At 39.5% G+C, this 236,067-nt stretch overlaps 7 protein-coding genes across 15 annotated transcripts; 4 read left to right on the top strand and 3 right to left on the bottom strand.

The window, feature by feature from the left end:
• Positions 1-1,673: 1,673 nt before the first annotated feature.
• Positions 1,674-5,304, bottom strand: LOC121195127 (piggyBac transposable element-derived protein 4-like). The gene is made up of 2 exons (XM_041058387.1): positions 5,294-5,304; positions 1,674-2,538 (listed from the first exon to the last, which is right to left on the bottom strand). The coding sequence occupies exons 1-2, from the start codon at positions 5,302-5,304 to the stop codon at positions 1,674-1,676; spliced, it is 876 nt and encodes a 291-aa protein (XP_040914321.1).
• A 30,379-nt stretch (positions 5,305-35,683) lies between these two features.
• ube2g1b (ubiquitin-conjugating enzyme E2G 1b (UBC7 homolog, yeast)) lies at positions 35,684-38,728 on the top strand. The gene is made up of 6 exons (XM_041058350.1): positions 35,684-35,915; positions 36,393-36,495; positions 36,601-36,698; positions 37,282-37,460; positions 38,019-38,129; positions 38,313-38,728. The coding sequence occupies exons 1-5, from the start codon at positions 35,873-35,875 to the stop codon at positions 38,103-38,105; spliced, it is 510 nt and encodes a 169-aa protein (XP_040914284.1). The 5' UTR covers positions 35,684-35,872; the 3' UTR covers positions 38,106-38,129; positions 38,313-38,728.
• A 918-nt stretch (positions 38,729-39,646) lies between these two features.
• arpc3 (actin related protein 2/3 complex, subunit 3) lies at positions 39,647-43,197 on the bottom strand. The gene is made up of 7 exons (XM_041058349.1): positions 43,062-43,197; positions 42,573-42,672; positions 41,802-41,878; positions 41,294-41,362; positions 41,058-41,184; positions 40,436-40,530; positions 39,647-39,928 (listed from the first exon to the last, which is right to left on the bottom strand). Exons 1-7 carry the CDS (start codon positions 43,065-43,067, stop codon positions 39,866-39,868), a joined length of 537 nt encoding a protein of 178 aa, XP_040914283.1. The 5' UTR covers positions 43,068-43,197; the 3' UTR covers positions 39,647-39,865.
• Positions 43,198-43,245: 48 nt separating this feature from the next.
• On the bottom strand, positions 43,246-45,777 carry gpn3 (GPN-loop GTPase 3). The gene is made up of 8 exons (XM_041058340.1): positions 45,634-45,777; positions 45,336-45,444; positions 44,723-44,890; positions 44,466-44,590; positions 44,203-44,318; positions 43,980-44,076; positions 43,765-43,893; positions 43,246-43,653 (listed from the first exon to the last, which is right to left on the bottom strand). The coding sequence occupies exons 1-8, from the start codon at positions 45,679-45,681 to the stop codon at positions 43,588-43,590; spliced, it is 858 nt and encodes a 285-aa protein (XP_040914274.1). The 5' UTR covers positions 45,682-45,777; the 3' UTR covers positions 43,246-43,587.
• Positions 45,778-46,419: 642 nt separating this feature from the next.
• rnf170 (ring finger protein 170) lies at positions 46,420-50,654 on the top strand. Of its 7 annotated transcripts, none has more exons than XM_041058342.1 (7): positions 46,420-46,564; positions 47,591-47,754; positions 48,040-48,115; positions 48,583-48,700; positions 48,917-48,990; positions 49,477-49,608; positions 49,968-50,654. In XM_041058342.1, exons 2-7 carry the CDS (start codon positions 47,615-47,617, stop codon positions 50,235-50,237), a joined length of 810 nt encoding a protein of 269 aa, XP_040914276.1. In that variant the 5' UTR covers positions 46,420-46,564; positions 47,591-47,614; the 3' UTR covers positions 50,238-50,654. The 7 variants fall into 7 exon arrangements, with proteins under 7 accessions (XP_040914276.1, XP_040914277.1, XP_040914279.1 ...); XM_041058343.1 differs by having other exon boundaries at positions 46,432-46,583; XM_041058345.1 differs by lacking the exon at positions 46,420-46,564 and adding an exon at positions 46,668-46,749.
• A 2,981-nt stretch (positions 50,655-53,635) lies between these two features.
• Positions 53,636-79,713, top strand: hook3 (hook microtubule-tethering protein 3). 3 transcript variants are annotated; one of them, XM_041058371.1, is made up of 24 exons: positions 53,636-53,779; positions 60,580-60,665; positions 60,872-60,944; positions 61,238-61,288; positions 61,420-61,552; positions 61,686-61,753; positions 61,981-62,043; positions 62,637-62,720; positions 65,407-65,570; positions 65,662-65,802; positions 66,260-66,347; positions 66,545-66,658; positions 66,769-66,879; positions 67,157-67,241; positions 67,369-67,438; positions 69,768-69,908; positions 70,339-70,426; positions 72,688-72,722; positions 72,900-72,982; positions 73,218-73,318; positions 73,455-73,559; positions 73,793-73,864; positions 74,338-74,474; positions 76,142-79,713. In XM_041058371.1, the coding sequence occupies exons 1-24, from the start codon at positions 53,723-53,725 to the stop codon at positions 76,155-76,157; spliced, it is 2,166 nt and encodes a 721-aa protein (XP_040914305.1). In that variant the 5' UTR covers positions 53,636-53,722; the 3' UTR covers positions 76,158-79,713. The 3 variants fall into 3 exon arrangements, with proteins under 3 accessions (XP_040914305.1, XP_040914306.1, XP_040914307.1); XM_041058372.1 differs by having other exon boundaries at positions 74,652-79,713; XM_041058373.1 differs by lacking the exon at positions 76,142-79,713 and having other exon boundaries at positions 74,338-74,478.
• A 14,180-nt stretch (positions 79,714-93,893) lies between these two features.
• Positions 93,894-145,736, top strand: trabd2a (TraB domain containing 2A). Its single transcript, XM_041059627.1, has 7 exons — positions 93,894-94,608; positions 96,143-96,703; positions 118,460-118,606; positions 119,104-119,278; positions 137,815-137,905; positions 141,393-141,656; positions 145,386-145,736. The coding sequence occupies exons 1-7, from the start codon at positions 94,504-94,506 to the stop codon at positions 145,588-145,590; spliced, it is 1,548 nt and encodes a 515-aa protein (XP_040915561.1). The 5' UTR covers positions 93,894-94,503; the 3' UTR covers positions 145,591-145,736.
• Positions 145,737-236,067: the final 90,331 nt, after the last annotated feature.

Genomic DNA, 236,067 nt, shown 5'->3' with positions numbered 1-236,067 from the left:
CAAAAAAATAAAAAATAAAAAGTCCTCAACAATTTCCGCAAGAGATCTCATGACACGCGCGGCTATTTTTTTTTATCTTCTTCTTCTTTCATAGAGTGATAGATTTCCAGCAGTCCAAATCACCTGAATGTGGCAAGTGACCGATTAGGAAATGCGATATCTAACACGAATAGTCCTCCTCAACTTTCCACGCGACGTAGAAGCGTGCACAGATCAGAGACGGAGGTGAAGCGGATCCTGAGCTGTTGCACTGAGCAGCTCTGCACCCTGTGGCTGTGGAGCGGGGAGTGCTGGTGCAGACACTGAGGTGGGGTGGGCGGAGGGGATGGGGGAATGGGACGCGCACTCCGGGCTGGATTGGCAAGATCCAGGGGTTTGCGAGCGTCACGTCAGCAAGTATTGTGCCATCCAGGTCCTGGCTCACATCACATGAGCGATTGCCCCCCCCCCCCCCCCCCCCCCCCCCCCCCTTTCTTTCTTTCTTTCTTTCTTTCTTTCTTTCTTTTCTTTTTTTCCCCCAAAGTCCCATTAAAAATAAGTAAAGCTCCACACCTCACGACGGGAATATGTTTAATTACATTTTCGGTAGGGTGGTGAAAATGAGCATAAGACTGGGAGTCTGCAGGCAGACAATAAACACAACTCAAAGTGTAGAAAATGAATGCCGCAGATTTGCACCTTTAACAGGTGTAAACAGCAAGGATTTCAGCGGCATTTTTCTGTTTTAACTGCACATGAAAAGAGCCATATGGAACCCCCTGTCATATACACTTCCTGTACAATCTACAATATAAAAAAACACAAATCTGAGGTTTGTTATATGCTGTGACATAAAATGCACACATCTAAATGTGGATTTCATCAGTTCGTTGCTCTAAACTCAGGTTAAAGTCGTTAAAATGACACAAAACAGCACACAATACATTTTCAGTTTACCACTTCCATATCCTGGGTGGATCATTAGCGTCCAGTCAATGAAGACAGGAGATGAGTAGTGCAACCTGTTGTGCCGGGGCTGGTTCATGAGAACCAACAGTGCCCCCTATGGGGCACCTTTGACTGCAAGCAGCTGCCCTAAGTGAGCTTCATGACTCAGTCAGGAGGAAGTGCTGCATAAATCTGAGTCTTGCTCAGAACGACTGTAGGCTGAACACGCTGCTAAGCATAAAGGAGCAGCAGTGGCACCTTAGCGTAAGTGCCATAAAGACACAATAAATAATAGGAGAAGTATTTGCAGACCTACAGCTGTGGAGTAAAGTGGAGTGATGCCTGAGGAGTGGGCTCAGAAAGTGGGACATTTAACCCTTGGATGCATGACCTACCAATACCTACACTCTTCCATGAGTGGGGTCAAAAATGACCCCAATTAGAATAAATGCGCTTTTGCAATAAACTTAAGAAATTTCTTTAATTTTGGTTAAAGATAATGATTTTTTATTATATTTTGATTAACAAATGAGTGATTTCATTTTTGACATGTTCATTTATCATATTTTATTCACATTTTATCACAAAAGAAACAATCAATCAATCATGTATCAAAAAATGTCAAAATCAATTGTGTGTATGTCTGTCTGTTACTACAATGAAGGATGAACAGAGAATGAACATAAAGTAAGTCCAGGGACCATAACACTGTCCACGCACATGTAGAGACACAAATGTCTTTCTTCTCACTGTGTGCAGCTGTTACAAATGACTTGCTGCTGGCTGTGATCGTTGCACACAGGAATACTGCATTTCCAGCAGCATTTGGTGGCTTTGCGATCTTTGTTTCTTGGACACATCTGGCATCTCTTTCTCTTCTGTTGGCCCTGTGTGCTTCTCTCCTGTGGCTGGATTGCAGCTTTTGTCACTCCACACCTACCCATTGCTTCAGTGATGTAGGTTGGTAGGTTTGGGTTACCTCTCAGTCGACTTTTCATGTGAGGAGTCACAAGCTCTTTTGAAAGCTCTGTGAGGAAGCGTCGCCGTGCATTGGTGATACCTGTGTATAATTCAGGGTGCTGAGCCCTGAAAAATGAGTAGGCATTCAGAGTGGCAATATCGATCATGTTATACCACAGCACCATGGGCCATCTCTGTGTCTGGCGTTTGCAGGTGTAGTTGCCAATCATCTGATCCACAGTATCTACACCTCCTTTGGTCTGGTTGTAGAAGAGGATCACTTCTGGTTTTTTCTTTTGGCTATTTTCATCCACCATCTTGCTGTGGTGCATTGTGCTGAGGAGCAGAACAGCCTTTCCCTTTTTTCTGACATAGCTGGTCATAGTCATGCTGCCATTGAAGCCAAATTCTGTGCTGTGGACCTCCCTAGACTTGGAAGCCTTCATCACTGGAGGGATGTCTGGCTTGTTCTGTCGCAAGGTTCCCACTATAGTCAGACCTTTCTCCAGGAGATGCTCTGCAAGAGGCACACTGGTGAAGAAATTGTCTGTGGTGATGTTGCGACCTGTGTGTCTGAACCCACTGCACAACTGACGTACTATATTTTCCCCCAGATTCTTCTGGACTTCTTCCCCTGGTTTTCTCCCTGTGCTAGCATCAGATGTGTAAGTGCAACAGTAAGTGTATACTGACAATCACAGTTGATAAGGATCAAAGGTTCCTGGGCTAACTTCAGATTTCATAGGAAATGTATGGGGTCATTTTTGACCCCGCTCATGGAAAAGTGGGGTAGTCATAGAAAAACTGCAATTTCTTGAAAAGTGTGAAAAAAAAATTTAAAATTGCAATGGCCTCATGTCACAAACATGTTTTATGAGGAATACCTGGAATATGAAAATATAAATACTTTTAATTTAAAAGATTTTGAAGAATAACAACCCTTGGGGTCATTTTTGACCCCACTTATGCATCTAAGGGTTAAGCATTGCCACGTTTTGCCATTTGACTGGAGAGAACAACTGAATATTAGTTTATCCTGAAGTCTTGCCACAAGGCAACTTTTGTACTTGAAATTGTTTTTTGTTGTTATGTGAATCAATATGTATCAAAAAATGCAAAGGTATATTGAAGATCAGTTGATTGTTGTAAAAATAATTAAATATGTTATTTTGAAAACCACTGAATTGTGGTAAAATGTTAAAATATTTTCTTTGCTTCTGATTAAAGCAGTCTGATAGTGCCCTAGAGTAGCAACAGATGGATCGTGGTGCACAGCTATCAGTAGTTTTCCTTTCTCTGCAGCCTGCTGGGTGAGAAGCCCAGGCTGCACACGCCGTACACGCCGTACACGCTCACTGTTCCTCAAGAGAAGAGTGAACAAACTGTATTGGGACACACAAACCAATGACACGTTGAAAGGCAGCCAGAGGAGCCACCCCGCAGCTGAGGCCTCTCCACAACAGTGCTAAACAGCAATTATAGGCCATCAGCAGAGAAGTGGAGGGACCCCGTGGGTTTGGAGGAGAAGAGCTCCCTCCTTCATTGCCTCCTCTACTTCCTGCTTTCTACTCCACCAGCACCATTCAAGTAGAATGAGATATAAAAAGGAGAAACTGATTCTGAATTTTCCCTCTCAAATGACGGCGCTCTGGGACAGCTTCCTGAAACACACACAGCCGATTCGCGGAGTTGGCATAAAATGTGAATGGTGCATTTTTATTGTCGCTGATTTGTATCCTAACTTCCACGATGACATCTGCCTTCAGCTGCTTTATGAATCTTGGCCTATCGCACTTTCAGCCAAGCTGAAAATACAAACATATAATTGTTATTATTTAGAGAAATCACAGTTCAGCCTGCAACACATTATTACTTAAAAGTTGATGCCTGAATTATGCTGCATTATTGCTTTGTGGAGAAATAAGTGACAGAGGGTGGTTACTAATATTCACATTAAAACAGGAACAATCAAAACAGGGTTGTCAGCTGAAAACATTTTTAAATTGGTTTCTTACATCAGGCTCCCATCAGGATATCATCTCTGCTTTTACCCACCTTAACTTGCCCAAAAGTAATTTTTTTTCTTGCCTGTATTTCTGTTTCTTTTCTCAAAAGCTTCTCTCTTACTTGTTCATTTTACTGTCACAGAAATATTGTGAGGACACCGTGGCTCTGACCTTTTACGATCCTCACTGGCTGCTTGTAATGTTAGTGATCTAAGAATTAAAGTTTATTGCAGTCAGTATAAGTTCCGCTGATGATGAGAACATTAGCTGCGTGCCTGAAATGCAAAACGTTTAATGTCTGTCTTGAGATGGAGCACGTTATTCAGCTTTTTCTCCCATGTTTCTTTCTCACTTTTCCTTTGATACAGAAATACAGACATATATATAAATATATATATATATATATATATATATATATATATATATATATATATATATATATATATATATATATATATATATATATATATATATATATATATATATTTGCAGTAGTAGATATAGAACTAGATGCTATGAATTTGCTGTACATAACTTCCTAGAAGCTGCAGTGGATTTCACTGGGCTGAAGTCATTCTGTAGCCTGTTTCACCAAACAGTTCCCACAGTGAGTGTTTAATAAGCGACTGATGAAAGAGGCAAAAATAGACTTAAAACAGATTATCTGATGGCAGTGTCAGAGGAGGGGGAAGACTTTGTGCTTGACCCGGCACAGGCACACATCCCGGCTGTGAAATCTTTACTGGCGTCTACCTCCTGGTGTGCAGAGTCCCGTGGGATGTCACTTGTTGGCTCAAAGCATCTCCTGCTCTCTTTCTGGGACAGGTTGCTACAGCTGCATGTTTCTTGGCAGCTGCTCAGCTTGCAAAATGGTGAGAAGTTTATAGAGGGAGCTGACTTTGTAGAATTTTCTCATATAAAAAAAAAAAGTCTCTCATTCTTCCCTTGCCTTAAGGGGGCGGCCCTTTAGATTGTGATGTTCAATGTCCTGTTCAGAGACATGACTAGAGAGCTGAACTCTAAAGATGGGGTCATAATCGGCAGCCAGAGCCCACTAAACGTTATTAGTGGCTTTCCAATAGTTGAGTCATGTGTGGACACTAGGGTCAAGTCAAGAGTACAAACATAGCTGTAAGTGTGGCACTGAGACATAACTGTTTTATACTGTGTCTGCAGTTAATCCAAACTAATTCACACACACCAAGAGTCTGAGATTGCATCATGTGTTTCCTTCTTCAAACAAGCTACAGAGGCAGCAAGTTAAGCTGATGTCTTCTCTGTCAGATCCTGCAGTTTCGTGTTTGTACGCGGGCATACAGGAAAGCTTACATAGTACTTAATATGTACGAGGGATCCCTCTCGGAGCTCCTATCTTTCCATTTTAGTCATGAATGACTTACTTGCAGGCCATGGTTAAGAAGTTAAAACATACACTGCTAATATCTGAGTTGTTGAAAAGTGTTATGCCTCTTTCAAATGGATTTATTGTTGTTCCCATTGCCCTTGTCCTTTTTTTTTTGTTCTTGAATTTCTGTCTGTGTTTATGGCTGTAATGCCCTTAATAGTCAGTACTGATCCGTGCAGCCGTATTCTCTGCTTGTTGGCAATTCAGTTGTGTTAGGTGACATGGCCCATTAAGGTTTCCTTCTTTGTGTCGCGTAGGGCTGGTGCTTTGCACCTACAGCATAATCTTTGTCTTTTTCCAATGGTGCAAGTTACCCCTGTTTGGGGCTGTATCATCTACAGTGTGGTTCCCACAGAAAAGCTCAGAGAAGCAGTTGTGTGCTTCTCTTTATCGGAGGTGGGCCTCTGCTTCGCCTTGTTCTGGTGAGCCAGCGAGCTCATTACTCATGACTGGTGAGAACCACTGTGGGTATTTTTTTCCCAGCAACAGCCCCAATGGGCAACATGATCTTATTCCACACGCGAAAACAAAGTTGGACAATTGGCACAAAGGTGAGATTTATGCTCTATCAGAAGCGTTTTGAAAAAATATTTTTCAGTTTTACAAGTGAAAAGGATGAGGACTAACTGTGTCGCCTGGTAAATGCATTTCTGCTTCACTTGCCCACCTCAGATTAAGGCTTATCAAACACCACAACACTGAACAATCTCTGTCATTATTATCTGTGACAAATTTTGGATTCTTCTAACAGGTTTGCAACCAGAAGGAAGTGGGCTTTGATCATCAGTGTGTGCACAGACTGGCAAGTCAAACTTGTCTCAGTCTGCACAGCTTTGTTCAGCACCCTACAAGACACCCACACCTGTAGCTGTCACGTGATAAACTGTAGTTTTTATAAGTCATTTGCTTGTTTCTGGTTTATGTTTCGTTCTGAGGAGCTTGCGAGTCAAATGTGGTACGTGTGACTCTTAAGTCTGCTCACATCGCTACTTTACAAGCTCCTCCATCTGGCGAGGACACAGTTAAAATGAACAGACGTCAAGCATACAAGAGTTTGCTTACAGCTCTCTATTTGACAGCATTCCAAAAGCCTTGGATAACACGCCATGTTCGATCTGTTTGCCGTATACTGCTGGCATAACAACTAAAGAGTCTGTGTGCAGAGATCTATTGGTAAACAGTCACTATGGTATTTCCTTGGGCGAAGTTCACTAAATGGTGTTGTCATCTGAGCTTGTCTGGTCACTTCTGCAGCACTGGGATGAACAGAAACATCTCCGCTACCCAGTGACCCAGACATCATAACATGGCAGCACAAGTGGTGACATGGAATGAATCTTAAGGGCTGAAGTAAAAAGGCTGAGTGAAGTGTGAATCACATTACTCTTTTTCTATAAATGTTGAAATGCAGCAGGTTAGCTGGAGGCCCAGCTACCCTGTGAAGTTTTTACAACAAAGGATTTAGCAGTTAAACTGTTTTTTTTTTTCATTATGCTGTAGATACTGAACTCGCATACATGCAGAGAGCGGAGGAGTGAGTCAGTATATGTACCATGGATATTATTCAATCTTTTTTTTCTCTCTCATACACAATACATGTACACGCATGTTAATTAAGGGTCATTAAGGGTCATTACCAGAGATTCACCGATTCACAGATTAAGGATTTAAAGCAAAAATAGTTTTATGCCTCTCTTATAGCACTGGCAGCACAAACGATACAATATCATAATGTGCTGATGAATGAGAGTAGAAAGGCAGTCGCCCAATGACAGCAATATGTTATGAATAAAAGATCAGATGCTGCTGTGAAACACATCTTCCTTCACAATGTGATGCAGCCTTTAGATATTCCTCAAAGCACACAAAGGACCAGAGAGGTCAGAGACAGAGTGTCACTGAAATTCCCTGAGAAATGGGAACTGCTGGAGAGAGCCATTAGTGAAGTAAACAAGTTGTCAAGCATGCTGATTTAGCTCACCACAAAGCCTTCTATTAGTACATTACATGCAATTTATTTATAAGACCGAGCTGTAAAAGTGAGCTGGGGAAAATCCTGCACCTCACTGACAAATTGGCTCATGTTGGGGCTGTTGATGGTGTTGAACAAAATCAGCTTTCTTTTGACCCATCCTCAAAATAGTTGTAGGCGGCGAACAGTCACCCAGTTTTTTAAATTTCATTGCATGTTGTAAACTCATTGCCAGCTCACATTTTGCAATTACTGAGTGTCCAAGAAGCCAAAGTTCTCCCCTTGTTCCATGGTCATAAAAAATACTTAATAATAAGTGGCTGGATGGTTTCCATTTTTACAAAGCGTAACAGTACATCTAAAAACATAGTGGGGCAAGTTACTGAATCCAGAATCTGTCTACCAGCACGTCAAAAGCTCACTAATTAACATCTTAAATTTCTGTTTAATTTGTGCAAAAAAATGAAATGTACAAATAGTAAGTATGACATCATTGTGAACCAATGCCAAGAAAGCAAATAAGCATATTTCCCATAACACCTTTATGTTTGGTGATTGTTTCTTACTAAAATGCTCAAGGCCGGTTTATGCTGTGTGATTTTGGCCTGTCTAAGATTTAAGTTAAACAGTCCCCAACAGTGGTTCCAGCTGACATGCAGTAAACATATGCTATCATTGTTGTCATACACTCAAAGGACCTCTTTATGTTTTCATGTATATGGGCTTGCACATTGACTTTTTTTTTGTCACAGCATCAGATGTTTTCTGGCACAGCTGTTCTTCTGTATCAGTGATTCTGCAGTGAGTTTCAAGTTCATCCGAGCCTTGGAAATGCTCCAGGTGCAGGTCACCAAGCTTTGTCTATGTGCAAGAATAATGGGACCTTTACTTTCAGAACACTGAACACAGAATTGGTCCAAATTCCAAACTCATGCTAATCTACAGGTAACTACAGCACTGGTGCTTTTGCATAGTGACCTACACACACATGCATACAGCTGGCTGCATCAGACTGTGAGATCATTTGAAAAGAAGATTTCTCCTCTTGTGATGCTAGCTTATCTCTGATTAGTATTTCTTGAGGATACATCAGCTGGTTCGCTCACAGAGCATGTGTTCTCTTCTAGGCAAAATCACTGAAGTATTGATTAGCTGTATTACATCCTTGCAGCTTCCATTGGGCAGACTCAGAGCGAGGCTGTTAGCTGATCTATTGATTAATGAGAACAAATGTATTGAGGATATGCTGCTACACCAAGTAAGTACTTCATTTGGTGTCCTGTTCATGTTTCCTTCATTCATTTTTTTTAGGTTTTGAGTTTTGTGGGTTTTTGGTAAACATGCCCTGACACAGACACTCTCCAGCTGCACTTGTTTTATTATCAGTCTTCTAATGAGACACATTGAGGATGGCGAACCATAGCTTGAAGATAAGATATTGTGAGAAAATTTGACAGAAGGAAAACCATGACTATAAAAACAAAAAACAAAACTAACAGCAAAACAGAGGAGTAAGCACTAAAACAGACTGATGACCTGAGAGAGAGAAAGATACAAGCAAATACTTCACTTCACTGGTCCAGCACTTCTGGTTCAATGGCTTTTGACTCAGAAAACGATCAAAATAGGAATAAAAATGAGAATATATACAAACTGCAGTGTAAAAAAGTGGAAAGAAAAGCTCATTCAGTAATTTCCCTTTCTCCATCACCAGGCCTTCATCTCGGTGCCTGGGCTGCGTTCTCGGCTGATGTCAGGGTAGAGTAATTAACATTTATCAGTCTCCAAGAGAGACCTTTCCCCCACATGGGGAGAATGATGTGTAACCTGCCATGGTCTTTACTTGCCTGCTGCATCGCTCCCTCAGCCATTACCAACAACAGGCAGTCAGGGAAAGAGCGCGGATCAAGGCCAAACTGTCATCAGCTGCCATTATACGGTGCAGAGCAGGTAATAGTGAGTGACTGGCCAATTTGACACGGTGAGTTCTACTTGCAAAGTTCATGACCAGTGATACAGCAAGTAGATCTGATCTGATGTGCACCGACATAATGTAATGATATCTTTAAGAAACAGAAAATCAGCTGATCATTACCATTCCTGAATAAAAAGCAAATACTTCACTTCATGCTCACACTACCCTCAGTGTAGTTAATGGGTCGACCACATTTGCTGCAGTGTGGTCAGCAATAAAGTTTTGACTTGGAAAACAATTGAGGATGATACAGTAATGAACTACAGAGCATATTTTCACGCTCATTCCATGTCTCATAGCTGTGTTTTGTTTTGAATAGATAAACCATATAGTCTGTGAGCAACTTGAAGTTGATTACATACTGCATCTAAATTGGATGAAGTTATAACAATATTTCTATTGTTCAAGCCTTGACTCATTATATATCCATTTCTCTTTTATTCTACTTTACAGTTTTATGTTCAGTCAGACAGTCTGCATGGATCTATTTTGGTTCCCCTTTGGCAATTTTAGGCTGTTAAATTAATCTTACATATTTCACACTAACAGTATTACAGGAGATAGGTGACCATGTTAGGTGACCAACACTGTACCTGCTAAACATCAGCATGTCAGCATGCAGATGTTTAGCATTTAGCTCAAAGCATAACCGAGCCTTGCAGAGCTGCTTGCATGGCTGTTTTGTTTGTAGCTGCACTTTTCATTTTGGTAGTGTGAGTTTAAACAGTGTTTGCTGCTGGAAAGATATCTACACAGAGCATGATTAGCAAGTTTTTGCAGCACTCTAGCACTTATTTACATGGTTTAATCCTAAAAATATGATAAAACATAGGAAACCAAACAAACATCTGGACATAGTAGTCCTATGTTAGCTGCTAATTTTGTTTTCCAAAGAAACAGACAACAGCTGTCAAATTTTTGACTGTTACTGCACAGTTACAAATCCGTTTTGCTTGTAGTTGATGAGTAAATTTGAGCTGTTAAGATGTTCACTTTGTGATGCAATTTTATTTATTTTTTTTTTTTGAAGCTCACTTTGTCACATTGATTAGCAGTAATGAACAGCAATGAGCAGATATAGGAAGTAGGTGAGCTGCTGGTTGAGCCTGAACGGATCATTAAACACAATATTTAGATGCTTCTCTCATTATGTAAACAACTGTATATCTGGATTGAAGTGCTATTAAGGTGGGAGCCTTCGGATAGGAGGCCCATCTATTGTTGTGGTAATTACTCTGGTAATGTATGGTTATTGTTGAGCAAGATAGAGATCAGACAGAAGTGTGATAATTATTATCACTGGTTTTATTGTTTTCTCACAGGCCCCCACCAGTTCATGCAGAACTCTAATTTACAGCTAAGTGATAACAACAGCATAATAAACTTTTGGTGACTTCCACAATGAAACTGCTACAAAGCGATTTGATGAAATCTTCACATTTGAGCTTAATTAATGTATATTCACCCGAGGTTCACCTAGCTTTGTCTAAAGAAATTAAAGAAAAACTGAATTAATTAACCAGACCAGCAAGGGTATCATTTTTGGGCACAAAGTACTCACCACCTTTTAAATTAATGTACAGTATAATCTTCAGTTCCAGCCAGTAAATTACATCTCCAGTCTGATTCCATACACCTTGAGACAGAGACTAACAGTCGGCTTCAATTAAAAAGTGCTTGATGAATCATTGTCATGAAGTCGTTTGCAGAGTCATAAAATGAAGCCTAACATTGTTTAACATCAGACAGGAGGAGATAATCATCTGTGTTTGATTTGCATGCAATGCAAGTCAGACACACTGACAATGCTACTGCAACTACAAGTATTGGACAGCTACCTGGAATCTCTGTTAATAATCTTTCAACAACCTGACAGTATCACAGATGTGCTTGTCCCTGCTCAGGATGGAATTCTGAAAATGAGAAAACTTGGCTGACATATCTGGTAATAGATCAACAAAACCATTTCTGCCAGTGTTGGTGGTGGTGAGAGACTTCTCTGAGAGAACAGTTTCCTTTTTCAGCCTTCCGACATGGAGAACAGCTCTGTATTTGCCCAGGTGGCTCAAGCCCCATTCAGTGTCTCTGTAATCCCACCCTTTGCAGTATCACCAAACCTCTGCTCCCCATTGCAGTCCCTGGCTAAGTGGGATAGACAGCAACAGATTGCCCTGCAGCCCATTTACCTCCAGTACTAAAGGCCTCTGTGATCCACTCAGAGTCATTTAGGTGCCTAACACCTGCAACACCTGCAGTGCAAATCAGAAATGTACTTCCAAAAATGAAATCAATTACCTTTTCAATTACTTTTCAGCTCCAGTGGTAATTGGTAAACATTATTTTTGATATTACAAGGGGCAGCTTGATTCCCGTGCCAGCCATAATTAAAATGCATGGACGCATGGTGTGGTGAATAGATCAATTTGTGAAGACGATTATATTAGATAATATACTTGTAGCTGCAGTAGGCTATTGTCTTCTGGGAGCTACACTGACTACCAGTTGTTGCATCTATCATTTCTGTCTGTTTTGTGGCCATGTCCTGTTGACAAAGGCTGGGGCTTCAGGGGGCTTTTTTTTTTTTTTTTGGTGCATTTGCATTGTGGATAATTCTGGGATCTTTTACAGGTGACCAGTTATAGCTAGCTACAGACAAATGCACTTATCAAGCTCTCAAATCACAGTTATGATATTGCATGTATATTACACATGTGCAGATGTGTGTGGGAACTGTACTTCAATTTCAAGCGGTAGAAGCAGCAAGTAGACAAGTAAATTACACTGTGATTTATCAATTCAAATTGGTATAAGTTGTCTTGGTCAAAATGTGTGACGACGAGACGTTAGGGTGTATTGTGGAGCGGCTTTTAATAACTCCTTTTGCAAGGAAAGCTTTCACATGACGCCAAAGCCTTTTAATTCTGTTCTGCCTTTTAGTTTTCATATTAATATCTTTTCCTTTCTGTTAATCAAGTTGTAGGATTCTCTGTGTAAGATCTGGGGTAAGTTTGAGAAGTTTGGGACAGCATAGGAAAATACAGGATCTGTGTCATTGTCAGTTAATGGTATTTATTTTATTATTACCACGTGATTGAAGTGTTTTTTTTCCTCCAAATTGCACATTTGATGTGTCTACTGTCTGTTCAAAGGAATAATCCTAATACTTCTTAATGAAGGTGTGCAAAGAGGTGAATATGTCCTGGTTTAAAGCAGCAAGATGCAGGAGACAGACTTTCAGCACAGGACAGACAGGCAGCACAAAATCATGAGACAGGGCAGGCCCTGAATTTAAGAGAGATTTGCTACAGCTACCGTGATGAAAAGATATATTTTAGTGTGGCCCATTTTTGTCAACAGTGTATAGTAAACAGCTGAATCGCACATTGAGATGGTGGTGATGGGGAGGGGAGCTGTCCACTTAAAACCAGAGAGAAGAGCAGTGGGGAAAAAGAGAAATCTCTAATGTGAAATAACAACAATTGTTCTAAATGTGGCCTAAGATAGCGTGTTAATGTAGGACCCCATTACTCATAGTTCAAAGGTGATTGAGAAAATATGTTTTCAGGATCTTTACTCCTGGTATTATTATGCATCTCCATCGTTTGCCCTGATCCAGTCATCGTCCAATTCCAAATAACAGCCACATACAGCACCCCTGTCTTCACATTCTCTTCTCATTTGTCTCCACTGAAAATAGATTTGCAAAACATGTCCACTAATGGAGACATGCCGGTTCGGAGACAGTTATATTTTTGTTGGACCTGTCCTTGAATGGGCATTCTGCTTACTTATTATTTTGACATTGGAGCAAGAGAGAAATGTGGTGCTGAGAAAAACAACAGAGAAGGTCAGTTAAGTTTTTATGTTCCTGCTGCATGTGGAGTGACAGCACATTTGTACTTACACTGCACGTTAAATATTGTCCCAGCGTGTCCCCTGACCACCTGGTAGTTTGTGCAGTCGGATTGCAATCTGTACCTTGGGTGCACTTAAGGGTTTCTCTTTTTATTATGTGGTCACATGCTGATTGCAATCCACTCACCTGAGATGCACGATAATGGTCTCTAAAATCATTTCTAGTCTCATAACAGATGTTTGGGAACATGGGAACAATATAGTCTGGAAATATGTCGCAGTTCTGTATGCAGCTGCAATGACAGAGCCGTAGTTTCAACCTTTGCGATACAAAATGTGTCCTGAGCAACACATAACCTCAAAAGGAGATGTTACTGGGTTGTGTACCAAAGTTGTGGTGCCGTGTTTGTGTGAAGTGTGCCCAGACAGGCTGATAAAAGGCCCCGCTGTCCACTACACTAATCATGACATCAGAATAACACTATCAAATAAAATGTCTAACGGTGGAAGTGATGGTCGGCCCAGGTGTTTACCCGCCAGTCCATGGATATGTCATAGTGACTAATGAAAGTGCTTAAACCCCATAAAAGCTCAAGGAGGTGGTGGTGCCATTCAGGAAGAGGTTGGAGAGGTGTTCAACTGCAGGACCAGCATGTTTGTAATGAGAAGAGAACAGAGCTCACTGCAGCACCATAAAGAAAGAAGAGCTCTATTGCACATTAAAGTCTGGAATGTTTTACAGACTGTAATAAAGCCCCCGGCTAATCACATTCACCAGAGGCGCACTATCCTTCAACCAATGACCATGTACAATCATCGAGGTTTACCTTCATAAACAGTGTATATCTCTCTTCTTTTTCTGGTGTGAAGGAAAAGAGAATGAACAGGGATTTGGTATTGCAGTAATAGATTTTAAGTGTGTCTCTCATCTCTCCAGATACGAATGTAAATTACTTTGATACAGTCATGCTTGATCTGCAAAAAATATGCATCGGCTGTTGCTTTTGCAGGCTTCGTTTTGTCACAGTTCGAATAAGAGGAAACATCAAGTAGTACTGCAGTAGTGTTTTAGGTGTCAGAGATAAAGATTGATATTATATTTCAGCAAGTTTAAGATCAGCTTAATTAGCTGAAGAGACACGAGCAACACAGAAGCTTGAGCTGGTTCGTGTGAACGCATCGATCAAAGCCTTTGTAACTTAAATACCAGCTAATTCTCAGCTTAAACATCCTGTTGCCACTTCAACCAGGATAAATACCCGACCGCTAGGCCCAGGAAAACAGAGAGAAACAGTCTGGTGCCTGTATACTGAAGAGGCACCGTCAGCTCATTAGCTAACAAGTTACTATGCAACCACTCACCATGTCACCATGATATAAATGCAGCCAGCCTAGCCTATTGTTTAGTCAGCACAGTGGTGACACAATCACATATGGATGTATTTTATGATTCATTTGGCTCGGGAGGACACGGGGCAATTAACAGTCTCTTTCATTACGAGGAGCATCCTGCTGATAGTAAATAGAGGCTCTTGGGGGAGAAAGATGAAACAGGTTCCCTTCTTTAGACTGACATAAACACAAGAGCAATGTTTAATCAGGCAGTTTATTCAGCATCCTGTGCAATTATCTTCACTGGTAACACTTTACCATTCACTGCCTCTTTTCAATCACTCCAGCTTGTGCACTGACTTAAGGATTTATCTACTTGCTTAACTTAATATTCTTGTTAAAGCATTTAATTACAGTGGTACGCCGCATATTAAATTCAGCTGGTTTTTGCTTTGTATGTAACATTAATTAAGAACCACTGTTTCTCAGTTTTCTTCTTTTATGCTTCTTAAATAGCATCATGTTGTGCACTAGTATTAAAAGGATTAGGGCCTTCTTATTTTGATTGAAATAATTCACTGTATTTCCCAACATTCGTGAGAAATTTGTGAGTCTTCAAAGCAAAAGATAAAATCTGACTGATGAAGGTTTACATCATTCTCTTGTTCACATGCAGCTTCACAAATTTTGCAGTTTCAAAGTATGCATTCAAATGCATGGCCAGGCCTTTATTGTTCTTTTTAACCATGCTTGTTCAGGGGATGCCAATGTTGGCTCATCTGTTGGGCCACCATTTTGGTCCAGAACAAACTATCTCAACAACCACTGGTTGGATTCCTGTTGAATTTGGCCATTTGTGGTCACCATAGGATGGATCCTCATGACTTTGGTGATACCCTGACCTTCTCTATAGTACACAAAAAGGTCAGAGTTTACTCTTCTGAAATATCTTAACGTCTCCTTGGTGGATTGTCACAATCATGCTGCTGACATTGGCGATCCCTTGTCCTTAACTCTTTCGCTGTTAGATTGACACTTGTGGTTTTGAGTGAAATATGTTATCAGTCATTGAATGCCATGAAATTTGGTCCAGACATTCATGTTCTGGTAGGATGAATTGTAATAACTTCATAAACATTTACCTCAAAGCACCTTGTGCCTAAGTACAGTCACTCAGAGCTGTTGCTTCTTCAAATAGCCTAAAATGACTCTCTGATGCGCTCCTTCACGTCTTGCATTCTCCGCTTCACGGGAGACAAGGCTTTCTGTGTCCTAAGCATTTCATCACCTCTGAGTCTTACGTGAGTACACATCTCTGTTTGTTTTTTTTAATGATATAACTGAAAACTCATCTTTTTAAATCAGCTTTTCTCCTGGCTTTTTAATCTGCATATATAAAATGCATTTGGCTATCCCTGACAGATCCACTTGTCTTGCTTTCTGTGTTTTTCATTTTATTTTTGCCTTGTTTTCTGCTTCTACGACCCTGGCTAATATCTTTTGACCTTTAATTGTGATTTGTACATTGTCCTTAGGTTACTGCCTTGAAATGGGCTTTTGAATAAAAAAGTGTCATTATTGTTCTAAACTGCAATGTGGATTGCGTTTGCATGCTTCAGTTCCAGGACACTTAAGGGACCACAGCAATGTTTTTTCATAAGGATTTTTGAATTGCAATGATCTGTGAGGTGTTCCAAGGCAAAACAGCACTATGCATATTCTTGTCCAAAGTTTGGCTCAAGGATGTCAAGACATACAGTAGATAAAGAGATGGAAAGGTTGACTTATTCTTATTTATAGCAGTTCTTCATTTGCTTTAACTATGCTTGCGTAAAAAAACAAATTGACCCCCTTAAAATTGCACCGAAACTCAAATGTGACTCAGCATTTTCTGTGCAAAAGGACGCCCCTCCTGCAGAACCCTCCCCCCCAAGTCAAATGAAATCCTGTGCTGGTTATGTAAAGCAGAAAAAATAAATCGAGGGTTTTATTGATGCCTATCAGGTTATCCTAAAGGAAGAGGTTCATTCAGTTTTCTTTAGTTTATAGTGAGAAGCAGGGGACACTTTGCCCACTTGACGATAATATGAGATGATTTGCTGTGGTGCAGAGGCATTCCAGTATTGAAGTTGGTTCAATGAAAAGTGCAAAAAAAAATGAAATAGGGTTATTTTCCAGGATTTGATATTGACACATGAAGCACAAAAACATGGCCCGGTGCCAAAGTGGAGGAAAGAGATCTCTACGGTGTGAACTTGTAGAACTTGCCAATGTCTTTAGCTCAGTATCACATAACTTCTTGAGGGAGGTTTGGCCTTTTCAGTAAAATGAGTGAAGGCAGATCATATTTTAAAAATATTCAAATATGCATCAAAATAGCAGAGTTCAGTCCAGAAGGGCAGCATCTGCAGATAGTTGTCATGACAGAATGAACAATCTTCCCTTCAGCAGTCATCAGAGCATCATAGTGGGTTTAAGGCAGGGAAAAGGCTACAGCGAGGGTTGCACCTTCCACGCAGCATATATGATTAAATTATATCATACGCAGAACATTGTACAAAAGGTTACAGAACAAATTGAATGAACACTGGATGTAAATTGGACCTGGAAATTGGATCACAGTCTAAGCTTTTCCCAAACACAAAGTCAAGCAAAATGAAGAGAATCTTTATTTCACCACCTCTTGTTAACAGGAAACTGTCAAGTAAAAGCTCTACATAGAAAAGAAGAACAATTCCAACTGTCTTAGAAAAGGCAGTGCAAAGCTTAAATGACAAGGAGCGGCTTCAGGAGATCAGGCAGGAGACAGTTAGAGGTACAAAGGGATAATTGAGGGCATGGATGTGTCAGAGCCACCTGGCAAGTTAAAGGATTTCATTTTCTTTTTTTCTCTCAGTAGTTGTGTACATCACTGCTTTGACTTATGTGACATGTTGGGCAGGGCAGGGAACACAAGTGATCAGACCAGTTATTTAAAGTTGTGGTGCTTACCATTCATTAGTAAAGAGGGAGAGAAAACAAATATAGTCTCAATAAGCAGTTAGTTTATAGAATAGAAAATGGTGTGGAGTCCAGTTCCTGAAAGAGGACAGCAGTAAGACTGAACATGAAGCAGAGACAATTTAAAGACCTAACTGTCATGAGTGTAAGTCCAGTTCAGTAAGTTGACTGATGGGTGCAGTCAAAGTGTTTTGGTGGGTGGGGGGTCAGCAGAGAGACAGAGAAAACAATGAACTAACCCATCCAGGGTCCCGATTCCTGTTTACTTCTGCCTTGTATAGCGACAAAATATATTTCACAGCCATCACATCAAAGTGGCCCAGATGTGTTTGGTCTGGAGCCAGCAGAATGGATGGGGGCTCACTCTGTTGTGCCACAATTCAGCGGTGAGCTTTGTAGAGCTGGCCTGGGCCCAGTCTCGCCTCCAGAGCAACTCTGCCCTCTATCCGGTGAAGCTCTGAGCCAGGCTTGCATGAGCTTTTCCCTTTGGGAGAGACTTATATTGCTCTGAAAATTGCTATGGTGAAACAAAAACTCTCTTACTATGAAATTAAGGCTAATGGAACAACTGTTCATAATAATAGGTTGTTTCGACAGTTAACATTATATTGTATCACTGGTTATTTGCTAATTTATTTTCATATTGGCTCATTTGTTTATTTGATATTGCCTATTTTGTAGTTTCACTCCACTCTGACAGTGCCACACATACTGTATATTCATCATGAGTGTACTACAGCTCTACATGGAAGCTACATAATGTTTACACTGAGTACAATATTTAAATCCAAAAGTACTTACAGCTGCACTGAATGAGTTTGCACTGACTGTAAAACAAGAAAATCATTAAAACATTAAACCCAGGTGTAAAGGTAACAATCATGGGCCAGTTTGACAATGTCAAAGCAGCTGGTCCTCTATCGCTCCACCTAAAAACAAGAGAAAAAGCACCAGGAAAGCATTAAAAAAAGCTTTAATAGGGCTCCAGTTTTTATTCTCTTTATTTTCTTCTTTCATACACCAGTTTATGAGTGACAGTTAAGATTAGGATATTAAAAGTTGTTTTCAGGCTTGGATATTGACGTCATGAATATAGACTTATACAGGACGTCAGGCTTTGATTGAAGATCAATCATATCAAAGCGTGTGTGTGTGTGTGTGTGTGTGTGAGACCAGACAGACTAAAAACAACACACAGCCAGATCTGAGGCAGCAGAGTTTCAAAGACAAAACACCATCACGAACAAGTAGCCCCATTAAGAGCAGTGCAGTAAGTTCATTTTGGTCATTCTACTCACGTTGTTTTCACCATAAATTACATTCTGTCAGTTGTAATCATTCTGGTGAGATCCTTCTGCCAATAAGATTTACAGCCACCACGACTCACTGACCCAGCACTGACATTAGATCTCTTCCAGGTGGAAAATAGTATTATTCTGTAGAAATATCTTTCTACAGAAATCTTTCTCTTTTTTTTTATTGATAAAAATCAGATTTTAGGAACATATTTGAAGCATCTTGGGATGAAAATCTAAGTGTTAACAAGGCTTTATGAAGCTATAAATTTTTTACAAATACAATTGAATACTAAAGCAACATGGTCTGAATCTGTGCCACTGATGGACATTGGTGACTACAGTATTCATGAGAGCCAAAGCTGTCAGTAGAAAAAGACCCTATTCATACTAAATTCTAGATATAAAGACATCGCACAACTGTGCAAAGTCCTTCACAATAATAAAAGTCAAAGAAATGCATAGAAATGAAATTGTGTGTAATCAAAAAACCTTACCTTTCAGATTCCAGACTCCAAAACAACAGCCTGTAACACGCTTTAGTTGTGCTCATTAAACCTCACTCCAAGATCAAGTTCCTTTAAAATTAATCATTCATTGCTGAAGTTGACCATGAAATATCTCATAATACCTTATGCTGAATAGCCGTTTCTTTGACTTGACTGATTTGTGGCTCAATGTGATGATGAAGCACTGAGCAATGCAAAAATGCTCAAAGATAATCTTTAAAAAGGAAGAAAAAATGGATGTAGACAAGGCATCATAGATACAAATGCTACTACTGTAGTGAACACAGGAACTGGTGCGTTTGGAAGTTAAACACATACTGTGCAACTGTTACAGCGAGCCAAGGGTTTTCTAATCTTTCTCTAACATTTTTTTATGTTCTTATTTTCTATTCTTGTTTTGTTTTTGCTGATCAATCTCGCTCTCCTCTGAATCCTCTTACAGTACAAGCTGTCTGTGCTCCAAGTTAAAAACACATACTCTTTCATCTGGAACATGTCATTGCCTGAGAAGGATGACTTCTGTCAAATTCAACCAACCCCCCCATCTGAGCTATGGCCAAGACCCCACCTGATTTACATAAAAGTACTGAACAACAACCCCTACTTCCTCAGACTCTCTCTGTTTTCCACACGGACATGCTGAGCCCCTCCCTGACTCACTCCTGACAGCCTTCATGTCGTAGCTGGGCTGGAGCCACCAAATCCATCATCCTTCTCCAACTCTACCGCTGCGGCTGTCTGATCAATGATACCACTAATAATAACTGCCACGCTGTCACCTCTGTCTCATCATCCCAACTGGCACAGCCAGGGGCAGCTCTCTGCAGATTGCCTCCACAGATTAGGACTCCATTAGAGAAGCTATTTACCCACCTTACCTCCCCTCAGGCTCCCCTTCACTTTGTTTGCCCACCAAAAGACCCCATGGAGGACATTATAACCTTTTTCAAAGTGAGAAATAACTGCGTCATGTATATTGCTCCAGAGGCATCTGATAAAACTGGACTCAGGAGTTCTGTTAGGGTTGTCTTAAAGTTTCAACTTTGAGTCTTGTGGTAAGAAAGTGCATCCAGCATTTCCCTCTGTGTGCACCATTCATCATGTTGCCAGTACACACCTCCACGCCATCTCAGCTTTTGCAGGAATGAAAATGAGTAATGTGCATTCATGTATACAGTACATCCTGTGTGAATGTATAGTCTTTCAGATGTTATTTTAAAAGAATGGTTAGCCCCTCCAGGCTGCCTCAGTGGCATGACGACAGGAAGAAGTCCCGTAAATCACCAGCCCTGGCACCCCAGCCCATTACAGCACTCACTTAAACCAATCATTAGAGAAAGAAGACCCATTGCATCTCTGCCCTCCTCTGCCATTACCACTTGCATATTAATCATCTGCTTCTCTGCGGAAGAAGCAAAGACAGAACAAAGGTTCCTCATTTACCCCCAAAACAACAGCACAGGGTTCTTTTGACCTTTTATCTGCTTGAGTATGTTGGTTGGAGCTGTGGAGTTGGAAAAGCACTGTTGCTCAGGATAGAAACTGATGTAATGCATCACTATGAAACCTGTGAAAATATATGGTAACTTTTGGGAATGATGAACACGGGCTCTCTCTGGCAACTTTAATTAAGCGCAATGAGCCTTGTAAATCCGATATTCATAGGGAATGATTTGCGGAAGAATGGCTTCCATTACACAATAGAAAAATAGGTATTTAAGCAGATACAAATGATCTATTATAATAATGTAACTCCCCTGTCTTTCAAATTTCCCAAAAGGCAGTCAAAGTGTTTTTGAATTTCCAATGCCAATCTGCCCTTACGAGAAGAGAGAAATTACTAGAGTGAATCTCGTCTCTGGCAGTCCATTATCGGACCAGCTTCTCTCCAGGTAATTTCACTGGCAAGCGAGCATAGTCCCGATAGACCAAATGGAAAAGAAAAATGTCATATTTCCTCCACCACTCTTTAATTCATGAGTCCTCTGCCTTATCAGACCACTGGAGTCCTGACCTGTTTTACTTTCTGCAGGCGTCCATTGTGTGTGTGGGTGTTCTTCCCCCTGAAGACTTCCGTTTTTCCCTTCCCTAACACTGTGCAGGCTAAGGTTCCCTTGCTTCCCTCAAGGGAAAGATAACACCTCACACATACTGAGTCAAGGGGATGGGGTGGGATAAGACTTTCAGAATCCCGAATTGGTTTTTCCTAAATTTGATTAGCATTTCACGGTGCTCCATTTTCTCGCCCCTGCAACAAGGGCAAACAGTGGGATTATGCAGTGTTCTTCATACATGCCGGTCAAAATAGAGTTCACAAAAATACTTTTCATATATTTTAAACTACTTTAAACTTTTTGGTGTTAACCACACTGGACCATAAAATGAGTATCAGGCTTTTTGACTTAAAATTTCAGTTTATCACAACTTGGGTTAAATTTTTAACATTTTAGCCATCATTTCTTTTTGCAGTAAAAATCTACTCACTAAGGTAATTTATGAGATTTCAGAACGCTGCAGCATTGCTAAAAAAGAAGTCCAGTAGGCCGGGAACCACAAACAGTCAGATGATTCTTTTCCAATTCATCCACATCCACAGTTTACAAAAAGACTTTCGAGTTCATGCTCTTCATAGTTTTGCACTCACTTTCAGTTTTACCTCTGTCTGAAGAGACTGATAATCTTGTTAAACTGTTGGCTTGTTTACAGCCTGAGTGTCTCTGTTTCTTAGCCAGACTTCTCACTGTGTTCCCTGATCTTAGCAATCACTTTGATGAGTACAGTTTTATCACAGAAACGATGGCAAAAACTACAAAGTGTAGCTACAAGTTGTAAGAAGCCGAAACCACCCTTTAAATCTCATTCTTGCGGCGTTCCTCTGTCCTGTGTAATGTCCCCGATGCCTTCCAATCAAGCAAATGTCACAAAGCAGGTTTATGTTAATGAATCTGCACGTAAAGATAATATCCCTGTCTCTGATTGAGTATGAATAATAAAATCAGAGTGGGTTAATTGCACTGTGATTGAATCTAATCAAATAAAAGTAGAGCAGTTAAAACACAATTAAGAAAAGGATTAGATTGTGGATGGGCTTTTAGTTAAACCCATAAGTCATGAAATTGATCAGAGAAGATGAGCAAAGACGCCGGCTGCTGAGGAAGGGTGCCAGCGAATGATAGATCACAGGTCAGACCAATCACTCTGTATCGCTGTTATGTGCACTTCTGTGCTCAAAACTTGTCGACTGTAAATTTTGTCATAACTTCCGACCTATTGGTAAATGGATGTTAATGTCTATATGAATCAGCAGAGGAGTGGGAACCATTTCATCAGTTTACATCAGTTTAACTATAGTATTTACAATAAAATGTATGTTATTCATATTGACAGCAACATGCAGTAGGATTATGCCAAGCAGGCAGTCTAGATATCTTACCATTACGGATAGCTGCTTGTGTGGAATATGGCAAGAGTGAGGTATTACCTGAATACAGCTTTCCATAAATCATATCAGACAGGATAATGTTTAAAACTAGGGAGGCACAGCTGACAATACACCATCCATTTGTCTTGTCCTTCATTATGGTCTTTCTCTATTTGCATTGATTGGCTGCAGAAAATGAATGTGGCCAGTGAGAGGGAAGATTTAGGAAAAAAAGCTGAAAAAGAAATAGAGACTGTGTGTGTGTGTGTGTGTGTGTGTGTGTGTGTGTGTGTGTGTGTGTGTGTGTGTGTGTGTGTGTGTGTGTGTGTGTGTGTGTGTGATGGAGGAATGGAAAGATGGGGAAAGAGACAAAGGCAGACAGACAAGATTAGGAGGTTAGAAAAACTGGAGCTAGAACAGTCACAATAAGAGCAGAGGGGGTGAAAGAAAAACAGACAGCAAAGACACATCAGGAGTAGAAAAACAGCGAAAGACAAAGAGTTTCTGAATGTACACGTGTGTAGTCAGATAATGATCCAGGTTAAGCACAGGTTTGGCCCTCTTCCAGCTGCTCCTGGTCACAGGGAGGTCAAGCAGGCCACATCCATCAGCAAAGAAATGCAGGATAGACTCTTAAATGGCCTGGTTCCTCCCCTTCCAGCCACTACAGAGTGATGACGGCCTTGTCTGAGATAAAGGCCGATCCATTGGTCTGATTTGTGACTGGTGGGGCAATTTCAATACCCGTCTTTTGCTTGATAGATGAGGCCCCTGCTTGATAAAGGGCCAATTTGCCACGGGGCCAATAGGGATGAAATTGCAGCAGTCGCCTTTATTTTGTCCTCTCCTCAATCCACAGCAAAACAAGGCTGGAGGGAAAGAACCATAATGCAAAGCAGGCACAGTAAAAAGAGAGCTGAGTGGAATACTGCTATCTTTACTCGTGGCAGAGACTGAGGCTGTCTTTGATCACAAGCACACATCCTGTTTCTTTAAACAGCGACAGTCAGATTTTAACATATGAATGTCAGAAAATAAAATGGAAATGGCAGCAAGAGCAATGTAGCAATTTTTTCCTCTCTCTCGCTTTCCTTCTTCTTCTTCCTTTCTTTATTCCTTTGTTTAATACTGTAGCTCCCTTTTTGTTCTCTCGCCCCTCTGTAGCTTTCACACAGAAAACCCACCCACCCACACATATTCACACACTCACTCACTCAGTCACTCACTCAGTCACTCACTCACACACACACTCACACACACACACACACACACACACACACACACACACACACACACACACACACACACACACACACACACACACACACACACACACACACATCCTTATTTTACTAAATTCATGGAGACCCATCATTGACATAGCCCATTCCCTGGCCCCTTACCTTAACCTTAACCATCACAACTAAACCCTTAACCCTAACTTAAACCAGACCCTAACTAGAACCCTAAAACTAAGTCTTAACCCTCGAACAGTCATTTAAACTTGTGGCATTTTGGTCCCCACAAATCTGTTGGAACCCACAAGTATAATGGACTCTCATATTTCAGGCCCATGAACATAGTAAAACAAGCCCACACACACACCTACGCACTACAATTGGAAAATCTATGTCAAAAATTATATATTTTGTTTGCTTTATTTTTTATTTTTTTGCTTCTGTTGTTTTTAATTCCTGCTGTTTTGCATCTTTCTTGTGTCTCAGCTGCTCAACAGTACACATGGAATATTATCTATTCCTTTAGATAATTCTGCTGCAGTAAAATAAGACACAAAACCCATTCGTTTCGGCCACCTGCCAGTCCTCCCTATAGACTGAAGCTCACGCTGAATAACTGACAAGTGGGGAGAAGGCTGCAAAGCAGAAATCTACAGGTTTGATGCTTAGTGCATTCTTGCTGTGTGCTGCAGGAAATGGTGAGTTACGCCCGCCATTACTGCTCAATTACCTAGATCAAGCTCCTGGTTTCCCAATTGCGTTAAAAGCACCAGTATTCTGGCTAAGATCTCTGGAGAAATGTATAGTCTGGAGGCTGCGTATGTATCTTTTCAATTTCAAGAAGTCAAGCACCCAAAATTGCCAAAAGCCTATGGGAGCACTGTCTTTTGCTTTGTTCAGTCCCAGAACATCTCTGTAGTAATTAGGACCATATGTGCTTTAACTGGCAGAATTGAGGACAAGGAAGTCTGGTAGGACACCTTAATGTCATACTTCAAGCAAGTAAGTATGCTGGGTGCTCCACAAGACCAAGAAAAGAATAAATAGTGTGCCTATGAGAGTCCCACATATTTATAACTGTTACTTTCTCTCACCTTTTGAGTTTCTTCAGGGGGTTACAACTCCACCTACGCCACATCAGACTATGTAAATCATATCTCGGGGCACATGATCATCCTGCTCTTGAGGATACAAAGGTGCTGGCTGACAAAGTTTTGACATGAGAGGTAGAATACAGCACTTGATGTGGGTGACAAGGTTCATGTGGAATCTCTGCCTGCACAAAAACACAAAGTTGTGTATTGCCAAGAGTTATGTGCTATAGACTCAGGGAAAGCTGGAGACTTTCCAGTTTACAAATTTAGTGCGGCCTTGGGAAAGAGAGAAGAAAACAGATAACTTAATTGATTATTCTTGTTACTAACCTCTTTGTTAGATGTTTTGCCAACAATTGTGTCCTGTCCTAGTCTCTCATCTACTCCATCAATGCCACCAATCATATTCCAAATTTCTTCACTTATAGTTGATTTAAATTGCATGGTGTTTAACTATTGGTGATTTGCTAATGTTTGTTAATGTTGTGTTTGTGCAACTACTTGAAGTAGCAGAAGTAGGACTTTTCAACCATTCAACCTTTGGCCAACCGTTTCAATCCGTTACTTTTAGCTAACTATTCTATATATCATAAACTTCTAGCTATTCATTTCTGACCATTTATCTATCTATTTGAACCATTTATCCATTAGCTAAAAGATAATGGATAAATTGGATTGGATGAAAGGCATCTGTGAGAAGTGTCAAAAACAGGAGAGGTGTTAAACGAAAATCAACTTGTTGTAGGCTCCATGTTTCTAAGATCTGATATAAAAATATGTGAGCTTCATCAGTACAAACCGGAAGAAGAAGTTGGATACAGAAACTTTGCTGCAGGAGGCAAAATGGAATTATGCCAACCCTTGCTCTGACTGCACCACCTGTGTTCATCGCAATCATGTTGCAGAGCAATAAATCAAAATTCAACTTCTCAGACAGAGATTATAAGTAACCTTGTTTCTGCCTCCTGACTCCTCTCACTGTACTTGAGGGTTTCCCTTGTGTGTGCTCTAAAACATCAGTGGTAAATGAATTTTAAGGGACTGGTCATTGAGCCTATTTTAGAGCAAATAACTCTTTAGGACATGCAGAGAATGGGTTTTCACAGAAGAAAAATAAATGGATTGGAATGCCTCGGAATAATCATTACCACTGAAACAAATGTCTGCGGAAAACTGCAGCAAATGTAAGAATCTCATATATCATCTTCTCTGTTAACAGGGGTTTGATCTAAAACACTTGAAGCAGGAAATAAGTAGAAAAGAGGAGCTTTCCATTCAAAATCAATGGTAATTGTGCACCCTGCATCAACAGCTTTTCTCCTCAAAACCAGATGCGATATGACATAATCATACGTTTCCCAAAAGTAGATTAATATATCAAAGTGTAACGCTCTTTCTGGGGGGATATTAAACTAATTTTACACACCCAGGATCTGTTTTAACCCGTTTGCGTGCATGAATGATCTCTGTTAGATGCAGCATTATCCAGGCCAATTTTGTTTTCATCCTGTAATCTTGTTAATCAATTCTGTTTTCCTCTGTGTCATAGCTTGTTGTGCACCCGTATAGGTGAATAAATAGGAACATTGATGAACACTGAACATATGAAGCCTCTCATTCGTGGCCACCAACCGAGAGGACAATCAGGACAGCAGCTATTCCTGGTTATTAGCCTGAGGCGGCCCTTTGTCTATTACTTTACTAGACAATGTTCAATGATAGAGCAATTGGTTTTTATAAGCACGAAGCAGCAAGTATTGTCCTGGTTTTTTTCCAGCAGTATCTTTTTACAGTGGTGGTTTTAAAGGTCCTGCTCTGAAATGTCAACAGGCAATAAAAAACACATCTGAGATCTGTTTTGCATACAAGTATAATAATTTATTTTCTAGGGGTATTATGTGTCATTTTCACCTATAATCTATAATTTGTTTTAAATTGAAAGGTAAAGCATCAGACATAATCATTATTTCTTACAATCTAGACTCAGTAGTAATTGTGCACAACAGTGGTTTCTGTGAAACCATTGCACACATCTTTGATAATTCTGCTGTAATATGGAAAGGCAGGGTGATATTGGAACCCTGAGTGTGATGTGTCGCCTGTACAGTGACAATATTAGATTTATTTACCAGCCATTTATTAATCATTTTGACTGGCCCACTAATTTCCGGGCAGAACGGAGGGGGGACTTCAAGTGAGGGGTGACTGCATTTAAATCAAAGCAGGATGTAATCAGCCATGCAGGGTGTTGAGCTGTCCCTGGGGGATTTAATACTCCATTATTTAAAGCGGGGCGCATCAATGTGAAAATAAAACACACACTGGCAAGAGTCACACAGAAGTGTCAAACATCAAACTGGCAAATATTGCCAAAATTTGTGTGTTCACAATATATCAGATTAGTTTTTTAATTAGTTTCTCATTCTTCTGTCAGAGACTTTGTTTGAGAAATTATTATTCTTTCTAACTTATAATTGTCTTTTCTCTGGACGTGCACTTGTTACTCACTGTTTCTCTAAAGCTGTAACTTACAAAAAACCATCACCGTTAGCACATTATGCCTAAATAAAAGCTGCACACCTATAAATCCAGTCTAAACCTCTGCTGACTGTGTCCAATAAAATCGTGTTGTTCCCATTAGAGTCATCATACATATACTGTGATGAATAATTATCGTCCACAGGCTCATTATCTACTGAATGATAATGAGCCCTGACCCTACTCTAGGTAAATCATTCTAATGTACATTTTCAGAATAGCTGGACAGTCTGTGTCTTGAAAAGTGGGAAAAGCTCTTTTGTGACTGCAACATTGCCGTTGTATAGAAAGATTATACATAAAGTTGCATGCTCAGCGATGCTCTCTGCATTGGGAGAAGAGATAAATAGGTAAACTGTCAAACAATTCAAATCACCAAAGTTTCAGGTTGTAATCTTAAACTCATCCATAGTTGAAGATATAAAGCTTACCATTTAAAATGTGGGTCACACTGCCATCTATTGAATGGCAGCGTCAACCTACAATGAGTATACTGCACTGGACCGTTTGAAAACAACACACCTTTATATATGAAAATATATTTGTCTTTCTGCTCTTTGTTTATCTGCCTGTTCCTCTTATTTATCTATACACGGTGAAACTTCCACATCACTGACTGCTTCAATTTAACTTCAAAACAGATTTGGGAGTTTTATTTATATTAATTTTCTTTTCTTTTGGAGCCAAACACAGATACGATTATAAAAACATGACTGTTGATCACAAAAGAATTGATTTGGATACTTTGACAGTTTGTCTATTTATGTATTTATTCTTGATGTCTGCCTATTCTCAGGGATGTTTGTTTGTTTTCTTTGCTGGAGATTGAGTGGTGAGGTGGGGGTACATGAGCCCAATAAATTAATTTCACATTCACAGTATATATAATTTCCCATACTAAGGAAATTCATTTCCTTAAATAATCAACTTCAGAAGGTAAAAACAGAAAATGGGCCGATCTGATGTTGTTGTTGGAGAGATTTTTATAAAGATAATGGAGTTTTCTTGAGCTTGTACAATGTGGCTCAGTTTGGCTGATGACTGCTGGCTCTTTTATTTGTACCTGCGATTAAGTCCATATGAAGCTTGTATTATAGTTAGGCTTCTGTGAAAGAAGATTATTAGTCAAAATGTTTTGAGTGGTGCTCATTAGAGTGTGAGGATGCACAGAAAACAGTGTAGAAATACTGACTTTTCATCGAGAGGCACGTGCACTCCTTTTTCTAAAAATCATACTATAAAGCTTTGCCTTGGATAACTGTGAAAATACTGTTATGCGACACTACGCTTTTCAGTTAAGGAGCAAAAATGATGGTTATTGATAAGAATAAGTGATTGCATTTCATGTAGAGAATGTTGAATGAGGGGGTTGTTTAGTTAATCTCCTTTTATGTCTCTTTCCATGGTGGTGAAACAATCAGGATGCACTCAAGTTAAATTACACCTCTTCCCTGATGTTTTCCCTTTCGAGGTGAAATTTGTTACATACAAGAAGTGAGTCCTTCAGGTCCTCGGCAAAGATAACAAAAACAAGGGATCACTGAAGTTGAAGTCAGGCAGTCTTTACAACCAATCAGAGGTTGTCATAACCAATTATTTCTGATTAAAATACATATATTTTAGACCTGTCTCTCTTTTGATGACAACCCACGGTGTCAGCATTTAGCAACACCCCAGAAAAAAAGTGAAGTCACTGTAAAACCCACATTGATTAAAACAAACATGTTGAAATTGAAACGCTATCAAGATTCCGTGCAGGTGGAAAAACCCAGAGGGACAAAAGTTCCCACTTCAAAACCAAACTGTAATAAAAACACAAATTACCTGAATTTCCAAGTAAATTCTTTTTATGAATAATGCCTTATTTTGTAATAAAACTGGATTACCTGTAAAAGTTTGTTTCATAATCTTATGTAATTAGATAATTAATGACTATTAGTGTAGTCAAAGTCAAATTAAAATTCTACCTTCTCAACACAGGCTGCTGATTTAATAAATTATGATAAATTCAGCTAATAAGGGTGAAAGAATTAGTCCATATTGATCAGCTTTTTCAGCCCAGAAATTTAGTTTTATGGATGTTCACTGAGACATACTTTAATTTTGTTCTTATAGGCTGGCCAGAAACAGTCGAGCCAGTAATTGGGATTCCTGATACTGAGCCTAGAAACTACATTACTTGTAGTTAACAAACTCTGCTAGAGGAAAAGTCAAAGGGTCACTAAAATCAATAGTTTTCCTGATGATGGTGCTTGAATGTATCCAGCAAATTTCATAGCAATAACATACTGTCTGTGTGGCATTGATTAAAAAAAACAAAAAACAAACAGATAGAAATGAACACATGATCTCTGCACCTCTGAGGTTCTAAACTTTTAATGACTTCACTTCATTTCCCAAATAACAAAGTTAAAAATCCCCAGCTGTCCAGAAAAAAAACCAGGCAGTGAATTATTGTGACCCTTTTTACAACTATCACAGCCCCAAGAGAGTGAGTTATCCCACGAGCTCTCAATGAAATAGTAGTAATAACCTTTTCGCTAATTGCTTTAGCACCATGACAGTGACTTTCTGCTACCACTATTTTACAGTTTCATGAGTCATAGTTAAGTGTAACACTCTCTAGCTTTTATCCACCAGTATGAATTGTTTGCTGAGCTGAATCATCAGCGAATTAAGAAAAGGTACTTACAAATTTACAACAAATGCGAGTTTGTTTAACAAAGGGAAAGACAGATTATGACTAAAAACATTAAACAATCAGCTGTGAAACAGCAGCATCTTTCCACACTCAGATTCCACTGTACATCAAAACAACGGCAATAGACAGTATCAAACAAGGCAGGCCAGAAGACATTTAAACTGCAATGACTATCAGATTAGGTATGCAAGACTACAATCAAGCACATTTTCGGAACAATGCCTCTTTTTACTACTGCAGGCATAAAAACCATTTAGAGTAACAAAGCATCTGGCACATATGGATATGATCTGATCAACTAAGATTTCTGTAGTTCAGATTAAAACCCATTAAAAACAACAGCACACAGGGTCACATTCACAGGTGGGACTCTGGAACATGTAACTGTTTGTGCATAACCTTGGACATGTAGTTTGGCTTTAATCATATTTTCATGAATGGCAGAGCCATCTATGTTAAAGAGCACTTGAATCAGAAAGAGAGGGTCCACCTGGACTAGTTTTATAAAACACAGTGCCTAAAGCCCAAAGTTGTGTTTGTTTTCCTTAAATCTCTTTCTGCATTCAACGATACAGTGTTACCCACTGAGTTCAGAGAGCTAAACTCTCCATGAACACCAGACAAACTCTTGAAAGATTATGTTTAGAGCGTTTTCTGACTAGATCGATGAAAAAAAAAAAAAACAAAACACAGACAGTAAAGATCTGGGACTGTAAAAACATAAAGTTGTTTGTGTGAGATGCCCAATCCCCAAAGCACAGGAGTGAGTGTATGTGTGTGTGTGTGTGTGTTTGAGATCAGCTCCATGTTATTCAGGTTACACATGTGTGACCAAAATATTAAAAAATTGATTATGTTTTGAGGCTAGTAAAAAGTAGCCTTCATTGTTAAGTAGTCCATAACTCTGACAAGATCTGAACTTTATAACAGTTCAGTGAAAATACCGTGATTATATATCTGATTTTCAGGTTTGAATCATATGTACTTGTACTTTCAGGCCACTTTTATTGTAGTGTAATCTTCCATTTTATAGTAAATTCTCAAGTAAAGAGGTGTAAGTCAGCAACTTATTCACTTTCTCAGTTTAAAGAGTATCAATAGCATACTCCAATGTGGTTTTGACCTCAGAACAGCAGTGAGACAGCTCTAATCAATGCAACAAATTACCTGCTATTAGCCACTGACCAGGGCTCTGTATCTTTTCTGCCTCTGGTTTCAGTGCAGCCTTTGATAATATGCACAGAGGCAAATGCATGCAGCATTTTAAACATCAGTGTACTATATCATTGCCTAATGAAACTATTTAATGGCAGTTTTACCTTATATAAGTAAAGGCCATCATATGTGGAGTATGTATAGCTTCTGTCTTGTGCAAATGGTATTGTTAGCACTTAAAGTTAAAACCACATTTAAAAAAAACTCCATTACTTTCTGTCATAAAATAGATGTTGCTACATTGCCACCTTGGAGTCATTCCTGTTGTGTTCGTCTTTATTTATTGCTCTATTACAAAAGAGAAACATGTTTGAAGGGGACATTTTAATCTCCATTTTGCTTACTGCATCATTTAATGTGACAATTTTCAAAGGCTTTGATCTGTTTACATGTTACAGATTGAGGCAAACGAATGGTGAAAGCTGAAATGGGCCAAAACCAGGAAAGTGCTGTACCATTTTTATTTGAAAGGATTGTTGACAGCTACATTCCAGACAGTATTAAAGGCAAAAAAGAGTCTTTTGTGGTATTGACACTGGATTTTCCTTGAAGATATAGCTATCAAAGAGTTTACAATGAGACTAGACAGCATCCGTGTACCAGTTTACGACCACAAGATGGGGGAAAAAGACAATTCCAAACCAACAAATGTCACTTTCTGTCTGAGATGCTTTGATCAAGGAATTGAGTATTCATAGCAAATGGTTAAACAGCTGCTTTTTGAGAGATCTCTCAATGATTCCAATCAGCAGAAGGGTTATTCTAATCCTCTATTAACAAGCACATACATGGACAATAAAGATAACTGGAATCAAAAGTACCAAAAATTTAACATACAGTGTAAGGAGGAAGTTGCGGTTTTGGTAAGCATATCGGAAGTAATACTAATGGTAATAGTGAGAAAGGTCAGGTAATGCAGTGGTCACCTTAATGAATTTGATTGGATGTTAGTCAGGCGATAACCAAACAGCTGGAGAATGAGCTGTGATTGTGAAGCATGAGCAAAACCAGCTAATGCCAATCTGCTAATGCAAGCTGACAATATACCTCATAATTTATCAAACAGAAGAATCAGATGTTGGAGGTTTTCTGATGTTCCTGTAGTCTGCAGGGATGCAAGGTAACGTGGGAGGGAGCATATGGAAAGAGCTCATCTAAAAGAGTGAGGGTGACAGCCGGATCTCTTAGTGTGCAGGAAAACACCACCAACCCAAGTAGAGACTCCTCCTGATACATATTTGATTAAAAACGGTCTTTTCTCTGCATTTATGATGGGTGCCTGTGGGCAAAAACAAACAAGTCAGTAAAAGACCTGAGGTGACTGGAGTTCTGGTGGAAGCAGCAGAGAAGTTCCTGGATGAGTCAGAGGTTGTTGCTGAGGAGCTGTACAGATATATGAGGGAAATACAGAGGGCTTTGTCTGGGGAGATCTAAAGACATTAGCGAGGATGTCAGCCAGGATGCAAACGAGTTCAAGACAAAGACACTTAGTGTGGGTCTGTTGTGTAGTTTGCTGCCAACAGGCAGGAAATTAAACAATTTGTTGATATTTGTGAGGTACTTTAGAGTTTGTTGCACCACATTATGGTAGAATAAAAGATGTGATAATGCAGATGGTAAAAGGAATAAAGCCTAGAGCACTAAATTACAGTATTGGAGAGAGAGAAAGACCAGTGGTGGATACAGTATTGTTCAAAGTAGAGTATTAGAATGCAAGTGTTAGAACATGGGGACAATATTACTAAACAGCAAACATGTACACAAAATATTTTCATGCAAGTCAGAGTTGGGTAAATATTAGGCAAATGAGGGGAAGGAATAAAATTTTGAGTAAACCCAGTGTGTGATCAATATAAAGCTGATGAAAATCATTTAAATAATGAATCACCTTAGGAATGGGATGTTTGAGAGCCTACATGATGTAAGGGAAGGGGAAAACATAATGTTTTTATCATTTTAACTCCATGTCACATTCCGTTCATACTGGCTGATATTTTTAAGATTGTGAACAGGATGATAAATGTTTATAGGTTTGTTCGTTGTTTGTATGTGTTAATATATGTATGTGACAATAAGAGCTATAAGAAAACAGGTATGACAGTATCAAACACTGTGCTGCTATTCATTAAGTCCAGGACATCTAAGGCATCAAGGTGTACAACATCAGCCTCATGTTCACACAAAGGAATGGAAAGTAAACAAAAAAAGGCAGTTTTGTGAGCACAGTGAGTGAGGAGGTAGAAGAGCTGAGGTTGAGTAAGGTGGAAAAAGGCCACACGGGATCCTGGCCCTGAATTACAGCCTGGCTGTAACCAAAGTCTGAAATAGAGCTATCAGTACTGGAGAAGATAAGGAAGGAGGATTGTGGGAAGCCAAACAGTGATGAGGTTATGAAAAGGCTACAGGAAAACTGGGCAGATTTTTACAAGATTGATTTGCAGTATATATGATTTTGAGGAAAGGCTGCTGTCAGAGCAAGACAAGAAACACCACAACACATATTTTCTTCAGCCGTTGTACTGATGACGCTTCCAGGGGGATGATCTTTGGTCAAGCCTGAAATCGTTTCAGAGCTTTTAGTGGCACGGTACTGAGCGGCAAGAGTGTTACTTATTTTAGAAAGTCAAGGGTAAGTAGAGGTGGAAAGCAATGAAGCTGTTGATGTAGCAGGTAAAGAAACAAAGTGAGATGAGGTGGATTTGAAAGCTGCCTTATAGGGATCTGGTAGTGGCATAGAGTAGTAGAAAAGCTATGAGGAGGTGCCCAGGAGGGAGCTGGAAATGGAAAGCAAGGTATGTCATTATTTCAGCAGTGGCCACTTTTTATAGGTAAGTGATGAGGTGATAAAGACAATCAAGATGGGGGTAATGTTTTACAGGCAATGTGGAGTTTAGCTCAGATTGAAATTCATAAATGACTGAAATTGCAGAGATGATTCATCATGGTTAAAATATAGGTTAGAGAAGAACAGAGACCATGTTTTTTTTAATGTGGCCAAATTATGTGAGCACCTGAACATTACACCCATTAGTGTGATTGCTGAAGAGCTCATTCCAAAACTATGGGCATTAATATGCTGTTATAACCGCCTCCACTCAACAAGATTTTTGAGCCTGGTTTCAGGGAATTTGCTCCCATGCAGCAACAGGAGCATTAGAGGTGGTAGGCACTGATGTTGGACGATAAGGTCTGGGGTGTATATGAACATTCAGTCATCCAGGTCACGATATTTCTAAGTGCAATACGAAGGCAGCTGGACCTCTCATTTGAAAGACAGGTGGGGAGTCCCAGGTATTTAACCTCTTGTGGCGCAGGTTAACACCTTGAGCTCACATGTGAGTCATTAGGTTCAGGAGTCATGGAGTGAATGAGTGAAGCTGCCTGGGGAGGGATCTCAAGACACTGCACTGTGGGTGGTTGATAAGTGGTGTTGTAGATCACAGCCTCTGGTTAGTGGTGGTCAGTCCAGTTTACCATAGACGGCATCTATCACTCTTTCACAGTGTTTGCATTGCTGTCCTCTGATGTATGTCCCTTGTCCTTCAGTGAACTGCTGAGTCCTGACCTGAGGTTTTGGCCCTCCTGTGCTGTGCCATGTGATTGTGAAACAGTTGTTATGTTTGAACTGCATACACAACATCTGTTATGTTATCTGCTCTGCTTATGCCTGTGTGTTTTATTTGTATTTTGTTGATTGTTTAATATATAATTATTTCATATATAATCTGTAAATTGAATTTCCCTACACAGTGATACACTGTTAAGTCCTTCTTAGCACGACCAGGAAAACAACTGTGGTAGGAAAAAGTGAATTTTATTGTGTTTTGAAGTAACCTTAAATATGTCAAATTTCAATCTATGGTGTCCACATACTTTTGAGTATGCTTACTCTTTGGAAGCAAGGCCTAAAAAAATGTTAAGAGTAAATATGTAGTATTCATTACCAACCGCTTGAGGCAGTAATGCACCATAAGGGCATAGATTGCTGCAAAGCCAAACGAATAAGAAAAGTTAATTTTATGTTATGGGCAATGGTGTTCCCTGTGTAGGCCTCACAGGCAAAAACTCCTCGGCTGTGTGAGCTTTAGATCCCAGCCCTTTTGCCAGGATTAACAGCCTTATATCTCAGCTACCAACCTTACTCGGTCCTTACCCTTTATTTTATTGGCGGGCCTTACTGGGGACGACACACATCCTGGGAGCGGGGTTAGCCTGACAGGTCACGCTGAGGGCGAAAATGACCCTCTCCTTCCTCTGACTTCGGTCTTTCTTTTTCACTCATGTTGTTGGAGTTATCAGACACAGGAACGGGGACAGAGGAGAAAACGTGGACGGAGCACTTTACCTTCATTGCCCGATGCTTAATTTAACCGCGCTGACAGTGAGTTAGTTAACACAAACAACAGAGTTCAAAAGATATAATTATAAAATGACGGAACAGTCCTCGTTGTTACTGCGTAAACAACTAGCAGGTAAGTTAGCAAGCTAACTGTTGTTACTGAGCTTACTGCTGAATGTGTTGCATATTTTGTGAAACTTTATCAAACATACAAGAGAAACAACTGTGTTTCGTTTGGCTGCTGTTGTATATTGGTAGCTTGTTATTTATTTTTATTTTATTTTTACGTATATGTAACAGTGACAACAAAGTTGAAATGCACGTGTATACTTAGCGTGCCAGACAGCTGTTAGCCAAGCTATGACTGTAAGAATAGCTGTAGTTGCTCAATAACTTCTGAGGGTATTTCAAACTCACCACACTGTACATGTGCCCCCCGGTGTATCAGACACTGCGATTACTTGTGTTGTCAATAATTTTTGTAGAGTTAGCTCCCAGGTTTACACCCCATGTGTGTTTGACAGATGCTTGACAAAAGTCACATTTTTGTGACTTTTTTTTCTGTTTTCTTAAAAGAGTTTCATTTGACTAATTGCATCTTAAACTTTAGAGCTCAACAAGAACCCAGTGGAGGGCTTTTCTGCGGGTCTTGTAGATGATGATGACATCTATCAGTGGGAGGTGGTCGTGATCGGACCTCAGGACACATTATTGTGAGTGAAATTATTCACCAAATGACCTACAATCATTTATGTGAGTTGTATATGGGCTCAGATCCCCAGTGTGCAGCTTAACGCTGTGTCCTTTCTCATTTGCAGTGAGGGAGGTTTCTTCAAAGCCACCCTAACTTTTCCCCGTGACTATCCTTTGAGGCCTCCCAAGATGAAGTTCATCACAGAAATCTGGCATCCAAATGGTGAGAACAAACTTCCCCAGCCACTGGTGCCTCTGATTAATCTGTATCAACCAAAGTGATATAATATCATTTTAAGCAATTAGTTTAAAAAAAAAAGTCATTAAGTGTGTACATACTGCTTCAGGTTGTAGTGTATATAAGCATTGTGCTACATCCATATATTTTATTATTTAAAAAGATTTGAAAGTGCTATAACAGTCACTTATTTGTTTATTTTCCATTGCAAAATAAATGTGTATTACTTTAAAATGTACAAGTTTGGGTCCTGTTTGGTAAAGTTCAAGTATATATAGTAATTAGATTTAGCAACAAACTACCTTTATGTTTTACTGATTCAGAAATGGAGTAGTAGTCACATTATTGGCATTTTAATAAAATTAGAAAGTTTGTTCTAGTTGCTGCAAGTACATTAGTTTGCACCTAGTTGTATGAGAAAACTTCCTTGACAAGAGTCTGAGAGTTTCTCATCTGGCTGCTCCATCAAGTGTGCTGGCTTTGACCTTTTTAAACAAGCGTGTGAAGCTGTAGCTAAAGTGCAAACCTGTCAGTAATCTTAGTGTATACTTGTTTTTTTTCCCCCCAGTGGCAAAAAATGGCGATGTTTGCATCTCTATCCTGCACGAACCTGGCGAGGACAAGTATGGCTACGAGAAGCCTGAGGAGCGTTGGCTTCCAATCCATACAGTGGAGACCATAATGATCAGTGTTATATCCATGTTGGCAGACCCCAATGGAGACTCTCCTGCCAATGTGGATGCAGCTGTAAGTGCCTTCTCAAGCTGGGGTTAGTTTGCAGACGCCCTTTTTTTTTTAACCAGTGACACATGTGCACCAGACTTAATTTGAGCCTGTGTCTTCTTTTGTGTCTTTATTTAAACGGGTTTAAATCTGTAGAACCACAGGAAACAATAAGAAAGATTGTTTTCTAATCTGTGTAAACATATGAAGAAGTGTGCATCTATCTCAAGGTAGAAAAACATCAGATGACTGTTAAAGTCACCACTCAGTTTAGTCTAGCTTTTGTAATGGAAATCCAAACAAGTGGGCTGAGTGACGTGGGTCCCTCCAAGGGCAGATCACTGCCTGTCAAGGACAAGCTGAGTTTTGGTTGGGTTTAAAGGGCTTATCTCTTTATTCAGAGGTGCTGCCTGGAGACAGAAAAGGGTGGTAGTTCAAACTTGTGTTTGAAGTGAAGTAAACATCTATCAGTCAGCTCTGCTTGGAACCTTTTTGTGGAAAATGTGTGGCCAAGAAGTAGGGAGAAACAAAGCGCAACAGAGAGGGCTGTACTATTGAAATTGTTTATGTCATATCATGCAGAAAGAGTGGAGGGAGGATCCTATGGGAGTTTTTAAGAAAAAGGTGGCCCGATGTGTGCGGAAGAGTCAAGAGATGGCGTTTGACTAAAGCCTCACTCCAGTCATCAACACAGTAAGTACAACCACCTGTCAGGAATCATCAGGGTGAGATGTATTTTGAACCTGTGGAGAAAAGATTGAGATTTGAGAAGTTACTGTTCCTGCCCTTTTAGGTGATATCTGTCTTTGTGAAACTATGTAATGTACACAATTGCTGCCAAAGATGAGCTAACCTGAGATGTACATTTTGTTCTAGGTTGGAGCTTCACAGGGGATTTGACAACTCGATACACTTAAGTCAGTTAGATGACTATGGGGCAAAATTTTATCAACATCAAATTGTCACCCAAAGAAGAAAAAGACTCAAAGGAAAAAAAAAAAGGTTATAAACTCATGAATACTTAAGTAACATCAGCTGTGCTTTTTTTTTTTTCTGAGCAGTCACATTTTACTCTACAAATTTGTGTCTTCCTGTTTTGAGAGTTGTTATTTATGAATATTGTTGAATGGCAGCGACATTCTGCACATACTGCCAGAAGTTCCCATTTTACTTTTCAATTTTCCACCCTCAGATGGACAGTCTTTCTGTTCATGCATCAGTATTTCACTCACAGGAAGATGAATTATGCAACCTATCCCTTTTTTGTTATGTGCATATGTTTTTTGGGGGGGGGGAAATATCCTCTCTGATGAATGCACCATTCCCAACCCTAGCTTGCTTTATATGTACCTATTTATTTAGACTGAGACTATTTTAAGATGCATGTCGTTTGCTTTGGAGGCTTTTCTTTTTATTTTCAACCTGCCACACTGAGCCATCCAGTCTATTGTTTAATAATCGATTATGCAGTTTTGGAGTATTTGCAGTCATTAAAGAGATAGAGACACAGACACTGGCTTTCCTTTCCTGCATATTCTAAGAGTTCTGCAGAGAAAGTGTTTCTTCTTTCCCTGAGGGGGGGAAATTTATCATCCAGCACTGCCTTAACTTTTGACTGCCAAGGAAGGAAACCTATTTCCATTAAGGACGACATCTGAAGGCTTGTTTTGAAGGCAGAAAAAACTATTGTGGACAAACCAAAGAGAACACACCGATATGTATTTTTTTGTAACGAACATGCTACATTTTTATCTATGTAAATATAAACTATTTGTCCTTGTAATTGCACATGTGCAGAGAAAATGCATCTGTCTTTCCTATGGGAGATGTAGCGTTGTCATAGTTCAGTGGCACTTCTAATACCACCCATAAAATGATCTCCTGATCAAGTGACTCATCAGGGCTGAACAGTAGTTTATAAAAAATTTTTTATGCCTGGTAAGGAAATCATTTGATGAGTAATGGGTATGTAGTTATACCCATTTTTGAGGTAAATTAATGTTAGATTGTGGGATAAGTAATAAAGCTCAATGTGGACATTTTTGACTGATTTGGTGCAATGTTTGTAACGCTCCAGGTCTTCATTCTTAAGTCGATGTGTGTGCGTGTGTGTGTGCGCATCTCAGGATGTTAATCAAGATTAAATGAGTATCAGTGAGTGCTTTTAAGTGTAAAGTGCAGTAAGAAAAAAAAAAGCAGTACTACGTTACTTTCCAATCTCTATGTTTGCTTTATTTAATTAAGCACCAGCTCAATATGATCAACATCCAGACAAAGATATTTCCTTGAACTCAAAGAGTATAAAATCATTTTTTAGCAACAGAAAAGCAGACCCCTTCCCCCATCGCCCCCCACCCCCACAAAAAAAACCCATCCATGTTGCAGGTGTATTACAGAAACTGAGTTGTTCAGGCTGGGTCCTGAGTTGTTCACTGTCCAGGAGCTGACAGACTTTTGTTCATGAACTGCTTCTTGACAAAGCACACCCACCACTGAAAGAAAAAAGAATTCTGTTAAGAAAAGTCTCTGCAGCTGTTTCATTCAAACTACCTGTGGCAAAATTAAAAATAAACACAAAGGAACGAGGGACCACACAGCTCATTAGTCACAAGACAACAGGACACAGATTGTTTTAGTGCGGATATACTGCTGGAACCTGTACCTGTAATATGTTGATGCATACTGATATATATTTAACTGCTGAACCTTGTAAAGCAGCTCCAACTCAATTTCCTCTAATTTCCTCTTCACACATAAGTAAACCTTGTTTTGTATTGCAACTTAAACCACACTGGATGCAGTCAGTAATTATGTTGTGAACAAAGGTTACACCAGCCCTGACAATTTCACTTTAACACAGGAAACGTGGGTCAGAGCAGGTGTGGCCAGGGCACGTTGAGCACAACTTCTGAAACCAGGACGCAATTAGCGGTAATCTGGTCCAAGGGCTGTGTGCGTATAAATCTGTAGTGGTGTCATTTTGGAGATGCTGGACTCACCTTGCTGGGTTTGTCTGTCTGGGGGTCAAACACACGATCACATAGCCTTAAGCCGGTCTCCTGACGGATCTGCTGAAGGTACGCCCTCATAGTCTCTAAAAAAGGTCGAAGAGCCAGTATTATAACAACCACCTACACACTGTTTAACAGTAGACACTATTATTTAGTGAGGAAAGTCACAGTGTTGCATAACACATCATTCATTACTACCATGTCATAACAGGGAAAGGGGACCTCAGGCACTGCTTTAATTGATGAATCCCTAACCTCTATGTTTTCTTTACTGGAAAAAAGTCAGTAAATACAGAAACTAAGGGACACCATACAAGCATGAAACAGCACTTCTCGTCTCAGATCCTTAAAGCTGCTGTGGTCAGCACTGCTATTTTTGGCTTGATATTACTAGGCTCAGAATTAGCTGAAATATAAGAAGGGTACAAGGAAACTGGCACTAATTCAGAGTACAGAGTAGTGAAACAGCATTAATGGACCTCAGTGATTCATTGCTAACGATCAGCAGAAATAGGGTGAAATGCTGAATGGAGCAAGACTCTTGCTTTTTTTTTTGTTTTGTTTTTATTCTTGGTAGACCATTAACCCAGTTTACAGTTCTGGTTCTTACCTTCCTCCTGCTTGTTGGCAGGTTTAGCATACATAGCATTAAGAGGGAAGCCAGGCTCTCCAGGAATGGGAAAATTGGTGATGCCCAGAGTGTACATCTCCTTCTCTCCCTGACTCCTGGAGCTGCACTGTAAAGAGCCACAGATAGGCCAATGCAAGGGGTGAGATCACTAAGTCAGTATAAGCTGCAAACATCCACCACTGCAAACTCTATACATGAACAAATGTGCACCTTACCTTCTGTAGCCTTTTTAGGCATTCAGAAATGTAGAGTGTGACATAAATCAGCGTCCTGTCTGCCTCATTCTGGAAAAAAATAAATAGAAATACATTACTAAGTTTGATTAGCACTGCTCCTGTTAGATCTTAACAGTAAAAGGCAGTTTAGTCGAAATCCTGAGAAACTATGCAGGGCTGAGGGGAATGGGAAGAAGCAAGCTGAGGCATGTGGAGGAACAAAGTGTACAGCTGTTTCACGACGCAAAAAAAGAGATGGAGAAGAGAAAACACACACAGGAACAAGCACACTGGTGAGGTACATACTTGTTCCTCGTGGTGATAGCTATCAATAGTTGTGCATTTCTTTGTGTTTGTTTTGGTTAGATTTGGATCAGTTACATGTCTACAGGCAGCTAAGTTATTTGAGGTTTCATGCACACAAACGTCCATTTTCTTTAAATACTTTGGTCACCTTGGAGGAGGAGTAAATACAAGCTGCCAGTACAAGTGACAGTATATTTCTTACCTTGATTTCATAGTTCTTAAAGAAAACATTGGCTTTGAAGTAGTAGATAGCCTCATCGATGATGTCTGAGTCTATGCCTGAGAAGAAAAACAAAATATATCAATAAATGTGAGACTCTCAATTCAAGAAATATGAATTCAAGACTTTACTAAGTGTTGAGGAACTATGTTTATCAATGCGAGTTGCTTCCTGTTTTGGTCACCACGTTTTCTTTTTACATCATATGGTAAAGCCCTATTTATAATTTGTGATCTAAAGGTGGCTGAGAAACCACTCCAAGTGGCCAAACCCTATTGCTTGTGTCAAAAACTATACAATTATAATGTTTATTTTTTTAAAATAACTTAAAAAGTGTCATATTCTGGTGCTTGTTATTTTGAAAATATATCAAATCAGGACCGAACTATGACAACTGATCAGTTCCTCTGCTCTGTAAATTATTATGTCTTTTGTTGACATATAGAAAATCTCAGAAGGACAAACCTTCATCCAAACCTTACAGACACTGAAAAGCTGGAAACTTAAGTGTCACCAGAAATTACTGAAGAAGTTGAGGGTGCACTCTTCAGGCCATATATGGAAGTGAATCTCGCGTATCAGGAACTGAGCAACGTGTCATAACAAGGAATGAACCCTGCACAAAACTGACTATAATTTTCTGTGAAAAAGCCATTATAAATTCAGTATAGCATATGTGTTTCTGTGGTCATGGGGGGGGGGGGGGGTTGTTGGCTCCAGTTTCGACCAGTTGCAAGAACCGGACAGCCTTACCGTCTCCTCTGGCTGGTCCTTTGAACTGAGTTTTGAGGGGGAGCAGAGCCATGTTCCCCACCAGCCTGGTTTCGGGAATCATCAAGTTTGAGTGATACGCCTTCAAAAGAGAGACAAAAGTTGCTGTCACGTATAATTTACTGGGAACATTTCTGTCAGATAGCAGCGGTGACATCTCAGCTATCAGCACCTCCGCTGCAACACCTACGCTGTCACCGTACAAAACAATATATTTTATAAATCCGAAACTTAGAAGCATTTGCAGCTAAGTTGCGACGGCGAATTTATTCTTTCTGACATTTCCTGCATCGTTAAATTGCGAACGAATGCTAACGTGGCTAGCCAACCATGCTAACGGGACTCGTCATTAAAGCTAGCGATAACTCGGAGGGCCTGGTGTCACCCACTGGAGTTTCTGTGCAGGTTCTCTCGGTCTGAACCGCACAACAAAGGCTCTTGATTGTAAATTGTCGTTTAGATTTCACTCACCGGCATGTTGAGTGATAAATTATCAGTCCAACTGCTCAGCGACAGAAAAATACTAGCACCGCAGGACGCTGCTTCCGCTTGTCCCACCCTTCAGCTATACAGGAAGTGGCCACATGTCATGTAGCGTACCGACCACATGAGGGCGCTAACATAACTCACACAGACACACAAGGGCAGGTAAGTTGTATATTTTGTTGAATATACTTTATTTAAAAATATAAATGTATTTAATAACAACTCTTTAAACTTAAGCATTGTCCTAAAATAAAATACATGAATGGATTTAAATCACGTTCAAGTGGCTTGCAGTAAGAAAACCTTCTAAACATAAATGACACAAGGTATTCATGATCTTCAGGCTCAGTCTTTTTCCGCATGTCCCTTTCTCAGTGTCTTTGCAGTCACATGCCATTCTCCACTTGGGCTTGATATGATGCAGAATGCTTTTTCATCAGCCTCCGAGTTGCTTTCTGTTTCACTTAAAAAGTCTCTTTTTTCCACAGAATCTCTGGAGTCACATCACTGTTCAGCTGTCCACTTTGCCTTGAAAAAGCTCATCATAATTTAGATTAGCGGGCTCTTCCTCAACATCCTGTAGACAAACAAAGTTAATAATTCATAAAGAAAACAGTGGTCAAATGCAATGTAATTATACCATGTTGTTAAATTTTATGTTGTGTTTTGTTTTTGTTTGTTTCTTCACCTTCGGCTCCTTGAACTCCAAGTCTTCTCCATACTGTATAGAGAAGTCAATGTGTTGTAGTACTATGTTAATACCTTCCTCATCTGTGCGGTCAAATGGCAGGAATCTCACCATACTGTAGTCATCAATCTGGACACACAGGCAGAGACTGTCTTACATAAAAAAAAAATCTGATTCAAAACTAAATGCAGTAGTAAATTAAGGGCCTTACTTACCAGACCACAGATGGCTTGAGTCAGCTTCTTGAACTTTGTGCTTCTGATGGTATCAGAGTTATCTTCCATCATTGAGTACATATCTGGGTCCAGATACCTAGTGAAATAGAAAGCAAGCCATGATGAATGCTGCTTCCAGACAAAAAGCACAAACTCTCTTTAATAAGAGAACTTCAAAATTCCAAACTATTCGAATTTGAAAAACAATTCATATGAAACTTACTTTTCAATTTCCTTCTTGGCTTTGGGACTGAGCAGGTCCATTTTGGTCATTATGTTTACTTGAGGAATCTCTAATGACACCATGGCACTCAGGGCAGCCATGACTCCTGAGATGAACTGCAGTTAGGGAAGAGGGTAGATGTGTGACTTCAGGCATCATTGCTACATTTAGTGCAGTTCAGTGCAGAATTGAATTGTTTAAAAAACAACAACAAAAAAAAAAGCAACTGTGACTTAAACATATGAACATATTGGAGAGACTACCTTAAAAGACTCCACCATGAACTGGGAGTCAACAAGAAAGACCCCACACACCCGAAACTCCCACTGCTGGAGCTGCTCCACCAGCTGCCTCATTACAGGAAGGTGTGTGTAAAGTTCAATCTGACCTGCAAAAACAAGCTACTTGTCAAAACTTGAGTTGACAGAACAGATGCCCTCCCATCTCAGCACCCATCCGATTGTGTAAACCCTCAGCTGGCCATACACAGGCTCCAGCATGCCTCAGACAAGATGTTTACCTGGACAGTCAAACAATATGTAGTCATCTTCTACATGACCCAAGCTTTCCTCCAGCCAGTCAAAGTTGTTGGCAAAGTATTCCATGCAGAAGACCAGGCCTCCATTAGGGCCAAATCTGAGAGAATCGTCCTCCATCACGTCATCCACCTGGATGAGCTCACGAATGTCTGGAGACCCAGAAACAATGAGGTTGTTATGTGGGGTCATGTAGTTAAAAAATGTATTTTACTAGCACTTTATCCTTTAAGCTCTACGGAAACTACCTTCAAACTATGTTTGCTACATATTTTATGGTGTATTGTTTTGTACTGTTATTATGTGTGTGGTCACACTGAACTGTCCTAGTTTAGTGTATTGTTTTACTGTATGTAAACTCACTAATCTATCCATGTACCTGTCTAATAATGGCAAACCAAATTTCAGTAGTTCAGCACCATTTAAATATAATATCAACATGTGATGACAAACTATTTGAACTTCAATTTTTAAACCCAGAACAGTCCCTTCTGTTCTGGGTTTTATACAAGTAACTCTTTGTAATTAATAGTAATCACCCTTTTGTGAAGGGAAACAACAATAACAACAACAACAACAAAACCAAGCTATACCCACCTGCCATGACAGGGTAATCAAAATGTTCAGCTGCCGGGTCCAGATTGACCACCTGAACAGAGCGGTTTAGGGCCTCTGAATGCTGGACCATAGTGGAGCAGTAGGTACTCTGGAATTTAAAATAACAAGAAGAAGAAAACTCCAACAATAAATTAATAAACAAAAGGCAGATGTCACTTGAACCTGGTCTCAGTGCAAGACAAGACAAGAAGGCAAGTCCCATGCCTTAGCACAGCGCTTTAGCCGAAGAGCAAAACAAGGCACTCCAGCAAGTTTAAGTGAACGACTGGTAACGTACCTTCCCGCTCCCCGCCGGGCCCATCACTAGCTGTGCATAACGAGGCATTTTGCCTCAATGAAAAACGGCTGTAGTCAAACTAAGGCCCTTTATTCGCTTGCTATGGCCAGCTAAAGCTTATAAACGTATGCGCTATGAGTTCTTCTTCTCTTAAGGGACATTCACAGCCGTTGTAAGTTCTACTACTGCCACCTAGTGCTCAGAGTGGGAAATAAAATTTGGCACAGTCAGTAAGCAGTCATTTGTCTAGTTCTGATTCAGCTTTCATAGCTGCTTTCATAGCTTTAAGGTGTAAATTTAAAAAAAAAAAAAAGCGTTTTGAACTGTTTTATTTAGAGCTGGGAAGATGGCCTCCAAAGGCAAATTTAAAGAAAAAAGAAAACATATTAATAGATAGTAGACAAGTAACTACTAAATAACTCTAAAAATCACAAAACGGTTATGATAACAAGAATATGAGTAGGTAAAGCATGCAATATTTGCGTGGTAACAGATCTAACAACATGGTGGGTGTAACAATGTCCATTGAACTGTAACTGCTATGGAACTGTTGCTGTTGCTCAGATATATTTCACTTACTGTATTATTTTATTTTATTTTATTTTATTTTATTTTATTTTATTTTATGATGCATGTATTGCGAACTACCATCAACTATCCCTGGAGTGCGTCAATGCGCCTCGAAGCGTCTAAATTGACAATCCAAGAAGAAGAAGAAGAAGAAGAAGAAGAAGGAGGAGGAGGAGGAGGAGGAAGAAGAAGCAACAAATTGAAACAGAATCCAAAACTGATGCAAAAGCATTTGACAGCTTTATTGCTTCTCGCCCACAAAGCGACAGAGTGACTGAGTCTCTAAAATCCGGGACTGCTGGAAAGAAAATGTCTCGGGGGGTTGAATGGAGTTGATAAGACAAGCTTTTAAATTACAAAGGTGGGCGTCTTATAGTTAGGTGAGGTCATTTGTTCTGCCCTGTCATGCACTGCAATGTTTTTGCGATGTAGCTGGTGGTGGGTTAGACTCTATTAGCTCGATTGTGCTCTTGTGTCATGGTCACTCTTTGGCTGCTTAACGCAGCAGCCAGACCCAAGACGTTCTTGGCTTAACCGGGCGAAAGGGTAGCTATGTTTGTGAATTACGAGCGGTAATGGTCCGGTCAAGGTGGGATTTAGTAGACCTGGCGTCTGTCTTTTATCAGTGTTTAACAGCTCTTGCTGCTGTCCATCGGCGGAGGGGCTATCAAAAGCGAAACGACACAGCGTTGGCCACCAACGTCGGCAGTATCCGTAAATGAATTACGGCGTATTATTAGCGAGTCAAGGCTAACAAGGCTAAACTTGGCTAGCAGTGCGTTGAGCAGTAATTTTACTGTTAGCTTAAAGCAGAATGATAATGTCAGGATAACAAACGTCAACGTCTTTCTAGACATTTTGTGGTCTTGGTACGAGATTGTCTGTCAAATATTCTTTGGAATTTGACTAAACGTTAATTGTCCAGCAGTGTTGGCTAGTTTGGTAGAGATGTTTGCTAACAAGACATAAGACTTCGTGACTCACCAATGTTCTAGCTAATTAATGTAAAGCAAGTCATAAATCTAAGTTTGCAGTTCGGTACTGAAAAGTAGTACTGAAAATGTAACTTGTTCTTCATAGCTTAATTTAAGTGACTGAATGACAGAACTTTAATGACATTGAGGACATGACCAATTGTCATCATGTCATGTTGTGGTACATAGTTAGCAGCAAGCTTTTTTGTGTAACTTCAGTAAAAAATCTAAATGTATTATTTGGTATAGTGTCGGGTAGATGAGATCATTTAGATTGCAGTTAGGTTTTAAAGGTTGCCATTTTAAGCTATAATGCTGGGCGCTGGTACCTTAATGGACATATACCAATATTAAAATGATAAAAATAATAGTAATTCAGTATTCTACCTTTTCTTTGTCTCTTTGTGTTCTAGTGTTGTAGACTATGAGTGTGGGTGATGGAGGACAATCAATGTGGGGACTTGGACTACCTGATCCAAGATGAGGACACCCTCATTGAAGGTGTAAGCAACCAGGTCTTATTTGTTGTGGTGCTCAGTTTCGCCTTCCTTGCAGGCCTCCTCACTCTGCTCTGCAGGTAAGCAGCAAATTCCGGTTAATATTAATGTAAAGTAAAATCACAGACGGCATTATTTGGGAGAAGTAGGCTTAGATTTTTAAAAATAAGTAATCTTTTCAGTGTAAGATGATTAATACATTTCTGCTTGACTAATCTGGTATACTTAGTATATTCCACTAGACGCAAAAGCTTTAGTGCTGGCTCAGTCTTCTATGGATAAATTTGTCTCTGCTTGGCTTTAGGCAAACCCAAACATTAATCTATGTTGTCTTTGATGTCTTTGATGCCAAATGTTTTTTGCAGACAAGAGCAGCTGAACATTCATCCTGAGAATCAGGAGCATGTTCGAGCCGTCCGACAACAACTACAAAATGAGCAGGTATGCAGGCAAATACAACTTAAGCCTTCCTAGCTAAATATGGTTGACAAAGAAAATATACAGACAATAAAAACACATAAAATCTGTTTTAGTTGTTGTAATTCTTTTTTGGAAAATAAATAAAATGCTGATTTGTTATATAATTGCTCTCTGGTTGATATATTTTAAACTGTATCACAGTAGTGTTTTCAGATGCATGCAAGGACAGAGAAAATAACTAATTCAGTGAAGTTTCAGAATCTTATTGCAGCTTAGAAACAATTTGTTTCACTAGGTGAACTAAATAGAGTATTATGTTTGCATCATGTGTCTTATAATAAGATAAAATAAGATTAAATATTTAGGGTAGAAAGTAGTATAAAGGTGAGATAAGTAAGTGGAAAGGTGGGTGTTGCCAAATGATAAATTAACGATGAACAATTTCAGAGCAAATTAATTTAATTTTTATGTCTTTGATTTCTTTCTAGCAGGATGAAAATCCCCAGGCGGAGGCCAGGCAGCAGTATTACTCAGACATGTCTTGTCCTGTGTGCTTACAGCAGGCTGTCCTGCCTGTGGAAACCAACTGCGGACACCTTTTCTGTGGTAAGACAATTGTACAAATGCCAGTAAGACTCACTACCAGAACCTTTTTGTTGTTGGTATAAGCTGACAAACTTTAACAGATAATCATAAATTAGAATAACTGTAAAATTAATTTGCAAAAATGCAAATTAATCAATGCATAATTGAGAAGTAGATGTGTTATTAGAGATATTAGTTATTTTATTTTGTACTTAGTGCCACCTTTTTCCTTTTCAGGCTCCTGCATTATAGCATACTGGAGGTATGGCACTTGGCTGGGTGCTATTAACTGCCCCATCTGCAGACAAATGGTGAGGCATGTAATAAATCTTGGATGAAGAGTAGTTCTCCTGAGACCTTTTCTGCATTAATTGCCTGAATTGATTGCATGCCTGACACACTAGCTGGTAGCTGTTATTATCCCTTGCTTGAAAATGTATCCATAGAATTAAATTCTCTAAAGCTAAACTTTCACCTCTCAAGACGTGTACTTGTTTGTCCCTGTTTGAAATAGCTTCCTTTTTCAGTTTGTTTTCTGTTATTGTCAAAAATCATAATCAGAACAAGAAAATGAGTGATACTTGTGTCAGTGAGTGGTTGTGGTAGTTCTCACCCCCTGCCCTTAGATAGCACCTGAGCCTCTCTCACCTGTTTTGTCAACACTTGATGTCTCTGGTCATCTCTGGGTACACAATGCTACTGTTTTCTCATTCAAAGGTGTCTGTTAATGCTTGTTTAATCCCTGCATGTTTCAAATATTTGATTATGTATCAAGTATTTTCTTTCCCCTTTCCCAGGTAACATTGCTCTTCCCACTATTTCATGAGCATGCCACTCCTCAGAGGGTCCAGGATGGCGAGGCAGAACCTCAGCTTATATTACGAGACATCAACGATTACAACCGCAGGTTCTCAGGCCAGCCAAGATCTGTGAGTAAACTACAGCCAAATGCGTATTTAGGCTGTAGTAGTTACAGTTTAGCTTGGCCTATTTAATACAGTATTTGGAATTTATTCTTGTACATATCGGTGACTAGGAAAGCCACAATTCTTGAAATAGACATAGGCTGAAGATGCTATTAGAGATGTTTCTTCACATATTGTACCATTGTAATATTAAAACATAGAGAATGTTTTGTAAATTTTCCTCCAAACTGTGTGCATTCTGTAGCACTGGGAGAAGACACAAGTATGCAAATGAGATACTGGCTTGTGCAGTGCGTTATAATTCAGGGGAGTATTTTTAGAACAGACTTTTTCATAATATTTCCTTTCCTCTGTCTCCTCAGTATATGGACAGGCTGCGCGATGTGCCCACCCTGCTTCGTCATGCCTTTAGGGAGATGTTCTCTGTGGGTGGCCTCTTCTGGATGTTCAGGATTCGTATTCTTCTCTGCCTAGTTGGTGCAATCACCTACCTGGCCTCGCCGCTCGACATCCTCCCCGAGGCGCTTTTCGGTCTCCTGGGATTCATGGATGATTTCTTTGTAATCCTGCTTCTCTTTGTGTACATCTCGATCATGTACAGAGAGGTGGTTACACAGAGACTGAACGGCTAGGCGATCACTCAGAAAAGAGGCCTTAACCCGCACATGTCAGACTCGAGAATTGAAGAGCTCAGCAGCAGAGGTGACTGAATAAATGTGCAAAGGACAGTTGATCAATAATGCTGCTTTTCTCAGAAGGGTTAACTTTAAAAACTGAGATGTTACTGGAGAAGAGCTAGCTAGCTATTGTTGACTCTGTATATAGAATTCATCGTTAATGTTTCATAGTTTGAATGTGGTCAAAGCCAACAGCAACACAACATAAGGAGGGCTGTGGAGGGATGTGATGGTGTAGAAATCAACATTGAATCAGACACTGCAGTAAGTCAGACACAGTCCTAACTGAATACCAGCCAATTCTTTGACAGCATTGCCAAAAGCAGTTGTTTTGTTAGTGTGCACATCCTCATAAAGAAGACAATATTGTAAGATAATGTGATCTTGAATGTTCTTAATTATATGCATTTCAAGTTGACAGCCTGCTGCATCCAGGTTGTCACCTGCCACACAGAGGAGTGTTGCGAGAATCACCTTACTGTGGCTATGACAGACAGTTTGGTCAACTACACTGATGATGCATTTGTTGAGGTAACCTGTGACTATGCATATCCATAATGACATGAAAAACACCTTTCCTTCTTTTTTCATTGAGTCGTTTTATCTACAGCAGTTGATCAGATCTCATGCAATCAACATGAATCTATGTGAACTGAGAAGGTACAGGACATCCTGTCTAATGCACAATAACTTCTCAAACGGCAGATATTTATTTAAGAAATAAAAAAGTAATCCCTCGATCAAAAAAGAAGCCAAACCAAAGGTGTCAATGAGTAATTATAGAGCCCGTTGAATGTAAACTCACTAAGCTTATGAATGTTAGTAATCTAAGTAAATTTTAATAATGAATTGAGGTTTAATTTTAATCAAAAAATAAGTTAACATGTTATTCAATACATGATTGAGATCAGGAACTCTCCAAATTTGGCACAAAAGTTCACTTTTATTCAAGGATGAACTGGTTAGAATGTGGTGGTCTGAGGTCAAGGTGGCCCTGTCCTCACAAAACATATTTTTGGCTGTAACTCAATAATGCATATGCTAATTATGACAAAATTTCATGCAAATGTCTTAATTGGATCAAATGAAAAGGGATTATTTTATGTCAAAAAGGTCAAAGGTCAGCTTCACTGTTACATTATAGTACACATCTTTTCTTGCCATTATTCAACGTCATAACTCAGAAACAGAAGGGGAACGGTGACCCCATTTCACATTTGGTCGGATGTTGAATCGGTGATTCTGAAACTGTGGTGATTGTAAAGATCTTCTGCGTTGTTGGAAGATGAGCGCGAAGCATCCATGCTTTCAGATTTGTAGCTTCTTTGCAGCAACATCCATATTTGAAGTATTGTACACTGTCATGGTTATAACCATGTAAACACAGAAAAGGACTTTGACTGAATCATACATGTCAATATAGTGATAACTGCCATTGCACAAAAAATACAGTTAATACCTCTTGATAAATTCCCTCAGAGTCTTCACTGAATATGTTCTATGGATGTAAAATGCAACTTGATTGATTGGCGGAGGCACATAACTATGAGGTGGTGATTCTAGTTTGTAAATATTTAGCATTGGATATATTCATTTGATAAAATAGCATTTTCTTGAGGATTAGATTGGTCTAAAATGAATGAGAAGACTCAGACTGCAGCGAACAGTTCAAGATCTCTATTGAAAACATAGGCTGGCGCACAGTAAATCTGCGGTTCTAAGTTGCTGTGAGTCCATGAGAGGTCCTGACTCTCAAGCTGAAAATGGCTGCAGTAGCTGAAACTGTACCCACGCCATTTGCTTTCTTGGGGCTCCATATGCTGAGCCAGCATTGGCCTTCATGAATAGTAGAGGGAGGGTGTTGAGGTTCACTTGGTGGATTAACAGTGAACTGTAAAATTCATTGTGTTTGCTTGACAGCTCCACATTACAAGAAGAGACCATCAGTTCCCTCTTGGAATGTCATGCTAAGGTGTGGCACATGCCACGCCATGTCATACCTTTTTACTGTCTTTGCTGATTAGCGTCTCCTCCACTTTGTCTCCAGGGTGCATGAGCGAACCAACACCCTTTTGTTTTGGGAAGGTTAAATTAAGTCAATGAAGGCAGCATGTGTTGTAACTGCTTTTGATGTTTTGCAGCTGAGAACCGGTTAGATGGGAGTCTTATCCTGGTGGGAAAATACTGTAGCTGCAGCAAGAGTCAATTCTTTGGTATAATATGCACCATAATTTACAAAATGTTGTTTTCCCCATGTCAAGTCATTTATATTGTATGTTCTATGCCACTTTCTCTCTCCACCTTTTTCAGGATCAAGAGTTGTCCACAAAATGTCCTGAAGTGACCAAGGCCACGAAACAATCCTGTGATCTTCTTTGATGGATTCAGTAACTACTTGTCAGTCAGGATCCCTGTCATGAAATTATCCACTTATCGAGTTTGGTGGTGTGTCTGCTCCTGTGATGCTCCAGACAAGTGTGTCCAGTGAAGGCAGTGAGTCAGCTGTGCACTTTCCCAAACTTGGCTCTGACACTGTTCAGTAAAGAGGGGGTGGTGGATGAAGCAGCTATTCATATTATGGACTGCTTCAGTTTTGGCTGTAAGTCAGTGGGAGTGTTATTGAGTTAATGTACTAAGTTTTTGGAATTACTCCTACAAACTGTTGTCAGTATGACCATCATCTAAACTGGACATCCCCACAATGAATTAAGTGCCGTTTTGCTTGCCATTATGGCAAATGAACATACCAGTGTTTATTATCCAGCTGTGGAAGGAATGTGCTAAATTTGTTCCTCCCAACTTCTTTGGTTGTGTAACCCTTTCATAATGAAGTCGTGTCTGTGAAGCATGACCCTTGTCACTAGCTGTGCGTGTCAACCAGTTTTTCCCATTGCTGTAGATGAATAAAAGTTGCGAAGAGGGGCGATGTCCCTGCCCCTGACTATCTGGGGCCAGGCCCCAGGATGTCTGTGTGGCAATTACTTTGCGGTTATTTGATAAATTATAAATTATGAATTTGTCTGATAATATGTACCAATCAAGTATAGTAAAACTGAAAGGGTAGGGGCCAATAGCTAATTTTTCCTGGCAGCTTAATCCACCCCAGCAAACTGGGTTGTTGGGATGTTTTTTCCTCCCTGCCCTTGATATGCAACTTCAAAGAGAAGCTCAAAGTTTGTATCATCTAGCTTTAAAATATACCCTATACCCTTTATGTCCCAGAGGAAATTCTTTTTTTGTTATTTTTGGAACAGTGGGAGTTTTCCTTTAAATGCAGTGTAGACTCCGCCCAACCGTCCCTCCTCTGGCAGACGCCGGAGTAGCGAAGCAGCGAGTCCGGCTATTGGCCAGCGGATAGCAATAGACCTCGGGAGTGTATGAAGCCGACTGTTAACTTAAGGCTCAGTTTGCCACATAAAGTCAGTCTACGTTAGGTAACGATGAGTACATCGGAGTCCTTGGATCGAATGGAACTCTGTGAAAGCCTCTTGACATGGGTAGGTGATCGAATACGAAGTTTGGGGGTTTCTTTTCACTGACAGACTGCTCTCCGGCGCCGGCGACGCTAACTAGCATATAGGGCTAATGCTAGCTCGGTGAGCTAACGGGGGTAACGTTAGCGGACTAGAGGAAAATGACACGGGCTCACGCTGGCTACGTATGCAAGGCCAGCTGTTTGCTGCTTTAGCTGCTGATGTGTTACTTGTTAGCCGCAAGTAAACCGCCTACCCAGTCATTTTGGTTCTACCTTGCTCTCTGCTACCGTGTATTTAGCTAGCTCAACTTTTCTAATGTTCTGCCGTGTTGTTGTAAACCGGGGGATCAAACGGCACAGACGCTGGCCTTGTTATGGTTCAACGCGTTTTCCTCTGGATTTAGAATATAACGTTACAGCGCGGTGTGTGCTTTGAGTCTGAATTCCTGTCATTGTTGTCCACTGTATCATTATGTCCGCATTCCCTTCCTCATTCCTTTTTTTTCCTGATCAAAAATGTCCAAAAGAAAGGTAGCTTGCCGGACGTGGATTTTCATAACGTTACCCTAAGTATTTCTAGTCAAAGCCTGAGAACGAGAGATCTAAACCACCAAGAGGAAAAAAGGCATCAGACTGTAGGGTCACGTGTTACCATTTGGTGCATGTTTACATTGTTGAAATGCAGCTTTGTGGTAAGATCTGGGACGATATTGATCAACTACGTGTTTGGCGTACTACCTGGGCATCGATCATTTACTAATGTTTTGGGGATGGCTGTTGGTGCTTTGATGCAACATATAATTTGAGGCAGAGATGGTTTGTCTGAGAAAAAAAATCATTACTGATGTACAAGTGATAGCTAAGTAAACAGACATTCACTGTTCATATCACAAATCTTGAACATAATTATTACTGGACTGGTTGAAATGTGTTGGAAACTGCCAAAGGTACTTACATGTTTCTAGTAGACACTACTGCCATGAACATTGGTAGTGTACAGTGAAAACATGCGTGTGATGTTGGTCATAGTGGAGCACTGTACAGGCAAACTACCCTGCTTCTGCAAAGTCATGTGCTTCCTTACATGTCATGTAACACACTTGAAATCAATTTGTGGATTCCCTTTTGTGAAACTGAGAAGTAGGCCCTTCAGAGCTTGTCTGCTGAACATGATCATAAAGAAAAAAACTCAAGTTAGTCAATGTTTTTGAACAGTGTCTTTTTGTTGGAAATGAAAGCTGTGTAAGAAACTAAAAAGATTACTTCCAAATAAGGATTTAGGTACAAAATGTATTCAGCAACTTGGTAAATTTAGTTGATGCAGTTACAGCCAGCCTGCATCCTGTATGTCAGTACATTACTCTTACCTTCTCCTTTTGTTTTCATAGCCTGGCCTATGTATGACAACCCTGAATTGCTTTTCTTCATGTTCTTAATAATGATGTGGTAGGCAAACATTCCTGACATACCTGTTAACTGTGAAGTCACAACAGTCACAGTGTGACTGATTATTACAAAAATGCTCGAGACTGTACCTTTTACCAGACAGCAGTGGAGATATCCAGGCAACTGTTTCTGCTTTAAGTCAGTGCAGAACCAACAGTTATGTAGTTTTTGTTATGGGATTCTGATACCTTTTTAGATTTAACCATTAAATCTGTCAGTCAAATACCATGTCATAATAGTGACAGGTGTTTCTATTATTTTGTCCAACCCTTTTATATCAATAAGGGTAGGTTAAATTACAGAAACTGCTCTCTGTGTAATGCAGCACAGTTCATCAGCACCTAAACTAACAGCAACCTTCAAAATTATCATAAAACTGAACATTATAACCATCATGAATGTACAATTTGTGGCAGTTCTGTTGTATCACACTGAATTTGTTTTAGATAGGTGTACCTAATAAACTGCCGACATAGTGTAACCCTTTGACCCTGTAACCCTATTGCTCTGTCAGCCTTTTTTTGTGTGGTAGTTTTTGTTAAAACAAAATGTGACATGCCACTGTAGAGTCACTGGAAAAGAGTGGTACATAGCATAGTTTGTTGTACAAGAAAATTAGTAATTTCAACCGAGCAGAGCTATGATCTGGATATATAAAGTACACCTAGATATATACAGTATACAGCATCACCACATAAAAAGAATCATGTCAGTCTGACTTGGCTCAAAAGTGCTTCTCATTGAAATGATGCAATAGGTTGCTCATTGCCAAAACAACTAGGTTGATAGCTTGTATTGTGTATTGGTTATTTTTGTTGGACATATTTTTGTAGCTGAAACCATTTCATCAGGAACCAAATGCACATTCAGTGTTACTGTTCCTTCCCCAGCTGTTTCCACAAACCCGTAGGTGTGGATTTCCTTTTTTGACCTCAGTCTGCCCTATCTGTGTGACTTGTGTGTGTGTCCATATTTCTGCTTTGGCTTATTTGACATATTTAATTGCCTGAGTTGTTGTATGTGTGTGTGTGTTTTTTTTTCTTCCAAAATTGAACATATTCTTTTCTAATAGATGAGAAATTCAAGAAAATTCCCAATGTTATAGCGTTCCATGGGCTAAAAGTGACAGCAGCTGGCTAAGATGGTTATTGCTACTGAAAACTTTAAACTTAATAGCTACGAGCACCACCACAGGGTAGCTTTTTAAAGTAGTCTTGTGCAATAATGGAGGGAATACACAAAATATTATTCTAATAGATGCAGAAGTGGTTGTTGACCCCCTTTTACTCTGCGGTCATTGCTTCAAGGTTCAGCGATTAGTATGATCATAGTAAGCTGATTGTGAGGTGATCCTGGTGACTCAGGAGACCTGGCTTAGCACAGAGCTATCTGTGAAGAGATCTGATATTACAACTGAAATCAACAAAGTCTGGATAGTCCCTATTAACTCTTTTACACTGATGGCCATTGACCTTCAAGTCCAGGAACAGCAACTTAGAAGTTTAGCACTAGTTTCCACAGAGACATTGTTTTCAGTCTTGTAGCCAAATCATCATAATAAGCAGCTTGATTCAGTTAGTAAATTGTAAACAGACAGGTGTTTCAGTAATTATCCAGTTTTAACACACATAACCTATATTGATTTGTACACACTGTAGATGGATTTTAGAAATATCTTCAAAATCAGCCCTAGTTGGGTGATACAATCAGCTGTTAGTGACAAATTTAATCTCTGGCAGATTGATTTTTTGTGCCAATTTAATTACCAAATTAAGTGTCTTCATAGGTAGGCCTGATCAGCAATCAGCTTTCAAGGCATCGAGTGCTACACAAATAATTAACTTATCAAAGCACAGTTTATTTGCCATCACTAATCGCTTTGAAGCCAGCCAAAAACAGGCTTCATTCAGTGGCGGCTGGTATTTTACACAGTGTCCTAAACACCATAAAGCCACTCACCTGCAGTGCTCCACTGTGGCTTTTCAAGAGACATCACATGGGCACATGTCCCGTTTAAAGGCTTTGTGGTCCAGTGGTATGTATGCTACAGCTCTGTTGCTGTAACACACAGTCGAGCATGTGGCGCTCACGTGGCGATGAGAATGTGCTGCTACTTGGAAACAGTAGTTGGATGTAAGTACCGCTACAGAGCGCTGCAAAATATAGTCAGACAACAATTCAACCCAAATAGGTGCTGATCAAACTTCTGACCTGACATCAAGCATGAGGCATATTATTTGTCATGGGCCATTGATTCATTTCATCCTCAAAAGTGCTTTGCAACAATCTGTAGATGACAGCTGTGGGCTGGCTGTCATCTTTCTGTCAAAGCCTTTGTTGGATGTCTGTGTGTTTGTGATGGGCTGGTTCATCCTGTATTTTCTTTCCTTGCACATCTTTCCTGCAGACGGAAATGATGCAGATGCTGCCATGGTGGAGAGCCATCACCAAGTTTGGAACAATATGTCTGCATGCAATCATTTGGTTTGTGATGTCTGTCTTGTTTCAGTTCCCGTTAGCACAGTGCCACTCCAAGGGAGAAGTGATTTGTCTTTCTACATGATCCCACCCAGTGTAATGTAGAATTCTGTGTTTCACATTTTGGAAATCAGAGGTTTAGTTTCTTCTCTATCCATCCTGATACATTTTAGAATACATTGCCATCTCACTCACCGTTACTGTGTTGTGTTCTTTTAGTATCTAGAAACAGGAGGTCAGAATGTAACCCACTCTAGAAGATAACAAAGCATCACAGGAAAGGGGTGCAATCTTGCTTGTGCTGTATTATAAATGTGGCAGTACTTTTGTATCTGATCTGGTAAATTGTGGAGTGAACACTGTGTGGGTAATTGAGGTTTTCTCAGCCTCTCACTGGTAATTGGTGTTATATAATCAGGGGTATTGTTTTGGCTCTGGACCAGTTGCTGGCTTTTGCTACGAGCTGCCCGACTGATACACAGAGAAACTAGCTTACTGGTACTTGGCTGACTGAAAAGTCAGAAAGTAAATTCGCAGGAATAGGAATGATAATACAGATGTTTGGGGAGTGATCAGATGTAGGAATGTGTCATCTGTTTGGAAAGTCAGTAAAGGCAGTAATTTGAAAGCTGCCATACATACAATCTTACAATGGAAATCTAGGAAGCTTACATAGCTCAGTGTAGGTAGATCAGATGTTACTCAAGGTTAGAAGTTGGTGTAAAAGTGCACTTAAATGAAGTCTTGACGAAATTGTAACCAGCTACCAAGAAAGATCTCCAAATTGCTGAATCGTGCCTGCTGGTTATCCCCAAAATGACTGACCCTAATTGGATAAAGTGAAGCAGCAGTCTAAAACCTATTCATTTAGATAGCCCAATTTGTCAAGTGATGGCGTGCATGTAATTATGAGTGTCATGTTGCCCTCATGCCATGTGGAGCGTGTCCCTTCCTCTACAGTGTCAAAGGTCTCATTGTTTATTGGTATGCTTCTCTTTCTTTGCTAATAAATGTTAATGTAGTGCTCTAAGTTGCTTTTTTGTGTCTTAACTAAATGCTGTTCTATATCCAAATCCTGTAGTGAATTCACTTACCCTTTTGTATATTTGTATATTATGTTTAGAATAGATGCTCACATCAGTGCAAGGCAGTGGTTGGAGATGGTGTCGTTCTTGCATCATGTTTATTTTCAGAAAATTGTGTAACAGATCTACGGCTATGGAGTGTCCATAGCCGTGGAATTAGATGGCAACAAGTCAAATGGCATATTCTCGCTTACCCAACACTTGTAGCTGCTTTCGATATTAAAATCTTCCCAGTCATAAGAACTTTGAATGAGTTTTATATTGGAAATAGTGACAAGCTGATAAAATATGTGAATATTTTAAAGTGAGACTTGAGACTGATTTGAAGCTCACTGCTCAGTTAATTTCATGTGGATCCAGGATCCTTCATCAGGGATTTAAAGGGGCAGTATGTAGGTATTTTAGTTTAAAATGCTCTGAAATGAGCAAAGACGACAGGACAGGGTTGTGTCAAAGGCTTCCGTGTGTTGTGTTGCAGAGATATCTACCGAAGGTAGCATGCTAACCAGCTAACCCAAACCCGACCTGCCTCGTAATACCACTCACTGTAGCGTCCAGTCTGTTCTCAGTTCAACACTAGAGGACGAATAAGTATTAACTGCGAGTAGTGTGTAAACCTGTGTTGCAGCCATCCTCTCTCAGCGTCAGTCCTCCATTCTTTCTTCAACTCAACTGTTGATGCTGCTGCTCTCCCTCTAACTCACGCTTGTCAATCTCTCAAGGTTCGTCCTCTACTCCTGCCACCACTACAACTTCCCTGTCTCTCAAACTGGGCAAACTGGATACGAAATTGTTGTTGTCACTCTAACTGAGAATACTCTAATTGAATAACTGAGAAAAATAATCTACCGGCTACATAATCAAGGTAAACTGGTGTGGAAACCTATTTTCTTATGATAAGGATGGACACCTCAACTTTCTGGTTATATCCTTGTCCCTGTTTGTGCGGAGTATGAATTCAAGAGATGGCCAGTTTTTACGCATTGTCCCTGTCATCTGTGTCCTAGTTGATAACAGTCTCTCGAAGTATTTGCCCAATCTGTTCAATCTCCTGTTTGTTGCATTCCATACTTGTTCCATTCCAAACCTGTGAATAAGAGCTTGAAAGGTTCATGTTGTGTTTGAGCCATGTAATGAAAAGTGAGACGGACAGAGTGACGTGTAGGCAGAATTTCAACCTCATCATTTTCTTCCTGTCAGAAATCCAACATTCCTGCTCTCAGTTTCCCCTCCTCTTCTGGCATGTGGACTGTTGGCATGTAGACTGAAGAATATTCACTTCTGTCTGGGCAGCAGACTTTCATCCCAGAGGGAAAGAAGTAGAGCAGAATATGAAAGGTATAAAGGGAACAAAGGCATGCCAAGTGAGGTAGTTGAATAGGAAGAGGAAATATTTGAAGTTATTGACTGAGGTGACATAAAAGAAACTGAGCAATGATGCAAAGTTGAAAGGAAATTTGCAGGAACAGTAGGTGAGTGCTGCTTTCGTCCTCACATTGATATATTTAAAGCGCTGCCTTAAATATTCCCTCTGTACCATCACTGAGGTACGGTTGAACATAGCATGTAACCCCCAACTCCTCTAATGGAGCTGCTCAGTGGCTAGGGGGTAAGACTTAAGTTGTACTGGGCAGCTCCCACGTGTGTAATGTGTAACGTGTGTAACTGTGAGTGCGCATAGGGTGCTGAAAAAAAGGGTGTCGCAGCTTTTCATGTAAAATGATTGTTGAGTGTTCTGAGCAGCTTCTGTTGCAGGCCAACGTAATAAACTGGTAAATCAGTGTAAGTGTGTGTGTGTCTGTTTGTTGTTCAGATCCAGACATTTGGAGTGGAGGCTCCATGCAAGACAGTAGAAGACTTGACGAGTGGTGTCGTCATGGCCCAAGCTCTACAGAAGATGTAAGTTTTCATCCTTGATGTGTTAGAAAATGCAATATTTGTTATCAGTTACATTTTTATAAAAAAAAACCATTTCTTTCTGTTATTTTACACTCCTGTACAAACTCAAATATATGTTAAAAGAATATACCTCAATGCTCAGGGACACAAATGTACTCATCCGTTCTCTACAAAGTGTCCTTTTGTGTGTCTCATTTTCTTTTTAGAGATGTAGTGTATTTCAGTGACACTTGGATTAGTAGAATCAAGCCAGAGGTCGGGGACAACTGGAGGTTAAAGGTGAGGATCAGACATTTTTTGGTTTAAGTGAATGACATAGCAGACCAATCCAAGGGTGAATGAACAATGTCTTTATCCAGAAATAGTAATTATACTGGTGTGTTGGTATTGCATGTTCCTAAGTACTTAGGTGATCAGAGTTCACATTTTGAAATATGGGTTTATCTGGAATTGCTTCCACATAAATTTACAATCAGTGTTGAAACATTTTTTGTTATTCTCACTTGGCATCACTAGTGTTGATATTTTTAATATTTTGGGTTAATGTCTACATATGTACTCTTGTGTTCCAGGTCAGCAATCTAAAGAAAATTCTGAAAGGCATCCTGGACTATAACCAGGAGGTAAGAACAATCTGCAGTATTCATTTTGTAATACTACACACTTAAAAACTTTTAGCACAATACAGGCCATTATAATCCAATTTACATATAACATATTATTCAAAAACATAACATGTTTTCCTCCTGTCTAGGTCTTAGGCCAGCACATTAATGACTTCACACTACCAGACGTTAACCTCATTGGAGAACACTCTGATGCAGCAGAGCTTGGGAGGATGCTACAACTTATACTGGGCTGTGCTGTCAACTGTGAACAGAAACAAGGTGCATATTCAATATTCTGTATGTTTGTTTGTCTGTCTGTCTGTGTGTGTGATATGGAAATTTGTATTGGAAAACAATGTTCTTTCCCAATTCATAATTGTGTCTTTTTTTTTTTTCCTCTTGTGTTCTCTAGAATACATCCAGACCATAATGATGATGGAGGAGTCAGTGCAGCATGTTGTCATGACAGCCATCCAAGAGGTTAGACTGTCGTGTTATTTAGACCTGGATCAGATCGTAGTTGCAGATGATAGTTGATCAATGAGAATAAAGTGGGATTGATCAGACCGATTTTTAGCATTAAACAGGGTTGCGGGTGGGAATCGGGTGACACATCTGCAGGATCAGCTGGTAATCCTGTGGGAGTGCAGGATTGACAAACAGTCAGCTTCTTCCAACCATTAACCTATTTTTGTGTTTTTCTGTAGCTGATGAGTAAAGAGACTCCAGTGACGGGAGGAAATGACTCGTATGTGGATCTAGACAGACAGGTATGGAGATTTTATTGAACCTTACTGGGGTGCCTTCTAATGCTGTTCTGTTTTCTATTAGTGGCATCAGTAAGATCTCAAATTTCAGAAAGACAACACCTTCTTAATATGTAGTTTCACACCGTGAAAATGAACATTTTTGACATTTTCTTCATTCTGTCTAGAATTCAAAAATATAAAGTATAAAGTGTCGTAATGAAACCAGCCTGGATGAAATATCCATCATTTTTAAGGTACAATATTGATTGATCACATCCCAGAATCTGTAAAATCACACATAGATACCCTCCAGTATCTGGATTTTCCCCTGAAACCTCAACACCAGTGTCATTACACACGAAACACTCACTATAAAACATGACCCAGATCTCCCCCCTGTTTCATCCACTTCCTTTTTGGCCACAGACCCTTAAACAGCTGGGTCTGTTGAAAAGCTTTCTTCAGCAGGACAGCTCAGGCTTTTTTTTTTTTGGTAATTATATTTGTATTGCCTCAGATTCAACATGTCTGTGAGATGTGAGTGTTTCTGTAGTCTCATCCTAACTGGAATGAAATCTTCTGGCTTTTGATTTGTGGTTTCTTTCTGTTCTCAGCTGAAAAAGACAGTCGAGGAGCTGAATGATGCTTTGGCTACTAAAGAAGAGATTGCCCAGAGGTGCCGTGAGCTTGACATGCAGGTTAGTTATTTCCCAGCTGTAATCCCTCATATTTTAAGGTCTCTGAAAGCTGGTTTTGTACATCATAGCAGAGTTTGCATTCACTTTATCACATGTCTGAATAACCCAACCAGAAAGACATAAACCCACCAGTGGGTCTGACAAGTTCATTATTACATTTGCATGCTATTAAAAAGTGAGTGCATAATTAGACATGTAGATAAAGAACATTATTAACTGTGGTTCGTTACTATGACAAGCTGAAATTAATATCCTGGTGGTTGGACCATAGTCATAAACATATTAATCAAATACCAGTATTGTTAGAAAAATGCCATTATGTATATGGATTGCTGCTGTAGTCAACGGTATAATTTGAACTCTTAAGTATCAGCCATTTCTCATTAATCTTGACAATGATCATGTTCTCAAAGCAATTAAATTTATACAGTTACTCTTTATGTAAAAAGATTAAACTGGTCAAAGATAGATAAATGAGCGCTTGTCTTTTGTACTGTAATTGCATAGTTTGCAGTGACGTAGTTAATAGTTTGTTAGGTTGAATGTATTCAAAGCGTACAGTCAAACATGGTATAAGTTCTGTAGTCTTCCCACATTCATCCAATTAAGTGTTTTATTTTTACTTTTCCTTCAGTGTTTTGACATCTTTTACTGTCTAACTGATTGCATCAGTATTAATACTTTTACAGCCATTTTTTTGGGTTACACTTTAAAAGCAGCTCCCTTTTCTGCACAATTGCACTGTAATTAAAGGGTCTAAAAACAGCTGATTAGCCGATTGATGTAATGCTGATTTTTGTTACTTTAACAAAAGTTAAAGTTATAAATTGTGGAAGATACATCTATCTTCATAGCGGCTTGTTATAATTGACATTATTATTATTTTAAATTCATTTACTGCCAATGACACAGCTACTGCAGAAAACTGGAGCTGTAATTTAAAGGGTTACCTGCTCTCCTGTTGTGTTAAATCAGTTTCCTCTTATTTCCTGACTATTTCAACACTGTGTGCCTTGCTTTGAAGGCCCTCCATGTCCAAGAGGAGCGTGATAGACTGAGGTTAGAGTTTAATGAGCTAGAAGAGAGGGTAAATCCAAACTTTCTTTTCTTTCTGTCTCTTCCTTCCATCCATGGCGTGTGGTGTGTCTAATAGCCCTGGATTTTTTTCTTCAGTCTGCTTGCACCAGCATCCCTTTTGGAGTCCAGATTCCCCTTCTCCCAATTATGTGTGCATGTGCTTGTACACGTTTGTGCACAAGTGTTTGTGCACACGTATACACATGGTCCTCTTGGGACACACCAGCCACAACTACAGTTTTGTGTGGGTGTGTCAGATGTCACCCCTTCGATAATAACCTCCTGCCTTTTTTTTTTTTTTTACCCTGTTGTATTTCATGCTTTCCCACAGCAACAGTAGGCAGCAAGAGGAAAAGCTTGATTTTTTTTTTTTTTTTTTGGAACTAAGAGAGAGGAGTAATTACATGGCAGAACTGTTGGATAAATGTCAAAAGTTTACACACTGTTGTTTATTTGTTGAGATGCCATTTTGGATTTTTCCCATTTCCACAGTGCACATCAAGAACATTTTAATAAAAATTAGGGTCAACACAGAATGCTGTAGGAAAAAAAGTATGTTTTCTGCTTTTGAGGATGAACATATGATTCCCACCGCATTTCCTGCTTTTTATCCTGAACACGTGTGATGTGATATAAGCTTGTTGCTGAGGGGGAATTTTCACATTGGTGCAAGTTCCCTCAGAAGGCTTCCACATAACAGTGTTAGCAACATTTAAATGGAGTACATTTTACACATAGGAATGTTAAAAAAAAAAAAAAAAAAGAGCAGACACAGTGGGTCATGTTGTGAGGGCTTGTGAGTACATTTAAAAACCCTAAAAAAAAGATTCTACAGGTTTAAGAAGCAAAGTCCAGAGTTTACTGCCACACTGGTGCTCTGCCAGTCAGAAGAAATTAAATAAGATCTCTTTCACTTACAGTTACTACACAGAATTTGTGGATATCGCTTATACTAGTCATGGCTCATAGAAAGGTGGCTCCCCCAAAAACTTAGAAAAGTGCAGTTATTGTTATTGATTGGATCTTGGCAAATTGAATAACAGTCAGAGATTAGAAATGGTGATATGTGGTAGTGAAAACAACCAGCTTCTGCTTTGCTTTGTGTGGAGTTTGATTCCCTGTCTATCACACTGAGAAGACAACATCAAACCATATGTAGCCCTTCTTGTTGGAGCTTCTTGGTTTGTATGTTTGGTGTGTCCTTGCTTTACTACTGAAGTTGATGCTGCAGTGATTGTGATTATAACCTATTGGACTGAATGATGTAAGGAAAATGTTACGTGTGCATTTAAGTAGCTTTAGAGATGCAATTTGAAAGTTTCAGTTCCATTTCCTACTAACTTTTTGCCCTTCTTTGCCTCTCTTCTCCCTATCTTTTGAACATCCTTCCCATCTGTACCTCTCTATACTTCTTGGGCTCCCTTTAATCATTCTGTCCTCCATGCCAACCCTTTTTTTTTTTTTTTTTAACCTTTCCTGTAATCCAAATTCCTGTCTTCTCCCAATTCTTCTGATTCCATGTATCTTTCTGTCCTTTCTGCTCCTTTTTTTGTTTCTCTCTGTGTATTTCCATTCTTTGTCCTCCTCCTCGCCACTCCTCCTCCCCCAGGTGGCAGCCCTGCAAGAGGAGAAGAGCAGTTTGTTAGCAGAAAACCAGGTCCTGATGGAGAGACTCAACCAGTCTGACTCCATAGAGGATATAAACAGCCCGGCTGGACGCAGACACCTCCAGCTGCAGACACAACTGGAGCAACTACAGGAAGAAACATTCAGGTGTGGAGTCACATATAAAATGAGAGCGGGGTTTTACTGATGACAGTGTCACAAATCGGCAGATTTAATTATTGTTGCTAATTCATTTCAGGTTGGAGGCAGCAAAAGATGATTACCGGATCCGTTGTGAGGAGCTTGAAAAAGAACTTTTAGATGTAAAGTCACAGAATGAAGAGCTTGTGTCACTGGCTGATGAAGCCCAGTCTCTCAAGGATGAAATGGATGTCCTCAGGTAAGTTGGGGTGCAAAATCTTAGCACACTAATGTAGTAAAGTACACTAAACTAAACACGAAACAAGAGAAGAGTTTCTTGCAGAGTATATTGCAGTGTGTAAGAGGTGATAAAGTCATGTTTTTGTTCAATATGACATGAGATTTAACAAAAGTTAAAAGTCAAAAGTTAAAAGTTTGTTGCAATTATACACAAACATGACCATGGCACTGTCATTAATGATATAAATTATTTGAAGAGTTTTGCATCAAATGCCTAATGAAAATTACTAAAAGAACAGGGGACAACAAAAGACAAATAATGCATTGTTGAATCACTGTCCTGTTTTTCAGAGTTCAGATTTCTGTTGTTACAGGTGTGTTGCTACACAAACAGAGCTTTAGTAAAGCTTTGTGGCTCCTTTCCATTCTAAACATAACATCACAAAATGAAACTGCCTGTTTTTTTTTTCTTCTAGGCATTCATCAGACAAAGTGTCAAAGCTGGAGGGCACAGTGGAACACTACAAGAAGAAACTGGAGGACATGGGACTGCTCAGGAGACAGGTACACAGTCACACGCAAACAACAGAAAGAGCTGATGTCATATTTTTATTGTGAGGAGTTGGACTACATTTTTCACACCTTACAAACTACATTTAGTTTAAATCAGTTCTTTTGCTACTCACCCTGGGTTTTACGTCCGTGTAAGGCATAAGCTTGACAGCACAAATGAAGCTTATATTTCTGCTGCTGTTTTTCAGAATAAACTCATGGAAGAGAAGAACACAGTGTTAATGCAGACCAACGTCAGTTTGGAAGAAGAGCTACGAAAGGCAAATGCTACCAAGGGCCAGCTGGAGACATACAAGAGACAGGTACCCAACCGATAGCCATGCTGACTTTCTCATGAAAAAAAGTCATTATTTACATTACCCCTGGCTGGTCTATGTAACCCAACTTATCCAACTGTCCTCTCTCTGCACAGGTGGTTGAACTTCAGAACAGACTGTCAGAAGAGTCGAAAAAGGCTGACAAGATGGAGTTTGAGTACAAACGTCTCAAAGAGAAAGTGGACTCCCTACAAAAAGAAAAAGATGTATGTTTTATTTATTTTATTAATAAAGACGTGATATAAACTGGTGAAATATAAAAGAATAACCCAACAGTATTACTCGGCAAAACATACCACAGTACATATTCTCTGACCTATTTTATAGATAGAATCAGATATATTAATATCAGAGAAATGTGCCTAACTTTGTAATGTAGCCTTTTGTTAGTACAGTAAGACCAAAGGTTTTAAATAACCTTCATATTCTTCTGTAAATGTACCAGAGTGGTAGTACATTGAGAACTGTCCTCTCTGTCTTTAGCGTATGCGGACGGAGAGAGACTCGCTGAAGGAGACTATTGAAGAGCTGCATTGTGTCCAGGCTCAAGAGGGACAGCTTACATCAGGTAAAGAAATGCTGGAGTGACTAAACCTGAGTAACTGAGCTTGATCTGTTTTAAAGTATAGTCCTTTTGGTCTAAGCCTACACAAGTTGGGTGTACCCTTAAATAACAATACTGTCTGTTGGCCCAGGTCTGTTCCCATTGGTCAGCAACGATGGCTCAGATTCGCTGGCTGCTGAGATCACCACCCCAGAGATTCGGTATGACTTTTGAAACCAACATTTTGTTCTGCTTTAGTGATTAAAATATTTGATGGAGTACAAATATTGTTTTAATGTGTTTATATGCAATAGGTTAGTAAGGTAAAAGGACATAAACATGGTTTACAGATGAAGAGTAAAGTATTTAAAAAGCAAATAAAAGAAGATTTGGTTTGTGTGTGGGATAAAATCCGTCTGTGTTGTGTATTTTAGAAATAGTGTATACTGCCATACAAAAGACATGTACTTTTCAAGACCTGGTTCCCAGATTTTGGTCCCAGTGTTGCAAGCCAAAAGCACATCAGTCAAGATGAAGAATAAGATTTGAAAGGTGCTTTACAACTGCAGGGGCCGGCAGTTGGATCCTCTCTTGATGCTGCTGATCTTGCATGTGTATGTGTACAGTGTGTCTGTGGTGCTGCAGCCTGTTCCTCCTCCTCTTTCTGCCACTTTAAGGCAGACGAGAGTTTGGCCTGTAAAGAGTTGTCTCTGTAGTGAGTTATGTAATAGTTGTGTGTGAGTTACATCAGCCTGACTGCTGTGCTCCAAGACGGGCTGGGTTTTCTGATGGTAGCATAAAGTGCCTGGAGTTTATTTCAGCACTTGTAAACCTAGAAAAATGTGGATTTACATTGAAATCCTAATCTTCCAAAAGCTGCTTATAAAAAAAAAATGTTACTTGAGTTAAACCAGTCCAGCCTGTTCATTACCCTTTAGAAGTAATGAAAAGCGGTTGTGTGCTGAAGTGATGTCATATCCTGCAAGCGTTCGAAGTTCAAAGTAAGATGTTGCAATAGCCATCTTTCATGTGAGATATCTAAAGGGAAGGGCAGTGTGTGAAATACAAAATTGCGAACTGGGTATCTTGCTGGTTCATTCTCATTTCTGTCTGATGCTTGTCAGTTCATTGTCCAGTAGTGTGGCTAATTCAACCTGTTGCTTTTATAAACAGCATCTGGAGTTAATTTGTTCTCCTCAGTTTTTCCTCTAAACTGAACACAGCCAGAAACGCAGCTGGAAAAGCAGTTAGAGTCTGCTGAGTAGGAATCAGAACTCCACCAGAAGAAATCCCACCATGTTGATGTAATACTTTTACCAAATAAGCTGCACTGAACCTTCTTCAACTAGCCAGCAGCTGTGAGTGTGTCTTGAAACATTTAGTCAGTTCTTCAGTTGGACAGGAGTCAGCAGCCACACCCTAAATTAAAAAAACAAAACAAAACAAGACTCAAAAATCAGACTGTGCTCAGTGCTATCAAAAAGAATATCCAGTCTGATCTGTTGAGTAGATGGATGGAAGAGTCTGAAACATACAAATCCCTAAGATTAAACCTGTTATCCAAAACTGACTGAGTGATTCACCTCCAGGCTGCCTGAGTATCAGATGCCTCCTTCCCTGTCCCACTCTATAACAAAGCTCTCTATCTGTCCTTTCACCTGCCATTTTAGTGTTTAACTGAGTACAAAGACTCATTCTGCCCTTTCACACATCCTTTCTACTGTAGAAGAGAACAACACTACATAGTGAAAGCTATGAGTTCTCAACACTTTTTAAACTCTGTATTTTGCAGCCCTGACTGCATTTCACATTGCTGCTGTAAAGACACTGACGCTACACGCTGCTGAGCTGAAATGCATAAACTGCAGAGCAGTGCAGTAATACAAACTGGATAATAGAACTGATAATATAGCCTCATCAGTGGCTACTCCGGCTGTCTCCAACCTGTTTTTAGCTCTAGAAAGTCAGTTTTTCTCTCTCCAGCTCCTGTAGTATTACAGCAGTATTGCAAAAGTCTTGTTGCTGCAAGTGTTATAGGCGCAACTGAACAGATTCAGGAGATCTGTTGCATAATTCTGTTTGCATAATAGTTTTATGCAGAATGAATTAAGTTTGCCAAGTGCAAACTTAAATTACCATCGCATGCTCACATTGGCTGACGCTCACTCAGATATGATCACATCACAGTGTATGTAGGTACTACAAGATTTAGCTTAAAGCAGTTTTGTGTCTGTATGTTTTGCAGAATTTAAGGCAATGCTAACGCTAACACACTAACTACAGAAACAATTGCTGCATCATGTACTTGTTTCATTCAAGCATTGTGTGCCATTAGTAACCTGGGACAGATTTAAGAAGTACATACAGAACACATGTCTTTATCCATTATAACATGCTATCAGAAGTGATTTTAGAACATGGTATTGATATAGATATTCTGTGGAGTCTCTGAGAACAGGTGTATAACAAGCAGTGTTGTTTGTTCCAATAAAATGTGATCAGGTATCAGGGTTATTTGCAAGGAATTAACTCTCTCGTGTGGTTTTACAGAGAACATTTGATTCGTCTTCAGCATGAGAACAAGATGCTAAAGCTGGCCCAGGAGGGATCCGACAATGAGAAGATTGCACTGTTGCAGAGTTTACTCGAGGATGCCAACAGAAGGAAAAATGAACTGGAGACAGAGAACAGGTAGGCAAGGAGCACAACAACATGTAAATTAGCAGCATTAACATCAAAAGAAAGGAGGCTGAATAGTTCATAACATTTGACTCCAAATACCTACATTTGTTCTCAATATCTCATTTAAATTTAATTTAAAACAGAGCAAAGATTATATTTTACTGCCTGGAATCTCCTGGTTTGTTCGTTTTCTTCAGAGCCCTATTTTGACTGTGGGGAGACAACACTTTCCTGTGTTGGAATGTGGATCAATCTCCCAATATATTTCCCCACAAAGATTTTCTTTGTGGGGAAATGTATGGAGCTTCAGTCAATGACCTTTTAGCCAGAAGCCTACCTCTCAGATTTTTTTTTTTAATCTATCACTGGATGGCTTCCAGTTTGCTCATTGCTATGTTAAAGCTGTGTTGTCAGACTTGTCTTTTGTAACTTTATCAAGGTTAATCAATCAGCGCTTGATGGAGGAACAGAGTCAGGTAGAGGAGCTACAGAAGACTCTTCAAGAACAGGGCTCCAAAGCAGACGATGTAAGTAATGAAATGTTTTTTGTTGTGTTTGTGTATAACCCTGATACCAGCTGAAATGTTGGCAACAACCACAGAAAGTCAAATTCCCATGGTACCACACCTGGTGAATAAAGATGGTCCACAAGACTGCAGCACACTGCTCCTCCTGAGTACTCACTTTTTTTCTGTAAAATATAAAAACCATAACTCGCAAAAGTGAAAAGTGAGTTAACGGTTTTACACACTGTTGCAATTGTTTCTCTGGCCAGTGCATAGAAACAGTTAAAATCACTTTTGATTTCTTTTTTGTTGTTAGTTATTACTAACTCTTCCTAACATTAACCATTTCTAACACCCATTGTGTCCATGGTGTTTTATTTCTGTTTGTGTGTGTGTGCTTTTGCATTATTGCTATGTTGTAGCATTAGAAAATTCTAGGTTCTCTTGGAATGGCTACAAGTCGTGTGTGTTTTAGACATTTGACATTTGGTCAAGAGCCCCTGATTGCATCAGTGAATGAATTAAGTGTGTAAATTAAATTTATTTTTGTTCATATTAAGATATTGAACTTATGTCTGTGATGCTGAAACACAAAAGGGAAAATTTCCACTGCCTTCTTCTCTGTTCATTGTCTCCCCCAAACCAGTTTCTAGTAGGGGACAACTGGTATTTAGGAAGAAGAGGTTTGGAGCATCTTCCAACAAGGTTTATGTGTGAGAGAGAGCTTGCATGCATGTTTATCACAATCATTGTGCCTCTACTACATAATTAATCAAAAACAGATTTTTCTTTCATTGGGGTGTCCGGTTCCTTTCCTGCCAGCCTGTGTAGATTTGACATTCAATCAACAGCATTATCAATTTCCCTCTGAGGGATGAATAAAGTATATCTGTCTATTGTTCTAACTATCTATTGATCGATCTATCTTGCTTAAACTATCTTTTTACTCAAGATGCAGTCCAGTTTATGAAATCAAGAACAGAATAAGCAGAGAATGCAAAAACTGATTTCCTTAATGCATCAATGCAATTATGGAGGATTTATTTAAGTAAAATTATCAATACAGTTTCAGTCATTTAAGTAAGGAAGTGGTGTTTCAAACATCAGGTGCAAAGATGGGGAAGACAGATCACTCTATGGATGTAAAACCATCCACATTTGGCAGCTCTGTGATTCTTGCCATTTAGTTACAAATGTGTGCCTGCTTTTTTTTTTTTTTTAAATAATGCTCCCTCTGTCAGGCAATAGTAAGTATATCTGTGATTCCAGACAAGTTCTCACTCCTAGACTTTGCTTTTTCATGACCTACAGTTTTTTTTGTCCTCTTGATCTAAATGTGTGGCAACTCAGAATGTAGTAAATTTGCACATCCTGAAACTAATGGCAATATTGTATTAGATGTTATTTTATTTCCTGAGAATATGATATCCAACTCCAAAAGTATTATTCCTTGTAGATAAAATTTCAACTTTGATGGCAAGAATTGCATCAAGAATCATTTGGTTTTAATCTTGTATTGAGCATTTTACTGCGTTTCATGCATTTGTTACACTGAGTTGCTACACACACATAAGGGTCTCTGTCAAGATTCTGCAGGTATAGTGTATTTTCCTGTTAGAAACAGAGCAGCATCCTTAAGTAGTCCTTAGTCATAAGCTACATGTAGATTTTCTTCTTGTAGAAATCCTTGTGGTTTAGAGCCGGTCTGAGCATGGAGTCTTCCTTCCACTACTCTACAGATTTCATCTTTCGGGATTGTTTTGCACAGCACCTTAGATTCCACATCAACAGTGGTTTTGCATATAGACACAGGATTTAAAAACATGGAGGAAAAAAAAGAAATACAACACTCTAATTAAATGAATACTCTTTGTGATTATCCACCCTGGAAAATCGTGGTTTCACCCCCACAGTACTGGTTTGTTGTCTACATTATTTCTCTTGATGCCCTCTGTGAAAATTTCAGATCTTTGATGTAGTTTAATACCATTATTATAATCTTTTCCAAATATTATTGATTCTGTACTTCCCTCTGTTGGATGCCGTGGGAAATGTTTCAGAGTTTGTCAAATCTTTTTCACCCTAGACCAGACAGGTGCTGTGCTGTACTGTAAACTGTGTAAAAGTATTTGTCATGTATTTATGATACAGTGATGCTGTACATACTGTCCCAATATGCTACGTAACTTTATTATGGAGTGGAACTGAATTCTGTTTCACTGTTTCTCAATATGTAAGATATTTGTAATGTAATTTTGATTTTGTCTTTTTTTTATTTTTAGTCTTCCATTCTGAAGAAGAAATATGAGGAGCACATGTAAGTGATCTTCTTACAGACTGAGATCCATGTTTTACTTAGTTTCAATAATGTAAAACTTAATTAGAAGAGAATTTCAAGCGTCCTTGTTATTTAATTCTGGAGTTCTGAACATGAAATATTAAACAAAAGTAAGCCAATAATTTCTTTGACATTTGTGCTTGTTCTTTCCATCAGGGAGAAAGTACAGGAATTGAACAATGAGTTATTGAAGAAAAACACCTTCATTGATGAAATGGAGCCTAAGTACAATGCCAGCGGTGAGTTTGGAGCCTGATAAGTGTGGAATGTGTGAAGTGCACTTGTAGCCTGTTGACCTTCATCCTTTCTGGCTATCCATTCTTGTAATTTTTAAAATTTAAAATCGTTCAATGTGTGATTTCGCTGTGCAGAAATGACCCTGCAGCTATTAAATGTGTTACACAATTGAGAAATTAATGCATAAAAAAAGAGCATGGGAAAGGACAAAAACAAATCTTTTGTGTTCCTTCTCAGCCCAACGAGTGGAGGAGCTGGAAGAGGCCTTGAAAAAGAAAGATGAAGACATGAAACAGATGGAGGAGAGATATAAGAAGTACCTGGAAAAAGCCAAGAGTGTGAGTATATTTTTATTTATAAAAGATCAACAGAAATATCTTTTGTATTCTGTATTGTAACCAGTGATTCTTGCTGTGGGTGTAGGTTAACAAGATAACTGTGCGATTGTGATGTGATTGAATGTGTCCTCTGCAGGTGATCCGGACCCTGGACCCCAAGCAGAACCAGGGTTCGGGTCCAGAGGTCCAGGCCCTGAAGAACCAGCTGCAGGAGAAAGAGAGGATGTTGCACTCACTGGAGGTAATCGCCATCGATTAAACATTAGAAGAGTTGCATGGTCTGGTACAGAAAGGAGTGGACTCAGCAGCTTGTAGATCAATAGGCTTAACAAGGCAACCCATAGAATATCACTGACCGGAGAGGGGACAGCGTTTTAATGTCTGTGGGAAAACACAATGGAAATATTTGAACAACTGCATGAAACACTAAGTTTTGCCTAAAAAAAAAAAAATCTTGCTTTTTCCTCCAAACAGAAAGAGATGGACAAGACAAAGAGCCAGAGAGATTACGAGGAGAAACTTATTGTGTCAGCCTGGTACAATATGGTAAGAAGGACTTATGCAAATGGAATTACACATTTTTTTTGTGTGTTGAATTTTAATATTTTAGTTGCCTCTCTAATGCACATTAAAAAAAATACCTCTTTTTGTGTTGGCTCAAAATAAGATGTCATCATGCATTTTAACCACTGGATGGCAGCAGAGACCGTTCTAAAAGCTTAACAGGAGCCGTTTGCTCTGTCGTACATTTGATCAATAGCTATTGTTAATGCTCATGAGTTGTTAAAGTGGCACTAATACTGTGTTTGAGTCAATTTTCCTTCTCATGCATCAAGGTTAGTGGACTGATTATAGCTAATTTCCTGGTGACTCTCTTACTGTGTGTTTGAACAGTTGTGCTCCTGCATAAGCCCTGCCTCATACTCTACTCGCTACTCAGTCTCCATCTACTTAACTGTTTTTGCACTGATAGTGATCATTAAGACCATTAATGAGACTTCCTCTGTATCTTTTCCCAGGGTATGTCCCTTCAAAAGAAGGCGGCTGAAGACAGACTTGCCAACACTGGTTCTGGTCAGTCCTTCCTGGCCCGGCAGAGACAAGCCACCAGCACACGCCGCTCCTATCCAGGCCACGTCCAGCCAGCTACCGCAAGGTAGATGGCTGCAGGGCAGAGAAATACTGCGACAAACTACCTTGCAAATCCCCTGAACGTACATACAGTAGATGTGCCTTTTTTCAGGCACACTATTTCCATTCATTTCTAATGGAAGTTCTTGTTTTCCTGCATTCTGCCTATTGATTATCTGTTTTTTTTTCCCTTCTTGATCAGATCCATGAGGTAGAGATGCCAGGCAAGGCTTCCCAAATCTTGCACCACTTTTTTGCCTGACTAAGCATATTTTACCCTGACTCCTGTGATGCCAGGCTTCTACCTTTTCCATCCCCCAGCATATTTAATAGGGTCTGACTAATCACTCCAAAACAGCCTCTCTTCCTCCCTTTCAACCACTGACCTTCCTCAACCTATACTCTGTGGCAAAATGTTTCTAGACAGGTAATCTGGACCCCAAGGCTGAGAAGGCTCGCATCATCTTTGACAAGTTATTGTCATCTTTGTTCAGAGGATCCGCTCTACCTGTTCATGCAGTATTTTACGCACATCTCTACCTGTGATAGCGTTTGAGATTCGTCTTGTGTTTGGACTGGAGTTCTGTCCTGCGTTATCTGTTTTAACTCTTTAAGATGTAGCTTTAAGAAGGTTAACAGCAACTTTCAGTTCCGTGTGTTAATGTTTCACTTGTTTTATTCAAATGAAGATATTTTCAGAGAGTTGCTCCTTTGCTTTGTCATTGTGTTACAGAGCAACAAATACATTGAGGCATAGGAAGATGTATAATCATCATATGTAAATGTTCCATTTGCTTGCTGCTCTGAGTGATTTCTAACAGGACTACATGTTCTAAAAAAAAAAACAAACACAGGTAACTGTTGTCTGGTAACGGTGCAGCAATAAGTGTGAGAGGTCATTTTTCTTCCAAAGGAAAAAAAAAAAGTTGTGTCAGAAGATGCAGTCCATCACTGTATAGAGATCAGTGTGCTACATAATAGTCTCTACCTGTTTTTATCATGTATCATCATGAGCCAGTGTCGAACAAAGCGAGAAGTGCATCAGTTCGCATGGTTTTAGCTTTACCAGCATTTACCAGGTTGTCTCAGACAACACCTCATGTGCCATAGTGTTAAATTTAAATGTATGTACCACAGTTTTTGGTTAATATTATCCTTGATACACTGCAGGCTTTCCTTCTCACATAGGATGAAATGTGTTGAAGGAAAACCCAGTTGTGAGGTGCAGTAGTTACTGAGTTTTGGATCCTGGGACTGTTGGACTGAAACAGGATTTAGTTTGTAGATCGCCTTTAATGCCAATAAGTCAGCAAAGAGAAGGCATTTATTCAGTGCGGCACACCGAAGAGGACTTACTTTCCATAACATTTTAGAATTATTTGATTTCTTTCATAGTAGAAAAGGTTTTTCAAAGTGTGTTAAAAGGTGTTAAGGTGTAAAAAGGAATCTTGAATATGTATACTTGTTGCAGCTGCTCCCATCCTTTCTTTAACCTGTCTTTTGCTCCATTCTCTTTACATTGTCATTGTTTTCAAGGCACATCATGGACGATCTCTTGTTAACATGATGAACGTCTGAAATCAACCCTGTTAATTTGCTGTGTATCTGTTTAGGCCAGGGCCAGAAGTTTAGGCTAACAAGCCTTGTCATCTAACCGTTATCTCTCTCTCTCTCTTTCTCCTCCTTCAACAGCAATGTCACTGCATGACTGGCACACCAGTGAACTGGCCAAGCCTGGTGTGGCTGGGCTAGGCTGAGGCACTCGATGCATGAACTACCTGCCTGCCTACTGTTTGCATGACTTTGCGTTGGCTCGAGCCTGCGAATAACCAGCACACCCAGCAGCAGCATGAGCACTAACAACCCTCTGCAGTGTCATGCATTGTAACCTCCAGACAAGCCTGAGGAGAGATGCGGTTGGAAAAAAGAAAACCCTCACCCTTCTTCCCCCAATTAAATGCCTTTCCACCCTTCCAGCTCCTTACTCCTTTTGTTCCTCTGCTCTTTGTTATCGTCTCTCCATCTCCTCTCCTCTAATCCCTGTACTTACTCTTCATGGTCACGCCTGCTTGTGCTTCCACACCGCATCAATTCTGTTACTATTCAACCGACAGTTATGTTACAAACACCTTGGACAGGGGCAGAATATCGCAGTATAGTCTTGATAATCAACAAATTGATTTCATAGGCCTTTTCTGTAAGTGCTTGTGTGTGACTTGACGTTCGCTAGCTGCTTCAGGATACCTCAATGACATATTTCCACGTATCTGTTTTTATTTACATGGTTGGAGGACCGTTGGCATCAGTAAGAGAGAAATATTTGAGAGGTATAGCCTGTTTAACAAAAAAGAAGCCGGCAACCCCTTTTAACTTCTAAGTGTGTATCTCCTGCAGTGGTTCTGCCCAGCCTCTCCTCAGCATGTTGCCAGGTGGCATCTTAGAAGTGCTTTTACCGCAAGTATTAGTGAGTACAACAAGTAAAGGAGAGCTTATGGGGCATTACACAGTTGCCCCATAGGCTTTTGAACAGTTTGCAGTAGGAGCATAGGATGGCAAAATAAGTGTTGTAAATGAATAACATTGTTACAGATATGCTTTTATACAGGATAAAAGCCCCCATTAAGCCTACTTGCAATTTTCCTTTAGATGTAATGTCAGTGCAGTAGTATTATTTCTCCTTTAAATGCACATTTAATACACATTATATAGTGTTTCTGGTGTTGGCTATATTGCAGCTGACTACTATGTTGTCTGTGTTATTTGTCTAGTAGCAAATGAGTGCATTTTGTCACACCTTAATACACCTTATGTTAAAAATGAATGCTAATTTGATAGAAATAAAATATCAGATTGTTCCAGAAATAAGAATACGAAACTGTACATTAGCTCATGTAGGCTAATGTATAATACATTCACTTAGCTGGATTGAAAGGGCTGATTAGTTAAAAGATGTGGAAAGGGAAAACAGTCGCGACAATTTTAAAAGAAAAGTTTTGGCATTAATTGTTAATAGAGGAAGGTGACTGCATAATCATGCAATGGTAACCGCACTGCAAAAGACATGAGATATATTAGGCACAAATAATAGCATAAGTAATTTTATGTTTCGGTAAGTCTTACTGTACATTTTTTGTGGTTTCTATTTAAAACCTGTCTTTAAATGTTATTTCCAGATCATTTGTTCATGAAAAAAGGTTCATGAAAGACTCAGAATAAACACCTGGACCTGGGGATATATGCACGTTATTGGCATAAATGCATACATTTATTTTAAATGAGAGAGGTGGTTGAATGCTCCAATTTCGTGCCTTTGTTTAAAATGTGATATTTTAAATAAAAAAGACTCTCTGGTCTTCATAGGTCTAAAGGCACATTTAGACTTTTAAAGACCAGTTTTACTGTTATTTCAAAAGAGAAAAAAATATGTCAGATGGCCTCACATCTCATGCTCATGATGAATTTCTTGACTTGTGTTGTTCAGATTAAGTAGGCTTAATGAGGGCTTTTTCTTCTCTGTTTTTAACCTATTTTACTCATAATTGTTATATTGTGTAACCTTGGTTTAATTCATGCCGTGCATTTTTATCTCAATTGCTTATTTATTCTTTTGCTGCTTGTACAGCAGTGTTGTTACATTTTTTATAGTATCATTATATCACCACTAATACTGTTACAATGGATGTGAAGTTTCCATGCGGCATCAAAATACTGTTAAATACTTGTCTTATGCAACAAAAGGAGCAGAGAGCTTGTAATAGTGTAGTGTTTGTCTCCATCCAATGAAACTGACACAAATGTTGTTATACTAACATGCAGTGTCGGCTCAGATCAGTGTAGACTGGAGAAAACAGGTTCTATTTACCTCCAGTCCTTTCAGGAAGAGAAGTTTCTTAGAAACTTTTCGTGTTTGAAAATGAATGTTTCCTCATCAACAACAAAAAAAAAAAGCACATTTAGCATTTTATTCACTGAATTGTTAGTGAATTTACTGTGACCCTATAAATCATCATCATTTTACAGTGTTTTAAGTGACAGCAACAAAGACCGGGGCCTTGTTTGGGGTTCATTAGCTGTTGTGGATGCATGTGTAACTGCATTAAAATGATGTTAGCACAGATGTTTGGGAAAGTATCTTGATTAAACAAGGGGAAATTAGATTTCATATTTGGCCATCAAGTAAATTTGTGTGAGTAATCAAGCAACATTTTAAGTATAAATTCATTTGCAAAGGTAAGAAGTGACATGCTTTGTCTAAATCTATACTTTTTTCCTGTGTGTTTTGTAAACCACTTGCCATTAACATCTACAGTTTGAGCTGTAAGTTGAATAATTTTAACCGTCCATCTCCACAAGTCACTGCTTTGGTAAGAAATCTGTATATAATGGAACAAATTCACTTTATGGTTTACCTGTTTAAATTTTTATCAGGGATGGTAGGGAAGCATTTTTTGTTATTTAAATATCTCCCTGAAGAGAAATCAGATTGTGTTATCTATCCCTTGTTATCCACCCTCAAGTCAGCCACTGTATTTTGTTGCTCTTATGTGTTTGTGTATATTCTTAATAATACCTTGATGCAAATAATGAGATAGTGGGGCAAAGATTATCACACAGGAATTGCAGTAATACAACCAGAGAAACTAGAGTCAAAAGCCAGCCAGTTTGGGCCATTTCCAGACCTTATTAATGCCAATTTCTTCTCAGTAGAGAAGTACAGAATAACACCTTGATGTACTATTCAAGCTATAATGCAACATATTTCCTTATTATTTGTATTTGAGAACAAAATACTACATTAGGATTGGTATGTTCAAAACTCAATCATAATGTGGTGTATCACTAAGCTAAATTGAGTACCCAGTATTTCCTAGTGTTACTTGACTGCTAACTGCACTGTGGGCCAGTCAGACGTGTATTAGAGAGATGAAACAAACAACACGAGGCTGTTAACAGGTCAGAATCTTATCACAATGCGTGCAGTGTTTGCCGTATTTTTTTACTCATTGGAAATCTTTTCTTTACATAATGAAGTAGCAAATAACCTTCCATTTGCCAAGTTTTATATTGCTCTTATACAAACACACTATGTACATACTTTATGTGACAGTGGTAGACGAAGTGTCTGGCCATTTGAGAATGAGAAAATAAACTCATGTCTAGGTAGATGGATTTCATATAGCATCTGTCCGACGAGGACCTATTGATGTGCTTCCTACACTGCAAAACTTGGAAATGACATTGTAAATAAAGCTTGTATAAAACAGGCTGCTTGTCTGTTTTCCGATTTTTATATTACGCTGTGAAATTAACGTCATTTTCTACAGGAAAGCTCTGAGCATTGCTGGGTTGCCTTGGTTGACATGCCTCTTCAACGTCACATGGAGGTTGGGGACAGTACTTGTGGTCAGGCAGACCAGGGTGGTGGTTTCCATTTTTAAAAAGGGGGACCTGAGAGTGTGCTCGAAATATCAGGGTTTCGTGCTACACAGTCTCCTGGGGAAAGCTTATACCAGGGTGCTGGAAAAGAGGCTCTGACCAATCGTTGAATCTCAGATTCAAGAGGAGAATGTCTGGTTTGGGGACCTCAGAACTGCTTCCCTGCTATTTCTTGATGTAGTGGTTTTATTGGCTGCATCAGATTGTAACCTTCAGCGTGCACTGGGGCGATTTGCAATCGAGTGTGAAGGGGCTGAGAAGAGGGTCAGCACCTCCAAGTCTGAGGCCATGGTTCTGTGCCAGTAAATGGTGGTCCCTTTGGGGGAGGACAGAGTTTCTAACCCAAGTGAGGGGGTATAAGTATCTTGGGGTCTTGTTCACAAGTGAGAGTAGGATGGAGCAGGAGATTGACAGGCGGATTGGTGCGGCAGCATCAGTAAAATGGGTGTTGTACCGGTCTGTAGTGGTAAAGAGGGAGCCGGAAGGCAAATCTTTCAGTTTACCAGTTGATTTACATTCTGACCCTCACCTATGGTCATGAGCTTTGGGTAGTGACCAAAAGAACAAGGCCACAGATACAGGCAGCTGAAATGAGTTTTCTCCTCAGGGTGGCAGGGCTCACTGTTAGAAGCTGTGGTATCAGGGAGTAGAGCCGCTCCTTTGCATTGAAAAGAGTCAGTTGAAATGATTCGGGCATCTGATTAGGATGCTTTCTGGACGTCTTCCATTGGAGGTCTTCTGGGCACATCCTACTGGCAGGAGGCCCCAAGGCAGGCCCAGAACACTCTGGAGAGATTATATATCTTGTTTGGCCTGGCTTGGCCAGGAGGAGCAGGAAAATGTTGCTGGGGAGAGGGATGTCTGGGTTGCCCCTGCTCGACCTGCTGCCACCATGACCCGACCCTGGATAAGCAGCTTAAAATAAGTGGATGGATGGACAATATCAAACTAGAAGGGCACTCAGAGAGTGCAGACCTCCACCAAGGCCAGTGTGAAACAACAAACAACAGACTTCAGAGAAAAAAATCCAAATTCGTAGTAAAAGGATCTTTTGGATCTGTCCCAAATTTTAATGAGTTCTTCCCTGGCTCCAGGCACCATCCCTCCACCAAGTTTGGTGCAAATCAGTTCAGTAGTTTTTGCACGATTGTGCTGACAAATAAATCAACAAACAGACTATAATGGCTCTCAATAGAGTGCATGCCTCCACCGAGATGCCGGGTCCTGTAGAAAATTCATAGACTGTGTTTGGTTGTTTTGTTAAAATCCATCCAGCAGACAGATGAGACAGTCTCCAGGCCAGGCAAGTTGGGCTTGGCCTTTAAGTTAAATGGTATGTCATGCTTACCAAGGAAACATGTTTTCCCTAATAATAGCTTGCTTAACCCACCGTCCTGTCCTTGGTCTTAGTGTTACAACCACCCTCTCTAATACAATGCTACTCCGTCATCATTGCGTACTACCAGTGTGTCATGGTGAATTCTGATTTTCAGTATCTGCTTCTCTCAGGAACTGAGTTAGTGTGCACACAAACACAGACAGCCCAGCCTGGGAAATGAATCCTGCGTGCCCCTCGAGGCTGCGGACACAGGAACTTCCCTGTATCAGTGTCCCATTCTTCATTCCTGAGAGCCTCTCTTTTCTCTCCCTAACCTCAGCCTCTGGGTGCTTCCTCCTGACATGTCACGGCAGAGGTCCAGAGTCAATAAAAATACACTTCTCTGGTTACTCGCTCACTTCCATCACGATGGGCTTGAGTGAGAGGAGGGGAGACGATGGGTACAGTCCACTCTGCTTGCTTTCCCTACCTAGGTCAAATCATATATGTGCTGATGGTTTATTTGACCCCAATTAGATCCCAAAAACAAATTACTGAAAGTTTAGACAGTGACAGTACGTTGTCAACTTCAAAGAATCAGAGAAGAAAGAAACAAGGTCAGGGAAAGTCAATGAGAAAATAAAATAGCACCACAGGCAGACAGTGAGTCATGAACATTATGAATAGGTTGGACAACCAGCAGCACTGACACGATTCCACTCCTGTGGTCCAGACAAAAGCCCCTGATTCTTGTACTGTTATTTGAAACATGACCGCATAGTGTCTAATTCATTATTGTTCCATTATGGTCAGACATGCCCTCAAATATAACAGACATAGAGATGGATTAATTATGCGGATTAAACAGTCGACCACCATTGAATTAAGTTGCATAATGTATACTGTAGAATCATTGTAAGAATTTCCCTTCGTATGACTTGGATGTAGAGTGAATGGTCTTTCCGTTCGATGGCTTTTCAGAAGCCGCCTTTGTAAAAATAAGAAAAGTTTGACACCTGTAATGCTGGAAAAATTGTACAGTACACTAGCTTTACAGAACATTATTTCTCTTAGCAGCAAATGCTGTCAGAGTAAGAACATCGTTTTTAATATCCAAAGAAAATGTTGTCATTGATCCCAGATGTTTTTCTTTTTTCGACTCTGTGTTTCTCAATGTTGAAGTAATTACAGAAACATTCCAGCGGGAGGAAAATCAGAGCAAACGAGAGCTGTCATTTCCCTAATGAAAGAGTCTGTTATTATTTCTTCATAACTTAGCGTTTGGCTGACAATATGGGCTTTATGACAATTTCAATTTACATTTCAATCACATGGGTTGAGGGGGGGGGCAGAGGCCTGATAACACAAGGCTCTCATTGATGCACACACTCTAGCGCGCACACACACACAGTCAGACACATAGAGATCAGGTGGTGCTTCAGAGTTTCAGAGCCTTTGGATTGAAGCCTGGCAGATACCTGACCTGTGCTTTTAACATGCACATGCACACACACACACACACACACACACAGAACACTTTGAGGCAATCTCTCCATTTTTGCATTATCATTTTTGGCATGACTTCAATGAGACGCAGGTGAGAAGTGCACCGGGGGAAACTGAAACCTTATGTGCAGCCTGTTGACACAGTCAGAGAGTAAAAGGAAGGCAGAGTAGCTCTTTAGATTGTATTGACCCCTGTGAGCGAAGAGAAGTGAGCAGAGATCGAAGGGAGCGCTTTGACTGACGGCCGCTGTGTACAAGAGCTTGTGGTTTATAAAAGGCTAGCATGCAGGCCAGGCAGGGACATGACACAGATCTCTTTCATTTGCAATGTAGACTTAGTTGCTCCTGTCATATTTTTGGCATCCTCTCAGGCTTGTTATGCTTTTAAAATGCCTTTCATTGACTGATAGGTTACAGAAACCACTAGAAGAACAGATCTGAGTTTCTTTGCAGCATGAAAAAAAAATCTGACACCTTACGCAGGCTTGCTGCCATGTTAAATCCCCTCTGATGTAGTGATATGTTACTGATATGACCTAAAAATGACAGCATTAATCAGGAGCGTATTTTGTTTTTTCTACAATTCCTGGGTTCATTATTTAGCTTAATTGTTTAGCCTCACATCCAACTTTTTTTCTCTCTTTCTTACTGCCCCCTTGATAAATAGATACCATATCCTGCTTATTAATCACCTGATTTTTTTCTTTTCATTTTGACTTTGATTTTGATTTGGAGGTCACACATGTGCCAAGGTGGTTTGATATAACAGGTGGTCGTGTTTTTGTCTCTTTCTGTTTGCCTGTTATGATGAAAATGAGGGAATGGATTTATATCAGAGGATGTGATAAATGTTTACATGTGTTTAGTTTTTCCATAACTTGGAGCAGTGATAATGGCAGGTACTTGACGCCATCAAACCAAAGACCAAACAATAACTGATAGCAACAGACTTTAAAATATACGGGACTCACAAATAAATCAAGAAAACATTACCTCACGACAATAACTTATTCATTTAAAGGTACCCTGGGGAGTTTTTGACCACTCGTAATGCTATGGAGCAATGTTTGTGTGTGTGCGTGTGTGTATTTGTGAGCGGGCCCCTGTTTTGTTTGTTCTTGCACATGCACACACTCTGCCAGTGGTTTCACACTTTATTCCACTGATCTACAGGTGTTGGTAACAAGCCCAGAAAGGCTGAAATGCAGCAGGGTTTTCAGGCCTCAAGGATACACGCAACGTGTCTTGGTGAGTAACGCTGAATGTAAACAGAAACCTTTCTTATAAGGCAACTCAGGGCACCTTTAATTCACAGTTATGGGTTAAAGGGCACAGTATTTGCTGATTATATTTCTTGTGGTGAGTTGTTTTAAAGGTATGAGGTGTTGATTGAAAATGTTTTATCATTGCCTGGAAAAACATACTGACTAGCTTTACATGGTTTTCACCACTGAAGACCAGGCATTTTTTACATTTAGTAACACATTCCACTTGGTTTGACTTGGTCCCAAGGCTGTGGGGTATTTCTGCATGTGTGGGACATCTTAAGATGAAAAGCCACAGTAAAAACAATGATATCCATAGCCATTTTTTATCCATCTACCTCTCTGCTCTACAAAGAAAAATGTGCATCTTATGAAATGTAAACCTGGAGATACAGAGTCACAGATCATCACAATTTGTAGATATTTTAAGGGACATTTGTACATTATCTCTGCGGTTGAATTTTGGCTTTTCATACTTATAATTCCACGTGGTTCATCTGAATGTAACTTATCACAGACACCGTACACATTTAAAATTTCTCTCTTAACACATAGACACACATATGAACATACAAACACACAGAGGCTGAGAGAGAGCAGAAAAACCACTGGACCAGAGGGATGAACGTCTGAGTGATCTCCACGGTATTTGAGCCAGTGTGAGTCACACTGGGCGACGTGACCACTAAATCAAAGAGCTGTTTGAACAGCTGCATTCCTTCACACTCCTTCATCCTCTCTCTCTTGCTGTGCAGTAATACCAATTGTGGTTTTGCTGCTGACCCAAGCCCTCAGCCCTCCCCGGCTTCCCCAGCTCACGTTCTGGTGTGATGGAGATCAAGCTTAATGGAAAAAGAGTGCATAAGTGAATTAAGTCATCCTTTGACTGTGTGACAGGTGTCTATTACAGGTCGAGCGTAAGGATGTGTGAGGCTTTACAGCAGCACCAGAAGCTGATTTATGAAGAGACAAAGTGAGCTGACAGTAGAAAGTGTGATGACTGACTGAACCGCTTGTAAGAGTTTATTCCATATTGTTTCATATTTAGAGAGCTGTGCAGTTTACATCATGGTGATGTTATGGTTAGCAACTTTAAAGAATAGTCAGACATTTTGGGAAATATATTTATTTACGGTCTTACTAGGAGTTAGATGAAAGCCAAAGTATGACATGCATCTCGCTTTCATATATTTAGATAAGGTCAATAGTCTCATAAAATGAATATTGTTTATTTATTTATGTTTTTAGTAGCCTTTAAAGTGCACTATACCTCATAAACTAGAGCTTTGTGGGCTAAAAGTCACTGCTCAACATAGAAGGCGACTCCATTAGTGAGTAGAGGGGTCTTGGTTGGATATGGAAGAAACCAAGTGCTATGCTTGTAGTTTGTTTGTGGGAGCTGTAGTTTTTTTTCTGTGCTCTGTAACTTTGTCGATAAACTGATAAAGATTTGCATTTCTTATTGCAACTGCTGTAGTACATGCTGATTTGTCTGAGAATATGGAAAGTGAACCTCAGGAACATGCTTCATTTTTCCATGAAGATCATTCAAAGAAATGCTGAATAGAAGCCAGGGCAGCAGAGGCTAACCCCAATGTGATCCAAGGTTTCTTCAATTTTCCAACCCCACTGATTTTTTTTTTTTTTTTTGTATGTGTGTGTGCAAGCTTTAGGTAACTGACCATATCACCTTAATGCATGCAATTTTACCTTCTTTTTGTAAAGCACATATCAACTCTATCTAAGAGAAGAACCCTGATATTTGTCCTGATGAAGATTTGGCTGACTACACAGGCAAGATAAAAGATTTATGCATAGAGATTTGAGTTCGAGACTCCTTCATAACTCTGTCTATAAGTTAATGATGACAGTTTAGCCAAAGCTTCAGACTTCACATCAAAACAACAAGCACTTCTGTGTTTCCTTTGGCACACTTTTACAGCTAGACCCTTGAAAGAAATGAAGCATGACAGTGTCTCCATTAAAAAGTCATCTTCAGACTCATGTTTTATTGTGAGACCAATTACTCCTGTTTCTGTGACCTTCAACAGACTGAAAAAGAAACTGACGAGTGCCATTTCCTTTCCAAAGAAGGATGAGCTTGAAATGAATGAAGATGTTTCCATGGCTTTCAAAGAGCTGGGATTACAACACAGGTAAAATGAGCCAAGAAAACATCTACCAATATAATTTGTAATTAATATTCCACTATTTTGACTGGGTCATCAGTGAATACCTTCTACATCTGCTTCCATAATCCCAGGAGAAATTGTTGGAAAATTCAAATGTTGCTCTGGATCTGGTCATTTAAAAAAATCTATACTTCAAACCTCAGAAAAAAACATATATTTAAAAAAAAAAGTAGATTTAGGCTTTCGTGTTTGAAATACTTCTGTTTTGAGATATTATTAATAAAATAAAAGCAAGACGAGATTGGAGACACACATGCAGCTGTAAAGGTCAGTGTCAAGATCAACATTAGCAGCAGTCAACTTTTACTTTGAAGCCTCTGACTGTGACAGTTAACTGAGACATCAACTGAAGCATGTCATCATGAAAACTAATGATCTGAATACACTCGCTTGGCGCACATCAGAGGGGGAGAAAAGAGAGAGAGAGAGCGTCTCCTTGGAGAGGCCTGGAAGGGCGGAGTTGGAATGATAATAGTAGGAAAGATAATTATTATTTTCTTTACCTAACACTGGCTTGGAGCAATAAACAACTCATAATCAACTTTTGACCTCAATTGGAGACAGTCCTAAGAAAAGCGATGGGATGAAACTTTTACCATTTTATCTGGATTTTGTTCTCAGCATTTTGCCAGTAAAACGAACACATCTGAAAATGTGTCATGTAATTGTTTGGACTAAGAAATCAAACCTAGAATGGAACAGCTTGTTAAGGTTGACAGGTAACTTCCAAATAACAGTGAGAAGGATGTGAAACCAACTTGGACATCAAATTATCTCATGCACAGTCTAAAACTTGTCACTGCCTATGGAAAGAGTGATGCAAAATAACAGCCGTAGTGACTTTACTAACTTTATTTAGTGCAATTTAATGTAAATAGTAATGTATAACAGAAATGTATAATCATGTTAGTTTAAAGATCCCTTAGACTTGCTCTAAAATCTTGTTTTTTTTTACATTCTCTCTATAAAATCAGTTATTGGAGTACTTCAGTATGAACTACTCCATTACAAGTGAAAGTCCTGTGTTCAAAATCTTACTTTAGTTGAGTTTGCTGAAAACATATGCATGTACTTTTACACATATATTTTCAGCAAAATGTTCTTAAAATGTGACTGTGGCTGATGTATTTTGTTAATGGTGTTTTATCAGTGTGTAAGCAGCATTTTATTGTCTGAGGTGAAGCTAGTCTTAATGACCTAATATGCATTTTGGTAGTTTCATCCATAGGATCACAGGATAAATGTGAGGGGTTGTGAAATGATTAATGGGAGAGGAAAGTAGAAAATCTAGTTCTTAATCTAGTTCTTCTTGTTTTTTATAGGCTTATTATATGTTTTTGTACATGAAGTATAAAATACTCTAATATGCTCAAGTAAAGCATAAGCTACATACATAAGTAGTTGTTGATAATTGAGAACATAAGCTGAGCTCAGACCTTTGGATCTAGTGTATTTGGTATGTGTGTCTGCCCACAGAGTTGTCAGGACACCCTGGATTCCAGTAAGCGCTTTATACCATGAACACCATTTTTGCTTTGATGCTGTGACTAACGGCTCAGTCACACAACCACTTCCATCACAACGAACCGTGCAGTCATGCCTTTCTGGTCGGTGTGTCATTTGCCATTAATGTCATGTTTGTTTTTGAAAGGTGAAACTATAGATGTTTACAAGAAGCAGAAAATTGAATGTGTTGTGAATATCAAAAACACCAATCATGTGGTTTGTATCGCTGCTAAAACTGGAAGGTCAGGGCATAAAACTTAGTGAAGTTGACTTATCTCGAGGGTTTGTGTGCCTGCGTTGGGAAGTCATAGATTAGAATAGATGGGATTACTGGAAGCGGCACAAAAACACCATTTAGACAAATTATCATTTCACTCAAAGAAAATCTAAGCGGTTTACATTTCTGTGAAACCAGAAAAGATATCATGGCAGGAGTCAAATCTCTTTTTGACAAAAGCATGTTTTTTTTAAACTCTGCCTGATGAATACAGAAAGCCTCCAGAAATACTTTTATTTTTGTTTGTAAATGGCTCTAACGAGTGCCGTTAAAATAACTTTGAAAATCCATTGAACTGCATAACCACCACAATGTTCCTGACCGCTCGCTCCACTCAGAAACAGGAAATTTAAGGAAGTCAGTGTTTACGGAGATTACATAGATCAACATTTGTCTCTGTAACACATTCCATACAAGGAAGCTCAGTGTGGTTTACACAAGCAATAAAATGTCTCAGTTTTGGTTGTGAGAGATTTTCAAAACTTCCTTTAGCAGGAAGCTGATCCTGATACAGGATTTTCATGATGAGATATCAGACAGACTTTTTCAGAGAAGTCAAGTGTTATGAGGAATATACAAAAAGAAAAAGCAGTCAACATGCTGATGAAGCTTACAGACACTGTCATGCAGTCACTGTTTTTTTAAGAGATGACAGATGGCAGCTCATTCAGCTAATATTCAGCTTTCACTCCTCGTTTTATGAGCTGCCTGGTGGCTTACAAATAGTCAGTTGTCCTCTGTGTCTCCTGTCTGGTCCGGCCTGGTCTCTGCAAGTGGAATAAAACTGTTGTTGGTCCTTGTATTTGACCTCCATGTTGATGAAAATCTGGCCAGACACCTGATTTCAGGCAGCGTCTGCTTTCGTGTATCGATGGAACCATTTCGGTGTCTGCCTCTGAAAAACTCTTTTCACTGCCAAAAATTACACTTGCATACAGACAGATGTTGACCGTGACAGAGACTCTAGCTGTACCAGTGGTGCCAAACTGAACTCTCAGTTTCAGAGTCTCAGGCTAATTATATGGAGTAATTTTCCAAGTGACCATATGGTACTTTTGTGCAAGTTGGTATAATTTTTGAGCTCATATAGTCTTTGTTAGCTGTGAGATTTCTAAATTCATGGAAATGTGGCACATTCATATTAGGTTTGTTGGAATGAATACAGCTGTTTTTACAGTAGTAATGTCTGATTGATCCACAAAGTTGTGAGTGGATCCTGGGTGGCAGTGTATTCTGTTTGAACCGGTGAGGGGAGGACTGAGGCCTAAAGTCAGTCACACAAACACACAGCAAGATCCACAGTACATGCACAGAAATATATGCACGTAGAGTTTCAGATACTGTCCTGGTGCCAGGTCTTTTCAATCAGATTTTTATGTGCTATGAAGGAAGTAGACCATGGTCAATATGACTGACCATCTGTAAATGGACTGAGTCATATGATCTGTTACTGGAAGGCTTACACATTGTCCGCATGCTTTTCTTCTCTGAGCATGTGTAAAATGAATGGATTCATCTGTCCAGCAGACTGCTCACTGAAAGTCATGTCTTCTATGGTCTGTCTTCAGGATTATAAAAACGTGGGGAATGTGAAAACCGGCTGTGCATGCAGATGTATATACAAATACTGTAAACTATACATAGCAGTGAGGGAGCACTTGCAAACCTGTATGAACACATACAGTGGCTCTCTTTGTTTGTTGCTAGTTCTGTTTTTTCCATGTGTTAAGTCTTAATTTTAAAACATTTAAAAAACAAAACGGACGTGCTGTTGAATCAGGAAACGTTTGTCGGGACACTGAGCGCGACAGAGAATGTTGCACGGGCCACCTGGCAGGATCAAATGCATCCACCTCCCTGTCTTTATAAAATGAAACATATGTGGTCATTTCATACTGTGAAATCCTTTTGAAGATTTCTCTAAAGAGGCAGAATCAGATGTTTGCTCGGGATACCTCAGAAGACCCCTAGTTCTGTTTGATCTTCATAAACAGAGCCACTTTAAAGTGGAAATGTACAGATGTATGGTAGTATCAGTACTGACAAGAGAGAGGTCGCTTGAGTCCATAACAGGCTTCAAACAGACTCCCTTTTATAAAATAATAGAACTGCATTGTTGGAGGGAAATAGGTTTTGGATCAGTTTTATTGTCAGTTTTAATTTTTTTTTTTTTTTTTTAAAGGATTATTTTCTGGTTTGAATGAGTTTCACGGGTCATTACACAGCATGCAAATATGGACCTTAGTCAAAATAAAACAGACAAATAAGGACAAGAATAAGAAAACATTTTAAGCAAGAAGTGGGCTTTCTGATGGCAGCCAGTTTTGTTTTCTGTAGGAAAAGGAAGGTCCATAATTTTTATAACGTGTTCAAAAACTGTGCACTGCAGGTTTATTCAAACTCAGACCTTTCATTTAAAAACTAAATAACTATCAATCAAACTAATCTTGACTTAGGTTATGGAGACATTTAAGTCCAATATGTGACAGGATGATGTGCTGGTTACTGAATTCCTGATTATCCAGCGAGTCATGATCCCCGCACTTCATCCTGACCCCACATCTAGTTTTAGTGAGGAGCTAAAATATGTGGTTTGGATTTGCTGGGAAGCCTGATACATGGTGTAAAAGCAGCAGATAACAGGTTTTTACCTCCGACATATGTGACAGATGTACACAGAGCTAAAGAGGATGATGTATGTTGGATAAGTATTTATATAAAACAGCCTCTGTGGGCTAAGTGGGGGGGATAATGGAAATAAGGAACAGGTGTGAGAGTGTCTGTGTGTGTGTGTGTGTGTGTGTGTACTTTTACTTCTATCTTTGTGAGGACCAGTTTGAACTGTAGAGCTCCCAGACTGAGGACATTTTGGTCAGTCCTCACTTGGTTTTAGGGTTCAGGTTAGAATCAGGCTTAGGTTAGAGTTAGTTTAAGATTAGGGTAAGGGTCTTGGGGATGCATTATATCAGTGAGTGTCCTCACAAAGATAGAAGTAAATGCAAATGCAAATTTGTGTGCATGTGTTGTAACACTCATCTTTGTGTGTGCATTTGTATGAAGGTAAAAAGAACACCTGCAGCTGCTTCCTCTGTAATGTCTGAAAAGACTGAGAAGTGTGTGATTGTGTGAAATCACACACACACACACACACACACACACACACACACACACACACACACACACACACACACACACACACACACACACACACAACCAGGTCACAACCACCACACTGTTTTTGCCATTTTCATTGCGAAGTGTCAGCAGCTTGGATAGATTAGCTAGAAACAGAAGTCGTTTAAAGTAGGCTGCATATTGACGACAAACAGCATGACAGGACGAATGCACCATTCCCAGGGCTGTCATCGGCCTCTGCATGTGATTTTCACACTAGTTCTGGATATGAAATATTTCACCTGAAATTTCCATCAGAATAAGTTGAACCTGAACACAAAGACGTTTAAATTGAGAAACAGACCACGCATTTTAGGTATCGTGCTTCATTTTATAGCTACAGGCCAACTTTTAATAGTTTTTAATCTTTGAGAGTTTGAAGAGGCAGCAAGAAACACCTTAGCCTTCCCTGATTGGTACAGTACACATTCTCAGCTGGATTTTCCCAGAATTAAAACTTGCAGTGAAATCTAGTGAGAAGAGTAGTGAGAGCAGAGCCTGATACTATATGTTGCTGTATTTCTTTCAACTTTTCTTTTGGCATGAACAGTCTAAAAAAAAAAAAAAAAAAACACACACACACACACACACACACGATCATATCACATATTCTTCCAACATAGATCCAGAGCAGGTGTTCTTTTCCTTTTTCCAGGAATTAAATTTAGCGTGAACAGAGAGGAGGGTTGAGAAGTTGGATGTGGATGACACTAATATTTTAGAAAAAAAAATATTTTCTGACACCAGTGTGGCCCATGCAGGTTCAGACAGTAAAAAAAAGTGAAGCAGATCAGCCAGATCTCAAGGCTTTGGATGAGTGGATGTTGGAAAGACATCACTCAGTTTTCACTAAATCTGTATTGGTAACACACACACACACACTGCACTGCTTCTTCTGTCTTTTCTCATCAGTGTTTTGTCTTCGCACCCTCCATCCTCACTTTCATCTTTCTACTTCCCCTTTCTTTTCCAGTCTTATTAGATTCAAATTTGGCTCTGACTTGCATGACTGAACCTGGTGCAGTGTTGCCAAAGCACAGACTAGTTACAGCTTTAAAGTCGGACTAAACAAAGAAGACGGAGTAGAGAAAAAGCACAGCTCGTAAAAATAACTTTGTCCACTAGGGGGAGCTGTAACAGGTCTGGGTAAAGTTGGGTTTCATTGTGATCATGGGTCCATAGTTCACACATATGGTTAGAAACGCTTAAGAACTGGATTTTAAAGTATGTATATTTCAATATGTATAATTGCAGTGTATATAAATTCAGCCTTTATATTTTATTTCGAGGTTAAACTGTAAATAATGCCCTCCCCTTTCTGCAAAAAACACTGACATCCCTGCTGCATTGAGTAAAAACAGTCAATTAATGAATCTCATTTTCACAGTCATTGAGTTTTCCCCCAGTTGTGAGATCGCCTTGGACTGCTTCAACCACTCATCATGCGAGGCAGCCCCGGCCTCATCAGGATTTTTTTTTTTCCAGTCTGTTGCATTTGTCTGCAAACAGCAACCCAAAGAGAAAATTAAGCCCCGAAGTCGTTCATCGTGTCAACAAACCGTTTTGTATTTACTCAGACGTCTGACAACATCAACATGTGTTCGCTGCCCCCGTGTGAACCAGGAGTTTGACGGTAAGGAGCACAGAGCCACAACGGATAGATCGGCCTTCTGGGTGCAGCCACAAACCAAGCAGAAGACTCTGACATCTGTATCCATGTGAGTGCAATCTAAAAACTGTAAAGTGTAATTCTTCTTCTTTTTTTTTCCAGGAATAATCAAATCTAGAAGTTTAACTATTTTAAACCATCAGCGATGGGCTGGCTGGTAGGTGTATTCATACTGAAAATTTTTAGTCATGATGACATAAATATTTTGAACCTTAGATCGAGTTTCACAAGAGCTACTTTTGGACTTTTTTTCTGGAGGGTTTTTATGGACTAATTCTTGTGTTATGACCCAGTGTCCAGCTATGGGCTCATAACACAGGATTATGACAGAACTCTTTTCCTTCCCCAGCCCTCTTTTCAAACACAACGTTGTTTTCGACAGTCTTTTTTCTTAATTAATATGCAAACATATGCCCATTTACCACCAAAACATCAGTATGGAATCTAACAGAACATAGACTCATAGAGTTAAGGAATAAGCTACGTTTGGTTTAACATATGGTGAGTGACCGTGCCACAGCTGCTGCGTGAAGTCTGCTGATCCTCATTAAAAGGTGGAGTTCTGCAGTTTCCATGTCTGTGCTCAGACGCGTCGCAGAGCGAAGCGCTGTTATTGCGGGTTTTCTCATGTTAATGCCTCCAGTTTGTAAGGCATTAGCTACCAGGGGTATGATAATCTAGCCACGGGATCTCCACTGGCACCCTTGATTGTCGGCCTCCTACAGGGGAGACAACAAGAGATCTCATCAGTCCGAAACTGAAGATAAAAAAAAAGAGAATATGATACTTTTTGTATTGAAATCAGGACCATAGAGTATCATTAATCTGGATGATAGTGATAAAATATTGGCATTAGTTAAGGGTTTTATTCTCCCAGTTACTGTAAATCTTAATGGTCTGCAGGCTTCCACACCTCTGAGTGATGTGGATGGGCGGGGTCTTGTTTAATCACATTACTGCTGTGTGTGTGTGTGTGTGTGAGAGAGAGAGAGAGAGAGAGAGAGAGGGAGGGTTACAGAGGCAACCTAGGGGGTAGGTAGAGCTGAGTTGCTTGACAGAACTGCTCTCTCTCTCACACACACTCACACACGTCGGAGAGAGAGAGGGTGAGTGGCAGAGCCGGAGAACTTTGCAGACACACAGATCAGTGTGCAGAGAAGTTTGATTTTAAGACTTTTTTTTTCCTGGAAAGTGCAACTCGTCTTTGCAATCTGCTCACCCACATTAGGCTTATCTTCAGACCCGGAGCAAAACAAACAAACAAACAAACTTTTACTCTATTTTGTCCTCAGGTGCGTTGACGCGGCGTGGACCTGTTGATTGATTGATTGTGGCTCGAAACCCTCAAACTTTTGGATGAACTCGCGCTAAGTTTTTCATAACATCTTGAAGAAGGCAATGCGGAGAGGGAGGTGAAGGAGACCGCAGTCTGACCAAACACTGAGAGCATGATCTGACCCCGTGTAAACCCCAAATGACCACCTCTCTCTGTCTCAAGCACACGTGAAACTGCAGCGCTGCGTCCATGTCCAGGCTCAAGCCAGCATGACTCTGTCCGGCGGCTTGTCGGATACTTGTCATCTCATTTTACGTGACCGCATGGAGCCGGGGCTGTGCAAATAGGGCTTCGTCCATGCTTTGTGGGGAATAGCTGTTGCAACACGTTGCGAAGCAAACACAGGCTACCGTGCACACTTTGGACAGAGCTACGATGCGGGGCACTTTGGGCGCATTCATTCAGTCCTGTGTGTTACTGCTGGTCCGAGCAGACCAGTGGAGGCTGAAGGACTCCGCCAACTGCGAGTTAAACAGGAAAGTAAGTGATCATGAAGCGAGAATGAATCATTATACTACCTGAATGTTTTAACATGAGCTGTAGTGTTTATCAGGACACCTCAGAGTAGCCACATCATCTTTTATTTTGTAGTAGTTGATAAAGTTTTTGTCAGTGAAGGAGCCTTGATGTGCCATTTACTTTCTTTTTTTGCTGTTTGACATCACCTTTTCAACATCAGGGACAAAATGTGTGGACCAACTTCATGTTGAGTTGCATCTCCTTGTTTGCAATTTGCTTAAAAATTTAACCTCGTTTCCACTTTGTATTCAAAGTGTATTAAGTGTAATATATTGGTCAAAACTTGAGGAAATCCCCTGATTTTTGTTGTTAGGTTTTGTGTAGGTCTGTAACTAATGACTGTTTTCATTATTGATAAGTCTGTTATTGATTTTTTTCAATGAATCCTTGAACGTTTTTGTCCCAAATATGTGGAAAACTACTTTCAAATGTCGATCACAAGTTTCCACAGCCCAAGGTGTCATCTTCAGATTGCTTGATTTTTTTCTGACTTGACAGTCAAATATTTAAAAATTTTAACCAAATTTAACGAAATTAAATTAAAATGTCAGTTTATTCTATAAATATCATAAGAGTGATCAATGATCAGACTTGTTGATACATATTCTGTCGACCAATCAGCCACTTATTTCGTTCACCAGTTTTGTGTATTGGCTTTGTGTAAGGTCTTTACTGTACATGCAGGTGTGTGTATTAGGAACAAAACCATCAGGTCAAGATTTACTCTACTCGTTTCTTCAGTATTTTACAAATGAATGAGATTTCTTACTCGTCCCTTTTATTGATTACCTCTCAGTCATGCTGTCTAAACTCACACGCACCATTTCAGGTTAGAAGCAACAGACGCAGAAAGGCAAAACATTCTGGGCATCAGCTCAAAGTCTGACAATCACTTACATGTGTATTGTTTGTTTGGCACTCGGGTCCTAAGTGGCCTGTTAATAAGTCATTATCAGTCTGTTAGCAGTGTGTCTACTAAACAGCCTCTCGCAGACAAAGTGGTGGTTTTTCCTGGATGGTGTCAGACAGGCCCAGTGTTGCTTTACATTAAAAGTAAATGGCATGAAGAAACTTCTAAATGATAAAAGACTTCTTCCTGTTTTTCTGTGAATTTGCCTCTTGTTTCTTCATTTCTCTATATCCCCATATGCCCTCTACATGTTTCTGACTTGCTATAATTTAGTGCTGAAATGCTTGGTTAACTGACAGAAAATAATTTTGATCATTAAATAACATTCACTGGTTCCAGCTTCGCAAACATGAAGATTTTTTGCTTTTCAGTGCTTTATATCATTGTAAATGGAATGTGTCTCAGACTTAAAACTGTTGGTTAGACAAAAATCTGAAGACCGCACCCTGGAACATGGGAACTCATAACAGGCATTTTTATTTTCTGATATCTACGAAGTCATGAATTGATTTATTAGAAAAATACTCAACAGATTAATATATAAAGAGAATGACTGTAGTTTGTTTTTTTTATGTTATCCCCCAGCAAACTGACCTAAACTCCTTCCTGTGGACGATCAAACGGGATCCTCCCTCATATTTCTATGGTACAATCCACGTTCCCTACACACGTGTATGGGACTTCATCCCTGAAAACTCCAAGCAGGCCTTCCAGGAGAGCAACATTGTCTACTTTGAGCTTGACCTGACAGACCCCTACACCATCTCAGCCCTGACCAGCTGTCAGCTGCTTCCTCAGGGTGAAAACTTGCAGGACGTCCTACCCAGAGACATCTATCGGAGACTTAAAAGACACCTTGAGTATGTGAAACTCATGATGCCTTCGTGGATGACGCCGGATCAGAGAGGGAAGGGACTCTACGCAGACTACCTCTTCAACGCCATCGCTGGGAACTGGGAGAGGAAGCGGCCAGTTTGGGTGATGCTGATGGTGAACTCGTTAACAGAGGCAGACATTAAGACGCGAGGGGTGCCGGTGCTGGACCTGTACCTGGCCCAGGAGGCGGAGAGGATGAGGAAGAGGACGGGGGCTGTTGAGAAGGTGGAGGAACAGTGCCATCCACTCAACGGGCTCAACTTCTCCCAGGTGAGTGAAAGTTTGCCTGTTTTTCTGTGGCACACTAAGCAATGTTTGTGATTGCCTATGTGTTTCCATGTGACCTTCCTCATCATAGTTGTTATGATGTAAAATGCGAAAGGAAAAGTCTGAAATTCATGAATCTTTGTCTAATACAGAGTATTAGACAGACTGGTTTTCCTATTTTTAACAAAACCATCAGTTTGCTAAATGAAACACTTTCATATTATCTGGTATAATGAACATTTCTCCCTGTGGGGTTAGTAGAGGTTTGACTTATTTGGAGGAATTTCGGGCAGCACACACAGGCAGCGAATGATGCACGCTATAAAACTTGCAGTTATTGTTTTCTATGTGAGCCCACACACCTGCTTGTCTGTCTGTCTTCCCCTCTTGGTAAAATGATGCTTCCCTATTGCTCCTTTACGTGTTTGCAAGTTGGGCATAGCTTAGGTTATGGTTAGGCGTACTGGAGACAACTGGTTAGGGTTGGGGTAAGGTTGGGCTCAGGGTTCAAATTTAGGGGAAACACACATTGACAGGGATGCAGACTTTGATACAACACCGGCAATGTCAGAACATATGTAACTGTAGGTTAACCTGCAGCAGAGAAAGACTTAGAGAAACGTAATCTGCTTTGCTCAAGAGACTGATGTATAATACAAATGACAAAGGCCAGATGTATAATTCAGATTTTCTTTTTTTTTTTTTTGACAACAGAGGCGTGTAGTTTTCTCTTTTTCCCATCGCTGAGTGAAATGGAGAAAGGTGCGGTGTTAATCAGCTGTACAAACATTCAGCCGTGCTCCACCACGTCCTTTGTTATTAAAGAAAAATGGATCCTAATGACTCAAGTCTGAAATCACCAGAAAAAAAGGGAACCTTGTTCCTCAAACCGAGACACTTAAGTCCCCTTGTCTGCCTGTCTGTCTGTCTGTCTGTGCCCCTCGTGACCCTTTCAGCATTACAAACATCCCTCAAAGGCAGCAGTCACTATGAAATCATGTTGCGTATTATTGAGGAATTTCTGCTAATGCTGGTTGGGAGCTAAGGGGATTACACTTGACCATTTACCCTAACACCCAGAAGCTTAAAATGCTGTTATTTTAAAGTAGGCCTTGTTGGCCTCTCAGACTAAAAGTCTCTGCCCAAACCACCCAGCAGCACTTTTATTTGCATTCTGTTAAGCTGCAGACAAAGAATGGGGGATGTCACTGATCATACAGCACAATATATAATCAGACAAATTTACTAAGACATGATTTTTGTCACTTGTTTGCATGGGCAGCTAAATGGAAATCAGCTACCCGTGGCACTGTTTATTTCTTGATAAACTCAGGGAGTATGAGTAAGAATTAACACTCGCTAGAGTGCAGATTTTTTCTGTGACTTAGATGACAAAATAAACACCGGGTCCATTTTCTTCGCTTGTCTCATTTTTGGCAGATCATATGTAACTATTCCTTCTGTTATTTTAAATCAGTTTGTAATTTGGATGTGAAAAGCAGCACTGGTTACTGACCTTTTTTCTAAAAAGCATCCTCTTGTGGTACAATGTACGGCTTGTCCTTAACATTTGCAACCAGTATTTACATTAGGTAAACCGTAACCAAGTAGTTTAATAATCTCAAAGAGGTGTGGCAGATCATCGGTAATCATCAGCGGTAGATTTGGTCTTTTATTTTGCCTGATTTTGTTGTTTAGATATGGGGCCTCTTGTTATGGATATCCTAACAAGAAGACCCCAACGTGGGTGGCTGAAATTGGGTTTGTCGACAGAGCTATAACGACTGAAAACAGCCCATCATCACAGCTTTCATTGAATTAGGTGTCACCAGAAGGCTCGACAATGAATTCTCGTGTCCCAGGAACAACCTCTACCCTGACACTGCACCAACACAGCACACAGCTTGGCACTCCATAATTTCCACACTCAGTTTCAATCTAATCAACAGCAGCTTGATGGACGCCTTAACCCTGCTGGCTTGAAGCAGCCCGCTTAAAACTTCAGTAAACATTGTTTTTTTCACTCACAGCTTTGCCTTGTAGTTGAAAAGGGCAATTCCATTTATAACCTTTTAACTCAGCTCAACTGTAAGATGTCCAGATAGAGTGTGATGAGTGAGATACGCTCTTGGTGAAACAATACTGCCGCCTCAGCCGCCATTCTTGACTGAAAGTACTGTTTAATCAGGCTACAACTGGAGAACCGTATTTACGGTCTGTAATAGTCTCTGTAATGTTTTCACTGGCCATTTGCGTTTGGCATGAAACAGACCGTAAAGGAAAAGGGAAGGCAAATGGAAAATAAAATATTCATGTACAGAAGTAGTGAAAAGTTCTTTCCTCGTGCCTTTGTTTAGGGGAAACGCATGTTGACATCCTACCTGCTTGCTTATTTTCAGTAGCTCAGATGTTGATATGCGGTTATAACACAAATTGATTTTCAGTGCATTTGATGCAGACGTTCTCTTTGTCAGTGAAACATCAACTCAAAACCTGACTGGATGAATGCGCCATTTACCAGCCTGTCTCTGGTCTTTATTTCTGAAAAATCATGGTGGCTGTTTCGGTGTATAGGCTTTTGTAATCATTCTTCAGTTCACTTCCACAGCACACAGTTTAGATTGTTTTCAGTGACGTTTGAGGTTTTTGGAGAGGGGGCGAATCACACTATTCCCTGCTCTCTTGGACAGGACATTTATAATCTCAATGAGGCATTTTAGTTATTATAATCCAAACCACTCCAAGTATTCAATTGAATGCTCCCGCCTCCAACTGCCAGGCTCAATTGATTCTCTGTGGACGGTTTTTTGTCTCAAATCATAGTGTGGTGAAAACTGGGCCCCTGAGATGTAAGCAAGTTTTGATTAGTTGTTACCAGTGGTCAAAGATTTAAAGGCCAGTGTATGCTTGAAATGAACTAGTATTTATATGTATTCAAAGGTGGGAAAAGCTGGTTGCCATAGAAACGAGTGAAACAACATAATTTTTTAAACATGGGGATAATGGTGAACACTCAGCTGCGTTATGCTTCGCCATCTCCACACCTGCGTGTCGGGGGCATGTTTATCAGATTGTCCATTTCGGAAAGTTGCAAGAAAGTTACAAGAATCAGTTATTATAATCACCCTCACCAATTCTGATGTCAGAAAGCTGCTGGGGAATGGTGATTCAGACACTGTTAAACCATCCAACAAAACCTTTGGCCAAAGTGTATTGGTGGCTTTTGGTATCTTTTTGAATCTGGTTTGCCGAGCATGGGTATTTAATGCATTTAAAAGACAGGCTGTTTTTTTTTTTTGATTACAAGTGATGTGTCCATTTTTGAGTTTGCCTCCCACTATAAATTAAGCCCTTTCAAGCTCATTATTTTCTAACCACAATGAATTATACTTTCTTTACTCAGATCTCTAATCTGGCTAAGCATGACTGCTCTTATTCTTGCACGGTGCCCCTCGTCTTTTGAAGACCAGGCTCAGCCTTGCCCATTACACTAAGTGAGCTTGTTGAGGACAACAATAGCTGTATGAAGGCCGACTTTCTCTGTCACTGTTGTTGCAAACCCAGGGGACATTCCACACCTCAGTGGAGCAGACCTGCTAATGAAAGTGTTGTTTCTTTCCTCCCATCACTGGGAGTAATGGTGCATGGAGAGGTGATGAATGCAGGTCTCAGTGTACGTCTATGAGAACAGGGAAGGAATGTTTGAAGCCCATTTGCTTCATTCATGACCAGGAGGGACTGGAACAAGGAGAGCTGAGATGCAGACCGAGATCAGTAGAAGAGCCATTAAGGAAGGAAGGCGTGACTCTGTCTCCATTAAAGGTACCATGACGTTACCTGTGTTTGACAACCTTGTAACTTCAGTTGTGGTATTTTCTTTTCACTTGAACCGACAGGCTGCAGGGCTCTGGATCTGCTGGGTGTCACGAGGCAAGGTCCAATGAAATTCAAAACAAGACCCACTTTTATAACCTGAAAGAAATGCGAAGTTGTCAGCGTGAAAATATAGTTGTTCTCTCATTTGACGGAAAACTTCAGTTCTTGTTTTCAATTTTCAGTTCTCATCTCTCTTTTCATCTCCTGAGGAGAAGCATAAAATATGTGAAAGTTATTTCCCTTCACCAAAACCAAACATAACTTCTGCCCAATGTGAAACTGAGCATGAATCAGACTCAATAGCACTGGTGATTTTAACCCAATTATCATATCTTCCTGCCTGTCTGTAATTTAGACATTTCCATACCCAATTTCAGAAAAATGCTCCTCCTTAAATGTGGCTATAACAAGCAAGTCAGGCTCATATCCAAACTTTTTGTGTCTTGCGTACATCCCCTTGCATAACACCTTTAGGGTTTGGTTGCAGTTTTGTTTAAAAGATCATCTTGACCTCTGGGTCAAGAAATATTCCTTGCACACAGGGAGTGAGATCTGTTCTCAATTACAGCAAAAAAAGGTTTGTTTTTGAATGAGCAGGTTTGTGGGAAAACGTCTGCTTCCATGATTCATATTTGAGAGGTCAAATACGAACAGAAGGCTCACTCTGTACCAAAACGCATTGGACCGGACAGACGCTGTCACAAAGGGTGAGCATCTCAAAACTCCCACACCCTGTGTTGTCATGAGCGTAATGGCTGCTAAGTGTGGTGGTTATGTAAATTCTATAAAAACTGAAGCTACACATTGCAGACAGAACAATGGCCGTCCTTATTTTCCAGCCCGGCATGGGCAGCGCTTTGGGCAGACTGATTTCCAGAGCTTAGCCACAGAGGAAAATCTGTCACAATCCCCACTGTAATGAGATTAGATGGCAAAATGAGAATGATGATGATGAGGAGGAGGATTTGTGCATGTGTGTTTGCATATGTGTATGTCCTGAGTTAGAAAAATGTGCTTTTGTCGTAGTTCCAGTTCTTAAAGGAATAGTTCAACATTTTGGAAGTGTCTTTCAGTAAATACTACTAGCAGCCACTTAGCTTAGCATAAAGACTGGGAACACATGGGAAGAGCTAGCCCACCGGTACCTTTAAAACCCTCTAATTTTGCACTTTATATCTAATTTGTTTAATAGTCTAAATTTACTACATTCATAATCTCTACATACAAAGTGTAAATGTGTAAAAATGACAAAATGGTGTGAGGAACTGTATCTTGGCCGGGCCCAACAAATACTCCAGCATATAACCCCCATGACTGACATTTGTACCCTCTTTGCATGAATTAAGAGTGGTATCAGATATTTTATTTGCTAAAAAAATGTCTATTGCTTAAAGAATTGTTCTGAATAGCGAAATTGTTTTGGTCCCTGCATATACAGGGTTGTGTGTATGTGTGTGTGTGAGAGAGAGAGAGAGAGAGATAAAGAACATATGCTGGCATGATGACAGTATCACACAGCAATACACAGGCAGCAAATCAGATTAAATCTCATTTGTCCCGGTGGAAAGAACCATAACTATGCGATCCATTGATTCAGTGATCATCAGAGCAGAATGGCCTGCAGTGATGAAATGTATATGTGTACTCACATGGGTAGACACAGCCAGAAAAATGACAAGAACAGCAATAAATCATAACCTGTACTCAAATTTATTAAGCTCATTAGGGTATTTCAAGTGGAGCTTTATTGCTCTGCCAGATAATTGTCTCAGCTTAAAGAATATTCATTTGTTATTTAAACAAATGACGAATCATGGGGACATAGCTTAAATAACTGATGAAACGGTTTTTCCAAGTACATGTCATCATGTGAGATATTAACAGGAAACACGCAGTATAATTTCTTAAAACCAGAAAAAGTAGATGTTAGTGCAGAAATATTAATTAAAGTGAAATATTTTGGCATATGTGTCAACAGCCTTCCTGTTCTTCAACATAAGATTAATGCACCTGTTGCACAGCTCATTTTTTTTGCAGAGCAGCTTCATATTTATTCCCACTCTGATTGTTGGAAGTGATTTGTATTATTTAGCTCATAAGTTGTTGATTTGATCCTTAAATAGTTTGCAATTTGTAATTTTTCCTATACTCTGCTTTGATCAAACAGAGGAAAGTTCCCATGTTTAATTACATCGCAGTGTGTATTTGTTCACATGATTTATTGCATCTGTTTGTGATTGTTTGTGTCTATGTGTTGCATGTGTACATGTGCGTTTCTGTGCTTGTTTGCAAGAGTTCATGTTTGTGCATGAATTGGCGTTTGTATGCGTGCATACAGTTCTGTGGTTCAGTTTCCAACATGTCTTCGCAGCTTCCTTTGTGTACTTGGTTTCATGTCACTCTGAGGTGCTTGATTTCCTCTCCACTGTTGACCAAACAGTCCCATATTAGATGTCTGGCATTTCCTCAGACATTATCTGTCCATCTGTCTGGTTACATGACACCAGTAACAAAGATGCAGAGCTCCTCTCACTTTCAAAACCCTATTTTCCTAAAAGCTTTATGGATAGAAACTGAAGCGTGAAGTCTGTCGACAAGTCATTATAAAGAAACGCTACTGAACAAAGAAGCCCTGGAGGTCATCAATCTGATTTCTCTGCTGTATTGACATGATTGATATGATTGATGACAGTTTGATTTGATGATAAGATGGTTTGAAACAGCCTTGCTTTGATTTTTAGCACAAAAAAAGATTATGAAAAGATGGCGAAGTGAATGTGAGACTGCTGGTTTGATGACCTCCAAGAACAAGTGAACCTTTTCCATATTACTTTCATATACTTTGATACCAGCTCTGAGATTCAATCCCATGACATACAGGGTTTGGCATGGCAATTTTATCCACTTCATCACTTCAAAATCCACAGTTGTCACATTCTGTTTCAAGTGCTCAGTGTGTGCATGATAAAACCAGGCTCTGTGGGGACTAATCTCTTTCCTACACCTAGTAGCTAACAGCTTTCTTGAGTTTATTCAGTGCTTTTTGCAATTTCTTTATACTACAAAGTTTCTGTTTACAGCTTCAAGCACTTCAAGCATTATGATCATGAGCAAACACCCCCTCTTTGCTTCCTTCATATCAAGGTAAAATAATTTTTACAGATTAAATTTTCCATTCCTATGTAAATCCACCCATTTTGCCTTATTTTTCTTTTTCAAGTATATTTGATTGAAAGCGGATCAGATGCAGCTGGATGGTGCCAACTGTGTGCCAAGAAAAAGAGCTTAGATCCTTGAAAGTATATACAGTAATACACTCCAGTGGAGGAGAGACTGACTTCTGGAGACTGCCGCAGGCTTTTCCTGGTTGTGTAACGCAGGCTTCTGCAGCTCAAATAGGGATTTAATAGCTTGTCTCTCTGACTTAACACCAGGTCATGAAACTTGTGCAGGCTGGGGAGCCATGTAGCGCGATCACTGCTCTGCACTCATGCTTATGTTTGATACTTAAAAATAATGTGCATGGCTTCTTACGTGTAACGCTTGTTACCATGATTTCTCTGTGTTTTAAAAGGGACATAAAAACCAGCATCTTGAGGCCTTTACAGCATCTTGGCAGTAAATAAAATAGCCTCCTGGCTCTGGCATATTCACAGTTCAATAAGATTCCCTGAAGGGATGTCTACAATTTATACATAATCCTGTTTAAATCAATATTTTATTATTATTATTTTAAAATAGACCAGAGAAAACACATTTGATCCCTCATGGCAAAGAATTCTCTTTCTATCTTCCTACATTTGTGCTCTAAAATCAGGGCAGATTTTCTTGAAATACTCTTCTGTCATGTCATGTACAATCAATATTTTGTACATTTACATCGTCTGTGAATTGTTCTCTATGTATATTCTCAGTGTGTGTAAATACATTGATTCTGATTTCACCAAACCCCTCTTGTAATAATGCTATAATTGGCCAAAATGGGTCCAAGATAACACTCGAGTTGAACACAGTTTGTTACAATTAATTAATCAATCTCCATCTTCTCCAGAGATTAATGTATAATAACCCAAATGAGACAAGTAAAAATAACTCTAACTGGAATTACAGATTAAATAACAGATATCTCTGCCCCTGCTTATTTTAGCAGGCAATTTTCCATCCACTGTTCCAACATCTGATTGTGAAACCTTGCAGAGGACAAACAGCTCATAGAGAAACAGTGAAAATGCATTTGTGATTCTGCTGTCTTGCAGTGTGCCTCCACCTTAATTTAAGTAAGAAAAGCTCAGCATCTACAAATGCACTTAACACTCAGTTAACAGCGGCCTTCCCATCCTTAAAGCTAATGTAAGTTCGACATAAGAGCAATTACAGTCATTATAATACTAATTTCAATTTGTTTGGTGCCCATCGTTCATTCTATTGTTGTGTAAGTTAAGATTTTGGCAGGCAGGGTCATCGTTATTACTAAGCTACGACCAATCAGCACTGAATTAGCACGTGAGTGACAGAAATTAAGGAATGCCATGACACACTCCTTTTGGGGAAGGCGGTAATTACATTTATTCTTGTGTATTGAAAAGAAAACAGCTTGAATTTACAGGAATAATAATATTTTGTGAGCTACAGTATCAAGATACAGTAGTTGTGGAAAACAGCAATAAGTCATTATGCCGGTTGGCAGATTTCTCTTGTTACATCAAAACACTGGAGATTTCAGTTAAATCTTTATTCAAAACACTCATAAACCACCTTGTGTGTGGGGGTTTCATTGTTTTAACATGTCTTAACCCAGAGGGCACAACTCACAGCGGTTTTGATGTGAAATTTAGACTGCAGTTTTAAATCTTGTCCCATTATTATTCCTTTTTCCAAAAAAAGAGTGAACAGAGTTCATACTTTTTTTCAGGTTGTAAATTAAATGTCGTACTTCCTTGGGGTTTCCAGTGTCACTTGTTAATTAGACTTAATAGTAATAACTACTTTTGGCACTTAACTTACTTTTGACATCAGAGAGACGAGAACTGATATTGCGTTGTTGGTATACAGTTGCAAGTAATTTGACATCAGTAGCATTACTGCTAAATTTCCAAACTGCCATATTGAATTAAGTGTAAAGCAAAACTGGGGCATGTTGACATATACGGTACAGTGTTAAGGTGTCGCCCATGAGTGAAAGGAAAAATGTGGTAGTGGACATGATAGCTATCAGATAAGAAGGGAATAATGGTCCTCTTTACATGCAGATACATGTCAGTAGTGAAATGCCTTTGTTCGCAGTGTAATGAAACAGGCCAGGGTGATCTAATCGTTTCAGCTCAGATACAGTGACTTCAGACCTGGCATGCAGTAGCGTAATGCCATCTAAACCTATATTATCTACATATAATCAACTTTTAATTTCTAAAAAAGGAAATTACAGACCTGAAACAAACATTTAAGTATCAAACTTAAACAGTGATTGAAAAAAGGAACTTGTATCTGCACTGTGAGAGTGTAAAAAGGATCACAAAATGCTCCAAATTCCAAGAAATTAAAGACAAATAGGGGCTAAGTTTTCAAATGAGCGTTACTCTCTCACAATTTGACGTGAAGTCATATAAATTGCTCCCGGTATGGTTATGCTTTCTCTATACTTGCCAGGTTTGTGGCTGGTCTGGATTAAATACAGCTTCTCCACCGCCTGGAGACAAGAGCCAAACCTTGCTGGACTGCAGCCGAGCAATACACGGCCAAAGCTATCCACAAACTCCAACACAGAGGATTATTAGTGTCACCTGGAACTTGTGGAAAGGTTTTGTGCAGCAGCCACTTTGCAATTTGGGCTTGAATTGATTTTTTATTTGTGAGTGCAAAAATGAGAAAGGATTCATTTTTCTCCTGTTTAATCTGAGGTAACTTTTGTTTATTCACAGAAAGTTGAGTTAAAGTGTCTGAGCATGTGTTCCCCTGTCACATCCTGAGACTCTTTGGGTTCGATCGATAGAAATTTACCTAAGAGTTTTAAATATCAATTAACAAGTGGCGTTCACAGTACAAATAAGGGTGATTTCATATGATCTTATAGGCTACAGTAGTTTCTGATAAAATGGAACTTATTTGACAAGCCTTTAAAGAGCTGAACTGTAGTCAGAGGGAACATATAGTTTTTGAGCTGGCTTGTGTCCACAGAGACACAAATCCACTTGTGTCTCTCTGGCTCCAGTCCACATTTTTGGTGACTTTAGTGGAATTTCACAGGTGAGTGCCACACAGGAGGGTTTTGTGAGCCTTTGCTGTTCTCTGCAAATGTTTTGACCTGACTAAGACTCACACAGCCAAATGTCTTGACCATATCTTAACATGTACCAGGAATATTATGAAAACTTGCCTCAAACATCAGCAGGAATTTCTTCCAACTGGGTGATGTTTTTCAGTCGACATTGCAAAGTTGCTCCATGACATTCATGTCATTGCTTGTCTGTAACTTTTCCAGTAAGTGTTCACTGTCTTAATAATTGTGGGTTGTTTGAATCATCAGTATGTAAGATATTGCACTCGGTAGCAGTTTATACAAACTGGATAAAAAGTAAAGTGTATTGTACTGCAGAGGCAGTGTACAGGCCTGGACACACCACGATCTGAAATGGAACTAAATCTTGTGGAAAATAATTTCATTCCAATGGCACTAAATGGTGCAGTAAAGAAAGTGTCACTAGGGGAAAAGTAAACTGGACAAGAGAGAGAAACTGGCGAGAACATCTAGAAGCTAGTGACCTGCTAATGCTAGCCCAGGCAGACTAGCTTGTGAGTCAGAAAGGTGCTTTGCCATATAGCTGTCAAGCGACTTTGAAGCAAACTTTTGAAATGTCGCAAAAAAGAAACGCAAAATTAGGAGTGTTTTCATTAACCGGTTTAGAACGAATAAACTAGGCTGTGTAGTGTCGTCAGAAGGTGGCTACTAGCCATGGTTTTGCACTTTATGCTAATATCCAGCTTCTTCTTCTCTTGTAGTGGAAACACCTGATCAGTCATACAAGTTAAATGTTCACCTATTAGCCCGGCGAGTAGTCGCTACATCACCAAACTTCTGAGGGACGGATTGTACATCATTCAGGTACAATCCGTTTTCTACGTCCAGGACGGTTTTTAGTGTCGGCTGTTATTTTGTAAGGGACTTGAGTTACTCATAATTGAATGCAGCAAGTGATAAACTACCAAAGTAACTATTTAAGATAATCTTGCATCTGCTTTGAATCTTTTACTAGTTGTTCCTGTTCTTTCTCAAATGAAGGGAATAATTGTTTGAACTTTTCTTTTACTTGACTGAGAACAGAAATGTTTCCTCTTTAGAGTTTACCAGTGTTTGCCACTTTGCAAAACAAGAGTTGATAAATGTGGGATTTTTGTGTCTTGCGGTTTTACACACTTTCCCTGCAGCATGTAAAAAAAAGACACCGGTGAAAACAGTGCTGTCAACTCTTAACAGCCTGTCGCTGCAGCATGTAGATAAGATCTTTTCAGGGGAACACATTTCATTTTGATTAATAGTTGTTGCTTCTTGGATGACTGACAGATATTGGTCCGAACACAACTGGAAATGTGATGGTCCGCTGCTCTGACTTGTTTTGCATCCATAAAGAGAGAGAGGGAGAGGGGGAGAAATGTTGTATAAACCTGTGGTGTGTGGTTGTGTTTATGTGTATGGTGCTGTCGCTTTAGAGAAATAATGACTTTTTACATTTTTCTTTCTCTCCTCTACTGTCTACCCTTACTTACATAACACAGATATGTAAACAAAATTGTAAAAAGTAGTCAAAACATACCAACACCATAGTTTTTTGACAGATAAATGTCAGTGGACACCTGATAATTTCCTTTCAATTTCATGAGCTATTTGCCGCATGAAAGAATTTAAAACCACACTGAGTTTCATCACCTCAGTTACCAGAGGATAGAGAAAATAGTTAAGTTACAAATATGTCCCATTAGTATCATCCACTTTCATTTAATGTGCTTGAATCAGTCTCAGCAATGATAAAAGTGATGTTGGTGCATCGCTGCTTTAAGTTCTTCCTCATATGTTTCTCTCAGACTCAGGCTTAGTCACACACACACACATGCGCTCGCAGATACATAATCAAGAGCACACAGAGGTGTATGTAAGCTATTAAATGCACACATGCTTCGAAGCATTTGTGCAAGCGTCCACCCATGTCAGACCAACACATGTATAAACACACATATCAGATTCCTCCCACCACCCAAGCTCGGTTCCACGCTGTGGGTGAAGCTTTTCAGGGTTGCCTCTACCCAAAGACTGTTTGTGTTTTGGGGGTTTGTCTGCCTGCGGTAGCTGAGATCATAAAACCTGTGAGGGTTTAACAGGAACACCACTGTTTGGACTCCCAGCTCATTTCACCACCCTGTTTCACTCTCTCTGTGTGTCTGTCCTCTCTGTGTTGCGGTCACTTTATAAAGGTTTTCACAACCTTGGTGTTACTTTCACAGTTCACATTCTGGATAACTTTTTTAAAGTAATGCTATCAGCAAAGTTCTGCAGATGGCAATGTGGGTTTGTTGGTTGGTTTTTCCACTGCTTTCATCCAGACTGAAATATCTTAAGAAGTACTGGATGGATGGCCTTGTAATTTTATACAGACATTCAAGGTCCCCAGAGGCTGAAAAGCAACAATAACTGTTTAAAAGTCATTTATCAAGTAAAAATGAAGATGTGAAGACTCTCGGCTTTTCTTTATTTTACATCATTGTAAATTGAAAGTCTTTGGGGTTTTGGACAAAACAAGCCATCTGAAGAAGTCACCATGTGCTGTAAGAAATTTTTAATGTGCATTTTTCACATTTTACAGACTAAACGATTTATTACTTATGAATTGCTTCATGGTCAGATGTGTTCATTGAAATGTTACTGAGCACGTCACACAACAGAGACACAAGCATGAAACCTGGTTTGATTCCTAAGAATACTTACTAGCTGAATCCCCAAATTGTGATCTAAAATCAGATGCAAACCACTGTCTGTCCCCATATCTCTCAGTGTGTCTTTCCTTCGCTGTCTCTCTTCTCTTCCCACAGCACTTCTTCCCCTGATCTAAAAGTGGTGGAAGTCTTTTTTTTTTGTTAAGTGTCTTGTATCATTTGTGTAGCTTTGACAGTTGTTATTTCAGCCTTAACCTCACATGACAGGAGCATGTTTATGTGTGTACCGTCCTCTGAATGCAAGGAGACACGTACTGGTCTGAAAACTGAACTCCCAACACATTTAGGATGTTTGAATGTTTTACATATTTTGTTGGCTGTTTAGAAGTCTGTGGTTGTGAGGCTGTGGGTCGAGGCAGACGTCTGCACAACAACAACCATCACTCTCCTCCTTCCATCTTGCTCTCTTTGCTTTTCCATCTTTCCACCTATGCCTGTTTATCCCTTCATCTCTTTTTTTTTATCTTTCCCTACAGGCATGGTTCTCTCTTTCCTCCCACTGTCTGTCTCTAAATGTTGTTTACGTCTTCTGTTTATCTCTCTCAGCCCCTTTGTCTCCTTAATTGATCAGTCTTTCACCACAATAAACAGATCCATTTCACAGATGGTTTGGATACCAGGTCCTACTTTCCATGACATAGACTCATTCTGTTTGTGTGTGTATTTATGTGAGATGTGGTGTTTGGACTGGTGATAGCGTTAAAGGTCAGGTTTGAGCATATTGTGTTTTTGTTTAGAACAAGGGAAGCGATGCAAGCTGACTGAAAGTGTTGATATGCATATTAATGTGAGCGTGTATGGCTGTGTGCTGGGGTGTGTGAGTGGCCTCTTCGGTTTGGTTTGCCAGCGGTGCCTTGGTTCTGAGTCTGGGCCAGTGGTTTAAGGGAACTGCAGATACTCTTAAATAGCGCTGTGTGGGTTTTTGATTCCTGCTGTCTGTCTCTCTCTCTATCTGACTTGTGCAGAGTCAAAACTTGGAGATTTATTTCTGGAGCTGCTGTCTGCTGTTTTTGTTGTGCAGAGCCGAAAACACATTGCCTAAACAAAATTGTACCCATCATCCTGTGCTGTGGGAAATTTGATGTCTTTAAGTCTAAATGCAGTGGGGTTTTTTTAAGAGCAGCTGTGTGGATTCAGAACAGGAAGTAATAGTAAAATCTGAAACAAAGCATTTTACCCAAATTAGCTCAATGGATGTTTTAATCCATGGAATTCAAGACGTTTCAAACTTCCAAACTGTCAGTGTCCTGTGAAAACAAGTAAGACAGCTATTTCAACCCATAAAGCAGCACTTTGTCCTTCAGGTTATGTGAGTTTTATTTGGAGGAACATAGCAGTGTTGTCCACATTAAAGAAATGTATTAAAATAAATTCTATGTTTGATAGGTCAGTTACAAACTTAGACAATAAGCTGAAACGTCACAACAGTTTCAGTATGTAGGGCTTTTACTTGGAAAACACAGCCCTTTGGAATGTGTACATTTTCCATACCATATTATTATTTTACTCTTGACATCTTTTTTTGTTGCTCTAGCACTCTCTGCACAACTTTGTAAAAAAAAAAAAAAAAGAACTTAAGTGACTCTTGACACATTAAATCAACCCATCGGTGCTAGTTTATAACTGATACATCATAAACTTCACATTCACATGCATTACCGAGAAAATAAAGTACGATTAAAGTTCTAAAATGATGAAGGCTTAACAATGTTATTTATGTGACCTCAGTATCGGAGCGACCAGTGAAGGAAGTCCATTAGTGACCTTTAGAGTCTTGGAGAGGTCAAACTGTCTGACCTCAGAGCAGAAGCTGTGTGTATGTGTGTTTCTGCCCTGAAATATGAATCCTGCCTGAAGAGTTTAACCGATGAATATACATCCTTCCATGTCTCTGGAAGCGTGTGTGATAAAAAGAAGATAAAATACTTGTCTTGTCCGATAAGATACGACAAAGACAAATGCACTGAACAATGAACAGTAGCCAATGTAGCTGGTCTACGAGTGATAATGAATCTTTGGGGCTGTCTCTTGTTGCAGTGTCTCTACTTTTTTCCTGTGTGATTGTGGACAATCTTGATCTAATTTACTCTTCTCTCCCTGTTTGCATGATGACACACACACAAAATGTGAATACCTGCATGGTCAGTGTGTATCCATACTAAGTGCTCACAGCTGCATTTCTTCGACTCTCGGCATGAAACAGTTTCTGCAGTGTTGTTCTTGACTTGCGCTGTCCTGAAGATTAACAGTGTTCCTTCAGTCAACAGACAGTTGTAGAGATTGATGGCTGTTTTCCTTGTGGCTCGCTGTGTTTTCAAGACCCACGTGTTGTTTCTTAGAGGGACTGATGGACTGAGGGCCTGGCTGGCTGCTCTGTGGGGTTTTGTATGTGCATGTATGTGTGTGAGAGGCAGAAAGAGAGAGAGAGAGAAAGAAAAGGAGAGTGACAGAAAGACAGAGGCAGGAAAAATCTGTGAACAGTGGATGTCTGTGTTTGCCAGCAAACACAAGCTCTCCTCCTCCTGTTTGGTTACTGTCAGTGAGTTTGGTGTTAGAAAACAGCTCCCAGACCCTAAGGTCACATCTTCAAAATACTTATTTTGTCCAAGTCAGTCAATTCATAATGTAATGTCAGTGTTTAATTAATTCATCATAATTGTCTGCAGCTTATTTTCTTTCAGTCAGTTAATTCTAATGAATCACAGACTATGACTGAGACTTTATTTCTGTCAAATTTTAATTCATTTCTCATTCAGTATTTTATCATCATAGATGTGTATGAATGTGTTGGCGTGTGTGTGTGTCTCTCATGTACAGCTTGTTCAGGGTGGAGTGAAGCAGGATAGAGTGGGGGGCTCGAGTAGTTGACAAATTCGATCACCATAATCCCAGATGCACACACACACACGCACACTTTCACACACACACCTTCAGCCATTTGGTTTGAGGCTGATTCCCTGTGACAGCCTAAATATTTGACTGCGTCCAGGCACCAAGGTAAATGCACCCCGCAAGAATGTTTTTACAGGGCGAGAGAGAGAGAGAGAGAGAGAGAGAGAGAGAGAGAGAGAGAGAGAGAGAGAGCGCGAGAGAGAGAGCGAGAGAGAGAGAGCGCGAGAGAGAGAGCGAGAGAGAGAGAGCGCGAGAGAGAGAGAAGTCCTGAGACTTTGACACCAGATAAAACAATAAAAAATAATCATCTGACACATCATGAGCATTTAACAGTCTGATGGCATAACGTAGTTTCTCACACTGTTAGACTTGGCTTTAAAAACATTTTTGAAATGTCAAACATGCTGCTGGTTCAAGCTTCTCAAGTGATCAGAGTTGCTACTGTTCTCTGTTCTGCTGGAAATCATTGCAAATTGATTACTCTTGGGTTTTAGATTGTTGATCAGCTGGAGTAAGCAACATGAAGATGTCTCCGGGAACTTCAATAGACTCTTTTCAGACATTTTATAGGTGAACAGATGAATTAAATTATTTGTGCTGAAAACGGTCCAGTTCAGAATGAACATTTCGATAGAAGAGAAACTTTCACACACAGACCTCAGCCGTCTGACTGTGTGAGAGAGTTGTTCATGTCAGCATTCATTGACTGAAACATCCAAGATCAAACTTGATAGGACATATCAGTTTGACTGGAGGATGGATTTTCCTTTCAAAAAGAGGGAAAAGCAATTTCTGGTCACCATTCTTTTGAAAGATTTAGGCCTTTGTGAGAAAACCATCTTTCTTTTTCTCTTTTTCACTCTCTCCCCTCCGTCTCACCTGTGTATAGGAAAAAATATTTCCTTTCTTTTCTCTCGTATTGGAAAATTAATAAAGCTGTCTTCAAAGGTTTGCTTTGAGCTCTGCAGAGGCTGCAGTAATCCACAGTGATGAGGCATTTAAACACACACACATACACACACATGCTCACATATACATGGATAGATGCATACATGTACATGCAAACACACGGAGAAACAACCTAATCTTGTACAGGTGTATACACACTTACATGCACGAAAACACACACACAGAACGAGGTCATTAGTGACCTGTGGAATGCAGGGGTCAAATCTTAAAAGACCTGGCTGATAGAGGGGATGTGTAGGATCAAAGGAGAAGAGGAGAAAAGGAGGGAGAGATGGATGGAAGGACGGATAGGGGGAGAGGGAGGGAGGGAGGGAATGTACAGGATCAAAGAGGAGAGGAAGGGAGGAGTGAAATGATGGGAGGATGAATGGAGGAGTAAGAGTGGAGGTGCAGGCAGGGTGGGAGGAAAGTAAGAGAAAATGTGCTCAGGGGGGAGTTGGAAGGAGGGAACGGAGAGGAGAAAAAAGGAACATGGGGGAGGAAAAGAGGTAGACGAGGAAGGGTAGAGGGACAGAGTGTAGAAACAATACAGATAACTCAAACTGACAGGTGTGTGTGTGTGTGTGTATGTGTGTGTGTATGTCTGTTTAAATGGTGAGTTTTCAGCCAGAAAGTGAAAGCTCACTTGTGCAGTGGTGAAAGATTTATGTACAGATGTGTGTGTGTGTGTGTGTGTGAATGGGGAGTGCCAGTGAATACCTGCTGAATGAAACTGAGGCCATATTTTTTGCTGCTGCAATACCTGTTTGCTACTGTTGACGCAGCCATTCCTTTACAAATGTGAATGAATTTAAAAATACATTTTTGTGTTCCCAGTTTTGACCTTCCCTTCCACAACAAGAATCAGTCTCCTCCACCAAATATATGTTTTTTTGGAAATGTCCATAGACACTTCTCAAACCACTTGCCCTCAGTTTTCTACTTTTTCACTTTTTATGCAACATTTTATAAAGTTTCTCTATTTCTTAGCGGCGGGCAAACTATAAGAAAATGGGATGTAAAATTTTTTGTTCAATTGTATATCTACTACGTAGAGGAAAATTAAACCTCACCTTGTCTGGAATATTAAATAACGGACAGGTTGCTTCCTGCAGTTTAAAAAAAAAAAAGAAAAAGAAGAATGGTGTGTTAATGTTGGACTTCCTGAGGACTATACCTCAGAGTCTCAGTCTCTACTGGCGGTATTGCTCTGCTCCTGATAGGTCTTGTTTTAGGGATGACTGCTCCGACTAACATTTCATTTCTGATAACATCACTCATAAGTTACTCAGAATCCATATCTCTGCCTATTTCTGTCTGTCTTCATCTATGCTTATGCTTTCCTCCTCTGAGATTTCACTGTTAACATTAGTTCTGAGAGTCAGTCTCTCTCTCTCTCTCTCTCTCTCTCTCTCTCTCTCTCTCTCTCTCTCTCTCTCTCTCTCTCTCTCTCTCTCTTCTTTCTCTTTCTCTTTCTCTTTCTCTTTCTTTCCCTCTCTCCCATTTCTTTCTCCACTGATTTCTGGTAGAAATCTTAGTGTGTTCTCATCTCTGTCTCTTACCCTGTCCATGTGTGTGTATGACAGAAAGAGAGAGAGAGGAAGAGAAAGAGAGAGAGAGGTATATTTCTCTGATAACATCACAGAGTCAGGAGGAAACAGAGGAGCTGTTGGAAGTCTTCATTTGTACTTGGGAGATGGCCAAGGCTCATTGAATTGGCTGCAAGTCCCTTGTGTATGTGTGTGTGCGTGTGTGTGTGGTTGCACGTCTGTCTGTGCCCATGGTTTGTCAACACTGTGGACAAGCTACTTTTGAAACACTTGTTCAAACCCAGAGACGTGCTTTTCTGCTTGCACATGCACACACAGTGATTCAGAAAAACAAAAATAAACACACACACACACACACACACACAAGGAAAAAAGATCCTCGCATGCGGGCACACACATGCTCCTCTTTAGTGTCCTATTAAAATTGAATTGGAAATTAAGTTACTGAAACACTATCCAAATCCAGTGCCAGCACTTACGATCAGAATGGCTTCAATTAGCCAGAGGCTTACTTTGCCATACAAGGAGTTTATGTTTACAAGCTGTTCACTTTGCACCAGAGTCTTACTGTGACAGGACCTCGCATACAGTTTACATGCACTGTACATTTCTATACAGGCAAAATGTGTTGCTGACACATTGTTACTCAGATAAAATACCTCAGATTGTCTTTGTTATGTTTATGGTGAATAAGACGGCAGCGATAAGGTTGAATTACACTAGAGATAAATGTAGCATGAGAGCAGTGCGTTGAGCCTGTTTTGAATTCTGCTGGCTGTTGTGCCGTCATCTTATCCTGCTGTTGGAACGCGTCTTTCTCTTCAGTTGGTCTGTCGGTTTTATATTCTTTAAGTTAAATGTTCATCCTGCATCCTAAACTATGCTGTCTAATTAGTGATCTGCTCGTTCATGGTGCCTCCACCACCTCGCATGTGTAGCAAGGTAGCTGGTGACTCCTCAGATTTGTTGTCGTGGTAACGGAACAGTTTTGATCAGACCACATAATATCAACCGAATAACAGCCTGACCTGACAGACACAGGGTGTTGGGGCCAAAAAGGAGTGTGTATGGTGCTGTGGTGGGACGCCTCACAATGTCCCAACAAAAGGACAAACAAGTCCAAATTTTTTTTGCTTTCACTTGTCGAGTGACACACAATCAGGGAAACCAACGACCTTGGTGTCAGGTGATCGGTGAAGCTGGTCCCTGACAGCTTCTTCCCGATCAAATACACTTTATGCGGGTTGTGAAAGACGGCAAGTTGTGATTGGTCAGTGGCCGATGTGTGGCTTCCCACGTCTCTCTGTAAGAATTTAGGACTCAGTGATTGATTAATTTACACAGTGGATCCTGTGCTTGTGAAACAGGTTGAAATGTCCCACTTCTAATGATGCCGCTTGTAGCAAGCAAACATTTGGCTTTAGTGCGTACAGTTTTTCCACTCAGTTGCGAACGAAATTGCTGCCATCTGTCTTCGTAATTACAGTTCTCAACAGACTAATGATTTTTATGACTGTTGGAAAGTGATCCACCATTTCATAAATAAACTGAATGTAACTTCTCCTCAAAGATCCTCCAGTAAGCATGCTTACGACTTGTTTTGCAAATACTAAGCCAAGCCAACACACTCCAGAGCGCAGAGCGAGAGTTTTTTTTTTTTTTTTTTTTTTTTTAGCCGAGCCACTGAACACTCCAAATCTCCACATGTGGGAATCCGACTGTGATGATGTTTGCTCTGGATGCACACACCCACCCCACTCCATCTCAACAAGAGGGGACATTTCCATGACAAAGGGCAATTATTGACTTTCATTGGCTCCGCTTGCTTTGATATCAGCAAGGGGTGTGTCTGTGTGTCTGTGTGTGCGTGCTCGAGGGGCGGGACAGGGGGCAGCAATGGAGGAGAAGAAGAAACAGGGGGACCTGATGAAAGGAGCCGAGTGGGAAAATGCACCCACTGACCCACAGTGCACTAACAGAAGAGGAGGATCACAGGAGAAAGAAAGAAATCATTGGTTAAGGTTTTCTTTCTTTCGCTGCTCCTCTCTGCTCCTATTTTCTGTATCCTTCCTCACTCTCTTGTTTGTGTTTTCTTCCTGTCTGTCTGTTTCTTTCCTTCCCTAAACCTTCCCACTCTTTTTTAAACTCTCTTTCTTTTTTATCTGGCTATGACTGATCCTCCCCCTCCTCTCTCCCCTCCTCCTCCCTTCACAGCCATAATTTAAGGGGCTGAAAGGCACGGCGAGCGGAGAAAGAGAAGAGAGAGCTGAGAAAAAGGGGAGACCCTGCAGATGAGGGCCTTCCTTCACGGACGTGGCACAGATGTGAGGGTGTTTTTGTGAAATGAGTCGGGGAGGGGCGGCGATAGGCTAATTTGCGTGGCATAAAGACGGGGCCCTTTTCATATGCAGAGCGCCACTTTGATGCGCGGCCGATGAAAGCTGGAAGGGAGCGCAGAGGAGAGGAGAAGAGAGGGTGACGGAGGGGTTCTTTGTCCCCTGACAAGAAGGCATCTGCTCCACGCTGCCCTCTTCTCCTCTGCTACACCGAGGCTCCCACAATGGGCCGGCCGAGAGAGAAAAGTGTCATCAGAGCACCTTAGAAAACAGAACATGAAAAAAAAAAAAAAACAGCCGCTTGGGTTGGCCTGGTTAGCGTACGGGTATGCATATCAATACACAATTCATTTGACACAAGATCTGAAAGTGCACACATACACACACACACACACATAGCTGAATACATGCGCAGATGCACACTAAATTGTAAAAACATGCAGACATACTGTAGACACATTTACATACTACCACAGCTGACAAAACACATCTTCGCTTTGACAGAGTGGTCCCTTTGAGAAACAAATAAACCATACAATCTTCCCTCTTTCATGCGGATCAAGATCAATGGCTTGCAGGGTGAAAGGTGTGTGTGTGTGTGTGTGGTGGCGAGATCAGAGGGAGACCATACGCTGAGGCGAGTGGCGGTGGTTTCTGTGTGTCTGCCTCAGTCTCGCTGCATGCGGACAGTAGGACCTTCTCGTGTGAGTGTATCTGTGTGTGCATTTATGCATATGTGTGTCCTTGCGGTGCTGATCATAGGCGGCAGGCTCACCAGGGCCCTCTCACCAAACACAGGCCGATTTCACGCTCACACAATAGCCGAATGTCTGCAGCAGGGCAGAGAGGGTTTTTGGCAGGAAAAACTCAAACTGTCTCTAATAGTTAGTTCAGATCTAAATCTCTTACTCAGTTAACCACCTGCTTTGTTTTTAGCCTAAATTACATGTGTCTCTCATCTCAGAGGGTTCAATAAAAGATATAACCATATCCAAATTCTTGTTTGCTGTTTCTTAATGTCACATTTTGGGTCTATAACATCTCTCAAGACTGGAAATGTGAGCAACATTTAAACATTGTTCTTTGACTTAACATAAAGATGTCCAGTGCCAGTGCGCCTTTCATCATGGTGAAAATAAATTGATCAATAACTGGTCGTCATTGTGTCATTTTAGGTAATCTTTGCCCTGAACCAGACGTTATTACAGCAGGAGTCGCTGAGGGCGGGAAGCCTACAAGTTCCGTACACCACTGAAGACCTCATCAGGCACTACAACTGTGGAGATCTCAACTCCATCATCTTTAATCACGACACCTCACAGGTCAGTCCCTCCTACTTACTGACATTAAAAAACATCTTATCTTATCTTATCTTATGTAGCTGTGGACTTTAACTACTTTCACTCCAGTTAATAAGCTAAGAATCATTTTGACCCCTTGGCCATTTGGAGTGTCTCAGTGACACAACCCTTGACCTTTTACCTTCACCCCTAACCCTCTGACTGACCTTCCATCCCCCACACCTACTCTTATACCCCCGCAGCTTCTCTATACTGTTGCCAGTTTACTTCTTCTGCTCTACTTTCTTCTCTGCTCTTCTTCTTCTTTCTGTCATCCTTGCCACATCTTTCCCTTTATTGTTCTTCCTCCTGTGCACTTTTATAAGTCCCAGTACTTACTTTACATCCATTCTTTGGACTTTTTTGGTCAGTGGTATAATTTGGTAAGATTTCAGAGCAAATCCAAATGAAAAGTCAAAACAAACAAAATCTCCTCTCCTTCTTTTCCTCTTCATGAAACATTACCTCTTCAATCCTAGGTTCCTAACTTCAATAATGTGACACTGCCACCCAGTGAGCAGGTGACTGCCCAGGAAATAGACAGCTACTTCCGACAGGAACTCATCTACAAAAGGAATGAAAGGATGGGCAAGAGGGTCAAGGCTCTGCTAGAGGAACACCCTGATAAGAGCTTCTTCTTCGCCTTCGGAGCAGGTTGGTGTTTAAAACAAACTATAAGGGAATAAAATGGGGTAAATATTGGGGGTGATATTAAAGCATCAGCTTCACAGATGCCAGCGTTTCCGGTTAAAATGCCAATCCATGAGACAACGTTTAAGTCTTTATTTGTCTGTACCTCTGTCGGTTAATCAATGTATGTAATAATATGAACTTTATCCTCACTACAAAATTATTTAAATTTCTTTTATTGTTGGAAGAGCACTTCTGCGGCGGAGAGGGAAAACGTATTTGTCCATGCAGCCTAACAAACTCATGTAGAGAAAGAGAAGGACAATCTAAGAAAATGGGGACAAAAATCCCAGATGGTTGGAGAAGTGGTACTCATGCCTTCTTTTTCTGGTCTGGAAGGAATTAAAGCTCTGTTCAGATATGAAAATATAACATAAAATAGAAATACACCTACAAAATATATAGTTTCCACTATTCCTCTTTTTTTGGTGGATGCTACAAATCAGATATTCTGTCTTTGAGGATTTCTTTTTCGAAGATTTTGTGATAGTCACACAAATTAATTTGGTGTCAGTTACACTGAAAGGTCAAAGCACATCATCTGCCTTCATCCGAGAATTTCATCCCTATTTAGGAAGGTGCCATGTCACTGTAACGAAGCTGGCATTACTCCACGACAGAATGCAGAGTGCACTAAATCCAAGGAAACTGGGGCTGATAACCAGCCCTGCGAGTGATCAGTGGCTTAGTGGACAAACCCACTGGCCTACAGATGATGGTCTTTATCAGCTCAGGGTTCAAATAAAGTCAGAGTTATGTTGGGTCTGAAGGAGGGGCTCAATAAACCCTCCTTTTTATCAGTTCAGAACAGAACAGAAACAAACATGCGGCCTGTCCTCTGTGGAGTCCGTTCACATAGCTTTAAAAATGTCATTTTAATACTTTGAATTCCTTTGTAACTATGCACCAACCTCATAAGTAACAGCTGTCTGATAAGAGACTTGAGTTAAAGCAGGGAGGATAAAGAGAGCAGATAACAGCAGGGAAGATTACACAAAGTTGTCTACCTAACCATGAATAACTCTTGTGAGTGTGCATGTGTATTCATGCTTTGTCGTTGGGGGTTGTATATCTAAGGCAGACAGTCTTTGTCCTCCTGGAGTCTTGTTGGTTTGTTTGGCCTCTGGTTCTTCAGTCAAACTGTTGTTCACACCTAATAAAGATTACAGATGTATTGTAATCATTAGTTCAGCTGGGTTTTCAGTCGAGATAAAGTTAGTTGGTTGGTTCTTACGTCAGTGTTACGCAAAACATTTACCCCTCCTATGAGGTTATAAGATACAGCTATACACCAACCATCAAAAATATAACACGGCGAGTTTTGGGCACACGTTAAAATCCAAATGAAAAACATCAACCATAACACTACATACTCTTTCATTGTGCTTATATATGCAGATTCTCAAATAAATTGTGCACTGACTAGCAGAAAAGCTACAGCCCTGAAGATATATGTATGTCTAAATAACAGTTGCACTTTACCATGTCCTCTAATAAATAGTTTTAGTTATTGTGCCCAGATGGCTTAATTTGTTTCTAGTTTGTTTCACATCATCAAATTTGTAGTTAACACTCATACTTTGGCACAAAATGGACTTTTACGTTAACAAGCGGATTTATTGTCACTGAAACCTTAAAAGCCTTTATGATATTTTCACTGTTAACACAGATAAGACTTTGGAAAGAATCTGTTCCTCCAGAATTTGTTTGTGTTCATCATGGGAGATGTGTGGGGGCAGAGAGGATTCAATTTTAGTGCCATCAATTTCGCAGTCAGATTTTCCTCACAATGACATTGTCAGAAACGTCCTCGTCCATAGTTTTCTTTCGTCAGTTCAGAAGCAGAAAAGCAGCGCGCTTTGAGTGGAGAGAGAGAGAGAGAGAGAGGGAGGCCTTCACAGTCTGTTGGTCTCTGAGCTGTGAGGAAACAGCTGAGGAAAAGCAGACACACACACACACACACACACACACACACTCACGCCCTAACAAGGAGTACATTTCACGGTGGGTCCCTAAGGAGGTACCTTTACAAGGACTTGGTCTAAAAAGGTGTGTGCCTCTGTGTGTGTATGTGTACGTATGTCTGTGTGTGTGTGTATGAGCTGCTGAGTGAAAGTGATACGGCCAATCAGCCCAGAAGCACTAGTCTTAGACATACGGAGGGCAGGTTGGGTCGGCGTGTACAAGGAACAGGATGGGGCACATTAAGGTGCATGTGCAGTAACACACACACACACACACACACACACACACACACTGAAAACACACACATACTGAAAACACACACATACATGCCCCAGCCCCCAAGCCATACCGTAGACAGACCTGGGTAAAATGTGTCCTTAATTATCCCTGGAGGGGTCAAAGGATACACACACACACACACACACACACACACACACACACACACACACACACACACACACACACACACACTACAATGGTGCCCATTATGTTGGCGCACTCAACTTCCCTGTTACAATTAGCTGTGAGATCAGTCCTATCAGTGACCATCTCATGTCTCCCTGAATCATATACTGATTCAGAGAGACATGAGATAGTCATTGGACATCTCGACAGATGAAAGATGCAGTCATTGTCTACTCTGCATTTTGTGTTGGTGTATTTTCTAGCTAACAATTTACTCTACTGTCAATGTGACGTGACCAGAAACTGGGAACGAACAATGTTTTCTTTTAGATGTACACTGTAACGCTGCAAGCTTAAGATAAATTTTGTTTACTTGAAATTCATCCAGACTTGACGACAAACTAACTCAGATTCAGAGGAATTAATGTAATGTTGTTTTTTAAAGAGCAGCCGCATATTTTGCATATTTTTCTTCCCGAGTAATGATCCCATTAGCCTGCAGGGGTTGGCCTGCAGATTCCTGACTGACCCATGTGGAAAATTGTTGAGGGTTTTCATTTTTGCCTTCCATAAGCTTTATCGCCACAACAAGTTAACAAAACAGTTTATACTTGATAATTTATTCCCTGTCAGATTGGCTGGTCGGATGCCAATTGGGCTTTGCCAAAGGAAACTTAAGATATCACAAGAGTTAAGTGTTTGGGTGTCCTGGTGATTTAGTGGTTATGGAAGCCTTGTTCATGTTTGTTTGTCAGGAGTGATGACACTAAGCATCTGAAAAAGTATATTACAACAACTTTTTATCCAAGTGCTATAAACTTATTTGCCAAAACGTCCATGATATAAACATGCATCACTTTTTAAAAATGAAATATGTTTTGCTATTGTTTGCTGCTGCAACAAAACAAAATGCTCCATCTACACCTGTTAATTAGTTATTACATTATTGTCATATGAAGCTTAAAGGAGCTTAAAGAAGCTGAACAATAAGATCATGTAGTATTACAAGACTGTGGATAAAGATTCTGTTTTTCATTGTTATCTGTGTCTATGTGAAAGAACTATTTAGTGATTTTGTTTTCTTTTTTTTTGAGGTTTTGGAAATTGTTTAAGGAGACAGCATTAGTGGTCGATAGTCACACACTGCCAAACCAGAGCTAACATTTTCTAACCCTGAATGATTTCTCATGTGTTTACAGCATAGACACACACACACACGACCATGCACTCGTTCTCTCTGTGTCTTCTCTTGTTTTTTATAACTATCTGCACTTTGTGGACCAATCCTGAGGCCATCATTAGATTGAGAGATGTAACAGAGACAATAATCTTTGTTTGTACATCTGCTAATTTTTTTCATAGTATTTAAAAAGTAATTGAAGTTATATATAAATAACAAATCCAGTTTTCAATTAGTAGCAGCCTAAATATACCCTGTGATCAGGATGACTGATAATCTTAACTAACACACATCAAGGTTCTTAAGATATTTATACCAAAAAAGAGCTGATGCCAGAGCAGTAAACACATAGTCAACGAAATCCTATGACCATTATGTCATGGTTAGAGTCATAGACCTCCAGTAGAAAACTGCTGCTACACCAAATTCCAATATATTGATTCTTTGCTTGTGTCCAGACTCAGCAAAATGGGCCCTGAGACCAGTTTTGGATCCGAGCTCTTGCTGTTGGAGAAATGTGTTGGTTTTTTTTTCTCTGCGGTCTGGTCAGAGTGGCGGTCAGGAAGGCAACAGTCAAACAAACAGCAGTGGTCACTGGCCAGCAACTTCAAACTTCACATTCAGCCCGGTCGAACACACATACGCACAAACATCTTTCTCTGAGTGATTGCATTTGTAGCGTCATTACACAGAACAGAGTGTATCCAGAGAAGAATAAGAGAAAGAGAGAGACTGGGTGATGATAAGAGCTGCTTATCACAGTGTCACATTTATGTCACTTACACCCGCGATGACCACCCAGTAGTCTGTTTAATATTAAGGACGTATTGTGAGATGATTTATGGAGTACAAAACACTTTTGCAACACAAAAGTTCCTTATCATGTCTGTTTTTCTCGACGTTTTCTTATTTCAATCAAACCCTGAATCTCCTTCAGCCTCTCTGTGCTATATTAAACCAAAAAAAAAGGGTCAGTAGGTTAACGGGACCCGTTGCTTAAATCTTTAAAAATGGCTCTGAGAGTAGCTTGGAAAGCTTTCATAGATCTGCTTATTTTTGTAAAGCAGTAGAGCTCCAAACCTTGCTTACTGGCTGGAGCAGCATTTTTGACAGATAAAATTTGCCAGTTCTTACACTCTTTGAGGAAGCATTTGAATCTCAGCAGGCCTGCAGTGATTTTACCTTAGTATTTCTGTCCATGAGGGTAGAAATACGCTTCTTTTCCCCCAGTGTCTTGGTGCAAGACTAAACCCCCTTCCCTGTGTAACACTGCTTTGAATATTAGGGCATTGTCATGCTTCACTATACTTTACTGTACTGTAAGTAAATACCTCCTAGAAATTTGTCTTTTCCCCACATCTGTTTGTCTGAAATACCACGGCCATCACTCAAAGTAAATGATGATGTTGAAAAAACCCCATATGTTCAGACAGGCATATGGAAGCTGTTATTGCTCTGCTCCATAGGTACAGTAACCCAACCCATGTATACAATCTGAACCCGTGTTCCCTTTATAATCTCTGTCATACCCTGGCACTCTTGACTTTAATAAAATGATGTGTTTACATATCGCTGAAGGCTGAGGGCTCCATTTCTGCCGGCTCTTACAAATTCTTTTCCATTTTTTTTTCCAGGCTGAATTTGAATGCGTCCATGTTTCAGCCTCAGCACCAAGCTGCTTAGCACATCATGATTCCCCCCAAACTCCTCTCCAAAACCACAAATTTAAATATTTGCGGCAGTGTAATTGCCAGGGTGGTTGATAGGCTCTAACAGTTACTGTACTTTGAAATGTTTGACTCTTTTCACAGGCAATTAAGGTTTGCCTTTGGATCTTTTGCTATTTAGGTTGGTAGGGCCATGCTAAAGTGAATACCCCTCGGTTAGTGAGCTGTGATGTGCGGTGGGTAGGCTGTAATAGGCTGGCTTGGCCCCGTGAGCTGCGGCTCATGACAGAAGTTGACATGAACTCATAACTCACACGGAGCACCTTGACTTGTCAGTGTGTGGGTAGCTCTCGGTACTGGAGCGGGGAAAAAGGCACTTAATACACTGCACTGAGTGAGTCCACTGCAGTTTAGGAGTCAGCAGCGTGTACTGACAGAGCCAAATTTATGAGAGTAAAAACTAAACACTAAAGAACAGCTTTACTTGTTTTAATTTACTGCATCATATTGTGCAGCGTTGACAGTTTACGATGAAATGATAAATGAGCAATAAATTAAAATAAATAAAATCAAATACAATGTGCTAAAAGTAAAACAATTGAAAAGCGATAAAAAAATCTTTCCTTCAAGGCAAGCATCACAGCTTCAGTAAAGAGTTGGAACAAGCTGATGCAGCATATACCATATATGAGACTGTCAGACAGTGTGGAATGAGATCAATTTGACCTTATTTTGCAAGCAGACTTAAGGTAATTCAGGGAGTCTGATAAACATTATTTAGACGTCTCTCTAAAGCCTTTTGTTTTCAGTATAACTATGTTTTAACTGCCCCTGTGCGTGTAATATTTTATAGGTTCAGAGTTGTAGCTGATTGACTGGGTATTCCTGTTCAAATCCCCTGTTCTCAATCCCCAGGCCAAACCTTACACATACCTGGCCCAGATCCCCCCAGTGTGTTTTCACACTGAGCACAACATCACTGCGGTCGCTGCCCTGCTTCATTTTTTTTTCTTTTTTTTTTCACTTCCCCAGATGGTGTGAAAGTCAAAAATGTGGTGCCTTTTCACAGCACCTCACCCTCATAAACAGTCAGTTTACAACTGTTTGGGGCAGTCGCTGACATGAGTACACACATGTCATACGGCACCATTAAAATCCAGACCAGACCTACCACATACTTGGTAGGGCGGGCAGGGGCAAACCGTCTGCCAAACCTGGATTAAGTCCCGGATTTAAGTTTGAATGACACCTTTATACTCCAACTTTTTTAAAAAAAAATTTTTTTTCAGTTCTTAAAGTTACATCATGTAGGATTAATTTCCGCTGGAATAGAGGCCAGGTGAATTATGACTTTCAGACACAAAGGTGCACATAGTGGGACGCTGTTGTAGCATCGCATTTCGGGATGGATGGGTCGTCCTGTTTCCTAGTAGCAGTTCACGTTGTTTTCTTTACCACTGCCACAATCTTTTGTAGAAAATCGTTACTTATAACAATTTTGGAAGATAAGCAATGTCTTGAAATATTTGGGTTAATTAAACAAAAACATGCTCATATGAGTCATTTTGTAAGGTTATGACAAGCATCTTACTGTATTTTTTTGGGGGGGGGACTTTTGTTTTACTTGTTCCTGGTGGTAACAGCATCCTGGAGGTGTCAGTCATGCCTTGAGCATCTACTCTGTCAGATACACAACAGAAGAGCAACAGGTGTATCTGTTTACAGTTCAGCCTTCCAACCAACCCATGTTATTTTAATAGAATTCAGCCAATAATCAATCAAATACGTTGATACAAACTCAAATACCCTCAGTGATGACTTCACAATAAAAGCCCTGTGTTCCACCAGTTGAATGCATTTAATGTGACTAGCTGAAGTAGAAAATGTTAAAATAAATATCAATTTATTTAAATTAATTTATAATTTATATTTTAGTCATATTGGCCAGTAAATTAGCTTTATTGGTGTCTTATCGGTGACTTACAATCCTTTGTCTCCATCTCTGTTTGCTTCAAAATGTATCTATCACAACAGTGTTGGTCACTGGACAATGTTGCCGTTGCTGTTTGTCAGTCTATCTGTGTGGAGCTTCGTCTTGATCTTCTTCGGAAATGTCTGTAATCTTAGCTGCATATTTATAATCCTAAATACAAACCAGATAAACATGAAAAACCTTTAGCCGGTAGGATGTTAAGATGTCAGGAGCATCTGTAATGTATCATCAGTACATCTCCGTCTCGTCTTAAATGCGGGGATAAACCTGTCAGCCACTTTGGATAACTAACTGGCTGTTGAGTGAAAAGCACCTAAACACATCCATTTTGTTACACTCATCAGGTCAGAGGCCTCAGTCTCTGCTCTCGAAAGACATGGTTCATATAGTCCACACTTCTCTCTTAGTCATAGCAGTGAACGCTTGTCACAACAGCTTGTTGTGATTTATTGAAAGAGTTGAACTCCTCACCCCTGATCCCATTCAGACCCTGCAGTATTTCCTTATGCACCTGGAACTGGCTCTTTACATGCCTGCCCAGGGGCTAAACTTTCATTTGGCCCAGAAATACCTCACTTCTATATGAAAGGGGAAAGGGAAAGGAAAATTATATCTTTAGCTGGCGAGCAGCAGTGCATCTATTGATGATTCTGAGTGGGAATTGTTATGAAGGAGCTGTCCCTTTTCATTTCGGGACTAAAACATGAAGGAGAGCAACACACTACCCAGAGGGGATGAAGATATGAAGAGACAGAGGAAAACATGACTTGTGTGATTTGTGGCTTCCACTCTCTCCCTCTCCTGCTCACCGTGGGGTTATTGAATACTTTTTTTTGTTTAGCTGAAGTGGAGATTTTTTTCTGATTCACTGTATGAAAGAGTCTGTGTTGCTGGTCATGTAAACTGTCACACGAGCAGAGCAGGATTCTGCAATGCCACAGAGCACAAGCTCAAGTTTTTATACGCAGATTAGCTTTATTATATTTACACATCCAGACCATGTGATATGTTTGGCATTATGGTTAGACAGTACAAGAGTTATTTCTTTAGAGTTAGGGTTTCTGTTTTTGTAACTGCATCTTCCTTTCTCATTTAAAAAAAAAAAAGCTTTTGGCACACGACAGCATTTTCTAAAATTTCTTGTGTTTTCCTTGTGTTTTTTTTTTTTTTTACAAGGCACAAGTTTTGGTTATGAGCATTTTCAAAGTCAACAAAGTCGCTGCTGCAATGAAAAAGACAAAAACATTGTTTTTATGTGTATATGAGACCAAAACACAAAGAACATTTTCAATTTAATTTCATCTTTTTGATCATGTCCTTGTTTATAGTTATGTTTATGGCTATTTTACAAGAATTTTGAAATTAATTACTTAACTGTAAGAGTCAAGAGTCAGTTGCAAATGAATGTTAACACCGTTCTCTCACTGTTGAAGCAGTGAAAAAAAAAGAAATCTGGATTCAACACAGGCAGGCCCCATTTTAATTAGGTCCCGCTGAAATTGCTGTAGTAAGTTTTGTAACTTCTGTTTTGCGTCACTGAAGGTCTGGCGCGAATGAGAGATTGTAATCAGAAAAAAATGATTTTCTGTTTTTGTTGAGGCTGTGTCAGATTCTGTAGTTTGCTGCAGATGTAAAATTTGGCCATGTTTCGTTGTGATGCAGAAGGATTTGCAGGAGACTTTCTGGAAAACCAAGGCAGCTCTATCTCCAACGCAGCCTGGTTAACTAGTTAACGAGGGATGGAGGAACGAATGATTGAGGTTGAAACGGGATTAACACATGGGTAATTGACAAAGAGAGACAAAAATAGTGTTATAGTAACAAAAACTGATTCTGACAGTGACATAGGGAGAGATAGGATGAGATAAGACAGCCAAAAACAGAGTCTGTGAGAATTTACAGGCCTTTATCCTGTGGATCTGCTCTTAGTTATAATCTAGCCCTGAATCACAGATGATACGCAGGCCTCACTGGACATCTACAAGATCTCTTGCAGATTACTCAAACTAAATAGGCACAAAATTGCACCCTAAACCACATGTTTTAGATGGAAGCTCTGTGAGAAAACATCTGAGAAAAACTACGACGTGGAATGCTTTTTAAAAGCTGAACAGGCATCCGACTTCCCTTTGGTGTCCTTTTTCTCAACTGAGACATTTGAAAGGCTGAGCAGAGACTCGCAGCAGGATGCGGGGCTTGTAGGGTGTGCATGTGTTTTCAGAGGAGGCGGTTTTGAGTATGCAGACTGCAGAAATACATTTTAGCAGGTATGGATAAGCAAAAGCACACATCAGTGGAAAACAAAGCAAAACAAAGAAACAAAAGAGAAAACAAAACGCAACACTTACAGTTTTAGGACTCCTGCTGGTTGAATGAACTGAATGATTGCGAGCCAGGACGGTCTGTAGTTGATGTAAAGTACAAAATAACTGGTTGTGTTGTCTGATAGAAGCCAGTCTCCTCTGTTTCCCGCTTCAGTTCAGTCTGCATGTCACATCATGCATCACAGCATGTCTATGTGTGGTGGCTGTGTCTAAAAAGGATTCAAGATGTTTTATTCAACTCTAAAGATGAAAAATTGTCTGGTAATACGAAGCAAAAAGAAAGACACTGGAATAAAAAGTCAGAAGAACTAAACATACGTTTCACTGGATCAGTGGTAGAAGCCAAAACGACCATGGACATTCAAAGACTCTGTAATATGGCTCTGTATTACTACAGTAGACACATCTGAATTGGATCTTATTAACATTGGTCGTGCTGGCACTTTTATGGTTTACATAAAAAAACTCTTTTCAGCACAACCTGAGGTCAGGTGGGCAGGTAGCCCTCCACCTCCCTTGAACTGCCTCTAAGATCTCCTTTCACTTGCTTTTATAGTAAGAATATCCTGTGAGAGTGGCTTATAAGTAAAATGAGACATTCAGTGGCAGCGACATTCAGCGCTGGCAGTGCTCCGGTTTACTTTGTCAGAACTGCTCACTTTTACAGAATTTTCTAACTTTGATCACCCGTTCATACGACCACAGTGAATGAGCTGGTGTGTATTCAAGCGCCATAATTTCTTGGCAGAGAGAGCAAAAACTGAGCGCTGCGCAGAGAGTGTAGAGACTATTGCAGCCTGACAGATGTAATCCCTAACACGGCTCCAAAGTGCTGTTTGCCACCACAAATTTTGAGTGAGGGTTTATTTAAAAAACAACCTCACACCACAGGCCTCTTACGCGCTCTGTTTCTCCTTTATTCTCAGCATAAATTCAAAGCTGAAGTTGCTCAGCACGATCTCCAGAAACCTCAGGCAGACACTTGAGCTGTTGTCACACTAATGATAAACACAGCGAAACGTAATTCATATTTAAAAAAAAGAGGAGGGCAGCAGGGCGCAGTAATTAAAATGTAGGCATGTTTAATGATCCATCTTTTTAGTTTTCACAAGTGCACACAGAAGTGCAGCAAATTCTACATTTTACTTGCAATTTTACCCATCATGCTTGCTCTGTAAGCTAAACAAACCACCTCTCTCATCATCCTTGCCACGTTTCCACAATACTATCCATAATAAATTTCATTTATGTGCTTTTTAAGAGAACATTAGTTCTAAACATTTGTCTGGGGAAGTGACACTGGTCCGAGAAGTCTTGAGATATTTTTAGGTAATAAATTAGTGACAATAAACAACTGGCTATCCCTAGATGTGAAAATTACAGATGAGGTGGAAGTGAAGAAAGCCATGACTCACATTTCTGCTGCGCCAGGAAGAACTACTGTATGTTCAGAGTCTTCTGATATACAGTTTTTAGAGACAGGGAGTTCAGATCTTGGTCACGTCCTTTTAGCTCACATCTCAAGTCAAGGTTTGTATTTCCTTGACTCAGTTTTCTTGGTTTAATTTTGGATACAGACATTCAGAAAAAAAAATGTCTGCTTCAAGATACCACTTGAAGCAGACATGGCTTCACTGCAGTTTTTTTTTTTTGTTTAACAGACTTTATATGGGCACCATGTCAGGACACAGTCTATGCAGTCTCAATACAGAAGTGTTTTAGTCCTTAACTGAAGGCCTTACTGGATGCTCTCATCCTCAGCTATCACAGTCTGGCATCTGACAACTTAACATTCCTGTGTTGTTTTGGATGCTTTATCCCTTTGTCTCTATTCCTGTTTTTCTTTCCATGTTAAAATTTGCATCTGCTTTTCTCTTCTTCTCTATTCATCCCTGTCTCTCCCTCAGCAGCCTGCATCCGTTTATGAAATGGTGATTGGTATCAATTTTACACTAAAGGAACGACCTCTTGAATTCAGCCTGTTTTTGAACTTTGCCTCTCACTATGCCTGAGAGAAATAGAAAGAGAAATGTTTTGGTGCTGGTTGAGATGTTAGCATTCTTTGGCTTGACTTAAGAGAGGCTTATTTCGTGGAAAGGAGGTGTGTTCGTGCCTTTGGCTTCTTGTTTTGTGTCTTTCAGATTCACACAGCCACATCACAGCTGTCTTTTATCACAGCTTTCTACTATCACCAGTATCATACATTCAAAATCATATCCTGAGGGAATTTGAATCGAAAAACTGTCTTAGATTCCTAGGATAAGTTGTCAAGTACATCTTCGCTGTTTTATGATCCATTTCAAGAGGTGCCAGAAATGGTGATTTTAAATCGTTGTGAGGTGAAAGGCATTTTTTATTGTTTGATTCGTGACAAGGATTTCAAAAACAAACGTGTTTCTATTGGCAGTGTCCTTGACAAAATTCCTTGTATCTCAAACAAAGAAAGCTATGCCAGAACAAATTTGAATATCTTGCACGAAAATATGATTTATAACTCATCTTTAGAAACAATTTTGAAATTGTTCAATATCTGGGCAACTGTAGCATGTGTTCTCCCTGCACATACTGTAAATGTTTCTCATCCAGGTTATAGTCTGTTGTCAAAAAATGTGCTTAACAATGTATATTTGACATTTTTATTGACTTTGTCATAGTTTCTAAGGAAATTGTGACATCATTCCCAGAAACTGCCCATACAGTAGGCCATTAATGGCTGAGCGGTAGAAGCACTAAAACAACATGTTGAGGTTTAGTTTGGCTCAGTCTGTCATTTAACCCTTAAACTGGGCTTCTCTGGTTCTACGTCAATCTCTCAATGTGTGTTTTCATTTTTTTATATCCTTACAGTACACACATAAATGGGCTACATCATATGTGGATTTGTTTTTAAAGTCTACCCTTTCTTTTTTATGAGAAATGGTACAGAGGAGGGAGAGCTGAGAGATGCAACAGATTGGAGCTAAAATTTAATGTGTTGTAGGTGTTGGACTGGTTTGAACCAATGGCCATGCAAGATTTTTTTTTTGCTTATGTGCAGACTAATTTAACCAAATACATTTTTCGTTTTGGCTACTCACTCCTTCCCTGTGCTATTACGTTAAGAGTATCCTTTTCCTGCAGGGACTTGGGATCAAAATGACAACATATAGTTGCAAATAATGTCATACTAAATTGATTCCAGGCAAAAACATTCATTTTTAAAGTATTTTTTCCACGGTCCATCCAGTGGTAAAGAATCTTGGTGCCTGTGAGGATGAATATTATATTAACATTGAGAGACTCTTTGGTCTCAACACCACAAGTTGGCAACATTACATGAAATATGAAAGTTTCACTTTAAAAAAAATACTGCTGCTTTCTAGTAATTGAATTGTGGTTAAAATCTCTTTATATAAACACTCAGTGCTCCTCTTATGCAGCCCCATCTTGTCGCCTGCTAACATTTTTAGCCACGCTCACGGGTCTACTGATCCGTCCTCAACTTTAGATGGATTGGTACGAAATCTGGTACAGCCATCCGTGGCGCCCAGAGTTTTGAATCCGAATGAACTTTGGTGATCCCCTGACTTTTTCCACTATCGCTATTAGGTTGACATTCATGGTTTTTAGTGAAATGTCTTGAAAGCTTTTGGATGGCATCATCTAGACAAAATTGTAATTTGTCCAATACATATTGTGTTGTGTTTAGAGCTAGTTAGCAAATACATCTTAGCAAAAGTAGTAAAGTCATAGTATTTAGCACCAAGCATTGCTGGGCCTAAGTATAGCCTCACACAGCGGCATAGCTGTAGTCTTGTTTGTCTCCATAAAAGAAACACTACTGATCAGACAGCCTGTTTTTCTTAAATAAGATGTCCAAAAACACAGTTTGCTATGTCTAATTTAATTTATTATAGAATAATGAAGTAAAGACAGACGGACTTTGTTAAAATGCTACCATGTGTAATTATTCTCAACTAGCTTGACAGTATTTAATTATATTGTCTCTGCTTTGAGGCTGTTGCCATCAGTGTCCAGTTCTTTTCAAACGAACTATGTCCGACTGATGATATATGAGGTTTAAATGTAATATATGGAGGGACTGACTGTCTGTCAAAGACATAAAACAGTAAGATTCAAGCACGGATAAGGAGAAGCGCTTTGTAAGCCAAGTCTGCGTTTCCAGACACTTCATATGTGTGTTAACATAGAGCTGGCATTGTTTGAAAAACACCAAGATGACTGTATGGTCTTTATGCCAGTGGATAACCAATAATTTTCTTGTTATTTGTTTCTGACATGACCGTCACTTTTATGGATGGCTGCGTCTCCTTTACAGTTGAAGACACTGAGGTTTTGCCTGACTGTTAGCAGCTCCATGAGCCAAAAGAATGATTTTCCAGGAAAATCTTTGGCGGGTTAGTACTTGACAATAGATCGAATAGCTTAACTGTCTTTTTTTTTTTTAAATATATCTCTCTTTCTGCCTGCGTGTACTGCAATGTACGCACAACTGATTTTCCTAAAACCACTGTAGTGTCAAATAGCTATACAGGAATAGAGAGCCTAAATTTTTTGGCCAGTTTCAAGGTATATTCAAACCAGAGGTTTGTGGTTTTATGTTATCAACGATATAAACAGACTAAAACACTGCATACTTGAGATTCAAGAAAGCACCAGACACCTCATTGTCATCTCCTTCAATAAAGGGCTTCATTCAGTGCTTAGTGGTGGTGATTATGTGCTGCTGGGGCGAGCTTACTATAGCAGGGAACGTGTACATAAACAGCTTGAAAAGGCTATATGGGGCAGAATGGCCTCAGTGCTGCCTGTAGCGTTTGTTTATCCAACGTGCTGTAATGTTATGAGAACTGCTGCTTGGGCCCTGGTTACAAGTTGTAATGTAAATATTGATGTGTATGGAAAAGGAACGCTATTTAAGGCTTACCATATGTTCTAATAATTTGAGCCGCTGATTGTGGAGACTGGGTGTCTTTTTAAGGACAAATACCTCCGTGGTTCTCATCTTGTGTCCCTCTGTCTGAGTGCAGGTGTGCAGAAAGGTTTTGTGTCAAATCAAGGTGTCTGTCCCTCACATCCAGTACTTATATTGTCAGATTGAAAGAATAATATGTTCCATCGTGGAGCTAAAGTACAGTGATACAGTAGCACAGCATGTGTTGTAGCCAGGTATGTGTCGTGATCTCAGGATAAGTAAAGTAAAGGACATTTAAAATAAAAGAATTGAGAAGTGCTGCCACAATTATCCAACCCTGTCTCTTAAAAATCACACTGATATACACTGTGTTGCATTAGCAGATTTCTGTTTTTTTTTTTTTTCTTGTGGGAAACATCATGCAACCAGATTGCGTCCATCTTAGCATAACAAGAAACATTTGTATTAAATGTACAGTATCTGCAGAATGTTTGCGGTCAACATATTTCATGGTTTCCACTACAGTATTCACTCCTGGCAACTAAAGCATGAATAAAGATTTTAAGTTTATGTTATGTTAACTTAAAAGATATGATCAAGGTTTGGGAAAGGCTGTGGTCTTGGCTAAATATTAGAAAAAGTCAACTTTGACTTGAAGCACAAACCAAATGTTTTAGGAGCTTTAACCTCATAAGACATGGGTCACAGGATGGGAAGCCCGATTTCTGTTGTATAAGTCCGGTGCCATACTTGCCTCCATCCTCCCTAAAACTCCTATAGAACATAAGAACGTTTTACTTCCTCGACTGGAAAAATCATTGCCACTGAAAGTAATCGAGGAAACAATTATACTTTGCCCAAAGTATATTTGGCCAAGCAAATTACAGTAGTTTGTACATATATATTAAAAGCGACAATGTTGGGCTTACCATTGGTGGTGAAGGCTTTGAAACCAAATGTTGAAAGACAAGAAATGTTTTTTTTTTAACCAATGTTGTATTTTATTCATTGTTGGACACTGTTGTAGACTGTTATAAAAGCTGTCACATCACTAAACATATAGAAACTTTGTAAGTTTTTATAACCATGACATGAGCTAATCTGTGACCCTGCAACCCACTGGTCCCATATATGAATATTGCTGCATGTAGGGAGTGGGCCGTGAATGAGAGCTTTCAGTTCTGTCCCCGATCTTTATCTCTTCCATCTCCCCTCTCTCAGTGGTGCTGGAAAGACATACAGTGGACATATTGTGCGTTGGTGTACACATTTTTGGCCCATTTCATAGATTTAAAATGTATGAAATTGGCCTAAATAAATAATCTGTGGAAATATATGTCAGATGTCGCAGGTGTCACTCCAGAAGTGTGCTTCTTAAAGTGTGGGTTGGGCTCTAACATGGGCTGCAGGCCCTGTAGGAGCCTAAATGACAGTAAGTGCTTCTGCTTCTTGTATATGTAGAGAATCTGCAGCCGCAATGAAGTGACACATTTTGGGCCTTAAGGTGGAAAACTGTAATCTCCTACAACTGTTTAGAGCTCGGGTACAAAGAAATGTTTTTATTTTGATTTGCTGTGAGACGACCAATAACCAGAAAAACTGACTATGATTCTGTGAGTCAACATGTTTAACAAAGCCATGCAATGGAAACATCTGTGAAACCAGCGTGGCGGAACTAAACTTAATACAATGCAGGAGAATATTATAATGTTCATGTGTTAGCTCCACAACATCAGCATTTTTACAGCTATCATGCGTGCTTTGTTTTGAAGAAAATGTGGAAGTACTGAAGTAGGAAAGTAAATGTGGACGTAGTTTGCCTCAGTAGTGAGTCACTGTGTGAGTCCCAAAGCTCGAAAAACATGTCCTTTTTCACACCAAAGTTGACACTGATACCACAAGGGGGCTTAGGGATACACAAGTAGTGTGCAGATCATTTGAAAATGACACACTCAGCTTCTTTTCTGCAAATGCAGTCTGTTCCTTTTTCCTTCTTAGTGTCTGACACTAACCAAGAATAATTCATTGCTTGGTACCAATTATTAGCAGATCGAGAGAGAGGCATTTGTCACAAATCACCTTGCATATTTAAGCCTCAGTTGCCAAAGGCTACGTCATTCATGAGGCCCAATTTTCTGGGGCATCAATAATTTTTAATCAAAGGTGCCTGAATTTTGTTTTTGTTTTGGCAGGTTTGGCCTTTTTCTCTGAGAATGAATCATGTTCTTGCTAAGATGGAATGCTGCACGTAAAGGTGGTGCCTTAAATCCTTCCTCCTTCTTCCTTTTTAAGCATCAAATTTCAATTTAAAAAATCAAAGAAATGCAACCCTTAAAAAAAGTGAGTATAAAGGTATAATTGTGAAACTGGTGTAGGTGTTTTTTTTTCTTTGCTGTGCCACAAGATTTAAATATCTTGATCAGTAACAAGAATACTAGCACCACTTTTATTTAACTCTACAAACCTACATTCAGTCCCCAGAAACACAGTGAAGCCTTTGGGGACATGACAGAATTGATGGGTTGCACATAAATACGTATTTGTGTGTGTGAGTGCGTGTATGTGTGTAGTTGTGTGTCCCTTTGAAGTTTTGAAGTCCGCCCACCCTCCTGTGGCCCTACATTGTGCTGAACAGCTCCATTTGTCCCACCTTAATCCCCTGACGTAAACTCACATAAATCACGCTGAGTTGTTTCTAAACGTGAGCAGGCTGGAGAACTCTGTCTCTGTCTCTCTGTCTCTCTTGTCTCGCTCTCATTTCCAACCCCCATGGAGAGTTAAAGGGCTGCTGGCCATTCGTTTAGCTGACCACCTGTACTGATAATGATTACTTCTTAAAATAAAAATAAATGCATGTCTCTTTTGCATAGTAACTGTTGACCATGCTCTGACAGGATCTCAAACATTTTTTTGTTAAAAAGGTCCATTAAGCTTGATACTCGTGGGACATTGTTCCTCTCAGACTGACTAAGCAGACAAAATTCACTGGCATTTACCAAGAAGATTAATTTAAGAAAAGATTATTAAATATTGACACTGTGCTTTGCAGTAGTACCCCCTCCCCCTGCCAGGACTTTTCTGTGCCAGTTGCCTACAGGGACAACATTTTAGCCAACTCTTGTTAGTTCTAAAGACAGGATAGCATCGTGGCAGCCATGGTTCATCTAGGCCAACCTCTCTCTATCGATGGCTCTGGGCCAGATTAAAGTGCCGGGGCTCATTGTTTACACAGCTCCGTGGTGCCACGGCTGAGCAGGCCCAAACAATGGGCCCCTGCTCCCCTTTGTCAGAGTGAGGGGAAGAATGGAGACCTCTTGACATGGCAACCTGAAGCCTCAATGCCCCCACTTCACCTAGCCGAGAGGGTCAGAGAGAGAAAGAGGGGAAGTTAGAGATAAGGAGAAGGGAGAAGGGAGAGATGAAAATGGAAGGGGGAGGAGGGAGGTATGATATGAGGGGGGATGCAATGAGGACTGATCAAGAAATACAGGGAGAAAGCTAAAGAGATGGAGAGAAATGAAGCAGAGAGGAGAAGAGGAAAAAAATGTCACAAATGATCACAGCATGTGTTTGTCCTAAAAACTTAAAGAAATACTTAGACAGACTTAGACATTTCAGACATTTTTTTTTTTTTTTTTTTGAGTAGACAAAAAGAAATATAAAAACATTTTGTGGTTTCACAGAGAAACCACCACTTAGCCTGGCTTAGGCTAAACCAGATTAACCAGTAAAAACCAGCAAACCAGGTTTCAAACATAACACGAGAACAACATGAACATTGTGAGATGCCAGAATTCAGGATGTGTTTGCAAGTGTGTGTGTCATTCTGGTCTTGTGTTGCAGGACAGGGCAACCTCTCCTCTCTGTTCTGTGGCCTCCATCACTTTTATTTCTCTATTAAAATCACGCTCAGTCTTATAGAACTTGATTATACTTTTCTTGGTGCACTTAGAGGCATGGTAAATGTCTTGTTTCCATCTGCTTGCAATAAAACTTATCATTAGCATCCAAAAGTGGAGGCCATCACTTCTCTTTTTTATTTGGGTTGCAGGTCACTTTCTTGGCAACAATACAGTCATTGATGTGCTTCGTCGCCAGGGATACGAGGTGGAGCACACCCCTGCTGGGCAGCCCATAAACAGGTAAATTTACTGCTAAAATACCCTTAAACACACACGCACACAACTAGTGACACATCTGATGCAGTGGATTTTGTGATTTATCGTCACAAAACATGGTGCAAATTTAACTGATCCCTTAATCTTATATGAGCTTCTAATTTTACAAAATCGCTGCGTTTTATCATTCTGAAATCAAAAGTATGTTTTTTTCGAAAATAATTTTACTTTTATGAAACACTGAAATTGTTATTTTTCTGTTCATAAAATTAATAAAACATTTCCAGCTGTTTCCTTCAGGGGTACAGAAATCCAACTCGCCAAATTTGCAGTTAGTCTGCCAAAAATCCTTGAAATGCTTCAAACTGCATAGTAATGTTTTCGAAATATCCCACAATAAGGACAAAGTTTTAGTCTCGCTACCGACAGGAAATGGTAAGTAGCTTTTGAGACTGATCTAAGTGCGAACCCAAACATGACACCAACCAACACACAGCCATTCAAATACTGAAAATCAACCTCAAAAAGATTTCTAATGACAGACATATTTAGTTAAGTATTTCAAAGAGTACTTTTTGGTTCCAGAAAGTTTTATGAACTAGTTTGGGATTGCTTAATTTTTTTAGGTAATAATTCTTCATAAAAATAAATTAGAGACATGAGAAGACAGAAGAGATAAAGAAAGAAAGAAGCAGAGAAACTGAGAAATACAGAAATGAAGGATAGAGAACACGGCAGAAAATATTATGTTTCACCGTAGTTGTTGCACATTACGATTTCTTCTGAAAACATGAGTCTATAAAACTCGAAGGCCCATATTTTATCACTTAAATGGGTCTAAGGTTTCATGTCTTAGCTGCGTTTTACAGTGCCACTGCTGCCTCACGGCCCTGACAGGAATATATATTTCTCTCAGCTTTTTCACCGACTGGATTTCAAATGGGAAATCATTTTCCAAGTAAGCGCAACCACTCCGTGTTCATTTGCAGACCCAAAACAGATGTTTAAGTTCTGCCTCAGCCCTCGTGAGAAATACGTTGTCTGCAAATAATCAAAAACTGCACTCAGTAGTTATCCATTGAGTGATTCTCCTTTTTTTTTTTGAGCACTCACTCTCTCCAAATGTCCCTAAACAGGAGTGTTTGTCTCATGCTCTCGTTTTGAGGCTTTTCATAGTTTTATTGATTTATATTGTCTATTGACACTGGGGAGTTAATTATTTTGTTTCTTTACTGGCAATGAACCACTAATCTGCTAATCACATAAGAGGCTCATTTTAGTGCGGGAAGCTGATGATCACAGAAAGGAAAATAAATAGCCAGGCTCAGGCCACTATTGTTATTCTTACTGCGGAGAGCGTTTCAGCTGTGTGTCTGACAGCGCAGATATGCTTCTGTCTGTTTACGCCTGTAAACCTGAAGTCTATTTTCTTCTTTGCATTGTGCCACATTGATTGTGTATTTGGCTCAGAGCACTTCCAAAACACAGATGACCTACACTCAGTAAAACAGTTCTGCAGGAGTGAAGTTTGATTTCAGTGTTCTTGTTGTGGAGCAAAACTGAATCCATGGTCGCCCACTGATACATGTAAATCCTGACCTAAACCAAAGCTTTTACTCGGCCTTGGTGTGGTGAAAAATTGTGTGTGTGATTTGTTTATTATTTGTTATGATTTATTTGAAATATCGAGTGTCATTTTTCTCTGGAAAAAGTAATACGGCGCTACATGACGACCTCGTCATTAGACACAACAAGTCACAGCACTCTCTTGTGTGCATTCATTGATGTCTCTCATCCTGTGGGATTTTTGCATGTCTGTGCTGTTTCCACTAAATAGATTGTACCGCAGATAAATCTGACAAAATCCCCACCAGCCACCAATGAAGGGTTGTTGAAAAGGCCAACCCAAGCCGGGACTCATACCTCCTGCTGCGTAGCATATAGTGCAGTCTACCATGGCGCACTGTGCGGGTGGCTATCTCACTGCAGATCTGTGTTCTTGTTCTGTGTGAGAGTGAGTGAATGAATGAGTGAATCTACTTTCACACACAAACCCAGTGTTTCATGCGGGATTATGAGCCTGAGATGAACACGCACTCATACTCAGCTGTTTCTGTGGGTTAATGCCTGGTATTCAACATTCACACAAGACTTGGGTCTGCAACTGTAGGTCCAGTATAAAACTGTAGAATTATACCATGCCTTGTATATTTATATCTGAATGAAATATATTCTATAGAGGTGTAGGTGAAGAGTATTTGCTGTCTTTGTGATCAGTATGGATTTATTCCAGGTTGCTGTGTTGGTCTGAAGGGGTATAAATGAGTTTGTATGTGTGTGTCCTCATACATGGTGATTGTTAAAGATAGTTACTGACCTCATTAGAAATGGCCAGCAGCTCATCAGGAGCACGTGTGTTTTTAATCAGAAAGATGAGTTTTGGTTTTACTCTCATACTTCCCATTCTGGACCTTTAATTTGTTTTTCCAGAACATCTTGGATATGTTCTCTATTAGACTGCACATTGGTTCTTGGAACATCCACGGCATCCTGTTCTTACATAGCAAGGATTCTTCTCTCCTCTCCTCTCCTCTCCTCTCCTCTTCTCTGGCCTCCTTTCCACTTCTCCCCTCTCCTCTCCCACTGTACTCGAAAAGTTTGTAACTTGCTCTTTTCTGGAGGACTGTAGTCAATTTGGATTCACAACAGTTACAATGGAGAAAGGAAGCCAACGGTTACAGCAAAAAAAAACTTGTCAAAATATATCAAAACACCCATAAAAACCACTACTGCAGTGTAATCCGTTTCTCTTCCATTTATCCATTTGTTCAAGAGCTAATACTCACAGACAGCTGATGTCTAAAAGATATATTTTTGGTTGAGGGTTTAGCGGTCCGACATGCAGCTGCTCAGGTGGGATACAGTCCTAAAATCCTCACCCTCAGTGGGGGTGATTCGTCTGCCAAACCAAACACAAGAAATGCATGTGTGGGCATTAATTTGGTCCGTATCCACATCACTTACAGTAACTCACAAGGACACACAATAATGAAACACAGAGGAAAATAACTCTTAATGTGACTCAAATTTGTTTGCTGTAACAGTTCAGGGCTCAGAGAAATACTAACATAAAACAGTGCTGTGCTTCAGTTAGTTCACAGAAAATGCGACATTTCTTTTTGCTCTTGTAGTTGACATTTTGCCTGTGCAAATATGGCAAGGTTGAGGCACTATACAGAAAAAAAAAACAAAAAATGCTCCTTTTTTCCATGTAAACAAGAAAAGTTTTAAGTCCACAGTCTGTGGACACACAATCTGCTGCAAGGCTTAGTTCTATAGATTCAAGAAAAGTAATTTAAGGACTCTCTGGCCCTCAGTCTCATTTTTACCCCAGGATATGCTGATATTAAAGGTATATATTAAATTTTAAACAGCACATGCTGTGACAGAAAGCTTCTCCTACTGCTTTCTTTCAAAAGTATCTTATGTCCCTGTGATGTGTCTTGTCCAGGAGATCGTCATCTAGACCAGAGTCAGAGGACCACTATGAAGAGTCCCCTCTCCTGGAACCTTTCCTCCATGAGCTCCCCCACAAAGAGGAGGATCAGGGGCGTCCCCTAGAGGAGGATCTGTTACCCCACATGCTTCTGCCGCCGGATAGCATGGAGCTGCTGGAAAAAGCGGAGAGGAAAATGCTGAAGAAAAAGAGGAGGAACAAGCAGAAGAAACAGCGGCACCGGCATTTTAACGACCTCTGGGTTCGCATCGAGGAGAGGTAAGAGGACAGAAGGAGGGTTGACAAAACGAGCGTCCATGGGGTCACGTTTCTCTGAGCATTTGTCATCAGTGACTTGTTTGTCTCTTTGGCTGTGACAAAGGGATGAGGCGAAATGCAGAAAAGGTGAGACGAAGGGCCAGAGGTGAAGACAAAAGGAAAGAGTATAACAATAAAAGTTCAGAGAATAAAGACAGGGGAGGATGTGAGAGGAGAGAGAGAGGAAATTGGAATGTGTCGTGCAGTCTTTAGAATAAAGCTGGTGTGGTGCCGCAGGCTCAAACAGCCACCATATCACATCACCATACCCTTCGTGCAGTTTGCACACACTTCAGCGCACATATACACACACACACACACACACACACCCTGCAGTGTGGTATCAGTCCAAACTAGTTTCTAGCTGGTGTAAGTGTCTTGGATGTGGAAATAGCAGCCTGGGAATTCCTGCTACGTATCCGGTTTTAGTCTCGCAGTAGCTCCAGGCAGGGACTAGTCGGACAACAAAACAAACTCACCTTTCATATAACAAGGAGACCTCTGCGCAAGGTGTGGTCTGCCGTGTTGAAACCACCCCCGACTTGTTGTAAGGGCAAAATTTTGTGTGATTTTGCATGTGGGCAGGAAGCAAAAAAGTTAATTTGACCCTGCACCCATCCATCCATTTTCTACACCCACTAATCCTGTTCAGGGTTGGAGGCTATCTCGGCATGTGCTGGCGAGAGGCTTGATCCACCGATATGCATATGGACAGACAACCACATTCATTCACACCTATGGGCAATTTAAAGTTTCCCATTCACAGAACTCACACATCATGTGGCTGTGAGAAGAAACCGGAGCACTTGAGGGAAACCCCCGCAAAGCGAAGAAGAACATGCAAACTTCACACAAAAAGGCGATGAGGAGGAGACAGAGGTCAAACCCTCACTGGCTAATAATTGTAAATATATGTTCTACATCTAAAGCAACTTTAGCTCAATTAAAGTCACACCTCACTGTCTCACTGACTCTTGAGGGAAACTGAATTAAGGGCACATTTATCAGCCCCAAAGTCACAGTGACGGTCTTAACTCTAAAGAATTATCCTGGCAAAATCACCTAAGATAGCTCATATTAAGGAGGTAGAAACCTTTACACACATATCCTGCAATTTAAACGTTTTAATTTGCTTTCTGTGGCTGTATATTCCCAAAGCTTATAAGTAATACTGTCAGAAAAAGAGATTTGGCTTCTAAGTTAGGAATGAATCAAATTAAATCTATATGATTTTTCGTTTCCCCTTTCTTTTGTCTTTCTCCTGAAAGAGTATGAGTTTGCATGTTGAGTCATTCGAGCCTTTGTCAATATTAACATTATACAGATGGAGATTTGGGCTGTTGACCCAGGAGCATAAGCTCCTGTAATTTCAACACCATAACTGAAATTTAAGATTATCATTCCTAAGAAATCTGTAGATGGGCTGAAATTAGCCATACATCCCATGTTGCTTAGCTTGACTGACTGGCCAGTGGTTAGAGTCTGTCGAGTCTGAATCCTCTATTAGCAGAGGAAGATGGCAGTTTACTGTGTAGTGTATGAGCTCAACCATCTCTAGCATCGTAACACTTGTTGGCAGCAGATCAATTTAGATCATTTTTTAAAGTCAATGACTAGTGGGCTTTGATGCTGTAGGACCCTTGAGAAAGCTTCACTGGGTTTGGAGGGGCTACTTGGGAAATGAACAGGAGCAATTAGAAATAAAGATGAAAAAGAAATGAAAATAAAGTCTGGTGTTGCAGAGTTTTTATTTTCATTTAGTCTACAATTACACCAATTATTTCTAAATTGTGATTATCATGCGGTAATAAATGGTTCCAGTCTTACAGTAACGGGATTGGTTTGGAAATTATGAGAAATAACTGCCGTTAACTGGCAGGTATGTGTTTGCAAAATTGGACCAGGGCTCTGCCCTTAAGCAGGTAGTGATCTTTATCCCTGTATGAACATATATTTTTCTACGTACAGTATGGACCACTCCAAATTAAGGACGGAAAAAAAATTCCAACCGTGTAGCGTCTGTTCTTCACGGGCACAGAGGAGGTTTGTGAGCATTTGTGTACATTATGTCTGCAGAAATGTTTTCTCTCTTTCTGAGAGAGCCTGTATTCTGAACGGAGAGGAAACAGACTGTTTGTGTACACATGCTGCAAAGTGTACACGGTGCACGTCTTTGTATATTTTAATGTCTGAAAAGGTGGCCGAGTGAGAAAAGGAGAGGGAGTCCAAAAAAAAAAAAATGAAAAAAAGGAGCAACTACAGTGGCATAGTTCTCTGTTGTGTTTGATGCATGACCACAGAGCGATGTGTCACACTTGGTTTCCTTACGCCTCTCCAGGCCCTCAAAACTAAATAAACTTGCTTCATAACCTAAAAATTAACCTTAGGCTTTCTCTGAACATTTAAATACCTACTTCAATCAATTCTTTAAACTTTAGAACTTGTCTCTGTTATGTGGTAGTTCTCTCATTTATCACTGACTCTGAGTATTTTAGCAATCTTGTTTTGACTGGCACTTAACTCTCCAAACTTTTCCAGCTTCTTCAGCTTAGGAGATTGCAGTGGGCTATCCAAACTCAAGATCATTTATCCACAATGACACCTCCAAGCATGCTCTCATTTGTCTGCAGACAGACATAGTCAGGATGAGGAATAATGATGGAAATTTAGGGCTGGGACATGATTTAGTTCCTGTTCTGAAATCATGAAAGACTTGTTTCCATTTTTCTGAATGTTGATGCTTGTCAAAATATCTTCTCCAATAAAACATAATCCAGTAAAATGGAAACACAGTCTTGCAGTCACTTTTCTTTAATATTGCATGTTGCAGTGCTGTGTCAAACAGCTGTTGCGGCCCACTTGTATCACTGGAGATTCTGACTTCAGGAACTTGTGTGTTTGTTTTGCCTGGCTTCACCCCAGCAAAAAAAAAAAGAACAAAAAAAAAAACAAAAAAAAACAAAAACGAGCACCGTGGGCTCGGCATCAAACAGGAGAGCAGAAATGATTTAATTGCAAGACTTGAAAGGGGACTGATAAAGATAGAAATAGAGACAGCCAAAAATGGGCAGACAGAATATGTAATATGAGGAGGGGGGAAAAAAAAAGAACAGAAAGTAAAAACAGGCAGGCTGTTGGTTTATAGCCATGAGTTGATCAATAAGTGCATGCCCAGGGGTTTTGTGTTGCTAAAGCTCTACTGATTGGTCAGTGTTGTTGCATTGTCGTGAAACTTTCCTTTTTAGCTTTCATCATCATTAATATTTCCATTGTTTACTTCCTTCCATCTGCATATTTTCTCAGGCAGTTGTGGAAAAATGTAAAGAGGCCTGTTCTTCTGCAGACCACCACAGGATTTTCCCTTCAGTCCCGAAGAACGGCAAAGTGCCTCGGTGCACGATTTGATTCAAATGTTGCTAAATCCAAATTGGCGCAAAGAAGCTTGTGACGTTATTTTTCCAACTGACCCCCACAAACCAGTGAATGAAGACCAAAAAAACCCCACAAATACAGAAATCTCTCAATTGCAAAAACCAAAATTGTTCATACTTTGGCAAAAAACTGTGCCTTCATGTGGGACTCCATTATTTACAGTAAGACTCTGATGTAGAAAACAGTGTTGGCATCTTTACAAGATACATTTGAATGAAGACACATTTTTTTATATAATTTTTCTTCTTCTCTCCACAGCACTGTGGTCCAGTCACCGCCTCCACCGTTGGTTCGCATCATCAATGGTTATATCACTGTGCAGCCACCTGACAGAGTCCACAGCCACTACAACTACCACCACATACCCTCAGCATCACCTACCTCCTTGTCCTCATTGTCTTTACTTGTCTTCCTGTGCACATTGCTTACAGTGATCCCACAGACGTGGAGTGTGTTCCTTTAGTCAGTATAAGCTCCCACTTATTGGGCCTCATGTACCAGCTCATGTAAAGTGATGTCTGATCGTGCATCCTAAGACCTGGAGGAGGCTGCAAAGAGTGTGGAGACCGTTCATAAAAAAAAAAAAAAGCATGGAGAAAGGATGTGAAATCAGCTCTAGCTGTCAGGTAACAGTACACTCCATGGATGTTAGGTTAGATAAAGTTTATGTTGTCGGGATGGAATGACAAATCATGTCAATAGAGTGTGTCTCTTACAAATTGAGGCCTTGATGAGCATGTAAGTTCATATATCGTGAGGTTTCTTGGAACTTGAATAGTTTCATAAGGTTTCAGTTATTTTACATACGCAGCAGGAGCAGGTACAGGGAAGGCAGCATGAAAGAAAAGCGAAAGCTCACAAACAGGAAGTATTGTCGGACATCTCACAGACGTTACACAGCATCTGAGTTCCCTTATGGGTTACAGTGTTACAGTAGACCGTTATCATTCAGCAGTCAGTGGCACAGTGTCAGTGCCTCTGACAATATGAGATCTCACTAAAGTGAATGTTCAGCAACTGGACACGAAAACACCATTGAAACCATTGCCGTATATCAGATACCTTCAGCAGGTACAACTGGAACCATATGTTCTTGGTGTGTGTATGTGTACAAGTGTGTGTGAGTGTAGGTATGTTGTGTGTGTGTGTGTGTGTGTGTGTGTGTGTGTGTGTGTGTGTGTGTGTGTGAGAGACAAAGTCTATCAGCTCTTAAACCCCCTCGCCTTGCTAACAGAACTTCAGAACTTAATATATTCTTCCATTTTAGAAGAATATTGCATAAAAGGGGGTAAATTGTACATATTGTTTCTAAATATTATAGATGTATTTTAGAATTATAAAAATGAAAATTATCAAAAGTTTTGTTGTTGTGTATATGAATATATAAATAGATATGCAGTATATTTTTTTGAAAAAAAATCAGGAACTAACCACCATAGCCTGCGCCATGTGTCTCACTGAAATTAAATTTTCGGTAGGGACAGATGATTGTATTGTACTATATGTATCAGTGTTATCACTCGTTTTGCTGTATGTGTCTGCTGAAAGGATCCATGTTAATGTGTGCGCGTGTGTTATTTTACATAGAGACCATTTGTTTAATTTATTTAACTACTATAGTTTTGCTGTAGCTGCCATATGAAACATTCCCTATGTTTTTTTTTTAATGTTTTGGGGGGGGGTGTTTGTCACCATGATGTTTAAGGTGTTTTCAAGTGAAGCGTCATTTCAAAAAGCATATGATGGTAAACGTACTTCAGTTTTAAATCCATAAAACCTGTCTACACAAATGGACCACATACAACATAGTGATTTAGGCCTTTCACATATCACGTGTGGCATGAGATAACTGTAATAGTATTACCATGACAACAATAAAATATTTATCTAGATTAAAATCCAATTTTAACACTCTTGCTTGGCTGCAGAGTAAATCGGAGAGACTTGCATTAGCATAAACTGGTTTATGATAATTTCATTTAAATTGTGTTTCGGAGAATGCGCTGCACTTCCATTGTGCAAACAGACAAATGTTTTGACACCATTGTGTCTTCATCAGAGTCAAAGAGGACAAAGGTGAGGACACAGACAGCGCAATCAGCAGGGGATAGGTGTATGTTTGTTGTTAGTCATCACTAACAAGAAAGTGTAAGAGGAATTCAGATGTATTGGGTTATAGATACAAGGGTGAGGATTGCCAGGTGCAGGTGCCACAGTATACACTTATATCTTTGGGTTACATGAAGTCAAGCATTAAAGGTGCATTTTCATGTTCCTCTGACTCATATAGCATGGGTAAGAGGAAACATGACAAATTCAGCTCTTCATCCACGCCAAAGGGTTCAACTGGGTTGAGAGTATAAACCCAGTAGGCCTCTCTGCTTAGCAGTGAATTCAGTACATCGCCATCTCTAGGAGAGGGTGACTTTTTTTCCATTCCCCAGAACTTTAATGATGCGGCGGAGCCTTTGGTCCCTCTGTGCATAATGTTGTGCCCTAGCATATTCCATATTTTGAGTCGGCAGTAGCAGATTTGTGTTTAGATATGCAAATCTTCCGAGGCCTTTTTGTATAGTCAGTGCACACAAAGCCACAAGGACATTTCAGCAGAATGTGTGTGTGTGTGTGTGTGTGTGTGTGTGTGTGTGTGTGTGTGTGTGTGTGTGTGTGTGTGTGTGTGTGTGTTTTGTTGCAGTTTATGGAAGATAACAGTAATAGTAAAAGATAATTAGTATCTACTTGTAAGACTAGTGAAATGAGAAAAGCAAGTATGATGGCTGGACCACTGAGCGGGCCATGGCATTCAGATGAAACTGCTTATCAAGCCAGTGGGACCAGCCATGGTAGTTTAGCCTGAGCAGATACAGCCACAGCCTGATTGGCATTGCAGGGCCTGACGATTGGGTCAAAACATCATTTAATGTGAATATTGGACGTCCATAGGAATGCTTACCTAATTTTTTGGTACAATTGTATATTGAGTGTTGTGCTAGAGCTAGATTCTGTGTGGTAACATAACACATGGTTTATTGATAACTATATATTATGTTACCACACGGAATCTAGCTCTAGCTCTCTGTTTGTTGCTGTTTACCTTAGTGTCATTTTTGATGCTACCACTAGGGGCCACCAAAGTGAGGCAATCAAATGTTATAAATGGAGACTTTTAACTATTTAGCTTAAGTACATGTATTTACAAATAACATAAACATAACATGGTAATTGTCCTCAGTGTATATTTAAAAATGAAACAGATAAAAAAACAACTATAAATATAACACATTAAAGGATTCCACGTCAAATGTATATTATTCAACAGTACAAGTGTCTGGACTTTGTGAAAGTCTTACCAGGAAATCCAGTCTAGTTCATGTGTACTCAGGCATCTCTGTAGTTGCCCCAGCATATGTTTACATTAGAGAAGATTAATGGACACATCACATAAAGACACTTAAAGATTAGCAGTTGTTGACACAAGCCAGTAGTTTGGTATCACAACAACATTATTCTGATTGTGTGTTCTGGCTCTCTTAAACAAAGTGTGGGTGGGTACACACACACACTGCCCTCCTGCCCTGACCTAGGGCTCATGGCATGTTTATGTGAGGTTAATGTGCTGTGATAAGGCCTCTATTAGAAGCTGTTTGATGTGTGCATGTGGTCTGCCACAAACAAGGCAGCTGCTCTGCCAGCGTACGTCGTTCCTGCAGGAAACAAACAGGAAACCAGAGCTAGCGGATTCTTCAGATGTACAGGAAATGAGGGTTAATTGATTTGTTATGTCAACAGGAAAAGAAAGCTAATTGACTTGTTAGTTTGTGCTTTGATTTAGGAGTGGCTGTGAGCTAGGAGAGGTCATCGAGGGCTGCGTACGATTGATGTGCACAGGCAATGTTAAGATAGGAAAGTATAAATGAGGTGTGAAGTATGAGAGGTAGGAGATCCAATACACAAAGCACGAATGATTTCCCTCAAAATCCTGGATACGCTTAGCGATGTTTTTTTCTTTTTCCTCCACTAACAGAGGAGGCAGTTGAAACATAAAGCCAATAGCTGCCTGCAGAGTCCAGGCAATTTCTCTGGTGAAAGGAAATCAGGGAACTTTTGGAAAATCACTTTGTTGATTTTGTTTGATGGTGAAAGTTGCTACAGCACAAAAGTAAATTACTGCACTTGATCACTGAATAACTGTTGTGATCATCACAGACTGATCACATTTAATTATAACGGCATCTGGATTTTCCCTCTATGCATTAGATCTACTTTTGACACTTTGATTGATCAGGTAGCCTTTATAATCCGTCTCTGTAACAAATCAAACCCCTGACTTTTTGGGGTTGAGATTGTGCATAGATTCGCAACTGAACATATGGTCGCTCTGTAATTTCTTTCCTGTGTTGTATGCAATAAAGAAAATGTGGAGGGAAAAAGCAGACTTCATAACTGAAGTCTTAACTGTAGCCTGTGCAAACTGCACAAAAACATTAAACTCACATCATGTTAATGTTAGTGAGCAACTCAAAACGAAATCTTTCCTCTCCTCCATGTAACACAGCACTTTAAAAACAATGGACCGTGTAAGTCACTCAGTCATTCCGTATAAGAATAAACAAACAAAGGTGCAGGTCACTCCTCTAATTGCCTCCCGCTGAGTGCTTCTGCTGACAGATGCTACAGGTCATTTACTATCAGAAACATTGCTTGAAGAATGGTGTGAATTCCATAAGTCAAACTGAGAACCATAAGAGCAAGATGAAATGATTTCAAGACGTGAAACCAAAATCAGGACCCAGGATCTGGACACAAAACCTAGCTTGTTAAAAATTACTTTTCTTTTTCAGTGCTCTTCAAACTTCTCACAATAATGTTTCACATTTAATTTAAGCTTAAAGCCTGAGTTTTAAACAAGTGAGTCTAATTCTAGGCTCAAACTCAGGTGTGCATGCCTACAAACTTTATAGACATGAATTAGCTAGAGGTTAGTATTCCAACTAGAATCACATGAATCACCAGCAATTAGAAGTTGCAATGAAATGTATACGCATGTAATGGTTACATGTGTGTGAAAACACCAAACACATACGCACACAATATACTGCTATGAAAGTATCATCTGTTTACAGATTTCTGAGATTGGGCATTGAAATTGGTTCCATCACATAACATAGAATTATTTGCTACTAAACTAGCTTGTCTTTTTTTCCTCTTATTATACGCTCATTTATCACAATATGAAGGAACAGAATGCTTTCGACCTACATCTACCAACTAAAAACACAATCAAATAAGAAAATGGGTCTTATAAAAACATGTCACATGAGACTGGAGGTGGGGTTGCCAGATTGGACAAAGTAAACCTGTAGGAATTGAAAGCAGATGTCCATGCAGACGACTGTTTCCTGTGGAGTACAAAACTAGGTACAAAAATAAAGGCATGGCATTGAAAATCTTAGTTATTTTTCAGTAGAATATGCTCTGTTAGTAATTTTGGAAGGACTGGAATCAGTGGTTATTTATTGGTGCTTCCCTATACAGCAGAAGCCCTTATGAAATATATCAGATCTACTGTGATAAGTTTAGAAAATCACATCACAATAAAACCGTTTACCTCGAAGCACATATTTAAGTCTCTCTAAGATTAGAAATATTTTCTATGGACTTCTTCACTACATGACTTTGAGTTCTTGCTGCAGCTGAATCAGTAATTCTCTCCATTTAACGAAAAAAAAAGACATGGATATAACATTCACTAACATTCGCCCCGTTATGTTTTCATATGCTTTCGTCCAGTCATCAGCCAGTCCCTGTTTTATAGCCACAAGGTCAAATCACTTTCCCATTGTTAAAACAAGCCCAGCGTGTTATTGTTGATCTGACATAGCTCCCGTCAATCCGTCTCAGCCTTGCACAAATAAGCCCATGCGTGCAGACTATAACTTTCACTGTGGTTGTTATCACTGCATCATTCATGGTGGTGTTAACTGAGACCCATGGTAAAAATGCTGTGTCCTCAGTATATTTGTATTTTAAATCTCCCAAGGGTTATATACATGTTATTAGTGTTTGTTAGGGCTGAATGAGAACTCATATAAACAGGATTTGTCAATATCAGACAATATTGTTTTCTTAGATCCTCTGTCAACATGTTAACACAGGAGAACTTATGTATGTTTAGTCAATGCTCCCTCTGTCTTTTCTTCCTTTCCCCATTTATGCCATTTTTTTGCTATTACATTTATTCAGTTGTCTCCTGCCTGTCTCACTCTGCTTCATCTCTCTTCCTGCTTAGATGTTCTTCATTCTTCAGTCTCTCTGAAGACAACTGACAACAACATTGGCAGCTAATGATTATTTTTATTCACAGGGGGACAAAAATGCCCTTCAGGATGTTTTTTTTCAAGAGTTTTGGACACCATTCTTAGTCTTTAAACACAAATCCTACATCCCATCTTATTTGCTGGTGAAGCTAAGGCACCAGGAGTCCTCCATTTTTTTGCTGGGTGCCCGAAAGGGCTTGGTCAGAGTAGGATTGAAAAGATTTTCATAATGCCTGCCTCCTCTGTGTGAAACTGCCCACAGAAATGCTCAAAACTTAAGGAAGCCATTAGTCTCAGTGAGTTCAAAGAGTTCATAAAGACAGTGGAAGATGCGTATATTGGAAATATTCAGGGCTTTGATTATGTTGATTGCAGAAGTCTGAGCATCTGTTTCTCTTCCTTTGTCTTCCTCCACTGCACTTTTCCATTGAATCCTTTCTTCTCAGTAACTATTAGTTATCACTATAGTTAGGAGGTACTTACAAATACCTATTCTGAAGATCAGGATCATTAGAGTCTTACTGTAGAGGATCTATGCATGTCCTCCCAATTTCAATCTAATTTCAAATTGGTTAATACAACAGTTGCACTTTTAATTTTTTTTTTTTTTATCGGAAGTAATATGAGATGACCAAGAATAAACAAGGCTTGAAATGAACATGCTGTGCCCCTCAGGTGATGCAGACGGTGCTTGGACCAGTTGGTAAAAAGTAAACACCTGTTGCACCACTCAGAACAATTCTTTCCTCTGAAGAACAGATGGAATAAAAACAAAATCGACAAACAGAAAGTCAAGACATAGTTCCCCACAAAATGCCTTTCTATGTTATGCAGAAAGCAATGTCTCTGTATTCGTGCTGTTTTTGTGTTAATCTGTGAAAGGAAAACAAGGCCTTGCTGTCCTGTAATATTTAGTTTTCTCTTATCACAGTTTGGTTTCTCACCTAATACCTTGGCCTTTTTCACAGGAGACATTGAGGTGCAGGTGCCACGGCAGGAAAAGCACAGGTGTAAACATTGAAATGTACAATGACTGAATCCCATGTTGCTTCAGGCTGTGCTCGCTGGCTCATGGTCACACTGTCATGAACTTAGAAAGACACATGAATAGAACAGAGCCACTGTTGTTGGTAGTAATGTTGGTCACACCTGTGCTTTTCCTGTTAGGAGAAGTTAAAATCTCTTCTGTGAAAAATCTCTGCTGTTGCTACAAGGTAAAGCGGTTCCAATGACCCTTTGCTAAATCTTTCATTATAAAAAGGGGTTGGGTAGGTTATTTGAAAACTGAATTAAATTTTCCACCAGCGCCTGCAATATTTATTGATTATTATCATGTTTTATCCTCAATGACCGTGGAGAAAACTGAGCAGCGGGTCTGACCTCTGCAAAACCCAAGCTTGCATTATGAGAAGCTAAGTAAAACACTCTACAGTACATGCAAGGTATGCTGAATCTTCAAGTATGAACACTGTTGGTGTTTTAGTCTGTGGTTAGTTTGTGTTTTGTCTCTGTCAATAGTCAAAGAGCTAGTGTTGGTGGAACGAGATGCAACAAGGCCAGGATTTTGTTCTTTAAAGAGTAACCAAACTCCAGCCTCAAACTGTGTGAGACATTTATGTTTTGGGATTTTGTTACTCTTTAACTTTTCAAGGTTCACACAGAGGAGAATGCATTGTAATGTAGGTATATACTGTAATCAAACAAATAATTTTGAGTGAGTTGAATGAGATTTAGAAAAATACAAATTCTTCTCTTAAATCAAAAACAAAAAACGGGTTTTCATGCATCATCAAAGCAGCTGTGTAATCTGTGTACACTTGAATCAATATTTCAGCTCAGCAGTTCAGTAGTTTTAGAGTAAAAACATTGTTTGTGTCTCTCAGTGCCTCTCAGGGTTGGTCCGTCAGTGATTGTCAGCTTATAAACAAATGAACTATTTTTATGCTGGTGCTTCATCACAGGGTGTCACTCAGTTACAGCTCAGGTCAATGGATCCCATTCATGGGAACAAATTTTTGAGGAGTGTTATTGATTGAAGGAAGCCCACGCTGGGAGCTTGAACTTGAAGTCATGACACACACACACACACACACACACACACACACACACACACACACACATATACTCCAGGCTATTACCAACACTTGCACATTATACCACCATTGTGCGTATGCAAGTGGGAGCAAACACACACACACACGGACTCATGTAAATATCAAAGCAGTCCAACTGGACCACATGCAGGTTCTGAGTGGGTCCATTTCAATATCCACTTCAATATTCTCCAGCTCTCTCACTGAAAGTAACCCCCCAGAGAGGTTCTCAGATTCAGCTTCAGGAATGTGAGCACAGGGTCAACATAGTCAGTGGGAGGGAGAGAGCTGAAGCTATAAGGTCATGATGACTAAAATGTCAGGAGTTTGCCACTTTCCTGTATACCTTATGTTGGACTGCTCAGTTACTTATATTTCAGGATGTTCTGTAAATCAGTTGTTTGTAGATTTTGCTTTGCTTGATTCCACAGTCAACCTTTTGTATATTGCACCAAAGTCTTGCAGTAGCAGGTGCGGGTAGCTGCCGCAGTGGCAGCTACATCTGCTCTGTTAAAGCGAGGCAATGTAACTTTTGAAAGACGAAATAACCCACAATTGCTGGCTGGATTGTGTTAAGAGGTAATGTTCTTTTGCTTTCATTTTTGAAAGATATAAAAAGCTACATTTGTTAACAGCATGAGGAGTAAACGCAGAACTGAGACCAGGGTTTGCTTGCGCCTACAGTCCTGTAAGTATAACCATGTTTGTGGACTTTCTAAACATGTATTATTATTATTATGTTAATTTAATATATAATACGGTTGTTATTAGCTGTCTTTCAAAACGTATTTGCTGTTGTAAATTAGGTGTCTGTAAATGTAATTTCTAGGAGACAGGGTTTGACATATGACATGTCACTCAATTCAATACTTACAAGTTTTGCTGCTATATGCATGTTTGGTGTGGTGTGACCAGTAGCTTATGGTGGCTAATGTTAGCTAATATTAGCAAACTAAAGGTCCTTTAGGGCATGAAAGATCCAATTGTGTTCAAGTCCCATTGCCAGTAATTTTACATTACAGTCTTTACAGTAAATGTCAGTCTTTAATGCAAATGTTTTACCAGTGAGTGGTACTCAAATGTGCTCACTCTCATACCAGCACTGTAGAAATTAGATTGACACAATGACTACCTTTAACATGCTCACTTGATGGACTGAGATTTGGGACATAAATAGTCTCAGCACTGATGAAAAAACACAAGAGAACATATGCTAAATTAAAAATGTGAGGAAGACAGAAAGAGACTGGGACATTTAGCATTATTTATGGTATAATCTGTAAAATATAATGATGAAGGTCTATATTATTCCACTATAACAAAGAATACTGCAAATTATACCAATCATAGTGATATTTCCAATAAATCAGATAGCTCATCATAGCAGGAACAGCTCCTGGGAGTTCCATGCTTTTGTGTTAATCACGCTGCATTAAAATTGTGTGCAATGCTGCCCTCTGCCTGTGAGCTGAGGTCCTGTGTTTCAGTTGATTGACACCTCTCCTTCAGCCCCCTGAGAAGATAAAGCCTTTGCTGCCTCAACACTCCAAGCTAGGTATCAGCTGATAGCTTCATGATACAGCCCTTCAGGCAGGTGTCAGTCCTGTATTTTGTTGTACAGAGTTTGACAGCAGTGGAGCTGCTGCATGTTTCTGGGCAATGGATTTCGCTGATCTTGGACCACCATCAGAGCTCAGGCCAACAGTGCATCATGAGAGAGGAGAGAGAGAAACAAGAAAAAGAAGGTATGTTCTGACCACATGAAAGTGGACACTTTATTAAAGCTAACATATAAATGGTCTTAAATGGGTCAGTAATTTTGGCTACCAGCAAACCATCACAAAGTCTTGTTATTTTAATGCTATTTCTGTTTCAGAGTTATCTTGCATTCACAGCCCATTATGTTGTTAATTATTTGGCACAGTTACTTTTTTTAGTATTATAACAAATGTTACATCAAAGAAAAAAAAGATACCATGGAATTAACTGAAACAACACAACTATCAAATCTATGGTCAAACTGAAACAGTTGTGTGATACAATAAATTTTCTAACTTGGAATGAAGAAGTAAGGACATAGAGGCCAAAACCCTTGGAGCTATGACTAAAGACTTAAGATTGTTGCTTTTCACAGCTTGGAAAAACAAACAAAGGGTAACATCTGAAATTTTGCGTCGAGGAGATGAACAGTCAGTGTCAGCAAGACTAGAGTTGGCTTTCTTCTCAACATGCCCACTGCTCATACAGACATACTGCTCTGTTAAACTGTAGAAAAATATTTTCTAATCTTTTTCTTACTTTCATACTTCTAATACACTCGAGTGAGCTATAAGTATTGAATTTACCTTTTTTTAAACACAGGAGAGACATTGCTCACTCTTTTTGACAAGACGTTATATTAATGTAAAACTCATCAGAAGAATGATGTAAGTAACCTCTGCTTACATACAAACACATATTTGTAATGACCTTCAATTTTCTTCATTTAGACTTATACTGTATGTATGGCAGTGCTCAAGGGTGGGAATATTTGATGTCAGTGAACATATCTGTGGTTGTTTTAAATCTTGAAAAGCTGCGTCTTTAAAAATGTATTAATTTCAGGCTCTTCTCATGCTTGTCTTCTTTCCACAGATAAAAATCCTAACACTGTTGAAATGACAACATCTAGATAGATATTTATGTCAGAGCATTACAGTGGATGAATGCAATATAGGTTTTATACATTATTACGCATAATGTTCTTTGGCCTTAGGATACACTGAGTATTTCTGCATCATTTGGTTGCAGCTGCAGATACCTAACCCCAAAGACACATTTGGATCTTTGATAACCATCAAATTGAACCATTTGTTTCCAGCATTCAGCTGCTGAAAGATTACTTGTAGAGGCGACTCTATACTCACAGTGACAGATTGTGTTTTAGTAAGTAATTATATGCACTTCACATGCCATGTGCATATGGATGTGGTGCACCTAAATGGAGTGGAACCTCATTTATGTTACATCTGTGCTTTTAATGCTATGATTTTTTTTTTTATTCTGTAAGGACTGATACCTTAAAATTTTAGAATTACTACAGACTGACTATAACTTTAGTCTTGGTGAGATGGACAGAAGACAAGTTAGACAAGATATATAAATCTCATAAATACCTCAATGTACAAGAATCATTAGAATTACAGGCTTAAATTTCTCATAATGTTTTAGGCAATCAGCAAAGATATGCATGAAAGTGAGCTATTGTCCTGTTGTCCCATGTGAAAGGAGTGCTGCTGTATTCTCACCAAACCTCACCAAAAAAACAAAAGGATCGTTAACGCAGCTTATTATACTTACTATAGAACAGATACTAATACAAAACACAGATACTGTGTTTTGTATTCATTTGGCTTATCTGTCGTCCTTGTGTTTGTCTTACTTGTCTATTTAATTTGATATTTCTCATATATTTTTATAGGCATTTTCTGCTGCTGCTGAGAGTTTCTCCACCAGAATCATTAAAGTTTCATCTTTTCTTTAAAGAGGGCATTGACATTTTATATTAGATAACATAAATTCTCGTATCCAGTGTAGTCCTCAGTACAGTCCTTTAGGGCATGAAAATTAGGTAGTGATTTCAAGGAAATGACTTTAACCTTGAGGGAATAAAATTGTTTTAACCTTCAGCAGAAAAGCTTATTTTTGTTCATTCAGAGGAATCGTAGAACTAATAGGACCAAAGAGATGTGTGTTCATTAGGATCAAACCAGAGTGTATACACATTCTGAGTATGCTGCACGGTGCCTTCTTTGGGGCCCTGAGCGGAATTGATGAGGAGAAGTTAACACAACTGCAGTGTAAGGACATCAATTCTGTCCCGGTCTGGATGGATTCAGATGTCCACACTGCTGTCCATGGGTAAAGGGAAGTAATTCATCACTAATCTGAATTTACTGAAGTTCAGTCAGTTAGTGTGTAATCTGCAGCGTTTTGTTTTCCCATAACTCTCCCAGTTAAGTGGTGAATTATTTGGATCTCCAGCCTTCTGATGTTTTCCCCCAACTGTAATTTACTATTTGTATTCATCTGCCTAACCTGTATTCATGTTGTCTGATATTTGACTGGAAAGTAAACCACCTAGGTGTTGATGTAAACAACATCAAAATTTCAATCACTAGCAATCTTCACATATGAATTTTTTAGAGGACTGGTATTTGTCCTAAGATGTAAGATTATACCTCTTGCCATAAATGCAGAAGGGGAATGACACGTCAGAAAACATTGCTCTTATTTTCTGATGTTAAAATGTCAATACATGTGTCCCCTCTGTCCTCTCTTTAGGTTATTTTCCCTCCTGGTCTATCTCACCATTAGATGCGCTTACCTTGGCTGTCCCCTAAACACACAGAGAAACACCCGTACAAACACAAATGCCCTTCTGCCATTGCTCTCCCCTGCACCTGCCGCCATCCCTTGCATCGATGCTGAAGTGGTGTTTTTAAATGAGTATCTATTAAAATGCCATTATAAGAAATAGGGAGTGATGTTGTTGCTGGCAGGAGTTTATTGGAAAGTAAATGTAAGCTCCCACACACGGAACACCTCATTAACCCGGTGGGTATTTACATCCCTGCAACATGGAGGCACAGGCAGGGATTGAGGTCTTGCTCATCTTAATAGCATCTCAGCTGATAAGATAAACTCTGCTCCTATTCATACCTGCGCTTTTAATGGGACCATCGTGACAGCTAATGACCCTTATAGATCCCTGCAGGGTAGCTGTCTTCTGCTCACAACCCCACAGACAGAACATAACCACATATGAGCACCTCTAATGACCACAGAACAAAATACAGTGGGGTGATTTGCAGTTTTCAGAACTACTGTTGCCATGACAAGTACCTGGTCTGTAAATCTGCAGTACTGTGGAATGTTAAATAATAGCAGGGATGGACCAGTATCTGTGTTAGTCTATTATTATTGCCTATACATTTGTTTCTAGTGCCTGTGGCACATAAAATTATAGCCTTGGTAATTTTTTTTATTATCCCCTTTTCTTCTTCTTTTTTCTGACTTCCCACCAAGATCCATATGTGGAAATGACTTGAAAAATAAAGAATATTTGCTCTATTACTCTTAGTCTATTTATAGCAATTTCAACTTAATTTCAGAGAATCTCTGCCGATCCTGTGCATGGATAGAGTAATGTGAATTTCAGATTAGCAATGAATGCTGTAGCATACACAGTAGAACCACCGGGGCACACCAGTTAAGGCAATTCTGTGCTAATTTTTGCAAATAAATTGTAATTTATTGTTTTTGGAAACTATTATTTTGTGTTTAACACCGTGTGGTTTTGTTGGTTTTCACCAGAATCCAAAAAGCATGAGAATGATCACTTGGATTAATTCAAATTCTAGTCACGCTTTCGACACTTTGGACAAATAATCATTAAGCATGCTACATTTCACAAAGTATGCATAATGATTTGATGGGATACATTGAACAAAGCACTTTGTCTGATGTTTGTTTTTTCAAGTTTACCCTTCGTAGCCCTTCAGCTGAACACAACACTTTTTATTAAATTGTCTGTCACTCCAGTTAACTACATGTTTTGTGACTTAGATTGTGGAGTAGGAAGCACATTGTGGCAAAGAATGCCGCCTGTCGCACAAGGATCAAGTATTGAAACCTCTGCGGTATAGCCTTTCTGGAGACATTTTAGCTCTTTCCTTTAGGCTGAATCCATCACCTTTTTGAAAGATGGATGGCAGTGCTACCAGCTCCTCTGAAATTCCTAACCATTCTTTCCACCTCTCAAATGTTAGTGTGAAGTCTCTCCAAGTTCCCTGTCTCCTCACCTCAGGTTCTTTTCCGAGCAACTGGAGATAACATTATTGAATATAAAACACCTGGCACTGGCTCCTCACCCTGCCAAGATCAATTTCAAGTCAGAGACTGTGAAAAAGTAGTGAAAAACTCTCTGAAATGAAACTGTGAAATATCACCTGCGCCCCAAAACACCTACAAATATAGGGGTTGAAAAGCCTCAAAGAATGGGATTCATTTAAGAGGCTATTGGGGGTTTGAGAAGGCGTACATTTGTTACTGAACTGACAGGATGGTCTGTAAATGAGTTTTCTGTGTTGTGGGCTGAAGGTCTAGTCATCACTTACCTTTTGCAAAACAATGTTAACATAAGTCCTTGATCTCTAAATTCTCAATTGTCCAATGTGAAAATAAGTTAAGTTGTGTCTTCGTGGTCAACTATACCCTGAGAAACTGCGTAAACAAAAACACCTCAGTAAAATGTTATGCTGGCGTGAGCCTCCCAAACAGTTCTAGGGAGCAAATTAATAGTCTTGATGTTTACCTGCCTGTCAGGCATTGGGCTGTCGAGACAGCAATTAAAATGAAGCCTGCGACTCTGTGCTTTCTGTCTAATTTCTGTCTCCATCTCTCTCCTTGGCCTTTCAGTGTAACATTACTGAGAGAGACGGTCGTTCTCCACGAAATGAAAAGCCACTGCTTTCGTTGTTTATGTTGTTGTGAATGAGGTGAATGCATGCAGCTCTTTGTCATTCTGAAGTATGTTTCAACTCCCAGAATATGATGATAACATGGAAGAGTGCTATAGTTTCTTGTTATCATTTTTTTTTTAAATGCATGTTTTTGTGGTGACACTGTTCTCTCGTCAGCCACTCTCCCACCCCAGTTATTCATGTTACTTTCAACTAAAAGCTCCCTTTTTACAAGTGAGTCTCCTGGCTTTCATTGAACCCAGGCAGCCACAGTTTTGTTACCTCTCTTAATAAGCTGCCTGCACTGCTTCATGTAAATAGCTCATGACTGCATCTCGCAGTGTTGTGTCTTTCAACACAAAAGGACATTGTTTTTCTGCGCTTTTGGTTTCTGAAGGACAGGAAAGGGACACACTCCAATTGCAGTTCTTTTGTCCGTCCAGGCTCACCATGAACTGATCTCATTGTGTTTTTATGCAAATCCAAATATCATGTTGATATTTGAAACATATTATAAACCTAGAGGAGAATCGCAAATAAAGGAATGGAGAGCTGTGACCTAACGTGAACTGGTTTGCATCCCATTAAATCCATTGTTTACCCTAAAGATTAAGCAAAAATCATAGTCTGAAATAAAATACAGCATATTTACACATTTCTGACAGCTAGAGAGGAATGATGATTTCTTTGCTTATATTGTATAATTACAAGAACAACAGGACAGTGTGTTCAGTGTGGAAGACTAATTTTATTAGCAGTTGGCCAGTGGGGTCATAAAAAAGGTATGAGGTGCACGAAATGGATTAATCCAAATTTTATGTATCACGCCTCATTCTCCCTTCACTTGAGAATAGATTTGAAAAGATTTCAGCCCTTACACTCACCTTGACAGTCTGACTGCCTGAAGACTCAAATGAGCTTGGTGATAATTTTAAGAGGATGGGGAATAAAAACTTGAGGGTTGCTCTGACCTGAAAATCTCATTTAAAAAAAAAAAAAAAAAAAGAAAGCAGCTCAATATCAACTGTGAAATATTCAGCTCTCGTTGGATAGCTTATAGCCTGAAAAAAAAAAGAAGAGCCAAAGATAATCCAATCAATCAAAAGGAATCATATGTAATAGCTTAATCATTTGCTGCATATCCACGTAGGCTTAACCACACGGCAGGATTGATCCTTTATTAGAGCTGATCTCGCTTCCAGGGCGAAGCAAATGATTGAACCTTGTGCTGCAGCTCAAGGCCTTGAGAATTCGAGATTGAGGCTCAGATAACCGACACAGTCACAAGGCAAAGCTAAAGGAGATGAACCTCATCGACTCTTGGAAGCATCACTGATCACAGCTGTGACAGCGCTTGAGAGTGAGGAAGAAGACTAACACAAAAACCGGAGATACAGAGGACATGTCAGGATATGTCAGAGCTGATATATGTAGTGCCCCTGTGACAGGTTTGGCTACCTCTCTCTAGAACTGATGATTACTTAGAATACAATATGGAAGCCTAAAGTGATCCATGACTTTAAAGAGAAAGCCTTTTGTTTTTGCTACCATGGCACAGCACATGGGGAGATGGAGACTGAGGCTTTGGAGACTGTCTAACAGTTGAATGTTTGAACACTAGATGGCAGTTTGACACAGAGGAGTATTGTTTTCTACAAGCTTTGTGGAAAGGCTGAAATTTATTTAGCAACAATCAATGTAATTGCTGTTGTTTGGTGATACTGATTGAAGCAGTGTTTACCTCCCTCTAGATTCTTATCAGGGTTAAATTGTCCTAAGCCTCGTTTGATTTCCAGATCTCTGTCTGGAATATTAAACTCAGTTCAGTTTGTGTGTATGTTTGTTTATCTGTAGCTTGGGAATACTGGCAACAAAGAAGGCGTGTGTTTTAAATTTTAAAGGTTATGAAAAGGGTTTAAGTTTCATATCAAAAGAAATTAGTTGGAAATGCTATTCAACAGTCCCTCCCTATTTCTTTACTGCTGTTCTTACGACAGGAGAAAATATTTGAAGTTTTATTTTGCAGCTTTACAGCTCTCACGTTTACGCTCTCTGACTTTGTAGTGCACATATCCAATCCACATCCAGTGCGGCACAATGTATGTCTGTTGACAGCACGTCAGCCGCAATAAAGTTTACCTTAAGATCATCAATTGTAGGCATGTGCGAAAGACGGCACCATGCAATACTGTGCCACAGCCCCCTATTTTATTTTATTTTTACGATTACATGAAACAGAAGATCCATATAAGAGTAGAGTTACTCCACAAAAAGGATGGAGGCATGGTTGCAGCTTTTAGTTTCACTTTAAAACCTTCATCAGCGTCGTTTAGCTGGCGTCTCCTGACACCAGCTAAACAACGGGTGAGTCAGCTGATTGCTCAGTTGTATCAATTAGGCTAATAGCATCATCCTGTGACATCATCTGTCTAATTGGCAAGGGATCACTCAGCTGGCACACCTGGTGTTTACTAGCTGTTGCTTCCTGACACCTATAATGCTCCGTGACGGTTTTAAAGTAAAATCAAAAGCTTGACTCTGCAGCTATTTTAAACTAACTTGGTACTTATCCAATGCTGCATTTCAGTCTCACAAAGCTGTTGTATGCTGTATCAACCAGTAAAAATTTACTGCTGAAGCCTTACCTCCCCTCCCACCTCCCATTCATGTGTGCATTGCGTATGCACCTCATTACCACAGATTTCATTAAATCCAGTGCACACAGCAGACTTAAAGTGGCAGCTTCATTATAATTTTCTCTTCATTTTAATTTTCTGTGCTGGCCTATGGTTTTTCCAATCCAATCAGTTGGTTTATTAAACTGAACTGATTTGGGAAAATACACCATGTGTGTAACATGTAAGCTAAAATAATAAAGAACTTCAAATAATATATGGACCCTCAGGATATCAGACGAGGTAAAACTGGCTAAAGAAAAAGGTTACTTTAGTTGACATAGTAATTTATTGGTTCAAAGTCCCAAACGAAATTGCCAATAATCAAATAATCACAAACTTTGACATGCACAGTGAACCTGGGGTTTCTAGGACCCCTGGTGTTCTGGACTCCTGCTGGTTGCCTGCTTTGGCCAGTTGGTAATCTAGCCTTAGCAAAGATGTCCTTAAGGATGATTTCACAGTTGTGGTTCATCAACAGATTTAGTACAAGAGGGGGACAAACCTGTGATTTGTTTTCAAACTGTAGACATAATGAGAATCTGTCACAGTAATCACATGCTTTTTGGCTGTAGCCAGCACTGAATGCAATACATATTCAGCAGTCCCTGGTCACAATCATCCAACAGACCCTTCAGAATAATGGTAACAAGCTACAGTGAGAGATCTTTGGGCTGAGCTGAAACCTGAAAATTAAAAAACACTTTGAAAACAGCATAACTTTTAATATACCCTCATTGTAAACTCTGAGAGGTTTCATAATAGAAACTGTAATGGCACATCAGGATGGAAACCCTGAAGGGACGGCGGTGCCTGAAGAACATAACAAAGAATTGATTTGCCTTTTTCTATCAGCACTCGTGTGGATATATTTCATTAGAAAGGAAATTGCTTACAATTCAAAATGTTATGAGTTTTAGGCCTTCACAGAAATGACATATGTTCGTAGAAAATTACCTTTGTTCCAGTCAACAAGTCCAGATATGAGCTTTCATTTGGGTCTGTTCAAAATTAGGACAGATAGTAAATTAAACGTAAAATGGTTTGTTGGCAAAACTAGATCATTGTGAAGAGATACGGTCATTATTCAGATCATGATGCAGGTAATTTGGACTTCAGCCTTTCAACGCAGAATATCACAGTCTATACTTTTAATTCTCATCTCTGAAAAACACCTTCTAGAAAATAAATTTTAATCAGTTAACTTCAAGATTGTTTTTACTTTCCCTCCTGTTCCTTTCTTTTTAATTGGCTCATCATCTTGTGCATATGCCCATTTTTATTTCTGTCCACTGTTGTTTTGTTAAGTGATTCTTCTTTGTCCTCCTCTTGTCCTTGGCATTTCCTCTCAGTCTTGTGGATATTTAGAGAATTCTCTGTAGGTGGTACTGTGGGTGATACGTTACTCCAGCAGCTTAACTTCTTTTAACAATGTAAAATGAAGTCGTGAAGCCCAGAAGATGCCCACAGAGAATTACAAATTCTGAAGCCCATAAGAGAGTCACAATAATACCTTAAGGCTAAGAGATAGCCTAATATTTGATGCAGTAGGGGTAACAAGCGAATAAAAAATTCACATTCGACTTACACTCCTTGACTGGCTTATGTCTCTGCCTGCCATGCAGTCTGCTCTCCCTCAGGTCTCAGCTTGATCATAGCCTACTGATAATGCTCATTTTATGCAGTCATATCTCATTTCTGCAACTATTATCACCCCTTTGTCTTATTGTTTCTTATTTTCATCTGTGGTTTCTCATCTGGTGCTCATTTTGCTCGTAGCTGTTTCCTGCTGCCATGCTCAGTGTACACATCAGAGCAAACACACACTCATTTTCTCCTCATTTTGCCCCCTCCACCCCCTTTTATGGAGAAAAAGTTGCCAGCAGAGAGAGATACGGGAGAAAAACAAAATATAGAGGAGAAAAATCACATGATTGGTGAGCTTGGAAGAGATCATTTGCAGATATGGAGAATTGTGAACAAAGAGAGCAATCTCAGAGAAATCCTGCTGTATGAAGACCTGGTGGTGGCAGTGTTGATGCTTACAAATCTGTGAGGAGTTGTAGTTTGGTCAACCCGTACCACACTCATGTCCACTCTGAAAAAGGACAACAGTACAGCCCAAGGCTGAACAGGGGCTTTAAGCCTTGTCTGAAAACCTTTATATTTCATGGTGGTTAATTTGCAAAATCAATCCATCACTGTAATATGCAATAAAATATCCACTAAGTAACATTATGTCCTGTTTTAGGGGATCAGGAAATACCTACTGCATGTAAAGATTTTATGGTACGTAATTTAATATACAGAACTTTTCACCTGCCTTCATACAATAGGTGCCACTACTTTGTCTTCAAATATTCAAACTGTATTAAAACTAAATTTCCAGTCATACCCCATGCACACACACACAACACAATCCTAAATGTCTATTGCTCCATTTTTCACAGTATGCGGTGGACCGACCATCTGGAATGATGGAGCTTTCCCGATGGGCCAGTCACCCTGTGGATTGTGCAGCGAGTCCAGCAACACTGATAAGAACAGACGAAAGAAAAAAAGTCCTGTACTGTTCAGTCTTCCTGACTGGACCGCCTGGCTGGCTCCATCCAGGTGTGTGTGCAGAAGCTGTGTCTCATGATTCGGTATCTCTCTCTCTCTCTCTCTCTCTCTCTCTCTCTCTCTCTCTCTCTCTCTCTCTCTCTCTCTCTCTTTCTCTTTTTATACACTGTGTGTAAACTGTGACAGAGTCAGCCATACAAATGAACATTGTACAGCCTTTTTGTGAAACACAAGATTTTTATTAACTTATCTAAAATATCTTCCATTATCAGTTTGGAACTGCAGTCATTCATTTCCTGAGTGTTTAACATTTGATCTCAGTCAGGGGGATCACCTGAGTTATTACAATTCATCCTGAGAGGGACATGAATGTCTGTACCAAATTTTATGGCAATCTATTCATTAGTCGTTAGAGCTATTACACTCACATATTGGGAAAACAGGTGCAGCAGAAGCAACAATACAATGAGAGCTGCCCACCCAGGGACCAGCAGGTTAGAGTGTATTACAGCAATCCTTAAAAGTATCTTAAACACCTGGTTAGACTATTTATTTATTTATTTTTTGCCCTCACGGAAATATCAAACATTTCACAGGGCTTCAAATTTGTAAGACCATAATTTCCAAAATAATATGTGACAAGCGCCTAAGGAGCTAATCTTTGGAAAACACAGAGGACATCACAGAGTTTTTCTTTGATGATAGACAGAACGCTTATTAAAAGCCATTAGAAGAAGCAATAGTTGAGGGCAACATAAAACAAACTGCCATTACTGTCTCATTTAATAGCCTGGAGCTGTTTACTGACTGAAGAGGAAAATAGAATTAATAAAGCATCTTGTATGTCTTCCAAGACTAAACCGGTAAGTAAACACAATTTGAATGCAAATTCATTGGCTGGTGACCACCTACTAATCAACAATAATTCCAACATCCTATTAACTTTGGTCTACACATGAAACAAAAAAGGCTTTACCTCAGCTGCAGTTATTGGTGCTCAGATTTATTGTGTAATTTTAATTATTTTTTTCTTTTCTGTGTTTCTAGCTGGGTTCCTGTGCATTATGTATTGAACAGGTGCCTAAAGGCGAGGCTTAAACATCAGTACAACAGCAAATCAGACTTCAAAGCAGGCTGGCTCAGGTTTTTGCCTTTCAATAGTATGTCTGGATCCAAATACTCATTTCAGACATTTAAATGAGCTGGCAGGAAAGCAAGCCTATATACATGCACACTATTGTGCCTACTGTATTATAGTATTATAGGGATCAGTGCACACACTCAGACAGACGCAAACACTACAGCAAACAGCCACACACATCTTGCTTGCTATACTTTATTGTTTTCTCTTTTTTTTGGTGAGTGATTCGCAATAGCAAACTGGTGCTAATACAGTACTCAAGCCAATTAACTGACTGTTTTGATCATATTCTTCTAATGAACATTCAGAATGATGTTGTCAAGCTCTGTCTGGCCAAGCTGTTTATGTAACTATCATATTAGCTATAATGAGCCATGAATAGATGCTGTGCTTTGGTATTTATTTCACAAGGGAGTCTCTCAGGCTGAGTGGCGTGAAATACATTTATTATGAAACCAAAGTCTGCAGAGGATTTTTCTGGAAGAGAGACTCAAAACAGTGCCCTATGTACAAACCACAAACTTATACACAGAGCATCCAACTATGGCAGGAAATGACAGAATGATCACACTGTGGAGTGAGCTAAGGGATCTGTTTTCAACTAGTGATTGGGAAAATGTTACTAACGCAACATTATGTGATTGTAATGATTTAACAAGTCTATCGGATCTGCTGATAGGCACCGTTCCACCTGCTGTGCCCAGGGAATCTTTCAGACTTACTGACATGAAGCTGTATTATTACAGAAACTGTGAGTAGAGGTAACTGTATCTCAATGTTTGCACAGAAATCCAAAACATTTAAATAAGTTTATAGTATGTCCACTTATTACTGCTCTTTTAATGTGTCTCTGTGGTGTGACTGTCCATTACAGGACTCTGCCTGCAGTCCGTTTTTGCATCACTATTCCTGTCACAATGGCATTGGGACTGGTTAGAGATCTGGGACTGGTTCAAATGTCATTCTTCGACTATAGCATCATCACTGTGCTCCCTCTGGAAGTGTTTTTGCTCTGTTCTTATGTCAGCTGCAGATGACATGATCCCCCTCTTCTCTTCTCTTCTCTTCTCTTCTCTTCTCTTCTCTTCTCTTCTCTTCTCTTCTCTTCTCTTCTCTTCAATCTCCATTTCAAAATTGGTGGCCATAGCTCAGACCCTTAAAAACCTGCACAGATAAGAGAGAAAGAGCTTATACACCTAATGGATATTTTTCATTTTAACAAACCAAAAAGACAATAAAGCAAGACCTGTTTCTTTGACAGAAGTGTTTCTTGGCTACAGACAGGAAAATTACAAGTTTCCTTATCTGAGACTGAAGGACCTGTCTCAAAGACTGGTTATAAACTCTAATTCAGGACGTCACCCCTGACAAATGATGGCAAAATTGCAGTTTCTTTGGTGTTTCATTGACCAAACTGATAATAAAAGTACATGTTCAGTAGGAGCATGCTTCCACTTGAAGGTATACTACTCTATTGAGTTATTTAAGGACAGCAGTGCAGAGGAAGTGAATCAGCCCCACTTGTCTTTTTAAGAGCCTTGTATCTCTTTAAATTTTTTATTATCCAATTTACAGCACAATAATGCTGATTCCATTGGGATTTCTATTGAAATGGTACAGCACAGATAATTTGCACAGAGATCCTGGCAGGAAATTATTTGCAGCCCAGAACACTGTATTAGGGAAAACTTTCTTTTTCCACAGGGAAGTAAAATATGTGTAAAAAGTTATTAAAGACAGCCTTGTGATGTAAATTTAATATATTGCTTTTCAGTGTACATATTACTGCAACAGCACGTATAGCTGTGGAGGTTAGAGATTTCATCCAGCAAATAGAAGGCAACAGGTTCAGAGCTTTCACAGATCTGCTGAAGTGTTTCTGATCATGACCTCCTCTGGCCTCTGCTAATGACTGACAGTGTATAATAGCCTGCATGAATTTCTTATCACACTGCATGCAAAGTCGCAACCGAGGTGGTCCCAGATCCATTTACATATTTGAGAGATTGAAAGGCAAGCTGAGCAGGCTCTTGGATGTCTTTGATATTTCTTGGCTGGTTCTCTGCTTGGTGTTGACAACCAACCTTCATCAGCTCTGCAGGAAACAATAGGCTATAAGCAATGACAACAGTGATCCAGTCCACACTGCTGTTATTCCAGGGGAGCAGAATCACAGAGTGTGAACTCTGTTTCATGCAAGTCACTTTTTCACTGACTTTTCTATTCTCTGTCTTCCTTTCACTCACACAAACATTTTAGTTGCCTTCTTTCTCTCCATCAGTGCCTGTGTTGTTTACTCCAAGCAGGTCAGTATAAAGTGAGGAAAGGTTGTGAAATCCAATAAAACTGAATGTATGGACGATAAGGAGGGAGAGAGATTTGTGGAGGGAAGGATCAAGAAGAAATGAGGGAAAAGGAAATAAAAAAATTAAAAGCACGATTGTCCATCCATGCCCTGAACGCTCACTGAGTATGTCTATTTTCATTTACAATCTGCCTCTGTACAATATAATGAAATTGTGTATGAGTCTGGGAGCATTTAAAGTTCACCAGTGCAGACAGTACTAAGATATAATGTGTGCTTGGCTGTGCTCAACATTAATTTACAGTTTAATTTCAGTGTTGCTTGAAAGGACCACTAAGTACTTTCTGAGGGCAAAAAAAGAACAGATATATTAACAATTATTATTATATTTTATAAGTGTTAAATAATATATGCTCACAGCAAGACATTACTGTCTGTTGTAGGTTTTATCCCACACAGAATGTGTTTCCATGGCTATTGAACCGAAGACACTCATAACAAACAAAAAAGAGGGAACTTTTGATCTTATTTTTAGTATTTTTTGAGATTATTTTTGACAGAAGACAAAGGTAAATGCCAGTGCAGCTATTTCAAGATTGAACAAAAAAAAAAAAAAAAACCACAAACCCAAAACTCTTGGGTAACAATGAACTGTCTTATTTTAATGTTTAATGACAGTCAGCTAACTAAATTAAACATTTTTATTCATCCCTGTGTCTTCTAGTCTACTTTTCAGGAAAGGTGAAAGCAATACAAAAAAAAGTTATAACTGTAACTCTAGAATGCAATTTCCCCACTGTGGGAAAGGTGTATCTTATCTTATTTTATCTTGGAGGTTTCTCACGTGATTTGAGAAAGAAGAATCAACAGTAGCACTTTAAAAGTGTGGTAGTCTTATTGTCTTGAGTGGTGTTTCTTTGCTATTTGTAGCACTACTACTACCACATGATAGTGTAGTTGTAGTTTGTTGATAATCAAAGTATATTTACTAACTATGCAATGTTTATGTCATCATGTGGTGCTTTCAAGATTTGATTTGATTTAAATAATCCTATTCTGAATGTATGTAGCATATGTCAGTGACCTATCTGAGAGATGTCCTGGGGTTGGCTGACAAATGTATGCTGTTGATCCCGTCATTTATACAACTACCAGAACTTACAAGGCGGCTGAGGCTCACGTTTATAAGATTTTATAAACAAGCGAAAAAAAAAAAAGTTAAATAAAACCTAAACTGCTTCAGGCTCATCTGCCATTCAGTACAGCTCAGCTCTACATGCATACCGTGGTATTTTCACTTGATCACATTGCATGCCTTCCTGGTCACAAGTCTCACAATCAACTGTTAAACCTATCACATTAATATATAACCAGAAAATATAAATTATGGACAAAAAACCAGTGAGGTTGCACCATTGTCACTTCTTGGAGAAACTCAATACGTTCAGCTTCGAAGGTTTCGTAAGCTATTCCAACTTAAAACTTATTTTGAAATGCCTACATGGTCACGCTCCCTCCCTCCTCAGTGAATCTGTCTCAAGACACCAGCCCTCCAACAGAATCAGCACAAGAGCCTCAGTAAACAGTAACTGTCGCATTCAAATGCACAGCACCTCATTTGGACAATCAGCTTTTTCTGTTAAAGGAGCAAAACTTTGGAACTGTTTACTCACTGAGTTGAAAATGCAAAACAATTTCAATATTTTTTAATATAGTTGCTAAATCATGGCTAAAATAGAAACATTATTCTCACACTTAACCCTGTGAGCCCGTACGTATCATATATGATACCCACATTTCTGGGACTCATTGCATCACCATCAAGCATAAACTTTGCATTTAACCCTTTTAGATGAACTCTTATGCTCGTATACTGACTCCTGGTAGACACTCCTCACTTTTCTAAATGTTTTGACATGTGTGATACAAACAAAAAATATACTTAGAATTTTTTTTTTTAATTTTTTTTTTTTACATTTTGTCAAAGGGACAAATAAAGAGTTCATATTTGAAAAATTAGAATTTTCTGACCATTCTTTCATAGTTCAGGTCTCACAGGGTTAATACCCCTGTGTAGACACACATGTACTTTTATTGTATTGTATTTTTTTACCTGTATTATATTTGCACCTGTATTGTATTTGTATTTGTTATTATTGTTATTATTTTCTTTCCTAAAAAGCCTCCAATGGACAGGTGTTGTAAATTACTGTTTCACTACAAACACTAAATACGAGGTACAGTGCCTCTGGTGCTTGTGCATAATTGTATGTTGCCGTTCCAAAGCTATTATTATGTCCATGTCAAAAAAAAAAAAAAAAAAAAAGCCTGTGGCTCACTGACATTATGCCTCAAACCAGCAGCAATCACCTACTGCTGAGAATGTAACATTTAAAATGCAAGATTTATAGTGTTTGTACACATGGGAGCAAATCAAATTAGTGTTTTGAGTCATGATGGGTGATGAAAATTCAAGCAAGCTTATTTCTGCGCTGATATAATTTCCAAAAGGGTAGATGCTGGATGACTATGCACTTTCCTCCACACTTTTGAAAACAAAGGAAAAAGAAAAGAAAATTATAAACGAACAGAAGAGTATCTAGCAGGGAGCAGAGACCAGGCAGACTGCATCACTCCTCACAGATGGCTGTCTGATTCAGCTCTATTGATGGAAGATAGGCTGTCATTTTGTGTTTAGGGTTTATCGTCATTAGGTGAATTGACAAGGTCCAAGCATTGTCTTTGTTTCCCCCTTCTCTCCCAAACACAAATAGAATTCACTGCCTTTCGGCAGACATGCTTTGTTGCTGTCTCCCTCAATGTGCTTGACATGTGAATACGTTTGGTGGACATTCACCAGTAGTAAAATGCCACAACAGTTCTGGAGGGCGCATTGTGTCAGCTGTAAATTATCCTATAAGTAATTAATTAGAAAAATCAAGTTCTTCTTCTTTTCTATTCTCAACCCGTAACAAAATAAGACAAGAAGAACAGCAGCCTCCTCCATCCACACCTCTCCTGAGGATTCTTTATCTCTGGTATGATGGGGAACTCTCTAATGTCAGCAGCTGTGATAAATACCATTGTTATCAAAGACTCTAACTGCTCCCTTTCACTTTCCTGCAGCCTCAGACTGTACTTCCCCTGCCTCTGTAAAAAAAAAAAAAAAATACACATTTGATGAATTTGATGCTTTTATTACCAGACTTTGTTCAGACTGTATTTACAAGTCTTGGTACATGGGTATTTCTCATTGTATAGAATGCATACATATAGCACATGCAAGCGACAAATGCAATGTAAAGTTTGGCCACATGAAACTACTTGAATAGTATGTTTAATTCATGCATCTTAGCCTGAAGCTGACAGTAGATGATGTCTTTTGAAAAGTCCTGATGTGAGAAAAAAAAGAAGGCAGTTACAGCAAAATTTCTTAGTAGCTATATAATGTCTTTATTCCTTATTCAGAAAGTATGAGTATGTTTTAAATGAATTTTGCACACTATACTTTTCAGCCCGTGGAAAGCATTTAGTATTTAGTGTGTATTCTTTTTTAAATGTGGAAACCCGTAGTATGTTTGAAAGAAGCAATGCACACTGCATGTTACAGATCATGGAAAAGTAATTATGAGTCAATTATAGTGAAATTTCTAAGTAGTACGTCATGGGAGCTGTGGTGTCAACCTTCTACTGAGCAGCAGTAACAGCAAGTTTTAACATGAAGCCAGACAAGTTATTACCTGAAAAGGACTTTAGAGTACAGTTATTGCTGAAAATGTACATTAATCATTGACCTCCAGCTGCTAAGTTAGCTTCTCCAGCTTTTATTTTATATCCTGTACACAGTCGGTGGTCTGCCTGTCTATACTTTGGTCCACATTAACATCTTACAATTCATTCCAGTGCAATTTCTGAGAAAACGTCTTTTAACTTTTCACTAATTACTGAGTAATTGCACAGTAATTGCTGAGTGATTGCATTTCATTTCCTACTGCATCAATATTATGTGGTTATCGTTTAAGTAGCTCTCATACTGTGAAATGAATGGACTGTAAATCTAAAAGGTTGCTGCTGTCAGCTACATTTGTAATCACTGCCATTACTTGGAGCACAATACTAAAACTATCAGCCTTTAGGAAAAGCAGAACTTCAAAAACTTTACAACAAGGAACAAAAATTGCAGATTGTTGCCAAGGAACGGTTTAGAAAAAGAATATCCATCAATTCACAGCATCAACCTGCATTCTCACACTCACACTTATTGTCTCTTCAGTAAGTCACTGGACTGTATTCTACTACAAATCCAAGTATATTTCTTTAGTGCGGCCTTAAACAGAAGGGTTTTGTATATGGTGAGTAGCAGAGACATAAAGAAAAAGAAAGTAAGAAATGTCTGTGTTGTTGTATAATCTCTCTGCTGAGAGATAGCTGAGTTATTCTCCTATATTCAGTCTTTTTTTTTCATCTTCTCTATCTCTCCGTCTGCTCTGCTTCCTCAGTCATTGTATTTCCTGTCTTTTATTTTTGCACATTTTTTGCCAAACATCTTTGGCAGTATTTCATGTATTGTCTCTCCTTTTTACTTACATTCTTTTTGGTTGTAGCTGGTTGTAAGTCTTCTCTTCGCTTCTCTTCTCTTCTCTTCTCCTCTTCTCTTCTCTTCATCTCCCTCTGTCAAACTGAAGATATAGTAATTAGTTTGTTCTTTGCACACTTTATGTTCAGACTTTTACCAGACTGGGAATTATGTTAATTACCACATGCTACATTTGACACTAATGACTCCAAGTGACGAAACACACATGCTTGTTTTTTGCAACTAAAAGAAAATGTCGTTACAGTACTAACAAATGTAAAAACAAACAAACAAACAAACAAAAAAAAAAAACATAATACAGTTAAGAAACATTTTTAGTGTATGGAAGCCCTGCAGCAAAACAGAGTAACTTAAGGTTTAGGGAGAATGTAGGATGTATCTGTACTGAAAAACCAAAATAGCTCAATACTGACAGTGGGTAGGTGACCTAGCAGATGTTGGAGTAGTTTTTTTCCTCTGAAAGTTGTGTTTACTACTGGTTGTGTGTTTTTCTGATTTCAACAGCCACTTTCTCTCATGGGATAACTATTGTTACTGTTCTATGCTGGAGCTGCTCTATGCTTTCCACTTCACAGGAGGCAATTGTTTACCCAGTGTTTACATCGCCTTTTAACCTCTATCTCTTCACTCTCTTTTTTCTCCTCATTTTTTCGCACCTTTTTCCCTTCATTTTGTCTTTGTTTACCATGCTACTCCTGTCACTGGCAGTTGTCTCACCAATAATGGAATGGTTGTCAACCCTGGTGTGTGTGTGGTGACTGTTTAGTGTAACCCATCATTGTCCCTGTCACCGCTGTCTCCTCTGCACTTGCAGCGCTCCCTGTCCAGGTGGGGAAATTCATATCAACGCACCTAGATCTGTTTGTGATTGGCTGCTTGTACCCCCACTGATTCGCAATACACACTTACACATAGGTAGCAAATGTTAAAGGATTTAGATGAATAAAAAGCAGTTGTGCAATGAATCCCACCCAGTCATCCCATGACTTTCTACTTTATCAACCTTTCAACTACAAGATTGAAAAGGACTTTGTCTCCTCGGGACTCATTTCCTTCATCATCATCCTCTCAGACACCCAGAGGGTTTGAATGTATTTTCCAAAATCTGCAGCCGTCAGTGCTTTGGAAAACTGGCCAGTGACAACCAATGAGAGCTTGTGATGAAACCAAGTATTAATCTGCTAAAAGAATCATCATAGCTAAATAATTTAGCTCCCGCTCTGTGTAACTGACAAATCATGCTGCTTTCACCTTCTTCAAATTGTATTTATTTTTTCATTTTTCATTTCTTATGTGATTGTAGCCACTGAGTGGTGAACGCCGCTGTTCCCTCCTGAACTCTGTTTTTTTTTAATATATAATATAATATTACTTTCCTGTGAAAAACAAGTTTTTGATTTAAGTTGCAGTTGTACTCATTTAACAAATTGAAGGCTACTGCTTCACACCACTATGACACGGCCATTTAGTGATTTTGTAGTGTGATGGATGTATACGCATGAACACGCAGAAACATCTTTTCAGTAATGCCTCTTAATCGCCCGCCCACTGAACGATAAATGTTTTATAATGGCTGTCACCCTTTTAGAAACTGCTTTTGTACATCTTGCCATTTTCACTTTGTTCTGCTCCCAGTGTCCTTTTCTCTTTTTTTTTCTAACAATAGTGGTTTGTTCCACTCAGATTTATTTGTGACTCTCAGCCAAAGCCTCTGCAGCTCTGTTGCATTTACCTCACAAAGTCCTCATGGAAGAATTCTGCAATGAACTTGTTCAGAATTCTGCAATATTTTGTGTAACATCGTACATACTTTGTACGTATTGTGAAGGAAGAAAAACACAGCAGCAACTTGACAGGAATATGAAATGTAAGGCTAAAGTCCATATAGACATCAGGCATACTGTCATATATAAATGATTAGAACCTACTCTTTGCACTCATTTTCCAAACAAGGCTGAAGTTAAACATTTACCACATTATTTAACTTTCAGTACATTTGAAAATATTTTAAAACCATGTCATCCATTTGTGTAGAAGTGCATTCGAGGAAAAATATCAATTAGACTGCAAAACCACAGACTGCCTGAAAAAAAAAAAAAAAAAACAACACACACATTCCTCTGAAAGAGGTACTGAGGTATAAAATTGGCAGGTATGTGGGAGTTTTGATCAAATGGGATCTCCTGTAAGATGAAGCATTGGGGCTTGTCACTCCACTTAATCTAAAATGACAGCGCCGCCTTTTCATCAATCCGTCACACATGTACACTCGTCTGCACAGTGTACACACAGTCAAAACACTCGCACACAAACAGCCATTTACACCCTCCTGTAGGCTACAGGCTGCAGATGCCATTCTACATTGTGTTTAATTAGTAAAACTTCACTGCATTCATACCTTATTGAATCTTTTGCCAAATCTTTTTACTTTTTACTTTGTGTAAAAATAACACAGAGCTGATATGAATGAATGAATCCAGCTGAACCAGAGCTGGACCTGGTCATAAACATTCAACTCCCAGAATTTTACCCAGAGTCCATCGCTCCACACAGTGCTGGTAAACAGCTCAGCAGCCAAGAGACAAAGTTCAGTAGCCTGCTCAACTGTGAAATAGACTTCAAATTGTACGTAATTACTGCATAATGAACTCAATGCATTCTATACAAGACCTCAACAATCATATTGAATTAATTAAAGTTTTAATTACCAAATCACCATAGGGTATTTGTATGCTGAAAAAATAGAACAGTTTTGTTTTAGGCCCCATCCAAAACTTTTTTGTTTTCTATTCCAGAAGTTATTATCGTATTCAAACTAATAGAATAATATGATATTTAAGACTGAGGCACAACATTCCAGGCTTCATGCCTGTGTTACTTTGTATTGTATGTTTGGGTGTTTAGCCCATTTTGACCTTGGGAGTTAATTAAGATCATTACTGTTTGCAGACAGCTCATGATCTTAGAATGATAAGGTTCTATCTTACTTTTTTATTTTTTGGCGAAAAAACAAATTGTTCAAATGAAACTCTTCTTCAACAAACTGTTAAGCTGTAAACATTTTGTGTTGAGCCGCCCACTTAGCTCAGTTGTTAGAGCACGAGACTCAATCTCTCGGGAACTCCGAGCAGCACCGCCTCCTGTGGACCCACCACCCATGGGAGGTGCCGTAGGTCTTTGGTGCATTGTGGACTAGGCGGCAGTCGCCCTGCGACCTGAGCCTGGGCCCAGATAAGTGGCTGATGACATGACATTTTGTGTTGGTCTATTCTAACTGGTCATACACAAACAGCCCACAACAGATATCTGAGGCATCAAGAGATAAACCTGTGCTCTCAGCTGAAAGATACAACCGTATCACCTTTTTCAATCCACTTAGATGCTAATAAAATTGAATCTGCTTCCACAGGAGACATTAGAGAATTGCTTCATCACCCTCGTAGAGTGACAGGTCTGTTGTGCTTTTGGGTTGTCTCTGGAAATCCAACTCAGCCTCCCCTGACTGTGACCCTTCCACGGATCCTGCCTGCTTCATAACACATCTCCCCTGAACACACTGAGAGAGATCTCAATTATTCATCGCGTCCAAACAATGACATGTCCCCAGTGTAGTGCAGGTAATGAAATCCATTACTTAAGGGCACCCCATGTTGTTGCTCTGGTCCTCCTCTTGTTTTCTTTTTTTCTTCTCATGGTTCCTGGGCATCTATCTAATTGCAGACCTCTACTTGTAGTAACCTTGTGTTAGGACACTGTGTCTGCCAAGGTTGTGAAATTGTGTTTTCTTGTTTCAGGTCATCTGATCCCCCCTCAGTCCCTTGTAGCCTTTTGATTTACTGATGTTGTTGCTGTGCAGGTTTAATGCGCAGCAAGAAGCACAAAGCAATAAAAAGGAAGAAAGTAAAATGAGAAGTATTTTTTATTGTTAAGAGGTACCTACCTGTGAATGTTCATTTATATTTAATTAACTTGTTATTTTCCTTTTGCTTATGTAGCTTTTGTAACCCACATATTTTTTTTCATCAGAATTTATTCTTGACCTTCGAAAACAGCATTTTTTTGTAAAACATCAGAAACAAACAAGCTTGGCTGTCTGTGATCAGCAGACCCAAACCTGTCAGAGTAGACTGGGAAGTGAGTCAACGGGGTCAAAAGGGATCACCTTAGTGGTGACACAGATCATGATATATGGCACAAAAACAGAAAAGTTTATTTTTATCATAGAATGAACTGTGTCTGGCATTTACTTGTATCAAGAATTCAGATAAATGGGGGAAAAATAAAAGCATTTTTCTTGTGATATTCTGTGCGCTGCTTCATAGTACATGGGTCAAAACTCTCCTGCATTGACTGTACTGGACATTAATAGATTATATAAATAAAACAGGCTCATTAGTGTGCCAGACTTTAGACTGTGGGAACAAAACTTGGCCTGGAAAAAAAACGTGAATGTATGTGTTTATTTCTCATCACATCCAGCCACTGTCTCACAAAGTTGTGGTAGACGTTTTATTTGGCTAATTCCGTCTCACTCCTACTGAAGACTAATGAGGCCCCCGATGAACAAGAACTAGGTGAAGAAGAGAAGGCATTGTCTCTCTTCTTCGTCATGGGAGCATTTGCCCTGCTCATAGCTCGAAATTAAGACTTTTAAAGCACTAAAAACATAGAGAAGTATCATTCTAAAAATATCTAGGGTGAAATGATTACTGGAACGATTGTCAATTAGTAGTTTCAACTGAGCGCTAGCTTTGACTCGCTGTGGGAGCAGCCTGCACAAGAACATAAAGTGGAGAAGGTGCAAGTTTCTCTTCTGACTTGGCTGATGAACTTTTTTTTTGCTCCGAGTTGTTTTCTTTCATTGCTTTCATTTTGATCTGTGCATGTTTAATGTGAAATTTTCTTGAAAAGCAAAATCTCCATCATAAAAACAATACAGTGTCAACAGTGTGTCCAAATATTTAAGACTGTGCAAATTACATGATAGCAAGCCAATTCTTGGCTATCCTGCCTATACAGAAAAACATGATGGGTGTGAAGGCTTCAGGTTCACATTCTTTGCACTCTGAAGACGCAGTGAATTCACATTTTGATTTGAATTCTTTTTTGCTGATACATTATCAACATAAAAGGCACTACTGTGATGATTTTCATCTCTGTGTGTATTTAAAAGGCCCCATGTGTGCACTGACGATGAAGTATGTTTTAGTCAGAACATCCATGAGAGAGAATTATGCCTTCACTGCAAGAAATCAATTACTTATGCTTCAGGCAAAATGTAATATATCACTGGGAGGTGTTGTGAGTCTTTCATACTCTGAGGTTATTAATTAAAGGAGTTCAGCTGCTGGGGGCTGATTGGAGAGTGGTTTGACTGTCAACAAACCAACTTATACACATGTATTTGATATATGCAAGGACATTTATGTGTGATACTGTCTCCAACTGGATTGAGGTTCACAATTAAGGCATCATAAAGTTAATCAAGCAGCTCTCCATGACTGTGATTGCCTTCTTTGAGGTATCCTGCGGGAAGTACCAAGATGTCATTGCTGCTGCTGCGAGCCATATGGTCTCTTTACACTCGGAATGAGTACAGTTCACATTCTTGGCATTAAGTCAAGTTCAAAGTGAGTGCTAGGTTCCAAAAAACATCTCCAATATCTGGAAAGTGCATGGCTCAATGACACTGGGGTGGATTTTTGTCTTTGTGCAAATAATTATGAAGGCTTACTTCTGGCCTTATTTAAATGTGACCTTGATAGTTATACTGAGTGTGACAAAGTGAACACCTTATGCTGGACCCTTCAATATGGTGTGAAAAAAACATTCAGGTCATTTAGGTGAATCTGTAACATAGACTATTGTGGTAACCAATATTCTGAGACACAACAGAACAAAAATTCTTATTTAAGAAACACAAACACGTATAACAGGATTAAAAAAACTAAAACTCTAACTGACAGGAGCAGTGTAAAACAGGTCAGAGAATAGTGCCTATTTTTAATCCAGGCTGATGAAGATCTGATGATCTGATGACGATGAAGATTTTTTTAATAGATGCTTTTCCGGGCCAGTGGGACGTTGTAGCGTGGTTCTGATGGAAGTAACTGGGAGGACTGGTGGAGGGTGTGAGAGGCGTCCTGCTTGATGAGAGTGGCTTTCCAGATTATTGACTGGGTGTACAGTTCAGACAGGGAAATTCAGGGTGAACCAATTATTTTGCTGGCCTGATTAGTTATGCTGGAAAGTTTTGAAGGTGAGTATAGATTCAATTAGTGTTCTGTAAAGTAGGGTTAAAATGTCCTTTCTAAAATTAAGCTTCTGATCTTCCTCAGCAGGTGGAGGCGCTGCTGGGCTTTCTAGTACAGAGAGTCGGAGTGCTGGGAAAAGTACAATGCAGTGTTTCTCTCCATCCCAAGGTATTTAAATGATTGTTCTTGTTGTACCAGCTGGCCTCCGAAACTGAGGGGTTAGGAAAGAGGTGGTCGCTGTGAGTCTGGTCCTTCTCCCACAGCACCGCTCCTTGGTCTTGGTGGTGCTGAGCTCGAGGGACCTTTCTTAAAATGTCTGGACCAGGTTGTTTACTGCCTCGTGGCATTCACACAGAGTATTGATGCCAGTCAGGTGGGCCAGTAGGGCCACGCCAGCCGTGTACTTTAAAAGTGTCATTCCTTCACTGCTGCAGGTGGTGTTATTGGTGTAAACAGAGAAGAGAATGTGGCATAAACCACAACCTTTGGGGAACAAGCAGTGGAATTGAATTAAAATCACAGGATTTAGCTTGCTGGTTGTTGTACCTGCACCAACATCACAACGGTAGATGAATGTGCCACTGTCATGATCAGTCCCTTCAGTGACTCTTTTTTTGGGCTTCCTGTTTTATTTTGAAGTGACATCCTTTGTGTATAGGTTATGGGGTTACTTCCTGATTGTCTGCCCCACACTGATTTGTTTCACCTGTTCCCAGGTCTCTGTGTTCCCTTCTCTCCTGGGCAGTGTGTTTTTTGTTTTCCCCTGTTTCTGTGGATTTACCTCCTTTGTTGTTTTGTTCATGGAAGAGTTCCTTAGTTTCCACAGAGTTTGTGTTGCCCTTGTACCTGGATTCTGTTCTGCCATCTTGTCCACTTCCTTGATTGTGAGTATCAAAAATCTGCTACATTTACCTAGACTGCCTCTGCATGTGTCTGTATTTGGGTCCAAAAATAATTGAATTGTAACAGTCAAATACTGTCAGGACACTTCAGGCTTTTATCATATTCCTGCGGGAGCTGAGTTTACATTCTTTCATTCACTTTGTGATAGAGGACAATGCCAGCAATGTTTGAACTGGAAATGTGTTTGCTTACATCGAAAAACATAAATATTTTTTTCTAGTAACTGCAAAGTAACCATTGGTGAGCTAGGAAAGCACTGTAATCTTGTTTGATACATCACAAACTGTTCTGTGAATTTGTCCATCATCTCTGCAAAGTAAAGATAAGCGAGCCGCTCTTCAACTGTCTCTTGAGAAAACATATGCTGACCAATTTCGTACGTAGTACCTCAGACAAAGCAATAGAGCTTATGTACATAGGATCTGCAGCACCCTGGCGCAGATGAACATCTTAACTCAAACTCAGCAATCATGCAAGTGGTTTTACTTCAGTAGCTCTATTAAATTCTGTTGTCACCCAGAGCTTTTGATCAAAGAAATGTGAGCATATGCAGATTAAAATAACTAACAGCTTTACTCAAGTTGCTGGGACACTTATAATTACTGACGTTATGATATCCAGAAAACTTTAAAGAGAGCTTTGCCCTGCAGCGGGGAAAGTTATTCTCCGCTCTCTCTTAAATTAGACTGCACTGCTGCCAACTGCCCACTTGTTTGTTTGTGTTTACCATAGCCTTTGGTGCCTTCGGTGGTTGATGCCAGCACTAGTAAACACACCACTTAGTGAGAGTGATGTCTGTTAATGAGCGGGTTACCTATATCTCTTTCAGTCATTTGAGTTTTGCTCTGTGCTCATGAAGTAAGAGGAGAAAGGTTAGCATACTGTATGTCTACTTTGCTGGGTTTTAGAATAGTTGGTGTCCTCTGTTTGCTCTGTTTGCCGGGAATGTAACAACAAAGAACAGGTGTGTGTGTGCATGTGTGCGTGCGTTCGTGTGTGTGCACATTGTTGACCATCTGTTATCTGTCCTGGGGGTGGATCTATCACTGTCCGTCCCAGGACAGATGCAAGCTCAGATGCAACATCTCACCTCTACTGCCAGAAACAACATAATGTGTCTCAGAAATGTGTTTCAGACGAGGCTATTTGATGTGAATTGTATACTTCTGTTCTTTTGCCAGCAAAAGTAAAAAGAGAGCAGCATCTTGCACAGAGAGGAAAAAAAATCAAAAGAAGCAGTTTTATACTTGATTTAATTAAACATAAGTTGAAAAAGGCAGAACTAAGATTATATTCTGATTAACAAGCAATGTGTCTCTACATGTCCAGCCTGAATTCAATCTTTTTTTTAAGCACTGCCGACAACAGCGATGCGACCACAAAGCTCATTGCCGTTTAAAACTCCAGACCAATTTGTACCTGTCCATTCTTGTTTTGTTGACTCTGCAGTGTTTTAATCCTGCTATTAAGTGTTCAGTAGTTTTAATGGCAGTTGCTTCATTAACTGCTGCAAACTTGCAATCTAAGACCTCGCCTTCCATTTAAGCTGCCACAAGGTGCCATTACAAGATACGACTGCAAACACTGGGACCCTTAGAGAATTCCTACAGCATAACGCAGGATGTAGCCCACATGTTAAAGCCAGGGACCCCAACAAAATCCAGGCACAAAAAGAATGAGAGTTAGAGTGAGGCTCTGCCACACAGAGGCTGAATTTAGCTGCCATTCTTGCTACTTTTGCGGTAACCAGGCCTCATTCATTTAATGTCAGTTTTTGGAAGAGGGTATCTACATAAATCCAGTTCTTGTGGATTTCCAAATCAGTGTATTGCAGATCACCCTTTCTGGCATCAGTTACTGTGCTTTTGACAGTCCTGTCTGCAGGGGATGCAGAAGTGAAATGTTTTACATTGACTGGTATGGAGTTCTTGGGTCAACCTCTGCTTCAGAGCTGTGGATGGTAGAGTGGCACATGAAAGTAGCGAGAAGAGAGAGTGAAGGACTGCATGGAGAAAGTAAAAGGACAGTGTGAAAAGTTTTGGGTTAGATTCGGTGTCGATTGACAAACCTGAAATCTGGTTTTGTGGCAGCACGTAGATGGCATTCTTTTGTTTTCTTTTTTTACTGGGCTAGTGAGTACTTGTTCTGTTGTGCAGGCAGCCATAAGATCGTACTTAAATGTGTTCTCGAATGTAAGTATACCACAGGCAGTTGCAACTAACACACAAAGACTGAGGACTATATAAGCACAGAATGTAAAGGTTCAAAACATTCAAGGTTTTGCAGATATTTCAAGATGCATTAACAGCACACATCATATTTGTTTAAGCCTTTATTCACTACAGTTGATGAGGGATGCTGAATATAAACTAAACAAGTCAGGTAGCTCTAAAGTTTGAATACCAAGATGCACATAATTTGAATTAATAAGTCCTTAACTCGACTCTGAACATGATCCAACTGAATTTAAATTATTTCACTTGAAAGTGGGTTTTCTTGAGATTCTCTTGCTGTAATGGCTGAAGATCCCAGGTCCTTTGAATCTAATGTACAGCTAAGTAGCCAACACCAGCAGGATAGCAGCTAAGGTATCAGCTTTTCTTAATGATGATCCAGACTACAGTGTGTAGATGGTACACACTGCAGATGGCTCAGTGGTTAACGCTGTCACCTCAGTGCTGTACATTACAAGCCACATTCACCCATTTACACACACATTCATACAGCCCTTTTATACAGTACTCACACAGTAGCCTTTCTACTGCACATAGACCTACACATACCGATGATATATCGGGGGCAATCTGGGGTTCAGTATCTTGCCCCCGGGAGGGCACTTGAACATGCGGACTGGAGGAGCCAGGGATCGAACCACCACCCTTCTGATTAGTGGGCGACCCGCTCTATCTCCTGAGCCACATTAGTTGATTAGGGAGCAACTAATTACCATCTGGGTTTTGAATTTGCACGTTCTCCTTGTGTTGGCATCAGCTTCCTCCAGGTGGCTCGGTTCTTCCATAGTCAAGTTCTGACAGCAAGGGTGTACACTGCCTATTGCCCAGCGTGTGCTGGGAAAGGCTCCAACCCCCTGCAACTCTGCACAGAATGGATGTATTTATGGATGAATGAGATTTTCCATTGTAATCGATTTAAATGCAGTGGTACATTGAGCATGTTGGCCACCAGTTGGATAAAAATAGCTTTTAACTTGATATCTTAACTGTTTAATGCAGAACCACTCGTTTGTCTGTGAAGTTGGTTACCTTGTGTATTTCATAATTCAAATTTTTTAGTGATTTCATTTTAAAATTATAATTTTCTTTTAAAGGCTCATTCACTTTTTTTTTTTTTGCATTATAGCACTACCTTTCATTATACTGCATGCTTTAACATGAGGTTTATTCCGGCCTGTGACTTCCATGTATAATTTTGAGCTCCAAACCTTTTATTTTATAACCATATCTAGTTATTCATCAGTAAACAATTTCTTTTTGTTTTACTTATCTATCATATCACTGAAATTTGTGATTCTGCCTTTTTTCTCAAGAAAGGTATAAAGGCAAGGTTATTTTGTTTTGTATGCCAGCATAGTCTATTTACACAACATGTAAAAATAAATAAATAAATTTGAAAAAAAAAAAAAAAAATGTTTTTTGATTAAGGGTTTCAACTCTATTAGACCAGAAATGGCTGGTCTTTGTTGATGGGTAGCATTTATGACCCTCCATCAGGCCACTAGTTTATACAAGTGTAGACTGGAAGCTTTTAAGAACACATAAAAAGCACTTTCAAATTTATCCACTTTACGGTGGACAAGGTCTTAGTCTCCGCTTCCCTAACATCTCAGTTATATAAATAAAAAAAAAAACTGGGCTGAAAAGATTAAAAGTAAGGCTTTTTGCTGTGGTCTCTGGGAACTGTGATAATCATTTGTCTCATCAAACAAAACTTTGTGATGAAAAGAAAATAGGGCGAGTAGTTGATATGCTGGCTTAATTAACCAGTAAGTGTTGCTGTAATTTAATTAAGGCCTTCACAGCACTCGGAATCAGTGGGGGCATTGTTAAATAATGTCAGTGCAGGATACATAAAACTACACTCAATTACTTTAGATTGCATTGATTTTATAATGCAATATGAATCATCTAAATTAGCAATACACCAGTATATCTCCTTTTTTCTACTATTTGCCCACTTGTTCAGGTAACTCTAACCTTAATTAAGCTCAGTTTCAACATCAATTAACTGATGTTCTGAAGCTATTTCAGAGATTAACCTTTGCCCATACCACCACTGTAAAGTAGTGGTATGGGCTTCATATACAATACTCAGTGATTTTTGGTGGATACGTTTCATCTTTTCCATCCCTTTATTTTCAACAGTTTAACATCAACCTCAATCCTGGCTGAAGGTCAAAATGTTTGAAAATAGTTATCATATTGATATAAAGGATTCATCTTTTGCAGTTTTGCTGCATAGTCAATCCAGAGTTTCCAATGTGTTTGCTGGAAATGGTTTTGCTGATATTAATTTGAAACTGTAATATGCTCCACCAAACTTCAAACTTGCACCTGCTGAACAATATAATGCTTCAAGCATCTTGGCAAAAATTACGTCCAGCACCTTCCTAAAGGAGAGTTTTTCAGCTAGTTCACAGAGATGTCTGAGCATGTGGTTCTGACATCACAAGGTTGAAAATGAATCACTAACAAACCTGCCCTCACTTACCTCACACCTTCCAATTACTGTGCAGTGCATGATGAACCCCTGAACAGAGACATATAAATATAATCTCACATGCGAAGACATGCACACTTGGCTATATGCTTGCTCGCAGACTAACAGACTAAGACGAACATAGCATATGTTGCTTTTTGAGGCCAAATAAAATTAAATTAAAAAATACAAGAATCTAAAAAGACACCAAGAAAGTGAAAGACAGAGAAAAAGGCAAGATAGAATCAAAATGAGTGTGTTGTTGTTGTTGTTGTTTTTGTGTTGATGGGGCTTTGAGTTTACTTCCATCTACTCCCTGAGCCCTGTTAATTAAGTGATTAGAAAACTGCTCAGACTCTATTAGCAGCTTAATGGATTGACTGATCCTAGTCATGATATTATATCAATATCAAGACTAACACTATGATGATGAATTTCAAAATCTCTGTAGAGGTGCAGGACTGCATAGTGTAATCAAAAAAAAAAAAAAAAAAAAAAAGTTGCAATATCCCTGATATTTACAAAAATAAAACAAGCACCATTTTCCTCACATTCAAAACCCACAGGTACCATGAGGTTTAGAAGTAGCATCAGATCTTAATTTGGTAACAGTTGCAATCTTTGGCCAGCATTTGCTGGGTGCGGAATGCGAATTCAGATAACCTAACTGCACAATATTCAGATAAATGATGTATTTTGTATTTATAGACAAAATATACAGCACTGCCAAGAATGGTCACTTGCTTGTCTCTCATTTTTAGAACAGCAAGGTTCATTGTGTATAGAACAAGCAATAGTAGGCCATAGTCATGGTGAATCACTGAGGAAGGCACAAATGAATACTGCTTATCAGTCTCGTGTGGTTACTTTTACAGAAAGGCACAGAGGCAAAGAAACAGCCATTCCTTTTGTTTGCTACTGCTACCTCTTAGAGCTCATAAAATCATAACTAATCTCAGCTTGACAGTCATGCTTGTCTGTAACAAGCTATAGCTATCCCTGGATTGTCCACAATGCACACGCACAAACATCCAAAAAAAAGCTTCTCCCAGCCTTTGTCAACTGGAAGCGGGAAAATGACAGAAATGATATATACAGCGGTTGGTAGTCAACCTGGCTTCCAGACACAATAGCCTACTGTGAACACAAGAGGGCACTATGATAGGAGAGAGAGATTTAAGGAGAGATGTTGCTTCGTTCTAACTGATGTCTAACTTTAGCTTTATCTGGTCAGGCTCTGCTTGCCTTGCTTATTCTGACAGGACGCCACTACTGTATATAACTACGTGTATGTGTCCTATTTCCATATTCTTCAGGGTTTTGTACTAATTACCAATGAATAAGTAATTGCTATATGTTACATAATTTATAAGGCATCACTGTGACCTTGCTTAAGGAGTTATTAATCCCTCGGAACACCGTTGTTATGTTTCACCCAGCGGTATGCTGTCAGCCGAAATACATGATATTAATATTTCAGGATTACTGTAGTGCAACAAATGTGTCAGGATGAAAGGCAGCACTCCAACAGCAATAAAAAAGTGAAACAGTCACCTCATGTGTTGATTATTTTTAGTGATTTTATTAACAGCTAACAGACTTGAAAATCCGCTGATGCATTTTGTCAAGAGGCCTCCATCAGAGCATGCATATGACGACACTGAGACATGAAAGAAAGCAATTACACCTCTACACACACGAGAAGATCCTCAAGGCCAACAACACGGTCACTATCGTGTTCCTGTAGAAATTTATAATTATTTGGAACGGTAGTAAAAATACACTAAAAGATAACTGTATTCACTGTAGACCATGTTCCGTACTTGACATAGCCTGGTCTACCAAATATCTTTTAAAGATTTAAAATTATTCATCACTCTGCCTTGTAATTTCAATTTTATTAGTATGTTAAAATGGCTACACCGAAAAAAGCCTATTATTCCTTGAGAACTGGGTACAGGAAAATATGAGTGTACTGCTGATTATTTACTGCTGTCAGAAAATATTTTTTGACAAGAAAATATAAAAGCTGTGCTCTGTTGCTCTCGGCTATTTGTTGTGGTGTTAATTAAATGTTATCATTTTGTTGACCAAGCATAATTCACAATTTATCAGTCCTCTGAGTGCCCTCACACCAACTTTATCCAGCCACTTTCCTTAATGATCAGTTACATTCAACAGGTTACACTGAACGGCCTGCCGGTCATTACGGGAGAAGCACACAAGGGGATACGGGTCACACTGGGAGGAATATTTTGGACCCATTTTTTTTTATAATCTCAAAGAGTGATGTGTTGAATTCTATTTTTCAGGGAGGATGTTCGTGAATTTATTCCTGGTTCCGCCACATGAGCATCTCCTCGCAGGCTGGATTTCCAGCTGAACAGAAGGAATCAGTATTGTGTTGGTAAGTACATTTTTCTTATTTTTTCAGATGTGGTATAGCAAAGTCATGTTGAATTGGAACTACATTAAGTATACTATCTTTTCTTTTTCTTTTTTTTTTTTTTTGCGAATTCTTATTATTTAACATGATCTCATGAGATTGCTTTTAACACTATGTAACTGTGTTTCATTTAATGCTGTTTTGGTTAGGGTTAGAGGGAGGATTAAGGATTAGTCAGCAGAGAAATGATGTGGCATGAAATGACACACAAAAAACAAAGTAAACCAAAAAAATGAACAGTGATAACACAAGAAATGACTTAAGGAAATTGGCGTGTTATTCATACGCCATTTGGTGAGACCAGGCTGTATCATCCTGGCTAGTTCAGCATCCTCATCTCTTGTGCAGTTTTATTCTACTGCGTGGGACACTTGCTAATGGAAGACTGTTGCAGAATTGTAATAATTCTGACATGTCATTGTTTGGTGCACAGAAAATGAAATGTGTATTTGGTTTACCTAGAGTACACACGCCTACTGGATTCTGTGCTTTAAGAGAACTGGATGTGCTCTGCAGCTTGTTTTCTCTCACAGGAAAGTAGTAGTGGCACTGAGAGAGCTTGGACATGTGGTGGAATAGCATGAGAGCTTGTTGTTACCCTCAGTAATTCTGGCTAAGCTTTAATAGCATGGTTTGAGGAAACTGAAACCAGCATGAGCCACTTACCAACCTTGGCAGGAAACAGTATCTCCAGACCTGAACCTTGCTGTGCTTTTGTCCTTTAAAATAGTCTTGAGAATACATTAGCCATTGAATTAGCTGATCAAAAAGTGTATGCACAAAAAGTGACCCTTCGTTTTTCTTCGTAATAGGCTGTTAAAACATTCAAAGGCTTTTCCACCTGATTTAAAATCAATCTCTATGTTTATATTTTATTGAAAACCATTTTAATCAATTCAATTAATTTTCTGAACTGAGAAATTAGAATATACTGGAGTCATGAGACTTTTGGGCTACTGTGCTGGGAATACAAATGTCTGTACAGTTTTCACAGCAAGCCATACAGTAGTTGCTGAGATATTTCAGTCTGGATTAATGTCATGGACAGACTGATGTGATGAGTCTCTTACACAATTCAAACAGAGTAGGTGAGATATCATTTTTACCTGATTTCAAAATGATGTTTAAGATCTACCTTGACCTTTACAACTCCTCCTTTTGTATCACATTAGATAACCCACCTACTGTGACATGCAGCATTGCCTCCCCAGCTTTGACACATGGAGGAAGTGATGTCATATCAATTAAAGCCACTCTTTTCAGCAGTATTAATCTTTCAGTGCTATTAGACCAGCCAGTGTATTATTGATGGTGCCTGACTGAGGCGCTGCACAGGATTTAATTCCCTCTGGCTGGAAAAATGGAAACTGCTTAGAGTTTCTTACACCTGCAGATCACATGAACTCAGGTCAAATTAAATGACACTTTTCATTTTCAAATCAAATCAGGTCCATCCAGCTTCAGTCCCTACCGGACCACAGCATTTAATCACCCTCAATTACTGAGTACTCAAGCGTTGAAGAATATGCCTTTGCATATCTATCTACGACCTTGACTTACTCACTCTCACTCCTGACCTGCGTGTCTGTCTCTGTCAAAGATTCATAACTCAGGTTGTAACAAAAACTGTGTATCTGTCTTGTCTATCAAAGTTTAAATATAATATCAATTATAATGTTAATAATAGTCATTTACACTGCAAATGGATTTTTAAAAAAAAAGTTATATATATTTTAAACCTAATTTATTCACATTTCTATCCATCATGCTTGCACTATGGCTCTACAGATGGCGATATTGGTTAGTCAGTCAGTCGTTCCACCACACAGACTGAGATATCTCAACAAGTACGGGACGATTTACCCTGACATTTAGCGCAGACATTTATTTTTCCCTCACGATGACCTGTCATTACTTTGATGATCCCCTTACTTTACCTCTAGCGCCATCATCAGGACAAAATGTCAAGTTTGCCAGTTCTTTGATTTCTGATCAGATAACTTGCAAAACTAATGGCATTCCCATCAGCCATGCTTTATGTTTAGTGCTGACTTGCCAATTTTAATACTAGCTTAGCTGTAGACTCTTCAGGTCTTGTTTAATACCCGAGATTGGTACCGGTAAACTCTTGGTTCTGCTTACATGAGCGACTGCTGATGTACCACTGGGGAAAATGTCCGTACTGTTAATATGTACAAGTGGGTTTCATAAAGCTGTGTGAAAATGACTATGGATTTAAGAGTCTGCTGTTCTCTCATATCACAGCAGGAGCATCATCTGTTACCATTATCTTGATCAGTTCGTTCTTCATCTCCCGCTTTGTACCATTTAGTGACACAGAGTATTTCTTTGTCCACTCGCTGTTTCTGTCGACTCTTTTCGTTTTGCAAATGTTTTTGCTGCCGGTTAGCGAACAGCAGAGGTTGGCTGTTTCCCCAGCCAAAGCAGCAGTGCAGGATCAGATTCCCATTAGCTGCAGGGCAAAACTGAACAAACAGGACAAATGCAGATGGATGGGCTTTCTTTTTTGGGGGGGGTTTTGTTTTAAAGGTAAAAAATTACTCAGGAAGGTGTTAGGCTGCCAGAATAGCTTCCATTCTCCATGGTATTTATTTGACAAGTCTCTGGAATGCGTTTGGTGTTTTGATGATGGTGGTGGGCAGTGTTGTCAGTCACGCAGGTCCAAAATCTCTTAGCTGGGTTGAAATGTGGTGACTCAAAAGACCATAGGTGCCTGATTCACAACAAAAACCATTCAATGACAGTTTGTGCCTTGTATGGAAGCATTTGCATTTGTTAAATCTGACAGCACCTGCACTGTTTACTCTTAGTCTATAAGAAAGTGATGGAAAAAAAATCAAAGAAACAATTAGATCATCGGCTCTGTTATGCTTGTTTTATCCACTCTACCTTTCACATACCACATATTGTATATCCTACAGTGCACCTATAACAACATTCACCAGGGCCTTGCCACTATTACTTCTGTTTTCAAGCGGACATTTTTCCAACTGTCCCACTCACTGAATTATTCACAGTGCCTGTAGATGCACAACTGGCCTGCTCTTCTTTCATTGTTTTTACTCTCTTTCCAAAGACAGAGAGACCGCAGGCAAAGTGTTCCACAAAGTTCATTTGTCACTTTCCAGAACTGACCTGCTCTGAACTCAGTCAAAGTCTCTCTGGCCCTCTCTGTAGCCTGCTCCTCCTTGTACAGTACCTTGAATATCTCAGGTTTGATGTGTAGAATTTTTACCAAAAATTGGGTTTCTTTTTCTTTTTGAACTCTGGATGTTTGCTCCCATATGGTCCCGTATGCATAAAAAGCATGAACAAAGCTACATTTGCATGAATGCACCGGAATGAACCTGAAACTCATTTTCATTTCATTTTCGTTCTCTGTGGCTGTAAAATATAACTCAAACACTGCCCATTACGGGTTTTTCTGATTGGTTAGGGGACCATTGTGCTATGTACAGGTCAGTAAATAAACCCTGAGAAAGCAGTTTAGAGAGTAATGGAGAGGGACAGAAATGAAGACAGAGTGTCCAGAAAGAGACAGGGGAAGAATATGAAAGTGAGACAGGGGAGGAGAGTCCAGAGAAAAAGGGAGACAGTCTGAAGAGGCAAATACCCACAGTTGGTAGCAGGAGGTGGGAGGATAAACAACAAAGAAAATCTTTCCCTGGCAGCTACGGGAGAGAGCAAAACTTAAAAAAAAAAATACAGAGAGATAGAGGGTAGGATCCAGCTGAGTGTTTAAGCAAGGAAGAGAGGGAGGAAGCAGAGCGAGAATAAATATGCTATTCCCTGTATCTCTCTGTCTTCTCTCTTTTGTGTGGGTGTGAGGAGGAGGAGGAAGAAGAAGACGAGAGAGAGGTTGCTTGTGGTGTGCAGTTGGGGGGCGGTCAGGGGAAATTTGTGTCGCTGTGTGATGAGACCATATGCCTACTGACAAACAACAGCATTGTTTTCACGGATAATCCAGAGTATCATTTGGATCTTCATATGGACATACCGTGTATTTGTATTTGTGTGTGTGACTGCAAAACATTTGTGTGTGCTTATCTGGTTGTTGTTGTTGTACATGGGTCTGAGATTTCCAGCATCTGCATCATTGGGCTCCTGATGAAACACAGTTTCAGACCAGAAGCTTCTTTCTGCTTTATTACTTTTGTTAATGACAAAACAGAACATGAATAGTTCTATGCCATACAATTTGCAAATGAAAGTAATTACCATCCATGACAGATTGTGTCAATAAAATAATTATTTATCCACTATCCTGTATAACCATACTCTTATGCCTATTATCACTTAAATGTGAAAAAAAAAATCACTGTGATTCTTCTTCTTTTCTTTTCTTTTCTTTTTTTTTTTTTTTAACTTTTTTAAACTAATGGCATGTGAGATTCAGTGTAATTTTTTTTTCTCCAAAATTAGTAGATTGATCCACTGCACAGATATCTTCTCTCTTTAAAAAAAAATAAAAATTAAAAAAAAAATAATAATAAAATAGTGACTTACTGACTGTAAGAATTTAATTTGGATGCAAATTTCAACAAAGAAACTAACTCTTTATCTTACAAAATATTCTCTTTTTATGAAAAAAAGCACACATATTCACAAAATTATTCATATATTCGGTATATTCACATCTTTCATGTCTCTCGCCCCCATGAAAAGAGAGCTGCACACACACCCTTGCAACTGTGTCCTAACATTAAAAAAAAAACTAAATTAAATTAAGGCTAACAAACTTTGTTTCTGCATCACTGCACATCATCATGACGTGAGATTTAAGGATGTGGATGCGAGACTGACTTTCACAAGAAAACAGTAACATGATGGACAAAAGTAATAATCTGTGACAGTCACATAAATTAGCATTTTTCTCCTGTCCAAAGTGATTTATGGCACAATGCTAGCTCATGACAGAGTTTGTGATGTATATTCCAAACACTTCTGAGCTCTTCTTGGGAGAAATGTAGCATGCAAGAAGTGATATTTTGTACATTTCTGGATGCAGCAACAATAGTCTGCTTAAAGGCATCAAACATGTCAGACAATCAGTAGCTATCATGGCTGCACAAACAAAAGATGAGCTCCAAAAACTCAATGCCCTGCAACACACACACAAAAAAAAGCACCAGCATTCAGCCTTAAACAAAAAGGCAGATTAATTGCTAATAGGAAGGTGAGCATTCTAAACAAAAGAAAAACGAATGCCTCCGAGCCCGAAGTAGAAAGAAAATCGAAGTTGACTTTTCCAAAAATGAAAAGTACCGAGAAGGAAGTAGGGGTAGAATGCAAATGTAATTCTTTTTTTCTTTTGGGCTGGTAACTCTCATTACCACTTATTAGCCCCAGTCTACATTAAACAACCTCCCTCATTATTTTGGGCCACTGCCTTAATTGAGGAGGAGAGTTTTAGCTTGTGAGATCTATTGCCAAATGCTAACATAGGGCTGGAGTGAACTTTACTGAAAACCGTCTCTGTTTGAAGATATGTAATTATTATGGATGAGTATTTAAGCAGCTCCACCACCGTGGATAGGCTCTTTGAGAGTGAAGTGATGGATAAAATTCTTTACTGATGTGACAAATCACTGAGCATATGGGATAAAGTGTTGGTGACAGCAGGTCATGTTTGCATGTTCATGCTAATTTTTATTCGGGTGTGTAGGTGGATTCCTGTCCTACAATGCAAAGTGCTGTCCTGCTGTCTTTCTAGCAGGACTTAAAAGACAATCTCAGAATCTCACTGTCTCTCAGCCTCCCCGTATATGTATGTATGTGTGTGTGGGTGTGTGGGTGGAAACATATTTAAGTCCATGGCAGAAAAATTCCATAACTGTATTGCAGAGAAAATAACGTGCTTGTGTGTGTTTATGGATGCATACGTTTGTGTGGGCATTGCTTCTCAGCATCACTCCATTTTTGTCTCTGAGGATTAATGAGGTGTGTTTATCTGTCTGCACCCTGCATTCTCCAGCCCCGAGTTTCCCTAATCAGGCTGCAGGTGGGTTTTCTCTGCAGTCCAGCTGTGAAAACGAAGAGGAGGTCTAGACACAGTGCCACAACATATCTATAAATCCACACAGTTCCCTTTTCCCACATTGATCTACTTTCTTTTTTTTTTTTTTTTTTTTTTTTTGGAGGTAGAGCTAAATGTTATCGGCAGGTGCAAATGGTTGTTGACACAGAGCAGCCTTATCTCAAACCAGCTTTAACAGACTGCGAAGGTGGGGCTAATTAAAAATAATGAGCTTTGTGGAATGTGCATGTCCCAGCCATATAAGCTACTGATATTATAAACCTTCATTACAACTTAACATATTAAGTCAGGACAGTAAAGTTTCACATTTTTCTGAACTTACTGCATGCAGCTCGTGGACAGTGATCTGAGGGAAAACACTGGAACTAACAGACTTTCCTCGCAGCAGACATTTCCACTTGTCACAGCAGGACAAACACAGTGTAACTAACAATATTAATGATGGCACAGCTTCATGTGAAAGGCTCAGTAAGCTGTGCCAGTGAGCCAGTATTTCAAATGAACTGGGAACTGGGACACCTGAATGTAACAGAGCAATCAGCAACAATAAGCCAGCATTCGAATATAGAAATGTGCTTTTCGTGCTGTCACATGTAGAACACTGACACTGAAGTTGTTGTGATATATGAAAAAATACAACGCAGCAGAGAGTATAACTGATAAGCTAATTAAATCTGTATGTAATGAAAACAACATTGCTCTGAAAAGAGAAAAGAATAATGTCTCATCTCCTGGAGAAAAACTAAGTGGAGAGCAAACAGACAGAAAGAGTTATAAAGTTTATAGCTGAAGGCAAAGTTTTTTTTTAATGTACTACCAATGAAAATGATTTAGTGGTTAGGTATAAACATCTGCAAAGGTGCAGTTTGACATGATTATGGTATTCATTTTTATGGCTTGGGGTGTTCACAAAACAGCACTTTATAACAACTAACTTGGATGACTGGTACTTATCTAATTTATGACTCTTTTTAAATAAGACTCTATCTTATATCTTTTTGGTCATATCTGATATTTTAATCTGTCACCTATTTTCCACTACTGAGAAAAAGTATAGAACAGTATGTCTGAAATAAGGAGGGATGCAGCGATCAATGTTAATGCCTTCATAAAATAAAAGATGAAAAAGGCCCTTTTTAAAATTTAAAGTTGATACACTAAGGTTATAGTTAATTGATAGGAGTTAAAAGTAAATGTGCCTGGGAAGTTAAAAGCATCTTCATAGTCTTCCTTTATATTTTCTACTTCTATGATGAATGAAAATATTATAACTTGGCTGACACACACATCATAAAAAAAGCATAAACCATAAAAGAAGTATTAAATACACTTAGTATCAATTGCACACATGCCTGTACTGTTTAACAGCAAGAATATTCCCAGATGTGAATCGTGTTTCCACACTGAACAACCAATCGATTAGGAAATGTCTAATGCAATCAAAGCTCATGTTGTCCTGTTTTCTTCTCATGTGCAGTTAATGAATTGCTCTATATTTTCATCACCGTTCATGCTATTTGTTTTGTTGATTAAAATCAGATTCAATATTTGTCAGAATAATTATTTCACTAAATTTGCAGAATATTTTTGCTGGAATTCCACTTGTTTTGTAGTGGAGAAACTGAGCTGTAAACAAAATGAACCTTGGTATACACCCATAGTACTGTATGATTATCTGCAATCTGAAAGCTAAAGGCACATGACAAGTGAGAGAATTCTTTATCTGATTATTTACCTGTAGATTTTAGAACCACACTGGACACATATGTACTGCATGTACCAAACTTGCCATCTATATTTTAGGAGACATGGTTGGCACTGGTAGGCAGGTCAGTGGTAACCAGCACAATCATCTAGTTATTTTGTGTTTGAATATTTGTATGTCTACTCATACAAGGTTGGATACATATAATCACATATAATTAAAAAAAAGTGTAGAATCAGTCAGCATGTTCAGTAGTCCTTGTACCAGCATCACAGATTTAAGGCTGGCAAATATATTCACTCAGTAATTAAACTCAACCAAACTGGAAATACCACAGAAGTTGTATTTGTAGTACTGTGGTTGAAACGTGGTTGAAACGTGGTTAATAAGGCACTGTTAATGGGTGCGGTGGACTAAAGGGGATGTGTGTTTGTTTGTTTTTTTGTTTTTTTCTCTCTCGCGCCATTTCTGTAATGGTCTGGGCTCCTATATGAATCATCACACATGGATTAAAACAGCACGTTCCCAATGTGAGGAAAATGTCACTGGTGTTGAAGAGCCACTACATGAAACACACATAAATTTTAAATGTCATTTAGCACAAATGATATAATTATAAATTATTCTACTCAGCCTTGTTTGAGTTGAAACACTCTGAGATTCTGACTGTGAATCTCCCAACTGATGCTGTAAGGAGGATGCTGAATCGCTGTTAATTACCACAGAGTGAAATAATGTAAATGAAAAATATACATGGCCGAAAGGCTTACTGAAGGATAAAATTAAAAGAAAAGAGTTGCTAAATTAGTAATTTGTTATATAATTGGAAGATCATGCAGAGGTTTAGAGAGAAAGAAATTCAGTTTATGTGGAGGTGTAGAAAAGCCGTACATGATTCATATATTGGAGTATTTCCTTGTCTGTCTGATTTAATGTAATTTTCTCCTTATATTTTTTCTCTCATTGTTACTACCTGATATTTCATTCCTTTTTTTCTTTCTATTTTACCTAACATACCAATCATACAGTATGAAATCTCGGGGCAGTCTCAAGGTGGGTCAGTTATTTTTTGGCTTAACCTCAACAGCAGGGCCAGTCCTATAAATGTGAATGACTGTCGCTGATTTACTGGCTGATAAAGCTAAACCAGTGGTTTGTTGGCTAAGTGTTGGAGTTTTCCCACTGGATGTTGCTCTTTCAAAATGAATTGGCGTGAATAGTTTCTATTGCGTCATCAAGCGTTGCAGGGATTTTTAACTTAGCACCTTTGTCACTGGATTTACTGACATTTCTTTTTTTTTTTCAAAAAGCACCATGTGGTCACTTGATTTAGGAAACAGCTGACATAGATGTGAATGAGCTTCTAACTTTGTCTCTGAGTGATCATTTTACAAGTAAATGTCAAAATGCTGAAATCACGGCACACACGTCGTCTTCTGTGCGTTATGAGACAACATCACAGTTATAAAATCAGGATTTTAGCAGTGCAGAGCAACAGCTTGGAAATGGCCTGGGAGTGACTGAGTGAATTTATAGTTGTTTACAGTGGTTCCACAACAGTTTTCAACTATGTCCTCAGTTTGAAATTGAGTGGTATTGATCAGTCTAGGACTTGTTTGTGCAGTTAAGAGATTTGGATGATCCTGGACCATGGTAGGGAAAAGTAAAAGAATTTAAGGAAAAGAATAAGAGAATGTTTGTACACGACGCCCACTGTGTGTCTTTTCAACAGTTTTGTGTAATATGTGTAGTTTACTGTCATATCTGTATATGGTGGTTCTGTATTGTTGGATTGCCTTTTGTACCCACAGCGGCTGGCATACTAGGTTCACACCAGGGCACACCAGTGGTCCATCCCAACACAACCTGAGCAAGAGAAAAAGCAGCAGGGAACAGCGAGAGCTTAAGTCTCACTGTGTTTGTATAAGTGAGAACAAAGGCTCAAGGGACTACAAATATTATGAGTACCAGGAGGAAATGAGAAGTGGTGGATATGCAATAAAAAGTGCTCATAGGGGGGAAAATTAAATGTGGTGTTATACACCACATCTGCTCTGTGCTAACTCACTTCAAGTACTGGTAGATTAATCCAAATCTTTTTTTTAAAAGCTAAAGATGGACTGCAGAAAAAAAAAAATTAAAATTGGGTCTCATGCAAGAACATTTTTGTATTCTTATCCTAACACTCTTAAGTGCACAAACGTGCGGTAGCATTTGTGAGATTTGATCATCAGTATGATCAATGCCCTAAAATCGGCATATGGTTACCTGTTCCTGTGGAAAAGCTTAAATCACAAAAATATCACTCTGGAAAAAAGAAAAAAGCCAGAAATTAGCACACAAAAAGAGAAGATGTCTGTGGTCATATTAGTAATAAAAACAGGGCATTGTCAAGCCATGATGATGTTTATGTATTAAGTTTGCATTAAGTTTTAGATAGTTCAAATCAAATCTGTCCGTAGGAGTGGCTCTTGCATGAGGCCCGTTGTGTCTTGCTCAGAATGGTCACATACTGAAGACCTACAGAGGATAAAATTTCCTTGTCGAGCATGCACAAGAGGATGACATATAAAAAGCACCACTGCATGGTGACAGGGTGTGGATATTAGACTGCACACTGGAGAAGAACATTTTTTAAATTGTTTTTCTCCTCCTGTGCAGATTTTCATGTCAAAGCTGGAAATGTGTTTCAATCAGAGAAAAACACTTAATGTCACAGCTATTATAAGATCACAAAATGTGTGTCCTCTAAGCTTTAATGCATCTTTCAAACAATCGAAAAATACCTGGTAATTTGAATATCTGTTCATCTCCAGCCTTAGTAAATCGCAACTATGCCACTTTAATGTGGTTTAAGGCCATTCCAGTGGCAATTGGGCAATTAAGATGGAAATCTAAGTATAAGTCAGCTCACTTTAAAACAGATCCTTTCAACATTATTCTGACTCTGCAAAAAAATGGTGCATTGTTAAACATATTCAAATTATGTTCCCTGAAGCAAGTGGCACAGCACAAACTGTTTAGGTTAGAGACTGGGATAAGATGATTCGTGAACTCCTGGTGCTGTGTTCTGAGCTGATTACCCATTCCACAGAGAGAGAGAGAGAGAGAGAGAGAGAGAGAGAGAGAGAGAGAGAGAGAGAGAGAGAGAGAGAGAGAGAGAGAGAGAGACGTGTTGAAAGGGGGGGTAGGATGGTGAGGCAGGAGGGGCTCTTGTTTTGCTGTCCCAAATCAACTGGCCTACTTGATGGGGATACAAAGGAGGAGAAATAGAAGGAAGGAGGAGGGATGAAAATCACACTGGAATTCAAACTAAACAGATGGAGGATTGTTGAAAACTCCTGAGAAATCTCATCTGTGTGTTGTCTCGTGTTGAATTGAGGGATGCATACACAACCAAGCCGCAGATGTGAGAGAACATATAACAAACTGTAACAAAGCTGCTATTTAATTATCACACAATGTCCATTCTGCATGTTTTTCCCCAATCTGAGTTGATGTCCAGCCAAACCATGCCCATATAAACCTAAAAGAGATGTGCATAGATGGAGACACAGCATCATCTGCTCTGAAATTTATCTAGCTTAGACCTATGAATTAATAATTACTGTGTGTAAATATCATTTTCATATTAACATTTTATAAGGTGTAAAATTTGTCTGGTTCAGTCTGGTTAGAACTAGTTCATATCTTCTCTTGGATCTCTTCCCATCTCTCTACCTCGTGTGTCCCCGAGCTCAAAGCCTGTTCAGTGGAGGATATGAAAAAATAAAACCGAATTAGAAAGTGATAAAGTCAGTATAAGGGTTGGTTTTGAAGAAAAGTAAAAAATAAAACGTAATCCACTGGCAATGAATTGTGAGAGCATATGACAGCGTGTGCTGGTGACTGTGTGAGTGCGTTTGTGGGGAAAAATAGAAAAAGCCGGCAGAGAACATAATCAGAGCGTCTCCTTCTTCACACGAGCTTATGAGTTGCATAAGGCAGGTGCTACACATCCAGGGTATGGTGCTCCATCTTCATTAAAACAATTCATTGAATGACCAGAAAAACAGAAACACCGGCATGATGTCATGCAATGCAATAACCTGCAATAAAATATATTACCAGCTTTTGTTCAGACTATAACTTTCTCTTCTCAGTTCTGTGACATATTTTGAGGCTTGTCCTTTGTAGTAAGTGTTGTATTGAGTTTACTGAAAGATTCTCTCCACAACATTTGCATCCATATAGTAAGTGTTTCTACTTTTTCTATTATTATTATTAATAATAGAAATTACACTGTCAAAAAATGTAAAGTTTCAGAGATCCCCCAGCAGCATCAACAAACAACCAAAAACTTTCCAGGTAGTATGTTCTATGACTTGTTAGATCATACATAGAGTAAATTTGCTCAACACATGATTTATGCTTTCAAATTTACTTGCACACAAAACTGAAAGATTCAACAATCAACAATATTGTTAATATTTTAACATTTGTTGAAAAGAACAGTTCAACATTTAGGAGAATAGGCTCTATCTCTTTCATGTCAAGAAGATCGATACCCCACTCGTGCATGGTAAATATGAAGCTACAGCCTGGAGACGATTAAACGAGTACTGTACCAATTACTCCTTTAACACTGTCTGACTCACAGAGGACACTTCAATAATTGATAAAAATCAATAAAGCAGAACCAGAGATATCATTTTTATTCCACACAGTTTCTTTTTCCTTGTCAAAACCAGGCGCCTACATTACCCACAACGCAACTCAACCACTGACAGCTTGGCTTGAGACTCAGGCTTGTTAGCAGCTAATATAGTCTCAAGCCACTAGCCTCAAGCAGGGATGAGGCATGAGCTGCAGAAGTCTGGCAAGCTGACTTTTTCTCAACAAGTTTGTTTCATTTTCAACCTTGTGTTGGTCTTAGTCCCAACATACGTTGTGCAGCTCCCTGTGGAGCCACAATCGGCTTTATACAGCTTCACTTATGCAGTTGTATCTCAAACACAACCACTGTGGCTGCAGGGCTCATTAATGGTCTGACAACTTTCGCTTTTTATTTTGCACCACGTCTTACTGATTGCACCTTGGCTAGTACAGTTGAAATGTCCAATCTAACAACAGTAATGTATGAGGGGGAGAGCACTGAGTGGACCAATACATAGTAGCCTCAGTCCCCCTTTAACCTCAGTTAATGATGTCTTAGTAACTTGACACTAATTTGAATGCACAAGTTTTAAAGTTGTGAGCTTGAGTTACTAATTCATGTGCATGAGGTAAGAGGGAAAAAAAAATGTAAAAATGAGTCATGACGCCTACAGGGCTCTGTGGGATTGCATTACAACGGAAAAGGTTTTTTTTTTCTGGTCAGTTTATGACAAGATAGAGAAAAATGGGGCAAACAAGGGACAGTCACATTTGTGTGGACATACAGAAGCCCTGGTTAAACAGCATAATTGAACATTTGTAAGTATGAAGTTTGTTGTCAGTGTGTGCAGGATAAAAGTCAGTCCCTTCTGCTCTCTTCTTCACTCGCTTTGTGCATTTAATTTCAGGAGGCAGCTGACAGCCAATTATCCGCTCTGTGGTGCGGACACTATGTTGGACTCCAGCCTAGGAGTGTTAAAAATGAGAAACCAGCAACCTTCTGGTCGCAAACCCACTCCTCTCTAATCTCACGGTTGTGATGTTAAACACCAAAATCAGATCTCAATGCCCAGTCCAGCTTTTCTTGAGAGATTACTCCACACAGAGGTTAACATAGGTTCTTGACCTATTGTGTGAAGACCATGCATTATTTTTGTGTTTAAACAGATGGTGTTGCCTCATTTCAAGTTTCTGGAAATGATGGAGTCTGCACAAATCCAAAAGGCCTCCCTGGAAGTCAACCCTGCAGTTTTTTTTTTTGCATGGTCAGTTCCAAGCTGTTGGCAGCACAACATGAGTTTAGATGGTTCTCCTCTCTCCTGGGCATGGGGAGTTTGTTATTGGAGGCCAGACACAGTGGTATCCTGTGGTAGAAAGTTTGACAGTTATTGGCGCACAGTGTAGAGTGGACGAGAGCACACCAGTGCTTATAGTAAAGTGGTAAACCAGGGAGAGAGCAGGCACTAAGAAATTGTTTTCAATCTGTCATGGCATCAGCTACCCCACACAGATTGAAGGGCGATGTTCAGCTAGGGAAGATTTTTTTTTTTCTTTCTTTTTGTGGGGCACTTCTGGTGTCCACTGAGCCAGAGGCTTGTCAGACAAAAATGAGAGGCAGCACACAGGGCAGGCTGAAAAAAATTCCAGCCAGTAAAATCTGCCCATTTCCAACACTGCTTGCTTGCCATCCATTTCCTTCTTTGTCCTGTGGAGGGACATAAAGAGAACTTCCAGGCAGCGAGTGCTCAAGCGACAAAAAAGGATAATGTGTGTTTGTGTTGAGCAGAGCACAGCAGGCAAGAGGGCAAAGCATTACACCAAAAAATGTTTTCTGTGTCATCAAACTGCTTCTCTTCAGATACTCAGCCTTAACTGACCAGAAGCAAAGTAAATGTGGTGTTTATTTGTTAAACAGCCTGGTCCAGAGACCAGTAGTATTTATTATAAAATACACAAAGCATTGTCTAGTGTCTAGAGATCTAGAGAGGCACTGTAGCTTTATTTTGGCTGTGTAGGTTTAAATAGGACACAGAAAGAGACAGGACACAACAGACATTAGATAAGCAGTGTATGAAATATTCATCAAGGTTTACATCCAGCAACAGGACACACAGATCAAATCATCATGTACTGTAGCAATGGAGGCAGAAGTGCTGGCTTTCAGATTTCTCTGCCCTGGTAAACTTATTTTCACCCTTCCTCCGATGTGCCTCTCCACGGTGCGCCCCCTCTTCATCACTCCGCAGCTTTCGTTTCTGTGGCTGACACCGCAGGGCTCACAGCAGCACACGTGAGAGGAGACTTGGCACATGAACATGATAGGCAGCAAAGAATGCTCCAGACGCGAGTCTGCAGTCTGGTGTGACACGCCGTGAATATCATATCACATTTTAATAGACACCATGGCGCCCAATTCTGCCAGTGCCTAAACTCTGATTATAAGTTGATGCCAAACTCCCTGAGAAATATGAAAAGAAAACCTCACTCTTTATTTTCTACCTAGGTGAAAAGTTTCCTCTCATCTGGCTGCCTTGTTTCTTGTCTGATGCATCCCACTGCTCTTCCTCAGCTCGGTTTCCGTTAATGGGTGCTAACTGCCCCAGCTAGGAGACTCCAGCATTTATCCACGGCAGTTCCACGGGCTAGATTATGAATTAGTCAGGGAGCTCAGAGGGTAAACAACAACATAATTAGGGAACTCCACCATCACATTGTGCACACTGTTATAAGGAATTTGTTTGTTTCTGTATTCCTCTGAGACGCACATAATCTCTGCACACATTTTGGCAGCGCAGGAGCAAAAGTGTAAGAGCTCTTGCACAGTATCTGAGAGTGGATATTGAAAATATGACTATTCAACCAAATTTCTTGGTTCTTTTTGTACCCAGGGAGGCTTTGTCCACAAATTTAAAAAGTATTCAGTAAATTAACAAGGGGGCTTGATTTAAATAATAGTAATAGAAAACAGGCATTCTTCTTGTTTGAGATGGCAGTTTCTTTAACTTGATCTCTTCTTGAAATCTTCCTGTTGTTTTTTATTTTTTTTTTTTTTTACATTTCAAAAAGTTGAATATCCCCATGTCTCTAATTAAAAAGTCCACTCTGCACCTACAATTCTAATTTGGGCTGTTGCAAATGTCAATCTTCATTCTGAAACTCAGGCTTTTGCCGATTCAAAGATCAACAAAAATATTTAAAGAGGAACACCAACAACTTTGAGTATTAAAGTCTTTTTACAGGACTTGATGAGTACTACTGCAAATGTAGAAAAAAAGAACTCTTGTAAAGCTTTTACTGACTCTAGAGGGAGCTGCATGAAATCTTACAAATTTGGCTTAAAAATAAATAAATAAATAAAAATAAAATGTGTTAGAAAGAAGTGAGTTTACCAGACCGTGGTAGCTCGCTCCTCATCTCTGCTTCAGACTAGTGGTTCAAGGCTGACTTTAGCTGCTACTGGTATAGCACACCCAGAATCTCTGACCAAACTGGTTGAGTTGGATTATGAATAATGTGTGAAAGAGACAAACAGAAATGGCCCCCAAGTGCACGGTGGCAAAGAAACTGCAATTGCAATCACCACTGTTGCTGAATAAATTAAATTGCTCGTGAGGAACATGTCTACATGTCTCTCTGTCCTAGAGTTTCTATCTGGATGCCTCATCTCACTCTGGTTGATGGATTGGTGATGAAAACCCTAAGACCTAGTGGCAGGTCAGACTTATCCATCGCCATCTCTGAGACCTGTGTAGCCACCAGAGCAGCAAAGCAACAACCATCATTCATGACTGGAGCAGCCAGGGGAGATACCAGGGTCTGGTCTACAGCATTCAGACATGCTCCGTAATCACTCATGTCACCCCGTAATGCACTGGGAGTATCTACAGTGATGGATAGTCATCATCTCCTTTACTCCCTCATTTTGTTTCATGCTCTCTTCTCTCCTGATACTCTCATTCTCTCAGTCGTACACTTTCTCATTTATTCCACATTGCTCCATTTGTCTCTGTGTTTCTCTTCACCCCCTCTATCTCAGACTTGACTTCACTCTTTGTGGTATTAATGTCGTGACCTGCAAGAAGCTGCAGAAAGCTCTCACTGTAATAACAGCCCGTGTTGACAACTTCCGAACTATGCTACCTGATGAAATTTTCAATTTTACAAACAATTTCCCGCAGGTACAGCAGTGCGGTGCCTGAGGGAGCAAATTACACATGTTTCGTGTAACAAAAACAAAGAGATCTCTGGGGTTTCTTGCATCTTCCATTTCTGTGCACAGTACCTTCTGCTCATTGATACATGTTGATGCATCAAGATTAAATGTTTGTTTTAAGACATAGGACAGAACACTATGAAAAGGATCGAAGTTTAATCACTTTCTTTAAATAGAGATCACCCCTTAGTGCTTTGAGAGTGTCTCATGTGCCCTCCACCAAACAGACAATGACTGGATTTCTATGTAAACCTTGATCTGAACACAGTGACTGTAATCCATATAGAGGAATGATGAAGAGGAGCAGTGCTGGATCAGTTCTTTGAGCAGTGTAAAGAGCAAGCACAGGTTAAAAGGCTCAAAAAAAATGTGCTCAGTGTTCAGTTTATCTTGGCTCAAACTCAACACTTTTCAGTGGTATAAGCGGTGTAAGGTTCCTTTATTTGATAATAACAAATAATAGTTAAAAATAGTTGTATGTGTTAATTTGGCATCTGTGCAGTTCATCAAGGCAAACCAACCATGACAGCCCACTATCCTTAGGGTTTATGAAATATTACTATGATGTTTCCTTCAGAGTGTTAATTGTTTAACCCTCACCATACCTGAAGCCTGTATTATTTGTCATAACCATGCTGGTCTCCTGTCAATAACAGGAACTTGGATGTGGTAGTGGGGTTTTTTTAGTACCATCTAATACTGATGCAATTACCTGGTGCGTCAATATTAGATGCAAGTCAAACATTTGCAAGCAAATCATTTATTCATGGAGTGCCCTTTCGTGATTGAGGGTATAGTTTATATCAATCTGGGCCCAAATACCAATCACAGCTTTGAATAAATCCTGAATTTAAAAGGATAGTTTGATATTTTGGGAAATATGATTATACGCTCTCTTGCTGAGAGTTAGATAAGAAGACTGATGCCGCTCTCCCAGTTCTCTGTTCAGTGTGAAGCTAGAGATAGCAGCCAGTTAGATTGCTTTATCATAAAGGCTGGAAACAGGGGGAAACAGCTGCTCTAGATCTGCCCAAAGGTACTGTAACAAAATCCGCCTAGTACCCCAGCCTTAGCCTCCCAACATACCAAACTATTCCTTCAACCAAGCTCCAACAACAAATTGCAAATCTGTAATGGGACCAAAGTGCTGAAACCTTACCTGCTGTGGGAGAAGGGATTTCCAGCAGCATCAGGTAGCTTTCTCAACAGTGGCCACAAAACTACAAGTGCAAGAATTTCTCTACTTTGGTTCATTATAAGGGACATATGAGCTGCTCACCAGTAGGAATATTGATACATTGACCACGGCCCTGGCAGTCCCACAGGTCGGTAGCCTGTTAGATAAAACTGAGCAGCAGCACACAGAGTCAGGAAACCAAAGCATTTTAAGACACAGCACCTCACACGAAAGAAGCATCCCCTCTCAGATGTCAGTAAGCAGTATCTTCAGAACTACTTTTGTTTAAATTTGAAAAACGTTTGGGTAAATTAATGTATCGTAATTTTATTAAAACATGTTGTACAATGTCACAGATAACTTACCTGCATACATGGTGATAGCAGAAGGCATGTTTAGCTACACTCAGCAGGTCTACCCTTCACATACTTTCTGCTGAGCTATTTCAAGATCAGAATGCATGTTCAGTCACATCAGTTCCACTCGGGGTGAACGTGTACAACGTTATGCAAAAACCACGGTGCAATGCGTTTCACAAACTCTGAGTTTAAAAGTACTGATGTGAGATTCAGAGGCTTCAGAGTCCTCTGTCTTCACTTTCATCCCCATTTATCAAATTATGTGTACTTTAAAATATGCACATGCTTAAATTTAGTGTCACTAAGATTTTCTTTAAAAGTCTGTTTCTTCTGTCTTTCTTTATGTGTGCAACAGAGAGAGAGACAGAGAGAAATGAAGAAACTGAGCCTCAGACAGAGGGGACAACCACTGAGCATGAACTGATGTTAGACACAGCAGAATGAGTCTGACAAAACACAAATGCCTAGTAAAGATAGAAAAACTTAAAAAAAAAAAAAAAAAAACAAGAGGGCCAGTAGCCTTTCATACATATTTTTATGACTCATACAAGATAAAACCCCCTCAGGGCTGGAAGGCTCTGTTAAATAGATCTAAAGCTCTATCAGTCTCCTACTTCCCCGCCATTTTGGGAGGCACTGCTCTGTTTTCAGTGTGAGAACCAAAGAGCTGCTTAAACAGATTATTACATTTTGCATATTATTTCCCCTGCAAGCTGCACTGATCAGATTGGTCATGGATCAGGGGGCAGGCGGGTTTAGGCAGAAATAGATATTGCATAGCTTCTGGCTTCTCAGCCTTATTACAAACCATTAAAAGGCATTTTGCAGTCTTCCTTCTTAATGTCATTTCCTTCCCCCTGAGAGGAGTCTTGTTTTGCTAAATGGAGTTCCAATCACAGGCCTGATGCTTCCTTAATGAAAAGTAAATAGAAGGTGAACAAATGAGAAACTATTGACATTGACAATACAAAAAAACTCTTGATTTGTATCAACATTTTGACTTCATTTAATTCAGACCGGAAGAAATCTCGACACACATGGCAGTTGGCATATTGTTGGAATGAATTTAATTATCAAGACTTGACAAAGTTTTTCTTTATGACATTCGGATGATTGTTCCTGTTACAGTAAAGCTTGTAAAGCACTGTATCTGCCATCAGAGACAACTAGAGACCATCTTACATTGACATTCAACCAAACCCATCTTTGAACTGGTGCTTCATTTTGATCACTCCTACACATCTGTACATTTTTGTGAGTGTATGTTGCACGTTTGTGATGCTGTCGCGGTGACAAACCCTGTCTACAGACAGACTCACATGTGCCTCAGGTGTTTCCTGCTACAATACGCAGGTACACGAGGTGAAAGCAATACCAACCGCACTGTCGTGGCAGGTGACAAGTTCATTGACTGTAGGAAAATGGGTAGATTGGTGTCTACCTTGAGCTCAAGATGCTGGAGAGAAATATCATTTAAATGCTACTTCTATCTAATTTATCAGTACTTCACCAGTCATTTATTATCCACTGATTGTATTCCAAACATTCTCTCTGGCATCATACAAGGATGTCTTTCAGCACAACAGGAATTAAACAAAGTAAACTTGCCAAAATAAAACTTCACAAAACAGCAGCTGTGGTCTTAGATAATCACAAAATAATTTCTTTTTGTAGTGAACAAGAAAGAACAAGAAGATCTAATAAACTCCCTTGAAGTACGGGCTACTAAGTGAAAACATCTGTTTAATAATGTAACTACCAAAAATCATTTGAGACCCATAAAATACCTTGGTTAAGATATTGGCTTCTTATCTCCAGGGTTGCACTGGCCCAGTGACTGATGAGAGTGCTGGCTTGCTCTGATTTACACAACCATATTGATATAGGATGCTTGATTAAGATGGTTTTCAAGCTCAGGGCTGGGTGGAAAGATCCATGGGAGACGTGCCACGAGCAAATGGGAGTCCAGTGGATGCACTTGAAGAAATTAAAAAGAGGAGTATGAGCAATGGCAATTACAGAAATGATTCCCGGCAAGTGAGGAAAGGGGGCATGGTGAGATGTCTGTTGCATTTTAAGAGCCTTTACACTCGTGGCCACATCTGTGAAGGAACAATGATTTAGGGAGGGCTTGCTTTTGTTAGATCTAATCAATCAGCTAAAAGCAGGAATGACCACAGAAAGCTTCCAGTGTTGTGCAGGCCACATTCCCTGTTGTTCATTTTCACGTGTATGTAATCCTATTAAATCTTTGACTAGCGAGGCTTTGCTGAACTTGCCATTCTCCCTTTCACTTACAGAAAAAGAAAATACAGCAAATGTCTTAAAATGCAATATACAAATTACATTTACTGTTTTTTTTTTGTTATTATTGTCCAACTTAACAGCGACTTGTACCCTGTATGAGCAGTGTTTTCAACTGCTGACAATCAGTCTACTCTGGTTTACAAACTCATGATTAAGTTCTTAGCTGGAACTCAGCGTTTGTTGAGGCAAAAGATAGCAGTTTTCAGCCATTGTTGTTCAAGTGTTACCAGAGAATACTTAAGTGTTAGAGAAACAAATCACAGATTGTTACCCACAGAGAAAATTACTTTTTTGGTTCCAAAATGATGAAGTGCGTCAATCACCACACTATTTGAAGGCTTGCTGACTGACCAGCTTTGTTCACTCCATAATACACTATCACTTACCGCTGGTTAAAAATACCGTATGATTAGTTGTGTTCCACATTGCAGTGGGCCAAAGTTGAAATAAGGGAAACACATTTTGAGTTATGAATTTTATGGTCCATTTCATATCCAAGTAAAATGTTATTTAACTACTCCACTTTCCAACACATTTCTAGATAATTAGAGAGCATGTGCCTGACTCACCTCAGTTATCATTCAGGAATTAAAAGAATACAGTGTGAATGTGTGTGTGTGTGTGAGAGAGAGAGAGAGAGTCCTCCTTTACTTCTGTCTTTATGAAAACCAATTTGTGTACCAGGCCATCAGAGTGAGGATACTTTTGCTTTATTTTTTTAAGGACTGTTTGAGGGCTAGGATTGGTTGCACTGTTAAGATTAGAATAATGATGGTAAGCATAAGCACTGAAATTCAAGGGCTTGTTTGTGGGCATCCACTTTAATCGAAATATGTCAGGTTCGGTATAACTGAGGCAATTCCTGATGTAGCCACAAACAAGTTAAACAGAATAAAGTGAGAGCATTTTTAACATGTGTGACCTCACTACAAATGAAACCCATGATGACTGACATTCCCATCAGGTAATACATACCTCATTACCACTACACCTACCGCTACAATAAGGACATATTGTGTGAATCTTTATTGCTACAGAAAAATGCAGACAGTTTAAGGCAGACATTTGATTTTTAACTTCAGGCTGAAAGAACAATATTAGACTATGGGTTTCCATCCAAATTCAGCACAAATTTAAACTGAATTTTGAGATATTTGGCAAAAGAAAATGCAAATTAATTCTTGTTTCAATCCTCCGCTCTTTTGCAAATATTAGAGTCAAGATAAATAGCTTGCAGCTCATGCTCCAGCATGAGTGCTGCAAGCTAACAATGCATGTGTCTGGATCTTAATGAGATCAATGGATTTTCCATTTAAAAAACACATACAGTACATTACCACTGTTTGACTGATTACTTGGCTCATCAAGATGGAAACATTAAAAATAAGTTATGATTCTGCTTTGAAATGACCAGGTTCACATCTTAGATCCGAAGGTCTAGTTTCATTGCATCACTCTGAAAAATGGGCTATTAAATTACCTTGCGAGATAATAAAACTGCTTATGTGACCTGAACAAATTGGCCTCCTTGATGATGACGTTAAAATCATTCATTGACTGGCTATGATTCCAGTAAACTGAGAAAAAGCATTACTGATTATGGTATCCTGTAGGCAGCTCTGCCCTTTTAATTGCTATGCAGACGTTCCTTATTTAGGGTGATGATTGTGCCTTACACTTCAGCAATCAGTTATTCTACACTTTTATGCTACACAATGAAAGGACTGTGGAAATCGTGTAAATTATTCCGACTGCATTACACTCCGAGCTCGATCCCAAAACCCACCCTCATTATTCTCATCCCAACTGCCTAATTATTTCCCATGCAAAAACATTGGGGAAAGAATATGCAACTTTAAAATGTGCGGACAGTAATAAAGCTGAGGCCCTGGAAACTTTACTGCTCTCTATACCTTATGCAACCCATGGCTCTCCATTTCATTTCTTTCTGCTCACTTCATTTCTTTGTGTGTCTTTCTTCAGCCAAGTTCAGTGTCTGACTTAAAATGTCAGGGACATTGCATCAAGTCTGAGATTTCAAAAGAATACAAGCTAATAAAACTTCCTCTTCTCATGTCCTCTTTTCACAACACCTGTGCTATTTTTACCTGAAGAGGCAGAAATGTACATGTTAAAAACTGGCCCATATATATTTTACTGTATGCACAGTTAGTACATCCAGAGGAAATTTCTTGCTGTCCGATTAAACCCTGACCAACCCGTCTGTCTTATTTTCTTACTTGTCTTTTTCTCACCATTCAAGTGGTACAGTAATGTGCAGCACTACTTCCTGTAGTACAGTATTGTCCTAATAATGCATCAGAGGGTGTAGTAACATAGTTTGTTCCAGCACTATTAATTGTACAGACAGAGCATTTGTAAGTCATCAGCAAAACTTGTGGCACCTCTAGGGATTGTTTGCATTAACTTCCAAGGCTTCATTTACTTTAATTTCTGTAGGAAAGCTGTAAGTGAAGGACCGACCTCTTTGTTCCGTTAAGTAGGAAAAATGGATGACATTGTAAATGGATGAAGTAAATGTGACACCAATACTTGAAGCTTTTAGGAAACAGCTGTGGTTTCCCATGGCTGCTTCCCTCCTCCCAGGCCAAACCATAGGAGCTGCTCTTCCGAATCTCATCCAATCACTCTGTGGGTGGAGTGTGGCTGTAAAGATAGATTCTGATTACAGCAGCAAGTCAGAGGTCAGTGTGCAGGTTGACTGACAGTCCATCATACGTGGCCATTAAAGGGCTTAAAAGCTTTTCTGCATGATGAGCACCACTAATATTTACTGTCTTAGAGTGCTCTTCATCTAAATAAAGTGCCACCCTTTCAAGCACTTGGGCCTAGCTTTTTAATTCAGGTGCTTCTTAAGAATGTGTAAGGTCTTAAATCTGAACTTAAAAATTCAGCTCACTGATTTAAAGTCAACACTGACTAGGCGCAAAATAATGAAACAGAACATGTTAATACATTGTAGAAATGCATGTCGCCTATACAAAGCCAATTTACTTGGTGTTCATAGCAATTTTCTTAATCGAAAAAAAATTTCTTTTGTGAAATACTATTGTTAGCTTACTGAAACTGACATTCCTTAAATGCCAGTCATCCAATGTGTAATTTCATTTGACAATACTAAAATTGCTTCTAATCTGAAGTTAAGATAGACACATCGCATCCATGTGGCAGGAGTTTAGACAGAGAAGTTGCCTGTTTGTAGACTCTTTCGTTTAGTGCCTTAACCCCTACAATATCTTTTGGTCAGACTCCCTACACACAGTTCTCTCACTCTGTGATCTGTCTTGCAGAAGAAGGAATTCCACCTGACATGTAGACAATGGATCATAAAAGTTGCAGGCAGCAAAGTTAAAATCTCAATATCCTGTGCTACCACAGCAGTATCATGCTCTTTCCAGAAATCAATACTGAACCACCAAACGATACATCAACAGGCTGTAGCTGGAGCAGGATTAGCTGGCGTGAGTCACTTCTGACACACAGGCTGAATTAGTAGAATCTAGATTGTTCATGGTATTTCGATTTTGCCTCCCATCAAAACTCAGGCAGTTTTACACGTCCCATAAAATCTATCTAATCAGCTGTAGAAAATGCATATCAGTTCCACAACCCAAACCTCTCAGCAGCATGTTTTACTTTGGCCAGAACAATTGCAGCCGGTGGCATTTGCTGCTTTATTCTGTGCTTTAGTCTTTACTCAGCCAAAGTGAAAATGGAGACAGAAACAATAACAGTAGTATCCTACCTTCAATCAAATAGTTACATTTATGCATGGGTTGAGAAGTTGTACTCTCCTCTTCTCTCTCCACACAGCATCCATAATACCTGAATGCTGCTCTTATCGATTTTAGTAGTAGGATGACCTTACTGGCCATTGGGCTCAGTCCCTGCTGAAGCCATTTGCAACTGTTTCCAGTCTGAATTGGGAACCCTGCAGTGGCCTTCCTATATAGAGGAAGTGCACAGCACTTTTTTTTGGTGTGGAATTTGGCAAAAATAATAATGCACCTGCAGGTCTAAAGTTTCATTTTCTGGATTTTTGATCCATTCACTATGACCACATGGCATCATGACAGGGACATAAATCACCTGGACAGAGTGAGCAGGGGCAGAGGCCCTAACAATTGCCAGATGTACCCCAGCAGGTGTCTATAATTTCTGACTCCCACAGGCAGAGGCAGACCTGACTGGACCACGACTGGTCTCAGTCACACCCACACCTTAGGGAAGGTTTATCAGTACTCAACTCTGCTCTTGCTCCACTTTATGTTCTACCAAACAGAATGTGAGAGATTCATACAGATGCATACATCAAAGTACACTAATGCACATAGATAAACTGTCTCAGATTGAAATGACTGCCTTTTATATTTGTATCCATTTGTTACAGACGCTCTTGTGATCATGAGTCACCAAGTTCTGATCCGGAAAAACACATGAAAAGGTTCACAGTTCACACTTTTAACTTGAAAGTGCTGCTCACTGTCTGTTTCTCACTTTCAGCTTCCTTTTTTTTTGGCAATAGACTCTTTATATCTATCCACAACGGTCCTGAGAGAAGCTCTTTGAAGGCATTTTTGAACCTTTTGCAGCTGAAAGCTGTCATTGGTTATTCACTGTTTTAGCTTCTCTCTGCCCCTTCAAACGTCTTCATCTTCCAGCTGAACTGTGTTATGGTATGGTATAGAGAATCTCAGTTTACACTGTAAAAAACCGAAGGGAACATTTGTACAATAAATTTCAAAAAGACTTGAAATAAAGAAAAAAATATACCTTCCTCATAAAAAAGCTGTAATATATAGCAAACAGGCTTACTGTATGGGCTTGAACATTTATGTGACTGTCATAGTTGTGACAGCACTGTCAGTTCTCTCTCTTTGGAGCCAGTTGGAACTTAGTAGAAATTACTATCAGCAATTGTCTTTAATGAATATATTAAAAATATATAATATTTGAACTGTTGAATGCATAGTTTTCTATTGTTCATTGATCACTTATTTTCCATGTCAAGTACTCAAGTCAAATTCAGACTGGTATTTGACCTGTGGCATCCTCAATTTCTCTGTGAAGTTTGTCTGTTTACCTTTTTCCAGTCCTAGCCTGGCTTAAAGGATTCCAATTTGCTGAGTTATTAATGGTGACTGCTCAGTGCTTAGACTATTGGATATCAATGGCTGCCACAGTCCCCAAAACAGTGGAACAGGGCTTGTACTGTATGGTAGCACCATTGCTCAAATGCATGGTGCTTTACTATCAGCAACAGACGGTTTTGTCAAATTCACCTACCTGTACTGTCATCTAGTGACTTACAACAGATGTGCCAATGAACTCCATCTTGTCTCAAACTAATTTATGAGTTTGACTTAACTGAAATGTTTGACCAAAAGCCAAAAACGCTGGTCCACTTCCAAAATAGAGCACCATTTTATTATTGGAATGGTTGGAAAATGTAGAGTATAATGTTGTGATTTCCACACAACTATCCATTTCTCAGAGTGGCAGGAATTCTAATCTGCAGTGTAAGTTATGCAATGTGCTAATCACCTGATTAGTGTGAAGAGCCCTGTACCAAACAATAATGAATATTTTTTTTTCTGTAAGGACAGTAGTGGAAGTTTTGGAAGATGCAGAATGAGTAGCACTAGCAATAGTAGTGCTTCTCTTAGTTTTTGAAAAGGGAGAAGTAACATTCCTGGCAGTGGTATACTAGCAGCAGTAGAATAAATATTTAATCATCACATAAGTTTAAGTAACATAGCCTTTTACATCACATTGAAGAGGTAAGGTTATTCTAAAGCATACAGGGATATTTAGGGAGAAAAATAAAAATTCCGGTCATCTGAAGTTTTGACACGAAAACAGTCCTTGATGTCAACATTATAAACAAGATCAACAGCTGATCTCCAGAATTTTGTCCTACTCTGGAAACGATATGGCGTACAACAAGCTAACAAAATATGCATGTTTTTCTCTATATTGGAATCAATCCAGATATAAATGTCTGCCAAGCTTGTAAATAATGCTTTTATGTGGTCCTGGTGCTTTGGAATAATGTTTAATCATAAACTCCCATCTGCCAGCTTTACTCTTGACAAGGCCCTCAATGGTCTTTCTCATCCTCTTTGACTATGATCTACAACTCAAATGTATCGTGGAGCATCCCAGCCATTAACAGCTTAAGAGTTTCATAGCTGGAATCAATAATGCATCATGTTTTGCTTTACCAACTCCTCCACAGCTCGTTACAAAAAGACTTTAAGGGAAACAGGTCCAAGGGCAAACTGTAAGACAGATGGATAGATGAAAAATAGGAAAAACAAAAACAGTGAATGACAAAAAAAAGAGAAAAAAACAGGTAGTGGTCAGCCTGAAGAGACTTGTCTGCGGGGGGAAAAAGCATAACAACCGCAGTATTAGACAAACTTCCCATCCTGATTTGTCCTGCTGCTACGAGCTGTCAATAAATCTCAAACCACTCTAAGAGATCACTGATGCCTGCTAAGCAGCATCTTTCATATCTGTGAAAAGTATTTTCATTCACAGCTTGACATTAAAAATTAGCTTTATTTCTCATGTAGAATTTAAAATTACTTTTTTTTTATAGTATGAAGGAAGTGTTGTGGTTTGTACTTTCATTCAGCAAAATCACCATACATTTTCTAATGTCCACACAACCCTACAGCCACACACACTGGATGTTTAAATCTAAAGCAAATATTCAGTAGCATTTCTTCATGTATATTTTTAGGAAATGTAGTGCATCCAATAAGAACGTACATAGTCATGCACCATAGTCACTGCACCACTACGGTGAAACCAGGTTGCACACATTAACCTCAGGATGTCTTCGGGTCCATCTCATTTCTCTTATTAACCTGCTCTCTTCCTTCACTTGCATCTTTTCATCACTCCACTGAGCAGCATTAGAAGAATTACCTCCTCAGTGATGGTGGGCCTGATCGATTTCCAGGTCAAGCAAGGACAAAAGAGAAATGAGATTTTACTTAGAACTTAGAGACAATATAATGTCTCTGGCTGAAAAGACCTTTCTCACAGTACACCCTCTGACTTGTCGAACACAGGTGTAACTAATAACATTAATGATGGCTGCATGTCTTTTAAATGAGGGCAATGTAACGCAGTGCTTTCAGTCTGACACACCCCCTGCAGCCCTATCAGATGAGCTCAATTAACCCTTCACCCCAACCATGTTCTAAATGTGTTCTCATGGGTAAACTGGATGTTATTTTTACACTATTAGTTATATATAGATGTAGATGTTGTGACATCAGTTTCATCCATGTATCTATTGCTTTTATGTACTTCAGCCATTAGTTGTCCCTACACTTCTTTCATTACTTTTAGCTGTTTCAACTGGTCATCGATACATTTAGCTAACTTTTTCAACCATTTATCCTCCACTTTTAGCTGACTATTTCGACTGCTTACCCGTGCATTTCATATGTGTTGTTTTAACCATTTCAAATCATGCATTGCTATTAACTGTATCTTTCAAACATTACTGTTTCAGCTTCTCTGCTCATTTCTAGCAAGTTTTGCTTTTACCCGCTCTAAGTTGCAATGTGGTGACAACTGAGAACATCGTCACCCAATCAGAAACTCACAATTACTATTTTTTAATTGAGATAGTTCAGTCAAATTAATTAGTTGAGCTTTCAATGTGCCCCCAGTTAATGATTGCTGTTGTAGGGCTCTGTGGCTCACTGACATGACTCACTGCAACGCATGGAAACGAGCCGTCTTTAATATTATTAGCTGCACCTCTGTCTTCTGACAAGTCACATGTTAAAGATGTACAAGGCCAGCCTGTCATTAATTACCATCATTACATTCACCTGCTGAGATTAGCTTAGTGGACCTTGTTAGAAACTTAATACACAGATGACAGTTTATTATTTTTCTTCTAAGATTGTTATTTTTACTTGAGCACTCATCAAAGACCTTTGTTCAGTGAAGCACGCTCTCTCACAGAGTGCATGCAGTGTATTCACAGTTTATGTAATGTATTTAGATTGGCTCTGAAACCATATGGCATGCATCAAAGATCAGTGCCTGTTTACCTATAGAATGCTGATGGCAGATTTATCAGCACACTCATTGGTCCTTCTTGGTGTCATTTGTGCCATATTCAGTTTCTTTGTGTGTGTGTGTGTGTGTGTGTGTGTTGGGGGGCAGTGTATATGCGTGAGTCAAGGTCATGAGGCAGACCTGTAAATGTACTTGATCAGAATGATGCTCTTTATCAAAATCCATCACATATTATACTGTGACACTGATTTGTGAAAAAAAGGACCATTTCATGTGGTTTAACGCTTGTGTGTGTGCACGTGTGGCATGAGTAGCATGGAGATAAATAATTTCATTTTGTCTCTAACTTCTGCATTTCATGAATTATTAAATTTGGAGCAGCAGTCACTCAGCAGTCAGGAGTAAGAAATCAGTGCTCAGAGGAGACTCACCTAAAAAAAAAATGAATTGGAGTTCTGCTGCTAATGAAATGCTTGCTCGGAGAGGGAATGAAGGATGGGAGATGGAAGTGACTGAACAAAATTGAATGTGTGACGCAAGAGGTTGATGCATTAGATTCACTTTTCCTTTGCCCTCTGCTCCGTTTCCTCTTGCATGGGTGTAACATGCATGAAATTAACGTATAGTAGTCTGTAGGGCAAAGGTCCGACACCAAATCCTCTGTGTCTGACAGATAAAGAAACTCTTTGAGGATGAATATGACGGGTCATAAGAAGAAATAATTAAAAAAAAGAAGAAGAAGAAGAAGCTTTTTACACTACACTATCGAAATCACGCAAATACATACATATAAAAATATTTTATGGTCTTTTAATGTTAGTAGGGTAGCCCCCAGCACCAGACTTAAATAAAGAATTTAAACCTGCTCTCACCTCCAGATTAATGCACTTATCTTTTAATACATGAGCTGATAGCTAAATAAAACTTCTAGTTCTTCTAATGCCAATTACTAACACTGTTAATTATTTGCTAATAAACATGGACTTATCTTTAACGATTTACGTTTACTACAGACCAACAGGGTAGATCTGTTTTTGTTCAGTGGGCTGAAACAGCAGTAAAAAAAAAAAACACAGCAGAAAACTGACTTGATGCACCAAATGCTTCATTTTGGGTAAAATGACCAAAGGTTGCAAGAAACTTCTTACATCTTACAATGTAACTCATTCAAACAGAGCTAGATTAAATTGACAGAATGGATGTAATTATATGCAGTTTATGCTCTGACATCAGGACATTTTGTATTTGTTAGATGTCCTAAATGTCTAAACCAGGAATTTTGTGCAGTGTGTCCAGACTCTAACCAGATGAGCTTAAATCAGCAGTTGCTGTAAAAACCAAATCTTCGCAAGCTGTGTATAAATTTTCACTTCCCTTGTTTTCACTCACAGCATGCATATTAGCTCAGCTTGGACAGCGCTGTCTGTCCACAATGACAGTGAACATCTGGTGTCATTTGTATTCCAGCTGTGAGTTTCATTCACACCCAACTGATGGTGGATGTTTTTTGCTTGTAGCCTGACAGAGTATTTTCCCTCATCTTTACTCAGAATATGTATGGCATTTATGAAAACCATTTACATTTGGCAAAGTTGCTGATGCATTTTGAAATCTCGAAAGGTTTCTTAAATACTTTTGGTCTTGTCCAAATGTAGACTTTTAGTTTTGTAAGTGTTATCTTTACCTGCATTTTTCCAATTTAATGAAATTTCTGGTGTGAATCGGATCAAAATGACAATTTTCTCTCAGTTTAAATACCAAACTTTTTTTTTTTTTTTTTTTGCTTTTACTTTGAATGGTTCAAACTCAGTTGTTGTTGATTTCCAGCTTCAAGCAATGTATAATATTTAGGCTGTAATACTTTCAGGTGGTAAGCTCAGCAACACAATATAGATGCTCAAATGCCACAAATATTGCAGGCATGACTGAAATATGAATGTCACACTCTTTCAAAGTCAGTGTAGGTATTCAGAGCCAAATTTCTCTATTTTAAAGCATTTGTGCTGGCTCACTTTAAGAATGTGACCTGACCCAGTCTGGAAGGTGGTGCTGACTGGATAATGAACACTGAGAAGGGTGAGAAAGATCTAGTAACAGTTTCAGACTCCTCCACTCACAGAGACAGACACTAGAAAAGCAGATGCCTGTCTCAGTCTCAAAAACTATTTCACCCCAGAGCTAACAAGCACCAGAGACCTCTAGTAGGTCAGCCATTTTTGTCATCTCCAGGGCTGTGTTCTTCTGAACTTTTAATAACCTTTAAACTACTATTTGATTGGAGGTCATGGGCCTTTGGGCAGGTACTCTCTAATTGGCTCATTTCTTTCTTCCTTGTGGTGACATTTTAGGTTTTCACATGTCTGTCACCCTGTCCCCCTGCTGACTGGAGCTCTCTCTTCCGACTACAGAGGCACAGCCCCCACTGAGAAAAAGCAGTAGGAACTTCTGAACTCCAGTCTCGTTGTTGAGCACTTGGAAGTCATCCTCACTGAATTATTTACATTGCAGCAAATTTTCTTTCTCACTTTTGTTATCTAGAAAATGAGTTTGTGGACTTGATTTTTAAATTAGCTGTGGGTTAGATTCATTTATTCAGTAGAGGATGAGAATGATCTCCTACAAAAAAAAAACACAAACCATTTTTATGCCTTTTGCCTTTATGCAATTTTTTTTTTAACGGCAAAAAAGTACACACCTACAAGGAAAACAGACCAAACTAAAAGACCTACAACTGAGAGGAGTGATAAACTGAGTGAGTCACATTTCCTAACAGTTAGAAAAGCAGCCCACTCATCACTGAAGACATGTTTTGTCCATGACTGTAATTAGCGGAAGAATAAACAGAGTATCTGACAGAAGAGCCACCCACATCTGTCTGATCAGCTCGGACTCAGATGGCTTTCTACAAGGACACTTATAAGTTCTACAACACATGTAGCATAATTTTTACAAGATTCTTGCCACAAGAATTGCCACAGTTGAGTTGCTGATAGGCTTGCAAGTGAAATAACTAAATTTAAAAATATTGATAGTTATGTGATTTGTGACTGAAAGCCACCCATCCTAGATTGCATGTTTTAGAGACTATCATTTGTCAGTGGCCATTTGCCATCTCTTGTTGTCCAATTGTGTACCTGGCAGGCAGTGACAGGGCTTCGCTGTGCCAAAAGGAGGCGTTTAGCCAGACACGTACTTAACTGAGAGCAATAATGCAGCACATATGGCGAAGAAGAAAGGCTGGGCACCATTGATGACTGAGGGAGCCATCTTTCTTTTATCGGGATATATCACTTGGCACCGATTAAACCAAATCTCTTGTTTGTATATTTGTGAAAACCCCAATCAGAGAACAGACCGGAGCTAATTCACTGGCCTGAAGCGATCTACCAAGAAGGACAGAGGAAACATAAGAGAAGCTTCTCGCTCTACACTCCACTTCTATGGCAGAATACTAACATCACATCCCATGTCTCATGCTGTCCTTTCTGTTTCTCATTTTTCCATTTTCGTGCCATTGCTTTGACTTTTTTTTCATTCATATTTCTTTTTATAGGCAAATGCGGTGTTGGGCACAGACTGTAGACTTCTGACCAATTATCTGCCTGGACCAGCTCTAAATTCTAGTATTTATCGCCAGTCCAATTAGTGGTCAAGAACAAAGCAGAAAGCAAAAAGAAAGAAAAAAGGTTCAAATATGAGTAGTAATGAGGGGTGGTTGGCAGAGAAAAAATGTTCAAGACCGTGTAAGTACTTCTGTGTTAAATACATAGTGTGTAGTTTACTTAAGGAATTTTTTACTTCTTTTAATTAGTTATGGCAGCTACATTGGGCCTTTGGGCTTCTACAGTTTTTACAATCCGATTATTTATTTATTTATTTAACTTGGCTTATTATCTTTACACAGTCACAAAATCATTTCAACAACTCAAGAAATCAGATTTTACTATGTTTATGTAAAAAGTGAGTCTGATGTACCATTAACAGGAACATACCCTCAAACATAAGGCTGAATACAGATGTAAGATTTTGAGCCACAACACAACTTGTTTGCTTATAGTATTGCGGCTGTTTTGCACAGCAGCTTTGCTCAAATCTTATCATAAACACAGTCGGCAGTGACCCAGCATAGGAATTATCTCTCACAGATTGGCGCCGCAGCCACTCAAAAAAAAACAAAGCCCCCTGGGAAAGCATTCACTCACCGGCGAGCTCGGCATTGTGCAAAATCTTCACCAATTTCCTTTATAGCTACGTCCTGAGCCATGATCCTCTGAAACGATATAATGGTCAGTGCTTTCATCCTTTCTTGTGGCACGCTGCTCCACAAGTTAGATTAGTTTTGATTTGGATAAAAAGATTGCTTCATCGTTGCAACTGTGTGACTGGTGTTAATTCTCCCAGCTTCTGACCGCTGCTGGAACTCCGTGGGCAAATTTGTCTGCAGTAAATTTCCAGATTTTGAGTCTGTCTGATAAGTGAAAGTTCACTTTTGTTATGAAACTCAGCAGAAACTTTGTCAGACTTAATGACATTTTATAATTGATAGAATTGATTAAAAATTAATAAATAATTGAAGCTCAGAACAGAACAGGACAGTAGATGAGATAAACTGTGGTCTACGCTGTAGCCTACTTTTCTCTGTAGCTGTTACTGTGACTTTCCTTCGCAGTTGTACGCACACACACACAGACACACACACACACACACATACATACTCTAAATTACACAGGCCCAAATTTAACATTGGTAATATCAAAACAACAGCAAGGCTGCTAAAAGAAAGTAAATGCCTCTGAACGACAACCAACAATAAGCACGACCCTGAAGATGGAGAGGTCAGTGTTAGGACAAATCAGCTCATATGGTATTTTTACACATGAATCCATGTGAAGTTGATTGAATAACTCACAGAAACAAATGACAAATTGTGCAAATGTGCAAATTGACAAATTAAGACCGTGACAACCACTGTAAGTATTTTGAACAAACTGCTTGTATGGTTTGGAGAATCACAGTAAAACATGATGCATTATGCTAGGCCAAATGAGACATAGCAAAGTCATAGTTAGTGTAAAAAATACAAAATCTCTTATCATTTTCTGTGGAGGACATGTGGGAGCTCCATTTTCCAGCTCACATAATTCCTGCAGAGGATGATCTGTCGCACTAAAATCCAACACTAAGAGAATCAGCCTCAGTCATTTTTCTGTAAGAACAGCGTTAAAGACCTCTGTGCACCTCCCTTTCATACACTCTTGTCTGTCATCTCCACTTTCCTCTTGTCCTTTTTATTTTCATTTTATGTCCCCGCTCCCTCGTGAATTCACTGGATCGCGTAGCTGATATCCTCCCAGCAGCCCTGTTATCAGAACATTTTCAACAGTGTGGACTGAAAATAGAAAGGAGGGGGTTGGGAGGTTACCTTGCTGTTGTCACCTTCGGGTTACAGATAAAAATTCCTGCACCAGCCCATGTGACCGTCACTGTGAATGTGCAAGACTTTGAGCACTTTATTATTGTCCCGGCTTTATTTCTGACTAATATTGAAGCTGTTATCATTCTGAGCTGAGTCAATATTTAACCAAAAGACCAAGACTCCTACATGATTATAACAAATAAGTGCTCTCTCCACCTCTGATGGAACCACTGAAGGAGAGACTTATCTGTGTTTTCAAAATGTCACTTCTTCAGCTGTTTGTTTAGCAAGACTCTTAAAGAATATCTCATAATCAGTTAATGCATTGTAAATATTGAAGTAAATGCTGAAGCAGAAAAAGACAAGTGCAAAGCTCCTAAAGAGTAAGTATGGCGTATGCACTGTTTTGGCTTATTTTTTTTTTTATTATTCACTCTGTTTTTCCCATTTATGTCTTTCTGCACTTATAATGGCTTCATCCCCTGCTGTGTCTGCCACTCACTCTAGGATGCTAAACGTTTTCACGTGTCCTAAATTGAGACTTTAACTGTGTGTTCATCTCAGTCCAAAACATTGCATGACATCTGTGCGAATGTGGGCCTCGAAATAGATTACGGTGAAGCTTTCGGAGCAGAAATTTCTGTGCAGTCTGAGAGGATTTCATGTACTCATCATTGTCGGGGTAACTTTCTCTCTCTCAGAAATAATGTAAAACATTTCACCTTCCTCAGCACCGTCTGTGCAATTGTCCTCTCAAGTATTGTCATCACTTCAGGACATTTGGATTCAATACAGATCCATTTTGAATGCTCACTGCGGAAATTAATGGAAATTTTGTTTGTCCTCCTCCTGCTCTTCAAATTGGTGAATTAATTTAGAGTATGCTTTGCTGAATTTTAAGCACTGTGTTTAAGCAACATTTTAACAGTTATACCCAACACACCGCTCTCTCTCATTTCCAATTTTATTTAATGAATGTGTCAGTGGCCTGGTACAGATTCCATACATTGCAAAAGCAGAGGAAATGAAACGTGTTCACCACAGAACATCTGCATAGAAGAGATCGCTTATGAGAAATATAATTCATTCAGTGTTTCTCCCATTTGAGTAACAACTTTCAACTCATTATGCAGCGAAAATTGCTAATTAATTCTTCCCACTCATAAATAGGAACTTTGGAAGAAGCAGAGATTGGTAAACTCGGGGTAAATTTTCTCAACTTCTTCAAAGCAAGATGCTCACAAGGTAGTGGGAAGTGAAATTCTGTCTCTTTTCCTTTGCAGTGGCAACATTAACACAGCCTGACAGGTCTGCATATGTCAGCAGTGTGAATATTTAGTGGTGAATCCCCGTCAGGGGTAGAATGGAAAAACATGGTTGTCAACAACAATAACACACTGTCATCAGCCAAAAAAAAATTACACATTTTGGTTGCATGTTTGTGTCCTGAGGTCGATTTGATGTTCTAAAGAGAACTCGAAGAGAGTCGACGTTGTCCTGCATCCCTGTCTCACACCATAAAACAGGCTGAAGGAGCAAGTGCTTTTTATTCTAATTTTAATTGTTTTGCTAAGGGCGTTATTTCACTGCAGATGGGGTGGTTTGTTGGAGGGGGGGCAAAACCAAAAAATAGAGTTCACATACCCAAATTAATTAGATATTTCCTTTTACTTAGTTCAAGCTGTCAAGTATGAGCACAGCTAGCACATAATGTTCTCTCCCTCACAATTTAAACTAAATAAAAGGAAATATCTAATTCTTTTGGATGTGAGAAGCCTTTTTGTGGTTTGGATGTATGACACTCTGCAGCCCCCCGCCCCCCTTTTTTTTTTCGTCTTTGGTTTGAGTGATGTTTATTACTTCTATTTTTTAAAACTGAACATCACTCAAAGAGAGGACACTACTGTAAACATGCAAACATGACATTATGTAACATGAAGTACTATAATGGAAATCAACAATGGATCTGAAGTAGGGCCAGTGCATAAACAACACAGAGGTTATAGCTGTTTTTTCTCATTCTATTTGAATGTATTTTTTCATACTGCCATCATGGAAAACACAATAACCAGTTCTGACATTTTAACAACTTCATTCCTCGTGTAATTGCCTAGCTTTTGAGAGTTCAAGATTTTGTTCTTTTCTTATTTATTAGTGCACATGTTTGGCAAAGCTTCAGGAGAACTCAAGGTTGAAACTAATTAATTTACTTGTTAATGGAGTGTAGAGAAAGTAAGGACGAGTAAGAAGGAGCAACAGTGTACAATATGTCCGTTGCCAGTTTTAAATGAGCATTTATTACTGGTAAATTGCTTTAATTAGGCCACATTTTTATAACTGGAAATGTTTCCAATGCCTGCATGTAATTGTAGATTTTTTAAATGACAAACATAAAAACCATGGAAGACCGTCCACACATACCACTTGTAGTGGAGACATTTGTTACAGCAGACCACTATGTTTTTGACTTTTAAAATGCACATCGTCATTTAAATTGCTTCCTCTTTTATACTGCTTTTGAAAATGCATTTCTGTTGTTAGCCTTCTTTATGACCTTATTTTGTTTGCAGAAATCTGTGTGCATGCGTGTGTGTGTGTGAGCAGACATGCGTCAAAATGTCCTTTATTTTTATTTTGTCCTCTGGTTTTGATAAGTGCCTTATAAATGAACTTCATTATTATTATCGTTCTGATCATCATTATTATGAAAAGAGATATTGCAAGTTAATTTACTTACCACTGCAACAGTAAGAACTCACTTTGCTGCATTTTTACCATTCATGGTAGCAACATCATCATCAAGGAAGTGCTAGAAAGCTGAGTGGGTGCGAGAAATAGGATGGATGAGAGGAAAGGATAATATGTCGTCCAGGCCAGCAGAGAGTAGCCTGCTAAATCCTGATCACCGTCTCTTTTTCTCTTGGGATTAAATTCAAAGCTTTTTCATTTGGATGCTGACTTTTAAAATTATTTTTATTTATTTATTTATTGGTTCACATTCTCTGCCCAACTGCCACATCTATGGAGACTTGCCCTGGAATGTATGATGACACTGTTCCCAGGTGTCTTGGCTGAGCAGTAAGCTTGTTGGAGAGTAGAGAGTATGATTTCCTTTCTTTGTGCCAATTGTTTGCTACTTATAAGTTATGGGGAAGGCGGTGAGAATTTTCATTTTTTTATTAATTTTTTTTTTTTTTTTAAATCTGTCACACACTAAATCATAGCAGATCAACACAGATTGTAATCACTTTCTTTTCTTTCACATTCTCTGAGCAATTTATGGAGAATGTCCATATCACTGCCTAAGAAAATGTGTGCAAATTTAATGCAACTCTTAAAAAATGGATTTGATATCTCTTAGAATCAGCAGCAGTGATGGAATATTTGTTTTGATGAGATTTTTTTTTCCCAGGTTGTTTTCATATTTGAGAGTGTTCACAAGCTATGCCCTGTAGGCTTTTTGAATACATTAGTGATTATTATCAGATATTATCATGAAATTTAAGTCCTTTATCTTTTTGCTTTTTAGATTAAAAAAAAAAAGCCTTCTTACTGAGTTCTTTAAAAATAAAGGCCAGCGAGCCTTCCTTCTGCTGACTTTTTTCCTGTTTCCTGCACAAAGAAAATTTTATCTGGCACACTGAAGAATACATCTGAGGATAGCATTTAAAGGAACAATCAGTAATATTTTACTGCCTCATTGTGCCGTGACATTGGCAGGGGTTTAGAGTTGTTAAACAATGCCAGTCAGCTCCACTTTATTTTGGCAGAAATGGTCACAGTATGTAGTATAGTATCACTGAAATAATAATTCAGAAAGTCTGTATCTCCTTTAGGTTAATACCTCATCTGTTTAGTCATCATGCTTTAAAGGTGGAATATGTAAATATCATAAATAGTTCAGGTTTTTCAAAAATGAAGGTTATCAGCAGAATGTGAGGAAATAACAGTTTTGACGTCAAGCAAAAGATGCCTGTGTTTTGTGTTGCAGAGACATCTAATGAAGTTAGCACGCTAATTAGCTAGTCTAACTGCGAGTATTAACTGTGAGTAGGCTTTAAAACCTACGTTTCAGCCATCCTCTCTCTCTGCAGCATTTGTCCACTCTCCCAACATTCTGGTAATAGACACATTTCACTCATCTGTTCAGGAAATAGACTGGCCCTTATTCGTTTGGAGTATGAATTCGACAGTTGGCCAACTATGGCCAAATTTTACTGTGATCATTTTTTTGTGATTCCCACAACAAAGAGAGAGACCTCAAATGAACAAATATTAAATGTAATATCTAAATTAGTGGTTACCACTATGTTTTAAACTCAGTCATGCTTTTTGTACTCTCAGGCTAATCATCAAATATTTCTGTAAACTGCACCTGCAAAATGTATGAGGCTTTAGCAAACTCAGGATGTGAATTACAAATGGATTTCTCTGGATTCTGTGTCTGTATTTTACAATTGTAGCCAGAGTGTGGATCCATTTATCTATGACACTTGATTGGCATTTGGTTCCAACAAATTATTGTCAACAAAGTATGATACACTGCATAAGAATGAAACAGCCAATTCAGTGGATGTACTCAAATTAGTTTCTGTGACAGTTCTGAAATATTTACCCTTGGTGAATAAATAGATTTAAATTGTAAGTCTTGATTCTAGTGTAATAAAGTACAAGCACATTTACCCAACAAACAAGATAAACTAAATTACAAGGTATCTTACAATCCAACACAGAGCTATTTGTAAATTAAATCCATGCAGAAATATATCATTGTCATCCTCCAGAGTTATTGCTTAACTGCCTGGTGCTTGCAGACAGGGACCAGACATCCCCTAACAATTGCCCTATAAGAAAATCAATGTATTTAGAAGTAAGAATACCCATTTCAGTTTACAGCCTGGCAGGCCATTGAAATAGTGCTTCATCACATACTAATGAATAGTAACATTTTTCAGAGGGAACTTCTTAGATATGGTTTTGCGTAAGGTTCTGTTCAGGTCAATTTAACCAATTCCCATTAAAGAGCAAGAACTGCAGGGGTGGCTCCTCTCAAACTTTACTGCAACCTAAAGCCTTAGAAAGGACACATTTCCCTCGTCTGTTCTTTTCAAACACAAACAAGATCTATAACACATTGCCGCATACTGTAGTAGAGACAATGCCATTCAGGTCCCACAGCTTTTAGAAGCAGATGGAAAAGACTGATTTTAGTTCTTTTAATCGTGGGTATAACATTTGACACCATTTATCCTGCAGTGTTAATGGACTTCAGAAATGAGTTGACATGGCTGGCTCAGCGCTGATTTAGATGAGTTTGTTTCTGCCAAATGTAAGGTTTTCAGTGAAAGCGAGCAATTTCTCACTTTCCTCAGCAACATGTTTGGCTCAGTCAGGGATAAATTCTTCTCTTCTCCCCCTGTGTGCTCCCTCTCTGCACCAGCATTCATAGATGGCAATGTGCTGCACAACTCTCACAAGTTTTTTTTTTTTTTTCTGCAAGATGCACAGGAATAACGTCCATTAAAAGTGTGTTAGCCAAACTCAACATTTGTCTTGTTGACCTAACTGCCACATGTGGGATGTGAAAGCGAACATGAGACACACCTGTTTGAACCTACATGTTTGTATATGATCAGGTGTGTCTTTTAGCTCAACGCAGAGGCTAAAAACCTGCGGTGAACTTTGAGAGCGACTATTGAAGAGCAAGTAGGGACAGTCGCAGAGTCTTGACTTCAGGAAATATGTCTAAGAGCAAGTATTTTTTTATTCATCCACTCCTATCTAAAGGTTAGATATCTCTCTTTGCAGATAAATCTAAAAATAAGACATTTGTATTTGTTCTTCTTCCATCTAGAAAAGGTCACCCATGTTGGTAATGCATCTGGTTAGACAAGTTCAGTAGTCCGGTGGCAGCTACAGGGAGCTGCAGCCTTTTCTCTAGTTTTTTATTTTCTTTAATTTTGTGTCATCTCTTCTCTCATCTCTTAATTGGTTCTCGGTTATATTAAATAGTGATCATGTCAAAGGCTTTGCTAGGTTGAACCCCCTGTGTCTGGAGGATAAAGTGAAACCGTGGAAGATTTAAATGTCGAAATGACACATTGCAGCTCTTACAAAAGAAGATATGGAATTCAGATGGAAAGAAAATGCTCCCTTGTTCAATTCAATACCCTCAGACTAAGGGCTTTGCTGTTACAGCCATATTTGGTCAAGTATTACTCGTAGCTTATGGTGGCTATGATATCAGTATTGAGGTAGTTATCAACAGCTTAACTGCTCTTGTGAGGCATCTGTGAATGGACATATAAACCGATAATAGATGACAATTTAACACAGCTGTTAGCTGATCATGTAGGGCACTTTAAATATATTCACATAAAGTTGTCCTTGTCTTGCCTTCTGACTATTCTGTCATATCATTATTGTTCAGTGGTCGTAGAAGTTTTAATGTAGTTTAATAATATGTAGGATATGACTAAACATTATATAATATGATGCGATGCAAATGGCTTCAACTTTCTGCAGGGAGCTAAACCCTGGATCTGAGAATATGCTCTGCCTGTGCATCTCATATGGAAATGCACATCTGTGACCTCTGACAAGTCATTGGAAAATTCACTCACACTAAAAATAAAGTTCAAAGTCCCCCCAGATATAAACTTCCTCGCTGCCTCCTTGTTGCTGTGCTACTCACCTGACACTTGGCTTGTGATCAGCGATGGATGCTTGAAGCCATTATTTCATTATTTCAGCCATTATTTATAAATACTGACATGGCCAACTTAGGCCAATATCTTCCCTGAGAATCTGTAAACTGACCCTTTTTTTCTCTACAGTCAAATTGTCTAAAATTATAATAGCTATTGCTTTTTTTGGGTGTGCTGAAAAGCTTTGGGAAGCACTGAGGATTATTATTTCTCATGAGACTTCGATCCCTGACATTTTCTATGAATAGCGTTGGGTCTTACAGGTCTTTCAGTCTTATTGCACATCTGTGTTTATTTACTGCTGTAGACTTTGTTCTGTGTACTTGTAAAAATCGACACCTCCTTCCTACTCCTTGGCAGCCTCTTCCTTTTCCTGTTTCATCTTCATCACGTCCTCCTCCCACTTCCTCTGGAGGTGTCCTTGATGATTTCCACTGCCCCTCCTTTCGTACAACTCCTGGAGTCTTTGCCGCTGTCTAACCAAGTAAATTATGAGCAAATTCAGGAGGTTGGTTAGCATGGGAGTCAGGATCCCGGACTTGCTTAAAGACCCAGTGCGCATAATTCATCAAAATTAACATCAGTTACAACTCTGCAGTACCATATAAGCACTAAATTGTTTGCTCTCTCCCACTGTTACACACCTATGCAAACACACACACTTTGTCCCTAATCCAATTCAGGAACAAAGATGACTTGATATGAGGGACTTTGTTGTTCCAGTTCCAGAGTTGCAGAGAAGTTTATTTAGAAGTCTGGTAGTGACATTATGAAACTGTCTCCAGTGAAATGTCAGCTGAGCAGCTGATTTTAGGCAGCCTCATATATCAATGTTTCAGTGTTTACTCTCCAAATAAAACTTGAGGCTTCATTTACATATGTGCCTCAGATAAAAAGCAATATCTTGTTATATTTAATATCTGCTCAACCTTCCTTGAGCTATGAAGAAGGGGCTTTGCTACAACTTGCACAAACTGTCTAAGCTGAAGTGATATGATTGCATAAGTATGGCCCCATGTTTTTTATTTATTTATTTATTTATTTTTTAACGTCTCAGGATGATCAGGATGATGATGAAGTCCCCTGGGTCTTGCCACGCTATGCAGTGTTGATGTAACTCAAAATATATTTTCCATTATGTTGTGTTCTAAAATGATATTTCCACTCAAAGGTATGGCATAGAGTGCGACAAGGGTATATGAACTCTGTTCCTGCAGGATGAAGTTTTTGAAGTGGTAGTGGGCATTTTAAAAGAGTGATTATATTACTGAAACCCATTATGTGTGAATTATGTGGTTTTTAGCCATGGCACTGACATGTCTCTAGGGATGGCCGTGTCACTCTGGCATTGTACCACTACCTTATAAAAAGGAACCTAAAAGAGAGGCTTTTAAAAATGGCTGCCAGATATCTTACAAGTATGCAGTATGTCTCTGTTCCTCTTCTATTTCCCCACCCCAAACTGCTGCCATTCTGGAAAAAAAAAAAAAATCCACAATAAGTGAAGTGAACCTTTCTGAAAGCTGAACGCAGAATTTCCTTGCTCACACAGTTTGATTTACACTTTGTGAACCTTGTGAGTAACCTTCATTGAAATGACGGTTTACCACTTAAGGAAAGACTTTAAAGAAAGGGCCAGTCTAGTCAACATCTGTCCAATAATGGCTCAGTCCAAGAGACACTGACATCAGAATTGAAAGTGAGTGGTTTTTTTTTCTTTGTAGTGTGAAATGGTGGCAATTAACTCAACACTCACCTGTAAGAGCTGTAAAGACATGAGGGGAGTGTTGTTGATTCAGCAAGCAGTAATGTTTTCCAGTCTGAGAGGGACTTTCTCAGCAAGCTAAATAAATTAAAGGTACATACACACAGCAGCAGGCTACTCAAAGGCATTTACTGTGCAAGGTGCAAAGTTACAACCGCCATCCATAAGCTATATCTCTTATCCTTTGAGGGTTGTAGAGGGGCTGGAGGCAATCCCAGCTGACACTGGGCGAGAGGCACGGTGCCCCTTGGACAGGTCGCCAGTATCACAGGGCTGAAAGTTACAATCTCTTATTGTAAAAACATATCATCCAAAACAGAGCCCCTTCTGCGGTCTTATTGGCCCAACGAACCATCTTTTATAGCCACTGATCAGAGATCTATGGGGACTATGATGTTTATATCCTCGTTGAGATGTCCTGGCTGTAGACTGCAGCAGGTAGATATCCAGTAAATCTCTCTTCTCAGCAAGTTGCCCATTTCTGCTTTTTATTCTTTTACTTGCTGCCCCAGTTTGGCTGGAGTTGAGTGAAAGGCAACAGCCATGAATTTAAAGGACACTTGAAAGAACAGCATGTCCTTAACTGATTTACATCAACATCTGGATTGCTTTTCAATTTTCCCTCCTCTGAGTTTTTAAATAAAATATTAATCGATTTCCAATTTCAAAGTCACTGATTGGGAGAAACATGTCCAAACACTGTATTTGTGATTAGTGCAGGCTAAACGAGAAATCCTTATCCTTATTCTGACCTCAAGAAGATTATTGGTATGTTGTTGGCATGCTTAGATTGTCTTGTGTGCTCCTGTAAAAAACAAGTCCATAGGTTGTCTCTGCAAGCAGCATATTATGACCCATAACTATTTTTCTTTTTATCATGGGAGCAAAGGAGGAAGTTAGGTGGCGTACATTAAAGAGCGGCAGGCTTGAGCACCCAAGTCTGAACACCCATATTGAACACATGGACCATATGGACTATTTAAATCTTTTTCTACCTGACAAATGAATAAGAGCCTAATATCAATATTTATGAATATAAATCTTCTATTCTGATGCCTGACTAGAGGCTCCAAGAGCCTGCAGTGATCTGAATGAATAAACAACAGGAAAAGTCAATAGAAAAGATAGAATTGTCTTCTGTTGGCCATAGATATTCATATCAGATTTTATAATCTGGCCAGTAGTGCTCAAGATATATTGTTCAAGTGTTGGATGCCCCACCATCACCCATTTTAAAAGGTGAAGTGAGCCCTCTAATGCTCTAAATCATCAAATCTCCCTGGAGCCTTTGACCACCTTTGATTTCCTCCTGGCATGTTTACCTCTTTCTGCCAGTCAGCCAGCCAGCCAGCCAGTCAGCCAGCCAGTCAGTCAGTCAGTCAGTCAGCCAGCCAGTCAGTCAGTCAGTCAGTCAGTCAGTCAGTCAGTCAGTCAGTCAGTCAGTCTCTCTGCCTGTTGCACTCTCTCTCTTTGTATTTTGTATTCCCTCCAGTGGTTGTGAAGATCCCAGAGGCAGACGGTTGGAGATGAGGAGTTTTTGTGCAGTAATAGCCAATTACAAGTTATTTCTCACACACAGTGTCACTGGTTCCCAGCCAGTCCTGTCACTCAGTCACTCTGAGCCCCAGACAAGTTTAACACACACAAACACACACTTGCAAGCAAACTGCTGGGTGACACACACTCCACCTCTGAATCTTGCAGCGGAAGTTGTTATAAGCCTAATCCATATAAGTTGTCTTACTAATCATGGTCAACATTTCTGATGATGAGGAGTTAGGGTGTATTGTGGAGCATCTTTAAACAATCCCTTTTGAAAGGACATACTTCAATTTGCATATATACAGTTAACCATGTAACACAATACCCAGGCCTTTTAATTCTACAGTATTCTGCTTTTTAGCTATCACATTAATATCTTGTCTATGTAGCGTTCTCTGTAAGTTTGAGTGTAGTGTATTCTTCAACTCTGCTTGCCTATCTGTAAAAGTCACTGTACACCACTGTTACAGTCATAAAGTGTATCACATTTTGTAATAGGCCAAATAAAATTACTACTATTGATGTTCAGTTAGCTTTGCAATAATTCCACGCACCTTTTACACTCTCACTTAGAATGGAATATATCAGAATTGAGAGAGAATATGAATCGAAAGCTCCCTCACATTTGAATTCTTATTAATTATTCAATTATTTTCCCTTGTGCAAATGGAAGGCAATATAGTCAAAGCTTGCACTGATCTGTTTTATTTATTACTGAGACCTCCATTTCGACTCTCTTTGCTACTACCCCTCTTTTTCTCTGTCTTCCCACCCACTTGGTCTCCCTCATATTTATTTCTTCAAATTTCTTCTCTTCGTTTGCTCTCTCACTGTGTGACTTCCTCACCGCAGATCTTCCCACTCCTCCTTCACCATGCACTTTCGATGTAATTGAAATCTCATCAGCGCTCAGTTCAGTTCGTTGTTAATAAATAATTCACATATTTATAATGGGTGACATCTTCCTCTGGTTTCAATTACATCTCCACTGACTCTTTTCTTGGGGGATAAAAGGAGAATAACAAACAAAGGCAACTATTTAAAATGTTGTTTACATTTCAACAAATCAAGCAGGGCCACTTATAAATATATGCAGTAGAGCCTCCAGGCCACTACAGTATTACACTCACTCAGATCTTTAAAGATATACTGGTGATAACTGCTGTTATTACCATGCAGTGAAAACACTACACTTGAGCAGAAAACACTATCACCTGGCCTGAGTGAATATCACAAAACTCGTCATCAAAACGAACAGAGAATCAGCAATACAGAACATAATTCAACTCAGCAGCAAGTCATTGCATCTGAATTTAATTTCCCTCTCAGTCCTTCCTTTATCCTCTAACTCCCTTTATTCTCATGATGCCTGTTATTAAATACACACCAGCCTGTCATTATGCAGTCATATCAGTGAAGGCACTTGCTAGGCTTTATTAAACTTCTCTCCATACTCTCTGCTCAGGTGCATTTTCAATACAAATTGAAATCTGCTGTAGTGGAATACCATTAAATTAGGATGAATAATTGCCTCTCACTTTACAGCAGTAGAATAGCTGAGTGGACGACTGTGCTCAAGATATATCTTTTCATATTTGACGCTCAACCTTTTCCAGTTCCCTGTGGTCAGAATCGACAGCCTTTGAAAGGACAAACACTGACATACTAGCTCCTAGGTGATGATCTCTTAAAAACTCTAGAGGCTAGCTAAAAACACTTCCTTTTTTGCCGTTGTGCTGATACTTATTATGGAAACCTACTGCCAAGTTTTACCGGGTGGTTCTCTGCCTCTCACACAATGCATGCTTTCATTCTGCATATTAAGCCTCTCAAGACGTGTCCACATGAAGCCAGTGAAATTTGAAAATTTACATCTTCTTCATTTTTGCTATTCCCCGCTTTTCCATCCTCACCAATTTCACACCCAAAAGTCTAGCTTTTAAGAACAGTCCGAAGACTGAGTGACTTTTAAAATGCTGCAAGTAATCTTTTCAAACAATCACACAAGCCTGGGTAGACATAGTTGCTGCTGTGTAGTAGTAATTTTAAGAAGCCAAGTTTCTGTTGCCTTCAGCTCTCTGTGATCATTCATTCTGAACCAAAATGGCCAGTTGCAACATACATGCCGTTACTTTGATGCTGTCAGATGACTGCCACAGCGTCTATTTTGTTACTAGCACCGGGGGCATCAAAGTTGGAAATTTTAGAAATTGCTATGGTTCACAGAGTTTACTTTCGATATGAACAAATGCATGCCAATAGAAATTCTACAAAACCATCATAAGCTATACTCTTGAATTATTTCTCTGTTTTGCTGCCAGCAGTTACTTTTTTTTTTTGGCTTTGTAGGGCACAGTATCACAGGAGATTCATTTCTGACAACTTTTCAGGAGCTTTACAATGCTGTTCATAAACTCAAATCCCATCCTGTTTCTGTATATATTTGCCAGTATATAAAATGTATTTCTATTTTATTAATGTACCTGCTTGACAATTCTGTGTGGCTACTTAGCTGTTGTATGATCATAATCAAGCGTGACAAAAGGTTGGAAAGGTCAAACTGAGAATGACACAGAAGTTGTCAAGTGCATCTTTTTTGTAGTCAAGAGGAGAAATTTAATGTTGACACTTGAGACCAACTCTGTAATTGAAAAAAGCTAATTACACTGCGTTCTGAATAGAACACTCAATCAATCGTAATATGTTAAAAGGATTTATGGGAGGATTAATGCACTATTGTCGGAATCTGTAATAGTCATTTGCTTTCATTTGTTGCCTCTGCTTGTAATGTGCTAGGACCGTGGTTATGATTTGTTTTAAAACTACATTTATGCCATGTAATTTTCAAACCATCATTAGTCTCTTAACAGTGTGTAAAATTTCATTTCTGCACTTACTGAACATTCAGAAAAATTTTTATGACAGGTTTAATTCCCATGGGTGATGGGAAGACAAATGTTTCCCACTTCAGGTATTGCTGTTAGGTGTTATGCACTGCATAGTGGCTCAGGAGGTACAGTGTGTCATCCACTGATTGCAGGGTTGGCAGTTCAATCCCCAGCATCTCCTTTCTGCATATTGAAGTGTCCCTGGGCAACACACTGAATCCCAAACTGCTCCTGATGGTTAGACCAGCACCTTATGTGGTACTTTGCTGTCATTGTCATTGAGAGGCAAACTGTAAAGTGCTTTACAAACCATGTGCACCAAATGCAACCATTTTTTCCTACCTTCTAAACACCCTTTGAACACTTAAAATCTTACGCATAACCACAGATATCTGACAATCCAACAACAGAATCGTTGCTGCAACAACCTTGCTTTGGAAGGCTAGCAGCTGTTTTATCTTCTGGATGTGTGCATGTGGCATGTGATGGTCAATTTGTCACAGACCCCACCCCACTGTGCTCATAGCTGAATTGGAAGAGCCTGGGTTGACAGCAGATTGATTACCACCTTCGTGAGACCAGTTTACCATGGCTAACGCTGTTTGGTTTTGTGAAACCAGATATTGCAAAGATAAGACAAGCCCCCAGATGCTGTGACAAGTGACACAAACACATAGAGGCAGCAACTAAGACTTTTCAACAGTATCATCAGCAATCTCTGCAGTAACAGTTCCATCAGAGTGCTGAAAGACTTGAATTAAAAACTACAGCCTATTGGACAGAAAGCCCAATAATCCCACTGCCTTCAGTCCTCCACAATTAAGATGCGGGAAGTTGGATACAGGGGTGAGGGTTGGGAGTAGAAACTGAAAAAAAGGGGGAGGGATGATAAAGTGGGCACACAGATTGTCCAATCCATCTAATGGGCATACCAATACACTAATGTTGTTTATCAAGACAAAAAAGCATTAATGATCCACCGAAGGGACCACAGAAAGCTGAGAAACTAACTAATGTCTCTAAAACAACACAACAGAGACCGATTAGTTTGTCATGGAGGGAGCATCCGCTTAAAACAACAGATGTAAAACCTATGGCTTGAAAATCACATTTGTGTCCATTTTCAAACATGCTGAGACCGTAGACAATGGCTGCTGACTGATCAGGCTTTGGCACAAGTTTTCACACTCCTCTGTCTTTCTACATCTCCCCTTTATCTCTCTGTCTATTCAGAGGTCTTGGTACAGCTGTGAGTGTAACCTCTAATCTCTTCATCTCCTCTTCTTCACCGGTGGAACAATGTGTCCTGACAGTCGACAAGACTCTGCCCTCCCAGGGGCATAAACAGCTGTGACTGGTAACCTGATTAAGAGGTCCAAGATCGCATCTCATGTGGAGACTGAAAGAGAGAGAAAGAGATTGGAACGATAGAAAGAAAAGATAACAGCCATGATAAATGACCTGCAGATCTGGTCTTTGGTTCTTAAGTCCTTGGGGGCACCAGATTGACATTGTCTCTTGGTACACACGCATACAAATACACATGTAGGTATTGATAAACATGCTGAAAGCTCTTAAATATGTGC

This window comes from Toxotes jaculatrix, chromosome 16 (assembly GCF_017976425.1).
Source record: "Toxotes jaculatrix isolate fToxJac2 chromosome 16, fToxJac2.pri, whole genome shotgun sequence".
Lineage (NCBI taxonomy): Eukaryota > Metazoa > Chordata > Actinopteri > Toxotidae > Toxotes > Toxotes jaculatrix.
Note: the sequence above shows the minus strand (reverse complement) of the source record. Positions and strands in the feature narration are given on the sequence as shown.

Coding starts and splice junctions, on each gene's coding strand:
- ube2g1b (XM_041058350.1), top strand. CDS start 35,873: ATGACGGAACAGTCCTCGTTGTTACTGCGTAAACAACTAGCAG. Junction 36,699..37,281: donor AGAAATCTGGCATCCAAATG/GTGAGAACAAAC, acceptor TTTTCCCCCCAG/TGGCAAAAAATGGCGATGTT. Junction 37,461..38,018: donor CTGCCAATGTGGATGCAGCT/GTAAGTGCCTTC, acceptor CATATCATGCAG/AAAGAGTGGAGGGAGGATCC.
- arpc3 (XM_041058349.1), bottom strand. Junction 41,879..42,572: donor AGGACCAGCCAGAGGAGACG/GTAAGGCTGTCC, acceptor TTTTCTTCTCAG/GCATAGACTCAGACATCATC. Junction 41,363..41,801: donor TTAAGAACTATGAAATCAAG/GTAAGAAATATA, acceptor ATTTTTTTCCAG/AATGAGGCAGACAGGACGCT.
- gpn3 (XM_041058340.1), bottom strand. CDS start 45,681: ATGCCTCGTTATGCACAGCTAGTGATGGGCCCGGCGGGGAGCGGGAAG. Junction 44,077..44,202: donor GCCAAGAAGGAAATTGAAAA/GTAAGTTTCATA, acceptor CTATTTCACTAG/GTATCTGGACCCAGATATGT. Junction 43,654..43,764: donor TGGAGTTCAAGGAGCCGAAG/GTGAAGAAACAA, acceptor GTTTGTCTACAG/GATGTTGAGGAAGAGCCCGC.
- rnf170 (XM_041058342.1), top strand. CDS start 47,615: ATGGAGGACAATCAATGTGGGGACTTGGACTACCTGATCCAAGATGAG. Junction 48,116..48,582: donor AACAACTACAAAATGAGCAG/GTATGCAGGCAA, acceptor ATTTCTTTCTAG/CAGGATGAAAATCCCCAGGC. Junction 49,609..49,967: donor TCTCAGGCCAGCCAAGATCT/GTGAGTAAACTA, acceptor CTGTCTCCTCAG/TATATGGACAGGCTGCGCGA.
- hook3 (XM_041058371.1), top strand. CDS start 53,723: ATGAGTACATCGGAGTCCTTGGATCGAATGGAACTCTGTGAAAGCCTC. Junction 53,780..60,579: donor GTGAAAGCCTCTTGACATGG/GTAGGTGATCGA, acceptor TTTGTTGTTCAG/ATCCAGACATTTGGAGTGGA. Junction 73,560..73,792: donor GGATGTTGCACTCACTGGAG/GTAATCGCCATC, acceptor TCCTCCAAACAG/AAAGAGATGGACAAGACAAA.
- trabd2a (XM_041059627.1), top strand. CDS start 94,504: ATGCGGGGCACTTTGGGCGCATTCATTCAGTCCTGTGTGTTACTGCTG. Junction 94,609..96,142: donor ACTGCGAGTTAAACAGGAAA/GTAAGTGATCAT, acceptor GTTATCCCCCAG/CAAACTGACCTAAACTCCTT. Junction 96,704..118,459: donor ACGGGCTCAACTTCTCCCAG/GTGAGTGAAAGT, acceptor GTGTCATTTTAG/GTAATCTTTGCCCTGAACCA.